At 38.1% G+C, this 288,358-nt stretch overlaps 1 protein-coding gene across 4 annotated transcripts; it reads left to right on the top strand.

Annotated features, from left to right (window-relative positions):
- Positions 1-67,755: 67,755 nt before the first annotated feature.
- LOC117399860 (exocyst complex component 2-like) lies at positions 67,756-246,844 on the top strand. 4 transcript variants are annotated; one of them, XM_059022619.1, is made up of 28 exons: positions 67,762-67,981; positions 103,346-103,504; positions 106,015-106,191; positions 107,301-107,427; positions 114,458-114,571; positions 120,755-120,879; positions 153,325-153,405; positions 158,482-158,627; positions 159,265-159,346; positions 163,344-163,446; positions 172,990-173,112; positions 182,012-182,118; positions 184,786-184,910; positions 188,424-188,492; positions 189,153-189,310; positions 193,396-193,517; positions 194,732-194,793; positions 198,568-198,648; positions 199,709-199,768; positions 200,246-200,307; positions 200,771-200,837; positions 207,129-207,245; positions 213,969-214,110; positions 236,246-236,301; positions 237,164-237,291; positions 243,601-243,657; positions 245,314-245,373; positions 246,153-246,844. In XM_059022619.1, exons 2-28 carry the CDS (start codon positions 103,387-103,389, stop codon positions 246,244-246,246), a joined length of 2,763 nt encoding a protein of 920 aa, XP_058878602.1. In that variant the 5' UTR covers positions 67,762-67,981; positions 103,346-103,386; the 3' UTR covers positions 246,247-246,844. The 4 variants fall into 4 exon arrangements, 3 of the variants coding, with proteins under 3 accessions (XP_058878601.1, XP_058878600.1, XP_058878602.1); XR_009328500.1 differs by having other exon boundaries at positions 67,764-67,981; positions 237,164-237,286; positions 243,595-243,657; XM_059022618.1 differs by lacking the exons at positions 236,246-236,301; positions 237,164-237,291; positions 243,601-243,657; positions 245,314-245,373; positions 246,153-246,844 and adding exons at positions 69,712-69,831; positions 70,715-70,836; positions 223,547-224,053 and having other exon boundaries at positions 67,756-67,981.
- The last annotated feature ends 41,514 nt before the right edge of the window (positions 246,845-288,358 follow it).

Here is a 288,358-nt window from a genome sequence, read left to right as displayed (position 1 = left end):
CAAGATCGACAGATCATTTTGCAGCATCTTCTTGATGTCAGTTGTTAATCAGCACAATAAAAAGTCACTGCACTTGCTCTAAAATATTTTTTGATCACATCTACTGAATTTTATCCAAATATAATTGCTAAGTTTCTTTTGATGCTCAGTATATATATATATATATATATATATATATATATATATATATATATATATATATATATATATATATATATACAGACGTGCTCAAATTTGTTGGTACCCTTACAGCTCATTGAAATAATGCTTCATTCCTCCTGAAAAGTGATGAAATTAAAAGCTATTTTGTCATGTATACTTGCATGCCTTTGGTATGTCATAGAATAAAGCAAAGAAGCTGTGAAAAGAGATGAATTTTCTTATTGCTTATTCTACAAAGATATTCTAAAATGGCCTGGACACATTTGTTGGTACCCCTTAGAAAAGATAATAAATAATTGGATTATAGTGATATTTCAAACTAATTCGTTTCTTTAATTAGTATCACACATGTCTCCAATCTTGTAATCAGTCATTCAGCCTATTTAAATGGAGAAAAGTAGTCACTGTGCTGTTTGGTATCATTGTGTGCACCACACTGAACATGGACCAGAGAAAGCAAAGGAGAGAGTTGTCTGAGGAGATCAGAAAGAAAATAATAGACAAGCATGGTAAAGGTAAAGGCTACAAGACCATCTCCAAGCAGCTTGATGTTCCTGTGACAACAGTTGCAAATATTATTAAGAAGTTTAAGGTCCATGGAACTGTAGCCAACCTCCCTGGGCGTGGCCGCAAGAGGAAAATCGACCCCAGATTGAACAGAAGGATAGTGCGAATGGTAGAAAAAGAACCAAGGATAACTGCCAAAGAGATACAAGCTGAACTCCAAGGTGAAGGTACGTCAGTTTCTGATCACACCATCCGTCGCTTTTTGAGCAAAAGTGGCCTCCATGGAAGAAGACCCAGGAGGACTCCAGTTTTGAAAGAAAAACATAAAAAAGCCAGACTGGAATTTGCTAAAATGCATATTGACAAGCCACAATCCTTCTGGGAGAATGTCCTTTGGACAGATGAGTCAAAACTGGAGCTTTTTGGCAAGTCACATCAGCTCTATGTTCACAGACGAAAAAATGAAGCTTTCAAAGAAAAGAACACCATACCTACAGTGAAACATGGAGGAGGCTCGGTTATGTTTTGGGGCTGCTTTGCTGCGCCTGGCACAGGGTGCCTTGAATCTGTGCAGGGCACAATGAAATCTCAAGACTATCAAGGCATTCTGGAGCGAAACGTACTGCCCAGTGTCAGAAAGCTCTGTCTCAGTCGCAGGTCATGGGTCCTCCAACAGGATAATGACCCAAAACACACAGCTAAAAGCACCCAAGAATGGATAAGAACAAAACATTGGACTATTCTGAAGTGGCCTTCTATGAGTCCTGATCTGAATCCTATCGAACGTCTATGGAAAGAGCTGAAACTTGCAGTCTGGAGAAGGCACCCATCAAACCTGAGACAGCTGGAGCAGTTTGCTCAGGAAGAGTGGGCCAAACTACCTGTTAACAGGTGCAGAAGTCTCACTGAGAGCTACAGAAACCGTTTGATTGCAGTGATTGCCTCTAAAGGTTGTGCAACAAAATATTAGGTTAGCGGCCCCATCATTTTTGTCCATGCCATTTTCATTTGTTTTCTTATTTACAATATTATGTTGAATAAAAAATCAAAAGCAAAGTCTGATTTCTATTAAATACGGAATAAACAATGGTGGATGCCAATTACTTTTGTCAGTTTCAAGTTATTTCAGAGGAAATTGTGCATTCTTCATTTTTTGTGGAGGTGTACCAACAAATTTGAGCACGTCTGTATATATATATATATATATATATATATATATATATATATATATATATATATATATATATATATATTATATATATATATATATATATATATATATATATATATATATATAGGTGCTGTTTTTTTTGTTAAACTTGATATGATTTACAAGGCAGGGATATCCTCCCTGCTAAAATTTTTTTATTTGTTTTATTGTTTAATTGTAATTTATTTGTTAATGTTAATCACCTGCACCTGGCTATTATTGTAAATTAGAGCCAGGTGTAGTGTATATATAGAGAGCAAGCAGTCTGATTGAGGCTGCTGCTGTGTGAAGGAGCCCGATTGAATGTGTACTCAATCATAAAAAAGGTACTGTGTAAAGGCTTTTAACAGGTAAACAGCTTCACTGTCCTCTTTATTAGTTAGGTTCCTGTTCCTGTGTTTAGTAAGTGCTCCAAAACGGAGTTAGGTTTTGTTTTTATTTTGTTTATTTTGTTTATTAAAAATAGCGCATAAGTGCTTCAAACTCCAGTTTTGTGTCCTGGGTCAATTTTTAAAGGGGCAACGAACCACGGAGAGTGAAGCCCGGTTTACATATGGTGGCAACATGTGTGGGCGCCCCTAAAGACCCAGAGAAGAAATGGAAGATCTAAAAGCGCTAATTGAGAGAATAAATAAAAGTAGCGCTGCTCAAGAAGAGCAGAATAGGAGATGGAGACAGGAGAGGGGGCTAACGGATCCGGAGCCAACGGAGCTGGAGCTACTGTTCCAGAAGTGAGAGCAGTCACGAAAAGCCCTGCTGTCCACAGCTTCAAAGGGAGAAGCGTCGCTGTCTCCAGCCTCAGAGGCACAAGCCCCACAGTCTCTTTCTCCAGTGGGAGAAGCATCTGTGGGAGAAGCACCAGACAAGGGGAAGGAGGTGATGAAGGTGCCTCCACTGCAGCCCCGCCTACCACCCCAGGGAGCACGTCTAGCGCAGGTTGGTGTGGTCCCTCAAACCGTGCTTCCAGACACCCTGCCAGAGTGCCCAGACCTCCAGCCACTGGGCCTAGAGATCAGTCCAGAGCACCACCGGCACAGTCTCTCACCTGGTCCCCTGCTCTGCTCACCCTGAAGCCCCAGATGTCGTGTTGCGATCGGCAGACATCACTTGGGCTCCCGCTGCCTGTTACTGTAATCCCCCTGGCGGCTCAGACATGACTGCACTGTGGCCAGACCTCAAGCCTCTGCATGCTGCTGCTCTCGACAGCTCACTAGCCTGCACCCCTGTCACCCTGTTTGGGTCCCTTGTCGCCGGGTCACTGTCCCTGTCCTGAAGCACTGGAAGTACCAACACATCCTCAAGCCCACCCAAAGGATCGGGGGAAGATGGGACTTTACGGACTTGAGGGTGGGTGGTTGTGTTTTTTTTTTGGGGGGGGGGGGTCGTCGAGTGGCCAACTATTTAAAAAAAAAAAAAAAAAAAACTAGGTGTGTAACAAAGCAGGGAGGGGAGTAATATCCTCCCTACTAAACTGTGCATTTGTTTTATTGTTTAATTATCATTTATTTGTTAATTATTACCTGCACCTGGCTATTATTATAAATTTGAGCCAGGTGCAGGGTATATATAGAGAACACAGTCTACTGCTGTGTGAAGGAGCCCTATTGAAAGTGTGCTAAATGGCAGAAAAAAAATATACTGTGTAAAGTCTTTTTTATTGATTTATTAACTGTGTGTTTTTGTTGTCTTTGTTTTTAACAGGTAAACAGCTTAGCTGTCCTGTTTGTTTGTTAGGTTCCTGTTCTTGTGTTTAGTCAGCGCTCCAAAACAGTTTTCTTTTCGTTTTGTTTATTTGTGTGTGGAAACACATCATGCCACGATCAAAAGAAATCTCTGAGGACCTCAGAAAAACAGTTATTGATGCTCATCAGTCTAGAAAGGGTTACAAAACCATTTCTAAGGATTTGGGGCTCCACCAATCCACTGTCAGACAAATAGAGAAAGTTCAAGACCACAGTCACTCTACCCAGGAGCGGTCGTCCTACCAAAAGCTCTCCAAGAACAAACCGGAAAATCATCAAGGAAGTCACAAAGAACCCCAGAGTAACATCCAAGGATCTGCAGGCCACTCTCACCTTGGCTAATGTGAGTGTTCATGACTCAACTATCAGAAAAAGACTGAACAAGAATGGTGTTCATGGAAGGATAGCCAGGAGGAAACCACTGCTCTCTAAAAAGAACATTGCTGCCCGTCTGAAGTTCGCCAAAGAGCACATAGATGATCCACAAGACTTCTGGAACAATGTTCTCTGGACAGACGAGTCAAGGGTAGAAGTTTTTTGGCCTCATTGAGAAACATTGGCCTCATTGAGAAACACTGCGTACGAACAGAAGAACATTTTTTTCCATCCTTTTGAAGTTTGAAGAAACTTTTTTTATTTTGGTCCATTTTTGTCTTAGGATCTGTAGTTACCATGTTCAATGTGAGGACTGGTTCTATTGACAAGCCAGATTAATCACAATCCCTTTAATATAATGTGTGTATTCACCATGAGAAGGTGTTTTTTTTTGTTCATTATGTAATCCACTCACCTTCCTCAAATGTACAGCACACTGTATATTATCCTCACGTTATAATGCGTTCCAAGCCAACAATTCACAGAGCTCAGGGGTGCAAGCAATGACTTATAGTATCCTTCTTAGAAGCGCACATTCAAACTCATAATAATTTTATTTTAAACTGCACTGTACTAGTGTTACAAGTTTGAAATCACGTATTCCACATCAAGTACATTGCTCTATGTATATTAAACACTAATAACTTTGAACTCTCAGCAAAAGTTAAGTTGTTCAACTACTGTAAAATGCTACAATACAACATATATTACAGTGATGAGGTATTGAAAGTAAATGGTTCGCTACTTTATTATTCCCTTATGAAAACAGACTACTTTATTACTACTGAAATATTATTCATTTAAAACTAACCAAGTGGTAACTAAGCAGTAGTTCTGTAGTCAGGTTACGACTGAAAAATGTGTAATAGAGTTTGTATAGTAATGAACAGGAAATGAGTAGTAAATAAGTAGTTATGTTACGACACAGTCACTTTTAGTTTTAAGATTAGGCAATAAAGAATGAATAGTGGTTTGAGTGTAATGATGTAAGATTATAAATTCATGACTGTAACAGGGGTGTTCTATTACTGTGTAGGTATCCGCTGAGAGACAAGAGAGACATAGAGGGTTTGCGATTCAAATGCCGCTCAGGCATCCAGGTTTTATTAAGAATCGCAAAGGCAGATGCATTAGTAGATGGCCGCCAGTTGGGTACCAGCAATGGTAAGCTAAGAAACAAAAGGTGGCCAAGCTTGAGCTGTGTGCTACTCCTGCTACCCAGGGAGGTCCCGCACCAGGAACCTTCTTCCTACACAAAATAAAATATACTAAATTAAGATGTTCTTGGTTGGTCCATCTGGTTGACGCTCCCTGGCTCTCCACACAGGCATAAATCTTCACGCTGGTACACAAGAACAGGACCAAACTGGCTTTCCTGCATTTTTTATATCCCAAGAGGTTATATCCCATTCAGTAATGGTTACATTTCGTACTTGAAAGGGGAATAATATTATAGTTTCTTTAGATATACATAGTACGTGCATGCAGGCCTTTTGTTAAGTATATTCCATATGCAATGTTGAAATAATAATAAAAAATGTACTTCTCTGTTTATTTGCTTCGTAGCCATATAGTTTCTGCTCAATAAAGCAAATAAGAATTTTTTGTTTGTTTGTTTTTATTGTAAGACAAAGGTTTTGTACAGTAGTTCAAAGTAGCATTACAGTTAAAATGTAAGGTTGTAGTTAATGCATACCCCGTAAGTTAGCATTAAAGTAGGTAGTGTTTATTGAATGTACTCATCATGACTTTTAAAGTACTATTGCACTTTACTCACCCAAAATACTCACATTGTCTAAATTTGACAGTAAATGACTCAATGACCTAAAACCTTATCTGGAGCACTATATACTGTATATGCAATATATATATACAGCTCTGGAAAAAATTAAGGCTGGAATCGGGCAGATTTGTCTTTGTGAAGGATGCTTGAATCAAGCCAAGTACAAGGTTGTCCTGGAAGAAAACTTGCTTCCTTCTGCTCTGACAATGTTCCCCAACTCTGAGGATTGGTTTTTCCAGCAGGACAATGCTCCATGCCACACAGCCAGGTCAATCAAGGTGTGGATGGAGGACCACCAGATCAAGACCCTGTCATGGCCAGCCCAATCTCCAGACCTGAACCCCATTGAAAACCTCTGGAATGTGATCAAGAGGAAGATGGATGGTCACAAGCCATCAAACAAAGCCGAGCTGCTTGAATTTTTGCGCCAGGAGTGGCATAAAGTCACCCAACATCAATGTGAAAGACTGGTGGAGAGCATGCCAAGATGCATGAAAGCTGTGCTTGAAAATCAGGGTTATTCCACCAAATATTGATTTCTGAACTCTTCCTAAGTTAAAACATTAGTATTGTGTTGTTTCAAAATGCAATGAACTTATTTTCTTTGCATTATTCGAGGTCTGACAACACTGCATCTTTTTGTTATTTTGACCAGTTGTCATTTTCTGCAAATAAATGCTCTAAATGGCAATATTTTTATTTGGAATTTGGGAGAAATGTTGTCAGTAGTTTATAGAATAAAACAAAAATGTTCATTTTACCCAAACACATACCTATAAATAGTAAAACCAGAGAAACTGATAATTTTGCAGTGGTCTCTTAATGTTTTCCAGAGCTGTATATGTGTGTGTGTGTTATGGTTCATGTGTAAAATCGGTAAATCTATAGATTAACCGGTAAATGCATAGATTTACCAGCTCAGCGGTCAATGTATAAAATAACTAAGGAGATGGTAGTGAACAATCTCTTTTACTTACATCCATGATCACTGTCTGGCAACAATTCACAATACAAAATAATGTTTTGCCGGCAAAATGACATAGTATGATTCTCACTGAAATGCAAAACTGAGTAATACTAAATCACTTTTAGTAGAGGCATGAGTTTTGCTAAAGAAATGTCATTATTACCATATCTAATGTTTGTCCTATGGTAAATTTTGATTTAAAATAAAATCGTGAAAATTTTTTTTTACATAAAGCGAAAGACAAGGGGGATAAAATCGTTAGAAATAAAACCAGAAATCTCTCTCTAATTGTGTCTGATTTTCATTAAATGAGAGTAGGTGTTAAAACTTCATGCTGGTATTGGACTCAGCTCTCGCCAAAATAAGCAACAACTAAGACATGTCTTCTTTTACTGTAAACTAATGTGATCCATCTGCGCTTCCTTCCATCTGATGATGTAGATATCCTTCTGCCTGGTGTTGATGGCTGAAGTGTAAAGCTGGCTCCAGGGATCAGCCTATTTTGCCTCCCTGGTGCATCAAGCACACACAACGGCGGCAATGCTGGCTCCAGGGATCAACCAGTGCAGTCTCCCTAGTGCATCAGCATGACAACCGTCTGGACTGAGCTGAGTAGGGTACTTCTCTGGGGTCTTCAAGTGGGCACCTTCCATCCTTGTTGTTTCGTCGACTAGCCCATGACACCTTAAAAGGGCTTGACAGTGATTCTGGCGTCCCAGCATCACCCCCCTCCGTCCCCCACTCAGCTAAGCCCAGCTTACTTACCTTCCTTTACATCAATGTTGCTTTCTTTCTACTGTGCTTAAGATCCCCAACCAGAATCTTTTACTCTCAGCCAGAGCCAGTTGCTGCTCCTCTCTGCTGCTTCAGATAAGTTCTTCACTATGCATCGCAACTCTTGACCACTGAATCCAATGTCTCTGAGAAACTGGGTTGTGGAGTGTGACACAAATCCTTGACAACCCACCTCCACTGGGTAAACCTGGACTCTTTGTATATAGGACAAAACATTAATACATGGTCTCTGCTAAATACATACATACATTATTATTATTATTTGTTATTATTAATATTAATATTAATAATAAGAAGAAGAAGAAGAAGAAGAATATTGCAAAAAAGGATGCAGTGAAGTTTAGATAGATTAATCAAATAATACAAATAAAATCCTAAGGCTGGAGTTTAAGAAAAATAAATAAATTAGTTAATTTACCCAAGTACGTAACTTAATTTCCGAATTCACCTCAAATGCTGTAGCATTATAACTACCATCTCCTTAGTTGTTTTATAGATTGACTGCTGAGCTGGTAAATCTACACATTTACCGGTTAATAAATAGATTTACACATTACACATAAACTGTAACATATGTATTAGGGCTGTTTCGATTAACAGATTAATCGGACCAATTAATCTAAAAATATATATTTTTTTACAATTCAATTGTGCATTCTGGGTAGACAGAGAAATGTGTGCTGCTGATTTGAAGCGTATGGTCTTAAAAAAGGGGTTAAAGTTGTGTAAAAATCATGCTTATCTACGTTGATTTAAATGATTGCCAAACGTATGTCTGCAAAGTTACTTGTGTGCATTGTAATCAGAGCTGTTGAGCGCTGTGGTAAAATCAAGCATGGGCATTTATCCTGAATAACATATTAAACTGTTGATTTCGTTATAAACCTCTGAGTGTTTTTTGTTTCTGTGTTTGCGCTTTGCTAATAATTTTGCTATTTATTGGTTACCCCAGAGTGGTTAAACAGTACGCGTAACTGTGCTGCTCTATTCCTTGGTGCTTGTTACTGAGTTATCAGGTCACTAAATCTTATTTTTTAGGATAATAGGATGGAAAGGTAACATTGGTTATATTTACTAAAATAATAATAAATAATAAGACTCCAGCCACATTCTCACAGGATTATTTAAGGATGGGGAAGTAATCCCATCCTTGCCAAATATTAACAATAATGCCTGCTTTTTGCCAGCCATGTAATACTAATACTATAGATCATAAATACAAAATAATAATGAAAATAATAAAAAAACAACAATAATACAGCAGACTTTTATATACATTTTATAGGGGGGCAGAGCACCCCGTCACATCAAACCCCCCCCCCCTCCCCCTTGTGCGCAGCACAAATGGCCCAATGGCCACCTCCCCCCTTAAAACCCCAAAAGTCCTTTTCAAAGTCCTGGGGTGGGGACGGAGGCTTCCCCTGGCCCACAAGTGGCAACTTCAGCCATGGCCCACTGGCAACCTCAAGCAGCAACGCGCAGGCAGCATCCTCAAGTGACGGCGAGCAGGCGACCTGAGGCAATGGCGAGCAGGCGACCTCTGGAGAAGCAGAGCCGGCGACCTCAGGCGAAGCAGAGCCGGCAACCCTAGGTGAATCAGAGCCGGTGACCCCAGACCATGCCGAGCAGCAGGCAATCCTAGGTGATGCAGAGTAGCAGGCAGCCCCAGGCGATGCAGAGCAGACGCCCCTGAGTGGAGCAGGCGTGGCATCCATGAACGGACATGGGGGGTGACGAGCAGGCATCCCCGGGCAGTGACGTGCAGGCATACCCGGGTGAGTAGTCCTCCCCTGGTGGTGGAGGTTGGAGCAGCAGGTAGTCCTCCCTTGTTGGTGGAGGCAGAAACAGCAGGCAATCTTCCTCTGCTGGTGGAGGCGGAAACAGCAGGCAATCTTCCTCTGCTGGTGGCGGGGGAAACAGCAGGCAATATTCCTCTGCTGGTGGCTTGGGCCCTGGACCTGTGGGCTTCCCCTTCTTGGGCTGTGGATGCTCAGCCTCCCCCCTCTTGGGCTGTGGATGCATCGGCTCCCCATCTTCTGGGCGCTGGACGCTCGGGCTCCCCCATTCTGGGCGTAGGACGTTTGAGCTCCTCCCACTCGGGCGTAGGATGTTCGGGCTCCTCCGACTTGGGAGTAGGATGTTCGGGCTCCTCATCCTCCAGCTCCTGCTCTGGGCAGTCTGGGCACGCAGGCCAAAGTAAAACAGAACACAAAACACTAATAAGTTTCAAAAACCGAACGAGTACCTACAACGTCTCATAGTTGGTAACAATCATTTTTCTTTCTCCTACTCACAGTATCTTTTTACAATCCTTCTCTTAGCTCTCTCTCTTAATGAGCCGAAGCGGTCTCTTTTATATCCTGTGGCTGGAGCCTTAATTACCCATAGATCAAACAATTACCTTATTAAGGCTCCAACCACATTCTCACATGATTATTTAAAGAAGTAACCCCATCTTTGCCAAATAATAACAATAATGCCGGCTTTTCGCCGGCCACATAATACTAATGTTAAAACAGCTATGTATAATATTCTTTAAAATAAACACAAACAGATCATAATTTGATTACAGGTGATATCGTCCAGGTTTAGGTAGCGTAAACCGCTGCCACCACCTTTGTTTCCCAGTAAGGTCTGGATATTATAAAAATGGAGGAAGTTGCTCAAGAAAATGTCAGACAAGGATATAGAAAACAATAATCTCTATATAAAGAACTGCAGTACAAACATGCTAATACACAATATCACATTAAAAGTAAATACACTCATTTAAAACGTACATTGATACACAATAATACTTTAGCAGCACTTGTATACAATAGCACACTTCATTGTAATTATTATGGAGCCTTTGCTATGTGGACACTCAGGTAGCTTGTGTCTGCGTAGGGGGTTAACAACAAAAATAATAAACCAATAAAACAACCAATACTAAAAGTGCTCCTAATCCAAACCAAACTATAAAGCACATAAGTGATACAAGTGCAATGCAAAATAACACAGCCCACACAGGGATATCAAAGTAATTACTGATCACACACAACACTCTGTAAACTCCTGTAGGCTGCACCAAACTCCCGAGGTCCACAATATTACACACCTTCCAGGTCGTATAGCAGTGAAGTAGAAATCAACAGATCGTACAATATAAACATAACCCCATAACATAATCCCTCCCCTTTAAAACCTCCTACAATATAGTATTTAATAATTGTGTAAAACTAACAGGGTTTATTCTGAAGGAGAAAATATCAGCACACTGAATGAGAAAAGAGGATTTGTCTTACTCTGAGCGGCAGGCCGCTGCAGCTGAGGGTAATCACACAGCAGCCTGACAGGCTCCAGCTGTATTAGATCCACTCTGGGTGAAATGGTTGACTCTCAAACTCCCCAGCTAAATATCACTTTAGACTGGCTATCTCTAAATTAAAAAAAAATGTTTTGCCCTAAAAATTACTTCAGCTTTTTTTTTCAAATCAACAGTTTGACCTGGATTATAAATGCAATAAGGCCCTTCAGGGTGTCCATATATGTCGGTATACTGACTTCTCGGGGGTTGGAGGCACTCGACTTCGTCTTGTGATGCACAACGCCCAGAGGCATTTGTATATTTGATGTATACGGACACCCTGTCGGCTATAACGCAGGTCCCGGGGGACAAACAATATGAGCGTTGTAACAGAAGAGCGTTATAAACGGGGGAGGGGGTAGGGGGCGCCGCGGGACACATTACAACACACATCTGACTAAAATACAAAATAACTCTCTCTACAATGAACACATAATGAAGCAAAAACTTTCTGTGAATTAACCATGCATAAAGCACCATGTAATCAACACTATATCATTTTAATTAGCAGTTTTTAAACTACAAATATCCTGGCTTAACGGCAGTCGGGAGTTCAGTTCGAAGTGACAGACAAGTGCGAGAAGGAGAGCGGGAATGGACTCGTCCCAGCATCTGCTGCCGGAACGGGGCTGAAGCTGCAGCTCCTCTCGCAGCAAAAAAGCAAATACATTAGGAAAGATAACTACGTAATAAGCCTATATTTATTTAGTTATAAAACGAACGCTGAATAAGATGTCTGTGTTATAAAGTGCCAGCGCAGCTTTTCTTCAGTTCAGATACTGTATCAAAAGGGAGAGACAGGAACGGATGTTATACTGAGAAGTTGTTTACAGTTTGAATATTTCTACAGTAAATACAGTTCTACAGTAAATACAGTAAATACACTTTTCTGTGTTTACATGATTAACGATAGAAAGTCTAATTAGAATTCAACTGTATACATGGAAAACATTTGCTGCTTTTAACTGGAAAACATTTGGGCTATTAACAAATACATACAGACTTTAACAAATGTATTACTTTATCCCTAACTAGACAAATGGATGCATGCAGACTACCGATTATTATTATTTTCTCTGTTTTCTAAAACCACATGCAGGAGAAAAGGGTCAAAGTGTGCACATGTGCAGTGTGCTGTTTCAATAAGTTTTCCGAAAAGTGCGTTTACATGATATACATTTTGTTAGTTTTCGGAATTAAATCGGAAATGTCTAGGTGGTGTTTTCCAAAAACTGACTTTCGGAATATTCCAATACATTTTTCGAAAACTGTGTTTACATGACTTTTGATATCGGAATTAGTTTTTCGAAAACTTAGTTTTCTGAAAAATATCGGAATTCTTATGCTCATGTAAACACACTGATTTATATATGCCTTTTATGCATTTATTTGTTTTTGGTTTTGTAAAATGTATGTCGTATTTACTGCTGCCTGTTCTGTCGTCATCATGCCAGGACACCTTTGTAAAATAGGCTTCGGTCTCAATGGGTTAACATCCTGGTTAAAGAATGACAAAATAACGATGTCCAGAACTGTCATCTGGAACGGATGACAGTTGCAAAAGATACGGAGTCGAAAGATACCGTCGTTAAGCATTAGCTGTTTATTCCTTTTGGGGAAAATATGTCTGTTTGCTTATATTTTGTATTAGTATGTGTGGCAACGTGCCCCGCCCCTGTGTGCATTTCTGTGTTGTATGTTGCGTGTGTTAATGTTGGTGTATTGTAGTTGGCTGCACGGGATATAAATGGGTGTGTGTAGCACGAGTTATTTAAAATGTATAATTGTATTTAAGCACGAGGATTGCACATCACTTCACGTGCATTTAAAGTAATTAATATGCAAGCACGAGGTTGCACATAATTAATTCACGTGCTGGGATTCAAGTGAATAGTTAATTAGTAATTGAATCCCGGCACAACAGTATATATAGATGCACATTTCATTCACTCGGGGTTGTGTGTTCAGGGCGAAAGAACGGGAGAAGTGAGGAGATAATTAAAATGAAACAGCAATTGCTACGTGGTACGTGTTTGTTTAGTGTTTGTCCCTGTTTGTTAGTGTCTATTCGTTTTGTTTGTCTGTTTATTTTGGCCTCGTGCCGTGTCCTTTGTTTTGTTGAAGCCTTTTTATTTATAATAAACCGGCGCAAGCAAATGCCTTCATCATATCATTTCATTTCATCTGTCTGTGTTATTCATTTCCTGGATCTGACGTCACCACTCAGCCAGCCGTGTGACAGTATGCTAATTCTTTGTTTTATTTCAAGTGGTGGAAACTTTGCACTGGAGCAAATGCTGTTTTGGTTTTGAATGAATTTGAATAAATTAACCTGCTTTGCTTATCTTTTTTTTAATGGATAGATTGCTGTATGTGCAATTATTATGACAGCCCCATCTTACTGTATTTTTATAGAGGGCCTGGGCAGTATTTACTGTAAATAGGCAGTTAATTAAAAACAGTTGGGGACTGTACGTTACCGTTGCTGCCGCAAATGAGAAATGATGGGAACTATTGTCTGTTTATGTCAAACTGTTAAAGCAGATGTTTAATAATAAATATGTATGTAGTTAAAACATGATGTATACTATACTATTATTGTATACATCTATTTGAGTTGTTTTATTAATGTGTATCTGTAATAAAACAAAATCTGTGAAAAATAAAACAAAAAAGATAAAACATAGAATCTGGTTATTGTTGGATTTCAATAAGATTCCCATAACAATTTGTCCTATACATAATAAATAAACATAATATACATAAAAAATAAACATACAATACCTACTACAGCTAAGTGTATATCATATCACACAAGTGTGGAAGGCCTAGACAAGTGACAAAACTGTGAATTGGTCATGTCAAGCAATCAGTATTTGCAGTTTTTATATAAAACTTACTTAGATGTATTGGACATGTTTACCACAACTGAAACTAATTACAATAAAATATGTAATAATCCAGTTTATTACAGTTATACCACAAAACATGCCACAGCCAGTAATGGAACTGCATATTCAAATGTTGTTTTCCCATTTAGTGAAATGTATTTGTTTAACTTGAAATCTAAATGAATGAACCAAAATCTTAATATGTTGCCAAAGCATCATAACAGTTATTAGTAAAACATTTTAAACTATTTGTCCATTTTAAAACCAAAATAAAATAAATGTCTAGCGGCCTGCAGGGGGCAGAGGGGCAGGATACAAAGGCGGAGCCCGCACTGCTACCAAAAAATGTATAATTATTGTATTAATTGGCTTTCAATTTAATTATTACAAATACAGTTAATAGCAGAGAATAATTGTTGTCCCGGCTTTAGTTTCTAATAGAGGAGAGAGATCCCCTAGAATCTGTAATTAATATCCCTGCCACACACACAGGTTATTTTATCTGGAAGAGCAGATGGGCACTCACCATACATGGAGAAAGGAGTTTACCACATCAAAAGTTTGTTTCAAATTATAAAGTATTTATTGTTGTCACAGTATCATAATATTTAAAAGTAAGACAGTTTTAACCACCAGTGTTTCTCAGCAATTATAAACCGAAAAACCGGTATATGAACAGATAATTATTAGCAGCAATGAATAATACTTCAGCAGTTATGAACAATTATTAACAAATAGTATTTCAGTAGGTATCAATAATTAATAATCACATCACATATTAGTTCAGTAGATATCAATAATCATTAATCACACCTCATATTATTTCAATAGATATCAATAATCACTAGTTATTAAAAATAACAGTCTCCTGTAAATTAGAACATTTAAGAAAACAATGGCTAGGGTCCAGATATCCTGAGGGAACACACAAGCACTTATTGCTGGGATTCGGCCAAGCACAGCACCACCAGTTCCCCCTTACCTAAATGGTGCCAGTTATTTGACTAAGCTTTTTCCTACATGAACAGACAATCACAAAACCCTCTATGTACAGAGGATCAGTGGTGTAGTAGTAAATAATAAAATGGGTAAACGCCTATTTGGTGGAGTTGAACAGATGGATTGAACAGAACACCCACACACGCACACAAACAGAACACGCAGTCCAGTGGCCACGCCCCCCTGCTCACGCCACAGTTCTGACTCAGAGCTCTCAGCTGTCAGTCTTGCTCACAGCAACAGAACACAGATGCTCACTGTTAAAATATCTTGTCTTTAACCCAGGATTTGCATATAACAGGAGAGTAGAAATGAGAAAACTCTGTATTCCTTTTATGAGAAGTGGGTAAACATTATATTGCCCAAATTAAAAGTGGGTAAACGCCGTTTACCTGCATAGACCCTCGACTACACCACTGCAGAGGATGGTACGTTGAAAAGCTCCAGCTCCACTATAGCAGCATTCAGTACACACCCCAGGACGACACCAGGTATACAGTTTGGCCCAAATTACCTCCCTCCTGAATCAATTAAACAGTGCACAACACAAGCAGAAATGGGTTAAATCGATGCTTTCTATGCCATCTTCAATAGTGAATAAACAAAACAAAACAATTATAATAATATATTATTATTTATTTATTAGCAGACACCCTTATCCAGGGCGACTTACAATTGTTACAAGATATCACATTATTTTTACATACAATTAAAAAAAAATTTTACACATTATTTTTACAAACAATTACCCATTTATACAGGTGGGCTTTTTTTTTACTGGAGCAATCTAGGTAAAGTACCTTGCTCAAGGGTACAGCAGCAGTGTCCCCCACCTGGGATTGAACCCACAACCCTCCGGTCAAGTCCAGAGCCCTAACCACTACTCTGCACTGCTGCCCTATATAATAATCATAATAATAATAATCTAAGTGATACTAATTAAACTATAACAAACAATATTGTGAAAGTGCAAATAAAAATACATTAACATCGTGTTACATAACTCGGTACTTATAGTAATTCGTCTCCAAACCACATTCAAATGATAAGGTCAACCACAGATGCATTTTACTAATAGATTTGCACTGCTCTCCTCAGTAGAGCAATAGCAAAAAATACTGTCTGTGAGGTCTCACTATTACTGTTGTTGTTTTGTACCAGAGAAGTTAAGACAAAAAAACATTTCAAAATTGCAAACCAAACATAGCAAAATAAGCTGACTTTTAAATGGTATGACAGAACAGCCAACTAAACTGCAATGCTCAGAGTAGTAAATAGTATATGGTATAATTATTATTATTATTTATTTCTTAGCAGACGTCCTTATCCAGGGTGACTTACAATTGTTACAAGATATCACATTATTTTTTACATACAATTACCCATTTATACAGTTGGGTTTTTACTGGAGCAATCTAGGTAAAGTACCTTGCTCAAGGGTACAGCAGCAGTGTCCCCTACCAGGGATTGAACCCACGACCTTCCAGTCAAGAGTCCAGAGCCCTAACCACTACTCCACACTGCTGCCAGGAGCTATGTTTAGCATTAATTTTTATCTTAATAACAATAATTTGCCTAGTACAGTAGTCTCCGCATATAGGAACACCTCCTAAGAGAAAAACCTTGTGGTGAAACAGAATTTTCCCATTGTAAGTGCTCCACCTAAAGAAACAGGAACTTCACTTCAGAAGAACAACTTTTTGGCACCAATAGCAATTCGTTACTAACAGATTCAAAACTGCTACAGTACTGTTTTGTAACCTGATAACTCCTCATCATCAAAGTCAAATTCAAATGGTTTATTCAATCTTTTCCAAACTGATTTGTCATTGTGAGTAAACTAGAGCGTCTGCTTTTTTTTTTTTTCCTGTGTAGGTCAATGCTGTGTTAATAACCATTGTGTTAAAATTCATTCTCGTATTCATAATTACTGTTAGAGCCGCTGCTGTATTTTTACCATATGTAGGGGTGTTTTATTAATATCAGTTTGTCAGTTCGTTTATTATTATAGTTTATTAACATGTGCATGCATATTGCTTTTCTTTTACTTGTTCTGTTCATTTCATGTTGATGCACGTCTGTCATGACATAAGTAATAAATACCTTTGTATGTATTGATTAATATCGTGATTGACCTTTTGCATATTGTGTCTGTGGTCAACTCTGTCTTAGAGAACACTTTGACTAAGAGAACACGTTGCTTGCTTCCTAAGGGTGTTCTCTTAGCCAGAGACAACTGTAATAATAAGTATGGCTGTAGCACAGATGGTACAGTTTACTTCAAAGGCCTTAAGCCTACATATCTTTCATAGCTAACTATTAAATAATGTAGCAATTTTGTGGGGGTGTCAGATTCTCTTTTTTATTTTGCAGTGCACCACAGAACAGCACCCGATCCTGTTTCGTTACAGTATTGTATATTGGTTATTCACTGAAGCATAAAGGAAACTGCAATTTAAAAGCCCTCTATAGTACTGATCTGGATTCTTATATAGATGTTTCTGTTTATAAATTCGTTTTACTGTAATGTCATTTTCCTGAAGTATAAAATAAATCTATTGCAAATGATTGTTTAATTCATAATCCCCCACAGCACTCCATATGAAACAAAAAATATGTTGATATCAGTTTTCAACGTTTTGACAACAGGTGTAAAATCCAGGGATTTAAATGATTTGTCTGCAGGTGTTCACAACAGCCAGGTTGTCAAAATGAGGACTACCCAAGTACTAGGTTGGGCTTCATACTGCAGATGGCCCATTTTAGTTGTATCGCCTTGTGACAGTCTGGCTGAGTGGTGACGTCAGAACCAGGAAATGAACAACACAGACAGGGCGGATGAAATGGTAAACGCGCGTGCTTGCGCCGGTTTATTGTAAATAAAAAGGTTGAACAAAACAGAAAAACACAGCACTTTTGGCCAAAATAAATAGACGAACAAGACAGACAGTGGACGAACACTAAACAAGTACGGTGCTGGTGCTTCCAGCACTCGTAGCAATTATTTATTCTCTTACATTTTTTATTCTCCTCTCCACACCCATTCTCCACTCACAAACACACAACCCCGAGTGAGTAAAACGTGCATCTATATATACTGTTGTGCCGGGATTCAATTACAAATTAATTATTCACTTGAATCCGAGCACATGAACTAATTATGTGCAACCCCATGCTCACATATTAAATACTTTAAATGCACATGAAGTGAAGTGCAATCCCTGTGCCTAAATACAATTATACATTTTAAATAACTTGAGCTACACACACCCATTTATATCACATGCAGCAATATCTATACACCAACATTAACACACCACATGCAACATATAACACAGAAGTGCACACAGGGGCGCGGCACATTGCCACACGCCTGTAATTCACATTGACAAGAAGCTTGAAAAAAATGATTAGTACGGTTTACAGTATATGCTCAGCATGGTTTGCTCACTTTACAGACCCAATTATAATTACTGTTTTAAGAAGAAGCAAGAGTCTTGAACCACGTCATGCAAAAAAGTGGTTACTGTTTAATTGTAAGTGGAAAGGCTATACACAAATGTTTAGCATGGAGTATAAAGTAAGATTGATCTTGTTAAAATTGGACTTGGAAACGTTTGTAAATAACCCTCAACAGATCAGTACTGATTATCTCTGTCCAGTAAAACACACGGTCTAAAATATTATTGGGGCCCATTGTCAAGATGTAAAAACTGGCAAGAATCTTCTACTCAGAACAATCACTTCTGTTCCTTCCTGCAAATAAGTTGCTTCATGCTAGTTACAGATTTTTTTTTTATTCCTCTTACAAAATGTTTCTTTGCACGAATCATTTTTGGGCCTTTTGTTTCCAAAGATATCTAATTTGGAGCTCAGCTAGGCTGACAGGACCAAAGGGGTTGACAATGAGAATGTAAAACTTAATCTGAAAAATATGTAAACACACAGTTTTAAGTAATGTGGTAAGGATTTTTTATTTATTTTCCAAGAAACCTAAAAAGAAAGAAATCCACATCAGCTAAAAGAAATGTGGCATGGGAGTGTTTCGTGCTGTCGCCACAGTATCAATTTCAGACATATAAAACAATGTACCTGGCAAAAAAAATAAGATCAAAAGTAGCTGGTTTTATTGAAGACTGACTGCCTGCTCATAACATAAGCATGTTTATCTGAAGACCTTCGTACAGGGCAGCCATTTAAGCAGGCATGCTCATTTCCATAGAGGCCCTTGGGCTGGTCAAATCTAGGGAACTTCTGTTGGAAATTTTGGTCAGGATACTGATTTTTGTATCTGATGCCTTCGTTAAACCTCGGTTAAACACATTTAAGACTAATTCAAATTACACAGAAGTGCACAAAACAAAATAAAAACAAACCAAAGTAATATTTTATTATTGTTGGTAAAGCAAAATTACAAGAACAATGACAGTTCATGTTCTGGTTCTGTTGATCCAATAGTGAGTTACAGTTGGTGTGACTTTACCAGGACACCTCGGGAGATGTAAAAATATCCCTAATAAGTGGCTGCCCCAATTAAACGAGAGGCATTTGAGATGGCCGTACTCTCACTTATATTCATAATTTATAACACAATTTATAACACAAGAGAGAAGTATTTTTTACTGTTGTTTATTTATAAATGAAAACTAATGAAATGACATCACATTATGAATAAATGTTAAATGCATCATTTGAAGTAGGAGTCAATTGTTTTTTTTATTCCTAAACAAAATTAATCGATTTTTTTTATTTCTAAATTAAATGAAAAAGAATGAAATCACACTGCTATTTTGACACGCCAACTTTCTTTGCCAACAGCCTGAGAAACCAAAGAAGACTCCAGCTCCTCCAAGAGTTCATTGTTACATGGCCATTGTTACATCAGATGTATGTTTATAAGTGTTCGGTGGCTACCTCTAATCAAGTTGAGAGTGTAATTCTCATACACTCTTTGCTGTGTCACAGATTATTTGGTCCGTCATATGTATGTGTGTTTACTGTCACTTCCTTATCTGTTGCAGGAGCTGTCTTTCAGCTATACAGCACCTGCTTTTTCCATCCTCCTCCCCTCCCATCTGTGAGTGTGACGTCCGTGTCTGGGTCTGATTGGTTCCCGAATATGCTAACGACTGCTCAGGACAGTGATCAATCAGGGACCGAGGGATGCACTATATTCAAGGGGCTCCCAAGTGGCGCATCCAGTAAAGGCACTCCGTGTGGAGCGCAGGATGTGCTCTACAGCCTGGAGATCGCAGGTTCGAATCCCGGCTATGTCATTGCCGACCATGACCGGGGGTTCCTGGGGGGCGGCCCACAATTGGCCGAGTGCCGCTGGGGTAGAGGGCTTAGGTCGGCAGGGGAATCCATGGTTCACCGCGCATCAGCGACCCCTGTGGCCGATAGAGTGCCTGCAGGTCTGCAGTTTAACCCAGGTCTGCAGTTTAACACTCACTGTGTTGTCCTCTGGCACTATGGGTCTGGTGGCTTCACTGTGGATCCGCATTGCGAAAAATGATGGATTGGTAGGAACACGTTTCGGAGGACGTGTATTTCAGCCTCCGTTTCCAGGCTCCTTTATGTTTCCAAAGCATTGGCGATGACTAAATAAAAAATAAAAAAAAACGTTCCCCATAGAGAGTGGTGTGTTGCAGAAGTAAGAGAAGAGCCGAGAAGGTAGAAGAAAAGAGAAGCAGGGTGGCATGTAAGCTGGGAGAGAGCGAGCGAGAGTAGCGTGCAAGCCGAGTGGAGCGTAAGCAGACTGGGAGCAAGCAAGCAGCCAAGACGACAGCGGGCAGTCCAGGGCGGGCACGTATCCAGATCGAGAGCAGGCAGGCCAGAGACCAGTGAGAAGCATACAGCCAGGCCGATGGTGTGCAGCGTGAGGGAGGCGTGGAGCCAAGCAGAGTGGCATGCAAGCCGCCCCGGGAGATTACAGACCTATCCATTGTGTGGAGCCTATCCACTGACCAAACGGTGCTTGTCAGTGCCAAAGCAATTGAGTAAAGAAAAGAAAAATAAACGGTACTGGTGCCATTAAAAAGACACATCGCCTTGTCTCCTTCCTTACCGCATACACAAGCCTTTCCCAGTACGAAACGCTACACTGGTGTTCAGAAATGTGATCATGGGGGTCCCCGAGTAGCTCATCCAGTTAAAGCACTGCCGCTGGGAGTGCAGGAGGAGTCATACAGCTTGGACGGCGCCAGTTCACGTCAGAGCTGTGCAAAGAGGCCGAACTGCTGGGGACTCCGAAGGGGGCGTCACATTGGCTCTGACGCTCCCGGGGTGTGTGCTCCTCATCGCACAACAGCAAACCCTACTGACCTGACAACGAGCACGTTCATAGTGGATAAAAAAGCAGGGCTGATCTGTGTTCTCTGGGATTAGTAGCCTCTGCTCTGGATTGCTCAGCGTAATAACGATTCTGGCTTTAGGCTTGTGAGATCGGAGGACACTCACACACCCTCAGAACGTCTGTGCTATGTCGGGACTCGCTTCGGTGAGAAGAAAAAACATAATTGTGCATTCCAAATTGGGGGAAAAAGAAATAAAAATAGTAATTGGTCACTCTAAAAATAAAAAAAGAAATAAAATGAAATGGGAACATGGACCAACTACCGGCAAGAGTGAAGCAAGAGCCAGAAGACCACACAGCGGGAGCCGAGTCACTGACGCTACCGGGGCCAGGATGTGAAGCAGGAGATAGCAGCCTAAAAGCATGGGTACGAGAGCAATTTGTGGGGCGGAAAGTGAAAAGTGGAACAGGCACGAGAACGAGCGATGCAAACATGCGGGGAGAAACCACCGAAGACAGTAGACACCCGCCATACCAGTCTAGATACCCATGTCCGATGGTACAGACAGCTGTTAAGCCTTCCAAGTCCAACTGGAGATACTGGCCGAGCTGCACAGCTGGAGCGAGATGGAAAGAGCAAGCCGACTAACCGGAGCACTAAAGGGAGAGCAGAAGCTGATACACTGCACTAAAAGACGCCTTTGTACATTGCTATGGGAACTGGGTAGGCCCGGAAGGCCACAAGCTGAAGCTGAGACGGTGGCTGCAAGAGGAGCAAGCCAGGATCCAGTTCATAGAAGCCCTGGGTGCAGGAGACCTGCGACGGCACTTGAGACTACAGCAGCAAGAGGCAATCTGCCTGGCACAGGAACAGGTAACAGCCGAAGAAAAGCCAACAATGCACGCTGTTCACGCTGCAATGCCATGTGAAAACGGGTCAGAAAGCAACACCCAGTTCCCTGCCTGGCTCCCAGAGATAATAGCACTAATCAGGGCCACCTCAACGCAGGATCCACGAACAGGACGCTCCCGCACACGGTTGTGTTGGGGCTACTGACAACCAGGACAGCTGCAGTATCAGTGCCCATCAACCACTGCTCAGGCAAGGTACATTTTATCATAATGTGTACATTTCGTTTTGAACTCTGAAGATCTTGACCGATATCATCCCTTCAGATATCAATGTGGCTTGATTTCGGCATCTGATCACATCACTCCATGATTTACCATTTTACAAGCCTCAGAAATTCAGTACAGCAGTATTTGTAATGTCCATGTGCCAAAATGCATTTGTGGATATTGGAGGATGCACAAAAAATGTAGTTTGGTATTACCTCGTCCACACTTCTGACAAACCGCACCACTTGATGGTCTCGAGTCTGGTTCTCGAGTACAGTATTAAATGCGGCGTAGTGTAGACGCTAACCGTATTTAGCACTTTTAAGACGGTTTAAAGGCAATACGGTTTAAAGGCATAGTGTGGACTGGACCTAAATGTTACACAGCCAATTCTTCAAGAACAATTCAAATAGTAACTTTTGCCCCGGGACATTCAATTTCGTCACTCGCATTATTTCTCTAGGTAGGTCATTCATATCTTATTTCACCACTGTATACTTGTGGCAAAGTGGTAAGTGGTACGTGCAGGTGCAGTGCAGTAATCCAACAAGAAACGACAGACAAACAAAGTACGGGTGAAAAGGTTTCTGTTCATTTTAATCCAGGGGTCTGATGACCAAACAGAGACAAACAATGATGGCTGGCAATACACAACGATGTGTATCGCACAGTTAATGATGATGGGTTGCAGTCCCGTTTACAATAAACGATTATCCCCCAAGAACAATAATCCCAATGCAAATACACAAACACAAACACGGTCACCTCTCCCAGTGAGTGCTGTAGTGCTGGTCGTGCATTTACAATGTTATTTTAGTGAACAGTTAGTGCGTTGTTGTCCGGGTTTTGTGCTGGCCGTGGGCGACAGCTCCGGATCATGTTTAGCCGTCTAATCTAATAGTACACAAACAAGACAAACAAGACAAAAAACAAACAAAACACTCACGTTCTTTTTAAACACAGAAATACCGGTCCTTTCGGTTCAGTTTCAAAACCACAATAAAGGAACAGATTGCGATTCTCCGTCCCCTTTTATGCTGTCACACATGTCCCCTTGGTAAACGAGTGCAACTGCCTCTCCAATCTGCGGCTGCCACATCGTTTCCCTTCCAGGTCAATGCGTTATTGCAACGGAGTCTCGCCTTCATCCGACCCTGGGAAAGAACTGTCAGACCAGCCCATCCAAAGAACCCTGTTATTGATGCTTAGCAACAAAGAATCATTGTATTTCTGTCACACTCACCTATCCATATTTCAACACAGCCTACACAGTCATACTCAAGTATTTTCATACTACTTTTTTAACTAATATTTATTTTAACCCTTCAACAGCGCCCTCACAGGTCGGGAGGGAGATTGTTGACTAGGATTCATTCGCGCTCTGTCACAGTGTTGTATACAGAATATCACAAGATGTAATGGAAGTTTGTATAACTGTATAAAGAAAAGGAACTGCTGCCTCCCAATGTGTTACAGATAGTTGATTACACATACACATACTTGTTCAACGTATTTTTATTTTTTTTTACTTATAGACCAGTTTTTTAAAAGACTCTGATCTGCATAATAGAACTGGTAATATAATTAAAATGGGGATAATCAGACAGAATCTAGTAAATGCACCCTATTGACCACTAAGACTGCGTACATTTTCCAAGTTATTCATTATTATGGTAAAATGTGGTGCTTTATCATCATGGTTACTAAATATTGGGTACAAGGGGGGGTAATGATAAGAAATCAATCTATGTGCATTCAGGTTACAGGGACAAAGAGGAAGATATCGTTTAAAATCATGATAGTAACTCAATTGGCTATTATAGTGACAATATTTGGTTTAATGTTGCAATTATGCTGCCCAGTGACAAGCCACCGCAAACAGCTAGCCCATTTGATGAGGAGACAATTACAGCAAGCACTTATGTGATTGAGTAGGGTTTGCACTAAATTGGTACACACACCTATGTTTCCGGCAAATACACAGACATTATTGTAATATGATTAGGTGGGGTAAACCACTGCCCAATCATTGTGTCACTCTATGTCACGGATGTTTGGTAAAGATTTAGGAGTAAGTAACTACCGAAAAATGTGGAGCATGAAGTAAAAAGGGTTCATATTCACCGTACGGAACAGGAGACGGCAATACTGAAACAAAGAAGCAGCTGGTGGTTACAAAATGTGGTTGCCCGGTAGAATCTAAGTAATATGATCGATGGGTAAGAACTGAGGCAAGAAAGAACAGAAAAATCTCTCTTGGGTGCACCTTTCACTTGCTCATTGCTTTCGTCTGTCAAGGTTGCAAGGGGGGATTATGTAGGAATATTAGGGGTACTAGGTGTGGTGTGACACAATATAATAAAGTGGTAGCAGTGGAAAACTACTGAGTGCAGAACTGTGTGCTTCCTTGAGGCACGAGGTGGTTGTAACCAGTTATGTGTGTTTTTCATTGATGTGTTTTCTACTGAAGACTATCTGAAACTGGATCTTGGAGTTAATTAAGTTTAGTTATATCGAATAAGGAGGCATGTATGCTAATCAATGTGTGCTTATTGGTTAAGGACGGAGAGGTGGCAACCCGTGATTGGTCAATGAAGTATGACTATGTATAAAGTAGAGTTACGATGTGTGTATTAATATGCTGTTTTAGTGGTCTTCAGTGCCGCTGAAGGTCACCCAGTACTTTGAGTTTCATTGTATGTGATGCTGTTAGACTTCTGCTTTCTGTGTAATAAACTACTTTTGGTGAAACATTACCTACAAGATCTTATTGACTTCTTTGATCACAGTAACATCATCCACAATGTTTGATTACCGCTAAATGGCTTAGCCATCTGGTTGATAGTTAGGACTTATAAAAGTTAGGTCTTTTGTTTTGTTTATTTTGTGTTTTGTAAATAAACATACATGCAGGTACCGCCCTGTTTCACATATATTCTGTGGTCTGGAACACTTTGGTGGTCCAGTGGTTAAAGAAAAGAGCTTGCTACTAGGAGGTTCCTGGTTCAAATCCCCACTCAGTCACTGACTCACTGTGTGTCACCCTGCGCAAGTCACTTAACCTCCTTGTGCTCTGTCCTTCGGGTGAGATGTAAAACCAAGGTCCTATTGTAAGCTGTAATGCAAGGGAGGCTGTGTGGTCCAGTGGTTAAAGAAAAGGGCTTGTAACCAGGAGGTCCCCGGTTCAAATCCCACCTCAGCCACTGACTCATTGTGTGACCCTGAGCAAGTCACTTAACCTCCTTGTGCTCCGTCTTTCGGGTGAGACGTAGTTGTAAGTGACTCTGCAGCTGATGCATAGTTCACACACCCTAGTCTCTGTAAGTCGCCTTGGATAAAGGCGTCTGCTAAATAAACAAGTAATAATAATAATGTTCACCCCCTAGTATCTGTAAGTTGCTTTGGATAAAAGCATCTGCTAAATGACTAATTTATAGTATAGGGCTGGAAATTTCCATTTATTTTGTTTCTTTTTTTTAATTTGTGCCTTTTTCATATATAATGGTGCATAACAATCTGTATAATGTATAGGTTACTGTCTTTGGTTTGAAGTGTGGGATTTTCATGGGTTTGTAATTGGAGCAAGAAAAAACATGTTCATTTAGTTTTTTTTCCAAAGAATGGCAATCACACTTTTTCCCAAGATACAGTCGCAGACAAAATGATTGGCACCCTACACTTCATATAAAATAATTAAAGAAAACATGTTAAATACAAGCATTTAGTGAACATTAGCCACTAATTAATATGACGAAGACCAAAATATACAATCTTTATACAAAATAAAAAAAGCACTTCAGCAATTTCAAATATTTCTTCATCACAAAAGTATTGGCAGTCCTACTTTAGTATTGTGTGTGTCCTCCTTTTGCTTTTATTATGACTTTCAGATGTTTCTTAACCAGTATCTTACATCTTGTTGGTGAAATCTGGTCCCATTCTGTCATGCATATTTCCTTCAGCTCAGACAGATTGAATACACAATGCTTAGCTACAGCTTTTTTCAGATTAGTCCAAAGCATTTTTTTTTTTTTTTGGATTGAGATCTGGTGATGCGAAGGCCATTCCAGAACTTGAATTGTCGTTTTCTTCAATAATTCCGGAGTTGACTTAGCCGTATGCTTTGGGTCGTTGTCGTGTTGGAAGATAAACTGTCTGCCAATCAGCCTACGAGCAGAAGCCAGCATTGTACTTTATAGAATGTTTTGATGCATGGCTGCATTCATTCAATCTTCAATCACATCAATGTCTCCAGTCCCTGAACTGCTAAAACACCCCCAGATCATGATTGAACCAGCTCCAGGTTTAACTGTAGGTACATGGTTTTCTTCATTGAAGGCTTTTGGCTTATTTCTCTAAACATACTATGGTCGTGTGTTGACGTCAGGCCAGAAGCAGGAACAAAAACTGCAGGGCAAAAGTACTGCAGGGCAAAAGACGCTTGCGGAGACATTTATTTATTTCATGGGTGTCAAACTCCAGTCCTTGAGGGCCGCAGGGTCTTCTGGTTTTCATTCCAACTTAAGCTCTCAATTAACATAATTAATCTAATTATTAGTTGAATTTGACATATTTAATATCTGTCAAGGTCTTTTACACTTGATTCAAGGTACACTACCTATGAAACATTTTGAGGCCTGAAGAAAAGTGTTACATTTTCCAGTTAATCAAATATTTAGACCAATTAAGTAATTGAGTGCTCGGGTGGAATGAAAGCCAGAAGACAGTGCGGCCCTCCAGGAACACCCCTGATTTATTTAAATAACAAAAATAAAATAAATATTTAAACACAAACACAGTTGCTCAAAAAGTGAAACAAAATATGTAAACAAAACAAAATCACAAACACAAAATAATATGATCAGGCTGGGCAGTAGCCTTCATTGATCCTACTTATTTTTTTATCTTTGATTTTAACCCTCCTCTCTCTCGTTCACTCCTCCAAACACCCAACCTGAGTGAAGAGAGCTGCAAGCTTTTATGCAGGTGACCATCGGGAGATGGCCACCTTCTACACAAGGTTTTTAAATTGTGGATGGAGCTTCCCATCCACGCTGCCAAACAAAACATACGGCTCTTTGCCGTCACATTTAATAAAACAATAACAAAACAACAAGGCTATGCCGTCATATTTATAAATACATATATAATAATAATAATAATAATAATAATAATAATAATAATAATCAAAACCATATATACAAGCAGGGCTTTGCCCTGCCCCTTTTTAATAATGTGCAGAGCTCTCTCCTGCTGCCCTGCTACAGTCCATTTTTGGTAAAAAGTTTTATTTTAGACTCATCGGACCAGTGAGCGATATGCGTATACAACTCTTCCCATGTTATGTGTCCTTTGTAACAGTTCATTCATGCACTATTATGTCTGGCTTTTAATCTTTTTTTTTTTGCTGCTTGGATGATGCTGCTGTACCTGTAATTTTCCTTAGATGTCCACTTCTTTCAAGCATTTCAATTGAATTTGTTCTTGATTATTGCTCTGATTGTGGATTGAGGTTTTCCATATTTCTTTGATGCTGTTCTGCAGGTATTTCCTTTGTTGTAGTTTTTCTCAAATGTGAAACCAACTTCTTTTGACTTGACCGTTATCTGCTGTGTTGCGAAAACTTTCTTCTTCAACAGATATTGGAAATAATTACCCATTTTTCTGGCTACTTACTTTATAATTATTATTATTATAATTATTATTATTATAATTATTATTATTATTATTTATTTCTTAGCAGATGCCCTTATCCAGGGCGACTTACAATCGCAAGCAAATACATTCAAGTGTTACAATACAAGTAATACAATAAGAGCAAGAAATACAATAATTTTTGTTCAAGTGTGACAAACCACAATTCAATAATACAGCAGATAATAGTGATAGTTACATCAGGATATGATTAAGTACAAAATACTACAGGTTAAACACTTGGCAGATTACAATATTCTGAAGTCCAGGATTAAATGCAGTAAAATAGGGGGCAGATAAGAGCAAAATAAAGCACATTTAAATGAAGGGTGATAGTGTCCCAGGATACAACAGAGGAGTTCTACAGGTGCTGTTTCAAGAGGTGAGTCTTAAGGAGGCGCCGGAATGTGGTCAGGGACTGGGCAGTCCTGACATCTGTAGGAAGGTCGTTCCATCACTGCGGAGCAAGGGTGGAGAATGAGCGGGCTCGGGAGGCAGGGGATAATGCAGCTTAGTTACTGTATAAAGTTTTCAATCAATATATTTTAATTAGTTCTATTACATTTTTACAGACTTTTAATGTAATTGTGCCAATACTTTTGTCTTGAACAAATATTTGCAATTGCTTAAGTGCTTTTGTTTTTTTTACAAAGATTGTTTGTTAAACTACCAGAAATTGTGTATTGTGGTCTTTGTCATATTAATTTTATACTCTGCCCTATTGTATTTTGACCGCCGGCGCCCATTTACATTGCTTTCAATAGCTCAGGGTAGGAACATCAGAAATTAACAGATTGGGTCTTGTTTGAAGGATGAGGCTTCACTCTATTCACCAAGTCTAACCAAGACATCATAGGATGCCATATAAGGAATATACAGGCAGGTGAACAACGGGGTTCAGATAGACACTTTACATAAACAGCAGGAAGAACTTAGTTTGTTATTGAGACGAACGGTAGTTCCTCGAGCCAAGTTATCAGCGAGAACTGCCAGAGACGCTCTATACAGCAAGGATAGTGTACGTGTTTTCAGGGTATTGGCGCAACAAAAGTAAATCAGCCAAAAGCACCATTTCACTTTTAATTTGTAGTTCCCAACACTCGTGAAATGTAGAAAAAAAAGTCAATACCTGTCTGTGACAGAGAAAGAATGAATCTTGGTTATAAATCTCCCTCCTGACCTGTGAGGGCGCTGTGTAAAGGGAACAGAGTGCCCTGGACTAGATGACCTGACAGTTAATTCCCAGGGTTAGGTAGAAGTTGGCCATCTAGAAAGGGGGCGGGGCTACGGTACACCAAGTCATCACCCCAGAAGGGAAGCGATGTGGCAACCTTGGAGGAAAAACGGTTGCACTCGTTAACCAAGGGGGCGTGACTGATGGTATATAAGGGGATGTAACAAGGTGTTCCTTTTGTTTATGGTTAAGCTGAGCCGGAAGGAGTACTGTGAATTACCGTGACTGTTTTGTTTGTTTTGTCATGTCTAAAAATCTACTTATTTTTATTATTAGATGGTTAACACAATCCGGAGCTGTCACTTAGGGTCAGCACTAAACCCGGACAACGCTGCACCATTGTACACGGATAAACTGCATTACACCACAAGCACTATAGCACTCCCTCTGGACTTGTGAACGCATGAGTCTTTGTGTGTGTTCTACTGTGTTTATTATTTATGAACTGTGTCTTTTTATTTCGGGATTGCAACCCGTTGTTTTGGAGCAGTGCAATACACATTGCCTGGGATTATTCTTTGTGGTCACCACACCAGGATTATAAAAAATAAACCTTTTTGGATTGTGAACTTTGTTGTCTGTCTTCTGTTTCATAATCACATAATCACTACACCTGCACACTGCAAACCACTTTGCCAGACTGTCATACAGTAGAGAAACAAGTCGCCAAAGTAAGGTAAAAATGTCCTTCTCCTTTTTCTCTCTTTTTTTTTGCGGATCTTTTTAGACCCCTGGTACTTTTATCCACACATTTACTGATATTTTAAAATGGACTAGTCGCACGCATCGCACATAAAAAAAAAAAAAACAAGGTAGTTTTATCCACACATATTTGTATATCTAAGCCAAGTTAGTAGAAACAATTGAGGCAACCTTGACCCCCACCGCATTTACAGTTGTGCCTATTTGCTTGGTGCTGGCCAAGGTTGCCCCAATGGTTTCTTGAAACTTGGCTTGTGTTTTTGATATCTCCACTTTAAATGACTGGGCACTTTTGATAACTTGGCGTTTTTGTTTCAGACTTTGAAAACGTGGCTTCAAAACAAGCCCAGAAAACAAAAGCTGGCACTTCAGAACTGCAATTTACAGTGGAAGAAGTGTCAGAAATGCTTTTTCACAAGTCAGAAAGGGACAATTCTGACAATTATTTGCTGTCAGCTGACAAAGAGGAGGAGGCAATTTCTCAGGGAATCAATTCCTCATTGGAGTTGTAAGTAACATTTCTTTTATTATTATTTTATTTATTAGTATGGTACTTTTATAATATTTTTCAAATTCTATTATTATTATTATTTAGCACTTATTTGCAAAAGTAAATAATGATTGTGACTTTTTAATTGCGCGTTGTAATTGCATTTGCCAAAATGTCAGGATCTCAATTTGTAAATCCCAGGATAGTATTTGGCAAATATATATCCGTTACAGCACCAAATTATTTGTAATAAGTTATCTAAATTGGATTATTTTACGAGTATAATTACAGAGACTTAGAGCGGAGACTGCCCTCTGAAACGTAGAAGAGTATCCATCCACACCTACAGCCCCAGGCAGTGCGCAAATACCTGTTGGACCAGTTTTACTGAGGGTGTGGCAGACTGATAGGCTCCAGGTTCACAGCTGGAGACAGAGATAAACAGATGATGAGATAAAGACGACAATGACCACTCCCACTCAGCCCACTCCCACTCAGCCAAGGTTCACACCCTGTCGCACTCCAAGTCCAAGCTGGATGCAATGAGAAACTACAGCCATTCAGACTTAATAAAATTGTGATAACACAAACACGCAGCGTACTACAATGTTACAAAAAATGTTGCAAAACATTGTTGTTTCATTATATTGATATTAAATAGCTTAATTCTACACCGAGATCTGTGAGCAATGTGGGAAACAGCCAGATACCCAAAAGATATTCCAGAGAGCTTTGATTTTTCAAGGGGCAGGTGAACTGCATCCCATGCAGACAGCATCACGAGTATCTACCTATGATATGCATCACTTGCCAGAGCCAGTTGCAGAGTTAGGTGAGACTGCTTCACAATCCAAGGCAACACATGAGAGACAGTACTGTGCTTAATGCAGAAAAACAGAAGGGAAGAACATCAAAACACCTTGGAAGTGTAAAAGCTGTGATGTGACTCTGTGTATAACTGTTGACAGAAACAGTTTTTCAAAATGGCGCAACAAAAATCTGAAAAACACTAACAATGTTCGCACACTCGTATTTTGGTTGTTTTATTGTTCTATTGGGCAATATATTGAACTTTCATTTCAAATTGTCAGGAACTTTTGTTATATATGTTTGCATTGTTTATAAGAGTAGCATTTTTATTTCAGATAACTTAATATGAAAGTAAACTTTGTTCTTCTGATTTTATACAACAATCTTTTATACAACAAAGGACTTTATATTTAAACAAATTATAAATGCTTTTTCCTTCCACAACATCATTTGAAAATGGTTGATCTCGCACTTCTTGAAGACTGCTTTCCAACAGCAGTCCTAATGGAATTGGGCAAAATGGGTCCTTGGTTGCACAGACCAACCAAGCGCACACATCCTATTGCTACACATATTTAAGTTCTGTTTAGTACTATTGGCTTTTTGGCCACTGATAGCTTTCAAAGTCAGATTGGAGACATAATTGGGATTTCATGAGTCTCTTTTAGCGCATTGATGCCAGGGGTTTTGGATTCAATCATTTCACTGTCCTCGGTTATTCAGTTTCCTTACAGGGAAGAACAGCAGCTTGGAGTAAAAAGGGATTGTCATTCAATTGCTCATTCTCCAATACAATCGGTGCTATAGACTGTACTCATGTAGCATTTTAAGTACCAAGAGAGAAGGAATTAAATTTAGTGAGTATAAAATAGTACCATTCAGTTCATAAACAAGTTAAAATCTGATGCTGTCTCAGTCTACTAAATATTGTGGCAAAATGGCCAAGCAAAACCTACGATTAATTTATTCTTCAAAACAGTACTGTGGGCACTCGCCTAGAAAACGGAACAGTGACAAATGGCTACATTTACCATATATGGCTATATTGGGTTATTTTAAATGCAAATTTCCATGTGCGAACAATTTTAGTGGCATTGAGATTTATTAACGCCTATTACTTAGAAACGTGTGTACAAGTGCTTTACCCAAGATTGATAAATCAGGATTTAATTATGCGTTCGACAATTCTAAACTTTATGCGCAAGAACAAATCAAGTTGTTTATTCGTGCACAAATGATAAATATGATCCCTGGTTGGCGGACATTCAGATATAGAATAATAAACAAAGTCATACATTTATGTAAATAAGCACAGAAAACACACCAAACAGATACAGACATAACACAACCAATAAGAACTAACACATTCAGTACACAGTCCTGGGGCCACATGTATATCATTACTATATTATAGCACTATCATAGTATTTTATAGACAGACGATAAAAACACCCTTTAAAGTTAAAGCTTTGTGAATATATCTCTGGAACCTCTACAATATATTGTCTGGATACATTTATATATACTGTATTACACTTAAAAAAATTACAGTTTAAAGGGTCAAATAGGAAACATGCACATGGGTGTGGCCACCACCAGACCTACTGATCTCGCTTGTGATGGAATGAAATGAAACGATGACGCTCAACAGGCACCACATTTCAGTGTCAGCACCAGAACATCATAGAACAGGATGCCTTGCATCCGTCAACCAGTGTGATCAAAGCAGAGGGAAGCTCTTTTGAAAGCCAAATTTAACGCAGGGGTTGAGTGAAACTGACCCCAATTTGTACTGAGTACTCCAAACTCAAAATAAAGCTTTTAGCTCTGTCATTCTGAGTAACAGTGGTTACGTCCATTCACCAATTTACTCCAGACTTGACAGGAAGTGCACATTGCTGTTGTGTTCAGGTATTTATTTATTTTTTGTATGGAGGAAGCTGTGTAAAGCATTGTGCGACCAGGAGACACTAACAATGGATTATATATCTTTGAAAAAAAAAAAAATGTTATTCATATATTTAACTGGTCAGTGATATCCCCTTTGATGGCTAGAAAGTAACTGCTGTTTTCTCTTCTGCCGTTGAAAAAAAAGGTTACCACAGAAACACCACACAAGATTATAGGACTACAACCATTGGGGAACTGTAATGGTTGTCTATAAGTTATTGCATTTAGTGACAAATAGACATACTGTAAAGAGGAAGCTTTAGGTGAATTAAAACTAGAAATGGGAGTTTTTGTGACTAATCTAGGCTGTTAAAGGACTTTTTGGTGGTGGACTGAGACTTATGACCAGTGGTATTTTTGATTCAATGAAAGTGGCAATTACATTACATGGTACTGTACATGTACAGTAGCACTTCAAAGCCATTCATTATTTACTTTTTTTTTTAAATCTGGAGCTAAAGCTTAGTATAGTCACAAAAAATATTTAAAATACTATATAAAGCATAATAAACTACGAAAGAAGAACCTGTTATTTTGTATTATATCTAATAAAAAAAATCAAATAAACATACTATAGGATTTTGAACAATGCATTGTTTCTGTTTATTCTCGCATTCAGCTCTGTTAAAACTAATAATATGTCAAAACAAATACAATAATAAAAACCTCCAGCAGGCCTGGCTTCAGAAATACTGCAAAGTACTCAAGGGAAGATGTGGTTCCTTTTAATCGCAGTGCACAGCATTTCTAGCAGAGAAATAAAAGGTTTAATCTTCACTGCCCTCTACTGGATTATATTCACCATTTGCTAAAAAAAAAACTTCTTACAGTACACAGAGTACAGAAACCTTATGAAGTGGTTATTATGCAGAGAACCCCCCCTCCCATGACTGTTGTAAAATGTTACTGAGGTGCGCCGTGGTAAACTTTGGTAAAGCATAGCAAGCCTTAGTAAAGACATAGTGAAAGCATTATGTATGTGTGTGTGTGTGTGTGTGTGTGTGTGTGTCTGTGTGTGTGTGTGTGTGTGTGTGTGTGTGTGTGTGTGTGTATATATATATATATATATATATATATATAGTATAGTTAAAAAACAACTTGTTTTTCAGGATTGGACATCCCATCTACAGTGTTAAAATGAGTCAGCGTTGTTTTACTGTGCAAAGTGTGGGGTCATGCAAGGCATTGGTTTTGTACAAAGGTACAGTAACGGTGGCACAAAGTCAGCAGAAATAGTAGCAATGGTGTCATTTAGTATACCAAGTTTAGTTAGGAATACAATTTCAGTTATTAAATGGTCTTGTTTATGGAGAATTTTTTATCAAATGGAACATCTACAGATTGTCACCAGAAGCACAAACTCCTTTAGGGTGGGTTCATCTGATAAAATGTAAAACAGCATTATAAATAAAATTAATGTCAACATAAAGAAAATATATATGCTAAAAGGAAAGTGTTAATGGAGATATCCAAACAGCATTTGCGAGATTGCACCATTTTTACTGAAATGATGTACGTTCTTTTCAACTTTTGACATACCAGTAAATGTGGTTTACAGTATGGACAGGATTGCTGCTTTCATCTGATGCTGATTATCCAAGTCAGCACAGTTTATTCTCTGGGCTGGTTCACTGCACTCCATGTATGCCATGACGTCTTTAGAAACAAAAAGAGAAAATACCAGAAAAAAGGTCCATTATCTCGAAAGCACAGACTGGGGAGGGGTTTGCTTTTGTTCAACAAGTGACACCACTGGATGTAAAAATGGAAAGAGACATTAGTTATGAAACATGTTGTAACAAACCCTAACAATAGCTTCCTTTACAAATAGTTACATTTGTTCTCCACCAGTTCCAAAATATTATCCAGCTATAAATCCACCAATAACGTTGTTTAAAGTACAGCTTACAAATCCAAACACATATTAGTCACTGTTTAACACCCAGAGTATGGTATGTTAGCCACAGAATTGTCAGGTTCCATTTTGACAACAGAACCACGATTAGATGGCATTACTGCCTGGTAGATTACAACTCTGAGAAAGCAAGACCAGATAAAATTCACTCGATGTGATTGAAAAATGACATCTAGTGCAGGTGACTTTTTATTGTGCTGATTAACAATTGATTAACAAGATGCTGCAATTGACATCAAGAAGATGCTGTCGATCTTGGGCAGGTGTTGTGACTCTTGGGTCTCCCAGTTCATGGCCTGTCATTGACAGAGTGTGTCTGGTTATATCGTCTCTCCAGGTTTGAAATTGCTGGCTGTGAGCACCAAAGACGGCGAGCCACAGTACGCTGCCCTAGTCCAGCCTCCAACATGCCGATTGCACGAAGGCGCTGCTCTCTTGAAAGACGTGGCATATTGTTTTTTTTTTCTGTGATTTTCTTTATTGCTTTTATTCAAGCTTGCAATTCAACAGCTGAAATCACTCCTTATCCAGTGTCCAATCTACTGTCTCACTAATTAGGTGATTAAGTGCATAAGCTTCAGTCATAGTCACTCAAGCGAGTCATGGTCGTTGCTTGGACCCCTAATAATAATAATAATAATAATAATAATAATAATAATAATAATAATACACTTTAGATGACTTGCTGCCCCAAAATTAACTGCCAGCTTTGTTTAATTATGGTTTAGTAACTTCTCAGTTTCACCGTTCTGAAAAAATTGTACTTGACAAAAATAGCTTTGAGAATATAGTCTTATTTTACAGGGTAAACAATCAAATCCAAGGTGTACTGACACACATCTCAGGTCTCACAGTAAATTACTTCAGTGGAGTCTCAGCTCTCACAGTAATTATTGGTTCAATTGATACTGGATTAAGTACCTGAGAAAATTAAATGGGGTGAAAGTCTTTCTCATGTAAACCAGTGTCTAATCACCCATGCAGCATGTTTCTTTCTCAATGCAGTATGTAACTTAATCTTCACAATGTATTCCTACTAAATCCCTTTTATTATATACATGAAGTTTACACCAGATTTGAGTCCCACTAGAATTACTGTCCATGACTATTCTGAATTCCATCTGTACAACAGTATATTGTTATAACCTTGGGCATTTAAACCCTGATGTTGCTGAGCAAATACTTTCCATATAGTAACAACATACTGTAGTTTTAACTTTAAAAAAAAATGTACTTTAGTACTAAAACCATGGATAAAGAAGTGTCAATATTGGTATTACAATATACTGCTGTAATATATATATATTTTTCATTTAATCATCCACACCTTAAGAAAGTACCTCTGTGGTCTAGAGCCAAAAAAACATTTTGACAGTTTTGTAAATGGTACCATGTATATAAAGTACTGTAAATAAAGTTCAGTATCACCTTTCCTCTACAAGGTGTTTCAAAAGTTGCTTTACCACTTTATGGATATGACCAAGGAAATATACAGTATTGTCCTTAGAGTCAGCCACAGTTGCCCAGGATTACGTGGATGGTATTGACATCTAGCTTGGAATTTACAACGTATAGCCTTCCTCCCTGACATAAGATGGCAGCTATATCATCCTCATCCCCATGGTCTATTGTTTCTACCAGGAAAGTGTCAATGCTCTACAGTGCCTATTTCTTCTCAAGCATATCCATGAACCGGTTGAGTGACTTCCACTGGCTTTCATTTAACTAAATTAAATGAGAATAAGCATGGGATAATGATGGAATAAATGGTGGCTGAAGCCTGTTTGTGAAGAGGGGGAATTAGCACATTCTTTGTGTTCACAGTGTCACAGCCCAGATGTGTTTCATTTTGAACAGCTGTCTGATCCATCTAAGATATAATTATTTTCTAAGCTGAGGACTTGGCTTCCCAGCACATTGTCTTTTGTTGAACATTGTTACATTCACCAGACCTTTTTTTCTGTGCCTATCCATGAAGGCTTTCTGGCAAGTCTTGAAATCCTTTTAGTTTGGGGATATTCAAACCAAACAGTTTTTAATTCTGGGTCCCATATTAATGGTGCCATTGCAAGCTAATGATTATGGATTTTATTATTGAATTTTTTTGTGAGGTACTCCTCATTTCCAGTTTTGCAGCTTGGTGGGACTGAAGCACAAGGATATTCACTTGCAAGCCTCGATGCCTCTTTAGGCCTCCTATGATAACACCACTTTGTTTGGCTATTTGTGCCACAGTATTGTTTAGATCACTGGTACTCACCTGTGGCTCTTTCAGTCTATTTCAGTCCAGGATATTGTTAAAACTGGGTCCTAATTCCTTAATTACACACCTAGATCCAAATAAACAATTTAAGAACTGATGGAACAGGGTGCCGTAATTATTATTATTATTATTTATTTCTTAGCAGACGCCCTTATCCAGGGCGACTTACAATCATGAGCAAAAACATTTCAAGCGTTACAATACAAGTAATACAATAAGAGCAAGAAATACAATAACTTTTGTTCAAGTAAAGTACAAGTTTGACAAACCACAATTCAATAATACAGCAGGTAATAGTGATAGTTACATCAGGATATGATTAAATAGTGATAGTTACATCAGGATGTGATTAAATACAAAGTACTACAGGTTAAAAACTTGGCAGATTACAGTATTCTGAAGTACAGGATTAAATGCAGTAAAATAGGGGCTGATAAGAGCAAAATAAAGCACATTTACATGAAGGGTGATAGTGTCCCAGGATACAAACAGAGGAGTTCTACAGGTGCTCTTTGAAGAGGTGAGTCTTAAGGAGGCGCCGGAATGTGGTCAGGGACTGGGCAGTCCTGACATCTGTAGGAAGGTCATTCCACCACTGCGGAGCAAGGGTGGAGAAGGAGCGGGCTTTGGAGGCAGGGGAGCGTAGCGGTGGTGATGCTCAATTTAATAAGTAAGGACCTGCTTGGAACAAGGTCCTGAATTGGAATGGATTGAAAGAGCAACAACTGAGTACCACTGTGTCAAAGTGTTTGATTGTGTACAGGTGCAGGAGTGATGCAGTGCGCAATGAACAGACAGAGATTTGTAATCCAGTTAGAAAAGTGCTTTATTTATACAATCCAGGTCTGGTGACCAAATAATGATGCCCGGCAATACACATTAATGTGTAGTGCACGGGGTAAATAATAATGGGTTTGCAGTCCCAAATAATAAACACAAGTATCCCTCCCACAATGTACAAACATGGTCACCAGTCCTGGGTGCGTGCTGTAGTGCTCGTGGTGGGTGATACAGGTTTATAACAGTGGCAATAGTGCAGTGTTGTTCCGGGTTTTGTGCTGGCCCTTGGCGACAGCTCCGGAACATGTTAGCCATCTATTAATATACAACATGCAACAATTATAGACATGACAAAACAAACACTCACAATATGTTATCACAATACTGCACGGGTCTGTAACAGGGCGAGGACCCTGTACATGTATTTATTTATTTTTATTTATAGAACGGGTTACCCCTCCGTCCCTGTGCAATTTATTATTTTGTATTTGTTTTGTGGTATTATTATTATCATTATTGTTATTATTTATTTGTTTATAAATATGACGCGGAGCCGTGTTTTGTTATTATTTTGTATTGTTTAGCAGCGTGGGTGGGAAGCCCCATTCACATTAAAAACCTTGTGCAGAAGATGACCATCTCCAGAGTTAATTAATTGTTTGTTGCTAATCGGGAGATGGTCACCTGTATATAAGCCTGCAGTTCTCCAGGTGGGTGTTGAAGAGGCAGCTAATATGTGGTTTGGCATTTAACAGGTTAAGAAGGGCTAAGAAGGGCTATGTGATGTTTTTCAACCATGAAATGTGACCATGAAGTGTTCTAGTGTTGTTATCTGTAAATGTGTTTCTCAAGAGATTAAAAGGGATGTTGTTAGGTCGTTACTATATCGACCCTGAGTCGGGACCGCCAGACTGGGGAAAGCGAATCTTTGAGAATGTTCTATAATTATGCTGACATATTAATCTGCCTATTGTTGCTACGCTACTAGTGTAGAAATATTGTGCTACCTTTTCAATAACCAAGAGAGAGTGTGTTCCTGTTGTAGCGGTTAGCTACAGTACTGACTTTGATGCCAGTAATGTTGTCTTTTAGTTTAAGTTGAAATGTAGTTTTATCCTATAGCAGTGTTAAAGAACTTCAGTACCCAGGAGGCATGGCGTTTATAAAGCTGTATGGCTTAATTTCATTGGGCTGTTTTTAACCAATGAGAGAAACGTTTATAGGCTGCTGTTATTTAAAATGGCGGTGGGAAAAAAGAAGAGGAATACAAACAGCAGGGAACTGGAGAAGAGAGCAAGCTGGTGGTTATACAATCTTATCTGGAATACAAGGATTGTGTTATAGTTAAGCTTGACTTGCATTAACTATTTTTTGATATAGATCTACTGGGGCCCTAGTTAGAAACCGTGTTTTATTGTTTTTTGTATGCACAAATATAACGCTGTGCATTATAAATCTACCACGCTTCAGTTTCTGGGTTTCTGGATATCTTTGTTTGGAGTTTTGAGAAGACTAGGCAGCTGGTTAAACATCCGGAAGACTGGTGAGGTCATTTCAGTTTCTTTACAATGACTCAAAAGATATAAAAGGATTGTTTTTTCATGCTGACTGTTTTAGCTTTAATACCAATTGGTAGAGGAAGCACCAAACTGAACTCTAGCTGCTCAAATACTTCCAGCTGACTCGATTTGTGTTCATAATGTGCTAAACACCATAGTACAATAAAAAATAGTTATTAATTGTGTACAGAGCTTGTCCCTTGTGTTTTTTGCTGTCGGTATTTCTAGCTGATATTAGGAGTTTTAGGAGTTATTCATTTGAGAGTTAATTTGTACCCTCCATATACACTCCATATAGAGCATCCGCTACACTGTGACCGCTGCTGCTCTTCCCTTGCGAATTGTATTAATGCTTCTTGAACTGCCATCGAGTGGAGTCATCAGTCATTTCATATTACGGTATTTTAGCTACTACAGTGTTCAAGAGGAGTGAATGAGAGCAAGCAAGAGAGAGTGAGTGAAAAAAAATCAAAACGAAACTTAAAAACCCTATAGGAACAGTGAAGGCGATTGCCCAGCCTGACCTGTAGTAAGTTTTTGTGTTCGTGATTGAGATTCTCCGTCCCCTTTTTATGCTGTCACACATGACCCCTTGGTAAACGAGTGCAACCGTGTCTCCAATCTGCGGCTGCCACATCATTTACCTTCCGGGTCAATGCGCACTTGCAACAGAGTTTTGCATTCATCCAGACTGGCCGACTTCCCGACCCTGGGAAAGAACTGTCAGACCAGCCCATCCAAAGAACTCTGTTCTCGCTGCTTAGTGCCCTCACAGGTCGGGAGGGAGATTTACAACCAAGAATCATTGTATTTCTGTCACATATCTCACCGCTCAGAGTGGAGCCGAAGGTTGAATCTATTTTTCCCATTACCACTGTGGCATACTCGGGGATAAAGCGGTGGTAATAACCGGCTAATCCCAGTAGTGACCTCACCTGAGTCTTGGTTTTGGGGATTGCCGCGTCGACCAAAGCCTGGATTTTGGTGACCATGGGTTTCACCCTTCCATTTCCCATTAAAAATCCCAAATATTAACCCTTTGCAGTCCATTTATTAAGTGCACGTCAGGCGCGTCAGGTCCAATTTATTTTCATACGCGCAGTTAATTTTAGACGCGCTGTTTAAAAGTATTTTTTTCCACAGTCAAACGGGTTTAAAAGGCCCTGCATATCAACAAAGCACTCACTAGGCATCTCCAGCCCCGCCCCACCCTTTCGTTCGCTATCGCTTTCACATATGCTAAGAAATAAATAATAATAATAATAATAATAATAATAATAATAATAATAATAATAATAATAGTCATACATACCGATCAATCATCTCTTGATCACTCGTTTTATCACCAAACTCCTCAATAATGCAATCCAAGTCATTATTTTATTACTATAACATCTCAAAAAAAGCTCTGCAAATGTCCATGATAGTCTCTGTGCGCTGATACAGTAACAGCCAGCTTGTTTCCTTATGACCGCCTCTATGTGATGCCAGGGGCAAGTATGACTATTCATAAGATACGCCTTTTTTAAAATTTTTTTAATCAGCTTGTCTCGGCTCCTGTCGCTCCCACTCAGCCATTGAATGGTTTTCTCGGCTTTTTCCGGAGAAAAAACGACTAGAAACCCGTTTTTTGTGTTTTTTTGATGATGTCGGACAGGGTCTGACAATGGACCGGATAGGAATAATTGCAATGTCGGACCAGGTCCGACATAGGACCGCAAAGGGTTAAGTTTCTGTCTTGGCAAAAGCACATTTTTTCAAGTTAGCTGTTAGTTGGGCTACCCTTAGAGACTGAAGGACGGCTGTGATTGGGTAAGGTCTCTCTCGTACTGTGACACCTGAGGGAGAGACAATGTCATGTTCAACCAAGTTAGTCCTGCCGGACACGTCAGAAAAAACATCGCTGAACTCCTCAGTAAGCTTACGCAGTTCCCGTTGCTGATCTGGAACCAATTGTTCCCCCATCGAAATGATTTTAGTGCTAGGAGTCTCTGGTCAGGGGCTTAAATCATCCTCTAGATTGCCTGGGGCTATAAATAAGACCTCCCTTGCCTGTCAGAGCTTTAATAAATTTACATGATAAATTTCACGTTCATTACAGCGATCAGACTGTCTAATTTCATAATTCACCTTTCCTATAGCCCGATTCACTTCATATGGCCCCTGCCATTTAGCACATAATTTTGATTCTGAGGAGGGAAGCAGCAGCATTACCTTGTCTCCTGGTCGAAAGGTTCGAATTAGTGCACTTTTGTTGTAATGCTGCTGTTGCCGTTGCTGAGCCAATTTGAGGTTGTCCTGGGCCAAACAGCCGACCAAATCCAGGCGATCTCTTAGTAGGAGCACATGCTTCACTACGTTTTTGGATGAGCCTTTGTGCTCCTCCCACCCCTCTCTCAACAGATCGAGGATGCCGCGAGGCTGTCGGCCATACAAGAGCTCGAAAGGGGAACTCTGCGGCACCTCTCTCACTGCGAAAAGGAGGTAGGGAAGAAGCAATGCCCAATGTTTTTGATCTTGCGTTACAAAACCTCTCAGCATCTGCTTCAAGGTCTGATTAAATCGTTCCATCAAACCGTCCGTATATATTTGATATACCTGCTGTAATGTGTTAGACAAAAAGTTGGTCCCATGATCAGTCAAAATATCCTTGGGGATCCCTACTCTAGCAATAATCTGCACTACCTCTGTGGCTACTGAAGCGGCACTAGTGGACTTCAATGGAACTGCCTCTGGATATCGCGTTGCATAATCTACCACTACTAATTTATGCGTATACTGTGATGACGTGACCCCAAGGTGTAGTAAACCACAGGTAGGAGACTCGAGTTTCCGTTCAACAACACTCTTGGTGTTCTTTATTTATTTATTTTAATTCGCTATAACAAAACAAACAAACAAAACAAAAGCCTAACTCCGGCAAGGAGAGCTAACTCAACTTTTATAATGAAGCCCTGTCTAACCACGGGACAGCTATCTGTTTACCCGTAACAAAAAAAACAAATATTAAACTTAATTTCTTTACAACACGTTTTGTTATCTTTTGTTTTTTTTCTCTCCAGATCCACACACATGTGCCCTTCTTCGATACACCTCCCCCAGACGGGTTGAACCTCTCCCTTTTTAAAGGGCTTGTCATTAAGTCCAGCTGCCAACAATAAATCAATTAACTGGGCCATCAAGTCGAACCCTGTGGCCTTCTGGGCAATGTAGTTTCTTCCTGACTCCCTTGTAGTGAGGCCAAGACCTCTAGTGGTTGTACAGTGCATTCACAGGGCATAAAGCTCTTTCCATCCTCAAGCTTATATAGTGCCCTTGAATGACTTTATTACAATACCCAGAGTCAGAAGGTAGCTAAGGGCCCACTATGTCCATTGCAATGCGTTCAAAGGGAGTGGAAATAAATCGGCAGTGGAACCAAAGGGGCAGGGCACACTCGACCCAGCACTACTCGCTGGCAGTCTGGGCATGTGACTACATGTTTCGACACATCAGTATAAAGACCTACCCAATAGAATAGAGCCAATGTACACCCCCTTGTCTTGTCAGCTCCGAGGTGCCCGGCAAAAGGGATATCATGCGCCAGCCTCATGACCTCAGTCTGACAAGATGGGGAACCAATAATTGTGTTACAGGCTGTCCTGTGCCCGTGGCAAGGTTTACCCTATACAGTAATTGCCCCTTGATACTGAAGTGTGGATATACTAGTGCCCCAGCGCCATCAACATCCTCACCTTCAACAGACCGGACTTCCCCCCAAGCGTTCACTAGTGACGGGTCATTATGTTGGCCCCACACTATGTCCGTGCTTGAGTACCACATGTCCGGTATATTGAGAGGGGCTGGAGTAGCATCTGCCCTGGATGGCCCAGTAACCGGACTGCACTTAAACAAAAAGGGAACCAATTGATTCGGAGAAAGGATCCTTGAGGAGGTCCAGAAGCATTTAAACTAGAAAGGAAGAGGCGAGAAAAAAAAAAAAACAGAAGGGAGACCACATCTTGCTCTTATTGTATTACTTGTATTGTAACACTTGAAATGTATTTGCTTACGATTGTAAGTCGCCCTGGATAAGGGCGTCTGCTCAGAAATAAATAATAATAATAATAATCAAAACAAGGGCAACAACTCAGGTAAGACAGCCATTAAATGTATTTATCTAAATGCTAGAAGTCTCAGAAACAAAATGTTAATACTTGAAGCTACTGCACTAACAAGTAACTACGATGTGATAGGTGTTACAGAAACTTGGTTGTCTGAGAGTGATGGAGACAAATATAATATAAGTGGGTACACACTGTATAGGAAAGACAGGCAGGACAGAAGAGGTGGAGGGGTAGCGCTATACATAAGAAATAGTCTTGAAGCCCAGGTGTTAAATCTGGACGAAGAAAACAACGGCGAATCAATATGGGTCAGAATAATGGACAAAAATTCAAAGGGCATAATAATAGGAACATGATATAGACCGCCAAATTCAGAGGCCGAGCAAAATAATCTGTTATACAATGACATTAGAAATGCGTGTAGCAAAGGTGAAGCCATACTAAAGGGGGATTTCAACTTCACTCATATGAAATGGGAAAACCCGGTGGGGAGCACGATGGATGAAATCGAAATTGTGGAAATGACAAATGACTGCTTCCTAACGCAATTTGTCAAGGCACCGACTAGAGGGGAAGCATGCCTTGATTTAGTCTTTTCAAATAACGAAGACAGAATAACTAAAACAGAGGTCAGAGAGCCATTGGCAAATTCAGACCACAACATGGTCTCATTTGAAGTGATTTTTAAAACCCAAAAAATAATGACTAAAGTTAAGGTTTACAATTTTAGAAAAGCAAACTCTGAAGGCATGAAACAGAGACTAACAGAAGTAGATTGGAGTAAAATAGAGAAAACATCCACAGAAAAAGGATGACTGTTTTTTAAAAATGTAGTACTAGAGGCGCAATGCAATTACATCCCAAAAGTAGACAAATCAAAATCTAAAACAAAATGGCCAAAATGGTTTAATAGATCAATTAAAAAAAATATTCAGCGAAAAAAGGCACTTTACAGAGCATTTAAAAGGGACCAAAAACAAAGTACACAGAAAGAGTACTTGGAACTGCAAACACAAGTCAAAAAGGAAGTTGGAAAGGCCAAGAGAGAGATAGAAATCAACATTGCTAAGGGGGCTAAAACCAATTCCAAAATGTGTTTCCAATATTATAACAGCAAGAGAACATTCAAAGAGGAGGTTAAATGTCTAAGAGACACAAATGGCAAAATCATAGACGATATATATTAATATATTAAATGATTACTTTTCACAGGTTTTTACAAAGGAGGACATGGACAACATGCCCCACATGTCGACCTGTTCCTATCCAGTTTTAAATAACTTTAACATAACAGAGGCAGAAGTGTTAAAGGGACTAGGAGCTCTCAAAATAAACAGATCCCCTGGGCTGGATGAGATCCTCCCAATAGTACTCAAAGAAATGAAAGAAGTTATTTGCAAACTGCTAACCAAGATCATGCAACAGTCTCTTGACACAGGGGTTGTACCGACGGATCGGAAAATTTCAAACGTAATACCGATCCACAAAAAGGGAGACAAAACCGAACCAGGTAACTACAGACCAGTAAGCCTGACTTCTATTATATGTAAACTTATGGAAACTATAATAAGATCCAAAATGGAAAATGATCTATATGGTTACAATATCCTGGGAGACAGTCAGCATGGTTTTAGGAAAGGGAGAGCGTGTCTAACTAACCTGCTTGATTTTTTTGAGGATGCAACATCGACAATGGATAATTGCAAAGCATACAACAGAGGTGGGGCTCGGCTGCTCCGAAGGGCAGGAACTGACAGCATTCCGGTCCGGGCGGAGTCCTCAAAATCCTCGGCCAGTTTCACAGCATCTTCCAGGGTGTCGGGGGTTGTGGCACTGTATCCATGCTTGGGTATCAGTGCCAACCACATGGCAGAATTGCTCCGCAACCACTGCTTCCCCCATTTGCAGGTTGGTTTTCTTCTCAGGGGTCAGCCAGTGTATCATGTGGTCACACAAACACTCCGCAACCATCCTGGGGCGTGTCTCCGGGGATTTTCGGTACTCCCTGAACCGTACCTGGTGGGTCTCTGCCGTAATGTTGAGGCAGCGGAGAATGACCAGCTTGACCAGGTTGTAACTGGCGGTGCTGAGGTCGCTCATAGCCTGGTAGGTTTCCTGAGCCTCCCTGATCAGGGTCCCAGCTGGCTTGCCCTTGGCGACAGCTCCGGAACGTGTTAGCCATCTATTAATATACAACAAGCAACAATTATAGACAAGACAAAACAAACACTCACGATATGTTATCATAATACTGCACGGGTTCTTCCGGGTTATTTCTCGTAACCAAAGTGAAGGAACAGATTGCGATTCTCTGTCCCCTTTTTATGCTGTCACACATGACCCCTTGGTAAACATCATTTACCTTCTGGGTCAATGCGTTCTTGCAACGGAGTCTCGCCTTCATCCAGACTGGCCGAATTCCCGACCCTGGGAAAGAACTGTCAGACCAGCCCGTCCAAAGAACTCTGTTCTCACTGCTTAGCGCCCTCACAGATTGAGAGGGAGATTTACAACCAAGAATCATTGTATTTCTGTCACAACCACTTATTTAGATTAATAAAATATTGCTGTCCTGAACTGATGCCATACAGTCTAATACCATATTTTCATCTGCACCATGAAACAGTCTGTAAAACAATATTGTTCCAATATCAAACTGGAGCTGTTGCCAGTTCCATCTGCAGTCTATAATACAATCATGCAAATGGAAGTTACACAAACGTCAAAGCATAAACCCAAAACTTCAACACTTATTTCAACGTCATAAAAAGATACATGTGGAATGTTTGTCTGAAAGGCATTTCTTATATAGATCCTGCCCTAATTAACTGTTTGCATAGACATTGATGAACACCTTGCTAAAATGCAGTTGGAGTTAATCAACATTAACATTAAATTTGCCATTTGTGGTTTGTTCTAGGTAAAAAAAAAAAAAAAAGGTTCTGGTTTGTGTGTGGTTGCCAGGGATTTGGATTTCTCTGGGATAAACTTTTGGGAAGATAATCAAAGAACTTGTTTCTACTCTGCTTCTCAAAGAACTTGTTTCTACTCTGCTTCTCAAATAAATGTGTATAGAAAGACTTTAATAGACAAGACACTTTAGGTAGTATACCGTACTGTAACTTTACATATGATCTCTACCCAAGAAGCATTCTTGTCAGCGTGTGGCCTGAGCAACTTTCAATTTGCATAAAGCAAAACACAGACCTCTGCATGTTCCCAACTACCACAGCTTGTTTTACTGTTACTTTTCCTTGGACCAGAACACTGAACAAAGCCTAAGTTTCTGCATTTGGTATTTATTACTTTTTTACCAGCTCTGTAAACATACCCAAGATAGGTTATGCTATTTTATAATGGGGTTAGTACTTTTATCACTGTTTATTTACTGTACTCCACAGGCCACTGGAGGAAGGTAAATCCGGGCTTCTGTTTTCAAGAGCAACAATAAACTGAAGTTAACTCATATTATGTAGACATCTCAGAACTAACTTACATATAAAAGAAAATGAATTGCTTTTAGTACAAGAATAATATCTAATGTACAGTATGGGTTTTAGACATTAGGTGTTAATGGCATACTATTTTCATAAAGTATTAAAAGCCATGATGAATGGACCTATTGTATTAACTGAAAACATTCTGGGGAAATCCACACATCAACAGTATATAAACATGTTAAATACATTAGTTTCAGTGTTCCTGTAAAAGTGATTCAATTTTGTTAAAGATATCTCTTTGCAGTTCATTCTTTCCGACAGCATTAAGGCTGCCACACACCAGACGCAATGTGATTTTTCTTTGGGCGACAAGATACTTTTGCAGCGATATGACCATTATGAAAGACCATTGTAAAGGCAGCTGCATTCGTTTACCAAGGGGTCATGCGTGACAGCATAAAAAGGGGACGGAGACTCGTAATCATTTCCTTCATTTTTGGTTATTAAGAAGTGACTTGGAAGGACTGGTGTTTTTTGGGTGTCTATTTGTTTGTTTGTATTCACTAGACAGCTAACACATTCCGGAGCTGTTGCCAGAGGCCAGCACAAACCCGGAACAGCACTGCACTCGTATCACTATAAACTGTATTTTACACCACTAGCACTAATTCATGTGTGTTTTGTGTTTTGTGTGGGTGTATAATAAAAAAACAGGACCTTCATTATTGTTTACTGTTTGTTTCGCCGTCAGGCACTGGACAAAAACAAATAAAACAAACCTTTTCACCTGGATTACAATTGTCTGTTTGTTCTTTAATCACCTTCACCTGTACACTATTAACCACTTTGCCACACCATACACACCAGAAGTGACACAGAGGCGATTCCAGATCTATACAACTATTAAAAATTGTTATTCACAAAAATATGATCAAGACTAGTACATATTCCACACCATGATATGGTGTCGTCTCCAACGGTATTTCAACATATATGACAATAAACCATACACAGAATGCATAAATCCTATTTATTTCTGATCGCACCAGTGCCTCCCTGGTGCCTCTCCTGTGTCGCCTGTGGTGTGAAAAATACTTATAGAAAGTATAGGTTCTATTAATTTTGTCGCATCGCTGCAGTTTCGCTTGTCACATCGCGTCTGGTGGGTAGCAGCCTTTACACAGTGGCACGCCAAGGAAGGGGCTGAACAGGATATAGCCCCCCCCCCCCCCCCCCAAACGAACAGAAAAACAGCTCAGCCTTGCTATAACACTTTTCTCGGCAGGCAACTGTTTACACAGAATCTGTGTTATGTTGCTGTGAGCGAGACTGACAGCTGAGAGCTCTCAGTCAGGACGTGGCCACTGGACTGCGTCTTCTGTGTCTGTGTGTGTGTGTGCGTGTGTGTGTGTGTGCGGTGCTAGTAGCCTTCATCCTAGCCCCCGAAAAGGACGCTCACAGAACTGTTCACGTGAAGTGTACCATCTAGTCTGTGATTATTCACATGAACAGCACCTGAAAGGGGAAAGAACTGTATGGGAGAGCTCTGGTTAGCTGAGGGCCAATAACAACGAAAGACTGCAAGGTTTTATCAGTAAATGAGACATTGCAGTCCCGCCCCCAAATTCCATTTTCAGATTGATTGTTCAAAAAAGCTAATATGGATGAAAAAGACAAGACTGGCAAAAGTAAACCAAAACAATGAAAGTTGTCTGACTTTTTTGTCAGACAATTCAAGCCAACCTTGATCGCTGCTCCACCAACCTGTACTAGCCAGGATTCGGAGTCTTCCTCTGTAACTCTCGGAGCATTATCTTCAGTCGCGGTGCCCAAGTGTCAAAACTCGCTTCAAAGAGTATGAGAGTGAGACTACATCAACACAGACTCAATCACAGTTGCGAAACTCTGACCAATATGATATTGGCAGATTTCTGAATTTGCCCTGAAAAGGTCAATCAGGCATCCCTGATGATGTTCGCTACAAGCTTATTCATTCTTGTTGGGTGCCACCAGAATTGTATGATTTTCCTCCTGTACAACAAGTAAAACAAAACATGTCGTTTTCAGTTTAGCTGGTTGGAAAGATACACTTGGTTAGCTTACAGTTCAGAACTTGAGGGTGCCCTTTGTCAGACTTGCGTTGTGTTTGCAAATACCGTAGTAGGACATGGAAAGCATCACAATGCAGGAAAACTTGTTACAGAACCTCTAATTAAATGGAAAGATGCTCTTGACGAGTTTCGATCACATGCAGTTTCTAAGTACCACCAACACTGTATGAGTGCAGCAGCAGATTATTCAGCATATTATGAGGGGAAAAAAACAGACGTTGATAAAAAAGCGAATGTTGCAGATATGATAGATTCTTGTGCTAGAAAAAGAATCCAAGAAAGCCGAAAAAGATTGGTTTCAATAATAGAAAGCGCTTTCCTGTGCAAAGCAAGGATTGTCACTACAGGGTCACCGTGACAGTGGTAAACTTAACTTTTGAAGAACCAGGCGATAATGATGGAAATTTTCGTGCAACTCTGAAATTACGTTTGCATGCAGGTGATGCAGTTCTGGCACAACATTTGAAAACGTGTGGTAGCAATGCAACTTATCTAAGCTGGAAAATGCAGAATTAAATCATAACAGCAAGCAGCAACCTGATGCGACAAGCATTTGTAAAGCGTGTAAATAATGCAGGGTTTTTCGCAATTCTTGCAGACGCTACGACTGATAGTGCTACTGTGGAACCATTGTCAATTATAGTAAAAAACAATGACATTCAAGAAGAGTTTCTAGGTTTTGAGGAACTTACTGATGGAACTAGAGAAGGAATTGGAAATAAAATTACAGAAAGCCTTGAGCAGTATGATCTTATTCTTGAGAAGATGCTTGGCCAAGGATACAAAGGTTGTCCGGAAATGCGAAGCAGCAGAAAGGGTGCGCCAGCAGTAGTTACAAGAAAAATACCCAAAACACTTTATATGGACTGTTCCAGCCATGCTCTGAATCTTGTAATAGCATATGCGTGTAAGTTACGTGAAATAGGTAACTGTTTTGAAACAATAAAGAATGTGTCAAACTTTGTCAGAGGCTCCGACAAAAGAATGGTGCTTCTGAAAGGCAAAATCAATGCGCTGCCACTCAAAAAACAAGCTTACTGGATTGTGTGAGATGCGCTGGGTTGAAAGGAATTAAACAATTGTGTGTTTCGTTGATATGTATCCTGCGGTGACAGAGGCACTGTTAGGCATCAGAGTATGGAACGATCATGTTGCTTCTGCAAAATCTGAACAATTTCTTACCTGTATTCAATCACATGGCTTCCTTGTCTCATTAAACACACAGTGACAGTTCCTGTGTCCACCTCTCTTCAGAAACCGGACGCTGACATTCTGCAGTGCTTGGAGCACATCAAAAATACTTGCAATGCTATTCAGACAATAAGGCAGAACTCTGAAGAGGAATTTGACTACATCTTTCAAAAAGCAGAGGAGCTGGCAGGCGTTCCTCTTGAAATACCTCGTCTAGTAGGAAGGCAAACAAAACGGGCAAACTATCCAACATCAGATCCAAAAACGTACTAAAGACTTTCCCTTTTCCTTCCGTTTGCTGATAGTCTGTTAAATGAACTAGCTGAGAGATTCACTGAACATGTAAGAACAGTTTGCATGATCCAGCTCCTCATTCCAAAGTACGTGGCTATGGGTGGATTCCAGGAGTTAAGTAGTACCATCAAAATGTATGATGATGACATTCCTGGTACAGCGGAGGACCTAAAGAACGAGTACCTTTCCAGAAGTAACTGGAGTAGAAGACATTATAGATGAGCTTTTTTCAATTATGTTTCAGACGGACTTGCCTAGCCCCCCCCCAAAAAAAAAAAAAGTCTTGCTGGGTGTGTCACTGCTTTTACACTTGCTTGGTTATTTGACCTGGAGGGTGACATTTTCCCCACACAATCAAAACCAACCAGCTGCTTCCCCTATTGACTGACATGCTTTCAGCCAGTAACTTGTTTTAACCCAGAAGACACTGAGTCATCTAACTATCTCTCTTTCTACAGTATCTCTTTCGCTCTCCTCTTTCTCTCTGACCCATCACTGTAGTTGTGGAAAGGCAGTGAAATGTTTCTAGTGGAGTGAAGCACTGCATCACACTACATATCTAAAACACACTGCAACATTTTTTTCTGCAGTCCTCAGTTTACCAGTGACAGCATGAGGTTTGTCGGTGTTAGCCCTGACTTTGATTGCTATTCATCTGAGAGCAGCCAGTTGGATTCAAACTAAAGCAGTTCACCAGGAAGGAAAAAGTAACCCACTGTTCACATGCTTGATTTGGATCTTTTAAAAGGGCAAACAGGATTCCAGTGTAATTTTTACAATGACTGCTTCCAAATGCTGGCTTTGGGCCCATGGGAAACTGAAAAGATACACAGAGAACAATGGGGATTGGAATCATGGGGGCTATTTTTCTCTATCCAATCTTAATACTTGTACGCTGAATGGGCCAACAGAACTCTGTCCATGCTCTAGCATATGTGTATAAATCTACTGTGCGCTGCAGGCCACTGACAAGCCTGTGTCTGTCCATGACAAACCATTGTTCAGCAACTTGTGGTGGTTGTTGGGGGTAACATTTCTGCATTGGAAAGAATAGATACTTTCGATAGGGCAATTATTCCAAGACTCACCATTCCCATATTGCAAGTGACAATCTGCTACATAAAATATTCTGGACATATTTTAATGTTTTTTTTTGTATTGAAAAGTATTAAAAGTAATGCAATAGTAGTGTTCTTTCCATCCATTTATCGAGCAAGTTTATAAGTTACTCGGTAAAATTGCTACAAAAATAGTAGCGACATAAGGGTGAAAAAATGGATTTCCATCCGCTGCAAATTATAGTGAGTCAAAGGGAATTCCCTGTGATGTTTCGTGATGTCATAGCCTAATTTGCATGTGTCGCTATGTTTTCAGGTTATTCGCAAGGAATATACTCGCTAAATGATTTTCCATACTTTTTTTTTTTTACTTGCTGGCTAGTCTAGCGAGTATATTCTACTGAGTTAAGCTCTTAAAAAAAAAAAAAAAAATCAATGAACCTTGGCCCTGTTCCACATATGCAGTTCACAAAACCAACAATAAAATGTACATCCCGTATGGGAAAACTGAACCTGCAGTGAGTGTCAAAAATGATGTAACTAAGTGTTGCATGCGTAAAAGGTACTTATAAAGGTACAGGTATAAAACCTGCAGCATTGTTTTCACATATTTTTCCACTAGTTTAAAGGTTGATTATTCTATTTCTGCTCTTTTGTTAGAAGTCTTCCAATCTTGTGTAGCACAGTGAAGGCTACTAGGATGCATACTACTAAACTGCATAAACAGAAAGAAAAAAAAACTGTTGTATTATAAAGCCATTTAAAAAGTATGTGTGTGTGTGTGTGTGTGTGTGTGTGTGTGTGTGTGTATTAAATGGACGCATTTAAGAAAAAAAAAGACAATTAAACATTCAGAGGAGACTTGAGGAGACTAGAGGCACCAAATCAGCCAATCAAAAGCCCACTTTTAAAATGGGAGAAAATAATTACTGAATAAAGAATAAAAAGATGAACAAATTCCGACATTATTTCTGTTTGTGTTATTACAGCGTACATCTGAAATGATACAAAATCATGCTGACAGTTCTCTCATTTACAAACTGCAGTTGGGGGCTGTTTACTGAGTAATTTACTTTAAATTAATATCTTTAGCAAAAGGTGACGCTTTCAATAGGATTTGCTTGTGTAATTGTAAGGCAAATCAGCACATTTTTGGCAGTGACACGATAAAAAAAAAAAAATGCTAATACTTCTGATTGGTTTATATTTGGGGAAACCCCAAAACAATCCATATATGGATAGTATTCATCACATGATTTGAATTAATGTATAATATGATTCAGAAGGATTCCCTAAAATAGTCAGGGAGCAGACTACTTGTTCGTAGAAAACAAATTCATGATTTCAAAAGTACAGTTTAATAACATAATACACTGTCAAACAACTCACACACTAGGAAATTAAGTTTCTACCATTTTATTTATCAGTAGTCTAAAATAAAATAAAAAGGTAAATTTCTCTTACATTATATGTATGTATATGTATATATATATATATATATATATATATATATATATATACAGTACTGTGCAAAGGTTTTAGGCAGGTGTGAAAAAATGCTGTAAAGTAAGAATGCTTTCAAAAATAGACATGTTAATAGATTATATTTATCAATTAACTAAATGCAAAGTGAGTGAACAGAAGAAAAATCTAAATCAAATCCATATTTGGTGTGACCACCCTTTGCCTTCAAAACAGCATCAATTCTTCTAGGTACACTTGCACAAAGTCAAGGATTTTGTAGGCATATAGTCAGGTGTATGATTAAACAATTATACCAAACAGGTGCTAATGATTATCATTTCAATATGTAGGTTGAAACACAATCATTAACTGAAACAGAAACAGCTGTGTAGGAGGAATAAAACTGGGTGAGGAACAGCCAAACTCAGCTAACAAGGTGAGGTTGCTGAAGACAGTTTACTGTCAAAAGTCATGCACCATGGCAAGACTGAGCATAGCAACAAGACACAAGGTAGTTATACTGCATCAGCAAGGTCTCTCCCAGGCAGAAATTTCAAGGCAGACAGGGGTTTCCAGATGTGCTGTCCAAGCTCTTTTGAAGAAGCACAAAGAAATGGGCAACGTTGAGGACTGTAGACGCAGTGGTCAGCCAAGGAAACTTACTGCAGCAGATGAAAGACACATCATGCTTACTTCCCGTCGCAATCGGAAGATGTCCAGCAGTGCCATCAGCTCAGAATTGGCAGAAAACAGTGGGACCCTGGTACACCCATCTACTGTCTGGAGAAGTCTAGTCAGAAGTGGCCTTCATGGAAGACTTGCGGCCAAAAAGCCATACCTCCGACGTGGAAACAAGGCCAAGCGACTCAACTATGCACGAAAACACAGGAACTGGGGTGCAGAAAAATGGCAGCAGGTGCTCTGGACTGATGAGTCAAAATTTGAAATATTTGGCTGTAGCAGAAGGCAGTTTGTTCGCCGAAGGGCTGGAGAGCGGTACACGAATGAGTGTCTGCAGGCAACAGTGAAGCATGGTGGAGGTTCCTTGCAAGTTTGGGGCTGCATTTCTGCAAATGGAGTTGGGGATTTGGTCAAAATTAATGGTCTCCTCAATGCTGAGAAGTACAGGCAGATACTTATCCATCATGCAATACCATCAGGGAGGCATCTGATTGGCCCCAAATTTATTCTGCAGCATAACAACGACCCCAAACATACAGCGAAAGTCATTAAGAACTATCTTCAGCGTAAAGAAGAACAAGGAGTCCTGGAAGTGATGGTATGGCCCCCACAGAGCCCTGATCTCAACATCACCGAGTCTGTCTGGTATTACCTGAAGAGAGAGAAGCAACTGAGGCTGCCTAAATCCAAAGAAGAACTGTGGTTAGTTCTCCAAGATGTTTGGGCCAACCTACCTGCCGAGTTCCTTCAAAAACTGTGTGCAAGTGTACCTAGAAGAATTGATGCTGTTTTGAAGGCAAAGGGTGGTCACACCAAATACTGATTTATGTAGATTTTTCTTCTGTTCACTCACTTTGCATTTTGTTAATTGATAAATATAAACTATTAACATGTCTATTTTTGAAAGCATTCTTACTTTAAAGCATTTTTTCACACCTGCCTAAAACTTTTGCACAGTACTGTATATATATATATATATATAGTGCTAAAACGTTTATTGGTCTTATGTTTGTGTTGAGTTTATGTTGACTCAGAAATGTCTTCATCTAGACAATGTGGGGAAGCTATAAAAAAGGCCAACAAGATGCTTGGATATCGTGTGAAAAGTGTTGAATTTAAATCAAGGGAAGTAATGTTAAAACTTTACAATGCATTAGTAAGACCTCATCTAGAATATTGTGTTCAGTTCTAGTCACCTCGTTACAAAAAGGATATTGCTGCTCTAGAAAGAGTGCAAAGAAGAGCGACCAGAATTATCCCGGGTTTAAAAGGCATGTCGTATGCAGACAGGCTAAAAGAATTGAATCCATTCAGTCTTGAACAAAGAAGACTACACGGTGATCTGATTCAAGCATTCAAAATCCTAAAAGGTATAGACAATGTTGACCCAGTGGGCTTTTTCGACCCGAAAAAAAGAAACAAGGACCAGGGGTCACAAATGGAGATTAGATAAAGGGGCATTCAGAACAGAAAATAGGAGGCACTTTTTTACACAGAGAATTGTGAGGGTCTGGAACCAACTCCCCAGTAATGTTGTTGAAGCTGACACCCTGGGATCCTTCAAGAAGCTGCTTGATGATATTCTGGGATCAATAGGCTACTAACAACCAAACAAACAAGATGGGCTGAATGGCCTTTTCTCGTTTGTAAACTTTCTTATGTTCTTCTTCTTATGTTCTTTTTTGGTCCACTTGTTTTTATCATCAGAGCATGCGCATTAAACAATTTGACATCACTGGAATGGCGAGGAAGGGCGCTGGGACCAGAAATACACTCGTTATGGCTTTCCATGCAAGTGTCGAATAAAATGTTTTTGCTCTTATGTTGCTACTATTTTTGTAGCAATTTTATCGAGTAAATTATTTACTCGCTCGATAAACGGATGGAAAACACACTATAGTATATAGAAGAGGTATGCTGATACTTAGACTTGTACTCGTAATTGCCTTGAAGCAGTGTTTATCGTCATGTATTAAAACACACCTATTTATTAACGTGTTGATTTCAAAACAAAAAAAGCTGTCCTTCCCTCACTTTTTGCAGCGAATACCAATCAACGGCAATTAACATCCGCATTGAGTGTTTTAAAAGCCAATTGGAAATTAATTTTCCTCTCATCTGGGATGCTGACATTTTAACTGCAGTACTGCTATACTTAAACATTACCCTCACAAGATAATATCAGTAAATTAATGACATACATGAGATACAAAAGAAGATAAGGAAACTAGTTGTAATAACAGAGATGTATGACTCTGCTACACGTCATTGTAGGACTACCCCATTCACTGTTACATCTATTCTATTCTTCTTTAATCAATAAAGGCATCCTTTGAAATAAAGCAAAGGTAAGAAGGTCAATATTCAATTACAGGGGTAACAAAAAGGTTCAACAAACAAGACTGGCACAGATACAACCATAAACAATCAGGTCTGTTCCCACTTCCAGTCGCACAAGAAAAACAAAGCAAAAAAACAGTGAGGTCATCCGCACAGAAGCCGACTGATCTGGGAAGTGGTAATGAACCCAAATGGTGTGGAAAATGGACAGCAAAATGGATCCCATTGCCTTTGATTACATGTCACAGGAACCACCCTCTGCCAGCAGGTGATTGGTTAGGAAATTCTGCAGCCTTTTGCTTTAGGCTTGTGAAATTTCTTCATGACTTGATGTAATCCTTTAGTATGCTGATTGATCCGTATGTATGATAAGCCACACTGGGATCCTATGAGGATTGCACAATAACACGTGATAAGAGTTTATGCAATAAATCAAACTCTCTGGAGTAATTAGACTAAGTTATATGTTTATGTTCACAAATAGCCCCTGTAGTATTTGGTCATTAACAACAATCATGTGCTAAGCAACAGTAAATGTGGTCAGGTGCCAAGAGGGATATCTCCTTTTTGATCTGTCAATTATAAGATTAACCCATCGTAATTGGAAAATACAGGCTCTCAGGAGATTTCCCCTTATCAACTATAAAGGGTCTCCCTCGATTTGGACAATTACATGACAAAAATATCAACCCTGTTTGATTGGTTACAAAGGTTCTTGGGTGGTCTATAATGACGGTGTGCCATTCCCAGAACATAACAAAAAAAATACTGAAACTATCCAAGGTAGCTCAGAAAAATAAATAACTAAGCAAATTGGTGCACTTTTCTGTAAACGATGTTCCTTGATTTACAATGTACTGTAAATATTGCTGTAGAGTAAAGGTCCATGTTAATATAGGTGAAGCTCAGTACTAAAGTTGCTATAAATAATAAGAAATATCGACCAAAGACTGTATCGGCTTAAAACGTACTTTCTCTAACCAAACTGCCATGTGGGCTTCACTGCTGCAAAAACAGACCATATATTTTGTCCGGACTGTCCCGGATCAAGCAGAAAATAGGAAACTGTGGCTCCTATTTGCTTTTCACTCAAGAGTGCAATATTACTAATGCAGTAGCAAGCAGGTTTCAAGGAAGCTCCTGTCCCTACTATTAAAACTACTTTGGGTAATGCACAATTGTGTTCACATACGGCAAAATGTAGGAATGAAGTGAACAGAAAACAAGAAATAAAAAAAAATAGTACATCAAACATTATTGCAGGGAACTGCAGATTTAAAATAAAATGTATTTTAGTTATGCTGTCTTTAAGATACAAGCTGATTTAAATGTCAGTAAAGATCAGAGCACCAGGAAGGAGGCCAAATCTTGGCAAAGCCGCTCTGACCACTATTATTATTTTGGTGTCTATGGTGTGGATATCAGCTTGTATCATACAGCAGCCTATATGATTTTCTATATTTAATTATTAATAATTAACATGTTTTTTGAAGGTTTGGGGTTTTATGGTTGTACTACTCTTCCCATTTACAACAGCTCTGAAGTCTGTTTAAAGCTATTTCATCGGGTTGTGTGGCAGACTAATTTTAATAAGGGCTAATTTTCAGCTACCATTTAATTATTATTATTATTATTATTATTATTATTATTGCTATGTTGTCAGCCAAAAAAAAAAACAAAACAGCAAAACTGATGAGTATTGAATCATGAAAAATCATATCATAAAACATTATTCAACATTTGTTATATAAATAGGCACATACTCTAACACCAAAAAAGAATATCCTGAGTCTTGGGAACTTCCTAATGTAGTGTGTTAATTGCAATTATATGTGAATGAAATTACAGAAAAGACATCATTAGTGTTTATCTGTATTTTTGATCAATTTTCAATTTTCCATTCTACACTAACATGTAATCACGCACTTGACAGGGGTAGTTTCAACAAACAAAAAAAAAAAAACAGCTTTTATGGTCCTCTTTTTTAAGAAAGCATCCAGTTTTTATAGCAGTTAAAAACTGCAACTCCCAGAACCCACTGCAGCCCAGGGAGAATCACCAGAACCTGCTTGCATATATTACATTGGAAAATCTGTGACAGACTTCATTGAGGCAATGTTAAAGTTGACCAAATGTATTTGGTTCAAGCTGGAAAACACATTGTACAATTTGTCAAATCTTCAGTCATTTGTTTTCTTTCTAGCTTTAATGAATCAACATCTAGGTCTGTGTTATAATCTTGAGTGTCTTTTCTGGAACTGACACAAATACAAATGTAAATAAGGAAGGATGGATTTACTCAGGAGAAAGAATTGTGCCTTGCATTCAGAGTAGACCATTATCCGCCTTCCTCATTAGAGGTGTAATGATTCAGCGTGATACTTTCTTTAACGTATGGAATCGATTGCTTTGTGATACAAGACCAAAACCACAACAGCTCATTGTAGTTCACCAAATGTTTCTTGAATTAATAATATTGTTATTTTATAGTTAGTATGAATACATGCTCTCCTTATCTCATTTAATAACAAATTAGTTAATCAATAAATGATCATTTGATCCTGTTATGCATCATGCCTACCAGGACAATCACACGTATCGTGACACATATAGTATCGCAACCTGTATTGTGTCCTGACGTACACTACATACTGAATGAAACTGAAGTAAGAGGATCTCAATGGAGCAATTCCTGGAACCCAGGCTAAAAGTATGGCAGCCTGGGAGTTGCAGTTTTGCATTTTATTTACCTTTTGTGCTGGGCAGAGCACATCCACTTCACATTTTCTCTCTGTTATTTATTTGGTCACAAGACATTAACTTGTCAACTGCTGCATGGGCATGTCATGTAAACATATTTATTTCTTTATTTATTTTTGTGGTCATCCATATTTTCCAAAATTACATTTCTCCCGACATACAAGCACTCAGAATGATATAGTTAATAAGTTATTTGAATATTAGCTTTGCAATATGTATAGCTTTCTGTGTACTAAAAAGTAAAATATTATTAAATTTATTAATCAATGCATTAAAAAATCGTTTTGAATGATCCATGTGATATAATTTAGTACAGTAGTATCCAGTCTTTATTTGTTACTCTTAAGGACAGTTCATACCAGGGCCGGATTGTGGTATCATGGGCCCCTAGACAAGGAACCAGAACAGCCCCCCCCCCCCCCCCCCCACCAATGTTGAAGGAAAATATGATTTTAACGCCAGATTCAAATAACCACTCCATTGTTTTAATGTGAATACCAAACGTGCAATGCATTCATGAAACAATTAGCTATAAAAGACTTGGCATTACACAGTGACATCTAGTGACTTAAATACACAACTTTTATTTACTGGATTAATATGAAAAGAACCTTTAAAAGACAGTTTTAAAATGTTAGTTAGTGCTCAATATAACAATCTATCTTAAAACTAAAGAGCATGTTACTTAAATTTTTCTAATCACCTCTGTTCTAATTAAACCTTACATCGCAGAGTAATTAAATCATACAATTACCTTATCTTCTCGAGTTCATCTGTGCAAAGTCTCTAATAATGTAAATAAAATCCAGTTTTCTGAGTATATTACATTCCGTGGACATGATGCCAAGGCTGTTTAAGCGATCCTGGTTCATGGTGGCTCTCAGTTCATTCTTAATGAGCCCCATGTGCGAGAATTATTGTTCTCCAGAACAGTTAATGCACATTAAGGATGGGTAAATGCACAGGGCAGTGGTGACATTCAGAAATGTGGAAATCACTTGAGGATTCAGGATAAGCTGAAGGTGGTCAAACACTGTTCTCTTGTCCTTGCCAGAAACAAATTTAGTAAACTGGAGCATTTCTGATGGGAAATATTCGTCCAGATCGGAAGGATAAGTTTGCATGAGTGTAACAGCTTTGTTTTTGATTTCATATTCTGGAAGTAAGGAAGCCAAACAAGTTATACACAATAACATAAGCTTTTGATCAGTGCAAGCAATCTGTTGAAAGAGTATCCAGAATATTTTGGAAAATGTGGACACAAAATCTGTCTCTGCCCCGTTGTAAAACTTTAGTTACACTGGGGCAATCATGATCCTGCAGAGCACCGAGTGGTCGTGTCTGCCATCACACTTCGTCTCGATATTTCATCAGCACTTCAATTTCCATTGCACGGTTTTAGAGATTCAAGTAATTCAACTACCACTGCTTGAATGGATTTACTAGTTTTGTCGAATCTCTCCAGAATGTTATTCCACAAGTCTGCTAGAATCACCGTTTCTATGTGATCCATTTGACTACTGAAATGTTTCGCCATGTGTCTGGTTTCCTGTGTCTGACGATCTCTGTCTTTGGTGATGTATCAAGAGCCTTCTTTATGTGTGCATAGCCATTCTTAAATACCTTAACAACGTCGAATCTCGCTGACCACCTTGTGTCTGACAATTGCTTGATAACAATGTTATCTTTCCCCAGGTTTCTGCGAAGTATTTCCCAGTGGTAAGCAGAAGCAGAAAACAATTATAAATTCCTGACAGAACTCCAAAGAAAGATCCACGCAACTTTCCGCAGCCTTGTTTCCTATCAAGTTTAGTGAATGCCCAGCACAAGGAATATCTGTTGGGTTTACTTCGTTGAGACTGGCTTGCACACCTTTGTATTTTCCAGACATATTATCTGCGTTATCATATGACTGGCCTCGACAGTTTGAAAATTCAATTCCATTTTCCTGACAGTAGTTCAGTTTCATTTCAGCTATATTCTCACCTGAATGATCGCTCACAGGAATGAAGACAAGGAATCTTTCTACCGGAGACCCTGTCACAGTTAGGTATCGCATAATGATCGTGAGCTGATCTGTGTGCAAGTAGTTGGGGGTGCTGTCAACGCTAACAGAAAACTATTTTGCATCCTTAATCTCTTGAATGACTGTCTGTCTGACTTTTTTTTACCCATTAATCCGATTAGCTCTTCACAAATAGAGGAGGAAAGATGTGGTCCCACTTCCAGAATTACCAAATCGTTCAAGGTGATCAGACAGGAATGGATGAGCTCTTGTATTCCTAAACAGTTTCCCTTGTGTGGTGAACCAAGTATCTCATCCTCTCCACAAAATGCCAGACCACGTTCAACAAGAAATGCAATAACCCGAACTACACGTTTCAGTACATTTTTCCAGTACTCCTGCTCCTTTTTGACCTGGATTTCCACTGAGGTGTCGATTCGCCCAGCTTCCTGTCTTCTCGAACAGCACACAAGCAGACTCATTATGCTCTGGGGATTGTTCATGCTCTGCCAATCTAACTGCAACATGTTTCCAGTCATCAAACCCAGAATCAGACAACACGCTTTTCTTTGAGGAGAACAACTTGCATGCAAAACATACAGCAGTGTGGCGTAGTGGTTAGGGCTCTGGACTTGACCGGAGGGTTGTGGGTTCAATCCCTGGTAGGGGACACTGCTGCTGTACCCTTGAGCAAGGTACTTTACCTAGATTGCTCCAGTAAAAACCCAACTGTATAAATGGGTAATTGTATGTAAAAATAATGTGATATCTTGTAACAATTGTAAGTCGCCCTGGATAAGGGCGTCTGCTAAGAAATAAATAATAATAATAATAATACAGTCTTTTGAAGGCGAGTAAAACAACCACTCACGGTCAACTTCTTCCCCGTTGTGAAGTCTGCGTTTAAAAATGGTTCTAGGCAGATGACGGCTATGGCCTTTTTTGTTTTTTTCTCTTGGGTGCAACATATGTTTCACTCCAATTCTGGCAATCACTTGGGACTCGTTCTGTCCAGTATATGCGAAGCGGTTCGTCCAAATTCCATTCAGCCGGATCCTTACTGTGGGTTAAAGCGAAAGGCAGATTGAAGTTACCTTGATCGTTAATTGGCGATGTGGGCAGACTGGGTCCGACTCCTTGTTCTGTACTACTTTCTAATTCTTCAGGCCCTTTATTTGGAACAGTAGCGCCGCCAAAATTCTCGTTGACCAGTTAGTTGTTCAGGTTCATTTTTATAGAATTTAAAACCAAAATTTGATAGTCTTGGAATTTTTTCCAGCAGACATTTTTCACTAGCTTGCTTTTCCTTTTGTTTTTTCATTTCCCTGCACCGCTAAGTTTTTCAAATTTTTTCTTAGTCTCTCTCTCTCTCTCCCTCTGGCCGTCCTCCAACGTGTGCGTGACCAGTAAGAGACGCAAATGTTTAGCTAGCATGATCATGGGGCAAGTGGATTGGATTTTAAACTATACAATTTTTTTTATTTATGTATTTATTTTAACCTGGGATGCGGCCCCCTCGGCAGTTCAGGGCCATGGACAAATGTCCCAGTTGCCCCCCCTTAAATCCAGCCCTGGTAGATATTCAGATACAAACAAGTTCAGTATAAATTTGATACAAATCATATGCAAAGTTTGAAATATGTGAATGCACCCTTGTCACAAAGACGGCAAAGATCGCGCTCAGCATTTAATCATTAAACAGAACAGAAAAACAAAAGGTTTGAACCAAAAACACGGGACACGGCACTTGCGCCAAAATAAATAGACAAACAAAAACGGACAGACACTAACAAACAGGGACGAACAAACACGGTGAGCACAAACAACTAATATTATTATTCTTTATCTTTCTATTTTATTCTACCTCTCCACACCCGTTCTCCACTCACCGAACACCAACCCCGAGTGAAAGAAATGTGCATCTATATATACTGTTGTGCTGGGATTCAATTACTAATTAATTATTCACTTGAATCCCAGCACGTGAATTAATTAAAGTGCAATTCCCCGTGCTCACATATTATTACTTTTTACTTGCACGTGATGTGATGTGCCATCCCCGTGCCTAAATACAAATATACAATTTACACACACGTGAAACACAGACCCGCTTATATCCCGTGTACCAATGCCTATACCGCAACATTTACACACAACAGGTAACATATAACATACACAGGGGGGGGGGCACTTTGCCACAACCCTACACAACATCGTAGGAACCTTTGAAGTCTTCAAATTGAATTAGATAACTGGTTTACAGAGCATCGCCATTGGAATGTAGCTTGTCTCCAGCAGAGCTGCTCATGAAAAGGAAGATAAGGACAAGACTTCCCAGAGCCACAGGAACTCAGCAAAAATGTGCGAAACCTAAAGCCTTTACAGAAAAGTGACAGTCAGATTAAAAGGGGAAAACAGTTGGGAAGAAAGAGCAAAGGTACTGGCACAGGTAGCCCCACGTTCCTTCCTGGTGGAGACCGAAAAAGGTCAAACTCTGAGACGCAATCGTCGCCACCTCCTAAAAACAAGAGAAACACTTTCAGCAACACCGAGATGGACAGTGAACACAGAGAGCTAATACAGCAAGTAAACGAGCAGGATAACAGCAACAAAAACAAAAATTCTGCTTTGTCTCTGGATCATCCTGTAATGGATTCTCCAAGTTCATCTGTGGAGCCATCTACTGCTCAGGAAAGCTTGCTGGTATCAGTGATGAGCCCTTGCGTTGTTCCTCACGCAGAACAATTCGACCATCTTTGCGTTTGATTGAAGACATTTAAAAAAAAAAAAAGGGGGGGGGGGAAAGAAGGGGATTTTTGTTTCCTTTCGTCATGGGTGTAGGCGGATCGCTGCCTATATTCAGAAGAACAGACTTTATTTTGCTCTAGTTGTTACTGTTGTTTGAAAGATTTATTGATATGTCGTAATGATAAAGGTGTCGTAAAGAGAATGGGAGTTTACGTTAGGCGGGAAGAGAACAATAAACACTAATTGACTTACTCCAGACTTGAGTCATGAATCATTACAAGTCCCAGGCAGTAAAGTGCAAAAGCATTAGCCACTGAGGTTGAGGGGACAGTGTTTTTGTTAGTTTACCAGAAAGTCCAGCAGCTAGTAATATATACAATAGCAACAGAATTATATATATATATATATACACACACACACACACACATATATATATATAGTGTATAATATATATATATATATATATATATATATATATATATATATATAATGCTGAGAAAGTTTGTGAACCCCTCAGGATCTTCACATATTTCAAACCTAAAATGTTATTAGATCTTAATCTAAGTCCTAATAGATAAAGATAACCTGATTAAACAAATGACACAAAAACATGATCCTTTTTCAACATTTATTTATCCACAAATGATTCAACATTCAATATCCATGTGTGAAAAAGTATGTGAACCTTTAGATTCAGTAACTGGTGGCACCCCCTTGAGCAGCAATGACTTCAACTAAGCGTTTCCTGTAACTGTTGGTCAGTCTCTCACATCGGTTTTGAGGAATTTTGGCCCATTCCTCCTTACAGAACTGCTTCAACTCGGTGACATTTGAGGGCTTCCTTGCATGGACAGCTCGCTTCAGGCCCTGCCACAACATTTCCATGGGGTTTAGGTCTGGACTTTGACTAGGCCATTCTAAAATGCGAAATTTCTTCTTCTGCAGCCATTCTTTTGTAGATCTGCTTGTGTTTAGGATCATTATTCTTGCTGCATGACCCACTTTCGCTTCAGCTTCAGCTCACAGATGGATGGCCTAAACATTCTCCTCTAGAATCTTCTGATACAATATATAATTCATGGTTGTGTCAATGATGGCAAGCCGTCCAGGTCCTGAGGCAGCAAAGCAGCCCCAAACCATCACACTCCCACCACCATGCTTGACGGTGGGGATGAGGTTCTTGTGTTAGAACGCAGTGTTTGGTTTTCATCAAACATAACGTTTCTCATTGAGGCCAAAAAGTTCTACCTTTGACTCGTCTGTCCAGAGAACATTGTTCCAGAAGTCTTGAGGATCATCTATGTGCTCTTTGGCGAACTTCAGACGAGCAGCAATGTTCTTTTTAGAGAGCAGTGGTTTCCTCCTGGCTATCCTTCCATGAACACCATTCTTGTTCAGTCTTATTCTGACAGTTGTGTCATAAACACTCACATTAGCCAAGGCGAGAGTGGCATGCAGATCCTTGGATGTTACTCTGGGGTTCTTTGTGACTTCCTTGATGATTTTCCAGTTTGTTCTTGGAGAGATTTTGGTAGGATGACCGCTCCTGGGTAGAGTGACTGTGGTCTTGAACTTTCTCCATTTGTAGACTATCTGTCTGACAGTGGCTTGGTGGAGCCCCAAATCCTTAGAAATGGTTTTGTAACCCTTTCTAGACTGATGAGCATCAATAACTGTTCTTCTGAGGTCCTCTGAGATTTCTTTTGATTGTGGCATGCCGTGTTTCCACACACCTGTATGGTGAAGACCAAACTCACAAAGTTTCTGATCTTTATATAGGGTGGGGCCTCCCAAACTCACCCCTGAAGATCTACCTAATTATTTAAACACCTGATTCTAATTATCCCCTTAATTGAGTTGATAAAACCAGGGGTTCACTTGCTTTTTCACATACCCTGAATCTTAATTACTCATTGTTTGTCTAATTCATACATCATTTTGTTTCAAAAGACATGGAATTGGTTAATATAAACCCTATTGGATATTTAGACTGGTTTTGATTCAAGGCGGCTATCATGGTAAAACTATGGAATTTCCATAATTATCATTGGGGTTCACAAACTTTTTTCTCAGCACTGTATATAGCAAAACAAAAACAATGTTTGTTTGTTTTTTTCCAAACCTGTTCGTAGATTCCTTCTACGGACCAGTAGTCGCATTGCATTCAAAACAACAAAACAATGTTATTTAACAAAAAAAGGGAATAACTTTTCTGTCCTTTTACTTCTTTTTTATTTATTTTTTTGTAGCGAGAGAAACAAACACTATAGACTTAACTGTTCTTGATGGCTGCACACATCCTCATTTGAATTTCCTTCAGCCTCCTGCCTTTTTTTTCCTACCCCCAAATGAAAAAGGAAAGTTTCTAAAATTTAAAGAGGCATACTGTTCACATTTGAGACAGGACATGTTTTTAAATGGACTCTAAAGCTAAAATAAATGAACACATAAATTGCGCCTGATTCATACATTTTATCCTGCAGACTGATGCCTCTGACGAAGCAGGACTAGGGACTGATCTCTCCCTGGAGGTAGAGGGTGTGGGGCATTCGGTATTTTCTGTACATTATAAACATCCTGCTCTCTGATTGGTTAGCTCTGTTCTATCAGTTAATCCCACACAACCTCTCAACGCAGATGTATCACCAAAAGCTTTGAATTTAAATTAATACACCATTATTTTATAACGTTTAATATCTGTAAATTATCACTAATTAAATTTTTTTTTTTTTTTATCTTTTTAATGGAAAAACTTTTGATAAATGGTATGGAGATCAATTTCCCGAATCTGACAAAGTATCGGTACCAGTAATTAACTTTACTTTGAAAGAAAAACGTCACAGTTGAATAACAGAAACAGAACTAAATAAACTCGAACTTGAACAAAACAAACAAACAAAAAACACAATAAAAGCTTCCAAATGGGCTGTGAACATCATACAAAACTGGCTTCAAGAAAAAAAGTAAACCTGTTACCTTTCATTTACTTTCTCAGGAAGAATTGAACAGTCTCCTTAGGGAATGTTATGCTTCCGTAAGAAATAAAGATGGAGAGCAGTACAGCATTTCCAGCTTTATATCAGTCTGCGAGCCGGTATCAATCGCTTTTTGAATGATCCGCCGTACAGCAGAAAAGTTAATTTAGCGAAAGATGCTGCATTTAACACAGCAAAACAATGTATCCGTAGCAGTAATTAAGAATAAAAACTGAGACGAAGTGGAAATGAAAAAGCAACACACTATCCTCCAATAACACCTGCAGACCTGGAGAAGCAAAAAAAAAAAAAAAATCGTGTTACTTATCAGACTTATGTAATTTACAAAGTTATATATGGCCATTAATTAATTAGTATAATAGGTTAATGTAATTGATATGCAGAAATGTACTTAACATTTTAATAAATGCATGCTTTATTCACAATTAAACGTATGTTAATATATAAAAATATACATGTTTAAACAAATTTTATTTTAGCAGGAAGCTGCTTGTATGAGAGACTCAGAGACAAGGTATGCTGTAATCCAGAAGGAAATGACTAGACGTCATAAAAAAACAAAATTAACCGAAAGCAAGCTTCTGTGCGCCTCTCTTCATGTGTGTGTGGGCCCGTCTGCCCGCATGCAGTTTTTGTAAAATGTCCCAAACAAACGGCGACCTTTCGGGGCCCCAATGATATAGCGTAATTTGCGTATAGGTTAATCCGGTCCTGTTTGTTCGGCAAGGTTTTTGCTGTGGTTGGTATAACGGTGAGAGGGAAAACACAATATTGTATTCGTAATGAGTTTAGAGAAAGGGAAAATACTAATGTTGTATTTAGTTTAGCAGTATATAAAACTAAAAACATTCCAAACCCCAGAAATGACTTCGACATGCACATCCTGCCCACAAATAAAATAACCCCACAATTTCAGGTGTAACATACGCTACTGCTATGCAGAAGCCACATTTTTTATTTTATAACAGTTTTTGTTTTACTTCCATCTCCAGTAATGTGGAATCCCAAATGCAAAATAAATACAACCACCACTTTACAAATTTTGCGGTCAACACGTGAAGAAAGCGCCACTTGTCCAAGCCACCAGCTGCAACCTGCCAAAGCTTTTCTACCGCTGTGTCAGCTGACAGGAACTAGAGACCTGGAAGTTAATACGAGAAGGGAGGTCAACAGAGCTCTTCCTGCAGCTGCAATTTGTGAGTAGACAAAAGTAAAATAAATGTTTTCTATAAAATATTGGGTTACAGTTTGATAATGCGAATCAGTGGATGCGAGAGGCATTATGACAACGCAGTGCTTTGTAATGCAGTGTATCAGTGACGAAATCGTGCAGGTTTGTTTGCTGCTGTGCTGCACGAGCTGTCATTATTTCAGATTATGATGTTTAAAATTTGTTTACGTTTTTGGACAAACACATATTTGTACGTGTAAGGAACGTTCTGTGGCTATTGTGTGTGGTTTGTGAAACCAAAGCAAAGAGAATTACAATGTTTGAATTTAACATGCATATAACGCCAATTTTAAATTATTGGTTTATGTTTATTAATTTTATTTTAAAACCAAAACAAATAAACCCAAAAACACAACAGTACTTATTGTCTGTTACAACTCTAAATTGTTACTTTCGTGTTTTGTGATAACATTTACACTGAAAAACCAGAACTAGTAAATGCCATGATCTGGGCGTTTTTGTGATGTTACCTGAGGCTTTGTTTTATTATGTAATTGCTGTAATGCCTCTTGTATTGATTTAAACATCCGGGAACATATGCCGTATTTAGTTTTATTCAGCGTTTAGAATGGAGTGTTTTAAGGCATGGGTGCTTTGACCATTTATATACTGTAGTATGATGGTACATTTTGAAATATTCTTACACATGAACTACTGGAAAACGTTTTTAATTCTGTGCACTGTAAATATAAGTGAACAGTAAAACATAAAACATTTTTTAAGCTTTTGCTACAAATTGGGATTTACTGTATATTACTGTAAATGGTCTATAGAATTGGTCTTTCAGTGGTGAAAAGCTACTTTTGTAGGGTGCAGCTGCAGCATCATTGTTCTTTTTTTTAAGTAATTTACTTTTATTTGCGCCAAGAGAAGATCTTCTTATTGTTTTTGTTCCTTTTTTTATTTTTATTGTGCTTACGAAAGACTGCTTTGTGGTTCAAACCTCACCTTTCCAAACTCTCTCTTAATTTTGAACCTGACACACTTTATAGCATAATGGGTTCTGTAGTTTTAGTGGAGTGACATATTGGGGTTAGTGTTTACTAACCCCAATATGTCACTCCCCCACACAAATAAGCACTGGTATTGTACCAATATTAAACATGTTACCTCTGCTCTAAATACAGTACAGTGTATATATATATATATATATATATATATATATATATATATATATATATATATATATATATATAACATTAAAAATGATAGCCAGCAATTTTAAAGCAATTTCCGGACAGTTGTATTTCAAACATGCAGAAGGTACAGTTGGTATTGCACTTCCCTGGAAATGTGTGTGCACTATTGGGGCATTTGAAAAATGGAGGTTATCAATAATAATAATAAAATACAACTCTGAGGTTTCATCAAAATGGGGACAGCTTCATGTAAAAATACAATATTTATATGCCCCTGTATGAAGTTCACATTTGACAGATATTTATTTAAACCTCACATTGGTTGAATCCCTTCACCAATACTGTTAAAAGCTAGATTTGATGTAAAACCAAACATAAAAATGTTTTAGACTTCATGGCTATTGTGAATACAATTGGAGTGCTAAGTTCCCAGAGTATTCACATTTTTATTTGTTATTTCCCCTCGGTGTCTAGGAGTAGGTCCTACTCTTCCTCTTGTATTCAAGTCTATTTTAAGACAGTTTTCAACCTTTTTGTTTTTTTTCCTGCTCTGTAGGGATTGAGTGTAAACTAGGTTTGGAACTTTCTGCTTCTTTGGTGGTACCACCTTCTACAGTGAACACGTGCAAAAAAATACATCTGTGAAATCCTTGATATAAAGTAAAAAATGCACAAGGTATCGGTAATCCACAATTTATTTAAGAACCTTTGCAATTATTTGTATTTCATTTTTATGTTTTGTCCAATTTAAGTTTACATGACATGTATAATAATATTATTAATATACAAAAATACATACAAAATGTGTTTAATCTAGATTTTCACAATTTCAAAAATTCCACATCATTCATTTAAAAAGTGTATCTTTTGAAATTTGAAAATACCATTTATAAATGCCAATACTTATCTTTAGTGTACAGTAACATAAGTGATAAAAATCATGTGAACAATAATGAATTAACAGTGTAAAATGTGTGTTTAACATGATAACTGTAACTTTTGTCCAGGGATGTTGATCGTTAAACTATACAGTACAGGGATGTGCAATGTTTGAAAAAAAGTTCTTGTCCAATGGACAAAATGCTAGAAAAATCTTTGTCCTGCTTGAAAAAATCTACTTGCCCCCTCACCGTCCCAGAAAACACACACACAAATAGAATATAACTTTTAGGATTTTGCTTTTATTAAACAAAAAGCAATCAATTTGTGGTTAATAATAATTTTTGCTTCATGAAATCAAATTAAGAAAACAAAATTCAGTCCAGACATACTTCCCAAAACTGTGCCCATCTAATTTTTGTGCATGACACATGGCAAAACAAAAATAATAATTCAACTAAAAAGATTCAAACTAAGTCAGACTTCACGCACCAGGCCAACAGAGATACCTTTTATTATGAGGAGCAGCATTGCAGTATCTTAGGTTTCGGTTTCGATTACCATATATACCATGATTTTAAAGCGCAGCATTACTGGAGAGCATACTAAATTGCTTTACATAATGAAGAATGCTTACCGACCCAAAATCATTTCTTTTCCTTTTTTTCTTTTTTACACAGATGATGTTGAGTTGACAGATCTATCTGGTGGCGAACTTCTTCTTCACATTTTGCACCTGTGAAACAATTTGGTGTAAAAGTCTTTCTGATCAGTTCCCACTGATACTTTTTACAGTTTTTAGGTAGGAGATCACTAAATTACACTTATGGAGAGAAATTAATTTGAGTACATTTTAAAATTTATTTTTTACATTCAAACTAGGTAATTGTAGGGTATATTTCATTGTAGAGTGAAAACATTATTATCATAATGATCTTCAGATTCTCAGCTGTTTAGAAAGGTATAATAATGTATATGTTCGGTGGATATTTGTTCTGATACACAAGCCGAAAGTCATGTTATGTCAGTCAGACCTCAAACAGGTAGAACGTTCACGGGAGTGAAAGGGTTAGAGGATTGGTTTCTAAACTACATTACCCAGAAGAACAGTGATGGTGCTTGTTTAATACATTTTGGTTTCATATATGGCCATTGGATAAACAGAAACAATTTTGTTTTGTGGGCATTTCAGTGGCTGCTGCAGTGTCGGTCTCATAGTGCATAGTTGTATTAAAAATAATTAAGTAAATCTAGGCTATAGTTTTACAAACCTACTGCCAACCACCCGAATATATAGTGATTTATTTTTGTAACAATTAATGTGTGAATCACCCAGAAAACACTGATTTTTATTTGTTTGTTTGAATTAGCCTAACATTTCATCAACATAATAGGCTCTCTGTATTTATTTTTTGTTGTTTTATAAATGAGTATGAAATTGCCTTGGTGCCCTGGGATTGGATTTATATTTGGCTTTCTGCCCCCTAAAACTGCCTTGGTGCCCCTGAATTTTCATGCCCAATGAAGGCAACATTGCCTTGCCCTTCTTGGCCTTAACATCATGCTGTGTTAGTTACACTTTCTTTTTTTTTTTTTAGCTTTTCATTTCTATGTGCGAGATTCCGCAATTTAGAGTTTTCAGGACCGTACGTGATTCCCTAGAAATCTGTTGCTAGGAAAATTTCTAGAACATTGTGACAAAAGAAGAAAAAAGTACTTGTCCGATGGGCAAAGTGTAACAGTAAAACTTGTCCCTCACACAAATGTTGTTCTCCTGGGCGTTGGGCGATATGAATTGCACACCCCTGCAGTATTATTTTATTTATTCATTTTTTAAACAACAGGCTACACCGTTGCTTCGCTTGTGGTTCTGTAGCAGTAAAATATTGGTGCTATTTCTGGTGGTAGGGGACATTTGCTTCTAGTGTTTTAATAGCTTAAATTTTAAGGGGTAGATGTACTAAAGTGTTGCGCCTGTCGCAATAGTGACAAACCAGTTGCAAATGAGTCGTTAGTCTAGGGTAAAATGTACTAAACATGCACAATGCTGTTAGCGACTTTTTAGAGAATGCTTTGCGGCAGCAATTTTTGTTTGCGGTTCAACCGTAGATGAATATGTAATTATGGGCATTTCTGCATAAATTCGCAAAAAGGGGGCAGAGATAGTGCAAATGAGGGTTCACAAATATTAAATTGAGAAAGGGCTGCAACTAAAGGGTACATTTTGACCTTCGAAGGTTCGGAACATATTACCGAAGGAAGGTTCGAACCTTTGATGGTACTCATTTGCATAATTTAATGGTTAGGTCATAGCTATTTGTTTATATTTGATTGAAATCCTGTTATTTTACAGGTAATCCATATAAATGGAGTAAAACATTTACATGTAGTTTAAAAATATGTTATGTAGAACAGTAATCATGTTTTTATAATTTAAATAAAAATACACGTTGTTTATTTACACGTAATTGAGGCTGCTTGCGATATATACAGTAAGCTTGCATTGCACCAGCACCAACTGCATCAGACAAAGCTTTATTTAACAGTCACCGTTCCAAGCAGGTTATCAGTCACGGTTTACGACTACTAAAAATATTAATAATACTAATAATAATATGAACTTACACTTGTCAAGTGACCCCAGAGATTGGTTATGCCTCCATGATACGAGTCGCTTGCAGTTTGCATTCGTTTTTTTTTTTTGGTCGTCTGGGCATTTAACAAAAAAATCCCAAACAGCAGAGGGGTTTCAAGACATTTCTTTCAATACAGCTTATGCTATACAGTGCTTTGCTGTCAAGATGGCGAATGAAGAAATTAGCTTCTGGTTAACACGAGCTGGAGGGGCTTTTCGAAATTAAAATTATTAGTGTTAGTGTATATTTTGTATGTTTCAAACATATTCTACCATAGCACTTATCTTACACTGTCTTGTACACTAGGTATTCAGTACATATTTTACTGAAGCTATACAGCCACTAGAGGTACGAGCCCACTGCTTTGCATACTATACCCTGCTCCATACACGGCAGCGGCACCATGTAGAGTTGTGCGTAATGTATAACGATTTGGTAGCGGATTTTAATAACAACATTTGTTTACGTAATATGGATTATACAAATCAAAAGATCGAATTTTGCATGTGAGTGACATTTAATGTGTGATTTATAGTATTCACACATTGTCAAACAGTTTCTGTTAACAGGAAAAAGAAAAAGAAAAAAAAAACATACAGTGCGTGAACCCGTCTGACAAACCTTCGAAGGTTTAAAACAATCTTTGAATCCCTGGCTAGCGAACGAACCTTCGAACCTTCAGACACAGCCCTATAATGAGATGTACTAAATCTGCTGACAATTGCGACACTTAGAATTGCATCAATTTGTTAAGAGCTTTTGAAAGCATGTTTTAAACCGTCGTAATTGTTGCTGGCATTTCCCAGTCTGCTTTTTCTTGTGCTAGTTGTGCTCAATGCATTTTTGAGGTGAACACCCAAGTACCTAATTTTCACTAAAGTCAGGGTGTACTTACAAGCCTTGAAAACACATTTCTATGACATTTGTGGTTTCCCTAGCGTGATGGGAGCAATAGACTGCACACATGTGCCACTAACCCCTCCAGCTCATTCTGAGCATCTGTATAGGACCATGATCTGTTGTGTGTTAATTGTGTAGGCTACAAAGTAGACCAAGTTAAAAATAATAATTAAAATAAAATAAATTAAAAAAAAACCTAAAATCATTTAGTTTCAATTTAATGATTTATTTGCATTGTACACCAATGTGTACAATGCAGCAGCATGATTTAGTTTGTGTTACCAGTAGGCTAAAGTAAAAAGAGTGCGCTAGGTATTCATTTGATTTTAGTACTGTTCTATATACTGTATAGGTCTACTGTACAGATTTATATTTTTACATAATGTAATGTGTCGCCTACCCAAAACACATTAGTGTTATTTCAACGCAATGATTTAAATTTAAAATACATCGAGAACTGTTTTTAAACCCGACACCTCCTTATGTCAGACAAACATGTCCGGTTTAGCGAGGGGTTACTGTATGATTATAAAAAGCTTTTTGGGAGTGAAGGTGGAGGCCCCACTATAGAATCTGATGGGATTAAACTGCCTTTCATTTTTTATATATAACAGTATTAAAATAGGTAAAATGAAGACGGAACAGAATGCATTGTACAGATGACGTTTACATTTAACAAAAACAATGTTATTTTGATTCTTGCATCCTTGCATGCATAGACGTTATTCTTGGGGGACCCTCTGCTGCAGCAAACCATAACTCAACTTCCGCTATTTATTTGAACAATGTCGCCTAACACTTGCAATGTATGCTAGAGATCTCACGAAGAAGATGCAACAAATATTTAAATTAGTATATTGCTGCTCTTTTCATTAACATGTTTTCTCTTGGTACATACGATAAAATGTATACTTTGTGAATTGTCACAACGAAGATGCTAATTGTGGTATGTTTGCGCTGTGACTGGCCCTTAGTACATCTACCACTTAGTGTGACTTAAGGCAGTTTATATATATCTCTGGCACTGCTCTGGCCTCGTTCTCCTCCTACCTCTCCAACCGCACTTACCAGGTAACCTGGCGTGGAGCAACCTCCACACCTCGCCCTCTCAACAGGAGTCCCCCAAGGGTCAGTCTTGGGTCCTCTCCTGTTCTCTCTCTACACCCGCTCCCTGGGCCCCCTCATCGCATCCTATGGTTTCTCGTACCATTTCCCACCTCTGACTCCACCATCCCCATCCCCATCCCCTCCCGTATCTCTACCTGTCTGTCTATATATGCGCAGAAAAGGTGTATTTTAGGGGAAGAATTGAATTTATATTGTAGCTGGACTGTATGTTTCAGAAAACGTCTATTAACCTATTAGTGTGGGGTTTTGATTGGAGGGGAGCCATCTTCACGCTGAGCCTGCATTCCTGCTTGAAGCCTTCCTGTCGCTGTTCCGTATCCACGACCCAGCCTAGGGCGGTCTTTTGACGGATCTCTAGCCATTTCCTGCCTTCTACACCAGTAGTAATTGGAAATTTGGGTGGCCTTGCTTATTTATTTTGATGGAATGCAGTGGGTTATATTTTCATGGCACTTTCTCAGCAGTGCAGCATTTCAAATCCCACAAAGGATGAAAATCAGGGTTAAATAAGGGGGCCAAACATACCTCATTTCAATTAACGCAAATCTTTCTGCAGCGTAAACATTTGATTTCCTGGAAGTCTTTTGAGATTGTTAAACTTGACCTGCGAATGTATTTAGAAATAGAACATTTTTGCATTTTGTTTTTAAAGTAAAAAGAAAATAGGCAAACAAACAATTGTCGCATAATCTTTTAAACATAGCATCCAAAAAATGATAATGATAATGACACAAATGGTACACTTGTTTGTTTACTACTGGATCAGCAAAAAGAGTGAACTTTGTTAATAAATAAATAATCTAAATAAATAACGTAATAGCAACAACTTGTGAACATACTCAAAATGTTATATATTTTAATGCCAGATGCACAGCATAATTCTGTTATCATAAAATGCATGTTTTTCACTGTTTTTAACATGCAGAATTGTTACTACGTGGCACATCACCCCTAGTAGAAAACTCCAGTCACATAAATAAAACCTCTTACTATATTTGAGAACTTTTGTTAATGCCACTGGCCACTCTCTTCCTGTCCAAATTCACATGGGAAATGGACTTCAGCTCAAAGGTGCCGCCCCCCCCCCCCCCCTCCGCCCCTATTGACCAACTGTGTAACTATTTACTTTCCTACTGAATGTTGAACATTCTGAGTGTTACTGTAGATTGTATTCTGGTGCACTTAAATTCAGTGTACACAGTTACACCTTTGACTGAACATGGAATCAGTCATTTCTATTCACAGCCTTTGAGCTGCATGTAATACTGTTGTATGTATTCATTTATTTCAGAATTTACAGTGGTTTGCAGAAGTATTCACCCCCTACCAATAATGTCACATTTTGTTGAATTACAAATAATGTATGCACAGTTTTTCAAAAAAACTTTTTTTATTCAAAGCTGTAGTGGTTAAACTGAACACTTTTATATGAGAAGGAGGTTAAATGTCTGCAAAACTTGCAAAGAAAGTGTACAAAATGAAATATACTGGTTGCATAAGTATTCAGCCCCTTAAGTCAGTACTTGGTAGAAGCACCTTTTGCAGCAATTACTGCTATGAGTCTTTTTGGATAGGTCTCTACTAGCTTTGCACAGTAGGATGGTGAAATCTTTGCCCATTCTTCATGGACATCTTCATGGAAAATTGCGCCAGTTCTGATAAGTTTTTTGGGGATCGTCGATGGACTGCAATCTTCAAGTCTCGCCATAAATTTTCGATTGGATTCAAGTCAGGACTTGAATCTGGGCCACTCAAGAACATTAATTCTTTACTTGTTCAACCACTGCTTTGGCTTTGTGCTTCAGGTCATTGTCCTGCTGAAATGTGAATTTCCTCCTGTTTCTTGGCTGACTCAAACAGGTTTTCCTCAAGGATTCACTTGTACTTTGCACCATCCATTCTCCCCTCTATCCTGACAAGCTTCCCAGTCCCTGCTGAAGAGAAGCATCCCCATAACATGATGCTGCCACCACCATGCTGGACAGTTGGGATGGTGTTGACTGGGTGATGTGCAGTGTTGGGCTTGAGCCAGACGTAACGCTTGGAATTTAGACTGAAAATTTTTTGTCTCGTCTGACCACAAAACCTTTTTCCACATGCCTGCAGTATCATCTTGCTCGCAAACCCCAATACGTGCTTTAAGATGAGGCTCTTTGAGTAATGTTTTCTTTCATGCCATCCATCCATACAGACCAGCTTTGTGGGACCGGCTTAATGTTGATGTGTGAACACTGACTCCCATCTCAGACACAGAACTTTGCAGATCTCTCAATGTCATTGTTGGCTTTAGAGTGACAACCCAAACCAGTTTCCTGCTTGCCCGGCTGCTCAGTTTGGGAGGGCAACCTGATCTGGGTAGTGTCTGGGTGGTATGATGCATCTTCCACTTCTTAAGGATGGACTTCACTGTGCTGAGAGGGATAATCAGCACCTTTTTGAAATTTTCTTGTACCCTTCTCCTGTTCTGTGCCTCTCTACCACTTTATGTTTCGAAAGCTCTTTTGTCTTTATGGTTGCTTTGTGGATCACTATGTGAGTTGCAGCTTGAAAGTCTTTATATACCGGAGGGAAATTCTCTACAAGTTAAACCACTTTGGGTACACACAGGCTGAAACCATTTCACTCATTTTGTGACCTTTCAAACAAATCATTTGCACCTGAGCTGATTTAGGGCTGCAGTAGCAAAGGGTTTGAATACTTATGCAACTGAGATTAATTTGTTTTTCTCTGTAAATCTTACTTATTTATATTCTATATGAATTTATTTAACTTTATCAATGTGGAGTAGTTTGTGTAGATTCTACATGTAAAGTCTAATTTGAAAGCTTTGCAGGGGGGTGAATACTTCTACAAACCACTGTATATTAATGTATGTATGTATTTATTTATTTATTTATTTATTTATTTATTTATTTATTTATGTTTTACTTTTACCAAATATATAGGCTGTCCTTCAGCATAGCTTATTCTCAGAAATTAACGTTCCTTTCTGCCCAGTGGGGACCAGAAATAGCGTTACTCTCATGGAAGCTTATTAAAACTGTCATCAACCAGTATCGAGAGATGAAACCGTACTTTCTTGCGCCAATAGGGACAACAATGAGTGTTACACTGGCAGGAAACCAAACATTTTCAGATCTCAGGATCGGAATCTTAGAATGAGGATGATGGCTCGAAATATCTAAAAAATATAAGTCCCGAGTATACTGCTTGTCTCAACTAATCAGTAACATAACACGCTTGAAAACTGAAGGTTATAGGTTCAAATCCCAAGTATACCAGATCCTTTTTTTTTTAATATAAAGAAATCTTTTTTTGCAGGCAACTGTTCCATTTTAAAACAAATAATTAAATATAAATGATATAGACATCACAATAAGTGTGTTCCCTAGTATATTTCCATGTTGACAAAACAAGTTAATTGTCATTAAAATTGGATGTCCCGTAGTATACATATGCGTGGATTAAAACTCCTTGGGGTCTTAACAAAATACATTGGGAGAAAAAGGAGGAGAAGGACATTTTTACCTTACTTTGGCGACTTATTTCTCTTACTGTATGACAGGTATTGACTTTTTTTTCCTACATTTCATGTAAGAGTGTTGGGAACTACAGATTAAAAGTGAAATGGTGCTTTTGGCTGATTTACTTTCACCAATACCCTGAAAACATGTAAACTATCCTTGCTGTTAGAGAGTCTGGCAGTTCTTGCACTTCACTGATAACTACCGTTCCTCTCAATCACTGCATGTCTGGTCTGGTCACTAGACAGGGAGACTATGCAAGTCTATACTGGATGTTACACACTGCCCACATATATATATATACACACACTACCGGTCAAAAGTTTTAGAACACCCCCATTTTTCCAGTTTTTATTGAAATTTAAGCAGTTCAAGTACAGTGAATAACCTGAAATGGTACAAAGGTAAGCGGTAAACTGCCAGAGGTTAAAAAAAAAAGTTTAGGTTACCAAAAACTGAAAAATAATGTACATTTCAGAGTTCTACAAAAAGGCCTTTTTCAGGGAACAAGTAATGGGTTAACAACTTACAGCTGTTCTGCAGCAATGGAAGTAAATTAAGCCTTGAAAGTTGATGCTAACAATTCCTACAGGTGTCCCAACTTTTGTTGATTACTTACAAACCCTCTGTCTGTATAAAAGCAGTGTTGGAACAGACTGTGTTACTACACCCTCTTATTTGGACAGTATTGTACTGCAGGAAGTAGTATATTGCTCTCATAATGGCGAGAAAAAGGCAATTAACAAAGGAAGACAGACAGACCATTATAACCCTTAAAAGTGTAGGTCTTTCCTTTAGAGAAATTGCAAAGAAAGCCAAGGTGTCAGTGAGTACAGTTTCCTACACCATCAAAAGGCACTTGGAAACTGGAGGAAACTCTGACAGGAAGAGGTCTGGCAGACCCAAAGCCACAACAGAATCAGAAGACAAGTTTCTGAGAGTCAACAGCTTGCGTGATAGGCGGCTCACAGGACAACAGCTTTAAGCACAGCTTAACACTGGTCGAAGTAAGCAAGTCTCAGTTTCAACAGTGAAGAGAAGACTTCGAGCTGCAGGTTTGACAGGTCGAGTGGCAGTAAGAAAGCCATTGCTAAGATGGCAAAATAAGAAAAAGAGGCTTGCCTGGGCCATGAAGCACCGCCAGTGGACTACTGAAGACTGGAAGAAGGTCTTATGGACCGATGAATCAAAATTTGAAATCTTCGGTTCATCACGCAGGGTTTTTGTACGCTGTCGAGTAGGCGAAAGGATGGTTCCTCGGTGTGTGACACCAACTGTCAAACATGGAGGAGGAAGCGTGATGGTCTGGGGCTCTCTTGCTGGATCCAGAGTCGGCGACTTGCACAGAGTGGCACCCTGAACCAAAACTGCTACCACAGCATTTTGCAGCGCCATGCAATACCCTCTGGTATACGCCTAGTTGGTCAGGGGTTCATCCTACAGCAAGATAATGACCCAAAACATACCTCCAGGCTATGTCAGAACTACCTTAGAAGAAAAGAACAAGACGGTAGGCTTCAAATCATGGAATGGCCAGCACAGTCTCCAGACTTAAACCCCATCGAGCTGGTTTGGGATGAACTGGACAGAAGGGTGAAAGCAAAGCAACCTACAAGTGCAACACATTTGTGGGAACTTCTGCAACTGTGTTGGGAAGAACTTTCCGAACAATATTTGATTTCCATTGTAGAAAGAATGCCACGAGTGTGTTCGGCTGTTATATCTGCAAAAGGTGGCTACATTGATGAGTCCAAAATTTAGATTAAATTTTGTTAAACAAAACGATTCCATGATTTATTTTTTTATCTCCAATTGTTTATTTGTTCTAATGCTTTAATTTCAGAGTACATTGAGACATTAAACTGAGTACATTTCAATAAAAACTGGAAAAATGGAGATGTTCTAAAACTTTTGACTGGTAGTGTATATAAATAAATACATTTATTTTTTAGTTTTTTTAATCCGTGCCAATTGATTTGATTTGATTGAATTAATTAATCTGAATACTGCTGCCCCAAAATTCATAAACCCCAATTTCTGAAGACCTTTCACTATTAATACAGTATGTAAAGTTGGTCTATATCACCCCTGGGGGGAAAAGTCCCATGTGTAGAGTTTAAAGGCAGTAGTATGTAGTTCTGCTCTGGTTTAGCTCTTTAATATGGACCTCAAAGAGTTTAGAGTGTGATGTTTAAATCATTAAAATGTAGTCCTCTGTGCTGCAAGGGTAACATGGAGTACAGTATTATTGTACTTCAGAGTAGCCTGCTGTATTTAGATATTAATGCTATTGGCCTATATTTCCTGTTACCATTTTTAAAATATAAATGTAATGTGTTATTAATACTCTGAGGAATTTCTGGGTTTTATTTATTGTATTTTATATTTTTCATTTGATTTCTGCCGAGCATTTACTTTCTCAAGAAAATAAACAAATAAACACAATAAATGAAATAAGTGAATAAAAAGTAGAAGGATCTTTAAAAAAGAAGTAGAAAAAGTCTTCCACAGGAGAAAATGTTTATTTAAAACAAAATAAAATAAATAAGAGTTGAGTAATTAAGACAGATGTTTTATACCCTGCAAACAGACACAATGGGACTTACAAAAGCTCTGAGAATTATGTAATGTGTTATATTCATGTATAACATGTTTAAACTAAATATTTGGAAATTAAGCAATATTTTAACAGGAATAAAAGGTGTTGTGTTTTCATTTATATATACCAGATATAAAGGAGTTCATCTTTAATTTGTTTTTAAAAAGTATGAGCAAGTGAAATAGAACCCTTAAAGGAGCCCTACCTAGATCTGTAGTTTGTGTCCTGGTAAGTGACAGTTTTACAGTACATACCAGGCAGTGGAGTTGCAGTCTGTTTTGCATCTTGAGTAAACTTGTGGACTGTTGTCTTGAATATTTCACCCGAGGGAGGGTGCTTGGCAGAGGAGTCATGACCAGGGTCACTGGAAGTATTTGGAAAGTTATAATTGATTTAAATCTTTATCTTCTCAAAGGGTGTGGGTCTAGTGTGACATTTCCCACTGTCACTCAATTATAGTACCTTCCCTGTGGCTTGCCCAATTCTAATTACTTTTAATGAGCGCAGAGGGATTCATACAGTACACTGCTTAGATTTTATAAACAAAACCACAAGAATGGTGCCTCCTGAAGAAAATCCCCTGATGACGACTGGTTGTCATTGCCATGCTGCACACTGTGCTGTATTAAACTGTACTGCCTCTAGTCAAGAGCGGTTCATCTTACAGTGACAAGATGTTGTATAATAAGTGTCATTTTCATATTAGATTACAACAGTATACTGTATATGTTAAGAACTTTTATTTGCAAATACACTTGCCAAAATACTGTACCATCTAAAAATTGAGTTCTGTTGTTTCTCAACTGGCATGCCTTTGTAAGTCTCAAACTGCCAGCAATACAATAATATTGGTAAATATCGGCCACAAAACTTGTGTGTAGCAATGAGATGCTTATTTGGATGGGTACAGTAGATGGATACCGTAGATACAGTAAATTATGAAATGCAGTCATTGTAGAATGTAGTCTTGTAAAAGGTACTGGTTTGTGACAAAAAAATGCTACTGTATTGGGACAAAAAATAGGTTAAAATGTCTTACATTTAGTCCATGGCTTTCTAACTTTATCAGGAGAAAAGCAGACACTTTATTAAATGCTTGATTTAAAAATAATGAATACCATTTTTTAATGCAAGATAAATCCTACTAATTCATGATCATTTGAGGAACACTACTGTGCAGAAGAGGGAAGGTGAGAGAACTATTTATATCTACTGTAGCAATGGTGTATAATCAGAAAGGAAGATGTAAATATGTAATATTCAGCATATGAGTTGTACTGTAGTACAATACCCCCTTTAAACGCTAACTGGCTGCGTCCTGGTTTGATGTTCAAAGCTTGTTTGTCCAGGATATAAAATCAAAACACATTGTGTTTGATAATGATTGTGTTTCATTCTCCATGGGTGGCAAAAATGTGGCGCAACAACTTTGCCATATAGTGCTTTGATATTGATGGGAGTCATGAATTTGTGTCAAACACTCTTGTGTGGACAAACACAGAAATTGTGCATTTAAGGCAGTATTTATAGCACAGAAGTATATTCATATATATATATATAATAGAAAAAGGTTTTGCTGTTAAAGTACATTTGTTGAAAGGGGACTTTTATATGTTGTGGTCAGTCTTTAACATCTACAGTCCTTTACCAATACATTACTGTTCAAAAGTAGCCCAATATGTGATTAGTCCAATTCAAAGTACTGTGTGTTTAGGCGATAAGACAAGCTAAGGTGTGCATTTTAGGGATGCCATGGTATTAAATTGATGGTATGATCCTTAAAAAAATATACCATGGTTATTGTCACACCGTGGTATAAAATATTTTTATTATACATCTATTAAAAGCAGTATGAATTCCATTAACCTTTTTTTTAAGTAGCTATTTAAAGAAATACAATAGAAAAAATGTAAACAGCTTTACATTGCTAGGTCTAGGTTTTAGCTGTAGCATATTTCCCAGTTCTCCACAACTACAAAATACAATGAGAATCCTACACAAAAGAACATCTTTTAATAAGCTTCCATGACAGGGCAAAGTTTGCAACATTTTTCTAAAAGGGAAAAATAAAGCTTTCAATGTTTATTTACCAGCTTAAACAGTCAGAAAAGAATATGCAATCTTTGCTTGAGTAAAAGCGCAGTATGAGCTACTGTTATATTGAATGTTTAACATGTTTTCTTCCAAATTACACCTGGAGAATATTTTGGTAAAAGAATGCTTATTAAGAAAGGAAACTTGCAAATTGTAAAAACAGAAGATGAGCTGGGGCCTGATTTCTGAATAATCGCATGCAGTGCTCCACACCATTTTGTGTGTAACCAGATCCACTTGGGCAATGTACTGTGCAGCAGGTGAAAATAGTTTCAATTGCTGTATTGTATTGATGTATTAGTAAAAGTACTGGCAGCTGCTTTTTTGCTAAATAAACATACATTTTCTGTACACGTATTTATTTTTTTTTCTTCATCTTCACATGTGGTGAGAGAGGCAATTGGCAAATACACCTGTACAAATTGCAGCGCTCATACAGTACAGTTCAGTAAGAGGTTTGTGGTGAGGTCTCACGAGCATGGGGGAAATCACTACTGTGCTGGTCTGGAGAAGGACAAAGATTTTGAGAATAATTTCTTACAGCTACAGTAGGTGATCTGCGATAAACATACAGTACAGTAATTGTAACGTGTATTTTTCTTTACATCAAAGTGAGTGAGTGTTCTACCACTGATTGACAGGAACCGTAGTTCCTCGCGCCAAGTTATCAGCAAAGCGAGAGAACTGCCAGACTACTAACTTGGCTTGTGTTTTTCATGCAAGTTCCATCCGCTTTTATTGTGCATGAAAAACACAAGCTAAGTTAGTAGAAACAATTGAGGCAACCTTGACTCCCACCACTTTTACAGTTGTGCCTATTTGCTTGGTGCTGGCCCAGGTTGCCCAAATTGTTTCTTGAAACTTGGCTTGTATTTTTGATATCTCCACTTTAAATGGCTGGGCACTTTTGATAACTTGCTTGGATTTTTTTTCAAAAAAAATAATGTTCAGGGTTTGTTATTTTGAGTTTGTATGTTATTTATTTCCTAGGAAATTCTCAGTATTTAATAGTGAAGGATGGAAATCAATCAAATTAGCTACATTTTTCGAAATGGTCCAATGTAGAGACATTGACAGTGAATATTCAATTTGTCATAATAAGTTGGCCAATATTTTTTTTTTTTGTTTCGCTGTCATTGTCTCATTGGCTGATTGGTGCAGTATAAAACAAAAAGCAAAAAAAACAAACAAACAAAAAAATAAAAACAGATGTCTTGCATCCAGAATTCCCTGCTGCTGTTGCAGGTTCTACAAACATGTGCAATGTAATTTTAATTTAATTGTTATAGGTTTACAATCTCAGTAAGTACAGTAAATGTACTTTTGCTGAGGAAATGGCAATGGTTTACAGTACAATAAATTTCTCTGCTCAGCATGCAGTCAGTGTCATGTAAGGTACATTGGTGACATATAGAAAGCTTTGATTTCTTCTTCCTGCAGAAAGACCCAACATCAACACAGAATACTGAAAGAGGAGATGATTAGAGTCATTTTAAAAAACATCTCGTCAGCTTTTTGGGTAAAACTGTGAAATCTGAGAGCAGGACTATATTTGGGATTTCCAGGTGCCTGGATGGCTCCCAAAAACAGAAGACAGTAAGGACTCTCATTTTGTTCAGATCCCAGACTCAACAAATGACTACAGCAAAAAGGAACTTTCACTGGAATTCTCAACAGTCTTACAACTACTGATGCAGAGAGTATAGTACATAAACCGCTGAATCTGTAAAGTATTATATTGCTTTAAAATATACATTACCTGACACAAAACTGTGTGTAAATACAGTATGCGCACATAATGGGTTATTTATTTTAATTGAGCAGCACAGAGAATTTGTCAATGCTGATATGTAAAGTGTATCGCAACATAATGCTGAATTTGTAATTTATATTTATAAATCAGAGGGTGCAGTATAAACCTGTTTCTGACTTTATTCAGAGAAGTATAGCTCAATGATGGTATGATGACATCAAAATTCTGGAAAAAGAACGTGCCATTCTGGGTGCCAGAAGTCATTGTAAATATAGCCAATGGCAACTACTAATGCCAAAAACTCAGGTATTGCCTTAAAAAAAAACATTTAAACCAGGCAAGCTATTACAATTATTGCTGCTCCATTCCCTGCTGGTGGCCTTGGCGGCAGGATTACAGCTATACAAGATGTTTCACATCATGATACAAACTCAACAAAAAATTATGATGTCTCGATATTATCACGATAAATAATCATTTGGATCTATTTTTTTCTTTTAGATAATTTTAAAGGAACAGTTATAGTAATGCCAACAATAGCCATATAAAATAATTATATATATATATATATATATACACACACACACACTTGCTTTCAAGATGGATTTTGGTTCATTTGTTCAAAAACAACAATAAGAAAAAAAAAAAAACATACAAATAGATAACCAGAACATCACCATTTGAAATAAAACATTTTATGCTGTGTTTCATTACAAATGAAGAGTTGCAGCTAACACTAATGACACATAACATACAGTACTTGCATAACAGTAAAAGCTCACTCACAAAATTGAACAGCCACTACAACACAGAAATAAACTTTTACAGTAAGTAAGTACAGTACTTGCATCACGGCCCACAGTCTTCTTTCCCGTTGCTAACCAGAGTATGGCCAGTGTCTTGACAAGGGGGAGGATGTGTGGCAGGGCCGGGGCCCTGCAAGTGTAAAAATGTTTCTTTTGTGGCAGGGACTGAGTGAAAGCCTCCCTGCCAAGCTAATTGTTTTTATTTAATTGTTTTAGTGATTTATTGATTTATTAATTGTTTTATTGTTTTGCCAGTTGGCCTTGTTATTGTAAATTGAGGCCAGCTGCCAAGGAGCAGCCAGTCTGCTCAGGGCTGCTGTGTGAAGAGCCCGACTGTGTGTCGTTGTGGCAAAGTGGTCAACAGTGTGCAGGTGCAGGAATGCAGCAGTGATCAATGAACAGACAGACAACGGTAATCCAGGTGCAATGTTATTTATTTTTATAATCCGAAGTCTGATGAAAAAATGTCAGTAAACAATAACAGGAAATAGGAAATGCTTTTGTTTATTTTGTATAATAAAAGTGCACATAAAAGCACTGAAAAAAGTCAAGTCTCTGGGTTACGTTTTAATAGGCGCACGAACCCAGAATAAGCCATTCGTGTCACAATATATATATGTCCAGACAGCAAATGGACTACGACACTAAATACACTTCAGTTTCAGTGAATGATGTTGAATTAAAAAAAAAAGAGCATTGCCTGGAATCAGGAGTCAAACTTGGTTATACTGACAGTAGATAAAGATATAGATACTGAATGATTTACTGGCAAGAAGGACCCCTATTCTTAGTATTATATTGAACAAAATGGTCACCGTTTGGATAGTGTTAAAGTGAAGAACGTGTACTAATTAATGATCATGACATATAAACCATAATAGATTTGTTTTCATATTTCATTGAAATATGAACTCACTAAAGCAGTTAGACAATATCACTACTAGCCCTGCAGACATCTGAGCCTCTACTCTGGCGTCTAGACTATTTCGTTTTTTTTACAAGATAACACGCAGCTTCATATTTAAAGTTGACGTTATCTGCATCATTTTGAACTGTGTAAGTTTATTTGCCAATTTCCTTTCTCACCATGTGAAGGAGAAGAAAAAAATCCATCTGCAGAAAATGCATGCTTATTTTGCAAAAAAACAGCTGCCAGTAATTTTAATGCAAAAACTCACAGCCCTAGCAGTCATCACTGGTAAAAATGATCCCTTTTTCCCTTTATACACACACCTCTGTTATATTGCAATAAAACCTTTCAATTTAAAAAAATGGAAAGTGACTGGGTTTGTAAAGGTTATTTCGTCAAACGCAGCGTCTGCAGTAATTGTATTGCTGAGCATTGCATTTTGATTTGTGTTCTACATACAGTGCCTTGCATAAGTATTCACCCCCCTTGGACTTTTCCACATTTTGTAGTGTTACAACCTGGAATTAAAATGGATTTAATTGGGATTTTTACACAACATACTTAACACTTTGAAGGTGCAAAGTATTTTTTATTGTGACACAAAAGTTAATTAAACAAAAAAAATGACATTTGTTGGTTGCATAAGTATTCACCCCCCAGAGTCAATACTTAGTAGAAGCACCTTTGGCAGCAATTACAGCTGTGAGTCTTTTTGGGTAAGTCTCTACCAGCTTTGCACATCTGGATCCTGCAATTTTTGCCCATTCTTCTTGGCAAAATTGCTCAAGCTCTGTCAAGTTGGATGGGGACCGTTGGTGAGCAGCAATTTTCAAGTCTTGCCACAGATTCTCAATCGGATTGAGGTCTGGGCTTTGACTGGGCCATTCGAAGACATTCAGGTTCTTGTTTTTAAACCACTCCAGTGTAGCTTTGGCTGTGTGTTTAGGGTCATTGTCCTGCTGGAAGGTGAACCTCCGCCCCAGTCCCAGGTCTCTTGCAGACTGAAACAGGTTTTCCTCTAGAATTTCCCTGTATTTGGCTCCATCCATCTTGCCCTCAATCCTGAGCAGTTTCCCAGTCCCTGCCGATGAAAAGCATCCCCATAACATGATGCTGCCACCACCATGCTTCACTGTGGGGATGGTGTTCTCAGGGTGATGAGCAGTGTTGGTTTTGCGCCACACATAGCGTTTTGCGCTAAGGCCAAAAAGTTCAATTTTGGTCTCATCAGACCAGAGAACCTTTTTCCATATGTTTGCTGTGTCTCCCACATGCCTTTTGGCAAAATCCAAACGGGATTTGATATTTTTTCAGCAATGGCTTTCTTCTCGCCACTCTTCCATAAAGCTCAGCTTTGTGGAGCGTCCGGGTTATAGTTGTGCCATGGACGGTGTGGATCTCTCCAGCTCCTTCAGAGTTACCATTGGCCTCTTGGTTGCTTCTCTGACTAATGCTCTCCTTACCTGGTCACTGAGTTTTGGTGGACGGCCTTCTCTAGGCAGAGTCGCGGTTGTGCCATATTCTTTCCATTTTTTAATAATGGATTTAACGATGCTCCGGGGGATGTTCAAAGTTTGGAATCTTTTTTTTATAACCCAACCCAGATTGGTGCTTCTCCAGAACTTTATCCTGGACTTGTTTTGATAGCTCCTTGGTCTTCATGGTGCTGTTTATTTAGATATGCTCTCCAACAAACTCTGGGGCCTTCCAGAAACAGGTGTATTTAATCTGAGATCATGTGACACTTTAATTGCACACAGATGGACTCCATTCAACTAATTATGTGACTTCTGAAGGCAATTGGTTGCACCAGAGCTTATTTAGGGGTGTCACAGCAAAGGGGGTGAATACTTATGCAATCAAGACTTTTCAGTTTTTTATTTGTAAATAATTTTGAAAAATATGTAGAATTTTTTTTCCCCACTTCGACATTATGGACTACTTTGTGTAGATCATTGACACAAAATCCTAATTAAATCCATTTTAATTCCAGGTTGTAACACAACAAAATGTGGAAAAGTCCAAGGGGGGTGAATACTTATGCAAGGCACTGTAAATCCAATTGTTCAGAAGTTGGATTCACTTTACGAAACGCTGTGCTTATTTTCAAACATTTTCATTTTTAGATTTTTGTTCCACAGAAATATGTCACTAATGATTAAAAAAAAAAAAAAAAAGTAAGCCTAGGGTTTTCTGGGGGGAAATCATCTTTTGCTATACAGGTCAATTCTTTTAATTACATCTAGGCTACTTGCATGTTTTTAAAATTAAAAAAAAAAAAGGTTTTATATAACGAGGATTAAATACATGCAGTATATGCATGTACAGTACAATGTTGAATATCTGACCCCCTGTGGACTGGCGGATATGTGAAAGTCAGATTTGCGAACATCTATAGACAAAGCATTTACACATCCATAAACAGGTTAGTGAACAAAAACAGCATGCAAACTGCTTTGAACATGGGGACATTTTTTGCTTTAAAAGTAAGCAAACGTGAACGAGATTAATTGAGTTACAAATACACAGTGTTGCTATGCGGTTTGCTATAAGCCATCTCCATGCAAAGCTTTAAAAAAAAAAAAAAATTAAAAAATTAAAAAAATAAATAAATACAAAACAAACAGTAAATGTACAGTAACCTGCAACTGGTGGCTTCTTTCTTAACTCTAGAAGTCCCTGCCATCCTGGTTCTGCTTTCTTAATATCTCTGTCACAGAACTTTGCGCTCTTTCTTGATATTGACAACAGCCGATAAGCAGCTCGGTTTGAATATTGCTTCGGCTATTTTAAACAAACTTCCGATAAGCATTGCGTTTATGAAGCTTGCTTTGTTTAATTCAAATGCATTTAAAAGCTGCATCAACACACTGCCATGATCAAAAAAAAAAAAAAAAAGGAACTGCTGGCGGGATCACAGCAGTTCCTCGGTTGAAACCACACGCTCGTCACTCCCCTTGGGCATGTCCGACACGTCACATGACACACAAAGGTAATTTCCTCTAATGTGAACTAGACTCAACCGTAAACCTTTCACATTGTTTGACTGACAAGTAAGGCATGTTTCCAAGTGTGGATTTCTATATGATGCTACATATCTCTGACTTACTAACGCTATGCGCGCCATTATCCTGTAATATCACGGTAACTGATTTGACAAACGATACAAATAATAACAATTTCTGTCAGTGTATTGCTGCAGCCTTACATACTGAAAACATGCAATTAAAAAACATAGAAAAAAATAACACCGTGTAACAATTTTTTTTTTTTTTGGTTCCTGGGTAGTAAGTGTTATTTCCTAATTGCTTATGCCTCAAAAGTATAGAAAATGGCTATTATTCCTCACAAACTTTGCTTTTGTGACCAGGTGTGGCAAAGTGCCCCGCCCCTGTGTGCATTTGTGTGTTATGTGTTGTATGTTGCGTGTGTAAATGTTGGTGTATAGTCATTGGTACACGGGATATAAACGGGTCTGTGTTTCACGTGTATTTAAAAAGTGTAGATTTATATTTAGGCACGAGGAGGGCACAAATCACTTCACGTGCTGGTTAAATGTAATATGTGAGCACGGGGTTGCACAGAATTAATTCACGTGCTGGGATTCAAGTGAATAATTAATTAGTAATTGAATCCCAGCACAATAGTATATATAGACGCACATTTCTTGCAGTCGGGGTTTGGGTGTTCGGAAGAGGAGAACGGGTGAGAGAGAGAGGAGAGTTAAAGCAGTAAAAACGTGAAATATAAGTGTTTGTTCTCACCGTGTTTGTTTGTCTCCGTGCACCGTTTGTTTAGTGTTAGTCCGTTTTGTCTGTCTCTTTATTTTGGCGCAAGTGCCGTGTCCTGTTTTGTATTCCGTTGTTTAAACCTTTTATTTTGTTAATAAACGCTGAGTGCAGCCATTGCACTCAGCTCATCACAACCACTGTCTGTGTTTGGATTCCTTTCCGGTCTGACGCAACCCACTCTGGCCGTCTTTGTGACACGTGGTGTCTTCGTGGGATAGCCGCGCCTCCAAGCGTCAGACCAGGAGGGGTCTGGATTACAAAAAAAAAAAAAAAAAAAGTAAGAGCAAGAAGAGGGATGGGGAGAAAGAGCTGCAGGAAGCAGCAGAAGCAGCGGTCACCCCAACCAGCAGTAGCCACCCCACTGCCACCGGGTTCCCCACCGTCCCGAGAAATATGGGACTGGTTGGTGCACCCCGAGGGGAAAATGGAAGGCTGGAGAGACGGCTGCCGGGACCTGGAGGACCTCCTCGGGGGCCTCGAGGACCAAGGCTGGTGCATGGCCTGTGGGGTCCAAGGACACACGGTGGCGATCTGCCCCTTCCAAGGTGAGGAGGAGGAGGAACAGCAGCCCGGGTGTTACTGCTGTGCTGAGCCTGGGCATTCCCGCACCAACTGCCCCTGGTACCCCCTCGGACAGCTACCCCAACGATGCCCCATCTGCGGAGGTGAGCACTTCGTGGCCCACTGCCCTGTCCATCAGGAGAGGGAGGAGCAGGGGTCGCCTCAGTCTCCACCACCAGCAGGGGGAGGTAGACTGCTGCTCCCACCGCCCCAACCACAACTGCAACAGCGGCCAGAGGAGCCAGAGAACCTGTTCCCCTGGTGCACCTGGTGCGGAGAGGTGGATCACCGCTGGAGGGACTGCTCCGAGGTGCCACCGAGCTGGTGCGGGCGATGTGAGGAAGGGGGACATGACTGGTCAGGATGCCCCTATGCCAGCTCGCCAGTGCCCAAGCGGAAGGAGCCCGAACGTCCTACGCCTGAGTGGGAGGAGCCCGAACGTCCTACGCCTGAGTGGGAGGAGCCCGAACGTCCTACGCCTGAGTGGGGGGAGCCCGAACATCCACAGCCCAAGAGGGGGGAGTCGGTGCGTCCACAGCCCAAAAGGGAGGAGTCGGTGCGTCCACAGCCCAAAAGGGAGGAGTCGGTGCGTCCACAGCCCAAAAGAGAGGAGTCGGTGCGTCCACAGCCCAAAGGGAGGCAAGTCGGGGCTTCCACAGCTCTGGGACCCAAGCCACCAGCAGAGGGAAAATGCCTGCTGGTTCAGCCCCAAGAGCCGGAAGGGGAGGAGTTACAGGCCCAACCCCCTGGAAATTTTTGGGGGGGAGAGGGGCAGGAGGCTGGTGTCCCCCAGCAGCCGCTATTCATGCTGCTGAAGGCAGCACGGCGCGCACCAGCCCAGCCGCCACAGCGGAGGGAGCCAGCGCCGCCAGGAGCAGAGGAGCTGCCTCTGCCTCCGCCACCTCCACCGCTTCCTCCACTAGGAGCAGAGGAGCAGGAGCTGCCTCTGCCTCCACCACCACCAGGAGCAGAGGAGCAGGAGCTGCCTCTGCCTCCACCACCACCAGGAGCGGAGGAGCAGGAGCTGCCTCTGCCTCCGCCACCTCCACCGCTTCCTCCACTAGGAGCAGAGGAGCAGGAGCTGCCTCTGCCTCCACCACCGCCAGGAGCAGAGGAGCAGGAGCTGCCTCTGCCTCCACCACTTCCAGGAGCAGAGGAGCAGGAGCTGCCTCTGCCTCCACCACCGCCAGGAGCAGAGGAGCAGGAGCTGCCTCTGCCTCCACCACTTCCAGGAGCAGAGGAGCAGGAGCTGCCTCTGCCTCCACCACCTCCAGGAGCAGAGGAGCAGGAGCTGCCTCTGCCTCCACCACCGCCAGGAGCAGAGGAGCTGGAGCTGCCTCTGCCTCCACCACCGCCAGGAGCAGAGGAGCTGGAGCTGCCTCTGCTGCCCGTACCTCCGCAGGGAGTACGGTGGCCGGAGCCCCAGAAAGGGGAGCTGCCGGCCACGAAGAAGGGGGACGAGGTCTGGAGACCACTTTCCCCAGCAGCAGTTTCGCTGCAGGAGTTCTTGTGGCCGGAGCCCCACAGGAGGGAGCTGCCGGCTACGAAGAAGGGGGAGGTCGGGGGACCACCTGCCCCCGCAGCTTTTTCGCTGCAGGACGGGACCAGCATGCTGTCAGCCGTGCCACTACCGGCAGGGGAGCTGACAGCATTTCCAGCCATGGGCCCACTGAAGCCTCCCTTCCCAGCCCGAGACTTTGTCCTGGACTGCTGGGTTTTTAAGGGGGGAGGTGGCCGTTGAGGCCATGTGTGCTGCGCACAAGGGGGGGTATATGTGGCAAAGTGCCCCGCCCCTGTGTGCATTTGTGTGTTATGTGTTGTATGTTGCGTGTGTAAATGTTGGTGTATAGTCATTGGTACACGGGATATAAACGGGTCTGTGTTTCACGTGTATTTAAAAAGTGTAGATTTATATTTAGGCACGAGGAGGGCACAAATCACTTCACGTGCTGGTTAAATGTAATATGTGAGCACGGGGTTGCACAGAATTAATTCACGTGCTGTGATTCAAGTGAATAATTAATTAGTAATTGAATCCCAGCACAATAGTATATATAGACGCACATTTCTTGCAGTCGGGGTTTGGGTGTTCGGAAGAGGAGAACGGGTGAGAGAGAGAGGAGAGTTAAAGCAGTAAAAACGTGAAATATAAGTGTTTGTTCTCACCGTGTTTGTTTGTCTCCGTGCACCGTTTGTTTAGTGTTAGTCCGTTTTGTCTGTCTCTTTATTTTGGCGCAAGTGCCGTGTCCTGTTTTGTATTCCGTTGTTTAAACCTTTTATTTTGTTAATAAACGCTGAGTGCAGCCATTGCACTCAGCTCATCACAACCACTGTCTGTGTTTGGATTCCTTTCCGGTCTGACGCAACCCACTCTGGCCGTCTTTGTGACACCAGGACAGTGATATTTTGAAATTTACCTATTTTCCAGAACATTCCAGATAGATTCAGTGCTGAGTAAACTTGGAGTAACTTCTAGAACTTTCTAGAAATTTCCAGTAATATAAATAGTAGTATAAATACAGGGGCCTTAAGCCCACCAGTTCAGTTTAGTTCTAGCTGCCTAAGTGGATACATATCTGCATTTTTCTGAGATGGCATCAAGAGGCTGCAAGCATCCGTCAGACGCATTTTGCTATGTCTGCGGCCAGTTTATCAAGACAAGAGCGAAAAAGTACTCAGTGGAAGCATCTGCTAAGATGTGTGAGGCCTACAAGGCATATTTCGGCATGCCTGTCGGGGATCAAGACAAACCCTGGGCACCTAATTTCACCTGCGAGCACTGCAAAAAAACTCTGGAAGGTAAGATGGACAATTGTTGCTCGGAATTTTATGTTATAAAATTTGTTAAAATTTTTAAAATTGTAGAAGTTTTTAATTTTAAAATGTTTTACAATTTTCAATGTTATTGAAAAAAATATATCATATATGAAAAATGTTGCGAGAATCTCTTACACATTAGTCATGGGTAAAATAAATGTATTTTTGTAGGATGGTACAGAGGCGAAAAGAGAGCCATGAAGTTCGCTATCCCAAGAATTTGGCGGGAACCCACTGACCACTCAAGCAACTGCTACTTCTGCATGGTGGACCCTTCCAAGCGGACCGAGTTCTCTGTGAGGAGGAACAACGTCAAGTGGGAGCCACTGGTGGACCCCCGGAAGGTGCTGATGCCACCACTGCACATCAAATTGGGCCTTATGAAACAATTTGTCAGAGCTCTAGATAAGGAGTCGGCAGCCTTCAAGTACCTTCAAGACTTCTTCCCTAAGCTGTCTGAGGCAAAGGTCAAAGCCGGTGTCTTCGTCGGACCACAGATAAAGAAGATCCTGGAGTGCAATGAATTCCCCAAGAAGCTCACTAGTAAGGAGAAAGCGGCTTGGAACAGCTTTGTCGCAGTGGTTCGGGGCTTCCTGGGCAATCACAAGGCCGAAAACTGCGTGGAGCTGGTTGAGACTCTGGTGAAGAACTACGGCACAATGGGCTGTAGGATGTCCCTCAAAGTCCATATCCTTGATGCTCATCTTGATAAATTCAAGGAGAACATGGGAACGTACTCGGAGGAGCAAGGCGAGCGCTTCCACCAGGATATACTGGACTTTAAACGCCGCTACCAAGGACAGTATAACGAGAACATGATGGGAGACTACATTTGGGGGCTGATTCGTGAAAGTGATTTACAGTATAATCGTAAATCTCGAAAAACTACTCGCTTCTAAATCTTTTGTAGTCATTTTTGTATTACTTTAGTATAAATACATGTTAATTTGGATTCATATGTTGTTTTTTTCTGACTTTATGTGAACGAAAAGACACAAATTCTCCCGTTTTCTCATTGGAAATAGGTAAATTTCAAAATATCACTGTCCTGGTCACAAAAGCAAAGTTTGTGGGGAATAATAGCCATTTTCTATACTTTTGAGGCATAAGCAATTAGGAAGTAACACTTACAACCCAGGAACACAAAAATTGTGTTTACATAGTGATCGGTGGTACAGCAGTGTTCAAATAAGCATTCCCTTGTGCACATTACGATCTTCAAGTATGCAGTTTTATGAAATTCACTCTCCATTGATGTTTTGCTTCTTCAACAAGAACAAGTACGGTAGTATTTCCACTTTTTGATTGCTTATTTTTCCTAATATTTCAACAGTAAAATGCATGTGTTGTTAAATTTATACAGTGTCATTTTGGCATTTAAACAGTTGGGATAGTTGTGTCAATAACTTTGTCCCCATAAAGTTTCGTCCTAGTAGGAGTCAGGGTAGTTGCTTTGCCTAGTATTCTAACTTGGCAGGACTAACTTCCCTTCTGAATGTGAGTGGGAGATGTTTCATGATGAGAAATTGGTTCAAATGTCAAATTAATGAAACACAGAAGCAGCTTTTAGATGCTGTACTGGCCATATGATGTCATAAAGTCCACATCATTACATGATTATTTACTTTAGTATTGCTTTTCCCAATTATTTTGCAGTAATCACCCTTATGGGAATAGTGCAGTACAACTCTTCTATTCACATTAAAACTGATGCATTCAGTTCTTCAAATTCAATTAACTTTCTCAACAGTTTCACCGATTTGACAGATGGAATGCATAAGACTTGGAAAAAATATTTTGGATGGCAAATTGAGCCCAAAAGCAACCTTGTTTTCTACTGTATGCTTTCCTGTTTCATTGTGAACACAACAGGTGCTACAGGGTTAAAGCTAAGAAGACATGTACAGTATGCATATAGAGCAAAAGCGGACAGTGAAAAAGTCGCTTTTTCAAATTAATTGATGTCACACGGCAGTTGGAAAACATGAAAGATTTTAATGAATCAAAAACAGTTGGACAACTGTCGGAAAACCATCCTTAATAAAGAATTTTGGGTCTGGCACTTTGATGAATAGAGACTATAATATAATATCCTTATTTTTAATGTTACCTTACTGTATCTTTTCTTTAAAACCGAAGTGATTTGTCATGTTTTGTTAGGAACTTGGCATGCTGATTAATCAACCAGCAATTCATGCGTTGGGGGAGGGGTATGGGGTTTGATGCAGAAAGCTCTGGTAAGATGAACATCAGATTGTAAAAAAAAAAGAAAGAAATCTGCGTGTTCTTCTCACTCTTCTGGGAGTATCATATTCCAACAAGATATCTCCTCCTGCTGAACAGCTCACGCAAGCACACCGGACCCTGCCATTTTCTCCACTTAGAGCAATGAATAGGCTGCAAACCTGATTTATATGTTTTCCAACCAGTAAGTAGTAAAATACTTAAATGACCTAATTAGAGGATAATTAAACATCGACTTTTTTATTATTACTTTTGGCTTAAATTCATGCTTCTAAACACATAAATGATGCTAGGAAATTAGTCCGATTAAAAAAAGACTGCTTAGTCTGAGGTACATGTTAATTATGATGGTGGTAAGGGTCAATTAATGGCACCATACAGCTTCAGGGTTACTAGTCCAAAGGACTAGTACCTTTTGAAACTTGCTAGTCCTTATGTGAAGTGCCTAAGTTGGAATCAACAACAACAGTTGGGGTCCCTAAAAATAGGCTTAGATTTTATTTTGCTAAAAAATAAACACCGTTATAAATTTTGATTTACATTTTTTTTAACAAAGCAGCTTCATAAACGCTCATACAGATTGATCAATCACCTTTTTGCACTTCGTTATTGAGCGACTACTGTACTGTATGTTGAGTAACTGACACTGACAGCACCAGATGGGATGACAGAGGGAAAAATTCTCTCAGCTGTGTCACCTTGCCGACCATGAAGCTCTGCCTGAAATTGACACCGATGACACAAATAAAATGTTTATTTTATTGTACATTACATGTGTTGCTATTTACAAAAATGCTGGCTGGCTGTGATTTACAATGAATGTAGTCATGTACACATGCAGTCTTCACTAAAGTCCCAATTTAAAGACAGTACGTTTAACTGTAGCCCTCGGGATGAAATTGTTAGCTAGGTGGCTATTTTTTTACAGTACAGTAGAATCTGCCAGAACTGATGGACGCTTATCTACTAGGTTTAGATATTAATGAGAGCATAACAAATACAAAAGAAAAATGAGGGAAACGCATGTCTTTTCAAGAAAGCTGGGATACTTTGTATAAATGGCTTTTATATTTTTAAACGCTGCAATAACAGTTCTGCTTGTGAAGCATCCGCACTGTAATTTGACAGAACAGGTGATTTATTTGCACTGTGAGGGACCTTATTTTCCATTGATGCTTGAGCCCCGGAGCACTCGCAGAATCATCGCCTGTGCACCTATTATCAGTGATTTAAAACCTGGTTTTCAAATGAACTGATTATCTCACCAATACTGTATTGGTATAAGAAAAGTGTGTTTTTAAAAAAGTAAACTTCCAGTCACTTAAAATATGTTGATGATAATGTAAACAACACCAAGCTACAGATAGTGAGTCCCAAGCATTAAACTTGTTACTGTTTATAGACAAGAACTCAACTTTATGAATATATTGTGTTATTATGTTTTAAGCAACATACTACGATAATGTTCATTATGGTAATTGTTTGTTTATTAGTTTTAAAATGTTTAGTAAAACGTGGCCTATTGTTTGACATTGTTAGTACAACTGACCCCCTTTGCTATTGACACCTTCAGTCAGGGTCATAACCCAGTAATTTCCACATTTTTGTAAAATGACTTTACACTTACTTCAAAAGATGCAACGTGTTTCAGTAAATTCAAACGATAAACTTTGCATCCCACTTAGTGGGAGAACACAAATGTAAAACGTCATTAAGTGGGGTTGGCATTGCAGGGGAGATGAAGGGAGGTTTCAGTTCCGAGTGACTCTTTTTTAAGCATTATTTATGAATGCTTATTCACCATTGCTACACCCCGTTAGAAAATCGACTTCCCTGCATTTTTTTAAAGCAAAACTAAACGTGGGAGTATATGTGTACATTTTTTTAAGTACTCGCACAGAGGACTACTGAGACACAGACATCAACTAGTCCTCATCAGATTTAATTTGCCTCGGGTGAGTGAGCAGGCAAGCATGAGTTTCTAACCCTGAGCTTTATGAATCTGACGAATAATATGTTCATGAGAAAGTTGGTCTCCATGGGCACGTTATTCTAACGTCGTGATGAGTGATGTTTTCTGACAGTAAATTACTTTTATGAATCGTCCGATAAAATACTGTCATGTTGAACACTATTACTGGCCCGATTTAAAGCTGTATTACAGGTCATGTTGACATTTAAACAGTTGAATTACAATGTTCCTAAATGTTAAGTGTTAAATCTTCTGTTGGCTTCCGGCTTCTCTTCCAGTGTCTCCTTGCTGTTGCTCCTTGTGATATAGAAAAACAAAGTTGGTGATTTCCTCAGCTTCCTTGTGTGCAGACCATATACCACAGAAAAACAAAAAAAGCGTTAATTTTTTATTTATGTAAAAAAGTAGTTAAAAAAATAACACTTATCATGGTAATCGTTGTATTGTGAAATCATGGTCTCACAATTATGGTATCATGGAAATGTACTGTTTCATCCCTACATCAAAGTCATATAGTATGTCAAACCTTGTACTGTTAAGTGAATGCCTATATTGTGTGACGCAACACAAAGGAATAACCTGGCAGCAGTGCTACTTTTATATACAGTATGATTTGACTTCAGTACTTCCCTCATATACTGCACCAGACCATATAAACCGGTATGAGGACTTCCAATGCCCTCTAGAGGATTGGTAAGAGAAATACCACAGCTGTACAGAATTTGATTCAGGTACAGTGCTACAAAACAATATTATCATGCTACGTCAGCATAGTTATTGAAGCACTGGCACTGGGAATGTTACTGTACCAACTTACAATCTTTGTTGAGGTCCTCTCCCTACACTACCACTGATAGAACACACCAGCAGCTTCAACATGTGCAGTACTTGGGGTACAGTATAGCCTTTCATCACACTCACCTAAAAGACATTTTCTGTATGAAGGCACTCTCTATTAAGGATGTAGGACAAGGCCTTAAACAAAATACAGTAATCTGGTTATAACTGTGATGGAAACAATTACTCGCTGTAGAATTCAAGACCAACAATGAATCTTTTAAAATTGATAAAATGGATGTTACTTTACTGCATACTGTCTGCATTCAGTCATGGGTAAATATTTGTTGAAATATGCAAGAGAAAAAGGGATGAATAACACAAAACCAAAAATGAACTTGATTAGAAATAATTGAAATAATTAAGAGTTTTAACATTCTCTTTCAACAATAAGATTATTGAGCTGTAGACCACATGTTTTGACATATAGTACTGTACTAATGAAGATACCAGCAAAAATGTGTGTTTTATATTTTTTTTATTTTATCCTTCAGGCAAGCATTGCCTTTGGGACAATTAGGCCTAAGCTTGCTATTCTTCAGTCCGGTTAAGTTTTATTGCCATTTTGGCCATCTGTTTTGGTGAAAGCTTTCCTCAGAGATATCCTGGGAAAGCTGATACAGTACAGTGCTAAGGATGTGTCATCAACAGAGCTTAGACATAAAGACTTGTCGTTGAAGAACTCCTGTGTGTGTGGTAGCTGCAGAAATTACCCCCCTGCCCCTCCCCTCCATTCTACTGTATTAGTCTGTGCTGTGGTTTTGCTTTGGAGAACTGTCTTTCAAGCTGGGTATAATAAGTCCTTGCCTTACCCTTTTACTCCTGCACCTTACAAGCGGGTTGTAACATGAAAAAGATAGGAGGTTAATTGCTGTTAAATGTGTATTAAATTCACCATTCATCAGCCCTTTTAACTTTTATATGGAGATTGGATCTAATTACTGCAAAAGGCCATGACTGATATGTTTTCCCAGCAGGAGATTGCCTCCCCTCCACACACACACACACACACACACACCACACACACACACACACACACACACACACACACACACACACACACACACACATGGTCCACCAATCCGAAGCAAGCAGCCCTGCCTGCAGCCCCCCGTCTCTAATGCCTGGGCAGGGTGACAGCTTGTAGACGTTGCGTGCGAGAGAGTTCAGCTGGTGCTGTGTGGTCTGGGTGTGTGGTCTCCAGACCGGCTGAGAGGCTGCTAACAGGGTGGATGAGAAAGACCAACTCTGTTTACTTTACTTTAGGCCTTTTTTGGACGCAGGAACTCTGCCCAAGCATTTCTACTGTGCCTCGTTCCACAAGGAAGTAGATGCCTGGCCTGCAGTATTATAGCTGCAGTGTCGCAGTGCTTCAGTATTTAGATACTGTGCAGTGCACTACTGTACATTATACAATGTGTGTGGACACATGATTGGTTTGTATCACAGTTATGATGCCACTTTCTTGTAAGTGAAAATACAACTGCAGCTTTCTTGTAAGTGAAAATGCATTTATAATTAACACACACTGTTTTTGTTTATTTTTCATATTAACTTACCTAACGTGGCTAAAGCTAAGTTTTATAATAATCTTTAAATGTTTTTTTTAATGTTAATAATTAATTTAGTTAACTATAGTATAATATGTGACCCCTATACTTTCAACAGTGTAGTACTAAACACTCTCTCTCTCTCTCTCTCTCATATATATATATATATATATATATATATATATATATATATATATATATATATATATATATATATATATATATATATATATATATATATAAAAAAAGTTTTCAAGTGTATTTATATGGAACAACGATATATATGATATATACTGTAGTTGTACAAGTATGGCATTGAAATACATGTTTTAAATGTTAGTTTTAAAAAATGAACATGAAAACACGAAATACCCAAACATAGAACTGCTTACTTCACAGTTGTGTAAAACAAAAAAAAGGTTAAATAGTACTACACAGTGATGCACTACAATTGTCCTTACAATGAGCAAAGCAAACATGAAAACTATGTGTTGTACTTCCAATCAATTCTAAAGAACACAATTTTAAAATAAGAAATGATCCAACATTGTCTGCTTTTTACAATGTACCACCTCCCGCTGTAAATCCATCTCAATTTTGCGTGCAGTTTCGTAGCCAGTTTCAAAGCCACGATTCTGCCTCAGTCCACCAGAAATATGCGGTTGCAAAGTCAGTGTGTTATCTAAGCTGCATGAAGTATGCATATAAATCATGCAAGTGCGCTCTGTAGCACTGGCAACTAGTAATAAAGTTGTCAATAAGCGGTGTGCGGTTGCTAATATTCGAATTCCATTAACATTAGTCTGTGGGATGGGATTGGTTCCTGGGAAAATGCTAATAACCGAAAGTTGTCTTTATCAAGGTTGCTAATAACCGGCATCTTGTGTGTGTGTATGTGTGTACATATAATTCACAGCACACTTATCTAATTTATTAAAAATGTATGTTACACGGTAGTACACTATTTAACTGTCTGTTTCTTCGCTTTGACCGAAAAAAAAAAAAAAAACAACCCTTAAGTATAGTAGTGGTTTGTTTCTCCACACAGATACAGCATTGAGAGTCTGTGCTTAACTTCATGGTAAATTATAATACTGTATCCAGAAAAAAAGTGCAGTTTTGTAAACCCCTTGTTTACAAAACGGTAAAGTATTAAAAACAATTTGTTACTGTTAGTTATACAGTAAGTAGCTATTAATGAACTTTTAGTTCAACAGCATATACTAATCCAGGTTTATTTAGCTAGTCTTTCACTAACTTACTGCATTTAAAAAAAAAAAAAAAAAAATATCTTACTTTTGATTCAAACTTCCTATGACTGTTTCTCAAGCCACATGGGAAATTGCCTCCAGCACATCATAAACACGCGTAGCTGATGAAAAACATCTCCCACTTTTAAAGGCGTTAAACACCCACTTTAGTTTACACACCTCCTATTTTTGTGCGCACAGTCATTTTATTTTATTTTATTTGTCATTTCAGGCTATTCCAATATATGTTTATAGATTTATTTATGTGTTTAATTTAAAAGTTTAAAACACACACATAAATGTACTACCACCTTATTTACAGTACTGTATAGCAATCGTTTCATTTACAAAGAAACGTGCTAATCTCACCAGCGACTGCTGTACTCTTCACCAGTTATGAACAGTGTTTTACATATTATTTCTGTGTTTCATAGGAAGTTCAGTATATTACATGTTGTGCAAGACCTGTGTCACATTAGTGGACCAAGTTCTAAGTGCAAAGCCTCAGTGGTGCTGTGCCTTTTATGGTTTTAAAAAAATAAAAAGTGGTACTATTGCATGGCTATGGCCAAAAGTTTTGCATCACCTCGAATTTTAGGATTGAGCCATTTGTTAAAACAAAACAAAAACCAAAAAAAAAAAAAAAACGATATGAATATAATTTAGATATTTTATTTAACATCATGTAATCAAAGAAACTACAGAATGATGTCACAAAAGTCTATCGGAAGTCATAATAGTAGTACAGTATTTCATGTTAGATTTTTAAATGTCACATTTTTAATATTTTGTCAGATTTTCAGTAAGTATATGGAAAACTACAAAGCGGTATGTAATTCAATATGTTAACATAACATAATTCAGCAGGTTTCATCCGACTTTATGATGCAAAGTTAGTTAATTCTAGGAAACTTTTGGTCATAGCTGTAGACTCACAAAGTGGTACAGTACATAGGTAAGGTACTTAGTCTTACCAACTACTTTTTAAAAGTACACAGATGGCAAATGGCCAAAAAAATAATCTTCAGTGTGTCTTTGTAAACCATCAGATTGTTTCTTTTTTCTTTCACAGTAATATTTCTAGAGTTGAAGTGGAAGCAGTAGCATAGCAAAGTAACTGATCAGCTACTGCAGTTGTTTTTATTCTGTTAGAAAATATATCATTGAGGCGTGTGTCTTTCAATTGTAATCCACAAGAGAAACAGAAACATTAATACTGTCGTGTAAGTTGCAGGCAAGTAATTGCCTGGGCAAAACATTGAACACTAACTTAGTTTATTTTCCAAAAATACCTAAAAGTAGTAGTTTTGGTGCACATGAAAGGAAATCATTATTTTTCCGTTAAAGAATGCAGTGTGTAAAAGCTTCAGTAATTTGGTTTCTTTTTAGATATATATTTTTTTCACACTTACTGATCCATCCTTGCACATTTGATTTTGCACAGCAGTGGAAGGAACTGGAACTAATAATTTGACCTTGGTTTTATTATAGTTAATGTTAGAAACCTTGATGCTTGTCCGGGATTCATTAGCCATTTGAAATTTGAGGAATACATGTTGTTTTTTTGTTTTGTTTTGTTTTGTTTTTTTTCAAAACCTATACAATCCTACTTTTGCTGAAATTACAGTATGATATGATAAATTTGAATTCTAATAGTTTATAACAACATTTAACTAATACTGTATAAATGATCCAGAGCTCAGATATGTATGGTTATTTGCTTTTACTTCAGTTATACATTAATATATATATATATATATATATATATATATATATATATATATATATATATATATATATATATAATATAGATAAGTTGCTTTATACAGTGTAAGTTCCATAATTTATTATAGTATACCAGATATTTGATTTGATTTAATAAGGCTGCATGTTTGTTTTTTTAGAAAACCTAAGTCTTTGCCTGTGACTTTGTTGACAGGTTACTGATATCTTTGGAATCTTGGATCACTGCAGCTCATCATGTCTCGTGGGCGACTACCCCCACTGGTAACCGGCATCTCTCCGAATGAAGGGGTAGGCTGGACCAAGGTTACGATCCGAGGGGAGAACCTGGGCACTGGGCCGGCTGATCTCATAGGTGAGACATCGTCTACTGTACTTGGCTCGATTCAAGAACTCGCTTAAAAAATTGTGAATAGTTTAGAATTTAAACTTAAAGCACAGGCATACTTCAGCAGTATAGGACAATTGAATATTCCAAATAAAAATGTTTGAAGTAAGTAAATAACTGAAGTATTTCAATATTAAATCTGACTAGCAATACTTATCACTATAAATATGCAGGATTCTGAATTGACTGTTACAGTACAGTATAGTTCTGTGAATGTGTGTTTTATTCACATAAGAACTTTATACTTATAATTAAATGGTAATTTATGTGATTGCACCTGGTTCTTATTTATTTGTGCAGCGACTGGGTTCTATTTGAGACTAGAAACAGAAGTATAAAATAATTGTATTAAAGACATGTTTTCTGCCCTTTTTTTAATTGCATACATTTATTCTTGACAGAATTTTTTTGTTTAAAATTGTAAATTTATTAAACATTTCTATGTTCATTTTACAGTATGTATTTAATTTAGCAAAACAGTCAACATCATTTGTTGTTTTAATAGAAGAAATATGTGCTGAGAAACACTAAAATATCCCCCCAAGAATAGAACAAATAATACGTTTGGTAATATAAAATTGGAAAACTTGGCAATAGCGTTTTACATTTGGTTCTGTGGTTTTCCATAATATATCTTAGATGTCTGCTATTTAAACACATAATTACATTTTTTGACAATAAAATTCAAACGTTTGACATAAAAAAAAAAAAAAAAAATTGTAAGTGAATAATTTTAAATATTTAAAATAACAAAGTCACTGTTTTACCTTGGTAGAACAGTCGCCCCTGTCTGTATGGTAGCACCCTCATCTGCGGTATGGCTTGGACTTACCATTCCGACAGTCAGCTACCGGACGGCAGTACCCTCATATCAGGATACTGACTGTGATTATCAATGCTTTTTGCTCAACAGTTTTTACTCCATTAGCAATTTTAAAATTGGACCCATATCTTTTTAGAACAAAATATGTAATTCTGAAATTAACAGTGCAAATATTCGTTCTTGATTACACCCCAGTTCATATTATTTTTTAGACCACAAGGAAACAAACTAGCTTATTAATAATTGATATATATATATATATATATATATATATATATATATATATATATATATATATATATATATATATATATATATATATATATATATATATATATATATAATGACATCCATGTGGGTTTATTACTTGTACACTTAGTCTGTTAACACTTTCACTGACATGCAGCTTAAAGGTACACAGAAAAGAGATCTTATTCTGCATCAGCTTGACTGTGTTAAAACATTGCCTAGTCACCCACTCTTTTTTTTTTTTAAACCCCTTAAAGTTTTTACAAATTAAACTAAAGGACTGTTTATAAACCCCCTAGAAGAGAAGTGTTTAAGAGGTCACCCAGGGCTAAGTAATTGCACTGGTAGATATTTTATTTGGAGCATGGTGTTTCTTTAGCCCACAGAGTATTTAATGAAAGCTTTCTCTGATTAGACTGGGACAGCTTGCTAATCTACTCTACCCCTCACATATAATATCACTTTTATTGAAAATATTGTTTCACTTGTAACCAAAGGTGCATTAAGAGTAATAACAACATTATTTTAAGAGCGATTTGGCAGCAGAAGGGGCAGGCTGGTATGTGGTGAAATCAGCAAGTCTGCTGTCTATTGGGTAATATCAAAAACCTTTAGTTTATAAAAGAAAGGGTAACTCTATTATATGTATGTTGGAAGCATGTCACGGAACTTGTGCGTTTTTCAAATTTCAGCTAGTCCCTCCATTTTTTATTTTTTTTTGCTTGGGTGGGGCGGTTGGGTAATTAATTGATAATACCGTACAAAAATTTTAAACAATTGGAAGATGCATTTCGTTCTGTACTTTAACAACTAAATTCAACAGCCTCTGACCTGTAATAATTAGAAATCTTTTTTTAATTGAAAATGTTTTTTTTGTTTGTTTTTTTTTTCAGCGTGGGATTCTTATTGTACACTACATGGGTAGGAATATGCCACAAGATAAATATCACACAGTAATTCTGTGCCTGAGAAATCAAGATCACCCGGTTCCAAGTCTTCCTCTACAACCACTTGGCTTCACTTCTTTTTAGTTAATCTACTCTTTTTATTGTAATAGAGATCCCTGCTGTAGTCTGCTGTCAGTGCATGGGTCAGGCTGCTGTACTACTAGGCTCCCTCTCAGTGTTTGATGCAGATATACTGACTTCGCTGCGAGCAAAGGGTTATAAGGTCTCCATGCCAGAGTAATCTGCAGTCTCTAGTGGGTATCACTTCATTATTAGTTTTTCACTTGTCAGCTGCTTAAACTGGTGTGCTTGTTTTACATGAGCAGAATGATATTACCTGGGGGTAAAAGCCAGGCACATTTTAACTAATTCAACTCTCAAGCTAAGCACTCAAGGTATTTTTGGCAAGATGTTAAAATCTGTATTTCTTTAATCATTGTTCCTATTTCTCTTATCAGGTTTGTCAATTTGTGGACACAACTGCCTGCTGACTGCAGAATGGATGTCTGCCAGCAAGATAGTGTGTCGAGTGGGGCCGGCTAAAAATGACAAGGGAGAAATTATTGTCACCACCAAGTCAGGGGGAGATGGCACTTCGACTGTCTCCTTTAAACTACTGAAGCCAGAGAAGATAGGTAAAATGATATCTTCATGTATTATATACACCACACTAGTGTAGTGTACAGTTTAACTGTGCTTGTGATTTTAAAATATAATAATAATAATAATAATAATAATAATAATAATAGCATCTAGTAAAAGGTATCTTAATAAAATGTGGTCTGCCCTGGAGATTTTTACACACAAGTCTGGGGTAACTTGTACCACTTTTTCTGAACTTTATCAGCTTCAACTGCTCAGTACTTGAAGAGAGTCTTTGCCAAAAGCATTGATGCTTCCACCCCTGTGTTAGAATATTAGCAATACAAACACTTGTGGAAACCACTATATATAAAGTATTACAGATCTTTACAGTTTAATATGCTTTTCATTGTATACAGTAGGAAAGTATTCACATACACAGATATATTGTGTTGAGCTGGGGTGCCTGTTCCTCTAGCCTCAGCTGAGTTTGAGCCCTGCCAGTTAGCTGGAGAGGTGCAGTGTGTTTTCTGGCTCTTGAGAGTACAAAGCAGTGGGCTACACTGTTGTGGTGAGTGGCTGTCTGCTGAGGGAGAGTGAAAAGCGTGCCTTTCAGAGACTCTGCAGGGGCCATGCAGGTGTGGCAGTGCCAGTCTCATAACGAGCATTGCAAGTGGAGCACGATAAGCAAGCAGTGAAGAATACACATTTTGTTTAAGTTAATAAAGTCCAAAAAGGTCAAATTACTAAGTAAACACAAATGTTGGGATTTAAGGGCTTGCCAAATACACATATCCTATTTTTCTTTTATTTGAAATATAATTCAAGGAAGTAGATATTTAACTACATTTCTTATTAACCATCCCTTAACTACTGTTTAACCATGCATAATGCTAGTGTGCTTATACACAAGTTAATTTAGAAAACAAAAGAAAGAGAAAAATGAAAATCTAGCAGAAATCTATACTCTGAGACAGGCGCAAGGGCTTAACAATTAACTGCATTTTCTCTAAAAACAATGTGTACCCAGGTATAATTACAAATTAGTATTACTATGTTAATCAAGGTAATAGTGATAATGGATTTTAAGGTTTGATACTGTTTATTATAATATAATAACTATTAAAAAAATCCTGTTTCCATATATATATTTTTTTTGTAGGCATTCTTGACCAGTCTGCAGTATGGGTTGATGAGATGAACTACTATGACATGCGTACCGACAGAAACAAGGGGATTTCGCCCTTGTCCCTGAGGCCGACCAACCCCCTCGGAATTGACATTGACAAGTGGGTACCTGATTAACTTAGATCTTGGCATCTCTGCAGTTCATACTGCAGCACACCACAGTTTGATTGCTTTGAGGTGGGGGGGGGGGAAACAGTGAAAGAAAAAAGTTTACTTAATGTTAAATTGTACAAGTTCACAGAAGTGTCCCCCTTTCAATCTGGCCTACCACGGAACAGCAGAGTGGTCTGTTGTTTAATTAGCCATTTGAAATTGATTTATTGAAATAGTTTTGGAGTTACAGTAACATAGCCAATGAGTGGTTTTGTAATATGATACTTAGGATTTCTTATGAATTACTTCAGTGAAGTGGTAGAAACACCCTCAAAATTAGATGAATCAGCAGCGGTAATTGCAATACAGATGTTTATGGAAATTCTCTACAGTTGACACATGTAACTTAAATGATATGGAGTGCAGCACAGTTTTCTAAAACCGCATGGAACAATCCAATATGATTCTCCTGTTTTTATACCGAAAAAAATGATCTTTACTACACCATTGGTGGTAAATACATCTTTTGGTTAATGTCTAATATTTAAAAATCCCAATTTCTTTGTTTCATTTAAATGGGTGTATTACAAACTAAGGAGGAATTTCCATGGAAAAAGAAGAATAAGTCTCACCTTTTTTTGTAGTACTTTTGGGTTGTGTGTGTTTCCATGTAGTTTTCTTTTAGCCTGAGAAAATCTTGTTCCAAATGCAAATAACCCAATTAATATTAATATACGGGAGGGTATATTTAGATGTTTGTGTCTGAGTTTCGATATCATACAGCTTTCCTAAACTGTGTTTCCATAAAGTTTTTAGGTTGTGCTAAAACACTGAAAGTGCAGCTTTCTTCATTTGGCCACCAAAAAATGTGTATACAAAAATCACAGGGGAAAAAAATAACATAAAATAGACGTTACACAAATAATAATAAAAAAAACCAATATTCCATAAGAAAGCGCTGTGTACTATCCTGTATTATTTGCTAAACATATTTGACTGCATACTCGCCCTTATTTCCCACTACATATTATTATTATTATTATTATTATTATTATTATTATTATAACAATAAAACCTAAATCTGAATTCCACAGTGACAGTGCAAGGCTCTCACCTGTAGAATGATGTTTTATACATTTTTTTATATACATTTGTCTTTTTTTTAACAAATTCGGCAAATTTCCTTTTTCATGTTCTGGTACTTTTAAAAAAAAAAAAAAAAAAAAAAAAAAAAGCATCTTATTGCTAAAGGACAGAAAAGTCTAGGCTACAGCAAGAAGTGTAAAGGGCTTTGTAATAAGGGGATTTTTTTTAAAAATTTCTAATTTAATGGAATGTACATGGTATGTGTGCGCTACATCACATAAATAATTACTGTGGAGGGATGACTTTCTAAGCTGTATGGAAACCCGGCCAATGTGTTTGAATGCAGATCTACAAAGACTTTGAGTTAATAAGATGAGAGTTAGTGCATTCTAAATGGTCAGGGACTATAATGTAAATTCTACAGATGTTATGCCTTGATATCTTTAAAAAGGACAAAGCAGTACTAAAGATTACTTTTTTCTTTTTTTTGTAATTTTTCTTAATTTTTTTTTTTTTTTTTTCACAAGTCCACATAATGCATGTAAGGTGGTGTAATTAGATTTGTACTTGTTACAATTGATAGTTTGCAGAAATAATGTATCTCCCCCTTTTTAACAGATAATGAAAACATTAATTCTGGTTCATTTTCTGTAAAGCTGTCAGGTTTCTAGCACATTCAAACTTTTGGATGCCACCTTGGAAGTTATAAAGATACACATTCAAAAGCATTCCACTGGAGTTAAATTCAATGAACCATGTTTGATTTTTTTTTTTTTTCTGTTCACAATGCATAGCATGAAGTGCAAAATATGTAAACTTGAAACTTTTCAATGATAAAAACATTTTTTATACATTTTTAATACTTCCTTTCAGAATAAAAAGTCTTAAATAAATCAGATAGTGTCTTTGATTTTCTGCCAGTTATGTAAATGAGTAAATTGAATTGTAGGGAACAATTCCTAAAAATACAAAGCTTGATTTTCTTTCAAAGGGGTTTCTTTCCAAAAGGTAAATAATAAGAACTGCTAAGTGTCAATGGGAAAGTCGAGGTTCACCACACTCCGTTTCGGTAGCGTTCAGAGGATACATTAGTACAAGTGGCCCTTGACTGTATTACTTCCTGATTTCTCGGTTGCTCCGAAATGAAGTGGAGCAATACTGGGTGCAGAGCTCTTTTAAAGGAAAAATAAAGCAGACCCTTAAGAAGCACCAAAAGAAACACTTTATCAAAAATTATAAAGTAAAACACTGATAAGAAACTATGTATAAATGCAAGACAAGCCAATGAGAGAATTGTGTAGTATAGTTCCTGCTCTTTTTTGAATAGATTAACTCTCCCTTTTTTAAGGCTGTAATAAAAGGGATACATCCATGTATAAATTATAAAAAGGCCCAAGATGATTACAATATGAGATTCAAGCCTGTTAGTCAATTTATTAGTTTATTTGTCTGTAAAAATATAAAAAGTTCTTACTTTACTGATTTAAATTGATGGTTGTTATGATATTTAGTATTTAAATCTGACAATGTTCACATCAATTGAACAGCATTTGTTTTAAAGAAAAAAAATATATATTTTTAAAAACAAAGTTTAACTGCTTTTGTTAATTGTGGTATATATCATGCTGTCAGTACTTGGATTTTTTTTTTTTTTACAGGAAACTATTCATCATTGCTAAAAGAGTATGTATAATTATGTGATGAACTAAATAATATAATGGTTTGTGTTATGAATCATTTCTTCTTTTTTAACATAAATGTACTAGGTAATCCAGAATATATGTACAATTGTGAAAAGAAGATTAAATATCAGCAGCCAATGTGTGAGGCTGTGTTCAGGTCTTGTATTTATTTATTTATACATGTAAGGGGGATGGGGAAGCGAGAACTTTACTTAAGAAATAATCCATTCGTTTACATAAACTACCTACCAAATGCTGTAAATAATACTACCACTGATATGTAATTTCTGTCTTTTAGATAGAAACTGGCAAAGGCCCAAACAATGGTTTGAAAAATAAACAAACATATTTTAGATTGCAATGTTCCCCTACGACAGTAGATATAAAATGTCTACCTCTGAAAGCAGTATAATAAAGCATTCTACAGCCTCCACTCTTAATTCCACAGAATGAGTCAGGTTTAATGTAAACTGTTTTACAAGTCTGTCGAGCTCACAGTTAGTCTTTTTCTAGCACAGTAAGATTAGCAACCAATGTTTCATTGTCTATCTCTGACTTTGAATGCTTCTATTAACTTAAATATGTTGCTGTTAATTAAAAAGGAAAACAGTACATCTCCCAACAAAGTCCTGTTTTATTTCCAAAGGCCTCATTCTATCTGCAACTATTTGGCCCAACCCACAATGCAGCAAAGTCATAATGGCAAAAAACATAGGAGTCGTATACGAATACAAATTGCAAAATACTGTATTGAAATTATCAGAATAGTCCTATATTAGTTTGTTCTTGTACTATTTTTGATCCTTGCATTTTCTATAAAGTTAGATGTGAAAAGATATAAAACAACATGTGTTTCTAAAACAAATACTGCCAAATATAGGCATTTATTTTAATTAAACTGGGGTTGTTGCTAGCATCTTGAAATATACAATTATATACTATAATATGTTTGTGATACTGTAAGTGCACTAATATTTAAACAGTGTGCTCACATGTATTTCTAAGCTATGAGTGTGTAATGTAGAATTGTTAAGATTATTGAAAATGGCTTAGGGGCAAGTTTAATATGTGGATTGTAAAACTGGACAAGCAAAACAAGAGAGAGAAGCTTAATATGTATATACTGTATCAAGCTTCTTCTACTGAAAGTCTCTGGCCACCTTTCTCACACTGCAGATCTCCCCACAGGACGCTGCTATGCTTCACTTGCTCATGCACAGGCAGGCTTGTCATACACTGCCCCTCAATGGCTCATGATAAAAAGTATATTTCAATATTTAATGGTACTTCTGTTTTAAACAACCCTAAAAAAATATATCCTCTGTTTAGGTCTGTTACAGCTACATGTATTATGACGAAAGCTTGATATGCACTATGTGGCCTTATTCACACATTTCAGCCTTTAAATTTAATTGTTTAAAATCTAAAATCGTTGATGGTTCCTTAACAGTCTAGAAAAATGAAATTGTCTTTTTTTTTTTTTTCATTAAGATATTGTACCTACTCACCTAGAAATCTCTATTTTGTTTTACATACCTGAAATAAAATGTCATATCATACAGACAATTACTTTGACACTATTGAAGTACCATGCAACAATTCTAGATCTTTCCTCTAACTGTACAAATTAGTTGCAGCAATAAACCATGAAGGATGGAACTAAGTAATATTGTTTGGCACTTTTAAACTTGTGCCAGCTTGAATTTGTTACACTATTTGCATCTTTTTGATCTTTTTTTTTCACTTTGTTGACAAGATGTAATCTATCATTATTTTATTGGAGGCAGTGACTCTTTGGCTCCCAGTAGAACTATCCAAATTTGCGTAATCCAGCCGTGCTGGGATACAGCCCTGAGACAGTAATCTGTCAGAGGCAGGTCATAAAAACCTGTACATGTGGGTGGGCAGACTTGCCCTGGTTAGTTGAAACAGATTTACAAAGAAAAAAATAGCTTGCTACATTCTATAGGTTACTACTTGTTACAGTATGTGGGTTGCTTGTTTACCTGCTACATACATGTTTTGAGTCATAAACTGTTTTTTTTTTTTTTCTTTGAATGGCTAGACTGGTCCACACATAACCGTGAATTTCCTCTGTTACCCGTCAATCAAAATTTCAAAGCATGAAAGCAAAAGACTTTTTAAGACAGTCCCCATCTTAAAAAATTATACCGGAGGTGTACTTTAGCAATAAATTGTCTAGTGTCTAAGTTTCAGACAGTGTCAGAGCCCTTGAGTGTCTGTAGGATTCTCTCCAGTCATTGCATGTAGTGTATTAAATTTACCCGAACATGTTTATCAGAAGGCAGCGTAGTCAGTCAGGGACGCGTGTCCATGCTTTTTTGGTTTGCTTATGTGTATGTTTGGGTTTGAGAGATCACTGGGAAGCAGGGGTCATGATAATAAAGTAAGGGGTCATTTGTTTGTAAGAGACATCATTCATCTGTACACTGAGGGGTCTCCAGGGCTACACAAAAGAATAATACTCCAAATCACAAAAACAAAGTCTCAAAGTGAAACTTATTATATGTCTATTTTAATGTCTAGGCACAGTATAAAGTAAAACATTGCATAATTTGTGGCGTGCTTTTATTGTCTGAAAAAGAGTCATTTTAAAAGTAAAAAGGATTAATCAATCCCCTTCCAGACCAAAAAGGGATAGTGTGTATTAGGGATGGGTCGGTATACCGTTTTTTTGGTTTACCGCGGTTTAGGTACATTACGGTATTGATACTGTTCCTTTTATTGTACACCGCAATTATCGTAATTACTTTGTACACCGGTTAACACATTTTTCAACTGCAAACATGCTTCTTCTAAATCAAGTGATGATACTTGCAGCCTTAGCAAAGTGTCTGATGAAGATCTTTTTGTCAACTGATACTGTATTTTGATAATGGTTTTGAAGGAAACTGTCAAGACAGAATACACGTTTCAATGGCTGCATTCTGTTACCCAGAGATTGCTGCGTTGCTACGCAGCTTCTAGAGAAACGCCTTCTCCAAACCTTGCAGTGCAAGCACACATTTTCAATATCCTATATTTATAATTGTCTGGATTATCAACCTATACAGAGTCATTTTGATGTAATTGATTAACATTAACTTTATTGTAACATTATACGTCACTTATCACGGATAGTACATTGTGTTTGTTTTAAATTATTTATTTATTTGTTTAATATAGTGTTGACAAGGCTGTGAAGAACACAACCAATGTCTCAATTAAAATGAGCAAAGACAAGCGACTGCAGCAGGATAGCCTACTTATTCTCAAAGTAGTTTTGTTTAAACAAGTTATTTACAGTATTCATATTTTCTTAGTTAAGTGAAGAAATGTTTTTTTTTTTTTGTACAAACTCCACATGTGTAATAATCATTAGCAACAAACAGCATTGGAAGCTTACTTGTGCAATGTCATGTGACGTGTAGCTATAAATCCAATAACAGGTTTTAGTATTAAAATACTTTTTTAATGGTATTGCAATACATATTTTATTTATCCGGTGCAAAAATTAAACAATTCATCTCTGCTCATAAATAATAACCTGTATTGGCACATGTTTGTGAATTAAGCAATAAATGTGTTATTTATATTATTTTATGTTATTGTAAGACTACAGTAGTCTAACCTCTTCACACAGCGAGAGTGATGATTCAGATGAGGACAGCAAGCAGTTCTTTAGCAGCAGTCAGTGGATAAACCTGCCCACAATTCTCTGTGATTGGTTGCAAATGTGAACGTTGACTGTTCAGTAATTCTTCAAATTTGCACATGCTGTACAGCAGAGTAACTTCAGTCAGTCTAAATAAAAAATCATATCCTAACCATCTTCAAGGCTCAAGTTAATGTAGGCAGAACTAAAACTATTTTCAGCTCAGCATGACTATGGAAAACTTTACCTTTACACATGAAACCTAAATCTTCTCTTCTTGTTCGTTGACAGACATAAAGTAATTAAGACCATAATACCATCTTTCGGTATCTATTTATGATAATAAGAGGCCAACTAAGTCACCACCAGGGACAACACTGACAGGATTAATATAGGGTTAAAGCACAGCTGTATTTAGGTCAGATACTGTCTAGATAATTAAAATAGACTCCAATTAATGATGTTCTTGTCTCTTCTAAGTATTGAAATGTTGTATGACACAGTAGTCTCACTGTAAACTGGCAAATCTGTTAATGTTAAGGTTGTACATTTTTGTGCAAATACTTGTACCTGTGTGTACCTGTTTTTAACAATATTTAAACTGTTGTTTTACAGAGGCAAAGTCCCCCAGAAAGATCTTGAAGGGCTGTTTAAAAGCATGAGCGGAGACTTTACCAGTGAAAACTTCTCGGCCACGTGGTACCTTATTGAGAATCATTCTGCTACAAGGTTAGTATGGATTTGTGAATGGATTGCTGAAGAATATTATGAGTCCTAGAGATATATTCAGAATAAACACTTGTGTGCAAAGTTAATGTTTTTGCACACTGAAAAAGCATGCTTAAAAGTAAGTAGTGGAGTTCTGAAAAGTATAGCGTTATATGTCCCCACGTGTTGCTACAACTGTTTAAATAATTTTCCTGTAATTCTTCTTTTCATTGTTAACATCCTGACAACTTTTTACACTTATATCTTTAAAGTCTTTCAAAGCTCTTTTCAGAATGGCCGCTTTAGTGCACTGGGGTTTGAGATCTGTCCTTTAAATCAGCGGTTCTCAAACTGGGGGGCGCACCCCCCTAGGGGGCCACAGACTGTATCCTGGGGGGGCGCGAGATGGTCAGGGTGTTTTTTTATTTTTTAATACTTCCACCAATCAGAGGGTTGCATACCATACAGTACTCGTACCGATCCCGCCCTCTGTCAGACTGGTATACAGAATAGATTAAAGAAGCGCTGGACAAGAGAAATAATGACAGTGATGAAGTCAATTCACTTGAAAACATTAAAAGTAGACCGGACATTTCCATCAATGGATTTAAAAAATGTGGAATTGATGATACGATCAGAAGCCCAAAGGCAGTGTAAACTGCCTGCTAGTAGGACTGTTCTTTTTAATCTTAAGCATTTTTGTGTTCTTTTTTTAAGGGTTTAATTAAGTAACAGCCAAAATTGTTTATGTCAGACTTGTTAAAAGTCTGTAACAAAATGGTTGATTGTTATTGTCGATACGTTGCAGATACGACTATTAATGCAGGCATCGTGCAGATATCTCAAAGTCCAGAAACAAAACAAAACGTTGAAACGTTTTGCACCGTATAAAACTCAGCTGATTTTGCCAGTGCTTACTAGTCTATTAACTGTTTGAAATGATTTTGAAGCAAATAAACGCATTTACGTTTCAGCTTTATTGTTAAAGATTTCACACGTGCCAGGACTGCCTTACAATTACTTCATGGTAGTACTGTGATCGTTCCACTGTGTTATGTTAACCATAGTTTTAAAACTGAGAGACAGCAAATGCTTATCATAAGTTTACTGATTCTTAAAATGCCATATAAGAACGATAAATACTGTAACTGATTAGAAGCCCTTCTTTGTTGTTCTCCAAGTTGCTGCAGTTACATTGTAGATGGTATAATGAGTTACTGTAAATTAGCTACTATTTTAGCAGACATATTTAATTAAGTAAACATTTATTTAAATGTTTTTGGAATTAGAAGTATAAATGCAAAACTGACTTTTTTTGTGAACGTGCTGTGAATAAAATCCCCCAAAGTATAAATCTGCCAAATTTAATACCAGCCAAAATGTCCCATTATACTGTATATATTAACTTAAAACAAATGTTTATGCTGACACCTCCAGGCATGTCAGAGTTTGTAGATGGTGCTGTGCATCTAACTGCTGCCTTTTAAGCTTGCATATTTTTGGATGAAGCCCGCTGCCATCTGGTAATGTATGTTGTTTATCAGCTTACTATGTAGTAAGCATTGGTCACAATCGGTAAACTGTAATTTGCAGTGTTAAGTTCTTATTATGATGGATCGGTGGCTGCTTTGTGCAAAAAGTGTTGTTGGATTTTCTTTTTACCAGTATATGTACTTGTGTGTGCGTCTGCGTGTGTGTGTGTGTGTTTGGGGGGGGTCTCAACTATCACAGACAAGAGGAAGGGGGGCGCGGCCCAAAAAGTTTGAGAACCACTACTTTAAATCACTGCAGCAAGAGATAACAAGTGCTCTGGGTTTTCTGTTCCGTACCACATCATGGATCGTTATTGCTGTGTTACCTGTTTGACAATGTGGGCAATAATCCTTGCACTATCAGTGCACTAGAGCGGACATTTTGAAAAGAGCTTTGAAAAAGACTTTAAAGTTATAAGTGTAAAAAGTTGTTAGGATGTTAACAATGAAAAGAAACGTTACAGGTTAGTTTATTTAAACAGTTGTAGCAACACCTGGGAACGTGTAACGCAATATTTTCTGAACCCAGCTACTTGCTCTGTAACAGTGGCGACGCGTAGGGGGGGCACGTGACCAGGCCGCCCCCAGATTTCTGCCAGGCAGTGGCTTAGCCACTGTGTTAGGATCATTCACACAGAAACATGTGTAAGAAATAAAGAAATTGATTTTTCTTTTCACTCGCGGAGCGAACTTTACCGCGTTGCTATCAACCAGTGAGAATACATAAGCAAGCTGCACTCGCTCAACCCCAAACACAGATGCATGAAACATATAAGCTATGATTACTGTATATGCTATGTAGCCTAGCTACTACACACATAGATGGGGTAGAGGACATCTACTATGTAATGAGTAGCCTATGTATTTACGTAGAATGCACTCGCCTCTCGACATATCTTACTGCCAGCTGACCTCTCCAGCGGCCAGCCTACTAGTAAGATTATCATTTTTCTCGGATTGTGCAGCCAGCTTCATCAAGGGACGGTAACCAAGTCCATCCAGGTCTTGGAGATGGAGTGGTAAATGTACAACCTATTATTAATTGAATTACTTAATTATTATTATTAATAATAATTAAGTTAACCTATTATTAATTGAATAATTGAATAAGAAATAAATCAGAAAGAAAACAGTTCTGGACGCTGCTGTGAGAGAAACAGCAAAACTGTATCAATTCCTGAGTTCAGTTACCTATTAGTTTTCATTCTGATTCTTTGTTTAGGCTACAGCGCGTATGTCAGCTCAACAAAGCCTGATAGGCTAGCGAATGTCAGTGCAGTGTGATACCATAAAAATGAGTGGTTGGATATGCTGTCAATCAACCCAAGTTTGTTGTTGGATCAGCTGTTTGTGCATTTTTTTTTTTAAAGGCGCTGTAGTTATACAATGTAGTTAATGCAACTGTGTGTACAAGTCCCTCCTCCCCCAAACCTCCAGAAGATTAGGTACCACCAGCAGTACTGCATCAGTCAAACAGTAATTAAATTAGTCAGGATTTGTGAAATTAAATAAAATGGTTTGCTTTGCTTTGAACATCAAATGTGAGTTAACAAAAATGAACAACCATAAGTACGAATGAAATTATATATAGTTATTTTTATTTATTATCATAATGTGAAATTGAAATCTGATGCGCAATGTTAAAAGTTCAAGTCTTTGTTTTGTATTTCCTTTTTTGTTTTTAATCAGAAGTGTTCTAAACTGAATCTTTTTTTTGCACAACAGTGTATTCGGTTATTGGATCTTCTGTTAAAAAAAAAAAATTGTTTTTTATTTTTCGAAAATAAAACGTCAATGCACTAATAAGAAATCAGGCTGCCAAATTCACCACTGTGACTTTTCACCTTAAAAAAGTTACCATTTCCACCCTCTCCCAAAAAAAAATCCTGGCTACGCCACTGTTGTCAGGGTTTAATATTTAAAAATGCGCAGTTTATTTCAAACTTTAAAAACGTAATAACATAACCAAAGAGTGTCTAAGACCCTTCATCGTTATATTTGTTCTCGTGTGAGATTTTCACTTTTTCATTCAGTGAAAATATGTGCTAAAAACAGAGTGAATTTGAGCCCTGTTAAAATGGCAAAAAGAGAGCTACGTTTGGAGTTTTTCTACAACAAAAAAGCTAAACCACCAACGCCAGAGACATCAGCAGAAACCGAACCTGACTCTTCTGTAGTTCAGAATGTTATTAACAGCACAAGAGTGTGACGATCCTTCAAACGCTCAGGTTAGTGCAGGTACAGCTGTCTGTCGATAAGAGACCCTTGCCTGTAAAGTGTTGTTTGCAGCTCTCTTGATTGTGACAAACTGGCATAGAACTGTTTGTGATGAAAGATCTGGTAATGTTAGAAAGCTAGCTTAATGTTTACATACATTTTATTTGGGGGGGGGGGGGGGGGTGGGGTGACTGTGCCCCACCAGTTTTTCAAGCCACAAGTCGTCAATGCTCTGTAAGTGACCACTAACACTGAAGTCTTGTTTCAAAGGAGCAATGCTAGGACTTTCCCTTTTACAGATGATTGGGTAAGAAGTATAGTATTGTGGTGCATTAATGCCTGATCCTATACAAATCATCTCATTCATAAGTTAGTTGCTTATCCATTAGTTCCTTATCCATTCATTAATGATGTACAGTATAATACCAAAATGCATTTCCTCTTCTCCAAATCTCGTCTGCTTTGCTCTCAAAATTAATTATTAGAATAAAGCTAGATGAAAGCAATTACATTAATATCAAACCTCATAAATGATACAACAAAGAGAACATGTTTTTAATTGTTTTTTTTTTCCTTGACTTTTGGTCTGGCTTTAAAGGAAATGGGACTCTTCACTTTTAAACAGAAGCAAACAGGGCTTCAGCCAGGTCAACTTAATTCCAATGAACTCTCTCACATTAATACCACCCCTCTTATTTTTGTGAGGGCAGAGCACTTCTTTCAATTTCCTACACTTTATTTAACCCAGATAACAGGAACCGTGAATATTTGTAGCTGGAATGTTTTGGTTAACGTATCTATGTTTTTTCCTTGGAGGAAACTCTGAGTTGGGACCAAAATTACTTTCTTGACAGAACGTCATGACAAGTATAAACAAATAATAAGGACTTTGGATTTGTCCACCAGGTAACAGGAAATGGCAGTTATAATTATTGCCTGACTGACTATAAAACAAAAACATTTTATTGGCAGTTGACAGACATTGAATGAAGGGTTGCTTTAAAAGCAATCGAAATGGGCTGAACGGCCCATGTTTTTGGAAGAATTCTTTGTTTTCTGTTAAATGACTGTGGAGGCATGATGTACACTACTGTAATTTAGTGTTTTTGGTACTTTGCCAACATGTTTATCTTTACATTTAAGTAGCTGTAATCAGATTTGCTGCACAATAGAGTCACCCTTTAAAGCAATCAAATGTATTGTATATTATATATGTTTACAAATGTTTTTTTTATGTAGTTTTTTTTTATAGTGTTTGTGTCATTCAAGCCTAAGTGGACCAAGGTGTGTTGAAACAAGCTTTTAAATTATACTTTGTCTAGGTCTCCCCTAATAGAGAAAAATTAGGTCAAATTCTCACCACGTGGGTTACATAGTGTTCTTTTTCATCACCCGAGACCTACCCTGGAACCCTTTTCTCCATCACATGTGCTGAATCTTTCTTGAACCACAAATTGGGCAGGATATTTAAAAAAAATATATATCTTTGAAAGTCGTAATGTTGCTGTGTGCACGATTCAGGCAGCTCCTGTTCCATCAAGAATGGTTTACTGTACATCTGTTAGACATGTACAGGCATCAGAACAACCACATGTCATATTGAAATATCAATTACATATACAATTATAGACCTATGTTTATGGTATGAAACTCATCTAAGCAGTACTTATGGTACATAATCAGAGCAAGAACATGTTGATTGTTATTTCAATTTCAGCCCACCAGAAACATCAGAATAAAGGGTGGCCTTTTAACCCGCTCACCTCACGTCCTACAGTAGGTCAAGCTCTTTAACCCCATACATATTATGATTTTTGTGTGCCGTAATATTTTGGGGTCAACTGCAGTATACAACATTTTCATTTGATATGTCCCACAAGGATTAAGTCAGTTTGATCCACTTGATTGGACAAACATTTGTACCGCTGATGATCCCAATTACAAGGTACCAAAAGATTAACTCACTGGAATCGGCGGTTTTCCTAAATCAAGTTTGATAACGATTTCATAGTACTAAAACAGACCATAATACTAAAACAAACACAACAAAGTTCCACATTCATTTACAATATAGCAAGTTGTACAGGACAGTCCATTTATTTTAGACATTTTTGAAACATAAATGGCTAATACATCCTTTATACCTGCAACTTTTTATTTTCTCAGTCTAAAGGTGTTTCATACATTTGGTAGCAATCATTAACATATGCTGTATGCAATGGTAGAAGGATGACAAGTTGACAACCCCATTCAGGTTTGATTAATGATCTTTGATATACAGCCTTTCTGTGATACTGGACTGAATTCAGTTGCTTGCTGGCAAATGGTCAGTTTCCTGCTATTAAGTCACCAAAATGGCAGATGCTATTCATCACCTTGAACCAACATATCTGTTTATGTATTTCTTCTCACATTGAAGACCATTTTCTAAATAGTCTCTTTTTTTCAACCCCAGCTTTGATCAGCTTAAAACAGCAGCTAATAACCTGAGGAAGCAAGCCAACAAGAAAAATGAAGGGAGCCTGGCATATGTGAAAGGGGGCCTCAGTACATTCTTTGAGGCACAAGATGCTTTATCAGGTAATTTCATAACTTTGATATGCAACTTTGGTAAGCTGTCTTGGACCCTAAGTACTTGAACATTACTCAAACTAGTCTGCCAATAAAAAATAAACCAGCACTGGTATTTCTGGGAAACATCTGACCGTTGTATTAAGGTGCAGACCAAAACCCCCACCCCAAGAGCTGTCAGTCTCTACTTAGGTTAGGCTCAGGAATTACAGGTAAGAACTGAGGTGAGCTCACAGAGTTGAATGGAGAGGCTTACATTACAGTCCCTCATCTTCCAAACAAAAGGTGATCTGGAAACCTTATTCATTCAATATGGTTTCAATTTATTTTATGTATCACAAGAGGAATAACAAAAAAGCTTCCCTACAGTTTAATTCAATGATTTTAAACACAGTTCCCAGCCAAATCTGAGCAAAGAAAAGAGATTGATCCAAGTCAGTGGAAAAATCAGAAGCACAATTATAAGCTTAACTTATTCCAAAGCACAATCCACTTTTAATATTAAAATTATAGGATATTTAATTGCACAATTTTTAGAAATGTAATTTCTGAATCCATTTCAACACAAAAATACCACAGATGAAAATACCAGTAGGAATGGTCATTAAATTGCTGTATGATATTGGAAACAAATCCACTCTGTTGAAATGTTTTCTATTCATGTTTATGTCTTTGACGAGAACAATGATACTATTTTAAGCACTCCCTGAGGCACACATTCAAATATAGTTAAGTGGTGGTGGGGGTGCGGTAAAATGGCAAACTAGGCTTATTATCATTATTGATTATTTTCTAAATAGTATTTAAATAAGAAAAACAACCATCTGTCAAAATCTGGAGTTCTCTGAATGTTTCCTCCATTAGTATATTTACATTAGTGAAAGAATTATGTATTGCGATGAAGAAAAAGCAAACCCTTTTAGTCAATGTGGCAACTGCAAGGTGAATGTGTAGTTTATTGGCCTGTATTTATTCAAGCCCTATTAATAGGGTAAAGAAAAACAGTTATTAGGAATGCTGTTCTAATTAATGACGTTATTGCTGTTATAAGGTGGTGCAGTTTCCCCCTTCCCAAAATATAAATGCCCCCAGGGAAAATCGTTCTCCTTTCAACTTGTTCACGTTTAAATACAACATCACGTTCAGAAGTTGACTGATTAAAGACTGATTAATATTATGCATGGGATTTTATAATTTTGGTAGGGTATTAATCAAGAAACACACACACACACACACACACACACACACACACACACACACACACATACTGCCTTATAACCTGTTCCGCAGTATAATGGGCCACCTTATAAAGGGGGAGCACTGTATATATCATTATTATTATAATTTTTTTTTTGTAATGAGCAAGTGTGGCAAAGTGGTGAGTGCAGTGCAGGTACAAATCACACAGATAATTACTAACAGGTGCAAGGGTGTTTATTGATAAATTACTACAATGTCCAGAGCCTTAAGGCAAAACAGCTGTAAATAATAATGCTGGAAGTGATTACAGCGGCGTGTATCACTTCGGTTTTGTAAAATCCCACGGGTTTGACCCGCAACCAAATAGTCCAGTTTTATCAACCACACAAAACACAAAGACACAGACACAGTTCCTACAGTGCGTGATTTAAGTGCTTGTGGTTCTCAGTGGAAAGTGAAGTGCTGGTGTCCGGGTTTAATGCTGGCCTGCTCCGTAATCTTTTAGACAAACGAAACAAACAAACAACGTTTACAAGACAGACTAACAGAACACTCACGGTTTTTACAGGGACTCCTTTTAGGTTCTTTCCTAACCATTCACAAAAGGAACAGATCCCGTCAGCTATGACCCACATTTATATCCTCGCTCATGACCCCTAGGTTAACGAACGCATCCGCTCCTCCAATCCTCAGATGCCACACCGTTTACCGTCTGGGTCGCTGAGTTTGGATACCGTAGCTTCGCCCCTTTCCTAAATCACCGACCTCCACCTACCCTACGGAATAAATTGTCGTGCCATTTAGTTAAGGGTACTCTGTTCCTTTTACACAGTGACCTTACAGGTCGAGAGGGAGATCCTAACACCAATAATCATTTGATCTCTGTCACAGCAAGAAATTAACTTCTTGTTATGAATGCATTGGTATTGGAGAAGTCTTTTAAAATACTCCCTATACAGACAAACAGTATACGATATATGGAAGTATGTTTTCATTGTTTTCGTGTAATACAAATCAAATCAATAATGCTGTACATATGATCAATGAAGATTGTGCTGAATCGGAAAGGCCTGCATTGTATGAATGATTCTATGAAATACCACAAATTTAGAAGCTGCTGTATAGAAATGATGTTTCATTAATGGTAAAAACACACGTTAAATGTGCACTTGTTCAGAAATTTTTATCCTTGCCTTTCATAACTTTCGTGCTTATTTCACTACTCTCCCAACTGTTGAATATCTAAAGGGAGAGCCTGTTTAAATTTGTTCTTGCTAAGGTTTTAGCTACAGTACCGTACATTATCTTTCATGCTGACTTCACTTCCTTTCCTATCCTTGTGAAGTCTCTGACTCACTTGTTCCTAGCCAACACAAAGGTCAGATGAGCATGTCTCCATGGATGTGAGATTCTTGTTCCAGAGGAATCTGAGGAAAGAATGGGTTCCCTTTGTAAACACTTGTTAATATGGCAATTGAAGAAATAATAATAATAATAATAATAATAATAATAATAATAATGTAAATATGTAATAATTTGAAACAAATTTTAAAGAAATCTTAAAAAAATGTATGTCAGTGTAATGTATGACAAATTAAAATTACTTTTTCATTAACAAAATTATAACAAGCATGACGGCCCATTATTTTTTTACTTTATTTTTGCGTATAATAAAATGTCAGCAAAAAAAAAAGTAAAACATTTCAATGGCTATCATAAACTGTAGTAAACCATCGTACAGTACTTTAGAAGTGCAGCATCAAATCAAAGTATAAGTAACATGTTCAGTAAGTGGGTACTGTGCTTGTGATAATTCGGTATTGTTTTACAACCCCTGTTCCTAGAAAGCCTTATCTTTATGTTTGCTGAATGGTCAGGCTGTGATTTGATATCATCATACTCCAACAGAGATCCCCAGTGATATTGATAATACAAGATGCTGCATTCACAAGGGCGGTTTAACCGTGTTGAAATTGATTCTATAGCTATGAGACTCCTATTTGTTAGATATTTACGTAGAGGGCAGATATTCAGAAGACTGTCCATTTAGCAAATTAATGTTTTAACCGTGACGCGCCGGACCGCTGTAATTTCGCTGCCTAAACGCTGATGACATGATCTTTCTTGCAGCAATAATAAGCCGTGGGGCAATCAAATCAGGCTTTCTGAGTCTTGTCATTGAATAAGGCTGGGAACTAGGAACAAAAAATGTGTATTCCTACATGAAATTTTGATGATACACTTCATCACGTCATACACAGGGAACGCATCTACCAGCGTGTATTTTGAAGTAGAAAACTACAAAATCAAGAGGAGGCTTGAACTTGACGGTACATACACCAGAATACACCATTTATTTATTGATTTATTTGTTTATTTATATGTTTATTTGCTTACAGTGATGGCCATATTTATTGCATCACCCCAGCCCTGCATGAACCACAGTCTCAAGGGAGTTGTTCAGTCTCCAGCACCTCTTTCTGTGACTCTCTAGAAGGGTGCCCAACTGGTGTCAATTGTGTGATATTGTAACTGTCCACTGAGGGCAAAGTAGAGGTTAAAGGCTTGTTCTGTGATCTTCTGCACTACCCTATTAGTAGGGTGGGCAAACCAGGGGTCTGGCAATTTCTGCCTATGGAAAGTTCTGCTATGTTGGGCTCATTTTTCAACTCCTCATATACTGTAATTGGGTACTAATCAGTGAAGAACAATCTTTCTTCATTTTTTAGCAGTATAAATACTCATAAATAATAATAATCACAATACTTTGTTTTTTTATTTCCCTTTAAAAACTGCAATTTTAGAAAATGTCATCTGAAATTAGTTTATTGAAATATTTAAGTATGAAATAGCAATTTAAGAAGACATACCATGTGGAATTTATTTCTTTTTTGCTTCTAGTATCTTCTATATTTATCTCAGAAGGCTGCCTCACAAAATGTTCGTGATGGCAGTGCGAAATGACCGTTTGCAGCAGGTCCGTGGCACCGCGTTTTTAGTTGCTAACCTTATTCAAGCTCAATATCTAGTCGTCTTTGTCTACTTTGATTCATGGTTGTATAAGAAATGAAAAGTAGACTGTCCAAGCTTTCTGGCAGTGTATGTATTAGTATGCAAGTCATACAGAAAGGTGAAAAAACGCATTTCCTTCCTTTACTCTGAGAAACCAATCAGGGCCGTCATAAAATTTACACTATTTGCTGTTGAAGGTGTCTAAATGCATCGTCATTTCAACCAAGAGCCATACATTTATTTGTCATTTCGCCACATATATATATATTTTGAAAAAAAGGTTGAATCATTATATTTCTCTTTCCTCTCCCCCGAAAAACATTACTAATATATATTGATCTTTATGTTAAATTTTTTTTTTGACTGAATTATCTCCTCTCCCCTCACAACACTTTGTAATTGTATAGGACCTAATTTTATTACTGCATTTTTTTAATACGTGTATTTGTACTGGGCAGTAGAGGTTATGTTGGGTAGAAAATGGCAAGAAGGTACCTAGTGCACAGTCTGTTGCTAATGGAGTCTGGCTCAGAGAGTGATTTTGTGGTAGATGACTGGCAGTGAGTATGAGCCAAGTGACACTTCCTCCAGTGAGGAGATCAACTGTGGTCAGGAAGAAGAGGCTATGGAGCCTGAGCGCCTGCCTGGACCAAGTACAGTAGGTGGGCCACTGGACCCCTCTAACATCATCCAGCCTCAAATACCCTCTTTTTCTGGCACGCCAGGTAGCACTGTGAACCCCTGGGTTTACCTCAATTCACTTTTCCCAGCTGTTTATCACTGGTGAATTTTTTGAACATTTGTTAACCCCAACCAATTTGTATGTTCAGCAGTGTCTGGCACAGCATGGGAACGTGCCAGCATTGGTAGCCAACAAACAGAGGCGTGGCGAGACCAGCGCTCTGTGCTGTGAGGATCTGCTGGCAGTTAAATACACATACAAAAAAAAGATGTGTACCTCCTCACCACCATCCACGATGAGGCTACTTTAGCAGTTCCTTTGTAAGGTCGGGACACACACAAACAAACCAGAGTGTGTCCTGGACTACAATGAATACATGGAAAGCATGGATAGGTCAGACCAGAACCTGGAGCCGTACAATGCTGCAAGAAGACCGTGGCATGGTACAAGAAGTTTGCCATGTACATGGTTGAGATTTTTTTGCACAGTGCCTATGTAGTGTACCCAAGTACGGCATCAGAGAATCCTCTCACATTTCTGGAATTTGAGACATCTGTGCTCTCCAGCCTTGTGTTTGGTACACAAGAAATACCAGAGACGGAAAGATCAGAAATAGTGGCAAGGGTTTGCAAACTGCATTTTATTTGAACGCTGCCACAGTTTGGGAGAAAAGCCAAGCCACAACAAAGGTGTGTATGTTCCCGGAATGGCTTATGGAGAGATGCACTGTACTACTGTCCATGCTGTCCCTCTTAGCCAGGCCTCTGTTTGGAGGAGTGCTGTAAAAGGTACCGCACAATACATGAGTTCTGGAAGGACTAAATAAACCCCAGAACAAACCACCTTGACACATGCTGTACCAGTACCCGAGGTAACGCAACCAAAGGTAGTAAAGATCACTTGTTTTTAGTCATATGACAGCATTACCTCAGATTGCAGAAGGATTATGAATAACAAACTATTGAATGGAGATGTTATGTTATCCATTTCTAAAATCCTTATTTTGTGCAGATTAGTACAATGTATACTTATGCCAGGTTATCTCATTCTTTGGTGGCGTATTGGGCACATGAATTTGGGGTGGTCGGGACTGCGTAATTCAAAGTGAAAATGGCCTGGGTCAGTCTAGGACATGTGTCAATCAAGTCCAAATTTCTTGGTCAAGGTATAGTCAAGGAAAAAGTAAAAAAAAAATATATATATATATATATTGTGTGTGTGTGGATATATGTATGTATGTATGTATGTATGTATATATATATATATATATATATATATATATATATATATATATATATATATGTATATATATATATATATATATATGTATGTATGTTTATTTTTTATTTTATATATATATATATATATATATATAAATTAAATCTGAGACTGAGATGTAAATATTAGTTTTAAAACACTTTCAGATAACTGTTTTAAGTTTTGAATTAGGGTTTACAAAGAGTATTAACTTTGGTTTTGTCAAATAAAATTATTGTAGGCATATATGAATATAGATAGATAAACAAAACCTTGTGGCTTTGTGGCGGAGTGTCCCGCCCCCATTTATTATTATTTGTATTTGTTTGCGGCGGGGATAAAAGCGCAGCATCTTTTGTTATTGTTTTTTATATTTATATTTAAAAACCCTGTGAGGATGCGTGACTGATCAGCTACTGATTATTTAACTAGCTGACAGTCACGCATCCTTACCAAACGCGTGCAGACTGTGGCCGAGGGGTAATGAGATAATTAACAGCTAGTTAACCCCTTGGCCAGAGTACAAGAACCGGCAGCTGTCCGTGGGTGGGGTGTACAGAGAGGAGGTACGGGGAGATAGAGAGGAGACAGAAATTAACAATTGCTAAAACGTGCTGGATTAGCCAGCACGACACTTACTTGTTTGTCTGTCTGATTCGTTTGGCCCCGTGCCCTTTGGTTTCTGTTTTGTTGTCTGTTTAAATCTTTTATTTTTGTTTTGTTTATTAATAAATAAGCTGAATGCCGTTGCATTCAGTTTCACCCGCCCATCCATTGTTTTGGTTCAGTTACTTCCTGGTCTGTGATGTCACCACACCTCACCACTGAGAGCCATCCTGCCACAGGCTTATTTAATATTAGTGTCAGAGTTTGAAAGAAAGTAATACTTAGTACAGATGAACACTTTATTTTAGCTTCATAATTCAAGTCTTTCCAATAACAAATACACACCCACACACGTGTTTTAAGCAAAAGAATCATGAATAATTACTGAGAAATACCTCTTAAAACTTTAGTATCACTACTAAAAATGTAATTTTATATGGCAATACAAATTTTATATAAAATATACGTGAATAATGTAGAATTATAATACTAACCATCAGCGGGAAAAGTGACAGGTCTTCTGCTGGACAAGGGCCTTGAAGTTTGGAGTGAGTTCAGTCAAGGCAAGACGGAAGCAGTTGCACAGATGATATATCAGTCAAAATGGAGCGATTACGCAATTTAATGTTGTTCATGGTTGAGAAAGCAGACTCGCACACGTATTGTAAAGATGTTAAATGCCACCTTCCTCAAGTGTGGATACTTGGAGTCCAGCACAAGGGTTGTCCAGAAAGTTTCAGATGTAGTTTCAGTGTGCCACATCTTAAGCACTTCATCAGCTTGTAAATCAATAAGCTGTAGTTTTGCTTTTTCAACATCTGGAAAGGATGCTTTTGCTTGATCGCACCAAGTACCACGAATGGGTTCTTTACAAACAGGAAGACGTCTTGTGAGAAAACTGCATGGGACACAGTAAACACAGATCTCTGCTTTGCGTTGGAAAGGTTAAGTGGAACAGTTGAAAAGAAGCTGGATAAATTTTGGGACATCATCTACGCATATGGAAGTGAGAGGTTTGGAGTTGAAAAAAGGAAGGAAAAAGTACAAACTATTCCTGGAAAGTCTAGACGGCAGCAGGAGATTGAACACTTAGTTAGAGAAAGGAGACAGCTGAGGAAGCAATGGAGAAGAGCAGAACAAAGTCAGAAGGAGGGACTCAATCTCTTACAAAGGGTCATAAAAGATACGCTTGCAACATTGCGCAGAGCTGAGCGCCTACGGAAATGCTACAAAAAGAAGGAGCGTGCGAGAACTAACTTTTATAAAGACCCATTCAAATTTGTAAAGAAGTTATTCACCAGTGAGAAGAATGGCACACTAAAAGCATCTAAGTCTGAGCTGGAGAGATATTTGGAGGAAACATATACAGATTCAAAAAGGCAGGAGCCTATGTCAATTCCTTCAGACATCCCACCTATCAATCCACCAGAATACCAAATGGAGGACTGTGCACCTAAGTGGAAAGCTGTGAAAAAAGCAAGGGCTTCATCATCTCCAGGGCCTAATGGAGTTCCGTACAGAGTGTACAAGAGTGCTTCAGGAGTTCTATGAATCCTGTGGAAATTGATGAAAGTGGCATGGGAAAACAGGTTGTACCAAGAGCATGGCGCCGAGCAGGTGGAGTCTTTATACCTAAAGAAAAAGATTCTACAAGAATCAGTCAGTTTCGCCCTATTTCCCTATTAAACGTAGAAGGCAAGATTGTCTTCAGCATTATTGCTCAGAGATTGTCAACTTACCTATTAAAGAACTGCTTCATTGACGCTTCAGTACAAAAACCGGGAATTCCAGGTTTCCCAGGATGCTTAGAACACATCAATGTGATCTGGCAACAAATTCAATCGGCTAAAAAGGAGAGGAAGGAGCGCCAAGTGACATTCCTGGATTTGGCTAATGCATATGGTTCAGTGCCACATAAACTTCTTTGGGCAGCATTTGATTTTTTCAGTGTACCGATGACAATAACAAATTTAGTGAAAGCCTACTTTGGAGATTTAGTTTTTCAACTTCAGAATTCAGCACTACATGGCAATGCCTGGAAGTTGGAATAATGGCAGGATGCACCATTTCTCCACTGGCTTTTACCATGGCAATGGAAGTAATCATTAGGGCATCAAAATGGGTAGTGGGAGGAGAGCGCTTGGCTTCTGGAATGCGACTACCACCAATTCGAGCATACATGGATGTAGAGGTGTGCTGAGCGATTATTTAAATAATCGACACAATTACGATTAATAATTTCGACTCATCGATTAATCTGTTAATTTCGATTATTTTATTTTTTTCATTTAATAATGCAGAAAAGGCACCCCCACTATATAGTAGATGATATTCTGCAACATTATCTCCAGTACTGGTTTAGTTGTCTTACTCTGTTGATGGTCTCGATCTAAAATAGCAAGTCTCACTCGGACAACAACACATAACCTTTTTTTTTTTTTTTACAGTTTTATTAATCAGAAAATGCTTTCTCATATAAATAACTACAGTACAAAATTTGCTCCTGAATTTTTGGAAAGCAATTGTAAAACTTAATAATTCTTGTCACTTCAACCTACTTGGAATTTTTGCAGTTTGCTGAACAAGTGGAGCAAAATTCTTATAAAGTCAACTCATTAACTTTTAAAGAAGTCAATAACTTATTTGCAAAAATAGTTAACAGGCACTATTCACTTAAAACAAAAGTCTGTAGTACTGTGGGTCTTTTTTAGCATTACAAAAACACTGAACCTTTTCTTAAGTTGTTTCCTGAAAACTGTGCTCATTATTTAATTGTGTTGTCACATGAACAAATTTTAACATGACATAGCATGTTGAAAAACAAACACATTATGCAAGGTTGCTATGTAAAAACACCAGCATATCAACGTGGCTAGGGCTAAGGCTGGCACATTTTCTTGTCACAATACCACCAGCTGCTGAAAAAAGCCTTTTCAGATGGAGCAGAGGTAGCAGGGATACTGAGAAACCGTTTAGCTAGTTTGGCGAGGCGAGGAAGGCGATGCATATTGTTCTTCCACCACTGCAAAGGCTCAGTATCTTTGAAGCTATTTAATTAATTTTGAAAGCCATTTAAAAATGGCAGTGTGGAAGGGTGGTGGGTAATTCACTGACGCAGAGACAGACAGGTGTATTTGGCGTCACCACACAGGTGCCCAGTTTTATTTTTGTTTGGAGCAGGGAGTTGATCTCTTTAGCCCGCAGATGGCGCTGTGGGTCCGTGGTCTGCGTACCACCGATGGTAAACAGAGTCACGGAGAATACCAGGAGTCTGGTAAACCAGGGATCGGACAGTAGCACTCGCAGGTGCCTCAAACAAAACAATGAAAACAAAAGATCAAAGAAAAAGAGAAAATAAAACACAGTAATAAACCTTCAAAGAAAAAGGTGCTGCCCTTGGCAACAATATCCCGGTCGCCGCTACCCGCACGACCCGGATCTCCGTCCTACTCTACCGGCTCGCTATGCTTGCCTTTTTACTACTGGGGTTCTGCCCAAAGGTACCCCGCTCTCACTAATTCTGTCTATCCGGAGGCTCCTTTCTCTCCGCTGATCCTCGCTCCCGGTCAGCACTTTCCGCACCTCCAGCGCGTCTAAAACGGCAGACCTGAGGAAACAGCAGAGCATTATCTTATAGGGCCAACAATCTCCCCAAGACCCGCCTCGCAGCCATTCAGAGAGAGAGGGAGAGTCCACACCCACTCTCCCACCTCCCCGTGTCACGGCTATGACTGACAGGCGGTTGTTGGACGACTGCCGCCCCCTCCTGCAGCACTGTGAACACGCCAGCAGAGTCAGCACAGATCTCTCCCCTGTTACAGGCAGATTTAGTTATTTTTATTATTAACAAGTTTTTTTTTTTTTTTAGCTTTTAAAAACATATAATAAAAGTATAATTAAGACTCCATACAAGTAATAAGACACTAACTGTCCAGAATCAAGCTATAAAAAAATAAAATGAAATAATAATCTGGAGTAAAATTGTAAACAGTGTTTATTATGCCATTAACTAATAGTGCTGTAGAGGATTGATATAACTTCCTGCAATTTCTATGACTGATGCAGTGTGTTTTTTTTTTTTTTTTTGACAAGTTTGATAGTGCTGGTAAAAGTCTAAGATTAAACCAATACTTGGTGCTAGCACTTGCACAATAACAGATTATAATATACTTGCTTTATTCAATAGCAAGTGCGAAATGTATAGTTTATTTTCATGTGCTAAACACGTAATTCCTCTCATCATAAAAATAAAAAAAAGCTGCATTTCACAAAAACAGCATCGTACTGTATATATCGACTTACTTCTTATATGAATAATATTACTTACCAAGTGAGAGATGGTTGGGTGCCTCCTTTTTCGATGTTGCAGCAAAGCTGTGGTGATATTTCATCTTTCCTTTGCATATTATGCACGGAACCTGTGAATTGTTAGGTTGGCCAAAGAAATCCCACACAACGCTTGTGTGTCTGGCGATTCTCGCAAATTTTTTTGGCACCGGGTCTCTCACTTCCATCACTCCTTTTCTTTCCCCGTTCTTCTGTACTAGTAACAGTATTGCTATGTGCATCCGCCATATTGCTGTTCTCCCGCTTGCCACTCTCAACACGTCGCCACAAAAAGGTTTTACAGACTGTTTTGTTTCATTAAATTTTTCGCCCAATGAAAGTGCTTTGCTAACGTAACAACAACATTGTTATGTTCTAGCGGGAGGATAGAGGTTCTAAACAATATTGCGACAATGCTGCTGCTTGTAAAATAACAATAAAGAAGTACCAACACACTAGCAAAATCATGTTTCGAATAGGGTTGCGTGGGTATTATTGAATAAATACGTCTGACTTGCAATTTGATGCAAACGGGTTTTATTTATCTAACAGAGAGAACAGGGATAGTCACGGGATACCAGAAGACGTATGTGTGGGTTTTTTTTTTTTTTTTTTTTAAACACAAAACAAAAAAACTGTCCTCTTCATTTTTTTTCTACATAGGCCTGAGTTTTTTTTTTGTCATCTTTTACTAATATATCGCTTTCACTCTCTCAACCAAATCAGTAATAGCGATCTGCTGTTAAGTATTCCTACCTAGATCAGACCGAGTGAACAGCTGATCGGAATTATTATTTGAGAACGCACCTGGCGTGAATGTAGCTGCTAATATACCATATGCATATATTAAGGCGATTACTCGAATACCAAAAAGATTGTTGAGTATTAAAGTAATCGCCATGACTCGAGTAACTCGATTAATTATCCCAGCTCTACATGGATGACATGACAACCATGACTACAACAGTAGCCAGCACTAATTGGTTATTGGGCAAATTAACCAATAACATTGAATGGGCACGAATGCAATTCAAGCCCACTAAATCAAGGAGCATCTCTATAATTAAAGGTAAAGTAGTCGATAAAACATTCTTCATTAATGGTGAGGCAATACCAACAGTGTCTGAGAAGCCAGTGAAGAGTCTTGGGAGATGGTACGACGGGGATCTAAAGGACACAGTTCGTGTGGGAGAAGTTAGGCAACAAGCAGTGGAAGGGTTGAAGAGCATAGACAGGTCTTGGTCTCAGTTCAGCTCCTCCTACATGGCACAAGGCAGCCCCAGCTCAAAGGAGGAAGCTGGTAGTCAACGAGGTGCAAAAGCAGGAGGATGCGGTGCATAAAGGCCATTTCCCAGGCCAAGCAGGGAGAATGGATGAGATGGGAGAGTGTGGAACAACGCAAGATTGGCTGGCAAGACCTATGGTCAATGGAACAGAGCAGGATCAGTTTCCTCATCAGGTCAACATATGATGTTCTCCCATCACCACAGAACCTAAACCTCTGAGTAGGAGAGGATCCCTCATGCCCTTTGTGTTCATCACCTGCAACATTAAGGCACATTTTGACAGGATGTAAGGTGGCTCTTGGCCTAGAACAGTTTACTTGGCGCCATGACCAGATGCTGCGATGTTTGGCCTTAGCATTGGAAGACAAGCGTAACATGACCAATAAGTTGCCACCGTTTCCATTAAAACATTACACACAAAAGACAACATTCCTCCGCCCAGGAGAGCAACCACCAAGAAAAGGTGTTAAAACCAATCCTCGCCTAGGACAACTGGAAGCTGCTAGAGACTGGAAAATGTTGGCAGATGTTGGTCAACGGCTTATTTTTCCACCTGACATTGCCACCACTAACCTTCGACCAGATATTGTCTTGTGGTCTGGATCAGCACGCCTTGTTCACCTGGTAAACAGTGCCATGGGAGGATGCTGTAGATGAGGCGTATGAGAGGAAGAAACTGCGGTATGCTCAACTAGCCACTGAAGCGGAACAGCGAGGATGGAGAGTCCGGGTTTACCCAGTGGAGGTGGGTTGTCAAGGATTTGTGGCACACTACAACCCGGTTTCTTAGAGACGTCGGATTCAGTGGCAAAGAGTTGCGTCGCACAGTGAAGAACTTATCTGAAGCAGCAGAGAGGAGCAGCAACTGGCTGTGGTTGAGACGGAAAGATTCTGGCTGGGGATCTCAAGCACAATAGAAAGAAAGAAACGCTGATGTACTGGTAAGTAAGCTGTGCTGAGTTGAGTGGGGGACGGAGGGTGGTGATGTTGGGTCGCCAGAATCACCGTCGAGCCCTCTTGAGGCATCGTGGGCTAGTCGACGAAACACCGAGGATGGAAGGTGCCCACTTGAAGACCCCAGAGATGTACCCTACTTAGCTCAATCCAGACGGTTGTCATGCTGATGCGCTGGGGAAACCGCACTGTAGTTGATCCCCAGAGCCAGCATCGCAGCCGTTGTGTGTGCTGATGCGCTAGGGAGGCAATAAGCTGATCCCTGGAGCCAGCATTACACTTCAGCCATCAACACCAGACAGAAGGATATCTACATCATCATATGGAAGGAAGCGCAAATGGATGCAGACACAGATGGATCACATTAGTTTACTGTAAAGCTACGTCTTAGTTGGTGTTTATCTTGGCGAGAGCCGAGTTCAAATCAGCATGAAGTTTTAACATCTACTCTCATGTAATTCCCAATACAATACTGTCAGGCAGACCCAGTATCTGTTTTACATCCTGGTCCACCACATGAAATTGAAAGTTTCCACATGTGTAGTTCCATATTACTGTACCTTCTGTCTGTATTGTCTGTCCTCCATATGCCACAAGGTGAACTTTTTTCGTGGGATCCACTAAAATGTGTGGCTCTATTTTTTTTAACAGTATTTTTGACAAGACATTACATTTTGCACCAGTGTCCACCTTGACTTTAATCTGAATATTATTGCGAGCAACTATAAGGGTTGTGAAGATTTCCCTCTTTTCAGCTGTAATACCCACACTTTCACAGTTAAATGTTTCAATGGGCTCATCACCTTGTTTTAATTCCAGCTAATTTACTCTTTTCACATTTCTCAACCTGGGCTGGTAATTAACTGTGGCATATTTCGTAGCATAGCTTGTTGTTAGTGGCTTAACATTACTGAAGGGCCTTGATCTACAACATTTTGCAAAATGATTCCATTTTCCACAGTTATCAAAGTGTTTATTGAATGCAGGACACTTACCCCTTTCAAATGGGTGCTGCCCATTACAGTTTGAGCATAGTGAATCTTGTAATGGAAAAACTGCAGCCTCTTTTCCCAGTTCCTTTGTTCATTTAACATGCAGATATTTATTGCAGATTCCAACGTCAATTGTTTTTCCCCGAAGCAACTGCTTGCGTACGCTGTCACTTTGTATTCCACATACTATTCGATCCCTAATGAGTTAATCTGTTAAAATACCACTCACATTTTTTTGCTAGTATTTTTAATGTAGAAGCATATGATTGTATCAGTTCATCTGGCTTCTGATTTGTAGTATTGAATACGTGTCTGTCCATAATTACACTTTTTACAGGAAGACTAATCTGTTCAAATTTTTTTAACAGTACCTCGGGATCTACTTTATCCTCCCCCTCAACAAAAACAAAGGATTTCGACTTTTCTACAGCGTCCGAACCAGCCAGGTTTAGAAGAGTGTAAGCTTGAACTTTTGCCGTCCTTTCCGACAGACCAGCGTAGCAGTATACACGCCATTCTTTTTCTAACTTTTTCCAGTTATCAGCAATATTTTCATCAAACACAAGCGGATCGATGCGCCGAAGTCCTTGTACCATTTTTCAGCCACTTCTGACACCATGTAGAGTTTGTGAAATAAGAAAAGGACTAATCTTGATATTTATATCCAGTCTCTTTATTTAACACACAGGTATATAGAAACACTCACTCCTGCTAGCATACGGAAGTGACCTAAACTCCCAGCCACCCCCATACCATGGTTGCTAAGCAACCCTATAAAAACCAACTCCCATATTCTACAGAAATCATAACACTTTCAAATTCTGGAACCTCTGCTGGAAGTTTTGAAGAAGCCTGTTCAGAGCTGACGCCATCCGATTCACGTCTGCACTGTCTCGGCAGCTTATCTGTGTTGGGAAATGCAGCATCTCCCCAGTTTCCAAATCACTTTTGAAGAGACTCGGTTTGTTTTTAAATGAAGCAACACTGCTATGGAGATCCAATACATTGCGATTTCACCCCTGTAGCTTTAAATTGAAACCATTTAAGTGGCCAGTCAAATCAACAGTGAATGCCAGGATGCTCATGCTTGCGTCATCTCTCAAAAACGCGTATAGTTCTTCTGCCCTTTTCCCTGGAATTGTATGTAGATATTCTTCCACATGAACTTGAATTTCCCACAGCCTCCTTAGTATTTGCCCTCTCCTCAGCCAGCGGATGGCATTATGGACCAAGAGGTCATCGTAATTGACAGATACTTCTGAAAGAAAGCTTTTGAACTACCTGTGTTGCAGTGCTGACTTGGACTGAAGGAAGTTGACAAGTTTTATCACCATTTACGTTGCATTAGCATACTCATCACTGAGCTTTGCACAAAGTGTGGTTTGGTGGCTTGCACAGTGATAGGAAATCAAATTGATCAAATTGGGGTTCAGGTCTTACAGACGTTTGACAAGCCCTCGGTGAGTACCGATCATGGCAGGAGCGCCATCTGTTGTGACTGACACAATCTGAGTCATGTCAAAACCTTCATTAGACAAAAAAAAGTTTGAACAGAATTCAACAAATCCTCACCTGTCTTGCAATTGTTATGCGGTATAAGCGAAAAACAAATTCTCCACAAATTTCTCTCCATCAAAAAAATGGACATACAGCGCTAGCTGAGCTATGTCCCTGATATCACAGGCTTTGTCCACTGCCACAGAAAATGTTTCCATTTTCAGTTTCTCACTTAACTGTTTAAAATGTCTTGTGCCATCATCTCAGCGCGCCTAATAGCTGTTGTATCTGAGAGCGGTAGTTGTCTGAAGGCTTCAATGTCTTTCTTTTCAGCTGTAGTAACCAAAAACTGCTTAACAATGTCCGCATCTGTAAAAGGTTTCCTGTGTTTTGTCATAACCCACACACGCCTCAGTGAAGCTTCAGTTGCCTTTTCCTGAGCACAAGTAGCCTTTGAAATAATATTTGTGCTATGAGAATATCCCTCTTTTAATGAAGCAATTTTGTCTGATCTTAAACGGGAGCCCTGTGGATACTTGTGGTCAAAATCCATGTGCTTCGTTTCATAGTGCCATTTGATGTTCCCGCTTTTAATAACAGCAACAACATCTATACATATCAAACATACTGGTCGAGCATTTGGTCGCTGTGGCAAAATAAAACAATAAGCGTCGGTCCACTCCATTAAATGAATGATTTTCGGCATCAACTTTCCTTTTTTTTGCTGCCATGTTTAAACACGCTGCTGTTAACTTGACATCTAAAGCACTGGAGGCGGGACTACAGCGTTCAACATTGCGCATGAGCGTATGGTGGAAAGTGTAATAAAAAAAGGAACTCTCGTTCGTTTTTTTTTATTAGTGGAAACTGACGATAGCTCAAATTAACAGTACACTGTATCAGAGATCACATTGTGAGGGAATGAGAGGGTAAAATAATAATTAAAAAAATTACAATAATGATAATAAGTAAATAAAAAGACTCCGCGGTCCGTTCAAAAGCATCTGGTGGTCCAGATTTGGCCCACGGGGCACCTATTGAATACCCCTGGTCTAGGACATGTAAACACCTGCAAAACTCTATAAAGGTGCACATATTTGGTATCCTTGAACTCGGGACACTCAAAACTACTGTATTTTCAACAGTGGAGCAAAAGCTTTTAGATTTACAGGTCCGAATATTGTGAAAAGCAAGTGATTTTTACTACAGTGACATTACCAAGCCCAGATGGAATCTGCTGGGAATTTTTCCAAATTCTGCAGATCATTTACCTAAATTCTGCAGAAAATCAGCGGAAATTAATTTGATTTTATGTTAAAGGCTATTTTGTTTTATGTATACAAATAATATGAAACATACTGCAATATACATATTTGCGGTTTATTAACCTGTGTAACAAAAAATTGCATTTATCCATAATTTTGAAATCTTAAATTGTAAGATACTTAGTAAAATTAAACAAGATAGTGCATTTTCTTTATTACTAGCACGTCACGGTTTAGGATAATAATAATAATAATAATAATAATAATAATAATAATTTCCCCCCGCTTTCTAAAACTACAGTAGTTAAGACAGTGTTTCATAATGTTTATTAAAAAAAAAAAAAAAAAGCATTTGGCTGAAACTATCAGGTAAACCCATTAAAAAATATCAAGTAGCATCAGAAAATAAGCTTTGCGTGTTTCACTAAATGTAAACAATGTATTTAATATTTAATTTATTATAATGGAGAACTCAATTTAACCCCCAACCAAATAACATTCAGTGTTTTCATACAGTAACTATACTAATGTGAGTCATACAATTTATGACATAATAAATGTATGCTATTCAAAACGTAGGCTAATCTTCAAACACATGAAACTGGACATTAGCTGATCCATGATTTTGTGTTCTATTAATAAATCTAATCTTAATGTTGCTGTTGGCTACTTCAGAAAACCTGAAGACAAGATTTGCTATCCATGTCTACAGTGCAAATTAGAAACAAATGTAATAATAATAATAATAATAATATATTGTGTATTCTTACCTGCTTGATTTTGTGCTTTTCTGTTGATGTGCTTGAGATCATCAATGCTTTGCTTCCTGTTTTTGTCTGATTTTAGCATTTGTCTCATTTTTTTTTTTTTTTAGGTCTATGTAGTGCATGATTATTAAGGTGACCAGATTTTGAAGTCCTTAAACTGGGACAGTATGGAAATATAGTGAACTTCCAACGTCAAAGCTACGAGAAAGTTCTCTGGTTTTTATTTTCACTTTGGCAATGTTTGATCTAATATCATATTGAAAGTGAATGCAGAGACTCACGGTGATATTCAGAGTGGAATCTTTTACTTTAAAAAAACTTTGTGAGTCAATGATCTTATTAGTAGGGGTCTACTTAAATCGCGGTAAATTTACGTATTTTTTACGGGTATGTTGCGGAATAAAATTTGCGGATTTCACGGACCTGTTTAAACATTAAATAAACCTAAGTAGACGGTATTTCATGACACTATAAAGCCTAAAGATAGTGGTACTTGCTTCCGTACTAAAACAGAGTGCTGGTTTCTGAAAGCTGTTTATTTTGCGTTCTGTTCAGCAGCCTCTGTAGTAGCCTTTTGTTTAATGTGTGATTCTGAAGCTAAATAGCGATCGATCGTATTTTCTCCAAATACACATTAAGATATGGAAAACAATTGCCTCAGTCTGCATGTACAGTTTTTCTGGGAAATATCTTGAAACGATCATCATCCGAAATATGCTTTGCTTTTTTTGTCGTCCATTTCTGCTATTTTACCTCCAATGCTGAAAACTAGATTTAAGCAACATAAATCAAAACAATGCAGCACCAACTTTGTCCCATCCCCTACTGCACAGTACTACAGATCACATAAAAGCAGTAAAGACGCATTGATAGGCTGATTAAAACTTTGTCATTTGAATATTAAACAATGCACACGGGACGGCGAAGGAATAAAAATGGGCTATCTAAACAAGGAAAATACGTAGTTTGCGTCGCTTGCGTTGTGCAGTAGTTAATTTAAAAGCGGTTTCTTTTTTTTCTTCCTCTCCGTACTTGTTTGTATGCATTGTCCCTTAAGAGGTGAATTTCGCGGTGATCCCTCAATTTCACGATTTCCGCGAAATTGCGATTTAGGTAGGTCCCTACTTATTAGGCTTCCAAGCCAAAGGCTGGGAAGCCTATTGTTATTGTTATGTTTATTATTATTATTATTATTATTATTATTATTATTATTATTATTGTTATTTTTCCTCACAAACAACATCACCAGAGTTATGAAAACGCATACGTAAGTAGATGCAGCAATGGCCTATAAAAACACATATGTTCAATCGGGGTCGACTGAACAATTACTTTGCCCGCTACGCTGGATTGGCCCCAAATATTCAACAATCTTCTTGTCTTAAACCACAACGTCAGTCGACACCTAAATTGGCATACATGTTCATGACCAGGTCCTTTCTACCGTTTGTAAAATCCACGCTTTTTCGTTACAAAACATGCCCGCGCCGTGCAAATAAACGTTTCACGACTGCGCTATTTTCATACATTCGTGCATAAATCCAAAGTGCAATACAGTACAGTCATGAAACTTTATATGACGATAGAGACTCGCGTGAAGTACTGGTGATATGAAAATGATACATTTTGGTAACATGGTTTGGCGGCCATATTGATAATTGTAAAAAAAAAAATTTGCAACCCATAACAAGAACATCATTGCACTTATGCTCTTCAGTGTCAACACAATTGCACAGACCATTGGAAAGTAGTAACTGCTGAAGATTGAAACAGATTGCTCACACGGCGCGGCGGCCATATTGGAATTTACATTGAAATTTTAACTCCTAGGGCGTGCCGACAGGGTCATAGTTATAATGGAACACATATAGGAAGTCATACAGACGTGCTCAAATTTGTTGGTACCCCTCCACAAAAAACAAAGAATGCACAGTTTTCTCTGAAATAACTTGAAACTAATAAAAAGTAATTGGCATCCACCATTGTTTATTCCATATTTAATAGAAATCAGACTTTGCTTTTGATTTTTTATTCCACATAATATTGTAAATAATAAAACAAATGAAAATGGCATGGACAAAAATGATGGGACCGCTAACCTAATATTTTGTTGCACAACCTTTAGAGGCAATCACTGCAATCAAACGTTTTCTGTAGTTCTCAATGAGACTTCTGCACCTGTTAACAGGTAGTTTGGCCCACTCTTCCTGAGCAAACTGCTCCAGCTGTCTCAGGTTTGATGGGTGCCTTCTCCAGACTGCAAGTTTCAGCTTTTTCCATAGATGTTCGATAGGATTCAGATCAGGACTCATAGAACGCCACTTCAGAATAGTCCAATGTTTTGTTCTTATCCATTCTTGGGTGCTTTTAGCTGTGTGTTTTGGGTCATTATCCTGTTGGAGGACCCATGACCTGCGACTGAGACGGAGCTTTCTGACACTGGGCAGTACGTTTCGCTCCAGAATGCCTTGATAGTCTTGAGATTGCATTGTGCCCTGCACAGATTCAAGGCACCCTGTGCCAGGCGCAGCAAAGCAGCCCCAAAACATAACCGAGCCTTCTCCATGTTTCACTGTAGGTATGGTGTTCTTTTCTTTGAAAGCTTCATTTTTTTGTCTGTGAACATAGAGCTGATGTGACTTGCCAAAAAGCTCCAGTTTTGACTCATCTGTCCAAAGGACATTCTCCCAGAAGGATTGTGGCTTGTCAATATGCATTTTAGCAAATTCCAGTCTGGCTTTTTTATGTTTTTCTTTCAAAAGTGGAGTCCTCCTGGGTCTTCTTCCATGGAGCCCGCTTTCGCTCAAAAAGCGACGGATGGTGCGATCAGAAACTGACGTACCTTCACCTTGGAGTTCAGCTTGTATCTCTTTGGCAGTTATCCTTGGTTCTTTTTCTACCATTCGCACTATCCTTCTGTTCAATCTGGGGTTGATTTTCCTCTTGCGGCCGCGCCCAGGGAGGTTGGCTACAGTTCCATGGACCTTAAACTTCTTAATAATATTTGCAACTGTTGTCACAGGAACATCAAGCTGCTTGGAGATGGTCTTGTAGCCTTTACCTTTACCATGCTTGTCTATTATTTTCTTTCTGATCTCCTCAGACAACTCTCTCCTTTGCTTTCTCTGGTCCATGTTCAGTGTGGTGCACACAATGATACCAAACAGCACAGTGACTACTTTTCTCCATTTAAATAGGCTGAATGACTGATTACAAGATTGGAGACATGTGTGATACTAATTAAAGAAACTAATTAGTTTGAAATATCACTATAATCCAATTATTTATTATCTTTTCTAAGGGGTACCAACAAATGTGTCCAGGCCATTTTAGAATATCTTTGTAGAATAAGCAATAATTCATCTCTTTTCACAGCTTCTTTGCTTTATTCTATGACATACCAAAGGCATGCAAGTATACATGATAAAATAGCTTTTAATTTCATCACTTTTCAGGAGGAATGAAGCATTATTTCAATGAGCTTAAGGGTACCAACAAATTTGAGCACGTCTGTATGTGCTCTATGAAAAAATGTCATCACCCGTGACCTCTGACCTCTCCGAAAGGTCACACGTGATGCATGACATCATCAACATACACAAATGGCTATAAAACTGCCTATACCTTCTTATTGGCTGCACCAAAATGCACAAAATTTGACACGGATGTAGAGGACTGTGGGATGTTGTGCCATGGTCAATATGGCGGCCCTTGGTCACATGGTGTGGCAGCCATCTTGGGTTTAATGAAAATTGAGCAATTTTCAAAAGCCTTCTACTCATGAACGGTCAATGTGGCCCCCACTCTAAATTTTAGGGGAACATTTTCTTCGGTGAGGGGGTCAATATGTTTCAGAACCAACCACCATTTCTTGTTTTTGTTTGTTTTTAAATATGCCAGCAGAGTTTACTAACCTTTTGTTTCTGAAAAACAAAAAATAAGACTGTAAAGCTGTAGATACAACCAAGGTGTCTCTACACTACTCACTGTCACTTTTGGGGGAAATATTGGGAAATCTGTCACAGTGACGCTGGTGTATCACTGAGCAGAGGATATTCATTGTACCAAATCACATTAGAACAGGGGTTTTCAATCTTTTTAAGCTGCATATCCCTTTCCAAAAAAGTAGTCCATCGCATACCCCCTTCTGAGATAGTCATAATGAAATTAAAACAGAAAAAAGGTTTGTACAATAACATGATACAACAAAACACACAAGCCTTGGAGTGTGTGATGGATAAAATTATAAAAGTTACAGTATTATAATGGAATATATATATTATATTTACTTTTGGATAAAAATAGTCCCTCTAACAGGTTTCTAGTTGTTAGAAACATCAACATAATTTTATTGTAACAACTAATTAATTAAAATCAACAAAGCCTCTCAGTCACTCAGAAATGACATAGGACTATTCCATGATAGCAAATGGCAATCATGTATTTTTATTGATAATAAAATTACAGGAAAGACGGCAAAGAAAAGTTCACTATCCATGGCTCTCTATAGCTGACCTCATTACAAAAACATTTTGGCATTTTTTTTAATTATTGGTGACTAAAACGTACAGTAATGATGCTAATTAAAAAAAAAAAAACAATAATAAAACGCTTACCTAGTATGAGTGTGATGGATGGCCCTGCTTGTTACCACACAAATCACTGATGATGGCAGGGAAATTGGAGAGAGCTTCAGTCGCAAGACATTTTTGGCGTTTTTAATCTCCGACGGTATTTCGTCTTGATCGACCTTTGCTAGTAATGTTCTACTATTGTGCCAACAATCCATATTTGTTTGCGGATTGAAAACTAAAAACTCTGACACCAGACGTAACGGCTTGTCAAATTAGACCGCACGGCAATACTTCGGTTTCTGATTGGCCATACATTCTATATTTTGAAATTAACCAACAGTACTTAAGTTACAATAAACTTATATCGACTTGTAGACATGAATGCACACAGGAAATAAAATGAGTTAAAGGCTAGGCTTTTAGTTTTTTAAAATATTTATATAATTTTTTTTTTATCCCAAAGACAGACTGCAGTAACTGCCCAACTGTTTATATGACATTTAAACAACAGGGTCTATTTAATGTACATATTTAATATGTAAATTTGCCATGTGTGCACTGAACGCTCTGTTACAGCACAGCAGTCTGGTGTTGGCGATTAAACGTTGATTACATGATAAAAGTTTGCAATAGATTGGGAAGTGGTACTAAGTAAAATAAGTTGTCTGCCATTTCAGAATTTTTGTTTTACTATATTTTAATACTGCACATAATGATATGGTTATCATGCTGTTATAGGCCTACTGGCGAAATGGCCAAGAGACAGTTGGTGCTTAACACATACAGAATTATTTTAGCATTTTTTGTCATAGAAAAGACACGTTTCACATATTTTATAACGTTACCGTAGTCTACTTTTTTTTTATTTTAATCGATGCGGTTTTTGTTTCACAAATCTACTGCACTTCGTCTATAAACTGTATTGCAGTACGCACAAGTTCAAATTTCTCCCATTCACTTGCAAATAGATAAGTTAACAGGGGATGAATTCCACAGTATTTTTAAGCACAAATATAATAGCCTACATTTCAACAGTCACTGCCGAAGCTGATTACTTATTCTTCCAGAAGTAATGGTGGGGTTTAACAGGGATACTATTTGCGCCGGGCCATGTTGTTAACAAGCCTGATATCGTCCAGGCTTTACTGTGAAACTGCCTGAGGGAGGGTGCGAGCGCATTCTACTGGACTGGAGATAAAAGCACGGGAGTTTAATTATGAAAACGCAAGTGTAAACAAACAAGTAAAAAAGATTAGCCTGTCGTCAGACATGTCATGTTAATACAAAATGCATTAATTTACTGCGTATTGGTATTGTATCTCGTCTGGGAAGGGGGACATACGGACGCGTTAAGAGAAATTCAGCGGTACATTTTTTTATTTCAGGGGGGCATTGGCGCAATGGCGCGGCTTAGCGCGAACACTGAACGGTAAATAGCACAGCTGTGAAAAATGTTGTACATAGTGCGCTAACCAATGCGCTTAAATTTCACGATAACTGCTTGGAAGCCTTTATAGTTGCTAGCAACTCTAGTTGTCTTTGTAATGACATTTCTACACAACAGGTAGTCAATACATTACACAGTAGAAATTCAATAATATCAAATTCTGAGATTCTATTTTTGCTGATTACTGCTGCAAATCTAGTCCCTTTTCTGCCTAAGAAACTGCATCTTCTCTCTTTGATTTCCACTTTCCATCTCGCTCTATATCTCTAGCTATCCAGCAGTGTCCTGCCCTTCCTGCATGAAAACATTACATGTCCCAATATTTCTATTTATTAAATGGTCACTTTATAGAATCTATTTTTTTTTTCAAGATATTGAATTTCTTACTATTTAATATGCTATGGTATTTGTTCTGTATACGCTTTCTATTGCAGTTTCTGAGTGGATTGTTGTTTTTCTTCTATTAGAGAGCTGTCACAGCCATGCAACAGATAGCATTAATCTTAAATATGAGTACTCCATTGTCTCTATTTTCTTTAAACTTTGCAGGATAAAATATACTTTTAACACAGAAATAAAAATAAGGGGTCACTAAATTAAAAAGAGATGCCTCTAGGGCAGCTTATTTACATATTGTTTAAGAAAGGTAAAATGAAACGAGAATGTGTTTTTTTTTTTTGTTTGTTTTAAACTATTTGTATCATATACAGTATTCAAGTATCGATGTAAATATTTATTTTAAAGAAATTAAATTGGCACCAAGAGACCTGAAACTACTGTATTTCATTATTGCTAAAAACAACATAACATGTGTACTTAAAGAAATAAAAAAAAAACTTCTGAAACTTAACACATTTTTACAATATGAATTTCATAAATATTAAACTAACTAGTTCATAAATTATTTTGTATTATTCACGAAGATATGTTTCTTGGAGGGTACCTATGGTGAACTGAAAGTGAATATAGACTTATTCCAATAGAAAATATGTTTCCAAATATTTGTCACGTTTTACAGACCCTCCTATTGTTGTGATGGGCTACTTTAATGCGCAAAGTGTCACGACAAGCTTCGGTGCACTGTGTTATAAACATGTCAAGGTAATGTGACATGACAGCCTTGATTTCTGCAGTTGCCGCCTATAGCTACACACAGAGCAAAGCAGATATACAAATATCATGGATGAAGAGAATCCAACACAATAAAATAGTACCTGTATGAGTCGTTATTCTTAGACTTCAGTAGTCTAACCTCTTCACACAGCAAGAGTGATGATTCAGATAAGGATAGCAGCCAGTTCTTTAGCAGCAGTCAGTGGATAAACCCGCCCACAATTCTCTCTGATTGGTTGCAAATATGAACGTTGACTGTTCAATAATTCTCCAAATTTGCACATGCTGTACAGCCGCTTTTTAATGCTACTGGTTGTTCAACTGTCTTTAGTCACATCAAGTGTTGTACTGTAATAAGTTAGATATGGTAGAAACACAGCAGCCTGCATGAAAATACAGTATTCTGTAATTTCTCTTACCAGCACGACGATGCTCTGGGGAAAAAAACAGGAGGAAATGAGCGTCCCAAGAAAGGTTATGGGGACACTAGGCAATACTTTATTTTGTGCGTCATTTGAATACATTGAATTCCGCGGGAATTGTACATTAGTATTTTAGTGACTAAATGTGTGTGTGTGTGTAAAAGCTAAATGTAATAATCTATTTTGTTGAAATGTAACAATTCATTTGACTACACTACTAGTATCCTGACTTACTACGAATAGGTATTTTGGGAAATATGTTTGTTTAATTACCTAGTGATTCAGTTTCATCTGTAAACGGTTTTTACACTTACTTCTGCTTACATATCAGCTAGAATACATTTTCTTTTGAACTGCTTCCACAGTCAAGGAAAGCAACATTACAATAGGATTTTTGATTGAATTAAACCTTTTAAATGGTTGTAAAACAATTAACAAGTGGTAAAGGGGATTATATAAGTGTTGTAGATATCATCTACTGGTAACTAGTAGCATATGACAAAGTAGAATTTTCATTTTATTAATTTATAATTCAATAACGTTAATTCATTTTGGTATACTTCCAGGCAACCGATTAAGTGAATATATTTGGCTCCTTATGTCTGACTTACAATGACTGATTCACTAGTACCAGAGACATTTTACACTCTACAATCTTAAATGTTTGGAACAGGTAACTTGAAAACCTGACCTTGAATCCCAGTTCAGCCATAACTTTTTGAAAATATCAGCACACAGCAGTAGAACTAGTCCTCCTTGACAGGCATCTCAGCTTGGTTGTGCTGGCTCTGTAAATGAAGCTTGATAAAGTCAGGTTTAAAAGGGCCAACAATATTGTTTCACAGTGAGAAATAATGTTTCAGAAAAAAGTGTTTCTTGTGGAGTAACTGTCGTCCTAGACATTCCAATCTGCCCCTATGTTTCCCTTTTTCCACACCTGAAAAAACCCATGATGTCCATTGCATTGGATGCCAGAACGAATTCTCGTAATTTAAAAACAGTAGTGTTGTTATTGTTCTGCTGCCGATGGAAACAAACGGACCGATGTCAGATCATGTCCCATTGGAAGATGGAAACAATGCTTTGCTTTTCTAGTGCAGTATAGAAATTTAAAGTTTCATAATGTATTCTCTCCCCTCCCCACCCCCTTTAGTCTGTGCAGAAGAATAATTTCAGCTCAAAACAGTGTGTTTGTGTATGTGGAATAACGAATCAGCTGCTGGGGTTACATTGCCAACAGCTTTAAAATATCCCCCTACTTTTTATTTTTTTCAATTTATATTTAATTGATTTTTATTGGTTTTGAAATCTTATCTGTTGTAACCCAGCATGCCCCGAGAGGGCAGTCACTCTCAGATATAACCACTGCAGCACTGGGAAACTGAAGTATTCTGGCAGCCTTACAGCTGCTCTCCCCAGCCAAAATAAACAGTCCATCTGGATAAATGACAGCAAGAGATTGTGTCTTTGCTAGTCCAGTCAACTGCAAGCTTTCTAGTGTGTGCTGAAATCTCCCACCGCATAAATTCCAGACAAAGGTTTTTTTCTAAACACCTTATCCAATAGAAATAGAAGACTGGATTACACCTAATAAGGCTTAATTTGCTTCACTTTGTAACACTTGTCTTTTGTTTCCAGTTTTACGAATTCCCCAGTGTATTGAAAGCACAGGCTGAGGGTCTAGAGCATGTTGCAATAAAAAAGGCCACAAAAATTCTTCCATTTCCCGCAGTAGCTGGTCAAGTGTGAACAAAAGGATAGTGGCGTAGTGCACAGGGGATATGTAGATACAGTATATCCCATGTGCAGGGGGTCATGTACATATGATTTTATTTCTTTAAGCAACAGAACCAGATAACAAGGGCTTTAGAGTCTGGTAAGGCCCTCCTCGTGCAGTTAAAGGCCTGAGCCGAATGGCTGTGTTAGAAAAAGAAAGAAAGAAAGAAAGAAAGAAACATTATGTTTTTCTGTTTAGTTTTTTCCCTGATTTTATGCAGCACTAGTTTTTGTTGCTAATAATACAAAAGTTTTCCTCAACATTCCATGAGTAATGTAGTTAGCTCCGAATTCCATCTGTGGTCTGGTAGCCTTCAGGCTTCAGTATCCCAGCAGTGGACTCTGTCACGTTGTGAGTATTTCCAATAGCCTAAATAATACCTCAATACTAAAAATAAATCTTCTACTTAGATGAAGCTGTTCTTCAATTCAAGTACCTCGTACACAAAAATGAACATGGTTTGTGAACTGTGTTTTTATTTACCTACTAAAAAAAATTAAAAAACCATGTAAAAGAGTACAAGTACCAGTAACATTTTAATTTTTTAATTATGATTTGAGTGCATGTTTGTGTATTTCTTTAAGTTTCAGTATTTAAGTTTACTGTTAAGTCCTAACATTTATTAGTAAAAGTTAGTTTTAAAATATCCAGTTGTTTGATTTCTACAACTTGTCATTCAAATCAGAGACTAGTTGCTATTGCTGTTGTGGATACTGTATTGCTGCTGACAGCAAATACTGTTCTATTTTTTTTTTTCTAAACTTTATTTGTTATACTATATCGAATTAGATAGATTGAATGTGTAGGACAGTGAGGAAGCTGACTTAGTCTACACAACATTTATAGGGCGTGTACTAGAACGGAGATTTTCTTTCATCAAGCAGGAAAAAGGTAAAATACACACATTTACTTAGTTTCTGGTGAATTGATTTGGAACAGAGATTATACATAGTTTGAACGAGAACATTCGGTAGCCTTTACCAGAGATTAGGGCCCTTATATTGACCAATCAGGTAAAAAGAAATCTGCAATCCTTTTTCTAATATGGTTTTATTTGACATCTGTCTAGAGGACTACATGTTCAATATCACAATGTATGGAGTGTATTAGAATCTGGGGGTGGATGCTGGCATATGTCCTTTTTGTCCTAATGTCAAATTTACACTCTTCTATGCGCATACAGCTCTAGTTTTGTATTCACAGCCGTGGCAGGGGATGTGTGCCACTAAAGTTTGTTCAATTTTGTTAGTTTGTTTTGTTTCAAAGAGCTAAAATAAAAAAAAAGCAATGTTTTTTAAGATATTATAATTCGTTTTTGAGCTTACTGCATGTGTCATTTTAGAGGCTGACTTCACAGTTTCAGTATTTTTTAAACTAAATCTAAAGGTACAATTCACTGATTTTGTTTTTGGTTTCCTATGATTTAAGACCTAATGCATTTGTAAAACTGGCTTCATACTTGTACAAAAATATCAATATTTAAAAAATCTTGGAGCACACATATATTGATCTTCATCTGATACTTAAGTTGTTTCACAGTGAGAAATATAGATACTGGGTTAAATTTGAAAGGTGTTTACAGAGAAGTCTGGAGGTCAGAGAGGCCAGACAGTGAGTAGGTTGCTTGCTCTGAATTCCTTCAAGATAGCATTAGCCCCCTTTCTGACAGTCAGGCGGCTTGACAATTTGACAGTGACTTTGTTGCGGTAGAGATTTTTAAACAGGAAGTTTGCTTCGACAGCACAAGCAGCCTGTAAACTGAGCTGCAGGCAATTGCATTCACCTCTGCCTGACCCAGTGTTGGCCGATGGAATTTGTCAGTAAATCTGGATTGTTTCTCTTTCTGAATAATAATGGCAATCTGAGTTGAACTACTGTTGATATCTGTAAGGACAGACACAATGTATTGTTTTTCTATGTAAAACAATGCCATACCCCATAAACCTTACAGCATGTTATATATGGCCAGAGGATGCACAACAGTCCTTGGTGGTTAAGAGCAAATATCAGTGAGAGAATCCAGACCTCATAATTATGCTGTAGGTCTGACAGGGGTGAAACATTGTGTATCCTACCTCTGGCTCTGGTGAGCTCTGATTTTACCACACATGAACTCGAGAGTGTTAGGCATAAAGAGGTCGATATCTACATGAGGAAACTATCTTTGTGGGTGAAATGAAATGCACTACATTTATGTAGGCTGTATCAAAAAAATGAATCATAAGCGCATGCAAAAAAAGACTTTTTTCAGGTCATCCTACACTTAGTTCTTACGATCTGTTGTTGTATTTGGTCATTCATTTTTTTGTTTGCTGATACAGTGCAGCTGGACAGTGTTCTGGGCATTTAAACTGGAAGGATTTCCACCCATTGAAATACAGGAGGTGAAAGGCCACTCGGCTGGTAGTAATTTGGTCCAGACCCCCCCCCCCCCCCCTTTGTCGTTTCTAAAACAGGTCCCCCTAGTGCTGTACATAATTTTAGACAGACAATAAATGCAAAGTATACATTTTATACTGTAGTTTCTAGCTTTCGGTTACAATATTGAGTTTCACATAGCAAAAACAAAATGCATTTATATGTTTTCCATAAATCCAGCCTTCTACTTTTAGAAATTGCTATGTTTGAAATGATCTGATTTCTCATTGTAATTTCTTCTCAAAGTGGGCATTTCTTGTTAAATTGCTTTTGGTATCTTTTTGTCACTGTCAATACACATCGTCCATGTTATGTAACATTCCCTGGCTTGTTTAGTTCATATGGTTTATTTATTTGTATGTTTTTCTTTAGTACGTCTGTGCCCTGAATGTTAAACCTGCCCATGTTTGATTACTTTGTCTGCTGTGTAAGTTTGAGCTTCTGCTGACTACAGGTCATTCCTGTGAGTGAGATGTTGCACCTCAGCGGGCCACTACCAACTTAAATATTTCAAATAAATAAATGAAAGAAAGAAAGTGCCTTCAGAGACTATGTAAAAAAAGACAAATAGAACATGACAGCAGGGGAGATTGCACAAAACTGAAGAAAAATGTAAGTGCATTCTATTCATTTAGTTAAATGATTTTTTTCTTTTGTATTTCATTTTTTTTTACACAAATATTGTTACATTTTCTGAACACTACTGTAATTTGTAGGAGAGGTATATTTAAGGATAGGTTGTGTCTTTGTGTTTTAAAGATTTAAGTATTTGCAGGTTAAGAAAACAAGGACATTTCAAACTGAGAGCATGTTGTAGCTGAGCTGCAGCCCTATCAGAACTGAATCCTGTTCTTAAAGTGCACATGATCTTTATAGAAATTGGCTGTGAGATGTTAGCTTTCATCAGGAATCTGAGATTGTTTGTTGGTTTATTGTGCTCTGTTCCTGAAATTGATAAAGTCCCGGAATTACGCAAGTTAAATTGAGTAGCAGAAACATTTTATTTTTGAACAGGAGAGTGCTTACAATAGCTAAGTGCAAGCTGTTAACTCGGGGGCATTGGATAACATTTTGCATGTGCTTTTTGTATGACCCTGAGTTGCATATATGCAGGACTTCAAGTTTTCTGGTTTCATTTTTGATCACATGACATCCCTTTAAACTTTAGTATGAGCAAATTCTTTTTCCAAATTAAACTCAGAAAAAGATGTTAATTACAAAACAATGTCACTTGTTTTTACCTTCATATATTGACAGAACCTGATTCTATTTGGCTTAATGTGTATTTCAAACAGACGTGACACATTTCATTAATTGCTCAAGCTTCTAATTGCATTTCATTCTTGCAGTTGCCTAGTTTATCGTTGTGCTTTTGTTATTTTTGCTTGTTTAACAGAGTTGTCCTGACAGATTTTCTTTTCAACATAAAATACTCAGCAAGTCCATAATTTTGAAATCTCCTTGATTTATAGCAAATAAAAAAATATCTTAAACCCAGTCTTTAATTAGTCGTTTTCTCTATTCGGATGCAGACACAGCTTAACAACTACCAACATTAACATTTAAAGGGAGATAGAGATTTGGAAAATAAAAAAAAAGAAAAGTTCAAGCCCTACATATATGTAACTTACATACCATTTTAGTGTCACAAGATATATTAATTTAGCCTGAGGATAGAAGGGAACATGAATTAGCTTATTTTTAGAATTTTTCAAAATGGTATACAAGATAGAAAAGATATATATATGCGCATTTACTTATTTCATTTTACATTCACATAATGCCAGTTCTGGTATGGTTCTCAATGGTGCAGGTATATAATATAATATAGGAGTACAGAGAAAAGTAAATGAATCCAGCAATATTACATTTAATATAGCAACTACTGCACCTTCATTTTTTGTGCGCAGCCAGCCCGAGAGCTCATAGAAAAGTGCTTTTACATTCTCTCCAGTTTCAAAGGGAAAGTCATTTGTTTTCCCTGTGTAATTTTGTCTTAAGGAGAAAATAACATATGTAGGTAAACTTTGTGTTCTTTTGTTTTATTGTTATTATTATTATTATTATTAGTAGTAGTCGTAGTAGTTATTATTTCTGCGTTCATATTGATACATATAACCTCATGTGCCCTGGCATGATAAAGACAAGAAAGGCCTTGCGCTGGAAAACAAAATGTTAATTTGAAGATTAAATAATTAAGATACGCACAATCTAAACTGGCAAGGTAAATTAAATGTGCATTCTGTTTATATGCCCAGTTAGTTTAGACAGAAATTAATGGACCTTCATAATTTTTAAATGATTCATTTATACAATAATATACTATTTTCATTACACCATCTGCTGGTTTAAAGGTATTTGTGTGGGCACCTTACTGTTTTCCTGAAATAGCTGTGCAGTCTGCTTACATAGGCAGTAATTGTAGGAAAGCAGATGTTTGGTACAGAAATGTGACTTTGCACAGCAAGTTCAGAACACATAGAAAGAAGCATTGAGAAAAGAACTTCTGCAGTGAAGGAGTTGTTACAAAGCTGAATACCAATATCCTTGTGATGCTGGAGAGGCATACCAGTATTTTTTTTTTTTATATATATTCTTCTTCCAATTTGAATAACAGTTTTAGTAATTTAAATGAATGCCCTTGCCCCCAGTAATAATATATTAGCAGTTGCAATTATATTTTTCAAAGTATTTAGTTTGGCCTGCAGTTAATAAAACACAACCTATTTTCTTCAAACATACTTTACCTTTGCTTGAACAAACAATATTATTGTATTGATGTGCTTTTAAACCCTTCCTTTTGATGCAATGCATTTGTTTCTCCTTTGTAAAATATATTTCACGTTGATTTATTTTCAGCAATCCATCAAAGACTGGAAGTGGACGGGACTGAAAAGGTGGAGGGATCAATGACGCAGAAGCTGGAGAATGTTCTGAACAGTAAGTTCTGTCTCCCCCTTACACTACATTTCTACGACTTGAAATCCTTGTGATCTACTCCTTGTAGAAAACATCCTAGATTGGAAGTAGTGGTCATATAATCCTCAGAATACTTTTCAGTTACAGATAGATGAATGAGTTCAAGGGAGCAGAAAATGTAGTTATTTTTATTTTTTTAACTGTACCTGCTTTTTTCTTGTCTTAGAGCTATAACTGGTCATTTTTTTTGTTTTTTGTAATTGCTGTTATTTGAAATCGTTCTTATCCATTTACAGTACAGTGCACTCCATTTATAAGAATCTCATCCGTCCCGGATGATTTGATTCTTATAAGCGGCTGATTCTTAAAACCAGACCTATATGATTACTGTGGTGAAGTGCTGCATAATCAGTATGTTAGTTTGAGAATGAGAAGAGCTTTGTTCCCTGCAGTGTAAGGGGTTGACCACTAGATGTCATGAGTTCCCGCATGTATGCACACCTCCAGAAAATCCATAGTTGCTTGTTTCCCAACGAATTAACCCTTTGAGTAGTGAGTTCTAAAAGGCACTGCCGGTCCTGACAGTTTTTTCTGTCTTCCGCATGCGCTTGATTATTACGAGTACAGCGTACAAACAAGCTGAAAGCTATATGTTTGTATGTATGTGATGAATACTGACAAAATACTGACAAATCTTTTTTTCTGTAAATAATTATGTGGCAGGGCGAGGAGCCCTGCACATGAAAAGGGGGCGGGGCAAAGCCCTGCCATAAATGTATTGTTTATTTATTTTTAGAACGGGGTACCCCTCCGCCCCTCTGCAGATGTATTATTTTGTATTTGTTTATTGTTATTGTTATAATTGATATGTATTTATAAATATGATGGCGAAGCCGTAGGTTTTGTTATTGTTTAAATGTGTTCTGGCAGAGGCGAGGTCGGCAGCTCATCCTCTGCCAGTAGTATTTAAAAAAGAACCTCGTGGTAATGTGTGGCTGTCGGCTAGTGCGTTGTTAAACTAGTCAGCAGGCACACGTAATTAATAAACTAGTGCAGATTGTGGCTGAGGGGTAATAGAATAATTACTAGCTAGTTAAACCCCTGCAGTACTGCCTATGTTTTTCTTCCTGCTTCTGACCTGACGTCACCACTTTGCCATCCCTGTCACAAATTCTAATACAAATAAATATATATTTTTTATTTAGTCATAGGGAAAGGTTTTGACTAAAAAATAACATGTAGGCAATAAACAATAAACAACGGGGTGGAACAACCACAACAACACGTCCTAACAAAAATAAAAAGGCGAGAGAGAGACATGAATAAATCATATCCGTGTAAACAGGTGGTGGGGGTGGAGGGAGTGAGAGTGTCTAATGCTTCAGTGTTTGATACTCCTTGAAGCATGGAGCAACACACAGAGCTTGGCGCCACCTCTTCGCGTCGCTTGATGTTGATGGTAAATATTCTTTGCTTATGTCTTCACTGACACACTCGCTGACATCTGATTCAGTGGAAGAATTGTATGTATTTGAATTTAAATCGGAATCTGAATTCAGTGTTATTACTTACTAATACTTCTTTAGTTTACAAACACTGTTGACATTTTGTGACTGGAATTATTATATGTAATTCAGTCAATATCTGGCAGAGGGTGCAAGAGACCAATAAAAGGTGTTACAGAAACCTAGTGTTACAACATTATGTGATCAGGGGTTTTGTAGGCTGAGTAATTCAAGTTTAAAGTTGCAGAACGTACCGGTACATTCGTACTCCCTGGGGACCAGACAGCAGCGAACGTACTGGTTTGTTCGTACTACTCAAAGGGTTAAGGATAATGGTCAATTGGTTAACTGCTTGTTAAAGTTAATGACACCTCGATAAAAAGGGCTTGCATATCACACAATAACACTGCTGTACTCGGTATGTATTCAATGAATGTGTATTCACTTTATTGAATTCTTACTTACAGAGAACACAAAAAAACATACCTGCACAACGCAGTGGCGCACCCACTGTATGATCACAAACCATGCAGTGTTTCCTGCATCATTGCACAATCCACGCTGCATACGTGCCTAATCACGCGAGATTTGATCAAATTCAAATTCAAAAACAGCTTTATTGGCTGTACTCGTCATTGCACTTGATCAAGTACCGTATTACATGCATACATTGCTTGATTCTTACAAGCAGATTATTTTACATTGGTTAGTATAGGAATGATTTTGACCCAGTGGTTTTGATCACTATATGCAGTTTATTCTTATATCCGTGATTCTTAGAAACAGAGTGCACTGTACTTACTACATGCTCTTATTGGAATTTACTCTTATAAGCAAACATTTTTACTATAAGTTTACTACTCTTTGTCGAATTTGCTCTTAAATGTAATTATTTACTGTATTCTTTATTTTGCTCTTATTTGAATTTGATCTTACTGTCTACTGATTTACTGTACTTTTATAACTGCTCTTATCTCTAATGTGATATTGTGTAATTTGATATTTTGCAATGTGATACTTTTGTATTGTGATATTTTGTAACAACTGTAAGTCGCCCGGGATAAGGGTGTCTGCTAAGAAATAATAATAATAATAATAATAATAATAATAATAATAATAATAATAATAATAATAATAATAATAATAATAATAATAAACACTGTTATCATTAACCTGACTAAATAAATATACTGCACAGAATATATAAACCTATATAAAATTAGTGATGTTTCTGTTGACACTTTGTATGTATATACAGTGCTCACTCCTTAATTTGCCATCTGATTTACTGTATAGAAAACAGTGAAAGACAGAAAGTAGTGACTTAGTGTAAGGCTCTTGTACAGAAAACAATTTACTGTCTGATGGTGAATAACCACATTTGTGGTTTATTGAATTGTGAAATATCAAGGGAGCACAGTATTTTAATACAAAATCAGTAACTGGGGACTTAAAGCGACTCTACTCAGAGCTATCTATCATTGCTATTGCATGTGTAACATTTCTTACCAGCATGTCTGTGCTGTTATAATTATGCTTACATTGGAAGTCCACGGTGGGGGGGAAAAAAAAAGATTTGGTTTATATCTACGTAAACAGTAAAACAAGCAGGGTGGTGGTTTATACAGAGAACTTTTTAAACAGTTCATTAAACATGAGTTTGGCACTACATTTTATAGGTTAAAGAATAGGAAATTATTAGGATTGATTTCTAAACACCTTTTGCTTTCCTTCTATGCATTTGAAGAGCTTTTGTGAGCAAAAACATGCTTTTAATAACTATGTATTAGCCTACATTACTTATATATTTAATTTAATTAAACATTTTCTGTAGTCTGCTGGTAATTTGAGGCTGCATGTGTTTAATTGATCACATTCTTAGATAATACTTTACCCGTTGTGTTCAATATTCATTAATATGGAAACTGCTACAGCTGTTAAATACATACAATAAATGATATTTGTTTTTCAGTCCCAGTAGGTTTCAAACATAGTCGTACATTTCTCTACGTAGTGATTTGATTCATGTAATGTAAGATAAATAAACAGGTACTTTCCTTTAAATTTGTAAAAATAAACATTGTCTTCTGACTGGTCCTTTATGTTTACATAGTATGAAATATAACAATACAGCTGAAAATACTTGAAATCGGCCATGAAATCTGAAATTAAAAGTAACATATTACCAAAAAGCAATCAAGCAATCTGATTCACTAAAAATATTTAGTAACATGCTTTGAAAATTGTAAAAGTCGAACACTTTCTTTTTTTTTTTTTTTGATTAAACAATAATTTCACAAAGGCTACATTTTCACTTTGCAAAGGCCACCCACAGAGTCAACTACAGAAAATACGCGCTGGGTGGTGTCCTCCTTTTTTTTTTTTTTTTTTGTTGTTCTTTTCATCTTTGCTTTTAGCATAGTCGCCAGACCAGAGGATTTCAGAAAATGTAAAAAAAGTAATAGATTGTAGTCTGTTTCTTATTTTGGTTTGTAGTTGCCTTGTGCATAACTTGCACCAAGAAACTGGGTCAAGTAACTGATCTGTAAGCTTTCTCACAAGTTTTTTTTTTACATTTAAAACAATACAAAGTCCTTCTAAAAATATTACTATTATATAACAAAATTCTAAAAATAGCATTCCTAGAAAAAAGTTACCTGTGATTGGGTATGTTAAAGGTAAAGTGCTCTTTTAAAACTATTTTAATAAACCTACATAAATGTATTGTTAGTGACTTACCCCAAGTTATCTGCCAGGTATTCAGCCCCCCTGTCACTTTTAACTTTTTTTTTTTTTTTTTTTTTTTTTTTTTTAAAACAGAAATAACATCTTAACTTATGCACTGTCTTGCAGCGGGCATATATCCCAGTCCATTCTGTAAATATGCCTCTCCACCTCATGATGGATAACCCAAAGGAATGATAGATTCTGACAGTTTCCGGATAAAGTACAGAATCAACAGAAAGGGGAGCTGTCAGAATTAATTCTGTTCTGATTTTGAGTTACATTAAATGCAGTTTGTGAGACTTACGTTTAAAGCATTAAAACCAGCCTTTAATTAACTCAAAATTTTTCAACTGAGAAACAAGCATGTTGAGACTCCCTTTACCCTGCTGAGAGAATCCACCATTGCATAAACCACGCATTTATTGTGTTAACCACAGATAGGCGGTTGATGCAATTAAATTTGGTGCTGTAAAATGCTCAAAAAATGTGGCGGGATAATGGTTGATAAAAATTGTTGGTTTGACTAGTTTTGTACATTTTTATATATAAAGAAAAGATTAAAAACACTTTGAAAAGATGTCCCTTTTTATGTTACTTTATTTATTTTTTTTTACAAAAGAGTACACGTCTGTGGTAAGAACAAAAAAAGCGTATGATTGTGGTCTGCATGCTTTTTAAAAAGGACGTTGGTGTTTATTTTAACATTCAAAGCTGCATTAGTTCCGGAACACCTTTTACAAAGAATAAGTTGTCATACCTGTAATATATTCTTTAAAAAAAAAGTATTCTAGTTTTGTATATATTTTGCAGAACTGCAACTGTAATACTATATTAATATAATTATGTATTTCTGTGTAATCTACAGGGGCAAGTGTCACAGCAGACACTTTATTCCAAGAAGTGTTAGGACGCAAAGACAAAGCTGATTCTACACGGAATGCACTCAATGTTCTTCAGCGTTTCAAGTTTCTATTTAATCTTCCTCTTAATATCGAAAGGAACATTCAGAAGGTATTTGAATATTTCCATCAGCTGTCCTTCAACATACTTCAATATTTGTATATGTAAATGACTAGAAGCATTGCTCATTTATGTTAACACCAACTTTCTATCAATCTTGGCCTGAGTTTTTAATGAAGTTAAAAAATAAGCCTTTCCATTCATTATAAAATTGTTAACATATGTTGTAAATGTATCCATTTTCATTGGCCAGATGCAGATGTGTGTTTTTTTTTTTTTTTTTGGTAATCCATTTTTTTCCCCCCCATGAAGTAAACTGAATTCCAGTACCTCAATATTTGTAAAGATATGATAAGTAAATGTTGAACACTTCTGTTGGAAACTAATATTTTAAAATCAACACATCTGTTCTTTCACTGCAAACTGCAATTATTTTATGATTCTTTGTCTATAGGACAAACTGTAAAGAATGCTTTAATTTGGTCATTTGTTTAGCTAATTTCTATTAGTATAATATTCTTTACTACGGTTAAAGATATAGATATTTATTTTATTGTTTTTACAGTGTAAACCACATGGCACCTATCACCAAGTTCACATTTATTATTATTATTATTATTATTATTATTATTATTATTATTATTATTATTATTATTATTATTGTTGGTCTTTTTTTATTTGCGTTTAGGGTGATTATGATGTAGTGATCAATGACTATGAAAAAGCCAAGTCTCTCTTTGGGAACACTGAAGTTCAAGTGTTCAAGAAAGGTAGGCAAACCGCTTTTGCACGTTTTGACAAAAAAAAAAAAATAATAATAATTACTATATTTGTATGCTTGTAGTTAATGTCACAAGTTGCTTACTAGGTCACTGGTATCTTCATGCATTTTTTAGCAATATCCTCTCTTGGCTGTAGTAAATGATTTAGTGATTGAACACGAAAACTACTTCAGAATGAATGCTGCTCTTTGTTTAGTCTCTCCTCTGTGGTTCTGCAGTTTAGTAAAATTGTCCTGATAAATCATCACTGATGCCCCTTCAGTGACATCAGGAGTTTGGATGCTAATAATTAGAGCCTTGTTTTTTTTTTTTTTTTGCAAATACGAAATAGCACAAAATAAAACTAAATGCAACATATAAAATGAAATGAAACATATAAAACGAAATGCAAATATAAAACGAAATAAAATGAAAAATCATTATAAAGCAAACATAGAATTACATTTTTTAATTTGGAGGGTTATACAAAAAATACTTTAAATCAGTGGCGGGCCAGATAACGCAATGTCCAAACCTTGGGGGGCCACAGAGAGCTCAAGATGCGAGTACTGGTGGGGGGTTGTTTAAATGGTCATGAAAATCTGACTATCCAAACACACTTTACATAGAGTAACAAAACATTGCAACACTGCACTTGCACCAATCAACTTATACATCTCAGATATAACTACTTACAATGATACAATGTTTGATTGCCATTAATAATAAAAATAGAAAGCAAATATAATTTCCTGACCAGTATTCAAAAGACGTCTTGCAAACAAATAATTATACAAATCTCACTGTAATGCTATTAATTTTAATTTTATTAAAACTAGAAAATGTTCTGACAATTACTGCGCAGCAAGCATTCAAGTTAACTAACAAAAGCACTTCTGTTGTATAAGCATCTTAAGCGTCTGATTAAAAGTGTAGCGCTGTGTCTAAATATGCATGTTCACATTGGAGTTGCATGTCTAAATATGCATGCAACTCCAATGTGTTTAAATGTAAATTAAACTTTTCTAAATTAAATACTTGGCATGACTGTAAACAGAGGGGAAAATAAACTTAATTGCATATCCACTGTGCCATCTTTGAGAGGTGTGCCGTAGATGCATTTCTGACTGTTGCCAAACAGGTTTTTTTAAGCCCAAATAAAAGAACTTTGACAGGCTCTGTTTCTTCGGCCAATTTCCTGTGACTGAACACTTACTGGTGGCCGCATTGCTAATTTTCCTAACAATACTTAATTTATCGTATGAAAAATAAAGGAAATATAGACATATGCACTTAAGTTTTTTCATGTATTTCTATAATAAAACCAAACTGTTTCTCATTTTACAACATACAGCAGCCCTGCTCAACTTTCCAAGACTTTCTACAATAAACTGGAGACAAACATCTGTTGTTTTGGAAGATTTAAAAAAAAAAAAAAAAAAAAAAAATTCTCTAACAGGTCAAATGTAATAGGTTAATCAATCATATAACTTAATACAATACCTAAGCTAAAATACATTACTAACGTATTTAAGTTAAATTAATACAAAAACTACTTTCACTTTCCTGTTCCAATCACATGCTGCACAATTCCCAGCTAAATCTTACAAAATTAAAGCAATTTCCAATAATATTTATCCTAAAATAATATATAAAAGTGTAATATTCCAGAATAGGTTGTGAAGGCCTTACTTTGCTCCACTGAATTAGCTATAAAGCAGAGGATGTCAAACTTAATTATACACTTTTCATGTGTGTATTTCAGGCAGAAACAGTACATAAGTAGACATCGCTTTTTTTCTTTTTCATTTTTTTTTTTTTATCCCTGCCATTGTAGTTTCTTTGCAATAAACAAAGTGGCAAATGAAACATTTTCATAAAATAATAGCATTACTGGGGTTTACTCTTTTTTTTTTTAAAGCTGTGCACACAAGTGAAAACTGTCAAATTTAACTAATAAACTCTTCAAAAAGTATGTGGAAAAGGGGGCGTTGTACAAAGAAAAAAAAACACCAATTTGTTTTTCGTTTATTATTCTCCTCATGACAGAAAATAGGATCAAAACAAAACGTTGATCACTATACGTAACATTTACCTTGCTAGTTTGGACAGTGTGAAGCATTTTTGAGTGAAGTGCATTACCTGCAACTGTATCCCCCAATTCTGACTTGCTTGCCAAATCTGAAGTTGTTGTTGTTTTTTATGTTAATCCCACACATCACTTGCCATTTTAGACACAGATGTGGATTTTTGGTTTTGAATGAATGTGCAGCAATGTTTGTAAGAATATCAAGATAGTTTCACCGCACTAAAGAACATAATATTACTACCACTGTTTTCAAATTGCACTATTAAAGCCTTCTCTCGTTGCTCAACCAATGAGGCACTAAAACTAAGCAAATGGGCAGAGATTTGTGACGCAAGCCAAAATGATAGCTCATCACAATTATAGCTTGGCCAGTCAGCTGACTTGTATCTGTATTAAGCTGCCAAAAAAACCCTGCTTGTTAGGGGAAGCATATACCCTGTAGATAGAGGAGACCTTATAATCTTCCGTATCAGCAATTTCAGCTTTTGTATTGAAGGTTAGCCAACGCTTGACGGGCCAAAAGAAAGGCTCTCGCGGGCCGCCTATCCCTTATGGAACAAATATATTTTTAATATATGGTAGAAAAGTGTGATCCTTATACTTTTAGTCTGTAATCCATATATTTATTTTATATGGATTACAGACATGAAAATATATGGTGCACCATATATTTTCAACATATAAAATAAATATATGGATTACAGACTAAAGTTTATTTAAAATACATCCCATATATTTTAAATATATATAAAAGGGGCCAATTTCTATATATGAAAAATAAGGATCATACTTTTCTACCATATATAAAAAATATATGTTTTTTTTCCATAAGGGATTGAAGAACCCTGCTTTAAATAAATACATGCAATCCTAGTTGTCAAGGCTCAGCCGTTACCATAGACACGGTCTGAAGGGAAACGGAAGCTCTGACTAGCACTTGCGCAGATTTTGCAGCTGACGGTGACAAAATAATGATGTGCAGATTTTGCAGCTGTTGGCTGGAACAGGAGTCGAAAGATACAGTTGTTAAGCATCATTAGCTGTTTATTGCTTTTGAGGAGAATGTGGCTTGTTTGCTTGTATTTTGTATTAGTATGGTAATTCTTTGTTTTATTTCAAGTGGTGCAAACTTTGCACTGGAGCAAATGCTGTTTTGGTTTTGAATGAATCTGCTTTGCTTAGTGTTTAAATACTGAGAAACCCAAAGCTTATTGTATACTGGAGCCCTGCTTCAGTGCAATGGGATTGAAATCTTTTTTTTTTTTTTTTTTTTTTTTTTTTTTTTAATGGATACAATGCTGTATGTGCAATTATTCTGACCGCCCCACAATAGTAAGGCAGTGTAAATATATATAGATTTTACATTATCTTATTGTATTTTTATAGAGGGCATGGTCTTACTGTAAATAGGCAGTTAATTAAGAGTGGGGGACTGTACGTTACTGTTACTGCCGCTAATGACAAATGATGGTAACCAAGTAATTTTTCTGTGTTAAAAAACAGATATTGTTTAATAAAAAAACATGTATGTAGTTAAAACATGATGTATACTATTATTGAAATGCACCTATTTGAGTTGTTTTATTAATGTGTATCTGTAATAAAACTACATTTGTGAAAAATAAAGTGATGGCAGCTTGCATTTAAAAAAAAAGTGTTAAACTTTGTATCACTATTAATTCCTGTAAGAGGTAAAAAAATAATACAAAAATATGAACTGTAGTAAGTATTTTAGTAACGGTTAGTCAGGGACAGCCCCTTTACTAAAATATTCAGCTAAGAAGTCCTATAAAGTTTGATAGATACAGATATACATAAAGCTGACCATAAGGGGTTTGGTAACAATATAAATTCTTAAAACGTGTCTTTGTTAAATACAGTACATGTTGCTCATGCCTGCGTTTATCTTTTTGTTAGTTTATGCTGAAGTGGAAACGAGGATTGATGCTTTGAGAAGTCTTCTGCTTGATAAATTGCTCGAGACCCCGTCCACCTTACATGACCAGAAAAGATACATAAGGTATACCTTTTTAACAATGTTTGTGTGGTTATTGGTATTGTAGGGGTAGCACAGACTAGTCAACTAGAAAAGTGACAGTCGACCTCAGAAACTTGTAGTCGACTGTCGGCTGTCATGTAATTATGAAGAGTGTGGTTTCAGATGCACAGAACTGCAGTTGCAGTTGGAATCCATTAATATATACATGAATGACATTTTAGAACATGAATAGATTGTTTTAACAATCCAGGAAGCTTTAAAATAATAGTGCATAAACAGTGTACAAAACATTATGTTCACAAATAGAGGCCCAGACAGATTATTATTATATTTTTTTAAAGTGGCGACTGGTCGGCTATTCGACTATTTTTACCTCAACCATTTCAAATCAGTAGTTGTTCTACCCCTGTGGTACACTGTAATGGTACATTTATTCAAATATACCATACACAACATTGTACTTTTTGTTTTCTTTTTAAAAAAGGTACTTGTTATTATTTCCTTATGCAATCTAAATATAAGTAGTGAGGTTCAGTAACACTATAAAATGTTTTTGAATATGGAAAGCTGCAGTCTATTTGTGGATTTGTACTCAACTATGCATAAAACTTTACAGATGTTACAAACCTATTATGAGCATTATAGTCAGGCTGACTACGTTAATTAACAATGCATGACTTTCAGTGAAACTAAATAGCTCTTTTTTTTTTTAAGTTATTCTTAGTCACGCATACTATATGAAAATGTGCCTAAACTATTATTTCACAGTAAAAATCCTAAAATGGGAAATCATTATTAAAATGGACACAAAATACTAGGCTTGTAACGATAACGATAATAATCAAATTATTTATCGATTGGGACCCCACGATAACTAATCCATAATATTTTAATGAAACCGAATATTCCATGAAATTAAAAACGTGTCTTGTATAATATTATTATTATTATTTCATAGCAGACGCCCTTATCCAGGGCGACTTACAATTGTTACAAGATACTTACAATTGTTACAAGATTCCTGTAAGAAACCACCCAGCTGCCAATTTATTTAGGCAATTTCCATGTTAAAAATGTGCTTCCCCCCCCCCCCCCAGATTTTTCATTCTTAGCCCTCAAATAAGCATTTTGGACATTTTCAAAACAATTTTTGCAATTTTTTTTTAAATACACACTTTTTTATTGTGATTGATAAACGGAAATACAGTTAAATACAACAACTTAAATAACAAAATAACAACAATGTGTTTACAATTTTTTACAGTGGCAGCATTATATAGGTATAAATAACTATCTTTACCAGTTTCAGGCACGGGTGTATAGCGCTGTTATATGAATTATTATCTGTGAAGTGTAGGTACAATAAATAAATAGGTAATTTTGACCAGTACCAAACCTGACAAGGCTTCCTTACAACCTGTTTTATTCTCTGTAGATACACAGGCATCCGTTTTTTACTCTCAGCTGTGTGTATACAGATGACCCGGTCTGTCAAGCACATTTCTTAGGGACTGCTGCCATCTGCCAGTAAAAAACAAAACTGCATACACTTTTTCAATACAGTTTTCTTATTTTTTCATTGACGCACATTAAAAAAAGATGTGTTAAACTTTGCAGAGGCACATATAAGCGCTTGCACACTATTCTCACAGGAGTGACAAATTTGGACTCGCATGCGCTCCATGTAGAGATTGCGGGATAAGCAGCTGTGTGGTTAACTTACTGTCAAGAGCGTAATCTGTGTTGTTGCTTCTAAAAGTTACTGAGAATATGCATCTGTGAACAAATAAGGATGATAATGCAGAGATCCAGAGTAACCTGCTTTGTTAATGTATTTTATAGATATTATTTTGTTTTAAAACAGTCCCAACTGTAGCCGTCTGTCTTGAGCAAAACTAATAATATTTAACATTACTACGTTGTCACGTGCCGCTGTTTCAGAAAAATTCTGATCCGATGAAGCAATTATTGTAGATTTTTTTTTTAATTCATTTTGGACACTCGCAAAATGTTCACTCACTTAACAATATCAGTTGATTTCCTAGGATACTAAACCCGCTCCATATCTATCAATCGGTGAGGAGAGCTGCTGTGAGGTTATTGGCTGTCAGGTCTTAAATTCAAAGATTACTATCCAATATCTCTATTCAGATTCCCCACAATGTGCAATCAGCCTTTCCAACAGCTCATCCTGTTCTATATTACCAGTTTCTTTTACAGACATTATTTTAAATTATCATGTAATTTTAAAGCTGGAAAACATTTGCTGCTTCAGTATGGGATATTAACAAATACATGTTAACAAATGTATTACTTTATCCCTAACTAGACAAATGGATGCGTGCAGACTGACTACAGATTATTATTATTTCCTCTGTTTTCTTAAACCACGTGCAGGAATGAAGGTCAAAGTTTGCACATGTGCAGTACGCTATCGGAATAAGTTTTCCGAAAAGTGTGTTTACATGATATGCATTTTGTTAGTTTTCGGAATATTAATCGGAAATTTCTAGGTGCTGTTTTCCGAAAACTGACTTTCGGAATATTCCGACACTTTTTCCGAAAACTGTGTTTACATGACTTCTGATATCGGAATTAGTTTTCGGAAAACTTAGTTTTCCGAAAAATATCGGAATTCTTATTCTCATGTAAACGCACTGATTATTAAAGAATCTTTAAATACAATTTTCTTTTCAGCAACAGTGAATTAAACTGGGTAGATAATGAACTGCAAAAAATGACATTTTTAAGGACAAGGTGTTTCAATGGGGTATATTTTATTGTTTTGTTTTTGATTTGTTTTTTCTTAGTTGCTGTCAGAGTCGAAGATTATTTGTCTTGCTCGCTTGTTTGGTGCTCCTGTTGGTGGAGGATGATTGTAAATCTTCACAGAGACAGATTTGTTAAGTGCCTAAAAACCACGAATTGTGGGCGTTGTCGAGTGTTTGAGACATTTTGTGTTTGAAAGTGGTCTCGGGGTGCACAGGAGTCAAGTATGGGTCAAAGGTCAATTATAATCTTCAAACGAATATGCCATTTTGACTTCACTGCTGTGGTATTATGCTTTTTTTTTCGAATGACAGGATGCAAATACAGCCTTCATCCATGTATTTTATAGATAGATAGATAGATAGATATATAGTAGTGATCTGTACTAAGTGTTATGTGTTGTATCGTTTTGTGTCGCTGTTCCGTTTTGTCTATGTCTTGAGTGCCTGTGCATGTGAACCTGTGGGGTAGGGGGGGATCGTGATCAAGTCGTGGCCCCAGTGTGCTTGTGAATGTTGTCCAATCGTGTTGTGTTTGTGCCTTGTTTGATTTGTAGGGTCCAATAACATGTCTTGTAATGTCTACATTGTATGTCTTAGTTATGTCTAAATGTTACATGTTTTCTCTGGGTTTTTGGCGGCGGGAGGGAGGGGCTAGCGGGGGCTTAAGCACCCCTATTAAAAAGGCTGAGCCCCCCCTAAGCCCCCCCCAAACCCCCAGTAATTTTGTGATGTAAAATATTTATGGAAGAAAATATATATATGAAGACATCGGACTGACTTATATGTAACAAAACTAAACTATGAAATCATATTTTTCATTTAAGTAAGTGATGATGACCATTGACCTTTGCTGCTTGTTGTGTGTGATTTGATTGGTTGGTTCATATCATTGCAAGTGTGATTGCATGTGCGTGATAATGTTAAGGTTAGTCTAGCAGTTTCGAAGTGTCGAATCGATTCGGTGAAAAACAGTAAGTTCGTAGGTTCTAGTGAGCTATTTCGCTGATTATGGACCACTTTACTTTTGCTGTCCCAAAAAAACGAGGGAGAGTGGATGATGTCAGTGGCGATCCACAGATTCCTAATTCCAGCAATGTGAATGCTAACGTGGTGGAGAACATCGTGATGCCAAACATGGAGGATAATGAGGACGAGGAGGACGATGAAGAAGAGGAAGAGGGGGTAACGTTAGTGGCAGCGGAGGGTTCGTCTTTGGCAGAAGACTCGGATAGCGATAATGAGAGTGGAGGGGGGAGAGAAGAGTTCGCTTCCACTGCCATAGTTGTCGTCACTGGCAAGAAACCTGGTGGTCCTGTGGATTTAAGCCAAGATCCAGCTGAGGGACCGAGGCGTCCTCAATTAAAGTCTTACCCGACTCGAAAATTTGGATCTCAATCAAGGGGGTTTAACAACTCTTGGTTCAAACAATACTCGTGGCTGGAATACTCGCTCTCAGTTGATGCTGCTTTCTGCTATGCGTGTAGACATTTTTTCCACCATGGTCCGGGTCATATCGAAAAGAGCTTCAGCCATGCCGGGTTTCAAAACTGGAGAAAAGGAGCAGAGAAACTGGCCCAACACAATGCAAGTGTTTCCCATAAACTAGCCATGGAAGCATGATGTGAATTTAAGGTGCTCGAAGATTTTAACACAACTTGACGTTGGACATTCCAAGATTGTACAAGAAAACAGGCAGTACATGCGAGCAGTAGTTGAGTCACTACGGTTTACAGCTTGTCAAACGATTGGTCAGCGAGGGCACAGAGAAAACGAGCAATCCACCAGCAGAGGTAGTTTCCTTGAACTGTTAAACCTGCTTGGAAAGTTTGACAGTACTGTGTCAAAAAAGTTAGCTAGTGGGCCTGGCAATGCTAAATATGTGCACCATGACATTCGGAATGAATTGATTGACATTATGGCTAGCATGATAAGGGGGCAAGTAAGCGACGAGGTTAAGCTGGGAGAGCACTTTGCTTTAATGGTTGACGAAACCAAAGACATAAGCAAGAAAGAGCAGATATCTGTTGTATTGCATTACCTAAACAATGACAACATTCATGAAGAATTATTGGACTTTATTCCAGCAGATGGCTTAGATGTCACAGTCTTTACTCGAGTCAGTTAAACAGACGTTGGCTAAGTGTAACATAGACAAAAACGCATGCATTGCCCAGTGCTACGACGGGGCATCAATTATGTCTGTGTGCAACAACGGTGTCCAGGAAAGATTTCGCCAAGAAGTGCCACACGCGCTTTACATCCATTGCTATGCACACAGACTAAACTTGGTTTTAGTTGACAGTGTGCATAATGTGAAACCAGTCGCAGAATGTTGTAGATGCTCTACAACTTTTTTTCCGGGTCTGTTATTCACAAACTGTTTGTCGAGAAGCAGCAAGAACTTGAGCCCACCAAACGGGTAGTGGAACTGAAAAGATTATCAGACACGCGATGGGCCTGCCAATATTCTACACTGTGGGCAATAAAAAGAGCTCTCCCTGCTATTTCAGCGACTCTAGCAGATGTGAGCGACCAGTCAAATGCTCATAGAGCGACCGAAGCAAAATCACTTATTGGATTGATTGATGGACAGTTTGTTCTGCACGTCACTATGCTGGAAAGCATATTCAGCCTCACAAAAACCCTATCCGATCATCTACAGGCCACAGATTTGGAGCTGGCATCTGCCACTGATCTGGTCTGTTCAGTTGTCGATACCCTCAACGAGAAACACAACGTTGAAACGTGGAATGCAATCTGGGAGTGTGCCAGTGACCAGTGTGCTTCGGTGGGCATTGAAATGCAGCGACCACAGGTGAGGAGAAAAGCACAGTCTTGCCACCTGCAGGAGTTTGTGGTGAACAGCCAAATAGGGTCAAGAGAGCGATTGGAAACTTCGGACGACTATCGTAACCACTGTTTTCCCAGTAATCGACTGATTGGTTAGTGAATTGAACAGACGTTTTTCGTCTGAAAGCTGTCACATTCTGAGAGGAGCAACAGCCCTCAACCCCAAGCACAAACCATTCATGGACAAAGATTGCCTTTTGCCAATGGCTAAACACTATGGGGTAATGAAGGAAAACCTCTCTGCAGAACTTCACCAGGCAAAGCGACTTATTGAAAGGAAAAAACAAAATGGGTATATCGTCAACACCACCCATGACGTGTTGGTGCTATTAAGGCCATACAAGGATGTGTTTGTTGATTTATATAAACTTGTGTGCATCTCCATGACACTGCCCGTCACATCAGCTGCGTGTGAGAGGAGCTTTTCTTGCTTACGCCGTTTAAAGACCTATCTGAGGAATAGAAGCGGAGACGCTCGAACCAGTCGTCTGGGTGTGCTGGCGATCAGTTCCAGAAGGACCAAAGAATTGGACATTAATGCAGTGATTGACCGCTTCGCTGCAAATCACAACAACAGGCAGATTGTTCTCCTGCGTAATTTGTGTATAGGATTAATCCGGCCCCGGGTGTGTGTGTGTGTGTGTGTATATGTATATGTGTATGTGTGTGTGTATATATATTGTGAGGAAAGGATAGCGTCGCCTTTAAGAAATGGCGGCGCTAAGGAAGAAACTACACAACCCAGAAATCCGAGTGTCAATTAATGGGGTGGGGTTTCTGGGTTTAAAAAGGAACAGGGCAGAGCCATGTGGGAGAGTGTGGGGAAAACGGCCCGGTTGTCCTGAAAGGAAATAGCGTGCAAGCTCCAGTGTGTTGGGAAAACAACTAAAAAGAAAGAGAGCAAAAGGTAAAACTATCGTTTGTGTTAAAACATAGTCGGCGTTTAGTTTTGTTTAAAGTGCGGTTTTTCCTCTTGTTGAGGTAGCCTTTTGTTTGTTAAAATTTATTTTTATTTTTATTTTCTGTTGTCAGGGTGAGACTTGAAGATAGTATACTCCGTAGCAATTTAAAAGAGACCCGCGGTATTCTGTGCTATGCGGTTGTGCGCCGCCACAACCATAGCGTGTTGTGTTATATGCTTTATAACCCAGAGAGGTATTGGTTGTTTACGTGTTGCTGAGACAGTAAATAATAACCAGAGAGAACGGGCTTGCGAGACTGGAAGTGCAAGACATTGTTTATTCATAACACAGACACAAGACACGTTGCATATAATGAATACAAAAAAAATGGACACTGGCTTTTAGAAGAGACACCATTTGCTTTTGTGGACGACCGGGAGTTGGCTGCAGGGGTTATTTCTCCACCGCCCGGATATAACTTGTTTTATCCTTGTTCATTTCTCTGGACGTCTGGGGTCATCGCTGTTGTTTTTCTGGAAGTCTTCATTAAAAACGGATTTATTCTTCCACTTACCTGTGTCCCAGGATTACTCCATCAGAGGGAGCTTGTCTTGTAATTACCAGTGATCTAGAACCACTCCAGCAGAGGGAGCTTGCCTTGTTCTTACCTGTGCTACAGGACTACTCCAGCAGAGGGAGCCGATCTAATACTTACCTGTGCTACAGGACTACTCCAGCAGAGGGAGCCGATCTAATACTTACCTGTGTTACAGGACGACTCCAGCAGAGGGAGCCTGTCTTGTTCTTACCTGTGCTACAGGACTACTCCAGCAGAGGGAGCCGATCTAATACTTAACTGTGTTACAGGACGACTCCAGCAGAGGGAGCCTGTCTTGTTCTTACCTGTGTTACGGGACTATTCCTGCAGAGGGAGTCTGGTGGATAGTGACCTGTGTGGCAGATATACTCCAGCAGAGGGAGCTCAACCTACACCTGCCGGTGACTCAGGCCAGCTCTAGGGAGGAGAGCTGGCCCTGTTCTTGCCCACAGGCTAACCCACTTCGGTCGGAGGATCCTTGGACTTCTTTCGCTATCTCCCTATCCTGATATAGCTAGAGAGGGTTGAAGAAGTGAGTTAGTCAGTGGCCCGTACAGGGCGAGAACCGTGACAGAAACTGTTTATTTTATGTAAATATTGTAAATAAAAATTACTTGCCTGCAAACGTATTGAGTCTGTGCTAGTTGGTGGAACGGGAAAGAAACAGTTCAGCAGCACGTGTCTACTGGATCGTTTACAATATATATATATATATATATTGTATATATATATATACAGTACACCCTCGCTATAATGAACCTTAGGCTATAACGAACTTGGCCGCTGGACCCCCCAAAAAAAACAAAAGATAATATTGTAATGTGTGTGGAGGTCTGTGAAGTGCAGGAACACTTGGAGTAGAAGGGGCTGTGTTTAATATCAGTCGAACAGCCTATGGGCGACAGACTCGGACCACAGGACTAACTAGGGCTAAAGACCAGAGACGAGGAATGTTTGTTGTTGTTTTTGTGAAGCGGAAAGAGAAGCGAATAAACAGAGACAGAAAAGTTCCACCCTGAGATTCCTTTAAAAAATTCATTAGTTTTAGCGGCGTAGGTCGTGGCCCACAATGACCTGTTAATTGTTAGTTAACAATTGGCAGATTGTCTTTGATCATTTGTTTGTGTAATAAGATAGTTTGGACCTGAATCGACTGAAGGCTCATTCTTATAGCTTTAAGAATTGTTGTTACAATATACACATACTGTCAACATCCTGGTCTGTACGCACAGGATGCCACCTCCGGAGTGAAGTCAGCTATTTTGTCTTAATAAGAAACGCGTGCTGTGTAACTATGCCTCTGAAACTAAAATAATTTTATGTTGCAACAAAGCTGGACACTATATTAATCGTTTGAAAAAAGTAGTAACGCAGACATATCTCTATCATAAATATACTTTGTCAAAAAGCACTCGTTTTTTGGCTTGTTCAGCAACCATGCACTTTGAAACGATTCATGTCAGATTGGTTTTGAATAAAAGTTCATCTTTAATTTGGGATTTTTGCTTTTTTGTACTGCGTTTTAATCCTTTAACAAGTTGGATGAAGCAAAACCAGAATACTGCATAGATTCAATTAAATGAACAGGTACATGTTTTCTACTTTTATTCACAATCTCCTCTCGTTAACTTACTCTATAACTGCTATAACGAACCCCTTGATATAACGAACAGAAGGACTGGACCCCAACAGGTTCGTTATAGCGAGGGTGTACTGTGTGTGTGATTTTATATATATATATATATATATATATATATATATATATATATATATATATATATATATATATATATATATATATATATACTGTATATACTGTGTATATATATATATATATATATATATATATATATATATATATATATAAAATAATAATTTGCTTCCATTGAGAAGGTGCTTACAAGATCTCAAATGCTATTTGCATGCTGCATTAAGCACTATTGGGATTGTTTTGAGATATGTGCAGCGTCAGTGGTTCATTGCATTTTGTCCATGCGATTACTTGCAGTATTATTAATGTATTTTTAAAACGTGAACTTTCGGTATTATAAATGAGATGTACTTTTAAAACATCCAAACACATCTCAAAATAATGCAACATGCAGCATGACATCGTACGTAATACTTTTAGAGGTGTCCTCAGTCAGCATTTATACGCAGAGGAGACTCAATTACAGTACTTCTGGATTATGCTTTTTTTTCTTTTAATGTACGGCACACGGTATGAATAATATATTTCACGGCACATTCATTTTACAGATTTTTAATAAATGTGAAATTTGCAAACATTTCTTGCTCGTTAAATGTTCTTGTTTTACAGTAACCTTCATGACAAATAAACAAAAGGGAATGTTTGCTGTCTCAGAAACCCAGCTTGAAGTGCTATGACTTTGTTAGCAATAGCTGTGGATTGATCTCTGTGTTTTGTTCATTATGCTTACAGATATCTGTCAGAACTACAGGCGCCTGGTGACCCAGCCTGGCAGTGCATTGGGGCTCAGCACAAGTGGATCCTTCAGCTAATGCAGAACTGCAAAGAAAATTATGTTGCAGGACAAAAAGGCAAGTTTTATTTTTTTAATTGACTGCCATTGCCCAGCTAAAAAAGGCAAATCACTTTGTGATGTAAGTGTTTTTTCTCTTCTTCAAGCTGTCATTTTGACTTGTTTAATTTGGTGTTATGAGGCCAGTGTTTGACATCAAGCAAACAGAAACTGTATCACACTTTTTGTGTACAGTAGCTCTCACAAAACACCCCACAAAACTTTCTATGTTGCAAAAGAGATCCGTTCTTGTCATTCTCAGTCTAGGAGTTACTGTTTTTAGGCTGAAGGTGCACTACATGGTTCATAATATACTGGTGGGCTGGGTGACCACTTTCTTTTAATTCGAGGAACCTGCTAAGTTTTTTTTTTTCTCTTTTCTAGTGGAATATATCTCAGCCAAATAATGTAACAGCAAGATGCCATGGGCTGTAATGATTTTGTGGAAGAAGCTTTACCAGAAAAGACTTTAGTAGTTAATGTAATTTTTTTTTTAAATCTGTCTTCGTTTGCTTACTAAAACTATCTGATGAATAATTGTAAATTTAATTTAAATGAGTAAATAAACCACAGGGCTGCTTCTTAACTGTGAAACATCCTGTTTCCTTGGTTTCAGTTTCTAATACGTAGTATTGCTGTCCTGGAAAACAATCTATTGGGTTTACTACTTATTTGATATATCAACAAGATCATCAGCAAAATGGGGAAATGTACTGTCTGCACACATAAGGACATCCCAGTTTGAGAAATGGTGTCAGTGTGTTTAATATTTGCATAGCTTGCCTGAGGTACAGTAATGACATGTGGTTGAATAAAGCTGTCTAGACAGAGCATTATATTTCTAGGTTTAAAGGCATGTTAACCAAGTTTTTAACATCTTCCTACTTCTTTTTAGCTCCAGCAATATTATAGCTGATACCTCTTTTCTTCTGGTTATTGACTTATGTTTTATATTTCAGTTCAGAATATTTAGATGTTTAAAATGCAACTCCTATAGATGAAAAGCTCCTGATATCGAATCACTTCATGCGTTATAGTTCAAGCATCATCAAACTGAAGAACCAAAAGATTCTCATTACAATGAAAGGGACCAATAATTTAGACTTGGCACTAGAACCCAAAAGAAGAGGGCTTTACCATATGGTAAGGTCTGCCCTGTGCCTTGCCTTCGGCTGTGGCATTTAACAGACAGTAAATCTGTCTTACGAGGGTTTTGCTCTTAGAAAATGGATACGTTAAAAAGGAAAAAAAAAAACATTTAAAGTTTTTTCACTTGCTTTTTTTGTGATTTTATACAGCACTAGTTTTTGTTGTTAATAAATACAAACGCAATGCGGTATGCTCAGAATTCCATCTGTGGTCTTGTAGCCTTCAGGCTTCAGTATCCTAGTGGTGGACGATGTTAAGTTGTAGGTATTTCCAATAGGGTAAATAATACCTATATTAAAACAACACCTTCTACTTGGAGCTGTTCTTCAGTTTAGGTACCTTGTACACAAAAGCAAACATGATTTTGAACTGTTTATCCACCTCTTAAAAATGGAAAACAATAAAAGCACCGGTAACTTTCGTTTTTTGAATTAGGATTTGAGTAAAGATTTGTGTAAGTTTCAGTATTTAAGTTACCGTTCGGTCCTTCAATTTATTTCAGTGAGTAATTACAAATATCCAGTAGCCTACACGTGTTGATGCTGATCACGCTGTTTGTTCAGTAACTTGTTTGCAGTGTGTTCAGAAAGTTTATTCAACCTCCTGACTTTGTTACAGAAGAGAGCACAGTGCCTTATTATGCGGAATTAAAGTTGCTGAAAGTAATCGGTCTGCATCCTGTTGTCTGATTTCTACAATTTGTCATTCAAACCAGAGACTAGTTGCTATTTGTGGTTACTGTATTGCTGCTGACAGCAAACATTATTCTCGATGCATTTATTTATTTATTTTGCTATACTAAATTTCAATAAATAGATTTAACTTCTAGGACAGTAAGGAAGCAGACTGTCTACATTGACATTCAGAGGGCATCTACGAGAACAGATATTTTCTTTTATCAAGCAAAAAAAGGGAATCCTGTATTATGTATTTTCCAGCGGATTGATTTGGAACAGTGATAAAATATAGTTGAAACGATAACATACGAGGTCCTTTACCAGAGATTAGGGACCTCGTATTGACCAATCAGGTTAAAGGTAATCTCCAAACCATTATCTAATCTGAATTTAAAGCACTCCTTTTAAAGAAATGTGTTTTGTGCAGTGCCGTGCAGAGTTTATTGATACCAGTATAGGCTTAACTATAATAAGAACAATAAGAAAAAATATTTACCTTGTTAATCAAGGCAGTTGTGATTTAATGTATTTGAACAGGTCATACTGTTTAATAGATTGACTATTTATAACAATTAATCTAATACAAGTATTAACTCTTCAAATTAATTATCAAGAACAATTAGTGTCTTGTATCACAAGAGATTGCTGGGGGTTACCTTTCAGATAACAGCCTGAAGGAGTTGGTAGTTTTGCAAGAACACTTTTTTTCCTTGAGTTACTGTATTGCAGCCAGAAACCAACATCCAATGATGAATAGCTGTTTCATGGTCAGTCTGACCAGCTAAATTCTAATAATTCTAAAGCAGATGTTCATTCAGATTCCGATCTTGGTTATTAGCTGGATTAAACATTCTTCAATTTCTGAAATAATTGTTATGCACATTGGTATTTTCCTTTTTGAATCCTACACAATGGATTTTTGTTGTGCTGGGACCTAGATAACATGATGCTTCCACTTAATTCCATTCTTAGTTCCAACACACAAAAAAGAAGAAATGCCTTGCGGAGAATACATTGGCACAGTAGGGTACAGTATATATCACACCCCAGAGTGAAACTAATGTGCAATTCCTTTAACATGCTGTAGATAACTGACATTATTAAACTATATTTTTATAAATACATGAGTTTTAGGTACAGTTCTGCAATTTACGTTAGAGGATGTACTGGAGTTTAAAATATGTACCATGAACTATGAATTTTCTTTTCATTATAATGCCAAAACCATATGCAATTTTGTATTCCTGATTTAAATGGAAAAATTGGATCAAAGGTAAAGTAAATGCTATGCTGTGAGAATTAAATTTCAGGAGGTTACAGTATTTACAGTCCTTTAGTGGTTCAGTTTGTCACAAACAGTTCAGCAATGTGGGTTAAATGAGGCCGTATGGCCATATATTTCAACAGTATAATAGCCACAGCACTGAGTAGGGATTTTATCTTAAAAAACTATACAAATAAAAGGTGTTGGGGGGGGGGGGGGGGGGGGAGTTGTACAGTCGCAGACAAAGGTATTGGCACCCTGCGCATATTATTTTAACACAATTCAAGGTAACAGATTAAGGACAAGCATTTAGTAAACTTGTAAAGTCCAAAGCATTTCTATTGGATGTGGTGATTTACGAAGGCCATTCCAGAACTTTTGTCTTTGTTTTCTGCAAGAATTCTACAGTTGACTTAGCCGTGTGCTTTGGGTTGTTGTCATATTACAAGTTGCTTATCGGGCTACTAGCAGATGGTATCATTATACTTTGTAGAATGTTTTTATGCATAGCTGCATTCATTCTATCTTCAATAACATGAATGTCTCCAGTCCCTGAACAGCTAAAACACCCCCATATCATGATCAAACCACCTCCATGTTTAACTGTAGAAACATGATTTTCTTCATTGAAGTCTCTATTTTAGTCTCATTGGACCAGAGAATTGTTTTGAAGACATTTTTTAAGTTTTTTAAATTAATTTTCTTTAAAAGTGGTTTGCAGCGAGGTCTCTGTGCATACAACTCTTCTGTGTTTACGTGCCTTTGTACAGTTCTTTGTGCATTTATTATGCCTGATGCTTCTAAATCTTTCTTTAAGTGAATCTTGGATTTATTTTTTTAGCTGTTTGGATGATTCTCCTACCTGCTGGATGTCCACTTCTTTCAAGCATTTAAGTTGATTTTAAAGCAAAAGGAGGACGCATGAAATACTAAGCAGGGGTGCCGATACTTTTGTCATAAACAGATACTTAAAATTAAATATGTCTTCTGTTTTTTGATAAAGATATTAACTATGTATATATTAGATTTTTGCTCAAACGTGCCATCTTCCCAATGTTTCAATATGTTTAACATACCTTTGACAAGTAAAAGTGTGTTTGAAAAAAAACAGTGGCTATACTTTATACTGTAGGCTTTTGATGCCATGGTAACTACACTCACTTACTCTATTTAAATCTCTATTAATATGCTTTTAAACACTGTCAACCTTTCTGGATATTGTCGCTTGTAAACGCTGGGTAGCATAGCCAGATTCTGTTTTTATTTGGATTCAGAAAAACGGCAGCTGTTCTTTGAGCAAAAGCACTCACACCACTGCTTGCTAGTGTACTAAAGAGGCTGTTCACCTTGCAATGAATGATACGTCTTTGTTGGATCAGACAGGGCCACCAGGCTCTGTGTCAAAAGGGCCTTTTCAATTTGTTATCCTAGCAGCTGGTTCCCTTCCACTGCCTTTGCTTACTGCACATCTGAAGAAAAAGGCCTCATACAGCTGGGAGCCATTTCAAGTCTTAACCACATCCCCCACAGCTAGCCTCAGTCCCTAACGAAAATATTTACTAGGTAAACCATCCTTGGTCAATTTTTATTGTATTATTATTATTATTATTATTATTATTATTATTATTATTATTATTATTACAAATTTGTATTTGATCCTTTACTGTAAACCATTTTTGTTATAATACTTCAAGGCTATGATGGTCCTCAAATCACCAATCTGACTTCCACATCAGATCTACCAACTGCCCTTAGTTTAAATGGAAAATTACCACTCATTGCAAGTTAATCGGTTTGAACACACACATCATTAGACACTGGGGGGAAAAAAAGAAAAAAAAATGTGTGCATTGATCCATAAAACCTACTGGAGCTGGTATGTGCTGGGGATGGGCATTTCCGTATATATTTTAATAATTGTATACACGTAACTTATTAAACAATTACACTATTATACTTTACATCGACGTGCCACTGGCTAAAAAGAATGCTTTCATTACACCAAAATTTGAAGTGATACGTAAAAAAAATAAAAATAATTGTGGTATTATTTGACAGTGCTTCAAGTAGCTCTTTTATTAACAGGAAGTATAATACAAATATAGTATGCAAAAAAACAAATTTCCAAACAGCAATTAAAGGCAAAATAATAACTTATAATGAATCAGTATCTTTAATGGACAACTATAAAATATACATACATGTTTACATTAAGTAACATATCAGTTATCATATTAAATACAGTATATACGTCCCAGTCCTGGTATACGGTCTGCTACATGAAGCCTTATAAATAATACTGAGTAGACGTTAAGCCATTGAATGTCATTAGCTAGAAGTCAAGCTAAAACTACAAAACCTTTTTTTTTTTTCCAATAGTGCTGATAGTCAATATATCTTTAGTGATCATTTCAACTATTCGGTTCATTATTCGCTGCTTTGTGGAGTGCATTAGGTGCAGCGAGTTGGAATGGTTTGTTGTATTTTACCGGTACTTCTGCTGCTTGTACAAGGCATACTCTGTCTCAGTCATCGGAGACGGAGACTTGCGGCTGGGCTTCTATCTGCAATTAGGTGGATGATACATGCTTGTATGGTAGGTGGCATGAACAGCATTGTCCCTATGTTGTTCATGTATCTCACTCATTTATTTATTTATTTATTTATTTATTTGTTTGTTTGTTTGTTTATTTCTCAGCAGACACCCTTATCCAGGGCGTCTTACAATTATTACAAAATATCACAATACATTTTATTGCAAAGTGTGAATTTTGCTGTTTAGTTTTGGTAAAATGTCCCCAAAATATTATTATTTTTTTTTTAACTCAGACTGGAACTTTTTAAACTTATTGGCTGCAATCTTGTTCATGTTCTGTTTGGTATCAGCTTGCTTTTTATAAGTAACTACAGCAGTTTAATCTCATTCTTTGTAAAACATACATGTAATTTTAAAACATGTTTTAATACTTGCAATTGTGGATTCCAGCCACTTCCGATACCCATAGCTACAGTATTGGTATCACCCTGCACTTGTAAGAATGTCTTTTTTTGTATTTTTATTTTTTTGTCTGTCAAGAGCTTGAGTAATTTTGAGCCACAGAAATAAATAATTTATTTATAGTAATATGTAGGGCTGCAGGGGCAGGCTTAGCATGTTTAATGGGTCTGTTTATACAATTAGTAATTTTCTAAAGGATTACAATTTTGTTTATCTTTTACTCGACTAAACATTTACACATGCCCATCCCTAGTATGTGCATCCATCTCTTGTTACAAAATCTGATTTACTGTAGTTCATGGCTAGATTGTACACTTGCAGTTGCTATGTCACAAAGATAAAAAGTTGTGCTAGCAAGGTATAAAACATCTGACGATGACCAAAGGGTCGAGACGTTGTCGTTTATTGTTCTTGCGCAGATAATAATGACTTTCTAGCACTTCTTGGTGTGTGGTAAACTTCTTTTTGCTTGAGATTATTGTTTTGACAACGCATCTACAACAATTACTTGAATAAGCGCTGCAGTCTGTACTTGACTAGCAGACGCAAAAACAAATAAATGCAAATTAATTTATTTTTTAAATTATAAAGCAACATTTACATTTAAAAAAACAACGGTTATTTTTCAGTTGCTTCCTTACAAGATAGCAAATTTATATTGAGAACATTGAGTCAATAAGTGGTGAGTAGGTATATAGGTAGTGTGAAGCAAACTTGCAGCATGCAATGCAAATCCAGTCCATGCAGCATTATTTAGATTTGAGCAGCTACCAGAATTCCTAAATTAACTGTATCAAAACTCAAAATGAACAATAAAAAATAGATGTAACATCTGAAAGTAAACAGCTGTCCACTATTGGTTAAACTGTAATTGAATGGATAATTACTTGAGTCAAGAAATCCAATTAACAATATTTAATTCAAATAACAGCAGTCTTAACATTACTGTAGTCACACAGACACATTTTGTTTAAATACTTTTCTATTTAGTTATTTGTACTTTCCATACCATGTATTTCCCCATTTAACTATGCTTTTCAAATAACAGTTTACATGTGGATTTGTGAAAGTCTGGCGGCACCTTTTCCTTTTTATTTATTTATTTATTTATTTATTTATTTTTGTTCTTGGATGTTTACCAGAAGAGACATCGGCAGAGTCTGGGCTGTCCTGAAGAAAGAGAATTCAATTAAAATAATCTTGTGGTCGTATGCTATTTGTTTACTTTGAAGATTATTCGCCATGTAAGGTTTTCCTTTTTTCATTACCTTAACAATTGCGAGTTGTTGCGAGCAGCACGTTTCGCAGGAATCCGATCCCAGCAGTGTCAGTGCAGCGGCGGCAGCTCAAGGCACTGCTTGTTTAGTCAGCAAGCAACCGTGGGTGGTCAGACTGTGGCACAGGACAAGGCCCTGCTGTGCGCAGGAAAGAATGTTCAAAGGTGTTTAAGGGTGGTAAAGGAAGTCTGCCGCCCTTCGGAGAGTCCTGGAGCCGACACACACCGTCCACATTCCATCTCAGGCAAGCAAGCGGGGCTGTGAGAACTTGTCACAAAGACAGTAAGAAACACTGGGGGCACGATGAGAACGTGCACCAAACACCTGGAACAACATCAGCACAGATATCTCTAAGAAAGAAAAGTGTGCGACATGCAAAATGTTCAGTAACATGCGCACCCCACCTTGCACAGATATTAATAGTATGGTAGAATACCCAAAATATAAATAACACATTCTAAAGATTTTCTCTGTAAGGTAATTTTTTGGGGAGGTGTGTGATTGTTCTTTTTTTAATATATACCTTTTCCCCAGAAAATTAATAATGAAAAAATATTTACGTATTCAAACTTGAAAAATCTGTGGCTGTTTGCATCTTATGTATTTGCATTTTTTTATTTTAAGTCATCACCTATAGTACATTTGATTTTTGTAACAAGGGTTTAGCTTTTCTTTTTTGGTCCTAAAGAGACCATTTTGCTCTGTTCACAAGGAAATTAGAAATGGCATCTGAAGTACTAGAGGCCATGTTAGGTTAACTGGTTGCAGTAATCCTTAAGCATCTCAGTTTTACAAGTGCTTTCATAACATTTCCTGCTCAGTGTGTGGTGCTCCAGCGCTATCTTCTGGTGGGTCCAGGGCAGGCCAGGCTGGGCTAATCATTTCCAGATGTTTATTAATCCCTGGGGAAAACTGGATGTAGTGGTTCCCTGCCACTCGTTTATACTTGTTAGGTACGCTAGACAGCCAATTAAAAAATTATTCCATATTAAACTCCCACTTCCTTGTACTAATGCAAACCAATACTGAGGTTTCTTGAGGAACAAGGGAGCAGTCTTTAAAGCAGAGCAATTAACAAGTAAAAGAAAAAGAGCAATTTGTTGTAAACTTATTATGTTTAAGTGGTTACACAAGTTATCAAGGCATTTGAATAATTGCACTTTTAGCAGATTCATGAAAAAGGACATTCTTTGGCAGGGTGTGTGTGCTGCTGGTGCCATTAATAAATGTCACCTTTATTAATTAGATTTTACATAGCGTGTTTATTATGAATTCAAATTGTTTGAAACTTACCCTCAAACAAGTTATTGGGACCATATTGTATTCCATAAACCTATTTTTTTTTTCAGGTAAAATTATATACCTAGTTGTTCTGCATTAGTAGAAATTGCATAACCATTTCAGGGTGCTAATGTACTTGAAAGAGAAGAGACAATTATTTTTTCAGAGATTTAGCAATAGTTGATAAAGGCCTCTTATGAGCTACAAGGAGAGATCCCAGATGCACTGTCCTGTTGATCTCATCTTGGTTGGATTCTGTTTACTTGCTGCAGGCAGTGGAATCCCTCACAGCCCCATGCTGGATCTGGACAGTGACATACGACCTTCTCCCATCAGCCTCTTGAGTCAAAGAGGAAGCAGTTTTCAGTCCACCCGAGATAACAGTAAGTTATTTCCCCAGTGTCTGCTTTAGGCATTTAGTGACTAAACCCCTGACAGTGCAATCAGTTATCAATGGTGTGGCAGAGCGCCCCGCCCCTTTGCGTATATTTTGTGGGTATGTATTGGAGCACGGGGATGTGTGTGTGTGTAATAGTGGGTGACAGGGAGGCACTTAATCCTCCCTGCAAAAACACGTGGGAATGTGGCTGGAGCCGGTAATTGAATAAATGATTAATTAAGGCTCCAGCCACATGTGTATAAATAGAGTGATCACGGTTGACACAGGGTTGTTGTGTTCGGAGGCGGAACGAGGGTCGGGAGGTAAAGTAAAGTAAAGCTTAAGACTATAAACAATTGCTACGCGTGCTGGTTGTACACCAGCGCGGTACTTGTTTGTTTGTCTGTTTATTTTGGCCATCGCGCCTTTTGTTTTTATCAGTGTTTGTATTTTTGTTCAACCTTTTTTTTAGTTTATTTATAATTAAAAAGTGCAGCAGCGCATTCATTCACATTTCACTCGCAGTGCTGTGTGCGTTTCTTCCGGGACTGATGTCACCGCTCAGGCCAGTTTTCCACAAATGGTTATATTGAAATGCCTTCAAACATGTTGGGATAATTCAATAATCCACTAAGTGGGATTTGTAGTGGATTAAAAAAAAAAAAAAATACATTACATTTCTGTGTTTTCTTAGCTATTGTTCATGCATTCTTGTACATGGATAACATCTGGGTTAATTTATTTATGTATGTAAATTTATTTATCGTTTTTTTATTTTTATTTCAGAAATCCTCACGTTACTCCCTTATTAAAATATATGTTTAATATTTATTTCTGATTTTTTATAGAAAATAATCTTTGAAAATACTAAATTGAAGAACTCAATATTGTATATACTGTAATGAATGCCTTTCTGAGGATTTCTAATTACATTAATTAAACTGTTTGGAGAAAGGTTTCCCACAGTTGTACATCTTAGCTGTGAATGTCTTTTGAAAAAAGGATTACACGGCTGTATTCTGTATGTGTCAACACTTCATATTCTCGCATGTAGCATATTTAACCAAAATAAGGCCATATTTAACCATATTTAATTTACAATAAACTTCAACCCAAACTATGAATTCCCCTGTAGATTTCCATGATTTCAGGTTTGCCCAGGATTACAGTAAGAACAACTGCATTCTTTCATTACGATTTCCCAACACGTCGTCCAGCATTAAGATGTCATCACCTAGCACCTTGCCAGGAAATGTAACACTGGCAGGCTGTTTGCACTGTGTGACTAAGATAAATTTAAGAATTCTGTTTACCCTACAGATAGTCTAAAGTATCCACATGGGCCATCTCCTGATTAAATTGCATGTGCAGGGTGCACTTAATTAGAACAATACAGTATCTGTTCATTCTTTGTGCTGTGAATGGAAAAGTCGTCTTTCTGTATCGTTTATTGTTACAGGTGCATAACTTTATAGAAAAGTTACATTGCACTTAACCATGTTTAGCATAGAAAATATCAAGTTAAAATACTATTTGAAGCAAGTTTTTATTATGTTTTTATTAGGCCTTGGCTTAAGTAGAGGAAGAGAAAGACGTGGCATCTCAGTGATTAATTTATACTGATAATTTAAACAGCACAAGACCTTTCTTATTTCTCACGTAGAGTCATTACACTAATGAGAAAAACATAGAACTGAATCATGATCAGTTATAATATACGTTAAATAGGGGTAATTAGAGAACACGGTTTCCCCTAAAATCCTTCAACTGGTACACTGGATTTTGACAGCCAGAATAGAAAAGACAAACATTTCCAGTCAATAAATTGTAAACCAGTAATATTTTACCACCTTTTTTTTTTTTTTTTTTGCCAAATAAATACTACCATATGTGAAGCCATCAACTGAAATACATTGGGCAATGAAAGCAGAAAGAAAATCTAAGTTCCCAAATGGTTATGCTCTTTGTGTTTTTTTGGGTTTTTTTTTTTTTTACAAATAGGTAATTCTCCAACAACTGAATGTATACATTAGCCCTTAATCCCCTTTATTATTCCCCCTTGTTAATCCCCCTCTGGGACATATGGAAGTGACTATACGTATATGTGTTGCTCTTTTGGAATGCATATCGAATAGTGATGAAGCCTGGTTATAACATAGAGCTTATCTTTACTTTATGTAAAAACAGTGGCTTAAAAAACTATTTGGACACCTCTGTTGGTTTGTGGTGCTTGGGACATGGCATTTGTTGTCCATTTTATCCCACTCAGACCATGCTTACTACTGTAAATATTGGTATCCCTAAATAGATAATGGTCTGCTCTTCAAATATATGCAAATTATTTTAATTAGCAAGCCATCTCACAGCATTGGTACCCCAAAATTGTATCAATTTTCAAGGAATAAAGATCAAAAGTTTGGACATTTATTTCTCATTAACCTCACTGAGACCCCTCGTTTTGAATGCAGCACCAGTCTTGTACCCATTGCAGATTTCATTTTGAGTTCTGGAAACTCGAGTTACAGCTGCATTTATGAATTTGTTTTGCCTTATTGTTTTTTGTTTTAAAGCATTAAGACTAAAAGCTATATATATATATATATATATATATATATATATATATATATATATATATATATATATATATATATATATATATTTGCTTCTGCAGCTTGGCGTTTCAAGGGTCCACAACAAGTGACTTTTGTTGAAAACCTGACCGAAGTTGTCATCAGCCAACTGCCAAACTTCTGGAAGCTGTGGATCTCTTATGTGAATGGGAGCCTATTCAGCGAGGTATTGTTGGCTTGCTTATTTTTTACAGCAATGTGATTGTATTAGGGGAACTCGTTTGGTTAACAAAAGGCAATTAGTCGAGGCTTTTGCGTTTTTTGTCCTTCAAAAATAACACAGCAATGTTTGGCATTTAGGCAGCAGTAACTGCAACTGATCAACTCTTGTTGTGTTCATAGAATCATGCTATGGACATACAGACTTATTGTACTGCACATGTATGTTAGTCTTTATTTCTTATTATTTTTGTTATTGGCAATAATTATATAAAATCTTGTTAAAAGCTTTGTAAAATGTAAATGTCTTAAACCAAAAAACTGCCAGAAATTCAGAATGCCTATTGGTCTTTGTAAAGAAACCTGGAAGTTTGGGGCCTGCCAGTATTCAGTATACAAACTTTTGGAAGGATTGAAATACCGGTGTCGTAGGGAATTAGTAGACTGGGGAAAAAGTGGATCGCGCAAGCGCAGTAAGGCAAAAGGAAGTTGTGGCAGCAGTTTTATTAAAGGGGAGGTTACCTACATGAATCAACATTTTCTATCTGGTCATTTTATGGTAATGTGTTCACACACCACTTTATTTTTTATGTATTTATTTTCGGTCTGTAAAATATATGTGTGATGCTAAGTGTTCAGTGATACGTCTCTCTTTATACTAGGCCTAGTGTTAAACGCTTGTCAGCTTTTTTTCATGATTTCAGGTTTTATTCTCCCGGACATCTCCCCGGACAGATTTTCTCCTGTATTCTACTGTTAAACCCCATTCTGTCAGCAAACCTTATAAGGTCTACAAAATTCATGGCCGGTGTGTGGTTACTGCAATACCCGTCTGCACATAGCAGGGTTTAGGACCCAGGGGAGTCCTGTGGCAGGCATGCATTCAGTGCGCGAAGCAAGTTCACATAAAGCAATAACACCCCCCCGCCCCCCCGCAATTTTGTATTTTCAAAAGTATTTTCAAAAGATTTCAGTTTACGAAAGCTCCCGTATTTTGAAAACTCAATGTTGACAGGTATGAAGGTGCAGCCCAAGGAATACAAGTCACCCATGCACAACTAAAATATGACTGTGATACTAGTCACAGGGAGGTGAAGCAGTCATGGTTCAAACATACCCTCTGGTCACGAAAGAACATTTTCACAGACGGCAAGCCAGAAACACGCAGCTTTTTTTTGTTTTGTTTTGTTTGTTTTTTTTTTCTCCCCCCTTTGTTTGCTATCTCTTTGAAATGTGTTGAAATATGTTTTGGAAATAGTAACAAAGTGGATTTGAAGGAGGAATAATTTAATAAAATAATAAATGCATTTAAACACAGTAGTGGCTGTACAGTCCTACTAATATTATTAATCACATTAGTACAATCTTGTGTAACTAGAGCTGCGGTTGGTCAAGGAGGCATTAATATTAACATACACTAATATCAGCACTGTCTACTGGCACAATTTTGCGTTACCGTTCTGTAGTGGAAAGAAAACCACGTCACAGTCAAAATAATGTAAAGGATTATGCAGTACATGAATATCTCTGCAAACCTATTCACAATTTAGGAAATCTGTAACGTTTTTTCACGTGGGACTGAGTTTGGAATTTCGAGTTATAGTGCAAATATAATATTTATGTGTATTGTAAATGGTAGGGTCTGGCATTTAAATATCTACATGTTTTCAAATAAAATACACGTCTTTTTGCCTTGCTGAAACAGTATGTTTATAACGAGTTACTTTAGCCACAGAGGCTAACTAAATGAAAGTCTTAGAGGGAATGTAGTTATGGTATAATAATAAAGATCTGCAGTGGTGTTGGTTGTTACAGAGCTGTGTATCAGGGGCGCACCCAGGATCTAGTCTCATCCGTCAACAGAGGAGAATGTGGTAATAAAATTCAGTGAAGTTCAATGTCGTCTCCGTGTCTCATACATTACACGCACCAAACTAAAGAACATGCTATCACAACCAACCCATTGAAGAGTATTGAGAGCTGAAACATGTATTTTAAACAATCCAGTTTCTCACATAAAGAAATAATCAACAATGTTTCACAGGTTTATTGTTATTTTTTGGCCGTTACGCAAACTGAAAACACAGTATAATGGCCTGATTACAGCATCATTTTTCCAGGTAACAATGTAACGGCCCGTTGCGCTCAACAGCGCTGGCGAGAACCCTGCAAGTGTGTATTTATACAGTTAGCCCTTAGTCCCACGAAGCCGCCGTGGTCTGTCTGTGCAGGAAAAGGTTAACCAGTTCCGAAGTTGTGATGGGAGAAAGTGAGCAAGTGTACAGTTTAACAGCTTCTGTAATCTGAATGAATTGATTCACATTTTCCCCCTGGGCCTGTTATTTCACTTTCAAAGTGGCACACCCAACATTTTTAAATTGGTGTGGGGATTTGGTGATATGTTGTGTATAAAATGCATCATGGGAGGAGACATATATTATTATTATTATTATTATTATTATTATTATTATTATTTATTTCTTAGCTGACGGCCTTATCCAGGGTGACTTACAATGGTTACAAGATATCACATTATTTTTTTACATACAATTACCCATTTATACAGTTGGGTTCATTCAGCCAGATAATATTTACTCTTCAAAGTTCAAAACTGTTGATTGTCAATTCTGACCTGAACATTCCCTGTCATTTAGTCCTGGGCCCCTCTCAAGAAAAAGACTGACAATTGTGTGGAATACTGTGGTGATTTAATAATGTGGACTAATCATTTCTACCATTATCTTCATCATTATCATTATAATCCTATTCTAAATAATATAATGAGCATCTCATTATTTTTAGTATGCATATGTTGTCCATTACCTTTTAGCCTGGGGTTATTTTAATCCTTTTCTGGCATTATGTATTGTAAAATGTTAATTTCCCCATATTTTATATTGAATAAGAATTTGATTATAAAAGGTTTTACTTTAGCAAATTGTTTGTTTTATTTAAGACTAGTAAATGATTAAGATTTCTCAATGAGGTTATCTACATAAAAGAACTGGTTGGCCAGCAGGGGTCACTATAATATATACTCTAAAGTAGGGGTCTCCAACCCTGGTCCTGGAGAGCCCCAAATCCTTAGGTTTTATTGGTATCTATGTCATCCATGGCTAAAGATCTGGAACACCTGTTAATCTTGACTAATTAAGCCAATAATTGGTGCAATTAAGTAACTCAGAGCTTGGTTGAAATGAAAACCAGAAGACCCAGTAAATCTCCAGGACCTGATCTAAATGTATAACAAAAATTACCTGAAAGTGGGGGTCTGGGGTCCCCCCCCCCCCCCCCATATATTTGTTGTTTTAGTTGTGAGAATTAACTTGGTCAAGTGCATTGTAAACCAGTTAACAAAATATACATATTTAGATCCAATACAAGCCTAGTAACAAGATCTACTGTATTAAAACTAAAACAGAAAAATAATCAAACTAAGTACATAACTGCAATCAATTCTCGTATTCCCAGTTAGTAGCTTAATTAATTGATTTGTTTTGTTTTGTTTGTGTGTTTACAGACTGGAGAGAAATCTGGTCAAGTCGAAAAGTCAAAGAAAAATGCCAGGCAGAGACAAAATGATTTCAGGGTGAGTGTCTCCCGTTGCTGGTGAATTGTTCATTTGTCTTGCAATATGGTCTGTTATCCAATTGTCCAATGAAGAGTAAATTGTCAAAACTCCCCTCCAACACTACTTGTCTATGTTATTTTGCTTATTTGGTGTTTACATTTACAGTGGATATCTGCAATATAATTTATGATAAATGAAGCGCATTTTTAATTTGTTAAAATCTGTTTTTGTCCTAGGGAATTAGGTAAGGTAGTCCAAGATAAGTGTTAATCCGGTCTGTGATACAAGCTGTGAAATCAAACCAAAAACCATCTTAAATCCATTGTATAGGCTACTGTATAGAATGTTATACCTAAAGCACACAGAAGATATATATATTATCACCCCCTAAATTGCAAATTGTTGCAATCTGAAAAGATTTGAATGATCTAAAAAAGAGGTAGATCCTAATACTTTTTGATATCACAGCTCTTTATCTATATATAACATCTTCCACTGTTTCTCCCCATGATTGATTATTGACCCACTTATTAACAACACCACACACAGTGAATATAGGGTCACAAAAATGATTTGCACATTTTACACAGGTTTATACATTTCAGGGCAGCAACACACCTACTACAAGTGAGTAATTATACTTTATTTTTTTATTTTTATTTATTTTATTTTTTTTAGAAAATGATTCAAGAGGTGATGCTTTCTTTGATGAAACTAATCCGCGGGGCACTTCTGCCATTCAGCCTGAGTGAGGTGGAGCTGAAACAGTATGGTGGATGGGAGATGAAATCTGAGCTTTCAGGACAGTGGCTGACTCAAGTCATTCACACTGTGAGGTAAAGTAAAAAAAATGACAGTAATGCAAGTTGCTGGTCTATTATAGGAAATGCATACTATGCGGTAGCACATATTGTACTTAAAACAGTTTTCATGTAAAATTATATAATGTTATGGATTAAGAAAGACCTGAAATAACAATGAGTAAGTATGTGTAAACATGTGCCAGGTGATAGGCAGTGATAATTCTAAACAGACCATAGGCAGAACATCGAGCCTGTCTGTGATAATACAGTTCCATAGTTCTCAAGGCAGCAACCTTTACTTCATATTTTCATGTTCAGGGGTGGACAAATCACTATTATGTGTGGTAGGCCGATGGGCTACCAAAAGATAAACTGTGGTAGCCCACCACAAATTTTGGTAGCCCACATTTTTCAGTAGATCAACATTTCCATTTAACGCTACGCAACATTAAAAAAATGTAGACAGATACAATTGTAAGATGGTACGGTTCAGAAAAGAAATCCGACATCACTTCTAGCGGTTTTTTTTTTTTTTTTTTTTTTACCATATATGACCAAATACTGCCAAAGTTTACTAACAACCTAGTTTCTGTTAATATTTCTACCAAACAATAACAAGCTGATAATAGTTTCCTTATATAAAATGTAGGGAATTATGTTTGACAGCATCATTTGCATTATTTTCCCAAACTTTATCCAGGCCCGGCGTTATGGGCGGGCCTTAGGGGGCATGGCCTGTCCAGTTTAGATTCAGTGCCCCCCGTTTCAGTTTCTAAATTGATATAAAAAATCCATGAGAAATCAAATTAAAGTAAAGAACAATAATAATAATTTAAAAATGTCTAGTTGCTAATAGTGTTTGGAAACCCCTTCGTAGGGCCACCTTGTCGGATTGTTTACACGAGCGTCTGCTTTTTATATTCAGTATTGAATAGTCAGTTGAAAGTAAGCATTACATGTACATTCGTTACTTTACAGTAATTTGGTGTGTGTGTGGGAATCTGTTTATTGCAATCTCTGTATAGGGCCTGCTCACTGTATGATTGTATTCGTTTCAAATACTCAGACACCACGTCGTTGCTAATGCGGTAATAATAATAATAATTTAAGGGTGGGCATTATTCTCAATATTGATATCATCAAAATATCGAGGTTGTTCTATATATCGAATTCGTGAGAATTAAAAAAAAGTGCACATACTCTGGCAGAGACAAACTCGGTATAATCAAGTTTATTTTGTATTAAGATACAACAAACCCAATGCCTACCTTGTTAGTCTCGTAGGCAAACACCACACATTAAAGTATTATTAAACCATTTTATACCATTGATTGGTGTGCTTTTCTTTTTCTAAGAACCTGATTAGCAAATGTATTTCAAACATCAATTGCTATAAAATCAAGAAAAACAACAAATCCACAACCTGTGTACCCTGTCTCGCATGCTCTGCCCGTTTCTTCACCTGTTTCCTCCCCTTCCAATCCATTACAGGAAGATATATCCTGTTTTCAAAAAGTGCGTGCATCAACTAATTAGAAACAGGATTGTCTTTTTTAAAGGGATACGCCCTAAAAACAAACGACACAAAAAAAACATAATAAAACAGGAAAATGAGATATGAGCATGGGTCAGTGGTTCATTGCATTTGTCTGTGTGATTACTTACTCTATTATTAATGTATTTTTAAAATACATTACTACATTAAAATACATCTAGAACCAAAGACATTGTATTTTTGTCTTGCTCTTAATTGTATTATTACTTGTACTGTGATTCTTGAAATGTATTTTTGTTTACGACTGTAAGTCGCTCTGGATAAGGGCGTCTGCTAAGAAATAAATAAATAAATAAATAATAATAATAATAATAATAATAATAATAATAAAATGGGAACTTTCGGTATTATAAATGAGATGTACTTTTAAAACATCAAAACATCTCAAAATAATGCAAAATTCAGCATTACATACACGTGCTTAATACTTTAGAGGTGTTGTGAGTCACAATGAAGATTCAGTTACTTCTGGATTAACTAAAAAATAAACAACTCAAGTCTCCGCAGTGAAGTGTAGAGATATTTCGTTTTTGAGGTGGGTGATGATGGGAATAGTAAAACAATAAAAATACCTTATTTTTCTCTATGGATATTGTTTAGCAAAAGCACCACGAAGTTAGTTATTGGTTTTCATATGTAAATATCTGTTAACATCTATATATGTTTCATATTGCATATGTGTTATTATATTATTCTGTGTTTTTGGAAGACTTCGATTATTATCGATATCAAAATACGTGCACGATATCGATGTACAGTTTTCATATCGCTGCCCACCCCTAATTTTAAAAGAAAAAAATCCGGAAAGAGCTGTGCTAATTCGTGCTGTGTGGATAGTCCAGAATATTGCGCTTTCATACGATTTATTTATTTATTTGTTTATTGTCATCACAGTGAAGTAAAATAGAGAATACTAGCTAATTGATTTGTCTTTTCCAAAATGAGCCCGCCCTAAATAAGTGGATGCCCCCCGCAGCGTTCATGCTGCCGCTGGGCCTGACTTATCAGTCCTGGGGACTCATAGGTTTTTGTTCCAACCAATATCTCATCATTAACTCTGGGTCCTAAATGCACTGTGGGAATTATTATGCACTTGTATTAGTAGTGTTGCTTTTATTTTTCCTCACCTGTGCCATTTATAGAACCTAGCCCCACCTTTTACCAGTCTTCATTAGCTGAGCAATTTGGTATGGTTTACTATATTAAATGCTCATAAATACATCTATAAAGCACATAAATATAAAAAGGATTAGTTCTTTTTTTTCTTCTTTACCCTGTGCACTCACACTCACAGTATCCACTGCGCATTATCAGTAACTAAACTCTGCAAGTGTATTTGTTTAAGACGTATTATTATTATTATTATTATTATTATTATTATTATTATACAATCAATATACAGTAGTACCATACAAATAAACTTGGTGGCCTAAACGTGTACACAGAATATAAACATGAGCACGGCTTTCTGCTGACTTAATAAAAACAACAATAACGTCAGGGTATACATTTAAAATAGTACAAATGCATTGCACACTTTATAAAGACATTACCATGTGAGGGGGCTCCCTCACAATACCGTTAGCTAAGTGTTCAGTTGGAAATAAAATAAATAAATAACGCACCTTTATTAACGTTCTGCTGCGCTCGAGCTGCAGTGTCCCTGCACCTCGGTAACACTGTGATAGCCACTGAGGGTACGGTGTTCTCTCCGGTTTATTAATTTTTTTTATATATGTGTATATTATCTCAGCCATAACTCTGGTAAAATATAGTAGCCTACTGTATACTTGCAGTCACTGTATACCTCCGGCGCCATGCTAGTAAAGTATAAAGCAAATTCCCTGCTCTGATTAGTTTATCTGTCATGTCACTGATCTTACAAGCAACTAATGCGCGATTTAAAAAATAAATAAATAAAATGGAATGTTATGAATCTTAAGGCATGAACCAATCACGATTGGATTGGCTGGTTACTATAGCTACTGCTTCAACTGAGTAGGCGTGTACTAAACGGGAAGTAAACTGAGCTGTTTTATCAGTCTGTCTGTACAAAGTAACCAAAGATCTTCTATATAGAAAATCTTTGCAGTAACTGCTTAAGAAAAAAAAAATCTTTAGAAGCCGCCGGTAGTCCCGCAGGCATTGCATCATTACAGTTCGGTAGTCCGGACCCAATTTTGGTAGTCCCGGGCGCCTAGAGGACTGATTTATCCACCCCTGATGTTAATTTAAACCCAGTTTATAGCCATTTGATCAATGTAGTATGACAGTCTTGGGGTGTATAATATTTTTCATGATGTGTGAAGTAAGTTAAGGTTGTCAGACATGAAGCTGGCTTCATTGCCCCATGGTGTAGGTAGGCTACATCAACCAGCCAACTGTATAGTTTGTTTTGTGTGCTTTAACATTGGAGATAGTTAAGTGTGAGCTAATACTCGGGGTTCATATAATGGTAACTAATGTCCAGCTGTGTCTTCAGTGTTATAATTTCCCAAGGGAATTTCTTTAAGTGAAACCAAGTTATGCAAAAAGCATTTTTGTTTTTCTAATATTCAATTAGAGTCAGTTATGAAGCACTGGCAGCCTTGGAAATACCAAACGACCTTTTGCAAGTTATGCAGGACCTGATTTTGGACCTGCGAGTACGCTGTCTTATGGTGACACTGCAGCAGACATCCGAAGGTAAATTGCTGTTTGATTTACTTGCTTGTTTTTAGTCTAGAACTATGCATGACAGTTACTATTTGACAATTAAAACACCTACTTTTCCATATGTGTTAAAGCTGTTGAGAAGTCCCCAGGTCTGCTTTTAAATACTGATGGTGACATCATATTTGATCATGTGCAAGATGTCATCAGAAAAAAGTCTTTTAAGAGTAATGGTAAATAATCTGCTTGATGCTGATGACTATTTGTCAAGAAGTGTGTTTCAGGTGGTTAGGCCTAATTTCTGCTCTGAGTAGTTCCCTTTCAAGTAGGAAATGTAACCATTACCAAATGGGTATTTACCTCCTAAAAACCTGAATCCTCAGCACTGCGCAGGACCGAAATACTCGCATTGGTTGTTGTTGCTTGCAACTTCAACCCCAGTATCTTGATGCCGTTTTGGTAACAGCTTTTTAGCATCCCAATTGCGACCAGTCGGCCGCATCCGATCCCGACCCAGAACCATACTGAGACCGCACCGGTACCTGTAGCGGTACCGACTCTGTGCTAAAGTCACAAAGTGGTACCGAACCGACCTGGTACTGAAGAGTCGTCGCTGTTCCAGGCTATCGGCAGACTCGGAGCAGGTGGGAAAAGGTGTTAAGAGCGACTTCCCAGTCGACCCTTACAACACAGACATAGAGGTGAAACTCTCCCTTAATTTTTTCACCCTAGCTACTTGTTACTGGGGTTCCAAATGGTAACGCACGAAGCAGCCTTCAGCTTAGCCTTGTAGCATTCCGGTCGTTCCGCAATCTTGCCCTTGTGACGGCTTTGGTATGCTCACCCATTCAGTAATGGTTACATTTCATACTTGAAAGGGAACGTTAGGTTATTATCATAACCCTGGTTCCCTGAAATAGAAATGTAACCTAAACTTCAAGGTCGCTGCGTCCATGACTGCAGCAGGCTTGAAGGAAAAATAGCTCTGAGATCTGTGAGCGCAGTTCTTTTGTGCCCTAGCGGGCGGGGCCACGACTGTGTCACAGGCTCAAAGAGCATCTTTGGTATACAATATTCAGGATTCGGGTCTTTAGGAGATAAGTACCCATTCAGTAATGGTTACATTTCTATTTCAGGGAACCAGGGTTATAGTAATACCCTAACGTTCTTACTGTATGTGTTTGCATTCTTTGTTGTTAATTGGAAATGGAAAAAAAAAGAAATTGACATATCATTTTTATAAACAGATGTTAAAAGACTGGCAGAAAAAGCGGATTGGGTTGTGGACAATGAGGGAATTACAACCTTGGTAGGTACAGGGCATGAAACATTATATTGACCATTTCCAACAATAAACAGACAAGCAAGAATTATTGCAAGTTATTGCAAAGTATTATAATTATGTTCAACAAGAGAAAGTATTTTAAATAATTGTAGTTGTGCAGTAAAATGCTACCCTGCATTATGTATTTTACCTTTGCACAAAAAATAAAACAAATTGTCTGGGGGTGCTTTTAAAGTACAAATGCTGTTCATTTCACAATGAGTCGATGCTAAAGAAAAGGTCAAATTTCTTTGCATATTAATAATATTAAAAGAACAACATTTTTAAAACAGTAAAAGTGAAACATTTGTATTTTCAAAATAGTATCTTTTCATGTTTGCTTTATTTCGGATTATGTGTTGTCCTTTAATTAGGCCGGGGCAATCTGCATGTTTCTTTGTCCAATTTGTCTGATCACCAGTTAAATATATGTATTTTGGGCTGAAAAATCGCTTGGTGACATCAGTTTTTCATTTAGACTCAATACCAATGACCTACCGCCCCCTAAAGGTAAAAAAACATAAATCCTGCGTATATTTGTATTCCAATATTGATAAATGCACAATTAAATAATTATACCTTGAGTTATTAATGATGCTAAATCCATTGGTCACCTTAGATTCATGGTTTGAACTGATATACTGTTCCTACTGCCCCCTAGAGGACAAAAAACCCTAAAATCCATATGTTTCTTGATCTGATTGTTGGAATGTAGAACAAAATGGAAGAAAAAATACACTGGTGTCATAAGATTTTCATCATCTTCCTTATGCTTCAAGCTGATAATGTCACCATATGCAAGCAGTGCATGTAAAAGTTTTTGGCAGATTAGAATTCTTCTGGGGACGAATTTAAGACAGAAACTACTATTCCATCAATATTTGGGTCAAAGTTGCAGTTTGGCACCGGAACATTTTTTATTGCCTTCATCAATACTTCACGGCTGAAGATTACTTTTCGCCTTCGGCAGCCTTTGTCCTTGACCATACTAGCCTCTTTCAAGTTTGGAGCGATTGTTGAGCAGAGATATCTAAATTCTTGAAGGATCTGTTGATCAGTTAAGGTAACCAAGATGTGCACATTTTCTGCAGTCACTCGTCCACCATGCTTTCCACATTCAGTAGCTCTCTTGGCAATTAACTGATTTTGTTTCAGTTTTGCCTTGTGCCTAACATCTGAAGCTGCTTGTTTCATTGTTTCCACTGTGGAATTGAATTCTTCAAGCAAAGCCTTTGCTTTTTTTACCGTTTCTTCTTTTGGGAAAGAAAAACTTTTTTTCCCTCTTCACTTTATAGGTCCTTCGATGAATCCTGACTGAAAAGATCATTTTGTTCAGTGATTCGACGTTTCTGTAGTTTTTCCTCCTGACACCTGGATCTTGTTGTCTAATCTTGCCAGCTCTGATTTGCACCCTAAATTGGTAAGAGAAGCATACTTCATTTTATTGAACATTTCTTCTGAGATAGCGGAATCACTTGAGAAAAATGAGTTTTCTTTGTTGCTGCTCACCATCACTCACTTCTTGTGGGAATGTCATTTTAGTGTGTTCTGACAATACCTTGAGTTTGGTTTCACTCCTTTCCAGCTCCTGTCCACACAAGTATATTCATTCTCATCACAGAACGTACATACAGGACTAACTCCTTTCTACACATCAACACCAAGGAGATTTAGCAAGGGAGTGACAAAAAGCTCTGAAAGTAGGAAACTACTTTCGAGCACAAGATGACCCATGGAGATGAGACATGAGTAGACACAAGCAACTCAGAATATCAAGCTCTTCATTCATGAACTCTTGGAGGATTTCTGAAAACTCCAAGATCTGCTCAGCTGTGTGGCCCTGCCTTCCAAAACGGTTTGAAGAAAAGCCTCTGCAGACCGATTTTTTCTCAGGGTATCATTTGGCCAGCAATTTGATAAAATGTGTGTGTTGGCTTTAACTGAGCTTTGTATGACTTCCAGAAAATAACTTGCAGATGGCGATCTGTGCTAAGCAGGAGACACTGGTTGTAGAATTACCTTTGTAAGCTAGTTTCAACAAGCTGTATTGACAACTGAGTGATTGACAAAGAAGGAGAGAGTGTGAATCAGGTAGCTGCTTTAATAAAACTGTTCAACTGTAATCCGTCTGAATCCAGGAGTTAGTTCATCACCACATCTGAACCCCAACATTACATTATGAATCTAATATTAGCAATGTATTTTTCAGCATTGATTATCCAAGGTCATTCTGTGATGAACCCCAACATTACATTATGAATCTAATATTAGCAATGTATTTTTCAGCATTGATTATCCAAGGTCATTCTGTGATGAACCCCAACATTACATTATGAATCTAATATTAGCAATGTATTTTTCAGCATTGATTATCCAAGGTCATTCTGTGATGAACCCCAACATTACATTATGAATCTAATATTAGCAATGTATTTTTCAGCATTGATTATCCAAGGTCATTCTGTGATAAGTATTCTGTTAAGCATGTAGAAATGCTGGGATAGAAATATACACTAAATTTAAGTTTTTTTGGCCTTTAGGGGGCGGTAGGACATTGGTATTGAGTCAAAAGGAAAAACTGATGTCGCCAATCAATTATTTAGCCAAAAATACATATATCAAGCTGGTGATTAGTTGTTTTTATTTGTAGAGCCCTGGCCTACTTTAATGCTGCAGTACTACATTTTTTTTTTTTTTTTTTTTTTTTTTAGCTTTTTAGAAAATGAAAATATGTAGTTTTGATTTCAATCTATCTAAAAGCCATTTGGAAAAAATACTGCATTTTACCTTTACCGTAAAAAAAAAAAAGACATTTTGACAATTTCACAGATTGACTTTTTATCTTAAAAAGTATAATAAACACTTTTTTCTATGCCTAACGGCCTGCTAACATATTTGAAAACTAGGTATAGATATGCATACATTTTCTTTTTTATTTATTTTTTTATTTTATTTTATTTTTATTAGAAAATAATACCTAGTTTGAATCTAGTCTCTAATTCTTACTGCTTTAAGCAAAACAGGTTAACCTGACAATCTAGGTGCTCCCTGGAACACTTCTTACAGCGTCCACTAGAGGGTTTCATGATTGTTGGTGTTACCCTAAAGAAACATCTAGCTGGCATCCCAGCATCAATACTGTAGCCCACACTCGTTTTGTGTGTGATCATTTTAATAATACAAATTAAATATAACAGACATTAAAGATATTGTACTCAGACAGAATGATCTAAGGCAAGATTGTCTTTCTGGTTAATTTCACCTCCCAACAAGTTACTGCAATTTTTACACAGTTTTATGACCTACATTCTTTCTTATAGTATGTGATTATGAACTGATGTAAGCACTGAGAAAACATTATTGACACCTATACAGTTCATTACTTTAAATAAAGTAGCAGTCTATATTTTAATAGTGGAATCCTTTGTGGCAGACCTTGGAAAAGGAGGGCGCTTTAAGTAAAGGAGCACTGCAGACGCTGTAGCTACAGCTTATCTCGTTTCCAAACAGGTCACATAATAGGGGCGACCTTGACCCTTCCAGGCCATTCCACTGCAAGATTTTGTTCCTTTTGTTTAATTGACCTTCAGCAGGGTCTGTTACATAATAATGGAACTGGTTGGGTCTTGCAGTGGAATAGACTGTAAGGTTGCTCATCTGTTGCCTTTGGGTAGGGGACAGCAGGCAATCAAACAGTTTCAAATGTTGGCTAATAAGTAAGTGTTCATTGATGTCAAAATGATCTTTCTTTACATCTAGCCGTCTCAGTTTGAACATTGCATAGTGCAGACCTTGGAGTCTCTTCAGGAGCCCATGGAATGTAAACCGGGAGAAGTTAATGTAAGATTTTGTATGTATATCTCATTGTATGAAATAAATGTTTGAATTGTGTTCCAAGTAGTTTTGTTCACCAAGCCTGTTTTATAGAATTACCAGATCCATATGCACAGGTGGTTAATTAATTCTTAAATATATGCAATATTCCATTGAAAACTGTAGACTGTGTGTTAATGTAGAATAAATCACATGCCATGTGGAGCACTGTTAAAAGTAAACTGCTTTCTATAATAAATTAGCTAGCTTGAGCATTGTAGCTCTTATTATAGTTGGGCACCTACAATGTATTGGAGCTTTATTTTACACTTGCACACTGCAATTGTTAGTGCAAATGAAAGCAAGTAATTTGTTACATTCTATTAAAAAATAATAATAATTATCATAGAAATCTATATTTTTCACAGTAGCAGAAAGCTACAGTTTACCAGAGGATGGAAATACATTCCATTGTTGCCAATATAACTGAACAACATGGTCACCTGGGCAAGTACTAATGTAAATATCAATGTAAATATTTAAAAATGCCAGTCTTGAATCGTTCTATGGCAAGTTAATTAATTAATTAATTAATTAATTAATTAATTAAATACAATAAAAAATACAAATTCTGTATTAAAAACCAAAGTTTTGGCACAGCATTGCTCTTAATGGAATGTCAGTTTCTTCTGGTTTCCCAACCTTTCTGCCTCCCGCTTTTCATTGATTGGCCAGCAGAGAGCAGAAGCTCTCTTCAAAATCACAATGCAACACCTGAAATTCATTCAAATTGGGCCCTTGGTTTATTTTAAAATGTTGCGAATGTTTCTTAAACCTTCACCTTCAACTTGTCAGTGAAGGCATATTGGTAATTTCTTGGTACTTGCCAACATACAGTATGACAAGAATCTATTCTGTAAATCCATAAAAGTGTAGAATAATCATAAAAGCTAGAAAGTAACAGTTAAGTGTTTGCATACGTGGTATTATGTACTGATGCTGGCTTTAAGGCTTAAAATCAACAAGCTTAATTTTTGTTCTCAATTTCATTATTTGTGTTTTGTCAACATTAACTTTTTTGGTACAGATTTTTCAGCAAGAACGAACCCAGGATCAAGTTTGTGAACTATGTGTTGGAATCATGAAGGTAAAGTGTGCAGGATCTATTTCTGCTATGAAGCAACACTTATTACTTCACGCCTCCTCCTTACATGAATAAAACAAAGCTTGCTGCTGACCCACACCACCTATTCTTATGACGGGAGTCGGCGGTTTATTTTGCTTTTAGATACAGATGCTCCATCAGAGTCTTGGGATATATAATCTGTCTGTCTGTCTTTCCACCTGTCACATTTTACTTGTTTTGTTAATAATGATGACTCTCTGATACTGATGGATTTTCAATGTGTTTGGAGAGTCTGAGAGCTAGGGATACAGTTGGGTGTGACCAAAAACAGTGACTTCAAAGGCTGATTTTCATAATCCTATCATTTTACAGGATTCACAAGAAATTGTGCCTATTGGTAAAAACTCAATTTTCACTGCTGTTTGTGCATTATTGTAGTACAAAAAAGACACTGGGAGCTTTATAATGAAATTCTTGTGGTATGTTTTTTTCTGGCAGGTGTTTATAAACTGCTTGGAGCAGTTAAGTACCAAAACTGATGGTGATGTAGACACTTCACAGTAAGTATGCAATACAGTATATTAAAGTATAGGTAGAAGCTCTTTCGTAGCTCTTTGGGTATACGCTGCTGTGGCAGTTGCCTCTTCCTGGGCAGAGATTGCATACTTATATCTGTTGTTGGCAATGCAGCTACTTGGCATCTGTCTTAAGTAAGTAATAACACAACAAACTGTACACTCACACTATAATACACAGAAACCTAAGAAGAATTAAGGCATGAGACAAAGCCCCATTTTCTATAGAACTTTGTGCATTACATTGGAAACGTACAGCCTGGGTTGTGTTATAACACTGTCAAGAAAAAAAAGCATATAGTTGAGATTATCTAAGGAAACTCTTAACAGACTGACCCATTGATTGTGGCACTTCACACCATCACCGAATACAGAGATGTTTTATGGTTTGTAATTGAGTTTATTTTCATACCTTGTGAAGTGTCTAAATAAACCCTTCCTTTTTCAGTCTCTCATCGGATATTGCATCTTCTGATCTGTTTAGCAACATTCATGAAGACTTCTGCCCAACACCGGTAAGTACCGTATGGATGGATTGTTCTGCTCAAAATTCAGGCCAATTGCTGTCCAAAACTAGGAAGTAGGTGTTTGTAGGGATGCACCTAATCCAATGTTTTTGGGATTCGGCCAAATACCGAATCCATCTCAAAAGATTAAGCCGAATACCGGATCTACAAAAACTGTCAAGAAAATTGAAGGAAACTGTTGAATGAAAAACAGACTGGCAGCTACTAACAAGGGGCGCGCACAATCTATAGTTTTGAGCCTTTTAGTTAATAGTATTTTTATTACCGAATGGAAATATATCCCTGAATAAGATTTCAGTTTGAAACTTACACAATTTACCGCTAGCCCCCTCCCCCCACAACAGAAACGTCAAAATACAGAACCATTTACTTTACCTTTACAAGAAAGGAGAGCTGCATCTTTGCCATAACCCTCTATTTTCTTTAATGATGTTTCAACCTGTGTCACCTGATCTGAGAGTAGGGTTGCCAACAGGCTCCAGAATCTTGGGACACTGAGGCAGGTCAGGTTTTGTAATTCACCTCTCTAAACTGCAGTGTATTCAGTAAAGTGAGTGTGAATTGTGTGAACTGTCGCTAAACTAATTGAACTGTTTTACTTAAAAGCACACACCTGCCTTCGAGGATCGTTTCCATCAATCCGACCTATAAAGCAGCTGATTGGCTTTCTGAGTCTCTGACTGGGCCGGACTGTGTGAAGCAAGAAATATTCAACAAATAGAAACTTTACCTACTGTCACAAGGTTTAATGAGTGCAAAGTTATCTATAATAATGGTGTTGCACTATTTTGATAGATATTGTTTACTGTATAAAAAAATTCAAGCAATACGATTAATTGTTGTTATGAGGCTCTCTGGATAGAATCACCACCACAATTAAACAATTAAATACATTTACTAAACTGCTCAAGCAGTTCACACTCACTTTACATGTCGAATACATTGCAGTTTAGAGAGGCGAGTTAAAAAACCTCACCTGCCTTAGTGTCTCGAGATTCTAAAGCCTGTTGACAACCCTATCTGAGAGCTATGAGGAAAAAATTACTGTGATGAGTGACCTGAATCTCCCTGCGAAATAAAACCCACGTTCATTTAAATGCACCGTGTGTATAACACATATCAAATAAGCTACAAAATAGTTAAAAAAAATATTTTAAGAAAACACAGCTGTTCCCAAATGGTTCAACTTGTATTGGCACATTACAGTAACATAATTAAATTTATTAAAGCATATTGTTCAACAACGTCTTGCACATCTGACAGTTGTAAAGTTACAAAAAATGTATATTATTGTGCACCTATTAATTTTTTTTTTTGTATCTCAGTATTATCTCTAGAACACGTTTGACAAACATAGCAACAAAGCACAAACGTCTACAACAGTTTGCCGTTACTATATATTACAGGTTTACTGCATAACTTTACTCCATGAAAAGTGTGATGTGACTATGCTGTTGAATATGGGGGTATGTTTGCATTCAGCAGCTGCGTGACGTGTTCAGTGCGTGTGCCACCAGTAATAGGGAGTTGAGAGCTGTGACAGAGTTCATCAAACTTGTTCTTGTTATTAAATACAACATTTACGTTCAATACCGGATTCGTGTCTTTTATTTAAAGAAGAACTGCACACATTGGAGGGATGTATTAAAATGGATGTGAGTCTGCTCAAAAAGTAGGTATTCGGGCGATTCCAAAACCGAACCCTGGATTCGGTGCATCCCTAGTTTGTAGAAAATACTAGTAGTATTACAGTACTTCTAGAGAGACACAGTATCTACATTTCAGATTATGATTATTAATTAGTCATTTAGCAGATGCTTTTATCCAAAGCAACTTAGAGACAAAGGGGTGAACTATGCATCACAACTGCTGCTGCAGTCACTTACAATAGGACCTCGGTTTTACATCTCATCCAAAAGACAGAGCACAAGGAGGTTAAGTGACTTACTCAGTGTCACACACGAGTCAGTGGCTGAGGTGGGTATGAACTGGGAACCTCCTGGTAACAAACCCCTTTCTTTAACCACTGGACCACTAAGCTTTAGATGACACTACAGAAGAAACATCTGAACTAACAACATGTTCCCATATGTAATTCCATTTGCAATGTGACACAACATGTATAGACATTAGCGTATGTGTTTATTGTCTTCAGAATAAAGCTGCATGCTTTTGCTTTGCATTTTTACTTATAATTTTAACAGTAACTTACCTTGGGTGTGGATGAACCATGAAAGGCAACACAATCTAATACAGATTGCAAGGAACTGCTGGGAATGTACCGCCGTGTATTTTAACAGAGTTACCTTAGTTTTCTTTAAGAATTCCTGGTTCTTATAGGCTTGTATATGCAATTAGAAAATTATTTTAGCAGCTCTCCTCAGAAATTGTAAATAAAATATCCCATTCTAACATGGCTGCACATGTGGCTGCATGTTTCTTACTCCGACATAATGTTTTCCTGACCCCAAGCAAAGCCACGGTGGTCACATGCAAATTGACCACTTAGCGATCAGGTTGGACGTGCACAAAACTGAGATACCATAGAGATTATTGGCATACAGTTAGCCTAAACGTCCCTTCAGTCACAACAGGCCTTCTGCAGCACCTGTGTCTGAAATAGCCATTATTTAAATAATAAATCTGTATATTATATACATTTATTTAAACTTTTATTGTTTGAGATGTGCAAATAATGAATTTGACTGTGAGGCCTTCCTATAATATGATATTATTACCTGCAAGATGCTGGCTCTGTACATACAAATAACCTGCTTTTGTTTTAATTATAAAGACTTGCATGTAAAACATTCAGAGAAATCAAAAATCAAATTGTGTTTAATGCACTTTATGTTTTATGATATACTTTAAAAAATAAAGGAAGATATTTACTAACCTGTTTTTGAGACAAGTTTTACTGTGACACAGTTAAGTATAAAAGGAAACCCACTCGTCATTCGTTTCTGCTGTCGGAGCGGCACCAAACAAAATTTTGAATTATTATGATTTAAAAAAAAAAAACAATGTTAATCTGACAATCAACATGTTCCCTGCCACTAACCTGTTCAGATGTGCTCCAAAGTGTTATCAATTGCTGCAGTTTGTCATAGTACATTCGTTCATAGTCCAACATTCCTTGTATTGATTTATCAGGAAAGCAGGTCATCTTAATTGTCCAGTTCGTGCCATGGCTTGTTCATAACCTGGTATTCGTGAATGAGTGGATGACAAGTGAATTGCTAAAATCACACCATAACCTCAGTGTCATTTGCAAAGTTAAAGATTTGACATGTGATGGAATAAATTGAAGTGTTGGTCACCAATACTTTCAAAGAGAATTTAATTCACCCATTCTTCAATCTGATTGATATTATTTTGCAGGTTCTCTCCATTTCTCTGACTAGTAGTACATGCTTACTCTGTGTAACCCTTTTTTAAAAAAAAAAAAAGCTACATACAGTGCTATCCTGTTATAACGCAACCCGTTATAGTTCGGAATCGGTTATAACACGGTAAGGTCATGGCTCCCATTTCCCACATAATGCAATTTGACTCACAAACGTTAGGTTTTATTGTTGTTTTACATTACCGTATTTAAACTAATTTAAGTTGAAACTGGGACATACAGTGCTTATAAAGCTGCTGTGCTTGCAATACGAAACAATACAAGTGTGTATAAACGTCCTTGGATTGTGTGTTGTTTATTTACAGTTTAATACATTTATTATAAAACATATACAATTTAAATGAGTGGTGTAATCTTTAAACTGGTGGACTAGCAGTTTCTATTATACTGTTTTATATTGTAACGACCCAGGATTTATACTGTTACACGATTGGTCTACGGACCCTGTGTGTGTGTGTGTGTTAGCAGGGAAGCGGTAAGCTTGCTTCGGCCTGGATTGATTGACGTGATTGTAGTGTCAAAGCCCACGTCAACGCCAACAGAGCTGACAGCCGAGTCAGACAAGCTGCTGTGTAGATGTGTTTGTTGTTTTTGGTGTAGACCAGGCTCACGGGCCAGGAATAGTCGTCCCAATAAGCCCTGGATTCGAGTACCTGCAAATTGTGTGTGTGTCTCCTTCGTTTTCCACGCTACAATATGAATTTGTCATTGTAAATAATTTCCGAAACACAATTATGGACCCCGACAACCGCGTTATAATGAGGTAGCACTGTATACAGTAGATTGTTTGTTTGTTTGTTTGTTTGTTTGTTTGTTTGTTTTTAAAATTACATCATAACATTTGAGTCGTGGCTCTGCAACATTATATTCTGGTATTAAGGTAGACTATTAAGGTATACAAATAATTAGAAATAATTCCTATATTTTTGTATTAACAAATTAACTTATTTTTCTACAGTACATACTAAACAAAAAATACCCGATTTGTTCCATGTGTTGTAGGCCAGAGACTAAGTCAGTACAAAATTACATCATCTTATAATTACTACACAGGCAAGTTGCTGAACGTTAACATTTATTCAAGAAGTTCTTGCTGGTCTCAAATTAATTAGTTAAATAATGGCTATTTTAGACACGGGCATTGCAGAAGGCCTTGTTGTGACTGAAGGGGTATTTAGCCTGTCTGTCTGTCAATAATCTCTGTGGTATCTGAGTTTTGCAATTTGCATGTGAACACCGTGGCTTTGCTTGGGGTCAGGAAAACATTACGTCAGAGTAAGAAACATTGTGCAGCCATGTTTAATGTGGGCATATTTTGTTTACAATTTCTGTGGAAAGCTGCTTAAAATAATATTCATGCTAATATTGCATATACAAGCCTAAATAAATACATCTAAGTAATTGGCATATTAAACCAAACAAAAGTAAGCAGTGTTTTGTTTTACTTCTACGCTTCTAAATATGCACTTCAAGAATTCTTGCAAAACAGCACTTTGTGTACAATATAATGTATACCAATGTCTGCCTGGATTCTGACATTCTACTGTAAGTACTAAGTATCTAATTGACATTATATAAAAAAGCCTTTCAAATCTTTTTATTTACCTCTCATTATTCAACATTTCTTGCATTATTAACCTGAAAAAAAGAAAAGGAAAATGGTTACCGTTTTGGCAGCATGGCCATCTTCAAGTGCTGAGAATAAAGAGAATGGTCTGCTCGAACCCAGCATAGTCTCCCTTTTAAAATGCCTATCAAACTAGATTAAAACCAGGAAAGTATACTACCAATTACCAGAGATAAGAACTCATTGTTTTTCCTTCTGAAATATGTATCTCCACTGTTATAAGCGGTGACTATTGGACTTTCTGTCTTGTAAAATAAACAAGAGTAGCAGAATATGGATTTAAAAAATAATAATAATGTCTTTTATCTATGTACAGTCACATTAGTTAAGGCCTGATATCTATTTCTGCATGTTTTTATTGGTGCTGTCTCGCCCCATAACTGCTTTGGAAGAATGAGGTCTTGGTTACCTGAGAGCTTCCAGGTAAAGGTTATAAATAAATGAATAGATTCCTAATACATGCGTTTCTTGAAATTAGAGTGAACCTTTCAAAATGGGGAGGAGTACAAAGGAACAATTCTTGTAAATGAAATACTTCAAAGCTCTGGTAAAGGTTGGTCCTTGGCTGGCAAAGGGTTTTCCCCTCTCTTTGGACCTTCAAGTTTCCCTGCACCACTTCAATGAAACCATATCAGCAACAACAGGGGGTGCATGAATCATTTCTATTTTGGAGATTTCTTCTTAGAATTTTCTCATGAGATTTTAAACTCAAATAAAAGTGTGATTTATTTCTTTCTCAGTGGTTTTCTTAAGAAGTAATGATACTTTTCATAGGATCATATCAAGCAGAAAACTGTAAAGGCTTAACCCAGTTATTTATTTATTTAGTTATTAATATAATAGTAATTGTATGATTTATTAAATAAGAAATCTAAAATCACCTATAGTGTCTTTCATGCTGTAAAAAGTTAGAGACGTATTTAACCTTTTGGTCCGAGTATTTTACACAGAGGTGCCAGTGTTGTGATGTACATAAATGATGGTTAAATGATAAAAGGTAATGGAGAGATACAATACTCTGCAGTAGTCTTGACTCTAACTTTCTTTGGATACTTGTACAGAATCTCAGTTTTGTTTTCTTCAGAAAAGTAGTACATGTCTTATATTTGTCTTTTCATGCAAAAGAAAAAGGTAATGTAGGTACATAAAATCTATTATATCAGTACGTTTCGGACTATAAGTCCTTCAGCTGGATGGAAAAAGCAGTGCCGTAAATAAGCTGTTGTTGTTTTGGGTTTTTTTTTAGGAACAGAGGCTGTTAATAATTCTCAGCAATTGCCAATACCTGGAGAAGCACACTTTTATCAATTTAGCTGAGCACTTCGAAAAGCACAGTTTCCATGGGACAGAGAAAATAACACGGGTAAGTAGTAACGTACAGACTTCATGTAAAGTAAAATAATTGCCTAGAAGGCACTTTTGCCAAGGATGATTAGCTGTTTGAGACCATTCCTTCAATTGAGATGAAACTTGATATGGGTTGGTCTGATAAAGGCTATATCTTCAGAATCTCTCGTCCCAAGTTTAACTAAACTCTGTACAGACTTTAAATAGATTTCTGTAAATATTCATTATTATTATTATTATTATTATTATTATTATTATTATTATTATTATTATTATTATTTATTTCTTGGCAGACACCCTTATCCAGGGCGTCTTACAATTGTTACAATATATCACATTATTTTTTACACATTATTTTTACATACAATTAGCCATTTATACAGTTAGGTTTTTACTGGAGCAATCTAGGTAAAGTACCTTGCTCAAGGGTACAGCAGAAGTGTCCCCCACCTGGGACTGAACCCACAACCCTCCGGTCCAGAGTCCAGAGCTCTAACCACTACTCCACACTGCTACCCGATTCATCATGGTGTTCCTGTTTTCCAAGGTTCTGATGCCCAATTGGCTGAGCAAGGCTGTATTGCTCTGTCAGTACACCTATAATGTGTTTTGTACAGTATGCTTTTTAGCGGGGTATGTGTATGTTACTAACGTACTTTGCTATTTAAGAAATTATACAAGTCTTGCTAGTATTATCGAAAAAAGACTAGAAACTTACGGCAGTTAAACACGAGGCGTTCTGTAACAAAGATAAGTTGTTTAATTAAAAATGCCATCATACAGTAAGTTTTCAAAGAGTTTTCTCTAAAGAATGGTGGGAGTATGTATTTGGTCCTTCCTGTATTTTCGTAAAGATTAATCATTAAAGAGATCAGAAATGAGAGTTCTCATAGAGCTTTATTTATGTGTGTTGTCATCTGGCTTTATTTCCAGAAACCTGTAGTGTGAGACTAAAAATCCCTTCCAGTGCCAAGTGATTTTCTTTGCAAACCTAGTTTGATAAGGGAGTGTTTCATAGCTAATTAGCTGTCAAGACCCTTGCCTGGCAATGTGTCAGGTTTGCTAGCAGTGCAGTCATGATTAAGATGGTTCCCTTTCAAGTACGAAATGTTACCATTACCATATGGGTATTTACCTCTTAAAGACCCGAAACCTGAATAAGATATATCAAAACTGCTTGCAGAGCCTGTGACGCAGTCATGGCCTGCACCTGAGGGCATAAAAGTACTGCGCTCACAGATCTCCACACCATTTTTCCTTTCAAGACTGATCTGACAGGAGAGCCTGGTTCAGATAAGTATTTGTTGCCTATATCATTTTTTTTTCTCGCAATTATTGTGTTTACACAAATATTAAGCAATATTATTACGCTGTGTTAGTATTACTAATTTCACATATATTGTGCACTACAGCCTGCTGCTTGTTACGTCTCACTGCGGCCTTGTGCCCCGCGCAAAGCCAGCAGCTATAGTCACTCCTTCCCAGGGATCCAGCAACATAAATCGGCTGACTTTGTGCTCTTCCCACAGGCCGTATAGCTCCATCTGGAGTTAATTTATTTCTCGTTTAAAATATGAGACTTTTATATTATTAACTGTAATCGTTTAATTAGTGTTTTTTGTGTTCCGACCTGGTAATGTAGCGTACCGACCCGGTCCTACATGGCCCTCTACCAACCGTTGCTCACGTCCCCGGTACGGTTGCTATCTATAAGAAGAGGCAGTGCTAAAGTCACCGAACAGGTACCGACCCGGTACCGTGCTGTACGGTGGTGGGGGGGGGGGGAATGATAGTAGACATTGTTGACAAAGCCTGTAGACCCCCACTCTCCTGGAATAATCCCTAAGTTATGCATGTATAGCTCACCTTCAAACCATGAGCACCATCTCTGCCTTTATTATAAATGCTTTCCTGTTAAAAAATATACTGCATCTTATACAACAATAACTATTAGCATAAGACTATAATAAGTCTGCATTTTCTTATTGGTCCACATGAGTACCTGCGTACCAGTTATATGAACCCCTGATTATGGATCAAGAGGGTACAAGCGTTGGAAAGCCATATTCTCTGCAGAAAACATGTAGATATAATAAATTGCTGTGTGAACATTTAGTGCCGCCTGCCCCGTCTGTCCCCTTGGGACCCCAGGGGGCTACGAGTACAGATTGACCCAGGAGGACATACTGTTCATCACCGGCTCTGAGGAGGGGGGTGAACAGTTTCCGTTGGATGACTTGTAATCTGACAGTACTTCCACGGCAGTTAAGCTCTCTCTGTCGGCAGAGCTTCCACTGCTGATCAAGAGGGCCACTGCAGTCTTGCAAGTGCCGTGGCCCACAGAAGGCAAAACAAGGCAGTCGATTTTTTAAGGGCGAGCCTACCACCTCTCCTGTATCCCCCCCTGTTCACCTGGATTTTCTTTTTGAGATCCAGTCGTCCTTGGGTCATCCGATCGATGGACATCCTTTATGGGTGCATGATGCGGAGAAGCTGGACCTGGCCCATTTTCCGCTGGTGGAGGCTTCAATTGCCGCCTTGGTCCAGGTGCCTAATTTAACGCTCCTGTCCAGGGATGCTACCTGCCCCAACAAGCAGTGCTGGGTCTTGGAGGTGATCCTCAAGTGTGCCTATGCAGCCAGTGTGTTCGCCGCACGGCTAGGCAATTATAATATTATTCTGGTTGCCTACCAGTCCCATTCTCAGAGTCACAGGCCCTGTCCACAACAGCTGGATGAGCCTTTTAGGGAGCCATCTGGAGTATCGGTGTCAGTGCACCACGGACATCTGGGTGCTTATTACAGTTCAGACCAGCTACTCGCTAAAGTTCAAGCACGGTCCTTTTGGGTTATAAATGTAGCATCAGTTACAGACCCACAGGACGCTGCAGTGGTGTCTCAGGAGGTAGCAGCTCTGCTGCAAAAATGGGCTATACGCATGATAGACCACCTCCAGTTGGAGGAAGGGTTCTACTCCAGGTACTTCCTAGTGCCTGAGCGAGATGGTGGCCTCAGATCAATCCTCGACCTCGGACAGGTCCACCTGTATCTGAGCCGAAGGAGGTTCAAACTGTTGACAATGCAATGGCTGTTGCAGTCAATCAGGCCAGGCGACTGGTTCACCGTTGTGGACCGCAAAGACGCCTTTTTCCACATTCCCATAAAACCAGCGCACAGGAAGTACCTGCGGTTCGCTTTACATGGAACAGCGTACAAGTTCCGTGTCTTGCCATTTGGCCTTTCCCTAGCTCCCCGTGCCTTCTCGAAGTGCATGGAAGCTATCCTGGCTTCTTTGAGACTCAAAGGCATCAGACTGCAGACTCCACATCAGTGTTTTAGAGCTGCAGGCAGTTTACCTGGCCTTGCAACATTTTTTGCAGGAGGTTCGAGGGAGACATGTGCTTGTCCGTATGGACAACACAACAGTGCTGGCCTATATAAACCAGTTCTCCCAGTTTCCATTGCGTGACCCGCAAGTTTTTGCTCTGGGCGCACGAGAACCTCCTCTCACTGTGAGCAGTACACCTGCCCGGGGTGTCAAACTTGGCGGTGGACCTCCTCTCAAGGGTTGTTCCCAGCGCCCGAGGTGGTGAGCCTCATTTGGGAGAGATTCGGGAAAGCAGAGATAGATCTCTTTGCCTCCCAAGAATCGACCCATTGTCTCCTTTGGTTCTCCATACCGCCAGCGGGTACAAGTGGGGAGTCTTTCAGACATGGTGCCTGCCTCGGGGGGCTTGACCTCACGACCTGCCCCATAAACTGCAATTTTTGCAGGACCTGTTTGACGAGGGGAAATCCCCTTCCACATTAAAGGTCTATCTGGCAGCTACTTCAGCTTGCCATGTGTGGCGGAGTGTCCCGCCCCTTTGTTTGTTATTTATTTATATTATGATTTATGTTTTATATTACGGCGAAAGCCAATTGTTATTTGTTATTGTTTTGTATTTTAAAAACCTCGTGAGGATGCGCGACTGATCAGCTACTGATTATTTAACTAGACAGTCACGCATCCTTACTAAAGTCGTGCAGACTGTGGCCAAGGGGTAATAAGGTAATTAACAGCTAGTTAACCCCTCGGCCAGGATGTAAAAGCCTCCAGCTGTCCGCGCTAAAGGGGAGAGTGTACAGAGGAGAGTACGGGAGAGCGAGCAAGGAGAGCGGTATTAAGAGTAAAGAAACAATTGCTATATATATATATATATATATATATATATATATAAGTATACTAGATTAGGTCTGAAAGTGAGCGATGCAAAGAGTAGTCTAGCGCCCGCCCAGATAGTCACCTCCAGATAGTCCCCAGCAGTGCAGAGTGGAGACTCCATCCCGAGGTAGTCAGCCTCTTGTGGGAGAGATTCGATACAGCAGAGGTGGACCGCTTTTCATCTCGGGAGTCAGCACATTGTCCTCTATGGTTCTCCATACACGGAGAAGGAGGACCACTGGGGATAGACGCAATGGCACATCTGTGGCCAGCACGTCTTCTGTACACGTTCCCACCGCTTGCGCTGCTCCCGCTCTTTTTGGAGAAAATCAGACAAGACCGGGCCAGGGTGCTCCTAATAGCCCCTCTCTGGCCCAGGAGAGTCTGGTTCTCCTCTCTCATGCAGCTCCTGAGCGGCCAGCCTTGGGAACTGCCGATGGGTCACAACCTGCTCAGTCAGGCACAGGGCTCTCTGGCACCCCAACCCATCGAGCCTGCAGCTCTGGGCTTGGCCCCTGAACGGTTACATTTGAGCCATCTGGGGCTATCAAACAGGGTGATTGACACCAGTGGTTAGCAGGCACAGTACAGACTGCGTATGAACTGGCCAATCTGCCCCTGCCCGAGAAGCTCACCGGCCATTCAATCAGGGGTCAGGCGACTTCATAGGCGTTGTTCCACAGTGCTTCTATCCAGGACATATGCAGTGCAGTGCTGTGGGCTTCCTCTCATACGTTTGCCAGGTTCTATCGGCTGAATGTCGTGGACCAGCAGAATCCTGGATTTGGCACAAGAGTACTGAGGGCGGCTTCCCAGTCTACCCTCATGATATAACATCAGAGGTGAGTCCATCTTCTTAATGGTTTTCAGTATGGAACATTACGGTGACACAAGCGGTCACTAGTTTGCAGTTGGGATGTATGCCATGTCCTTGTGACAGCTTGGTTATACTCACCCATTTGTAATGGTTAATATTCCCTACTTTAAAAGGGAACGTTAGGTTATTATCATAACCCTGGTTCCCTGAAATAGGAATATTAACCATTAACTTTGGGGTCGCGGCATTCATTGTCACAGTCTGAAAGAAAATGACATTGCTGGAAAGGGCGTACTGCTGTTTTCTGGTTGCGGGGCGGAGCCACAGCAGCGCCACCCTGTAGCGAGAGTCTTTGGTATAGTGTTTTCAGTTTGGGTGTCTGTGACAGGATGCGAGTGACGTGGTGCAATAAATACAATGTCCAAACCAGATTCTCCCAAAATGTCCTTGATTTATTTAATAAAGTTTAAGAAACAAAATAACAAAAATAACAAAAGAAAAACACTCCAAATCCACGATCCTCCGTGCACGAAAACTGTGCTCTGTCATTCCATGGATTGTGGTGAGTGGTTGGTGCCGTGCTGTGAGGGAAGTGCTCCGGGGATTGTGCTGGCTCAGTGGCTGCAGCCCCTCGCTCCTACTCCTCCGCTGTAAAGACAAACACAGACAGCACGTAACACAAAACAAAACGAGAACAGCTCCGGCTGGTGGCTCATTTCTCTCAGCGCAAAAGCCCAGGTACTGACGTAGCTGCTTCCTCTTTGTACCCAGCAAACTCCTCCCTGCAGTCAACGCGTCGCCATCGTTTCTCCAATAGAGGGCTGCCCCGCAGCTGACTGCAATGGAATCGTCCGGAGTACTTGCAGCTACGCGCCCCTCCTAATATGGTCACCGGTTTCCACCTACCACCGAGGTGGCAAATCTAGGAGGCAGCATACCCTCACCTTTACACAGCACCCTTTCTAGTTGGGAGAGAGATTTACAGCATTGATCCTTTCTGTCTTTATCACAGTGTCTTAAAGGGAAACACCCATTTGTAATGGTTAATATTCTCTATTTGAAAGGGAACTACCAAATGACATCGCAAAAGTCTACCGGAAGCCATAATAGCAGTACAATATTTGATGTTCTAAAATTCTAGGTGATGCAAAACATTTGGCCGTAGCTGTACACTACTCTCAAACAAGTACTGTGGTGATATTGGGCAACAGGGTGAAAAAATGAAAAGGTGATAAAGAACTTCAGACACTACCTAATATACAGGCACAGTGTTTTGTGGATATAGCATGAGAGATGCAAATGCAGAAATATTCTGAGATTCTAGATGGTGCTCCAAGAAATAAACAAATAAATCAGTCTTATTTTGGGCAGTATGGCCAAGCTTGACTGCTTACTACTGTAGGTACTGATGAAACTTACCATTAGTACTAACACAATCTGCATGTTTAATTTTGCTAAATCCTCATGGAAAGCTGTACATTTCATATACAGGAAGGTAAATATATAAACTGCTGCACAAAAATGATGTATAAAATATATTCCATTTGAATTTTGAGGAGGAAACAGGTAAAACTAATTAAAATGACCTTTCTATGACAACGAATGGTGCTCAACTTTATCTTGTTAAATTAATATACATTGTGTTTGATTTTTATCATTGATAGCAAAATAAAACTCTTATTTATTTTGTTGATTTAGAATTTCCTTTGGGTTTTGCAGGTGAGTGTGGAGTCTGTAAGAGACCTGGATCAGAGACAGTTTGAGACTTACATTGAGCTTAAAGCAGATCCTATCGTTGGGTCATTAGAGCCTGGAATATATGCCGGTTATTTTGACTGGAAAGACTGCCTCCCTCCAACAGGTGGGTGCTTCTTTATTGTCCTGCATGTATTCATTATTGACATTATAAATGCTAAAGAAAACCAGATACAAATAGATCTATTCATACTAAACCCTTAAGTGACCTTTTAAAGCACATACAATATAAAAAGTAATAATGTATGTTCTTCACTGAAGGTTGTATGAACCATTTCCCATACAACATGCATCATTAACCAAGTGATTTTTTTTTTTAAATTTAAAAGAGTAAAATTCCATCAACTGGTGACCATAAATGTATGGCTGTCTGTATGACCTTTACCACAACTGTAGTCATGAGACCAATGCTGACATCAATGATCAGTTATATTTTATTGAGTTGGGGAATTTTAAACATTCAGTAAAGATGACAAATTCAGTTTAACGCTATTGCTGCCAAAAGAAAATGACAGATTACAGTCTTAAAAGGTTATGGAGGAAATCTAATTTAAGATTGTAAACTAAGCTCATTTCCAGGTGTTCATATAACTCAAAAACACATTTAAAAATATATAAAAAACGTTAACTGTACAACCATCAAAAAGGGAGATTTACAGGTTGACCTTTTATTATTGAAGTGAAATTTCACAACTAGTGTCTATCTTAAAGTATATATGAGCCAAGTCTGTAGAGAATTAGTTTAACAATCTGTTAAGTGAGCCACCTTCATAGTGTGTTGTATTTTGACTTCATTATTATTGTCCCATCATACTGACCCAGGCTGTGATACCTCATGAGTGAAAGTGTAGTCTGGCTGTGGTGATGCGGCATGACTAACATTTCATTTTTTTAATAATTGAATTGAATTGGTTAACATTCACTAAAGTAATTTACACCAGATTTGCAAGGGAAGAGAATAAATGACCCACTTGCGACCAGCATTGGACTGTGAATGGAAGTATTGGTCAATGCAGCCACTTGCACTGGCAACCCACTATTGGGTCTTGTGTCTAAGTTACTGAAATGCATCCTTTTTTGGTTGTTGTTTGTATTATTTATTTATTTCTTAGCAGGCGCCCTTATCCAGGGCGACTTACAATTGTTACAAGATATCACATTACTTTTACATACAATTACCCATTTATACAGTTGGGTTTTTACTGGAGCAATCTAGGTAAAGTACCTCGCTCAAGGGTACAGCAGCAGTATCCCCACCTGGGATTGAACCCACGACCCTCCGGTCAAGAGTCCAGAGCCCTAACCACCACTCCACACTGCTGTTTGTATAAATCTAGTAGACCACATGACACAACATGGGACCACTTCATTTAAGTAATGTACATTGCAGACTAAGGGATTTTCTAAATTTACTTACATTCATACAGTAACTCGTATCCCTTCTTCCTCCGCATTCCTTTTTTTTCCCTGCACAAAAAAATGCACAATTTTAGTTATTTTACTCACCTTCACGTTTAATTTATTGTTTTCTTTGTTTTTTGTGTTTTTTTTTGCTGTTCTGTAGTTTCAGTTATAACTGAAACAGACGACATACAACCGCCGCACCCGCAAAATGTGCGGCTCCATTTTAAAACGGCTTCGAAATGAAAATGAAAAACAAACAATCGATACAACTTAATATTTTTTATTTATGAACATCGTACATATTTCCAGAGCACATATACATAAACATGAAAAACTGTAATAAAATCAACTTTAAGCAATAAACTTCTGTGTAAACAGGTGTAGAAAGCTGTTGCACATATACAATTATAAAACATAAATAACTAGTTATAAAAATAGCACAAAACAAAAATATAACAACTTATGCAACGTGAAAGCGCTTTGAGTGAAACAGAGTTCAAAGGCTCTGTCTGTCTGTTCAGACATGCATGAGATATTCACATACGCGGAGATATTTAAATTTGAATTGCAAAAGCCGTTCAAAAAGCGGCTATGGCGATGCTAGTGTTAATGGTACAGTATTTAATGTTTTTTTTTTAATGTTCTTATTATAATTGTTTTTGCTAAAAAATACTGAAAATATGATAAATGAAATACATGAGTCATGAGTCACCACGCTCTTCCTAGGAATGAAAGTGGTTAAATGAAGTCAAAGATTACTTTGGAATACAAGATGAATACTAGAATAACACAAGGCGGTTACTGCACATTTTACTTTGGAACGGAAGTTCTGATAATACCTGTACTTTCAAAGAAGTGCACTTATCATTTTATTACACTTCTCTCTCACCCTAATAGTATTTACGCTGTCATTTCTAATTGTGGATAAGTGCTGGACCTGCTTCAGGGATTGCACCTGTGAGATGATTTTGCTATTCTTTTTTTCTGCCCACAAAGGCAAAATATATTTTATAAACCAATCTTAGTATGGTAGTGTAATAAAATGAAAACATAAATTAGATTTTAAATACCATATGCGTGTTACCAGACCCTTACCTAAATACTCCCTATTGCCACAAATAGTGCTTTGTGCTTTGGTTAACCTAATGTTGCATGCTGTTAAATCAAAATTAGTCAAGTCATTCAAAGGTCATTCTTGGATAGAAATTTGAAAGTTCAACGAAACAGACATTGAAAGTGCATCTTATTATAAACACTAAAATACTTTAGTGATCTAAAATACACTACAGAACTTGGACCATCTGATTCAAAACAGTGTACTGGACTCAAAATATGGTTTATTATACCAATGATGTTTTTGTGATGTATTTACATTAAAACGTTAAGTGAATGACCTTGGCTGTGAGTATTTCGAACTTTGCCGATACAGGCCTTTATTTATTTATTTTTTTAGCTTTCCAGATTTATTCTATAGCCACTTTAACAAAACTAACACTGCTCTTCAACGTGTTTTACATAGTGTACATATTGAATGTACAGTAAACCTACAATGTATTTATTTACAGTAACCGAAAGGGGTCGGGGATAAAGCATCCATAATTTAGGTTAATTATACAATCGTAAAAGTGGCTTATTGATTACTGTATCAATTACTTATTGATTTAATGCTCAATAATTTACTTTCATGCAGTATAGCAACATATGTGTATATTTTTAAAGGAGCATGTTAATGTTACAAAACTAAGAAACAAATGCTTGAAAATGTTTGAGACCTTGAAATCATTTAAGTAGTCTTTTTTGTTGTAGTTTTGTAAAATTAACAGTTGAAATTAAATAATTAAAACTATACCCCATGGTTTTGTAGAGAAGCTATTATGATTGCATTACAGTATGAGGAATGTGTGTATGGGCCCATGCCCAATCCTAGGGAAATGTCACTAAAAAACAGCACAGAACTCCACAACCTGCTTTATAAGAAGTTGACCTCATCTATAGGCTGCTGCTTGTTGAGTTTCCACCCTACCTACAGTGCATGTGTTTACATGTCTTAATTGTTGACTGTTACACAATTGCAAATAAATATAATGTGATTTATTGTGCTCTGTTTAATAAGGCACACTGAATATACCGTTGAAATACAGTAACATCAAAACAATTGTAATATTTTGTAAATAAAAACAAATACATTAAACATTCAAGCCAATTATTTTTATGAAATGCCTCAAATCCAGCTAAATTTTGTTTTGAGCAATGTTTTATGGTAACAGGACTGTAACATGACCGTATAGATAGTAGCACATGTAGCTTGTGGACCAGAGAGAGTTTTAGCCCAACCCCTGCACCAAAATCTTGCCCAGAAATAATAAAGGTGTGAAAGTAAAATGTGGTTGCTCATGAAACTGGCCTTGTCACACACACACACACACAATGATGAACGCAGGCTTAACAATGTGCGCCTACTTATTTATTGAAGATTGTATGGTGGCTGTGGTTCTTTATTGTTATGCAGTGTCATACCAACAGGATTGATAGCTGTAAACAGCTGATCTGTTTACAGCTGGCAAAGATTTCCAGATTATTTGTATTAGTCATGTGGAAGTTAAATTTAATTAGTTTCAGAAACTCAAATAAATCGAAGTTGATATCTGTATCAGATTTTTCTTTAGTTTTGTGTTGTTGATGCCTTTAGGGAATTTTGAGTTTAAATTCAGTGCCTGTGTGGTTTGTATCGACAGCATCTGTACACGGAAATAAAGGTCCTCTTGTGTATGAAATGCAGCACTCTGATTAGCTTAAAGAGTAAGTAGCGGGGTTCCAAAAAAATATAGCATTACACATCCCCGTGTGTTACTACAACTGTTTAAATAACATACCTGTCATTTTTCTTTTCATTGTTAGCATCCTTACTACCTTTTACACTAATAATGTTAAAATTTGTTTCAAAGCTCTAACTCCTGCTCCTGAACCACACAGAAGGTTATATGTTGTATAAGTCTTGCACTTGCACATTAAAACAGCAGACAAAAATTTGTAGTCTAGTGTGGCAATGTGCCCCGCCCCTGTGTGCAATTGTGTGTTATGTGTTGTATGTTGCGTGTGTAAATGTTGGTGTATAGTCATTGGTACACGGGATATAAACGGGTCTGTGTTTCACGTGTATTTAAAAAGTGTATATTTGTATTTAGGCACGGGATTGCACATCACGCACGTGCATTTAAAATATAATATGTGAACACAGGGTTTCACGTAATGAATTCACATGCTGGGATTCAAGTGAGTAATTAATTAGTAATTGAATCCCAGCACAACAGTATAAATAGATGCACGTTTAGTCACTCGTGGTTAGGTGTTCGGTGAGTGGAGAACGAGTGTGGAGAAGGAGGTAAAAAGAATAATAATAAGAATAATAATAATAATAAGAATAATAATAAGGAAAGAACTGTCTCACTCACCGTGTTTCGGTTGTCTGTCTGTCTGTGTACTGTCTAGTCCGTTTTGTCTACCTGTTTATTTTGGCGTGTAGTGCCGTGTCCCGTGTTTTTGTGTTTAAAACCTTTTATTTTCTGTTTATTAAATGCTGAGCGCGATCACGCGCCCAGCTTATACCAAACCACATCTCTCTGTCGTTTGTGTTCCTGTTTCTGGTCTGACGCCACCCACTCCGGCCGTCTTTGTGACATCTAGTTATACAAATATATTGGATCAGATCTTTAAGAGTTGGTTGTTTATTTTGTTGTAGATATTGTGATATATTAGGGAATGGTGGAAGGGGGCAACAACACAACACAGCTTAGCACATTTCCAGGTTGAATCAGCTACAAACAATTCTACTCTTTTAAAAATCATTCTGTGTATTCTAAATCATATCATCATTTGTTTTGCATGTGAACTTTCAAGGGCCTCCATTCAAAGTCAGTTTTTGCAGTGCAGTGTTAGTGCTTGTTGTCCACAGGCTTTAGATATTATTTTTTGTCACGTACATATACCACACATAATCTATATTCAGGCTTAAACACACAGTTCCCATGATTTTTCTAACCATATGGGCTAATAACAGTAATATCGAAACAGTTACCTGTTGTCAATTTGTTTAGCACAATTGTAGTGTGTGTATATATTTTTTTTTTAAAAATTGCTTTGATATTTGCTTTTGCATCAATTGTAGGACCCGACCATTAAGAACGCTAAGGACCTTGTCTATTACCACATATTAAATATTTACAATGGAGTACCAAATGTGTCAATTAAGTTTCTTGGTACTTGTCATAGGCCATTTTCAGTGTTTCTCTGCAGTCATCCAGTACCTTTAGCTAAAGCCTCACACAATATAAGGGAAGTGTGATTTTAAAAAGCACACAAGCATATGGTATTTTCTGGCAACTGTGTGTAACGGTTGATAGATTTTTTTTTTGGTTGAAGTAGCTTGATGGAGTTACAGTACAATGAGACCGTCTTTGCTTCAAACCATGATATGCAAAGCAGCAAATGGTTAATACATGGTCCATCTACAGTGATTCATAAGTCCTTGAAAAAGGGTACATTTTGAGGATACCATTGCGCTTGATACTGCTTGCTAATTAAAATAATGTTCTTATCTTTGAAGAATGGACCGACATCTTTTCTGTGATGCTGAGACATTTTTCATATATTTGTATGTTACGTACAGCCAAACGGTGTAATGATACATTTTGAAATTGTTTAAGTTGGGTCAGTATACAAGTATCAATTTTGAAAGTTACAAAAGATGGGAGCTTAAGAGGTTAATAACAATTGCTGTTTTTTTTTTTTCTTTTCTTTTTTTGGAATTTCCTGTTTAGAAAATTGTGTCATAAATAATATTTTGTTGAGCAAGCAAAATGGGTTAAAAACTGGAAAATGTGGTAAGTGAGGTAGGTGTGGTTTTCCAATTTTCCAACATTCACCTACACTTTGCGGTTTCTTTTTTCTGTACCAAAACACCAGTCAAAACAAAATAGGGACTGGCAACAGCAAAGAACTATGTTAATGGATTTGGCATCAGACAATTATCATGCAAAACATCACACAGAGTTTTTGACAGGAAATCGTTCACGGAAAAGTTAATGTGTCTGCTTCCTTGGGGAAGCACCACCTGAATCGTATAGACTTACAGTTGTGACATAAACTGGTTTTCAGCGGACATCCTTTCGAGGTTCAATAATAATCTCAGATAGATATTTATTGTTTATCCATTATTTGAGAAATTGTTTAGAGATAACACCAAGTCTAGCCAGGGGAACTTTCTAAAGGAATATATTGCAAAATAAACTAAAAATATTTTCTGCGTTGAGGGTGGGTGGGAGTATGTGGGAGTTTATGTGAGGTTGGGGGATAACCATTCAAATTGCTTGCATACAGCAACAGTGCACCAATAAAAAATAATAAAAAAATACAGCACAGGTGTCGAATTGAGTTCTTAGATTTTCCTGTATCTCTAATATGGTAAAAGCAAATATATATTTTTATTTTTTAAATCCAAAAACCCTTGTGTCCAAAAAAATCTAACAATCAATCGGTATATTTTAACTAATGCACACATTATCTACCAGTAAAAAGAAATTGATTAATTATTATTATTATTATTTATTTCTTAGCAGACGCCCTTATCCAGGGCGACTTACAATTATTACAAGATATCATATTATTTTTTACATACAATTACCCATTCATACAGTTGAGTTTTTACTGGAACAATGTAGGTAAAGTACCTTGCTCAAGGGTACAGCAGCAGCGGGGATTGAACCCACAACCCTCCGGTCAAGAGTCCAGAGCCCTAACCACTCCTCCACACTGCTGGAGGATTTATTCTTCAGGTATTTCAGAATTAAACTTGTTTATTAAGAACTGCTGAATATTTTCACATTGTTTAAAATGTTTTGACTAGTCATCATCAGTTTATGGATGAAGTATACTTTATGCTTGTCCATGACACTAACATATCAATTAGGACCACATTGTGAAACTTAAACAAATATAGCCACAGTGAATTAATATAAGTTACAGACACAACATCAGCTAGATTTGTACATAGGGAATTGGGGAGCTTTTTAAACTTGTTTGTGGTTGAAATGGACATTCAATTTACATGGCTTTAAGCAAACTGTTAGAATAAGAAAATCCAGCTTGTCCAAAATAATAGGCAGACTTTTTATTAAATCCACAAATGTTCAATCAGTTTCAGGTATGTTACATGTAAGGACTGTTTTTGTTTACCAGAGGAGGCTTTATTACTGTAAATGAGTAGTGGAGGGAATAAAGGTTGTAAAGGCTTGCACTTGTTATTGAGTGTATAGGTAAGACTTGTTTGGTCCAATGGGGAATTTCCAGGTAGCAGCCTGCCAATGTAGTACATGAACTAGGTAAGTGGGTTGGTTGAATATGCAGTGTGGGTGGGGGCACTTTCTATGTGTCTAAAATGTCAAAAGACATACCTCAGCTTAAGGGTGAATATCATCACACAGAATACAAAAAAACAAAAAAAAAAAACATTATGTCCCTTTTTTTAAGATGCTTTGGAGTAGTCACTTGATTCCCACACCAAACTGTAATGCTTGCATACATGCAAATTGTGGAATGAAGTCATTTAAACAGGGCAGTTCATACATGACCTTGTATTTCTGTTTAAAACACATAGTAGTACCCTGGTTGTCAGACCATTGTTGGTGTTATTTAAGAGCCAGGGTGCCTGCTGGTAGGGTTTTTTAAAATCTGAATCTTGTTTTGTTTTATATTTATATATATATTTTTTAATTCCAATGACAGGAAAACTAAAAACAACTGGCTAGTGCATTGGCCGATGGATAGGCTGTGAGATGTGGAGTGGAGGTGGTGGTTATCACTGTGTCAAGTGAATTCCTTTCATCGCAAACTTAAAGTCATTAATAAAAAGGGTTGGCTGCCGTGTGTGTGTGTGTGTGTGGTTCTCTGTTAGATCAACCAGTGCACCATGCACAACCATCTCCGGTTTTATGTAAATGATTATGGGATTAGAATATTATTACTACAGTTCACAGCTGTCGGCTTGTCGGCTTGTCATGTAGATTTTAAAGGCATGAGGGGTCCAGATCAGTTAGCTTGTTTACAGTAAGCTCCATCTAGGTCCCTTATCCCTTTTTATTTAGTTTTTTCACACATTAAGATTAATATAATTCAGTTATTAAAACCAATATGATCGTAGTATGAGGATGTGGTGGTGAAGGTGCCTTTTGTTATTATTATTATTATTATTATTATTATTATTATTATTATTATTATTATTATTATTATTATTATTATGACTACTACTCAAATGTTCAACATTGTGAAGATGCACAAGTTTTGCAAAAATGCACTGTTCTTAATGAGTTCAGAGTGTACTGCCATCTGTTGGGTAAGAGTGGAACTGCAGAGGACCAAAGTAAGTTATTGATGATCATACAAGTACAGTATATCAGTTTGTCATTGATCAAGATAGTTTGATCTATTACGCCACCTAAAGATGGCATTTTAATTATATGCACAGCTAGGGTAATCATAAGCCCAATCCCCATTTTGCGAGGTAGCACTTTGTTCCTATGCTTGAAAAAGGATTCTAGAAAACTACAAGTTGTAAAGAAAAGGCTTAAAAATTGAAGAATTGTTGAAGCATTGTTATTTCTCCCATTTAATTATATTCATTTTTTAAACCTTAGAACAGTTCAGCAAAACTCATTGACATCAGCTTCAATGAAGAAGTGACAATTCTAACTTAATGAAAGTTAATGATCCTTTAGGTTGCTTTCATAATATGAAAAAAAATTAAATAAAAATAGTACTCAAATTATTTTAGCTTGAGACTCCTGTGCTGCCTTTGAGTCATCTGATCTGTAAAATGTTGTTCTAAAGAAAATAATTGTATTTAAATAAATGTACAGTATTTGGGTAAATTGTGACAAAAAGACTGACTTTCCTATTATATAGTCAGCTGACGAAACATCTCACAGACAACAGTCTTCTTGAATCTCTACAGTCTGGTTTCCGGCCGCATCACAGTACTAAAACTGCTCTGCTCTGGATTGTGAATGATCTCCTGCTCAATGCTGATGCTGGTGCTTCCTCTGTGCTTGTCCTCCTTGACCTAACAGCTGCTTTTGACACCATAGATCATGGCATTCTTCTTGACCGGCTTCAGAAGTATGCTGGGATCTCTGCAACCTGTCTCTCCTGGATGTCCTCTTACCTATCCAGACGCGTGCAGTCTGTCTTCTATGGTGGAAGCAGTGGTGTTGCAAATCCGGTCACTTGTGGTGTCCCCCAAGGATCTGTTCTTGGGCCCCTTCTCTTCAATATCTACATGCTTCCCTTGGGTCACTTCATCCATCAACACAGCCTCATGTTTCACTCCTATGCCGACGACACCCAGCTCTACTTAAAACTAGACCCCGGAAGCTCCTCTGCCATGGTCCGGCTCTCGGCTTGCATTCAAGACATCGAGGCCTGTATGTCTGCCAGTTTTGTTCAGCTGAACACTAGCAAATCTGAACTCCTTCTGGTATGATCTAAAACTCAACTTAAGAATCTAAATATAGCTGCCCTGAATCTCGGAAACTGTCTGCTGCTGCCTTCCCCCACAGTACGAAGCCTTGGTGTACTTCTTAACAGCAACCTCTCCTTTGATGCCCACATCTCCTCTGTGGTCAAATCTTCCTTCTACCATCTTCGAAACCTCTCCAAAGTCCGTCCCTACCTTTCCCTGCCAGATGCGGAGATACTTTGTCATGCATTTATCTCCTCTCGACTCGACTACCTGCAACTCTCTATATGGTGGTCTCCCGGTACGCACCATAAACCGACTGCTAGTCCAGAATGCCGCTGCCAGGATCCTTACCAGATGTAAAAAACGTGATCACATCACCCCCCCGTCTTGCCCAGCTGCACTGGCTACCTGTAAAGTTCAGGATTATTTTCAAAACTCTCCTGTGCTTGTTATCCCCATGCAAAAGTGCACCACACTTGGAGAGCGCTCGTTTAGCTTCATTGCTCTGACTCTTTGGAACTCTCTCCCAGCTTTAGTGCATGATGCTCCCACCGTCGCTCGCTTTAAATCAACTCTCAAGACCCACCTGTTCTGTCTTGCTTTCCATGCTCTTAAGCCTGATATCTGCTATTAAATGCTGCTACTATTTCATGTATTATGTTACTATCATGTATTATGCACTTTCCCCTGTATTTAATGTACTATTTCATGTATTATGCACTTTCCACTGTACTTAATGTATTATGCATTTTTCACTATTGTTTTATGCTTTTTTTACTGTATAGCATGTATTCTGCATTTCTCTGTATTTAAAGTATTACGGATTTTCTTGTTGTAAAGCGCTTTGTGATGGTGGTCCAGTATGAAAGGCGCTAGAGGGGAGGCATGCCTTGATTTAGTCTTTTCAAATAACGAAGACAGAATAACTAAAACAGAGGTCAGAGAGCCATTGGCAAACTCAGACCACAACATGGTCTCATTTGAAGTGTTTTTTAAAACCCCAAAAGTAATGAGTAAAGCTAAGGTTTATAATTTTAGAAAAGCAAACTATGAAGGTATGAAACAGAGACTAACAGAAGTAGATTGGAGTAAAATAGAGAAAACATCCACAGAAAAAGGATGGCTGTTTTTTAAATCAATATTGCTAAGGGGGCTAAAACCAACCAGTAAACCAGTAAGCCTGACTTCTATTATATGTAAACTTATGGAAACTATAATAAGATCTAAAATGGAAAATTACCTATATGGTAACAATATCCTGGGAGACAGTCAGCATGGTTTTAGGAAAGGGAGATCGTGTCTAACTAACCTGCTTGACTTTTTTGAAGATGCAACATTGACAATGGATAATTGCAAAGCATACGACATGGTTTATTTAGATTTCAAGAAAGCTTTTGACAAAGTCCTGCATATAAGATTAATTCTCAAACTGAACGCAGTAGGGATTCAAGGAAATGCATGCACATGGATTAGGGAGTTGTTAACATGTAGTAAACAGAAAGTACTGATTAGAGGAGAAACCTCAAAATGGAGCGAGGTAACCAGTGGTGTACCACAGGGATCAGTATTAGGTCCTCTGCGATTCCTAATCTACATTAATGATTTAGATTCTGGTGTAGTAAGCAAACTTGTTAAATTTGCAGACAACAGAAAAATAGGAGGAGTGACAAACACTGTTGCAGTAGCAAAGGTCATTCAAAATGATCTAGACAGCATTCAGAACTGGGCAGACACATGGCAAATGACATTTAATAGAGAAAAGTGTAAAGTATTGCATGCAGGAAATACAAATGTGCATTATAAATATCATGGGAGATACTGAAAAGGGAATTGTGAAAAAGACCTAGGAGTTTATGTTGACTCAGAAATGTCTTCATCTAGACAATGTGGGAAGCTATAAAAAAGGCCAACAAGATGCTCGGATATATTGTGAGAAGTGTTGAATTTAAATCAAGGGATGTTAAAACTTTACAATGCATTAGTAAGACCTCACCTAGAATATTGTGTTCAGTTCTGGTCACCTCGTTACAAAAAGGATATTGCTGCTCTAGAAAGAGTGCAAAGAAGAGCAACCAGAATTATCCCGGGTTTAAAAGGCATGTCGTATGCAGACAGGCTAAAAGAATTGAATCCATTCAGTCTTGAACAAAGAAGACTACGCGGTGATCTGATTCAAGCATTCAAAATCCTAAAAGGTATAGACAATGTCGACCCAGGGGGCTTTTTCGACCCGAAAAAAAGAAACAAGGACCAGGGGTCACAAATGGAGATTAGGTAAAGGGGCATTCAGAACAGAAAATAGGAGGCACTTTTTTAGACAGAGAACTGTAAGGGTCTGGAACCAACTCCCCAGTAATGTTGTTGAAGCTGACACCCTGGGATCCTTCAAGAAGCTGCTTGATGAGATTCTGGGATCAATAAGCTACTAACAACCAAACGAGCAAGATGGGCTGAATGGCCTCCTCTCGTTTGTAAACTTTCTTATGTTCTTATGTTCTTGTATAAAATAAAGACTGATTGATTGATTGATTGATTGATTATAGGAGAAAAAGATTTTGTTTTTCTCAAATTATATTAAAATGAGAACTAATTTCTATTTGGCTCCAAAACCAAGAAAATTCTTTATTTCAAGCTAGCAAGAAAGTATTTCTTGTTTTTAATATTATTTGAGAAAATGATTCTTATTTATAAACATTTTGGCTGTGTGGTGTTCCAACTGGAAAGCCGTTACAAATTTTACAGGTTTGTTTTACCATACAGTTCAAAAACTAATCTAATACCTCAAAAGTATACAGTGTAGTCACTGTTGTACCTTGGTGAAAACCAGCTTGAAGAACAGCATGTTTAACAGCAGGGTGTATTATTAACCCATATTTCTTTTTTCTCATTATGGATTTCATTATGAGATCAATGGGTGCATATTTATAAACGCATAACTTATAATGAAACCGAACAATACATTTTTATTCTTAACAATATACTCTTTCCAAAGATGGTTCACCAATTGCAAGAATATGGGAACTTCTTTTAAGGTTCGGTTTCATTATAAGTTAGGCGTTTATAAATATGCACCCATTGATCTCATAATGAAATCTATAATGTTAAAGAAGAAATATAGGTTAATAATATGCCTAGCTGTTTATATAAACTATGGGACCACCGAAAAATGAAAGTTATCCGATGCTAGATATCTCAACCTTGTATTATGATTCTATATGTAACAGTTGTAAGTCGCCCTGGATAAGGGTGTCTTAAGAAATAAATAAATAAATAATAATAATATATGTAACCTCTATAAGGCTTGCAAAGTTTAACTTCTCCTGTTCCCTGTTAAGGCTCAGCTTTGTAAAATAAACATACACATGTTTAAGTTTTTATAAACCAAGAAAATCTTTTTACATTTTTGAATTGATAGTACTTTGGTGATTTGTGGGTTAAAAAGTGAGGGGAACTGAAACTATTTCTGTAGCCTCTTAGACGGATGGGCCCCAGATCATACTGCAGTGTCTACCTTCCCTATTAAAGAAGGTTACACAAATGCAAGATTGAGAGGTTATATTGCTCATTCCTAGATGTAGATGTCATGCTAAACGGTATGAACTGCCCAGAGTCTCATATGGTTATTGCCTTGACCAAACCTAATCTATGTATTATCCTAATAACAATAAGGAGGGTTGTATTTTTAATCGAGGAACTTAATTGTATTATTTGGAAGAATGATAGATCCACATTCTAGAAAACACATTTTATTACTTTAAATGCCAGGCATAGTTTAAATGGTGTTGTATTGTAAGTATGTGCCATACTTTATTTGGTTACTATAGTTCTCCTTCCACCTTACTGTTATTACCGATTAGGTATTGTAAAATGGGATAGATGCACTGTAGGCAACCAAAGTCACAATTACTCTTTTATATGAATACATCTTAGAGCATTGTAAAATCTAAAATTTAACAATTTATGTTTTAAAGTACTCACTTTTGTAATAATGTTTCAAATTCTGTGTTGAAATGTGTTTTTATTTGGTTGTATTTTTATTCACCAATTAAAAGTGCAATCCACTCAATTGTTTTTCGACTTCTGTATAATATGCCTTGAACGTGAATTGCTATAGTCCAGCAGAATGGTGAAAAAGTGTTGGTTTTATGCTAAAAGCACCACATTTTGCACATGTATAGAGTTTGACCTACTTATCAATGTTAGTTATGGACCCAATTGAAATTTTTCAAAATGGCCACTATTTTCAAGATGGCCGCCATGTGTTTTTTAAGATTCAGACTTTTACAGATATTTGGTTTGTAAATTACATATTGATCACTGCTGCGTGTCATAGCTTTGCACATGGTATGCAATGAACTACTGAAAAAAATGGAAACACCTGGGTAAATGAGGGACACCAAGTATATTGAAAGCAAGGGCTTCCACACAGGTGTGGCTCATGCTTTAATTAAGCAAATAACATCCCAGCATGCTTAGGGTCATGTATAAAAGTGCTGGAAAAGGCCTGGTTGCCTATAATTATGGCTAGCATGGCTGCAAGAGGAGACCTCAGTGACTATGAAAGAGGGGTGATTGTTGGGGCGCGTTTGGCAGGACCTTCAGTGACCAAGACAGGTCAACTTGCTGATGTTTCACGAGCAACGGTGTCTAAGATGATGTCGGCATGGAACTCCAAGGGAAAGACATCATCAGCAAAGGGCAACAGTGGGCGGAAGCGCATACTCCACGATCGTGATATCCATGCATTAATTCGAAGTTCAAGGCAAAACAGGCGAGCAACTGCAGATCAATTGACTGCAAATTTCAACCTGGGGCGCGAGCAGCCAGTTTCATCAAAAACGGTCCACCGAGAACTCCACAGAGCGGGATACCAACACCCTATTAAGTGACTTTACATTGGTGTTTCCATTTTTTTGTCCACTACCTGTATGTATGTATATATGTGTGTGTGTGTGTGTGTGTATATATATATATATATATATATATATATATATATATATATATATATATATATATATATATATATTTAAATGGTTTATGTTTTCAATATGACCCCTGCAGATCTGAAAAATGATGATTATCGTCAATAATTACTGAGCACTTTCCATATTTCATATAATTATTGCTCCAGAATTACACAGAGTAAATAAAAAGCTACAGTGCATCTTTCTTCCGCTGTGACTCTCTTGAAAATCTCATATGCAACCCTATGGTAATTATCCCCTTTGGCTTTACCCCTTGCTTTTTAACTTAATTCATGTACTTGACTGACCATTGTGACTGATTGAAAACAGTGTTTTTTATTCAGGAACAGAGTTTGACTTTATGTACAATATTTCAAATGTAATTCTAGAATTGTTTTCCTCTTCCAATGCTTATTCACGTTCACAGTGTCCTCGACATTTGTACAGTGCTGTACACAACATCTGTGCTCTCACACATTTGGAGTGCCCCCTACATCCCTTATCCACTTTGCATCCACACTTTAAAAGTTTGAGGCAGGATTCGGATGCTTGTGGAAGTGTAGTCCAAAAAGGCTCCCACATCTGTGTTGGTCCTCTCATCCATCTCCATTCATCTGGGCAAGGCATCTGAGGAGAAGGCACCAATGTCTGTCCCCAACAGTGTCCAGCCTGGTATGCAGCTCTTTAGTGTGCTGAAGTAAAGCTGCAGCAGTTGGAGGAATTGCATCAATTGACCTGCCTTTGTTTGTAAAGAGCTCTTTGCAAGCCTCATTTACACTTGTGCATGTGCTTCCTCTGTCATACATAACTATGACATACCTTTCTAGCAAATGCATCACTTCCTTTATGGTGTCTTGCCTGGGTACATTGCTCAGAGCTTCAAAAGCTGGTGTAACATCTTCAAACACATTCCATGTCTCACATGCAGTTTTCTTTCCTCTGCTTGCAAAAGCAGATGTCTGGTCACTGAAGGCATGAGATCTTGCTTTCTCTGGGCCCAGTGATTGGGAAATGGCATGTACAGGGAGGTACCTGAAGTGCTTACCAACTCCAAATGCAATCCACAGTTCAATCAGCAATGGCTAACACCAACACATCTGTGTCAACTGTTGCATCATCACTTTTGTGTAGCCTTGTTTGGCAGCATCAGCCACGTGAAGGAGGAGTGTAGTGTCAGCTTCTTCATGACTGCATGGTGATAGGTCACTTGTATCATCCCTTGATTTGCTGCAGAGCACCTCTTGTCCTTTCCTTGAAATCACCTGCTGCTGTTGCTCAAATTCAGTTGTTTGCTCAGCCAGATAGTTGAAGAGCTCAGATTTGTTCTCATCAACTCTGAGGAATGCTTCTCAATTGCCTGGTAGTCTGGTATTAGGCTGGACACGCCTCCGCACACCTTTACCTCGTTTGCTGTGTGTCATAGCTTTGAGGCTGTCAGGTACATATTCATCCCAGATAATGTCTACTCTGCTCACATGTTGTAGTTGTTTTTTTTATATATGGCATGAAGACCTTTCGGGCATATTACTGAAATGTCTTGGAGTCACCAGACTTCAGCATGTTGATAATGGCAGCACCATCAAGAAACAGAACATCAACAACGGGGGCCTCTGTTGCAGCAGGAGACAGCTTTTCTAGGCATTGCAACAAGTCTGACTTGCATCCAAAACGTAGTTTTCCAAACTGTGACAGTGAAGGTGGAAAAGTTTGGTTTTCATGACGAAAAAATTAGTTCAAATCTCCATCACGAACCTGGAGACCTAAAGCTGTGAGAACAGAGAGCAATTTTGCTTCAGTGAAGCAATCTGGTGTTTCTCTTTAGACACTGTTCTAGGTGGAGAGCAACCGAAGAGGGGGAACTTGTTTCTTTTTATTGGAACAAAAAGAGATTTGGTTCTCTTGTCAAGTTGCTCATCCACAAAGCTCTCATACTATTCTTGGCCCATTTTCTTAATGTCTCAAACAGTTTCTGCCCCATGACAATCTACTATGTCATGTGTGTCTAACACCAATAGGTCTCCACTGTGTTTCATAAATAGGTTGCCAATTTCTTCAACTGTGTCACACAAAGCTTTCACTTGCTTCCTGAATATGACCTGGACTCCTTTTCACTTGCTTCCTGAATGTGACCTGGACTCCTTTCACTTGCTTCCTGAATGTGACCTGGGCTCCTTTCACTTGTTAATGATGGCAAATGTCCGGCCCTTTGTATAGGTAAAAAGCCTTTGGGCTCAAGGATTAGTTATGATCACAATGTTTTTAAATCATGTATCAGAGTGATTAACAGCATATGTTATACTAATTGTATGCTTTATAACCAAAAACAGTGATCAATATGTGATTTACAAAGCAAACATCAGTAAAAGTCTGAATTTTGAGCATCTTGAAATGAGTGGCCATTTTGAAAAAAATTAATTGGGTCCATATCTAATATTGATAAGTAGGTCAAACTCTATACATCTGCAAAATGTGGTGCTTTTTAGCATAAATCCCACATTTCCTTCAAAAATCTGGACCAATCTGCTGGACTTCTAATAGGACTTTAATGAATGCATCCCAAAATGCTTTGATAAACATAGTCATTGCATCTTGTTTACAAAAAGGATCTTGCGTGACCCTCAGTACTCACCCTTTGTCATTACAGGAGAAAGGGCATGCTTGGCACAAGTTATTATATCTCAGCAGTAGGCAGGTATTTGTTTTAATATTTCTAGCATTCTTGAAGTAAAAGTAAAATGGAAATATAAATGGAAACTATCAGTGTACTTAATTTGATAATTATTATAATTATTTAGCATTACTTATTATTGTATTTAAATAAAACTATCAGCCTAATATTATGTATAAAGAAACAGGAACCGTTGACCATAGGCTATAAGAAAATGTTACTTTCACCAGTTTGGTTATGGTTACGGAAACGGAAACCAGTTACACTTGTGGTAGTAACTTTCGCTGCTCTTCCTTTAAAACCTGTTCCTGCTTCATGCATAACATGCATTAAAAAACATAACAAAATATATGTCAGGAGCAAACATCCCCTTACCTGTTTACAGTCATTCTCAGCAGTTCTTATTGCAATTACTCAATGACATATAACCAATAGACATCGGTATTCTACAACTGAAGTAGAAACAAAAACAAAAAATGGTATACCGTATTCCTTCGAATTTAAGACGCACTATTTAAACCAATTTTTTGTTCTCAAAAATGGCCTGCGTTTTAAATTCAAGTACAGTATTGTGATGTGTGTATTAAAATCGGCAACAAAAGCTTCCGTAGTAGTTATCCTGCGGAGCGGACGCTCTCCTTCTCGATGTAAACAAAGCAGGCTTTCACTCAGCGCCTGCCTGTGTAGCTACCTTGAGCTGGAGCTGCTGCATTGTCAAACAGCCATAGGGCTCCCCGGGCACGCCCCCAGCCAAATGGGCCTTCCGATCAGCTAAACTCCGGGCAAGCTTTCCTGTTTATCGCAGCAGCACAGCTGAGCCAGCGACAGAGTCCTCCCCGTCACAAAGCATCATTAGCTTCCTGAGGAATTCGAAGAGAAGCTTTTACAGTTTCAGCGTTTCATTATTAGATTCAGTTCTAATCAGACCCCCGTATTTTTCTACTTGCCAAGCAATACCACAGTTCACAAAAATGGAGAAAAATGTGTGAGTAATCACAACTGGAAAGTAGAAGCAGCGCATAACTGTAAAGCTCTGCGTGACAGCAGACGGCTACAAACTGCCTCCATACGTCGTTTTCTTATATGAGTAAATGCATCTTTGTAAATGCATCCTTTATTCGATTTTTGATTTTTTCCTCAAATTTGGGCTGTGTCTTAAATTCGAAGGAATACAGTATTAGTTTGTACAACATGCTGGTTTGTACTTCTTGTTTGAAGCTGCTTTTCAATTCTATTTGCCTGCAATAGGAACATGTAACATAGGCTTGATCAATGTCTTTATAGACATAAAAGCCAACACCATCTAGTGAACAGCTACTTTGGATCAAGTTTTCTTTTGTAATGCAGGCAAAAACTAGCTATTAAATCGATGCTGCTGGTGCTTACTAATATAAAGACGCTTTGGACAATCCAGCCTGCATTACAGGCAGGCAATTAAAATTGAAGAACAACTCCAGGACTCTGGTGAAATCCCTGTAACACAGACTATATCAAAAGTAACAACACAGTATCTAAATAATTGCAATAAGAACCCCACAAAATGGTTGTTAACATAATATAAAAGTAAGGGGACTGTAACAAATGAAGAAAACAGCATTCGAATCTACTTACTGTTTTATAGATTTGCGGTTGTTTTTCTGTTACAAATTGTGTAAGGTTGGTTTATTCTTCTACGAAATGAAATTCTTCAGATTAAAATTTTACAATAATTGTAGCTTGCCCCTTGCAGCTTCCTCATTACAGTGCTGAACAAAGAAACAGAGCTCATGGATGCTTAACTCTTTCAGCACAAAGTCATTTTGCAAACAGTCAATCCTACTTATAACTGATCGAACAGTTGCTTACATAAAGTAAATTAGGGGCATACCCAAGGCAGTGGCTGGTTAACTGGTGTCTTGTGTTGAGTGCAGTTATTTTTTCTAGACTGTATTAGCAATTTACTGTTTCGAGTGGGTATTTTTCTTAGAACTATTTAGTTGAAAAAGTTAATCACTTTATCTTTGTGCAGCTTTAGATAATAATATGTTTTTCAAGTTCTCTATTGAATTGTTTTAGGATTATTTTAAGACCAGTGTAACGTACTGAATGTACATTGAGCACTTTAAATGTACAATGTCTTCTTTTGCCACCATGCATATAATGGGAATACAAATAATAATGAACCCTAAATAAAAGAAAAAAACACTCCACTCTCGATTCTTTACATTTGCTTTGCAATTGTAATTTGCAATGTATTAAAATACTATTGAAGTGTATGATGTGAAAAAAAATGTGAATACTTTACTAGGGGTGTGTCAGTACTCAATATTTTCCAAGTAATACACTTTAATAACTTGAAGTTGTTAGATATTAATTAAATGTAATACAATATGTTCATTACTCGGCACTAAACAATGCGGTCCTTCGGTTTACCTAGTTTGCACAATTATTGAGTATCAACCAATAACAATCTGACAGTGTTATAATATAGGACCTGTTTTTTACATTTTATATTTACATTTTTATGCGATTTATTTGGTTTACCTTTCTTTTTATACTTTTGATATCACTTTCATTAGAAATGTGTAATCTCTGCAGTGAATTGTGATATTGTGTGTCCTGGGTTGATGTAATCTCTGATTAAACTCAACAAAGAAATGCACAGTGGTAGCTCTTGAGTTAGGTATAAGGAAAGGTCACATTTGCATGACGAATCACTTGCATTTGCCAGTTTACGGCCTCGATACAGCTGTACAAATGTCAACACCCAGGATATGCTTCCGATTAGCTTTTAATGCGGAAGTTAATTGCCATTGATTGGTACTCAGTTGTAAATGCGATCGGCTTTTCTTGTTTTAAAATCAACACATTTAATGAATGGATTGATTTAATAGCTGCCGACAAATCCTTTTTAAAGCTAATTACTCAGAATAGTTGATTTGAAACAATTTATTTTTACCACAGAGTTTATTAGTTGTCAAAGAACATTAACATTATAGCGACTTGAGATTTTATAATCACTTTAAGGTTTCACGTTAACCATTTATGTGTACTGAAGTGTTTCATCAATCAGAGGGGTTTAGAATAGGTTTGATGAAAATGTATGGTTCCAGCAGTAGAGCTTTATTTTCCCATCACATTTTTGCAAGTTATTGAGAATCTAGGGATATAAGGCAGTACTTGTACACGTGTCTCATGTGTCATGTGTCTCACATTTGCATTTTTTCTTACCTACAGTATCGCTCATCCAAATTGTGATAAAACTTGGTTATAATTTTTTTTAGCACAGTACATTATCTTGGTTATCTGTCAGTATGAAGAGTTTCGTTTCCCATTAATACCTCAGCATGTGGTAGCATGTGGCTTAACTGGAAGAGAGGGGAAGAGGCTAACCTCACAACCAAATCCATCTACAGTTGTCAGTAAGATTAACCTGAAACCTTTATAAAGCACAGAAAGAAATTGGAATAATGTTTGGTGTAAACTATGTGGCATTGACCAATTTCACAAAGCAAGGTCTACTTTTGTTAAAACCTTTTAACTGACTGTCAAATTGGTACTGTATGTAACGTACCTGTATTACAAATGGCGTTGTGTGTGAAAAATTAGCCGTACTGAATAAGAATGCCATAAGACAAGCCATTAATTTTGCTAGAAAGGCGTGTTGGTTTTTAAAATACTGTGCTCTGGAAGATTACACCTGTGCATACTGTTGAGAAATGTAGTGTGTGGTAGATCACATTGATGCAGTAATTCAAGAGCATGCAAGCTGATTAATGGCTGAAGTGTTGCAAGATACTTTCATTCATTGCCAGACTCTTTTAAATCAGTAAATTACAAACTTGGCTATCTGATAAATTCCTAACTAAACATATTTAGTCACCCTTGGTTTTTACATATATCTACAAAAGTGCTTATTCTGCTATGATGAAATTTAGTTTGGATTCTTTACCACAAGTTATTTTGTAGTTTATTTGATTGCATGATGTTAAATAAAATACATATTTTATTTTTTAATTATGTCTCAATCCTAAAATTCAAGGTGATGGATAATTTTTTGCCATAGCTGTATGTTATGTCTTTAATCAGGAGAATGGTCTTCTGTTGCTCACAAGTTTCTCCTCTTGATCCCAAACTATGTGTTAACCTTTAGTGGGGTTCAGGGGACAGGAGGTAGGGTTCCACCTCCTTTCTCAGTTTGCACCAAATTCAATTGCCAATCATATATAAACCCTGAGCACTCCCCATTCTGTGTCTGTTTGTGTTTTTCCTCCTCTTCCCAACCTCCTCCACATGGCTGTGTCACCTCTGCAATGGTCTCCTGTAGGGGCAAGTGAAGCTTCTCTTCCCAACCTTGGGTTGGCCAAGCCACACCGTCCTCCGAGAAGGAAGGTTCTCTACACGAGTCAGAGAGGACCCCCGGCCAAAATCTTTCCTTTCTAGCACCTTCACTTTTTGTATGCTTCTCTCCCTCAGTTCACGTTCATTCGTTTGTTCGTTTACAAGTTACTCCAGAAAGGAGCCGAGCTATCCAGCTCGGAGACCGAATCACTCGGTCCTGCACCTCCGGGATGGCGGCTCCTTCCAGCAATGGGATCCTGATGTTTACTAATACCACGTAGCTCCTGTTCAGTGAAAGAGCAAATGCCTTCATGCGTTATGTATTCTGTAAGTGTACAAATGTATGTGGCCAACCTTGATATTCTTTCTGTAGGTGTCAGAAACTACTTGAAGGAAGCGTTGGTGAATATTATTTCCGTCCATGCAGAGGTAAGTTCAGGCTGTTTTATCGGTTCTTTTAAGGATTTTTTGCTGTAATCTGTATTTCAAGTTTACCAATTTTGATGCAAAAAAGTATCTATTGAGCAAAGCAAGAATAAACTCACTGAGTAAAGTCATAGACATGGTCAATTCCATCTTTATTGCATTTAACATAATTAGGGCTTGAACTTTTCGGTTTTTATTTTCCAAATCTCCACCTAAATGTTAATTATCGGTAGCAGTTGTTAAGCTGTTTCTGCATCCTAATTAAGAAAAAACGATTCATTACAAAGTGGGTTTAAGATAATTTATTTATTTGCTACAAATCAAGGAGATTTTAAATTATGAACTTGCTGAGTATTTTATGCTGAAAAGAAAATCTGTCAGGACAACTCTGTTAAACAAGCAAAAATAACAAAAGCACAACGATAAACTAGGCAACTGCAAGAATGAAATGCAGTTAGGATCAGCAATGAGCAATTAACATAATTTGTCACATCTGTTTTGAAATAAAAATGAAGCGAAACAGAATCAGGCTCTGTCAAGATATGAAGGTAAAAAGAAGTGGCATTGTTTTGCAATTAACATGTTTTTCTGAGTTTAATTAGAAAACAGAATCGACTCAAAAGGGACGTCATCAAAAATAAAACCCGAAAACTTCAAGCCCTAAACAATGATATTTGGCAATGGGAGATGGAACTATTCTTGATCTACTGGTTCAACTACATTCATGATTTTGTTCAAAAGCCATCAATAAAGATTGCATTTTATGTGATCACTAGTCCAGTTGATTGCTTAACAATTTGTCTGTTTTATGTGAATTTGGAAACAAGTTATTTATGGTAAACCTTCTTTTTAAAATGACTTCCAGGTGTTCACAGTCTCTAAAGAACTAGTCCCCAGAGTTCTGTCCCGAATTGTGGAAGCAGTTGCTGAAGAGATGAGTCGCCTCATGCAGTGTGTGTCGTCCTTCAGTAAGAACGGAGCTCTACAGGTACAGTCATTACAGAATACCTGCTGGTAGTTAACGGAATCACTTTGTGTTACAGCACTTCCATCTTACCTGACACTCACTTTTACTAACATATTTTCTGCCATTAGTAATATTTGAATCATGTTGTGTAAATCCTATTTGGTTGGATCTATAGTGAGTCCTATAATTTCTGCAGGAGAGGAGTTTGGCATTACTGTCTAAATTCAGAGGAACTTGCATTAAATATCTCTACTAAATTATGGTCGGTCTTTTAATAAGCTTTTTCAAGAAGACCAATGTATGTATAAAGCTGATGAAATCCTTAAAACAGGAGAGACATTTTTGACCTTTTTTGCTGTTATATAGAAAAAAGATGTCCACGTGATATTGCTAAGCAGACTTTACCATAATAATGCTTGACTGAAAATTATGCAAATTTAAGTTAATTATGTTCAATACTAAAGTGAAAAGCTTAACATTACAGTGCAGGTGGGTGTTACCTCAGTTATATATTATATTATGAATAATATAAGCCTGCAGCAGTCAGGGAGCCTAACAACTCGGGAATCTTCATGCTTGGATACAGATTTTAGTGCAGTGGAGCGCGTGGAGAGTCAGTAAGAGGGGCACGACTATGACTAAAGAGGCAGGTCTGTTAATTTTTTTTAAAGGATAGAAATGTTTTAATAAAAACATAAATGACAGTTAATTAGACCAAGTTATTACCTTTCAAATGAGCTGTTGACTATCACTGTAGGGCTTGTAGAACTGGAGAAATTATGTTTGAAGTGGCGAGTGTCGGTGAAATTGCAGTGAACAGAGCTGAAATGCAGCTACCATGTGTCGGACACAAAGGGTAACAAAAAGCATTAAAAATAAAAAAAGTATTTTAAGTGTTTTTCACAGATTTAATGTAAATCGTTTATTTTTTCCTTGAAAAGTTCTGATTTAGCTTAATACATAAATGTTAACAAACACATTCTTAAAAATTTGGAAATGTGTACATTTTTTTGGCATTGTAGTATGCAAAGGAGACGGGGAAGAGGAGACATTGGCTCTCGAAGTGTAATCTACAGCATCCAATGCCAAATCAAACACTTCAATGGGCGGGGTCTCATTTAGCTTCAGATTTAGCTGGCAAAATAAATATTTTGTGAAAACACAGATTTATTTTTTCAGATTTAATTGCTGAACCATAATGTTTTTTCAGATGTATATGTTAGGTAAATGTTGAATCATCAAGTGTAAAAAAAAGATTTAAGTAACATGTATTTTTTCACAGATTTATTTGTTAGAAATGTTAGCTAAATGTTGAGTCACCAAGTGTAAAAAAAATATTTAAATTCACTGATTCATTTGTTAGAAACCCAGATTTAACATGTCAGCTAAATAGATTTATAGACTGATTTTAAATGTTTAATTTACAATACGTGTTTTCAGCATTTATAAATTAAGAATGTGTTTTTTAATATTTATGTTTTTAGCTAAAGCTGGACTTTTTGTGGTTAAATCTAGGAAAAAATACATGATTTACATTAAATCCTGAAAACACACCTGTTAAAATATAAAGTTAAGATGTAACATTTGAATACCTGTGTCATCGGGGGGGGGGGGGGTTTGCACAACAAAAAGTATGCTAAGGGGGGCAGCATATAAAAGTTTGCGCACCGTCGATGTAGTGCACAGAACAGAGATGATGAAAATATGAATGAATCCTAATCATAATAAATAGTATTAAACTGAATTCTACAGTGTACTTTATCTTTGACTGATATGATTTCTGTTTGTCTGTTTTACCAAGTTTCTGTTTCAGTTAAGTAATGAGTGAATTATGTACAAAATAGTTGGGTTGGGTGCATTTCCGATTTGTGATAATGCAGGGGATTTTTGAGTGTGTGCCCTCCTTTACTATTGAAGAATATGACTATATATATATATATATATATATATATATATATATATATATATATATATATATATGTGTGTATATATATATATATATATATATATATATATATATATATATATACATATATACATATATATATATATGTATATATATATATATATATATATATATATATATATATATATATATATATATATATATATATATATACATACAGTGCCGTTATTAGATCTTAATCTAAGTCCTAATAATAGATAAAGATAACCTCATTAAACAAATGACACAAAAACATGATACTTTTTCAACATTTATTTATGATTCAACATTCAATATCCACATGTGAAAAAGTATGTGAACCTTTAGATTCAGTAACTGGTGGAACCCCCTTGAGCAGCAATGACTTCAACTAAGCGTTTCCTGTAACTGTTGGTCAGTCTTTCACATCGGTTTTGAGGAATCTTGGCCCATTCCTCCTTACAGAACTGCTTCAACTCGGTGACATTTGAGGGCTTCCTTGCATGGACAGCTCGCTTCAGTTCGTGCCACAACATTTCGATGGGGTTGAGGTCTGGACTTTGACTAGGCCATTCTAAAACGCGGAATTTCTTCTTCTGGAGCCATTCTTTTGTAGATCTGTTTGTATGTTTGGGATCATTGTCTTGCTGCATGACCCACTTTCGGTTCAGTTTCAGCTCATGGACTGATGGCCTGACATTCTCCTCTAGAATCTTCTGATACAATGCAGAAAATATTTTATTTTCAGGACATTTCGGGCAAAAGCCCTTCAGCTGTTTAAAAAGAAAAGTAACCACAGTGCAGTAAACTTTATTATTCAAGATTTGTAATTATACAAAAATTCAGTGGATGATGTCATGATTAGAATAGAATGTTCATTCCCAGAGGTTCCCAAAGTTCCCAGTTTGAAGATAAACTCTCGTTCCTTTTGTTTCCGAGCAACATTTGTTCCATAGCACTGATTGATCACACAGACTGTCATGTCTTCAGCAGTGTGATCATCACTGTTGAAGTGATGGGCTACTGGAAATGCAGTGGTGATAATGTGAATGCTTCTTAAGTGTTCTACAAATCGATCTGCTAAATGCCTTTTAGTTTCCCCAATATACAATTTGTTGCATTTCTTGCAGATAATGCAGTAGACTATTGCTTTAGAAGTACAAGTAAAATGTTCATAAATGTTGAATGAAGATTTAATGCCTCTAATCTCTGTTTCAGAATGAATGTATTTACAGGTATTACATCGTGGTCTATTACATGGATATGTGCCTTTCAAAGGTTCCCCAGAAGGACGAATTGCACTGTGTACCACATACCAACAGAAAGATACAGACAATTGTGCAAAGAAACTTTACAATTTTACATCTACAGCACCTATTTTCAAGAATACCTGTAAATGCATTCATTCTGAAACAGCAATTAGAGGCATTAAATCTTCATTCAACATTCATGAACATTTTACCTCTAAAGGAATAGTCTACTGCATTATCTGCAAGAAATGCAACAAATTGTATATTGGGGAAACTAAAAGACGTTTAGCAGACCGGTTTGTAGAACACTTAAGAAGCATTCGCATTAACACCACTGCATTTCCAGTAGCCCATCAGTTCAACAGTGATCACACTGCTGAAGACATGACAGTCTGCGATCAGTTAGTGCTATGGAACAAATGTTGCTCGGAAGCAAAAGGAACGAGAGTTGGGAACTTTGGAACCTCTGGGAATGAACATTCTATTCTAATAATCATGACATCATCCACAGAACTTTTGTATAATTACAATTCTTGAACAATAACAAGTTTACTGCACTGTGTTTAATCTTTTTAATCTTTTAAACTTTTTGTGTACATTTTTTAAAAACCTTTTATTTCATTCATATATATCTATATCTATATCTATATCTATATATATATATATATATATATATATATATATATATATATATATATATATATATATATATATATATTAGCTCAAAGAGCCAGCTGCCCAACGTTTCGATATGTTGTACATATCTTTCTCAAGGGAGCCTGTGTTTGAATCAAAACATTGGAGGTATTTATAGGTTTTTGACGGCATGACAACTACTTGTTATTGTTTACATTCAAATCCATGATTTATTCTTACATGATGTAATGGTGTTCTATATATTGTGACATCATTTTCACTTCTATCTTTGAATCTGTATTAATTCCAATTAACACTACTTTATATAAACTTATATTTTTATTATATCATGCAAAGCTGGCTCTGAGGATCAGTCTTGATTTGGCCTCCCCAGCGCATCAGCATGCACAACTTTTGAATGAATTTTGTTTTTTTATTTAAATGTCATATATTTATTGAAGTTAATTAGTTCATTCTTTTCTGTTGAGTCCCGCTGGCATAATCGTGTTCAGTCTATTTATCCATTTACTTTCTTTTATTCTTCTATATGTCGCATTGTGTAATTTGAGCTGTTCTAATACTACAAACTTTACATCATTTATGTCATGTCCTTGACTGGTGAAGTGCTGTACTATTGGTTCATTCATTTTTTTATTTCTAATTAATAAAAGGTGGTTCTGAATTCTTTTATATAAAGTAGTTCCAGTCTCTCCAACATATTTGATTTCATCACATTTTTCACAGGCTATTCCATAAACAACATTGCTATTTTTACAGTAGGTATTAGTTTTTAGTGGATATGTGGTGTTATGTTTAATTATATTTTTACTTTTGTCTATGTATTTACACACTTTACATCTACTGGTGCACATGTTCGTAGAACCTATTTTGTCAATTATTCTTTTATGTTTACTATGAACTAAAATATCACCTAAATTAGCTTCTCTTTTGAATGCTACAACTGGGGCCTTACGAAATACTTTTTTTAATTTTTCTGAATTATGTAGAATCTGCAAGTGTTTCCAAACTATTTTAGAAATATTGGGCAAAAGTTTAGAGTAAGTCATTATTAATGGGACTCTTTTGACCTTTTTATCTCTATTTTTATAATCTAGTAGATCATCTCTTTTTAGTTTATCCACTTTTCTTAACTCCATCTCTATAATTCTTTCTTTGTATCCTCTTTTTAAAGATTTGTTTTTAATACATTTCTTTGTTTTACATAGTCACTTTCTTTTGAGCATATTCTTCATATTCTTATTCCTAGACCCTTTGGGATTGCCCTTTTAGTGTGTATCGGATGTGCAGAGGACATATATATATATATATATATATATATATATATATATATATATATATATATATATATATACACAGTACTGTGCAAAAGTTTTAGGCAGGTGTGAAAAAATGCTGTAAAGTAAGAATGCTTTCAAAAATAGACATGTTAATAGATTATATTTATCAGTTAACTAAATGCAAAGTGAGTGAACAGAAGAAAAATCTAAATCAAATCCATATTTGGTGTGACCACCCTTTGCCTTCAATCACTCGATGTCCATATATTCCCAAACCTGAACAATACAATTGAATCGAAACAAAGTATAATGCCTCAGACGGCTCACTGAACTGCTATTATACACAGAGACTCTCTAGTTTCTTTTCATGCAGATGATCGCGAACACAAACCCCTGTCCCTTCCACCACAGGATCTTTTTTGCTTGTTCCTAAAGGTCCCCCCCTGCAACACTAACAACTGTGCTTTAAGGTTCCCCTTCCTCCATTTTATTTTATTATGACTGGCTTATTTATTTATTAACTAGGTGGGGCTGAGGCCAAGAGATGCATGAAGCACAATTAATATTATTTATTATGGGGTTTAAATCACCATGCTACATTATATATATATAGATATATATGGTAAAACATTGTTGCTAGTAGGAATCAAATATAGTTTTTGAGATGCGTAATGCCCATGTTACAACCCCACACATGTATCATTACAATTAAACCCATAGAATCAAAACTGGTATAATATGGGCTCAAACAAAAATGTTCCTGCAAAGACCTCATATGTGACCATTGTCTGACAAAAAAAGAAAAAACCGCAAAGAGCATCCCTATGCAATAGCCTACCTATACATTTAAAGTAGAAATCATATTTTATAAAGATATGTATGCAAGTATTCTGTGTTTTATGTTTTTCATTTTGTCATGCAATTTAATAATAAAAGTTGGTTTATTAAATGCATTTTGTATGTGCATTTTATGAGTTGTTGTGTATGGAGGAAAAGAGCATGAAAAAATTATGATTTGCAAACAGGGGCCCCTGTTTAATGAATATTTGCGTCAATATTACGGGAGCATTATTTACACTTTAACGCCACCCTCTTTACACTGTATTCAATTGATTTTAGTAATGTTTATAACTTTGATTAAATACCTGTGCAGATCACATGCCAAAGAAGCATTTTGCTTATAGGAAAGTTGTGAAATATTCTCCACTCTCTCTTTTCTAGGCATAGGCTGGAACTTTGTGCCTTGAGGGATGCTATAGCTTCTTACCTCACTTCTGAGAGCAGGTAAGAAATCACCAAAAAGCATTGCCTCAAATACCTAACACGATTTGGTATATATTGTACCTTTTAAAGGTGGAATTGGTGTGTTTAATAAAGATCCATACCGCTTTCAGAATGAGATGCTGTATCTCTGTTGAGCTATCTTGATGATTCATTTAGCGAGTAAGTATTGGGGGGAAAAGGGCAAGCTCAGAACTGATAACAGTTAAAGACATAAGGGAAAACAGACGCTGGGCAATATTACAATTCTAGTACAAGGACCATTTTCAGACTGAAAAGAATGATTATTTTAACTGTATAACTAGAAGAAACAACTGTACAAAGGCAGTATTAAGCACATGCAGCAATGTTTTCATTGATCGTCAAATTATTCCACATTCCATACATGTTCACTGTGTACTAAAAAAAACAAATTGTTATAAATCAAATGTATTTTTCTTTTTCTAGATATGTTTAGTTAGAAATTTATCAGATAGCCAAGTTTGTAATTTAGTGATTTAAGAGAGTGAAAGTATCTTGCAACACTTCAGCCATTAATCAGCTTGCATGCTCTTGAATTTCTGGATCAATGTGATCTACCACACACTACATTTCTCAACAGTATGCACAGGTGTAATCTTCCAGAGCACAGTGTTTTAAAAACCAACATGCCTTTCTAGCAAAATGAATGGCTTGTCTTATGGCATTCTTATTCAGTACGGCTAATTTTTCACACACAACGCCATTTGTAATACAGGTACGCTACATACGGTACCAATTTGACAGTCAGTTAAAAGGTTTTAACAAAAGTAGACCTTGCTTTGTGAAATTGGTCAATGCCGCTGAGTTTACACCAAACATTATTCCAATTTCTTTCAAAAAGTATTTACTGTGCTTTGTAAAGGGTTCAGGTTAATCTTACTGACAACTGTAGATGGATTTGGTTGTGAGGTTAGCCTCTTCCCCTCTCTTCCAGTTAAGCCACATGCTACCTCCTGAGGTATTAATGGGAAACGAAACTCTTCTTTCCTGAACTCAAGTCTTGATCGTCAATGCACCTCTAACTGAAAGTGATGTTATTTTTAAAAAAAACACCATACCATATTGGCTGTAGACTGAGGTTAACAATGCTCCATTGTGCAATTCGAGCAAACAAACTTTTGATGCTCTTCCTGACATAACTTCTGAACCAGTGACAGGATCTATTGACACTTGACCTCTAACAGAGTAACAGTTGACATCCTGTGCTGAAACAAGATTCATGTCAGGAAAAGTATTGAGAGGGCTGTTCAGGTTGCACAATGGATTTCCATCAGCTCACATCAATCACATGAACTGTAAAGATACTGTTAAAAGTAACAGTTATTGAGTCAACATTTGTTCTTAATGTTTTAAACCATCAACAGGGCTTTGAAGTGATAGAAAATGATGGATGCTGATATCAAAAAGCATGCTTGCATTGTCCTTCACCAAATACATTAAAGATAGCATTTTGCAAATAAAGATACTTAAGAAAGTATAATAAGCTTTTTGATCAAAAAGGTCAGCACAGAGGTCTGGAATCATAGTTTGTGTGACAAAATTGGTTGATTTGTTCACCTCATTTGAAATCCCAGTAGTATGGTCCTACCATCTGTTTGCTGCGTATTGTTTATTAAGGATAATTTGGGTTTGTTACAGCCAGAGCTTCAAGCAAGCTCTGGAAGCCTTGCCACAGCTACACAGTGGAGCAGATAAAAAGTAAGAGATTTTTATTGTGGTTACCTACATTTGCAACATCATTTAGGTTTGCCTACATTTGCAACATCATTTACTGTGATAAAGAAGGCAATGGCGTGTGATTCAAGTGAATTATGCAGGGTTTCTGTAATTTATTTACTTTTAATAAATGTAGTATGTTGAATTTTAAGTGGAATCATTAAAAAATCCCATAAACGCTCAAAATCAGGTTTAATATAAGAGCAACAAAGAGCAAATACCTTGTCTAAAATGATCAGATTGAAGATTCAGTCTGTAACTACTGAGTTTAAACAAACAATAAAATATTTGTGTAGGTTCCCAGTGGCTCGCATAGTAAAAGCACTGCCCAGTGGAGTGCAGGGTGAGTCATGTGATTGAGAATCCACTCATTCGTATCTCAGGGGTCCAGAGGGAGGACTGCATTTGGGTAGGGAGGAGAATCGACTGGGGATAGTGCATCTCGTCGAGTTTCAGAGACCCCTACTGTTCAGGCATCCACAAGGCTAGGCAATGTTTTTTGCTTAGGTTCAGCTGGTGAAAAGAGGCGTTTGGGAATGGTTAACATTGATCTTCAGTCCTCTTGATCAATAAGTAGCTTTCAAAAAATATATTTAAATTGGGTAACAAAAAAAGGGTAATTGGCCCAGAAAAACTGAAAGATTACATTAGAACATTTTTATTTTACTATGACTGAAAATGAGATAACCTTTGCATTCTTGACAAACAATGTTTTCTGTATGACTGGTTTGGCTGAGAAATGTACTCTCTTGTTCCCACAGGTTACTGGAAGAACTCTTGAACAAGTTTAAGAGCTGTATGCATTTGCAGCTAAACTGTTTCCAAGCCCCTTCTGTTTGCCCAATAAAAACATAAACCAGAGAGCCTGACCGGGCTGTGTTCACACCGTCACACATGCTAAAATTACATTTCTAGTAAAAACATTTCTGCATAAAAAATCTTAATCTTTGAATTCCTTATCTCTTTGGTATACATTTAAATATATATTTGCAAGTGTACATTATTTAAATGTTGTTTAGCAAGTGGTAATTGTTAAAAATCCATCCTATTGTAGCAACAAGATTCTCATAACAAGAAATATTAAAACATTACCATGATTATTATAATCCTACACTAATAAAAAAAAATTTAAAAAAACATTTTAAGGTTGCTCTATTTATGCTTAGTTTGAACAAACTGGCCAATTACAAATAATGCCTGTAGCAGCAATATCTTAATATAGGCAACAAAATCACTTTGCAGAGGCATCTATACAAAAAAAAACTAAAAAAAAAAACTAAACTACACTAGTCACATTTCTCCCTGCAAACTGTATTATTGGAATATACAATTTAAAAAAAAAAAAAAAAAAGAAAAACAACTTGTTAAAATGATGTATCATTTATGATGTGAGATAACAACAAATTCTGTTGTGTACTACATGAAAGCAAATAAAAATAAATTGAACTTTAAATTGTATTTTATTTAATTTAGATAGTACCAAAATTATTTTTGTAAATCTTACCTTAACATTATCTACTGCACATGAGGCTGGAAGAAGAAAAATCCTAGACTTGTACTGTTCAAGTTGATGTACATTAATGTCCTTCATAGACAAGTAAACCAATTGTACATTTGTGTAATGTATTTGTCACATATACAAGAAGTGATGCAACTTACATGAACATTAATAATACACTGTAAATTTGTTCTTAACCTACTGAAGTTCGCTCTGCCTTTTACATGTATGCTATTTATAAAAGTTCTACCAAATCCCTTGTGAAAATGATAAAATCACTGGGAAAAGTCATTTTGAACTGATTCTTTATAAGAACTGTCGATTCACTGACAAACCCTGAATTACACTTATGTCACCAGATCTTTCCACCTACGCAAACTGGGAAAAGTTATTCAGAATTGGTCAATCCTACAGTGGTTTTGATAGCATTTGAGGTGACTGCAGGGACTGTAAGAAAATACACACATACTGTATACAGAGAAATTGAATGTGTAATGGATGACACATAACCTTATCATTTAAACATGCTATTATAATTTTCAAGCAAAGACATCAACTTATTTAAACTGTAAATGGGTAAGCAACATAAACAATTACACATACTTTAAGCACACCTAAGGTCATGTTTTCAACAAAGACAATATAAAACAGAGTGTGAGAATGCTGCATGCTGATTGGTCCTTCAGTGTTGCAAGCCGTTACAATATCCAGCACAATGTCATGATTAGGAACTACTTGGGAACAAAGGCAAATCACTGCACCTGTGCTAACCACGTATAACTGCGCCACCAACATTATTTGTAGTACATACCAGTCATTTTCTGTAACTTCGGTCAGATCCAGATATTCAGTCTTATTTTCCTCATATTAGTTCGTATCAGCTGTCGTTTTGTGAAACTGACTCTTCATTAATTTTTAACTGGATAGCTGTATATTTTTCGACAATTACCACATGCGATGTCATAACCATCCGATTCTCACCTTTCTTCACTGTCTCTCTTCTCCTTTACTACTGCACACTCACTTTCTTTACAGGTACAAAAAAAAAAAATGTAACATTGATGGGCTAGAATAAACTAGAAATTAAATTTATACCTCAAAAGAAACAAATTGGGCTGTTAAATGCTTAAATGACTGGCTTTCTGAAAAAAAAAAAAATACAATTTGACTTTATATTAATTACTTAATAATGAATAATCTTCATCCCAATAAAGTACCTTAAACTTGTGCGCTGTTTGGTATACCCGAGAGCCAATGGGAGTGATTATTATTATTATTATTATTATTATTATTATTATTATTATTTTATTTTATTTGTTTGTCATCTTGAGTACAATCTTTGATTTGTGACTGATAAAGATGATATCTCTTATACAATAAGAGACACCCTACAAACAATGTATTAGTAGTGCAAAACAGGGTGTGAAACTAGCTTCAGTCATCCATAAAAGTAAGGAACTTGAATATTTGAGTTTTTACTGTTAGTACATGTCTGCTAATGGCACATATTGTGTCTTCACTTGCTATATCAGGAGGGTTGATGCTTCTGACGTTTGCAAAAGGGTATGATATTGTTTTTTGGTTTGTTTTATTGAAGTTTCTGAAATGCATAAAATCATTTTGAAATCTAAATTATTGTCTTAAAAACATTTTAAAGGCAAAGAAATACAATTTATTGACTGCATAGCCTTTTTATTGTTTTATTTTTGTTTTGTTGACTGATTGACAGTTTAATTCATGTGTAAAACGTATCTGAAATTCCAAGTTTTAATATTGCGCAGTTAACTTTATATTAGGACCACAGGGTCCCCAAGTGGCTCATCCAGTTAAAGCGCTGCCGCTGGGAGCGCAGGATGAGACGGCGCCGGTTCGCGTCCAGGCTGTGCAAAGAGGCTGAACTTTGCTGGGGACTCCGAAGGGGGGGTCACATTGGCTCTGACGCTCCCAGGGTGCGGGATGGGAAACCGGCAGGGATTGGTTCTCCTCATCGCACAACAACGAACCCTACTGGCCTGACACTGAGCACATTCAGAGTGGATAAAAAGCAGGGCTGATCTCTGTTTTCTGGGATCGGTAGCCCGCCGACCTCTGCTCTGGATTGCTCAGCATAAAAGTGATTTTGGCTTTAGGCTTGTGAGATCGGAGGATGCTCATACGCCCTCAAAACGTCTGTGCTGTGTGGGGACTCGCTGCGGTGAGGAGAACAATCATAATTGGACATTCCAAATTGGGGGGGGGGGGGGTAAATAAATATAATAATTGGTCACTCTAAATTTAAAAAAATAAATAAATATTAGGGCCACTTTCTTTCTTGGAATGGCATTGCATGACCTTGTTAAAAGTTTTTACTTTCAACCTGGACAATCTGACAGTTTTGACAGTTTTGGTTTTGGTTCCTGTAACTGCCTGTTTATTCCAAGCACCATGCTTCATATAACTTTACACATGAGTCATGAGAAAAGCAATGGTCACACACACACACACACACACACACACACACTTAAAACACCACAGGAGTATTTTTCAACAGAAGGGCCCCATCTCTTTGCTCTGTAAAACGATTGACCTTTAAGTTAATGAATAAATGTACTGAAACACTGGGGTAACCCACAGTTACATAATGAAATTGAGAAGTTAGGTAGATGCTGAGTGCATAACAATAAGTTCATCATCATTACCAAGCCTTGCAACAAAAGGAGAAGTGGGAAGACAAGAAAAACACAATACACATTTTACACTCTAAAATGTACATGAGTTCCAGATCATGCAGTATTTGTACTGGATACGTGCTATCAAGTAGGTCTTGCTGTTATGCGTGTGCAGTTTTAAAGAGATGCAGTGGCTCTCATAAAGAAGCCATGAACAAGGAAACTGTTAAACACTGCCTTATTCAGTGACCAAATACAGTATATGTTTCAGGCAAAACTGCTTTGATTTAAAAGTTTATCTTGTATCTTAACCATTTTAATATATTGTATATGTGGGTTAGTGTGTGTTGTCAGGCCTGCAACAGACAACTCCAATATACAGTGTGGGTTTTTTCAAAATGAACACTTTGCATACAGATGTTACTATTGTAGATAAAATTAATATTTAATCCCAGAGCCAATGAAGAAACAATTGCGAGTAGCGCTTCTTTTTAATACTTATAGATGGCCGATTACATCAGATTCATACGTACAGGAATCTGTTGCATGTTGGTTGTTTATATAGAAATGTCTTTTTCCAGCAATGTTTGCACTTTCCATAGAACTGAAGGGTATTACAATATATATAGATAGATAGATAGATAGATAGATAGATAGATATAGATATATAAACAACAAATTAAAACCGATCAAAGCTTTATTAAAAAAAACAAAAAAACATTATAATATAAGAATGACAGTGAGTGATAAAACCAGTTTGCTTGAAAAAATTAAAAGCACACTGGACATTTCCATCAATGGATTTAGGGTATCTGGATTTATGATGCGATCAGGAACTCCAAGGCAGTGTAAACTGTGCCTGCTACTGTGGTACCTGTACGACTGCTCTTTATGTTAAGCAGTTTTGTGTTATTTATTTTTTTATTTTTTTTACAAGGGATTAATTAAGTTCTGTAACAGCCAAAATAGTTTATGCCAGACTTGTTAGAAAGTCTGTAAGAAAATGGTGCAAATTTGCTTTGGATTTGGTAATACTGTCCTACAATTACGAAATGATACTATGATCATTTCACTGTTATATTAGGACCATAGTTAACTTTTTAAATTGAGAGTTATCAAATGCCTATCGTTAAAGTGTACTGTAGCTACTAATCCTTTCAAATTACTAGTATCTTACCATTAAGGGTCATATATTTCATTAAGTAAACATGTATTTGATTTTTTTCTTTGTGAAAGTGCTAAGTAAAAAATGCCAATTCAAAAACCGTCAAAATCTATCAAGGTAGGAAATCCGACGAATTTAATACCAGCCAAAATTTCCAGTTATATGGTGTGTGTGTGTGTGTGTGTGTGTGTGTGTGTGTGTGTGTGTAAAATTATAAACAATGGCTGGGTTTACATGCACGTGAAAATTGGCTCTACAGTCATGACTGTGTGACGTCAATACATCCTGAAACAGCAAAAGGAGGTCCTTTTGGAAGCGCGACTTTAAGGGCAGGGTCAATCGCTTTCTCACGATAAAAATAGCTGTAAAAAAACATGTAAACCTGAGCAGGAATCTTGCTTGTGGCTCACGAGGTTATAATAAAATAAACATAAAAAAAAAACTAGTGTGTAAACAGGTTTATGTACATACAAAACTGTAAAAACAAAAAGTAGTTTTTAATCTAAAACGAAAGTAACATATGATTTCTCCTGTGTATGTGTGTCACTCGCAGCACATAATCCAAGTTGAGCTGCTTTGCAGTTTTCTGATCAAAATCTCTCTCACTGATATTTTCCCCGGTGCATTTCTTGTACAAAACAAAGGAATTGATGGCTGCTAGGTCCAGTAGAGATAACAGCAGGCTTTTATATATATATATATATATATATATATATATATATATATATATAGTGATAAATTGCCCCCACTTAGGTTCGTTGCCCCTTTACAAATTGACCCAGACACCGAAATTGGGGGTTCAGCGCTTCCGCGCACTTTTAATAATACAAACAGAAACAAAATACAAACCAAAAACAAACACCTAGCTCCTTCGGAGCGCTAACTAAAACTCAGGAACACCTTTCCTATAAAGTGGGACGGCTAAGCCGTTTCCCCACAACACAAAACCCACAGTATTGCCACCCTTAACAACTGCTTGAAAGCAGAGCACACCTTCCTGCCTCCTTCTAGACAGCAGCCGTGAGCAGACTGACTGCACCCCTTATATACCCTGCACCTGGTCCTAATTTAACAATAATTACCAGGTGCAGGGGATAATTAACAATTAACACAATGTGCATTCCGCACATGTTTTTTCTTCATGCAGGGAGGATTAACCCCCTCCCTGCTGTGTTACACTTCCCCCCCCCCCTTAAGTGCACAGCACTGATCGGCCATTCCAAGGCCACATTCTCCCCCCCCCCTTTGAAGTCCGGTGCCCAGAGGAAGGGACCGCGATCCGGCGAGTAGGGACCCAAACGGCTTGCCAGGGGCGACCGACGCATAGGCCGGTAACCTGGACGGTGCAGCAACAGGCAGAGGTGTGAGCCACGGGACCGGCGCAGCGACCTCTGAGAGTCCAGGGGGAACACAGCAGGAGGAAGGGGGAACGCCAGTGACGTCACACGACCGCGTCGTGATGTCTGAGGTTTCAGGGGGAGCGGAGCAAGGGACCAGGTGAGCAACTGTGCCTGGTGGTGCCCCGACCTGGGCACGAGGTTGAGCACAGGGAGGTCCATGCATTCCGGCAGGGTCTCAACAAGCACGGGGCAAGGGACCGTGCCCGGCAGCACCGGACTGGTTTCCAGGGGTGGTGGTCGGGGCAGTGGTGGAGGTGACTCCCTCACCTCCTCTGGTTCCCGAGACGGCAGCTCCAGCCCCTCTGGCTCTTGGGTTGGCAGCTCCACCCCTTCTGGCTCTCGGGACAGCTCCACCCCTTCTGGCTCTTGGGACAGCTGCTCCACCCTCTCTGGCTCTCGGGACGGCTGCTCTACCTCCCATTTCTGGAGCAGCAAGTCCAGCTCTGTAGGCTCCCGCTCCGGCAAGCCTAACTCCACTCTCCACCTCTCGTTCTGCTCCACTTGAGCAGCGGTGTTTCTTTTGATCCTCTCGATCAATTCCTTAAAATCCATTCTTTTACTGGGTCGTAGGGGCGCCCACAGCTTCTGACACCACGTTGTGATAAATTGCCCCCACTTAGGTTCGTTGCCCCTTTACAAATTGACCCAGACACCGAAATTGGGGGTTCAGCGCTTCCGCGCACTTTTAATAATACAAACAGAAACAAAATACAAACCAAAAACAAACACCTAGCTCCTTCGGAGCGCTAACTAAAACTCAGGAACACCTTTCCTATAAAGTGGGATGCCTAAGCCATTTCCCCACAACACAAAACCCACAGTATTGCCACCCTTAACAACTGCTTGGAAGCAGAGCACACCTTCCTGCCTCCTTCTAGACAGCAGCCGTGAGCAGACTGACTGCACCCCTTATATACCCTGCACCTGGTCCTAATTTAACAATAATTACCAGGTGCAGGGGATAATTAACAATTAACACAATGTGCATTCCGCACATGTTTTTTCTTCATGCAGGGAGGATTAACCCCCTCCCTGCTGTGTTACAATATATATATATATATATATATATATATATATATATATATATATATATATATATATATATATATAATATTGTCGGTTATATAGATATATAGAATATTGTAAAAGGCGGTTAATGAAATTTAACTTTCAGATGTTCCACACATACACACACACACAAATATAAATTCTAAGTAGTAAAACTTGTACTTAGTATAAATTATATTTTATATAATTCTGTGTGTGTGTGTGTGTGTGTGTGTGTGTGTGTTGGAAAGGTAACCAGACAAACAAGTAGCTAATGCGTGGTGTAATTCAGAATGTGAGCGACAACACGTGAATTAGTTTCTCTTGTTAAATGTTTTTATCTTCATGGCAACGCATGAAGCTCTCCTCGCGATATTGAGAGGTGTTCTTTTCCTACTTAGGAAGCAGACACCGACATTTAAATATCCCCTCCCCTAAATGACTATGAATTGAGTAATCTGCTTTGGTATGGCCAATTTTTTATTTATTTTTCCTAAATCAGAACTCCATAGCAACGCATTTCCTGAAAAGTATGGCAAACACATTGTGAGGAAAACTGTCATGACTTGTGCATGTAAACACCGCCAATGAGAGATTTGTCACAGTTGTAAGTAAATTCCCCACAACCATCACCTTCGTCTTCCAATCATTTGTAGGGGGGGGTGGCAAAAGTTGTATAATGTAATTCTATTTTTTTATTTCAAAGAATTGAATCTTTGAAATGCAAGAATGTGTTTAACACGCTAATAGAAAATGTTACTGCAATAACGCTTTTTGTGTATGTGTGTGTATATATATATATAGAGAGAGAAATAGATGGGCTTCAGAGAGTTACAGGAAAATAATTCCATCTAGAGTTTATGTGACATCGTAAACTACATGACCGTTAGGTCGAGTGCTTTATAAACTGTCAAAGAAACTCGAGATGGAATTATTTTCATTTGACGCACTGAAGCCCATCTATTATTTTTTATAATACATGGATATTAGTATCTGTAATTAAAAAAAGATAATGAACATAATAACCTAAATTAAGTCAATATTAAAGACTCTTAAATATAATTTCCTTTTTGATAATTCGGGAACGGTTAGTTAAACGAGCTAGATAATGATGGAAAAGGTGTTTCAATGGGGTATGCTTTTATTTTTTAGTCACTGTCAGAGTCGAAGATGATTTGTCTTGTTAGCTTGGTTGGTGCTGCCATTGGTGGAGGATGATTGTAAATCTTCACAGAGACAGATTTGTTAAGTGGCTAAAAACCATGAATTGTGGGTGTTGTTGAGTGATTTAAAACGAGTGGTCGGGTGCACAGGACGTCAAATCCAGGGCGACTTACAATTGTTACAAGATATCACATTATTTTTACATACAATTACGTTATTTTTTTACACATTATTTTTTACATACAATTACCTATTTATACAGTTGGGTTTTTACTGGAGCAATCTAGGTAAAGTACCTTGCTCAAGGGTACAGCAGCAGCGTCCCTCACCTGGGATTGAACCCACGACCGGTCAAGAGTCCAGAGCCCTAACCACTACTCCACACTGCTGGGTCAACGGTCAACTATAATCTCCTATAAATATGTAATTTTGACTACTGCAGTATTATCCCTTTTTTTTCGAATGGCTCAGGATGCAAATATAGCCTTCATCCATGCATATATATATATATATATATATATATATATATATATATATATATATATATATATACATACACACACAGTGCCATGAAAAAGTATTTGCCCCCTGTCTGCTTTTAGATAAAAGGGACCCTGAGTGAACAAATAACACAAAAATTTGATACATATTTCATTTATTTATTAAAGAAAGTTATGCAACACCCAATGCCTCCGTGTGAAAAAGTAATCGTCCCTTTAGACTCAATAACTGGTTACTCCACCTTTAGCAGCAATAACTGCAACCAAACGCTTCCTGTAGTTATTGATTAATCTCTCACAGTGCCGTGGAGGAATTTTTGCCTACTCCTCCATGCAGAACTGCTTCAACTCAGTGACATTTGTGGGTTTTCAAGCATGAACTGCTCGTTTCAGGTCCTGCCACAACATCTCAATGGGGTTTAGGTCTGGACTTTGACTAGGCCATTCCAAAACTTTAAATTTCTTCAACCATTCTGATGTAGACTTGCTTGTGTGTTTCGGATCATTGTCTTGCTGCATGACCCAGCTGCGCTTCAGCTTCAGCACACGGACAGTTGGCCTGACATTCTCCTGTAGAATTCTCTGATACAGAGCAGAATTCATGGTTCCTTCAATGATGGCAAGGCGTCCAGGTCCTGATGCAGCAAAGCATCCCCAAACCATGACACTACCACCACCATGCTTGACCGTTGGTATGAGGTTCTTACTGTGGAATGCAGTGTTTGGTTTTCGCCAGACATAACGGGGCCCATGTCGGCCAAAAAGTTCCACTTTTGACTCATCTGTACATAGAACATTGTTCCAGAACTCCTGAGGATCATCCAGGTGCTTTTTGGCAAATTGAGACGAGCATTCATGTTCTTCTTAGTGATCAATGGTTTCAGCCTTGCTACTCTGCCATGAATCCCATTTTTGCCCAGTGTCTTTCTGATGGTGGAGTCATGAACACTGACCTTAGCCGAGGCAAGAGAGGCCTGCAGATCCCTGGATGTTGTTCTAGGGTTCTTTGTGACTTCCTGGACGATTTTACACCTTGCTCTTGGAGAGATTTTGGCAGGACGGCCACTCCTGGGAAGATTCACTACTGTCCCAAACTTTCTCCATTTGGACAATATGGCTCTGACTGTGGTTCGGTGGAGACCCAGAGCCTTAGAAATGGCTTTGTAACCCTTTCCAGACTGATAGGCATCAACAACTTTTTTCCAGAGGTCTTCAGGAATTTATTTTGTTTGTGGCATGATGTGCCTCTAGAACCTGTGTGCTGACAACTTCACTCTGATGGTAAGGGCCAAAGTTAGTCAGATTTATATTGGGCAGGGCTGGCCCAAATCAGGCCTGGTTGTTAACCAAAGTACTCAAACAGCTGACCCTAATTATCCCTTTAATTGGGTTGAGTTAACTAGGGGGAGGCAATAACTTTTTCACACCTGAAGATTGCATGTTTGATTACCTTGCACACCAAACAAATGAAAGAAGCACCAAACTTTGGTGTAATTTTTTATCTCAGAGTCCCTCTATATACTACTACAACCCACAAAAAAATCTGACCAAATACAATGTGAAAAATGTGCAAAAATGCAGAAAATCAGACAGGGGGCAAATACTTTTTCACGGCACTGTAGGTATCGGTCGGCATGGGTTGAAAATCTGAAACCAGGTACCCGCCCTGAAAAATACCCGGGTACCCGGATCTTTTTCGGGTAACGATTTAAAAAAAAAAAAAAAAAAAATCACATATATTAATGTTTTAAGTGCAGGATACATATTTAAATACTATATAGTACACATACATGTAGTCCCTTAAGATCTGTAGACTTGTGTAACCTTTTTCAGTACTGGAAATATCAAAATAATAATAATAATAATAATACCTTCATTGCTCATTTCTTGTAAAGACTGAATTTTGTTCATCGCAGTTTTCTTTTGAAACCTCCAAACACATGAAAATAATTTGTTATTTTAATCATCTTGGTTTGATAAGTTTTCACGTTTATTTTTTATAGTCAAACTTTAGGAATTTCTGGTGGCACACGTGCGCCTAAATTAAAATTTACGTTCGGACCACCACATTTTTAGTCGCATGTGTGACAATATAAAGCCTTGTACAGTATGACACTAGTACAGTTTGTTTCGGTGTATAAAATATACCGTTACGAAACCACTTTCTGTCCTAACTCACTTTTCAATACCGGTACAGTGCCGATAGCTTTGCGATATATCTGTCCACATTCACGTATGTTTAAATTGACAGTGTTTGGGTTCTGAACTCGTTTCCATGATGACCGCTTTCCAGAGGCCTTGTTGATCTCTTCAACCCTCTCATACCAGAGCAAAGATCCATTTCACCTGAAGATTAAACCAAAATATCCATCCACATCTCTCCCCCAAGTGGCACCGCTTATTTTGGCATTTTTTGGTGTAACCGTGATAAAGGTACTGCAGCTCACTGTAAAATGTAAAGCTGTTTAAAGTATTTAAACTATAAAGCAAGACGTGCACGTGCTTCAGAATATTAACTTAAACGTATCGATACTTTGTCGGTTTACCTATCCACACTTAAGCTGTTCTGAGTCGTATTGAAACAGAACCATACGAAACCTGCTCTTTTTTGAGTTTCGTACCGATACAGTTATATCGGTATGACACCGATAAGAACTGCAGTCTGGACAGATGTTTTGGTACAGTACCGCAACTATACCAGTATAAAAATGCTAGTGTGAACAGAGCATTAGTCACACTGTAGAGCCCTGTTGTTATGTTGTTTTGTTTCCAATTTAGTTCTTGAGAATAGTCGTCGCAGTTCTTATTGAGGTGTACTTGCCACTCGCTGTGTCATTGTTTTCTGTAAAACATTGATATCCTGTCAGTTAAGAAAAGGCTTATGCAAAAGCTTGTTTTGTCTTATTACACAGGCCAGAGACCCGCGCTTACAACTGTATTGTCATATTTTGTACATTTTCTTTAGATTCTCAAATTAACAAAATCGAAACCCAGATAGTAAAAAGAGACCTGGGTAGCGTTGGGTAATTTAAAACCCAGGTTTTACCTGGGTTTTCGGGTAACCATGTCAACCTCTATATATATATAATCGGGACCGATCCAGACTTTCATGAAGGGGGGATACCTGATACGAAACATACAGTTGAAATAAACAATATTTTGACATTTTTTAATGACAACCCCCCCCCAGCCCCCACCCCCCCCCCCCCCCCCCCCCCCCCCCCCCCCGCCGGATCTGCCCATGTATATACAGTACACCCTCGCTATAACTAACCTGTTGGGGTCCAAGCCTTTTGTTCGTTATATCGAGGGGTTCATTATAGCGAAAGGACAATCAAAATGAATGACAAACTGTTGCAGTAAGTTAATGAGATGATATTGTGAATAAAAGTAGAATTATATGTAGTTGTTTGTTTCATGAATGCAATATTTTGCCTTTGCTTTATCCAATTCGTTAAAGAATTAAAACACAGTACAAAAAGCAAAAATCCCGAATTGAAGCTAAACTTTTATTCAAAATCAATCTGACATGAATCGTTTCAAAGTGCACCAAATCTTAATCCAACATGCAAGAATCCCAAACTGAATTTGTATTCCAAATCAACCCGACATCAAAAGTTTTTTTTGTTGTTGTTTTTTTGTTGCCGCATAGTTGCTGAACAAGCCAAGAAAAGAGTGCTTTTTTACAACCTATATTCATGAGAGATATGCCGGTGTTACTCCTTGTTTTCAAAATGATAGTTTCCAGCTTTGTTGCAACATAAAGGGATTTTCGTTTCAGAGGCAGTTACAAAGCACGCACTTCTTATTAAGACAAAAGAGTAGGCAGGCAGTTGTATAAAAGAAGGTCAAGAGCTGTGTGGAGAGACCTGTGTGGTCTAACTGCAGTTCTTGGGTCTGGGTTACTATTTCTGCCGCTAGCCAGCCTTGACTGCCAGTCACATTACCACTAATATATATATATATATATATATATATATATATATATATATATATATATATATATATATATATATATATATATATATACAGTGCTTTGCAAAAGTATTCAGACCCCTCACCAATTATCTCATATTACTGAATTACAAATGGTACACTGAAATTTCGTTCTGTTTGATATTTTATTTTAAAACACTGAAACTCAAAATCAATTATTGTAAGGTGACATTGGTTTTATGTTGGGAAATATTTTTAAGAAAAATAAAAAACTGAAATATCTTGCTTGCATAAGTATTCAACCCCTGTGCTGTGGAAGCTCCCAGTTTACACCGATGAAAGAAATTGCCATAACGAGGACACAATTACCTTACCATTGGCCTCCACCTGTGAACCATTAAAGTTGCTGTCACATTTTCTGTATAAAAACCCCACTGTTGAAGGATCATTGGTCAGGCTGTGAATCTGAAGGAAAATGAAGACCAAAGAGTGTTTGGATATCCCAGTGAGCACAGTTGGATCAATAATCAGGAAGTGGAAGCTGCATCACACCTCCCAGGCACTGCCAAGAAAAGGCCGTCCCTCAAAACTCAGCGCTCAAACAAGAAGGAGACTTGTGAGAGAAGCCACAGAGAGGCCAACAATCACTTTGAAGGAGCTAGAGTTCAGTGGCTGGGAGTGGAGTAATGGTGCACTAGTCAACCATATCAAGAGCTCTGCATAACACTGGCCTGTATGGGAGGGTGGCAAGAAAGAAGCCCTTACTCAAAAAGTACCATCTGAAAGCACGTCTGGAGTTTGCCAGAAAGCATGAGAGTGACCCAGCTGCGATGTGGGAAAAGGTTTTGTGGTCAGATGAGACCAAGATAGAGCTTTTTGGCCAAAACTCAAAGCGCTATGTGTGACGCAAACCTAACACTGCCCATGCCTCAAGACACACCATCCCTACAGTGAAGTATGGTGGTGGCAGCATCATGCTGTGGGGATGCTTCTCATCAGCAGGGACTGGGCATCTTGTTAAAATTGAAGGAAGAATGGATGGAGCAAAATACAGGGAAATACTGCAAGAGAACCTGCTTCAGTCCGCTAAAAAACTGAAGCTTGGGAGGAAATTCACCTTTCAGCAGGACAATGATCCCAAGCACAAGGCCAAAGCAACATTGGAGTGGCTCAAGAACAAAAAGGTGAATGTCCGACAGTGGCCCAGTCAAAGTCCTGATCTCAATCCCATTGAGAATCTGTGGCACTATTTGAAAATTGCGGTCCACAAGCGTCGTCCAACCAACCTGAACAACCTGGAACAAATCTGCCAAGAAGAATGGGCCAAAATCACTCCGATACTGTGTGCAAAGCTGGTACATACTTGCCCCAAAAGACTTAAAGCTGTTATTGCAGCGAAAGGTGGCTCTACCAAATATTAAGGCACTGTATATGCTGTATATATTGTAACAGGGCGAGGAGCCCTGTACACTTATTGTTTGATTATTTTTAGAACGGGGTCTCCCCCTCTGCCCCTGTGCAGATTGTTGTTTTGTATTTGTTTGTTTTATGATTTTTGCATTTATATGACGGCGAAGCGTCGGGTGTTTTGTTATTTTATTTATTTTTGTATTATTTAAAAACAACGGTGCCGCCACGTCTTTTTGTTTGGAATCTGCAGTGTCTGGTGTCAGTTTGTTTACCTTCCTGCTGCTGCCTTGACGTCAGCGCCCAGCCACCCTGTCACACGTGGTGTCCTGCGTGGGATCCCCACGCCCCCTGGACACAGGCAGAAGAGGATACTGCAGTTTTTTTCTGTTTTTTTTCTTCATTTTTTTTCTAACGCGTGGAGTGAGAAAGGAGAGTGAGGAAGAAGGAGAATGGGAGGAAGGAGGAAGAGCGACAAGAGGCAGCAGCAACAGCTGCCACCGGGGGACATCGGCCCAATCTACATATTAGATGAGTGGTGCCCTGGTTGTGGGGCATTTGGACACGCAGAGGCCATCTGCCACACCCAAACAGAGGGGAGGAGGAGGAGGCAGAGAGGAAGGAAGGCATGGGAGGAAGAGGAGTGGTGCACCAACTGCATGCAGTACGGGCATGAGGAGCACTACTTCCTGGAGGTCTTTCAGGACGCAGACCTGAAGTGGGAGGATCCCGAACATCCTGCGCCTGAGTGGGAGGAGCCCGAATGTCCTGCGGATGACTGTGTGTCACTCCCACCTCCACCAGCAGAGGGAGAATACCTGCTGGTGCCACCTCCACCTCCGTGGGAGGACTGTGTGTCGCTCCCACCTCCACCAGCAGAGAGAGAATACCTGCTGGTGCCACCTCCACTGCCCTGGGAGGACTGTGTGTCGCTCCCACCTCCACCAGCAGAGAGAGAATACCTGCTGGTGCCACCTCCACTGCCCTGGGAGGACTGTGTGTCGCTCCCACCTCCACCAGCAGAGGGAGAGTACCTGCTGGTTCCACCTCCACCGCCGTGGGAGGACTGGGTGTCGCTCCCACCTCCACCAGCAGAGGGAGAGTACCTGCTGGTCTCACCACCACCCGAGAGAGAGGAGCAGGAGCTGCCTCTCTCTTCAGGACAGGACGGACCCGGACAAGATCCAGATGTCCGTTGCCGCCCTGTCGGGCATTGCCCGTGGATGCCAGTTCGCCATCGCCATTGCCATTGCCCTGGGATTCCGGTTCGCCATTGCCCGTGGATGCCAGTTCGCCATTGCCATTGCCATTGCCCTGGGATGCCGGTTCGCCATTGCCCGAGGATGCCGGTTCGCCATTGCCCGGGGATGCCGGTTCGCCATTGCCCGGGGATGCCTGCCTTGCACCGCCCGGGGATGCCTGCCTAGCACCGCTCAAGGATGCCACTCCTGGATCACCTGAGGCTGCCTGTTGCTCCGCATCGCCTGGGGCTGCCTGTTGCTCCGCACCAGTTACAGGGTACGAGGGAGAAGTGTAGCTCCCGCTGCCCCCTCCATGGCCAGGGGCTCCCCTCCCGAGTTCGCCTCCGGAGGGTCCACTGCTGCTGCCGTCGCCTCCCGGGGGTCCGCTGCTGCTGCCGTCGCCTCCCGGGGGTCCGCTGCTGCTGCCGTCGCCTCCCGGGGGTCCGCTGCTGCTGCCGGTGCCTTCCGAGGGGCTGCTGCTGCTGCCGTCGCCTCCCGAGGGGCGGCTGCTGCTGCCGTCGCCTTCCGAGGGGCCGTTGCTGCTGCCGTCGCCTTCCGAGGGGCCGCTGCTGCTGCCGTCGCCTCCCGAGGGGCCGCCGCTGCTGCTGCCGTCGCCTTCCGAGGGGCCGTTGCTGCTGCCGTCGCCTCCCGAGGGGCCGCAGCTGCTGCCGTCGCCTCCCGAGGGGCCGCTGCTGCTGCCGTCGCCTCCCGAGGGGCCGCTGCTGCTGCCGTTGCCTCCCGAGGGGCCGTTGCTGCTGCCGTCGCCTCCCGAGGGTCCTGCTTCGCCTGGGGTCGTCGAGGGTCCTGCTTCGCCTGGGGTCGTCGAGAGTCTTGCTTCGCTTGGGGTCGCCGGGGGCTCTGCTTCGCCTGGGGTCGCTACCAGTCCTGCCATGCAGCAGGAAATAATGTGGCTGGTGCCCCATGGAGGGGAGCTGCCGGCCACGAAGAAGGGGGGGGGGGGTCTGGAGACCACCCCCAAAATTAGATGGTTGTGGTTGGCAGGGACGGGGTGAGAATGTGGCTATTCCCAAACGAGGTAATTGGAACAGCCACAAACTATAAGAGAGCTTACAGCTCCATTAGAGAGAGATCACCAGGGAGCTGGTAGGAGAAGTGTTTGGATGTTTGAAAGAAAGGTAAACCATGTGTTTTGTGTTTGGAGTTATATGTCAGGTAAACAGCTTAGCTGTAATACTAGCACTGTGTGGTCTTGCATTGTCCTGCTAGAAAACTGACACATCTGGATTGGCTTGCAGGAATGGAAAAATTGTTGCCTCAAGGACTTTATCAATGTAACCGTGAGCAGTAAGGTTGCCCTCATTCTGCACCATAGGCATTCTTGTGTTAAAAGGAGATTCCTCCCCACATCATCACACTTCCACCGCCCCACCGGTTGGCTTGAACAATGCAACAGTCTGCATAACGCTCACCACGACGTCTCCACACACGTTGTCTTTCGTCAGGCCTGTCAAGGGCAAATCTGCATTAATCGGTGAATAAAACACTCCACCACTCTCTCTGCCGCCACCTCAGATGTTCTCTAGCCCACAGTAGATGGCGATTTCATCTCTCAGCTGTCAACAGCTTCCGAGCATGCAAATCATTTTCATGCAGACGGCAAGCTACAGTCATTCTGCTGATGCGCAGGTTATTTCTTCCTGGAATTTCTCGTGCTGTAGCCACTGCAGTCTGAAAACGATTACGCAGATGGATCAGTCGGATGTGACGGTCCTGGGCCGGTGTGGTGACCATCTGCCTTCCAGGACATGGCCTGTCCCTCACAGAGCCGGTTTCCTGGTTTCTCTGGACTAGTCTGCTGATTGTTGAAGCAGAACATCTCATTCTCCAGGCAACCTCTCACAGACAGGCCGCCTTCAATCATGCCGATAGCAACCAGGCGATCTTGATTACTCAATCTGGTCATGGTCGTATTTTTCGCTGTTCTTGCGTTAATCCAAATCATGTCTTTTTGAATGACTATTTATACACATTCTTGATCAACTCATTTTGACATTTTTAACTCAACTCAAATACCAAACACTGAGCACCTGGCGTTTTTTTTGAAGTCACATGACTTGAGCTCAGTATTTTGTTATCCCAAGGAACAATACTAGTCAAACAATCAACAAACCTATCTGCTCACTATTTAAAATGTAAATAACATTATGTATGTGCTCAATGAGCTATTGATGTAAAACTTAGACTGTTGCGTTTTCATTGTGCATCAGTGTGTGTGTGTGTATATATATATATATATATATATATATATATATATATATATATATATACACTTATTAAAATGTTTTAACTTCACAAAAAGCTACATTACTCTTATTTTTACAATTGAGCAATCAAAAAATGTAGTAAAATTAGAAAATCGCACTTATTCGTCAAGGAAACATGTCATTTTCCTAGTTCAACCAGAAGGGCTACCGGTATTGTATACTGGGAGATGTATTTGTTTGTCTAGTTTAATAACAGGTTTTGCCCAGGAGTAGACTCCCACAAGTCACTGCAGAGATGTTACTCGCATTGGGCGATTGACATGTTTCTATGGAAAAAAGGAAAGTGAAAATCAGGAAGTGAAATCAAAATGATGTTAGATCAAATGGATTAAAGAATGGTAGGGCAACTGATAGAAGCTAAATTACATGCAGTTTTAGTTGGTTAGATCCCAATCATTTCTATCGAGTATCTGCACAGGCCTACCTTTGAAGAATATTTATCTCGGGCTCGGTACATTCAGGGGTTCCCGAGTGGTGCATACAGTAAAAGGCGCTCCACGTAAAGTGCAGGATGCGCTCTATAGTCTGGACGTCGTGAGTTTGAGTCCAGGCTATTCCACATCCGACCGTGGACGGGAGCTCCCAGGGGGCGGAGCACAATTGGCCGAGCGTCGCCCGGGGGAGGGAGGGTTAGGTCAGCCAGGGTGTCTTCGGCTCACCGTGCACCACCGACCCCTGTAGTCTGGCCTGGCGCCTGCGGGCTTGCCTGTAAGCTGCCTGAGAGCTGCATTGTCCTCCGACACTGTAGCTCTTGAATGGCTGCATGGTGAGTCCGCAGTGTGAAAAAAAAAAGCGGTCGGCTGACGGCACACACTTCGGAGGACAGTGTGTGTTTGTCTTCACCCTCCCGAGTCAGCGCAGGGGTGGTAGCGGTGAGCTGAGCTTAAAAAATAATTGGCCATTCTAAATTGCGAGAAAATAATAAAAAATAATTGGCAACGACTAAATTAAAAAAAAAAAAAAAAAAAAAAAAAAGGTACATTCAGAGTAGCAGAGAGGAACTTCAGGTTCGATACAGTTTTAGAATAATCAGGCTGTTAATTAGAATCCAACTTCAGTCTTTATTAAAAGCTGATATGCTCACAAAGTAGACATCATTGAATATCAAAGAAAAAGTTGCAAACTGTCTGTGTTGCTTACTAAACAAAAAATAAGAAATCTTTTCTTTGTTTATCATTTTCCCCCAAAAAAAGCAAGACCAACACTGGTATCTTCGGTTGATTGTCCCCTATATAAAAACAGTTATTTTTCTAGTACCTAGAAGAAATGTTACTTGAATGTTCTCAAAATGCTACCTTTCTTATAACAATTTGAAAAGATGGAAGTATTTCATTCGCTACAACCAAGAAATATAATGGCATATCTGATAGCTTAGTTACTCATAATTTTAGCTCACTAACCATAGTCAAGTCACCATAGACCATTCCCCACTTTCTACCCATCAAAGGGACACTGTATGACAATGTATGTCCCCTTTCTCATGCAAATAAGTTGCAACTTAATTCATACATTAACCACAAAAACAAACCTTTATCTATGGAAACTTTGTGTAATTTCTGTAAATGTAGTTGATAATATTATAGACCTATCAGGAAAAATCTAAAATGTCCCTTACAAAAAAAAAATATATATAATGCATTGCAATCATAATTATTCAGTATTTTGCACATATAAACTGTGTATTGCAGTTTAATGCTGTACAGCCTTTACATATGTAGTGTTCCCCTATAACCGTCAGACTTAAAGGAAACAAGAGTAACACATTTCTGGTGATATGCTTTTATTTTGTTTGCCATGGCTACAATATCAGTTAAATTATTCATATCACAGCTGCACATACTGAAAGATTCAGACTCTAATTGGTTATTGATACATTGAAAAAATAAGGAAATAACACCTGTGTGCCAGTTCTTACTGTTTGACCTGGTTCAGATGACTATGCTATAAACATTACAAGAAAAGAAAATTATATCGTTACAGTACTTTCACTTTTGCATATTGCCATTGTTGGGTGTTCTAGTTGAAAAGGGAAATAAGTGGTTAATTGTGGCTCATGCCGTTAATTTAGGCACACAAGGTATTAAACGTATTTTGTTACTGTTGTGCAAAATTGACAAAAACAGCAATATCAAAACCATGAGGTGGTCTGTCAACAGAGCATGGATCGCGTGCACTGTTTATCAGCAGCATGGCTGTACGTTAAGTGTTATTCTGTATAGGCTTCTTTGTAACTAGTTCTCATTTTTCCATTCATTAATTTAAAAAAAAAACAAGAGAACATGGTATCTGAATTGCTTGGCAGCAAAGTATTCTATTTGCTATTGTTGTTGCTTTTTTTACAGGGTTCATCATGGTATGCCATTTGAATTCAAATCTATGGCCAAGTTATCTTCCTAAATAGAAAATGTATTACGAAATAACTACAACGAAAGTTGTTCAGATGTTCATTCTGGAAAAGGTGGATTGGCCTATCCCTCCAGACATTCCAACAGGCTAAGTAGTGCAGAGAACACAGCACTTTCACATGTGCAGGGATAGCGGTCCCTAGATTGATGTTGGAGTCTAGCTCATCTCTCAACATTTTAGCACCGCATCCCCCCAAACAAAGTGATCCTGGGATTGGATATGCGTGGTCTTCTTCGTCCTTCCCTCCGAACGTGTTCCTTTCTCTCCTCAACAAGAGCCAAGTGTCGCTGCATCAGGAAGTGTACCACAGCAGCCATCCTGAAGCCAATGACAGGTCGCTGCAGATGTGTGCTTTTATACAGCTCTAATTACTCACTTCTACAGTGGTTTGCACCTTGTAAGAAGAGGTGTAAAGTTTTTGGAGGGTCAGCCTAAATCCTTACATCACATTAAAATGTTTGCGCCCGCTTATTATCCAGATCCCACCCAATTCCATGCTCTTTTCTTCATTTGAATGCATTTCAATATAATTGTAATGAATTAATGATAGCAAAGTGCAAATTTGATAGCGGGTGCAGAATGACAGGTGAACACCATTATTTACATATGCTGCATTTTTAGCGGCCAGTAAAATCAGACTTTACAGCAGCTAAACACGACCTATGGAAGCATTATGGGGGTATATCCGTGGTTGACGTTGAGCTGGCTGGTATTCCCCTGTTCTGTCTGAAGGAATAAATATGGATGATATCTCCACCTGGATAATACTGCACACACTAGACTAATGTGCCAAAATGTCTATCTCCCAGGGAAAATATTATAATATTTGACCCACACTTTCAGCAGCAGTTAAAATAACAGTACAATGTGAAAACTTAAACACACACACACACACACTTTATGGAGCAAAATGTTTTGTTTATTTTACCTGGGGCAAAGTGAAAAAAAAAAACCTAAGGGGCAGGATGTAATATGAAATTAAACACAGAAATGTAAATAATATCTGGTCAATACTCTCAAATGTTAGCACACAATTTTAAATGTACAAACACATTTTTCTATTTAGCTATTGTTTAGCTATATATGCATGCACATTTGTATATCAGCAATATTCAGTTACAATAAAGCGCTTAGAAACTCTTGTTGGGGTCCATACTTTCCTTATGGTTATTTTTGTTGTACAAGCTCTATAGCTCTTCCTTGGATATTTTTACTCCAGAAATATATATAAAAAAAATAAATAAATAAAAACAAGAAGCAAAACGAGTTGTAGATTTTACTGATGTGATGAACCAAAAACGTTATTTCAAATGATCCTTCCATTTTACTCAGGCAGAAAACATCATGGCAGTTCCTTTTTTTTCTTTAATGGCGTTTTGCCTTCACCCACCTTTCACCCATTCTTTCACAGTCTAGAGGTAGACTTTTAACTAACTTTTAATGAAGTAGAATGCATTAACTGTCAGTAATAAACAAGCTCTCCACACTTTTTATTTTACTACTCACAATTTTTCTTCGCGGATGCTGTTGACACAGAGCCAGGCAACAACAATGGTGTTTGTGGTCCGGATGTACAGGCAGAATATAGTGAACTTCAGTCCGATGGCCTTTGCAGAAAAAATGGCTTTATCTCAGTATTTTTTTAGAGCAGACTCTGCAGTGGAATTCATTCGGGTCTTCTGGCAGGTTTTCTGTAAATGTGACCTACTCTAATATCTGTTGGTCACTTACTCCAATTACACAAGTCAGTAAAGCTGTATCTACGAAATAGCTACTTGCATATATAACTAATAGATAACTGATATTAAATACAGGTGACTTTGAGCACATATTTTCTCTCACGGGTGGCATGTTTTATAAACGCACAGTGTAATTTTCTTCAAATGAGGGGCACTAGCAACTGCGTAGCTTCTCCCATGTTTCACTCTCCTAAAGAAACCTCTCTCCTTCCTAGGTGTGGCTTGCCATTTAAGGAGATCTGCTGACTCTCCTGTTGACTGACACTAGGGCAGAGTTCAACACACAATAACGTGCCACAGTCAATAATAATATAATATCCTCTAATTTCAACAGAGCCTACACTCTCCCCCCACCAAGAATTCCTGTAATGCCCCCATAAAAGGGTCCTGGAAGGAAAATGGTTAAGCATACAAATTAGCAACTATATACAATTATGTTTCAATAATTGGCATTAGTGTACAGTGACAGTACCAGGTAACAGTTTTGGTGAACCGGTACATAACTTACATAGAGCATGGGGATAACACCATGCATGGCATAAAGGTTTTACTTTTAAAGGCACTGTAAGTGTATCCTATCCAGGTGGAGAAAAACCACAACACATGGTAGCAGTCACTGTCTCTTTACTAACTTCTCCAGGCCAATCATAAGTGATTCACATGGGTGGCCTTCTTTCTCTGTGTGATCTCCTCACTGCAGGAACTTCTTCCTCTTCTGTGGTTTCAGGGGAATGAAGCACTACTTCTTCAACAGGATTGACGTCCAACGTTGAATCACCCTCAGTAATAGCGGTTTCACAGGGACTACTAGAGGTTGTAATTATCTCCACACATGGCTCACCCGATGGTTCAAATACAGTTGCTTCTGGATTTAAAGATGTAGGCTCAGGCAAGCGATCAGGTAACAATGTTCCTGGGGGTAGAACAGTGACTTCAGGCATCACAGATGGAATGTCAACTGATCTAGCATAACGGTAATCATCTTCAGAATCGGTTTCTGATAGGTGTGGCTGTAGGTTGAACAGTAGCATCTGAGACAGGTTTGGGTCCCTTGGCTGAATCAACTTTTCCCAGTTCTTTTGCTTTTTTATGTCTGAGAGCTCTCAGACAAGGTGTAGGCCTTAGGGCCAAATCAGGTTCTAACCATACTTGTTGTCCCAGTGGTAGTATATGACTTCTGTGCAAGATATTTTTAGGTCCTTCTCCAGTCACAGGTTTCAACTGGTATACATACTAGAAGCTCTGACGTCTGGCTCTCCACAATGTAAGGTTTCGAACCCCATTGATTTGCAAGTTTGTGTTTCCCTTGAAATCCCAAATTCTGGATCAGGACCAGGCCCAGGATTCACCAGGATTTAAATCATGATACTGTACTTTCTGATCATATCTTTTTTCGTCAGTAGTAGCTCTGTCGAGATATGTATCACAGACATGAAGTGTGAGATGTGCCATCAGCAGACACTCCAAAACAGAAATCCACCAGCAATCTAGCTTCTCGCCCAAACATGTCGATTGAAGAAGCTCTCACAAAGCATCGTGACCTGCGAGCCAGTATCCAACAAGAAAGGGAAGGGGAAGCCATCAAGTTCCACTTGTACGATAGGGCTGTTACCTGTTAAAGCCATCTGATCCCAGGCGGTGGGGCACTCTAGTTTAAAGGCTGCTGGGCACTTCCATGGGCTCCATTCCGCTGAGGACAATAGTGTTGTACATGCCCCACTTGGTAACATTGTCTGAAAATGGGTTTTCCGTGTGGTTCATATAGATTAAGTCCCCTATTCTCTAGGTACAGTGGCCTTCTACAGGAAGGTGCTTATGCCGGGGCCGGAATGCAGGAGTAGATTCTCAATGCTGATCCTGTGTGTACCTGTTCAGATTTGTTCTAGACTCCCTTCTTAACTCTCCAAGTCTCTAGACAGGATGGTGAACTGTCCTCTAATCTCTTGAATCAATTCGCCATGAAGATCCTTCCGCATCTGCTCATAATCAGTTGCAAGTGGCCATTGTGGTTGTCTGACATTCTGACACTGGGACACCATAGCAGTTTCTCCATCGCAAGCCTGCAAACTCCCGTTTTACATCAGCAAATTTAGTTTTATCTTCAAGAAGGACTTGTGTTCGAAGCTCTCTACGAAGAATTCAGTCTTTCAGACCATCTACAAACTGGTCATGCAACAGCACGTCCATATCACCTATCCCTCGGGTGTCATTCTTCATGAGTCTTCAGGGCAGCAGTGTGGAGTAGTGGTTAGGACTCTGGACTCTTGACCGGAGGGTCGTGGGTTCAATCCCTGGTAGGGGACACTGCTGCTGTACCCTTGAGCAAGGTACTTTACCTAGATTGCTTCAGTTAAAACCCAACTGTATAAATGGGTAATTGTATGTAAAAATAATGTGATATCTTGTAACAATTGTAAGTCGCCCTGGATAAGGGCGTCTGCTAAGAAATAAATAATAATAATAATAAACAATTCTTGTAACCGAAGGGCAAACTCACGGACATCTTCATTGGGCTCCTGCCTGCAATTAAAACACAGAGAGCGAATAACCAAGGCAGGCACCATATCCCCATACAAAACTTCTAATACTACAAATATTTGATCCACTATATTCCTATCGCTCTCCTATTTGCCATGTGGCTTATCCTTCTAAATTATTACTAATTATCAAGTAATCTAATTAATAATAGTCTATTTGATAACTCTCAGATACTCTATGTAAACAGCAGACAGCAATTACTTTTTCACTCTCCCAGTTTAACTTCAGAATTTCCCCCTTTAAATCTTTGAGCCCACGCATTCCACCAGAAAAATTGTATCATAAAAGCTGGCGCTGTACTCTGTTCTCTGTTCTTCATCATGTTGAACATAAACTGAACCTGGACTTCTTAATATTCCAAATCCTGCCAACAAACGCCAAGTTGTAACACTCTTACTCATAAGGACTCATAAGACTAGTGATACAGAAAGAACATAAATATTGTTGTAGCTGACTACGTCACTCATGGAATTGCGCCCCCTGAAATAATTATTCAGAGTAGATTTGAGATTCACCAACACAGGTTCTTTAATTTGGATGTGAAGCCCAAGATCAGATATGCAGAAACACGAGAGAACAAGATGAAATGTATAAAGGATGTTTAATATTTATTAAAAAAGGATTACACAAGATAAACAAGTCTATATACAGACGTGCTCAAATTTGTTGGTACCCTTACAGCTCATTGAAATAATGCTTCATTCCTCCTGAAAAGTGATGAAATTAAAAGCTATTTTATCATGTATACTTGCATGCCTTTGGTATGTCATAGAATAAAGCAAAGAAGCTGTGTAAAGAGATGAATTATTGCTTATTCTACAAAGATATTCTAAAATGGCCTGGACACATTTGTTGGTACCCCTTAGAAAAGATAATAAATAATTGGATTATAGTGATATTTCAAACTAATTAGTTTCTTTAATTAGTATCACACATGTCTCCAATCTTGTAATCAGTCATTCAGCCTATTTAAATGGAGAAAAGTAGTCACTGTGCTGTTTGGTATCATTGTGTGCACCACACTGAACATGGGACCAGAGAAAGCAAAGGAGAGAGTTGTCTGAGGAGATCAGAAAGAAAATAATAGACAAGCATGGTAAAGGTAAAGGCTACAAGACCATCTCCAAGCAGCTTGATGTTCCTGTGACAACAGTTGCAAATATTATTAAGAAGTTTAAGGTCCATGGAACTGTAGCCAACCTCCCTGGGCGCGGCCGCAAGAGGAAAATCGACCCCAGATTGAACAGAAGGATAGTGCGAATGGTAGAAAAAGAACCAAGGATAACTGCCAAAGAGATACAAGCTGAACTCCAAGGTGAAGGTACGTCAGTTTCTGATCGCACCATCCGTCACTTTTTGAGCGAAAGTGGGCTCCATGGAAGAAGACCCAGGAGGACTCCACTTTTGACAGAAAAACATAAAAAAGCCAGACTGGAATTTGCTAAAATGCATATTGACAAGTGTGACAGTCTGGCTCGCAGTGGTGTGGTGGATGACGTCACGGACCAGGAAGTAACTGACTCCAAACAGTGGATGGGCGGGTGAAACTGAGTGCAAAAGCACTCAGCGTATTTAATAACAAACAAACAAAATATTTAAACAAAATACAAACAAAAGGGCACGAGGGCCAAACGAATAAATAAACAAACAAGTAAGTGCCGTGCTGGATTATCCAGCACGTATTAGCAATTGTTTTTTAAATATTATCCTTCTCTCCGCTCCCCGTACTCTCTACTCCAACACCCCAACATCAAGTGCAGAGAGCTGCAGGTTTATATACTCTGGCCGAGGGATTAACTAGTTGGTAATTATCTTATTATCCCCCGGCCAGAGTCTGCACGCGTTTGGTAAGGATGCATGACTGTCAGCTATTTAAGTAATCAGTAGCTGATCAGCCATGCATCCTCACGGGGTTTTTAAATAATAATAAAAGACGCGGCGCTTTTACCCGCGCCGCAAACAAAAATACAAATAATAATAAATAGGGGCGGGACACTCCGCCACACATGCCCCCCCTTGTGCGCAGCACACATGGCCCCAATGGCCACCTCCCCCCTCAGTCTTAAAGTCCCGGAAGAGGGGGAAGCAAGTTACTTCTGGGGGGTGGCCATGGTGGAATCTCTGGCACCCCCCCATTCTTCGTGGCCGGCAGTTCCCTCTTCCGGGGCTCCCGCCACACTCTATCCTGCCGCGAAAGTGCGGCTGGGGGAGCTGGTCTCCTGACCTCTCCCCCCTTCTTCATGGCCGGCAGTTCCCCTCCGTGGGGCTCCGACCACATGATCTCCAGCCGCGAAAGTGCGGCTGGGGGAGCTGGTCTCCTGACCTCCCCCCCTTTCTTCATTTCTGGCAGCTCCCTTTCATGGAGCTCCGGCCATCGTGTAGCGACCCCAGGCGAAGCAGGATCCCTGGCGACCCCAGGCAAAGCCGGACCCTCGACGACCCCAGGCGAAGCAGGATCCCTGGCGACCCCAGGCGACGGCAGCAGCAGTGGACCCTCGGAAGGCGACGGCAGCAGCAGCGGACCCTCGGAAGGCGACGGCAGCAGCAGCGGACCCTCGGAAGGCGACGGCAGCAGCAGCGGACCCTCGGAAGGCGACGGCAGCCGCAGCGGACCCTCGGAAGGCGAACTCGGGAGGGGAGCCCCTGGCCATGGAGGCGGCAGCGGGAGCTCCACTTCTCCCTCGTACCCTGTGTCCTGTGGAGAACAAAAGGCAGCCCCAGGCGATGCAGAACAGCCATCCCCAGGCAATGGCGATGGTGGGAGGGGAAAGCAGTCCTCCCACAGCGGCTGAGACGGAACCAGCAGGTATTTACCCTCTGCTGGTGGAGCTGGGAGTGGCAAGCAGTCCTCCCACGGCGGCTGAGGCGGAACCAGCAGGTATTCATCCTCTGCTGGTGGAAGTGGGAGGGGCAAGCAGTCCTCCCACGACGGTTGAGGCAGAACCAGCAGGCATTCACCCTCTGCTGGTGGAGGTGGGAGGGGCAAGCAGTCCTCCCACGACGGTGGAGGCGGAACCAGCAGGCATTCACCCTCTGCTGGTGGAGGTGGGAGGGGCAAGCAGTCCTCCCACGACGGTGGATGTGGAACCAGCAGGCATTCACCCTCTGCTGGTGGAGGTAGCGGAGGCAGAGGCAGCTCTTGCTGCTCTGCTCCTGGTGATGGTGGAGACAGAAGCAGCTCCTGCTGCCCTGCTCCTGGTGGTGGTGGAGACAGAGGCAGCTCCTGCTGCTCTGCTCCTGGTGGTGGTGGAGGCAGAGGCGATGGGGCGGATGCTGGCCACTCAGAGGGAGGCTGTGGCGGTGCTGGCTCCCTCTGCTGTGGCGGCTGGGCTGGCGTGTGCCGTGCTCCCTTCAGCAGCATAAATAGAGGCTGCTGGGGAACACCAGCATCCTGCCCTTCTCCCCCCCAGAAAAATTCAGGGGGTTGAGCCTGTAACTCCTCCCCTTCTGGCTCTTGGGACTGCAGCTTGGGTCCTAAGGCTGTGGAAGCGCAGACTTCCACCTCTTGGGCTATGGACGCACCGACTCCCCCCTCTTTGGGCTGTGGACGCACCGACTCCTCCCTCTTGGGCTGTGGACGCACCGACTCCTCCCTCTTGGGCTGTGGACGCACCGACTCCCCCCTCTTGGGCGTAGGACGTTCGGGCTCCTCCCACTCGGGCGTAGGACGTTCGGGCTCCTCCCACTCGGGCGTAGGACGTTCGGGCTCCTCCCACTCGGGCGTAGGACGTTCGGGCTCCTCCCACTCGGGCGTAGGACGTTCGGGCTCCTCCCACTCGGGCGTAGGACGTTCGGGCTCCTCCCACTCGGGCGTAGGACGTTCGGGCTCCTCCCACTCGGGCGTAGGACGTTCGGGCTCCTCCCACTCGGGCGTAGGACGTTCGGGCTCCTCCCCAGGCTGTGGAGGCGAAACCAGCAGGCATTCTCCCTCTGCTGGTGGAGACGGTAGCGATGGCTCCTCTCCCTCTGATGCTGGAGACGGTAGCGATGGCTCCTCTCCCTCTGATGCTGGAGACGGTAGCGATGGCTCCTCTCCCTCTGATGCTGGAGACGGTAGCGATGGCTCCTCTCCCTCTGATGCTGGAGACGGTAGCGATGGCTCCTCTCCCTCTGGCGCTGGAGACGGCAGCAGCAGGGTCTCTCCCATATCCGCAGCCAGGTAGTTGAACACCATGGCTGCGATGTCTGGGAGGGAAGCTGGGTGGTGTTGCTGTTCCCAGGCCTCCCAGCGCTCCCCATCTCTTGCCCACAGGAGGTTGATCACTGCAGGGAGGGCTTCCTCATAATCCCTCCCCGGCTCCACCAGCCAGTCCCAGACTCCCTCAGAGGAGAGTGCATTCGTCCTCTTTGGAGGATGCAGGTCCTCCCTCACTGGACGCTCTGGCTCCTCTTTCTCCTGCCATGGAGGGGGTTGGTCGGGTGCTATGTGACCCACCTCCCCAACAGCGAAGCACCACTCCTCACCTTTCAAGCAGGTGGGGCAGACGTCCAGCATGGTTGAGCTACAGTGGGACCTGCGACCGGCCCCACGCTGCTGTAGCTGCTGCTTCCTCCGTCCGCTTCTTCCCATATTTTTTTTTTTTTTTTTTTCCCCAAAAAACACACAAAAACACTTTGAAAAAAAAACGAACAAAAAAACGAGCTTTTCTTTCCTGGTCCGGTTATTGGAGGCGTTTGTTTTATCCCACTTCTGACACCATATGTGACAGTCTGGCTCACAGTGGTGTGGTGGATGACGTCACGGACCAGGAAGTAACTGACTCCAAACAGTGGATGGGCGGGTGAAACTGAGTGCAAAAGCACTCAGCGTATTTAATAACAAACAAACAAAATATTTAAACAAAATACAAACAAAAGGGCACGAGGGCCAAACGAATAAATAAACAAACAAGTAAGTGCCGTGCTGGATTATCCAGCACGTATTAGCAATTGTTTTTTAAATATTATCCTTCTCTCCGCTCCCCGTACTCTCTACTCCAACACCCCAACATCAAGTGCAGAGAGCTGCAGGTTTATATACTCTGGCCGAGGGATTAACTAGTTGGTAATTATCTTATTATCCCCCGGCCAGAGTCTGCACGCGTTTGGTAAGGATGCATGACTGTCAGCTATTTAAGTAATCAGTAGCTGATCAGCCATGCATCCTCACGGGGTTTTTAAATAATAATAAAAGACGCGGCGCTTTTACCCGCGCCGCAAACAAAAATACAAATAATAATAAATAGGGGCGGGACACTCCGCCACAACAAGCCACAATCCTTCTGGAAGAATGCCCTTTGGACAGATGAGTCAAAACTGGAGCTTTTTGGCAAGTCACATCAGCTCTATGTTCACAGACGAAAAAATGAAGCTTTCAAAGAAAAGAACACCATACCTACAGTGAGACATGGAGGAGGCTCGGTTATGTTTTGGGGCTGCTTTGCTGCGCCTGGCACAGGGTGCCTTGAATCTGTGCAGGGCACAATGAAATCTCAAGACTATCAAGGCATTCTGGAGCAAAACGTACTGCCCAGTGTCAGAAAGCTCTGTCTCAGTCGCTGGTCATGGGCCCTCCAACAGGATAATGACCCAAAACACACAGCTAAAAGCACCCAAGAATGGATAAGAACAAAACATTCGACTATTCTGAAGTGGCCTTCTATGAGTCCTGATATGAATCCTATCGAACATCTATGGAAAGAGCTGAAACTTACAGTCTGGAGAAGGCACCCATCAAATCTGAGACAGCTGGAGCAGTTTGCTCAGGAAGAGTGGGCTAAACTACCTGTTAACAGGTGCAGAAGTCTCATTGAGAGCTACAGAAAACGTTTGATTGCAGTGATTGCTTCTAAAGGTTGTGCAACAAAATATTAGGTTAGCGGTCCCATCATTTTTGTCCATGCCATTTTCATTTGTTTTATTATTTACAATATTATGTTGAATAAAAAATCAAAAGCAAAGTCTGATTTCTATTAAATATGGAATAAACAATGGTGGATGCCAATTACTTTTGTCAGTTTCAAGTTATTTCAGAGAAAATTGTGCATTCTTCGTTTTTTGTGGAGGGGTACCAACAAATTTGAGCACGTCTGTATATATATATATATATATATATATATATATATATATATATATATATATACATACATATACATACACATATACACTGCTGTGCAAAAGTCTTAGACATTTTTCTACTCTGATGCATTATGAGCATCAACAATTTACTCAAAGTAAACAGAGTGAAACAGCTTGCATCAATACATACAATAATGACACCAACATTAGGCAATATACCCAGTTGGAGAACCCAGTTAAAACCATAAAATAATCAAAGATTTAAGATATCGCATGCATGCGTAGCTAAAATATGAAACTTTACTAAAAATAGAACAAACCCTTTAAGCATCAAGCTGGAGCATATAATAGCTGTGGAAAATACACCAGCAGTAACTATAGCACACATAAACAGGTTTAATTAATAGCAGCTAACCGAATGGAGGAATTCTCTCTCAGAATGATTCACAGCCAAACATAAAAAGGCGCTATTACATACAGATTCAATATCGCAGTTTGCAAAACACGTATTCCCTCCAGCTCCGCATGACACTCTTCAAGTCCGGCCTTTACAACAGGGTTTCCTCCTTTCTTTGAAGTAGCCGTCTTCCTTTTAACTAATCTAAGACATGGGGGGGGGGGGGCGGACAGATGGACTAGAGACAGGTTGGCAACGAAATCAGCACACTAATGCAGGCAGCTGATAATGCATACAACACAGGTGAGGGGAAATTTCACTGCGGGGACTCGTGACAGAGGCAGAGAACGATTTGCTGCACATGAAATAAACAAACAAAAACAGATTACTATGTGCAATTCAAAAATACAATAATAAAAATACAAATGTAACATAACTGTGAAATATATAAACATATATAAAGTGCTTTTAATACTAAATACTAAATTAATAAAACGTTCAAATGAGTACTACATCTACCATGACTTGACTCCATTTTAATCATGGTTACCATGGCTTGACTCAATTTTAAGCACCGTTACCATGGCTTGACTCCATTTTAGGCACCGTTACCTTGGCTTGACTCCATTTTAATCACTTACCATGGCTTGACTCCACGTCAGGCAATGGTGACTGCAAAATATACTAAAAAGGATTATTTTTTTTAATTTATATTTGACATGTTTTTAAGAATTGATCATGTCCGATGCCATTTTAGAAATGACATCTAGGGGTGTGCAACTGCAATTTCTGCTCCTGCTGCAACTATGAGTTAGTAAATAGAAAATCTCTAAAAAAAAAAATCGGTTACAGAGTTGACAGCAAGTACAGCTACACACCTCTTTTAGTCTATTAGGAAGCCTATACAGAAACAGACCCAGAGGGTACAAATAGACTATTTTGTTGGAATGATAAATAATTGCCAAGTTAGATCTACAATAAGCCTCTGCAATGCATGCCTCCGGTGCATTGTGATTCATGAGGCAAATCAACAGTGCACATCCTGTAAAGGCTTCTTTTATATACTGTATATTTATACATCAAATTGGACCAACTGTTACAAACATAAATTCAATCATCTTAACCTATTCTAAATATTTACACCTTTACTGTCAACTTATGAAACATGTTGTAAGTTGATTTAACTAGTATATTACAGTAGGCTGTAAACTGTCCCCAATCCTCACAGGATAATCTTTTTGTTTGATTGACTATACAATTCTTTGGGGCACCATTTTAATGTACAGCACTATACAATACAGCAGATACTTTCATTTAAGAAAGACTACTAACTAAAGGTAAACAACCCATTAAGGTTTCACTGGAGTTTCAGGATTAATTATTTCAGTACAGAGCGCGGCGATGGACTTAAGTTACTTTTTTTTTTTTAACAAAAACAAGTTTATTTCAAGGGGCAATTAGAGTAGGAAACCAATTTCCAAAACAAGAGTTGTAAACAAAAGGAAACTGTACTTTTTGTTGTTTTGTTTTTCTAATGTCTTGCCAATTCATTCTAAAATTAGTATATTAGAAAGCCTACATTTTTATTGAAAAAGGTGGGTTCAAAGTGACTTTCTCTTGTCTCTTAAGTAATATAGTTTACTGTAAGCAACAGTAACCAAGAAGGGATTTTTCAAGACAAGCATTTTCCATAGTAGAGAAATGTTATATTGGCTGGGTGAAAATATATGTATATATAAATATACAGGGTATTAAAAAAATGGTTTGATACTATTTATAAGTCTTTTCTGTAGAACTTAATTTTTAAGAAGCAAAGTTAATGAGTAGCCAAAAAGTTTTGGCTGATGTGTCTTCATGAAAGTGGTAATAATGTTTTAAATATGACACATACTACACTACTTGGAGTGATAAACGCCCAGAACTAGTGTATTTTATCAAACAATACATTGATTAAATAGACGCCATAAACAGCATATTTCCTTTTAATAAAAAAGAACGTAAGAAAGAAAAAGGAAAAAGAACAGGATCAAAATGATGAAAATTGGTAAAAGCACCACATTATACTTATTTTTTCCAAATCAAATAAAACATATTTAGACAGGTTTATCAAGGTTCGTAAAATAAAAGGAAACTGTTGTAAAACTAAAAGAAAGCAACTTTTGAATAGTTACACGTGAACTCACTTGTAAATAAAAGTTTTTTACTCTTGTTGACTAAAAGCTCCAAAAAATTATGTGAACTTTAAATAGAATTATGACAAATGCCATCAATCACTACCTCCCATGCAGAGATAACAAGAAATACTATATACATTCAAACCTGTTTAATATCACTTCTGGTAATGTCACTATTTGAAACATTTTTTATCTAACAGATTACTTTTTAAAAGTAACTTCCCCAACACTGTCTCTTATCAATTATCAAGTTTTTTTTTTTTTTGTTTTTCTTTTAAGTTGTATTTTAAAGAGTATAAACTGTTCTTGCTTTCAAATGTTAAATAGCCTGACAGGCAAATGAACATCTAAACACTCCAGAAGAAGAAGAAGACTTTTTTGATCACCAAATGCCTAGGATGTCAAACTATGCTGGTACTATATCATCTTCTAGTATCTTCTAGTATTGCAATCTTTGTTTTGGTACAGTACAATAATATTCTGGAAGTGTACAATGCATTATGTTTATCTGTGTTTTCAGACAAGTTCCATACCTGTATGAAAACAAATCACACACAAAATGAATGCAAAGAAAAAAACGAAATTGAAGGATGCATGTACAGAATTTTAAAAAAAGAGACCATGCCATAGTAAATACTATATCCATTTTTCCCTTTAAATAGTAATGCAGGAATCAAGCTGGGAGCGGAGGTGTGTACAGCACCTTCCCCATTGATTTTATAGTTACAGTAGTCATCCTAAAAGTTATGGTTAGCAGCAGCCATGGAACAGCTAGTTCTTCTTTTGGTGGTATTTTAAACTTTATACCCAAAGCTTGATAAGAATAAAAAAGCCATTTGAAGAGAAACTGCCTGAGTTCAAATACAATAATGATATTTAGTACATCTAGAGAGCTACAACTCACAGCCTTCTCTTACCTTGGACAGGATTGCACCTATTGTTATATAGCAGTTTCCTGTTCTTTCACATGCAAACGTATTTGCATTTCCTTGTTCAATTGAAAAAGCAAAACATATTATTTATTTCACTTGTCATACTGTAACATGTTAAGTGAATGTATGGTGAACTTAAGTGAGCTTCCCCTTAATGAAAGAGGGGGGAAAAACTGGGATAACAAAAAGATCGTCATAAATGTGCTTGGATCTAATACAATTGAAGTTCAGTGCCAAGTCAAGTCCAAACTATTGGACAGGTATATTTTTGTGCCTGATATAATCATTTCTGTAAGTAATCTACTTGTATTTCATTTTCTGAGTCAAATATATGGAAAACCTTTTGTGAAGTTGACATGGCCAGGAACATGAGCAAATTGACATTAATTTATATTTGAAATGTAATTTTCTAACAACATCCTACTTGATTTCTAATCGTCCTCTTTTTGGGTGTTCCTCTTTTTTAAAGTTATCTTGTTAATCTTATGTAGATTCATTTAAAGGAGGTCATGTAGTGGGATTTATCAAAATACATTATCAAGGGCCTTGTCACGCAGATATGATTTGTGAATTATTTAAGTAGAGGCTTTTTAATCTGAGCTTGCAGTTTATTGTCCATTTTTTATCTCAACAGTTTTCCAGGTATTTATTTCCAGCTCCTTATTTGACCTAGTTGGTAAAATATAACAAGGTGAACTAACCCTAGCTTACAGTGTTGGCCTTCCTAACCAGGGCTGATAACTGTAAGATTTGGATTCTATGATGTGCAGGTGAGACAATAATAAATGTAGCTTGACTGAATGTACTGTAAGGGTTCATGTGTGTTTGTGTCTGTTTTATTATGTGGTATTTTAGATTTATAGAAGCTATTTGGGTTTTAGGGCCACACTGCTTTCATTCAATCCATTACACAGAAAAAAAGTGTTGCTAATTAAAGGTACAACATGAAAAATGAAAAAAGAACATACCAATTGAGAGTATACAGTAGTAGTGATTAATTAATTAGGGAAAGGAGGTGAAATAGGATAGATAAACACATTTTATAATGCCTTTAGGTGGATTTGTTTTTATTATTAGGCATGCAACAGTAATTGCCTTAGAAATGTTGATTAAGATTAAAATATTCAGAAAACTTAAGGAACTGTTATTAAAGATTGTTTTTAATGACTTTGTATGCACATTCTCTTGGGGTTTGGTCAGTGATTTGGAAAAAAATAAGAATGAACTAAAAAGCCCTTTTCTATTATTTCCATTTCTAAATAAAAGTGCTTTTATCAAGATTTGCCAGAAAACATGCAGGTGTTCTCCATTCCATTGGAATGTTGTTTAGTTTCCAGTGAATATTTTTTATTGTTGTTTTGCTTAGAATGACTACGAGTATCCAACAGGGTGTGACAGGGTGGCTGAGTTGGTGACATCACGGCAGAAGCAGGGACGGGAAAAATACTGTCACCAGGCAAGTACTGCAGTTAAAGGCGCTCGCACCGTTTTATTTTTAAATAACAAAAATAAATAAAATATTTTAACAAAAAGAAACTTGCTCGCAGAGCGAAATAAAAAATATCTTACACAAAAAACCCACACAGGTCAGGCTGGGCAATAGCCTTCACTGTTCCTGTATGTAATGTTTTCTTTTAAGTTTCGTTTCGTTTAGTTTCGTTTAGTTTCGTTTCTCTCACCTCGCTCTCTACGCTCCTCTCGTACACACCCCTGAGCTGGATAGCTGCAGGCTTTTTATACAGGTGACCATCTCCCGATTAGCAACAAATTAAATCACCTAATTAATTCGGGAAATGGCCACCTTCTGCACAAGTTTTTAAATACTGTGTGGATGGGGCTTCCCATCCACGCTACTAAACAAAAACAAAACATTCGGCTACGCCGTCACTAACAAAACAATAATAAAATATGCGGCGCTTCGCCGTCATATTTAATAATAACTCTATAATAAATAATAATAAAATACAAAATAACATGGGGGCGGAGGGGGAAACCCTGTTCTACAAATAATCAAATCCGTACAGGGCTGCTCGCCCTGTTACACAGGGATATTAAGTTTATACTAGTATATATATGATAATGAAAATAGCATTATATAACATCATGGCACCACAGGATTGTATCCCAGCTCATTTCCAAGGGGCTACTGAAAAAGCAGGCTAAAAGTTTACAATCCTGCATACAGTATTCGCATAATCACTGCTGGACTACTGTCTACTACAAATACTGCAAGAGTCATTTTGCTACGGTGCTATTGCATAGGTATTGAATACATGACATAAACAGAAATGCCTTGTTCATCTTACTATTACTGTATAACATTTTCATAAGATAGCCTTACAAGCGCTGTATATAAAAATACATGACACAGTTATTAAATGACCCATAAAGAGTCATGTGAAATGTTAGGGTTTCGGGGAAATAATTACTTCTTATACTTTTCAGCAGTTCCAGTAATGTCTATGTCGATATTCTTGACTTAATCATAAAAAGGGAAATGCCAGTGATATTAAAGAGAGCCCAAGCCTCAATAACAACAACAAGTAGTTGAGTTTCCTGAATCTGTAAATCCTACCTGCTCCACTGCATTAACCAGTGGAAAGAATGTATGACCTCTTCCTCTGAATGGCTGTCATCACGCTCATCATGGCGTGTTGTTTCTGCACCGTTATGTCACCTAGTGCCGTTTCCTTACCAACCATCATCCTGCCAGAACCCAACTTCCTGCACTTGCACAAGCAGCAGAATAACAACAACAACAACAACAATCATTTGACTTTCATTCAAGTTTCCAGAAGTCTCGTAAGCTTCCTTTAGTAACATCTGCAGGGTTAGGGTGTTTAGTAACATGTTACATTTCTAGCAGCATTCTAGTTTTTAGTAATTGTGTATAGATAGGAATCTAAAAGAAAGTTTTGACAGGACCCCCTTGTAAATTAGATCTAAGTCTCAATGGGTTAAATTCCTCTATAAATAAATAAAATGAATACAATACTAGAAAGTATGTTGCTACAAGGCTGAATACACTACCATACAAAACTGCTATAAATAACTCATTATATGTTAATTGAAAGACCTGCAATATAAATACACTTATGGGCTTAATTAGATTTTGACAATGTTTGTGCAAAAGTTATTTAAAAAAAAAAAAAAAAAAATCCAGCCAGTCTATACAAATATTGACTGAATTTGAGGCTTTTAGTGGAAAACTGTTTCCCCAAAGTGAAAAAGTGTCAAAAAACGCCCAAGGCCACAGACAAAACAGTTTTACACTATCTTCAGTTTCCACTTAATATCTTTTTCATTTAACTTCTTAAAAATTCTTCATCCACAGAAATATGTAATGCTGCGGTTGGTCTGCCATTTTGTTTATTGTTGAATAATGTCATTACTGACCGCTTGACTACAGAGCGTTTTCTTGGCAACAGCACAACCTATTTTTGATTACCTCTTAGCTGCCAGTTGACATGTGGCACTTGTTATTAGATTCAACCTACAGAGGAAATATTTCAAATTGAGCGACAGGTTTGGTGTGGTCATATAATACATGATGTGGCCAGCACAGCCACCAGACTACTAACTACAGGGCTCGTGGAGTGAATGAGGAGATAACACTCCAAGCTGGAGTCTGACGGGCAGATGGAAGTGCAGGTGGCAGTGAGATTGCAGTTGACTTTTAGACAAACTACTGTATAAGCTATTCATACACTGTATTCCCTTTCTTGTCATTGTCATAGTACCATAACAGCTGTATAGTAAGTATTTCTGTATGTAGATAAGCTGTTATTTTTGTAACTGGACCTTGTTTATTATTTTTTAAAAGTGTGGCTGGATTATTTTACCAGGAAAACCTGATTCAAATTAAACCTCATTTTCAGCAAGCCTATGTTGTCGCTGTGAGCCCTGTTAAAAAAAAAAATGTATGTGCAGGAGATCATGGCTATAGTGTTTATGGCTATAAGTACAAGTAGATTTTAACTCGCTATTGCAGTGCCACACTAATAATGGTTTGTTGACCATTAATACAATAAGAATGATATTGTAAACCAAAAAATATATATTTGTGTTGCAACACTGTACATTGTTAAAATGTGTTTTAGGTTGTATTTTGGACAAGTTTCTTAGGTTGCTTGAAATTTAGGTTGCTGTGTAAAGTGAGATTGAAGATTCTGTAGCTTTAGCTTTAGAGATTGTCTACCTGTGGGATAATACCACTCCATTTGGAACTAAGATGGGCTGTGAGTACAATCAAGCAATAGCTATCAACATCCAGGGATAATGACTCTCTGGGAGGGTTGTAGGTCCAGAGGAAGGTTTGGGAATGGCACGATTAGCTGGACATTGCCGATCTCCCACCTGGAATGCGGGTCAGCACTGCATGGGGGGTGTTGTTATTTTCTTTCTAATTGTAATCACAATCTGTTAGATGTTCTGTTGTGGTGGGGGAATGGTCCCTGGAGCACCTGCATATTGAGCAAGTTCAGGGAGGCTTCTTCTATGTTGAGCAGCCTGAATAAAGTGCTATAGGTGCCTAAAATGGAGCTGACACTTAGTAACATGTTGTATGCCTAACGCATTAAATGGCCATTTCTAGAGAAGTCATATTTGGTCAAACTTATTATAAGGTATCAATAAAAAATAATTATAATAATACAATATCCATCACAGTGGGACTTACCAGGGTTATAGTTTAATCAGAAGTTTTGTCTGCTACATCAAACCTGCACAAAAACAGTGCCTATTGTATTTGCCTGGGCTAACAGAACTTCAACATACTTTATATATCAGATTGCTGTTGATATTTGATATATCTTTAAGATACCACAAGCATCACTGCGGTCTTTGGTTTCCTCTGACCAGATTTGATTCTGGACTAGATTTTATTTAACTTAAACAGTTCAAAGAATAATGAAATGGGTTTCAGCATGTCCTGAGGAAACTGTTGAATTATAGCTCTGGAACATGTGCTGTGAAAATAGAAGCAGGAATATTTTCAGTTTGAATTTAAGGGTACAAGCAGGTTTTTGTGGGCTCTTTTCCTGTGCATCTGTGACTTGTTTCCTGTTTCTTCAGTCCAGAAGTTTTATTTTCCCCCCAAATCGAAGGTACTTTGTGGTTATACTTTTTTTTTTTATTGAACAGCTGAGCAGAGCCAAAGATCAAGGTTTTCTTTGTATGCAGTTTTTAGATGGCTTTACTTTATCAGAGTTTCCTCAGTGTTGTATTCTCTTGTTTAGCTTCTAAATGTGTTCTATCAATTCTGGAATTCCCAATACAGCAGAACCTGACTAGCTCTTCCAAGAATACGAATAAAGAGAATTCAACCTTCCTTTACTACTGTATACAGTAATAACTATGTCAAATGTAAATGACCTTAAAAAAATGTACTGATTCATCTAGAATTCCAGTGACTCAGCAAATACATCTTACATGTATTGAAAAAAAGTATAAGTAATAAACAACCCTTGACCGCTTGATTTACATTGCATCTTTATATGGCTTCCCCTTGGCATTTTTCAACACATGACATCTTAATACAGCAGACATTTTTTTTTCTAACTTGTGCAGATAATAGTTTTTAATAATTCAATTCCTCACATCACAATGATGAACATGAATACATCAACACATTTTTATCTTTGTTTATCTATGTCTCCACAACAACTGGAATAGTAGGTTTCCTCCACTTTTTCATCTTTCACAAAAAACCTTGATGTAACGGCTTACCTTTTGTACAAAAAAAGCACAGTTATGCATTCGTTTCCAGGGTGCATTTTGCATAGCAAATTTCTATCTAATTATTTGCTATCTACAGTTATTGGGTTATCAATAGTGTGTATCAACAATTCAATATTGGATTATTACTGTGTTTGGTGTTAGGGCAACAATGTTAATCCCAAAACTTTACCATTGTAGAAGTAACCATGTAATTGCTACATATTGTAGTTCATTATCATTGTAGATAGGATACACCCAAGTGTGTATGCTTTGTATGCACTAAATAAGAATTTGTACTTATATATTGAGTTGAGCAGTCTAGAGCCTTTATCCAACCTGTTATACGTTGCATAGGAGTTGCTATTATTAAGGAAAAATTTTCTCCGAGAGACCTTCTCCTTCTCCTTCTCCTCCGTGTCAAGAGTCACACACACATTACATAGGGCATCTGGTTTTTGGTGTTTTTGTCCAACCTTTCACCTCTCCTTTACGAATGAATTTAATAATTAACACATTTCTCAGTTTTAATTCAGAAACCAAAACACATTAAACAGTACTCAGAGTCATTTAAAAAGGAAAGTAGTTTAACACGACGAAAACACAGAAAACCAGAAGCCCTCAATATATTATCCAGTGCTAATCCATGGCATTGCTCCTTGCTTTAATAAATTAAGGTTTTGATGAGTGCCTCTTTTTTTGACTAAAATCACAATACACTAAATAACATGTAGACTATGCCTAAGAAGTAGGGCCAGTGATTTCCGGAAATTGCCGCATTTTTTCCCGAAATTACCTTTCATTTCCAAAATCACTTGATACTTCCGATTACTTCCGATTTCCTCCTTTTGCGCTTCGTCCGTTTGAGCCGTTCACTTTGCACCAGTTCCTATGTGAAAAAAATGGTTAAGCCTGAAGATTGCGTAAAAGAATTCGGAAAAGAAGTGGGCATTTCTATCAAAGGATTTAAAAAATCTGGAATTGATCTGAAGTGATCACAAACCCAGAAGCACTGGAAACTGCACCTGTTACTGTTGTAGGACTGTTCTTTTTTTATGTTAAGCATTTTTTGCGTTTTTTTTTTTTTTTTTTTTTTTTTTTACAAGGGTTTAAGTAACAGCCAAATTTTGTTATTGCAGACTTGTTAGAAAGTCTGTAACAAAATGGTTGATTGTTATTGTCGATATGTTGTAGAAGACACCCACCATGCAGGTATTGCAAAGTCCATAAACAAAACAAAACATTAAAATAAATTAGTTCTGCACTGTATAAAACAGCTGATCTTACCAGTGTTTGCTAGTCTAACTGATTAGAAGGCCTTCTTTGTTGTTCATCAAGTTGCTGCATTTACATTGTAGATGCTAGTACAACAAGTTACTGTAAAAGAGATTTAGCAGACAGATTTCATGAAGTAAATATTTACTGTATTTATATCTTTTTGGAATTAAAAGTATAAATGCAAAACTGCATTGAATTTTTCTTTGTAACCGTGCTAAGTGAAAAATGACAATTCAAAAGCCCCCAAGGTAGCAAATCTGGCAAATTTAATACCACCCAAAAAGTCCCATTATACTGTATGTTCCCGCACCTTACAACATTTTAGATTGACATTTGGTGATGTAATTTCCTCCCAGGCCGAATTCAGACTTTAGAATTCAGGCCTGCCTGAGGAGTGAAATCGGACCAGAGAATTTGGGCTCCCGGCTGAATTGGGAGCCGAGTCTGGGAGGCACTATCGTACAGGGAGGCAGTATCAGTTACGACACCTAGGATTTACTGGGCCCTGGTGCAAGACTGTGAAGTCGTCCCCCCCCCCCCCCCCCCCCCAAAAAATAAATAAATAAATAAAATACGGAGCACAGCTCCTGCCCAACCTAAGAAAACGTTTTTTATTTAATTTTTTTTAAAACAAAACATATTCTAAGATGACTGTGAACAAGACAGTAATCAATCAACAGTATATTCACACATTTTAATAAATCAATTATGTAACAAGACTAATCAAGGATTAATAATGTTAGGTTATTATCATAACCGTGGTTTCATGAAACAGAAATGTAACCATTACCTCATGGGTATTTATCCTTAAAGACCCTGTAACCTGAATAGATATAACAAAGACTGCTTGTCAGAGCCTGTGACGCAGTCATGCCTGTCCTGAAGGGCATAAATAGACTGCACGCACAGATCTCAATATCATTTTTCCTTCAAGCCTGCTGCAATCATGGACGCAGCGACTTTGAAGGTTAAGAAACTCTCCTCCGTGTATATTTGTATGGGTTGACCCGGAAGGTTTTTTGTGGATCCATGACCTAAGTAGAACCTAGTAAAGGTATAGGGAGTGGCCCACACTGCTGCATTGCAATTGTCATTGACAGATGCACCCTGGAATAAAGCCCACAAAGTTGCTATGCCCCTGAAGGAATGGACAGTGAGCTTTTCTGGATGGAGCAAATTGGCCAGCTCATAGGCAGTTCTGCATGTGACTACTATCCATTTGGACAGCCTCTGCCTAGACAGGGCTTGACAGTGGGACTTTGTCCCAGTGCAGACAACACATCGTCTGGACTGCCTCCAATTTTTTGTCCTGTCAACGCAGCATGCCAGGGCCCACACTGGGCAGAGTGTATGGAGCTGCAGCTCCCTGTCAGACTGGAAGGAGGTGGAAAGAACATCCAAATCCACAGACTGGTTGACATGGAATGCTGAGAGAGCGTT

Source organism: Acipenser ruthenus, chromosome 4, assembly GCF_902713425.1.
Source record: "Acipenser ruthenus chromosome 4, fAciRut3.2 maternal haplotype, whole genome shotgun sequence".
NCBI classification, from domain to species: Eukaryota; Metazoa; Chordata; class Actinopteri; order Acipenseriformes; family Acipenseridae; genus Acipenser; species Acipenser ruthenus.
This window is presented reverse-complemented; position numbering and strand designations above follow the sequence as displayed.

What these genes read in the sequence shown, in the direction of transcription:
- LOC117399860 (XM_059022619.1), top strand. Translation starts at nt 103,387, where the DNA reads ATGTCTCGTGGGCGACTACCCCCACTGGTAACCGGCATCTCTCCGAAT. An exon ending in ATGAGGGAATTACAACCTTG is followed by an intron (nt 194,794 to 198,567) that starts GTAGGTACAGGG and finishes CTTTACATCTAG; the next exon opens with CCGTCTCAGTTTGAACATTG. An exon ending in GTAAACCGGGAGAAGTTAAT is followed by an intron (nt 198,649 to 199,708) that starts GTAAGATTTTGT and finishes TTTTTGGTACAG; the next exon opens with ATTTTTCAGCAAGAACGAAC.